The sequence below is a fragment of the Clarias gariepinus genome, chromosome 26, assembly GCF_024256425.1.
Source record: "Clarias gariepinus isolate MV-2021 ecotype Netherlands chromosome 26, CGAR_prim_01v2, whole genome shotgun sequence".
In the NCBI taxonomy this organism is placed as follows: domain Eukaryota; kingdom Metazoa; phylum Chordata; class Actinopteri; order Siluriformes; family Clariidae; genus Clarias; species Clarias gariepinus.
In genome coordinates, this window is record NC_071125.1 from 21,629,395 (window position 1) to 21,916,115 (window position 286,721).

The window sequence follows — 286,721 nt, forward strand, 5'->3', positions numbered from 1 at the left end:
TCACAGTTCCACAACCTGTGGGAAACAGTGGAGCCGGTGTCCACGAGCGCCCGCAGTAAGACGCCGTCCAGCACACAGTCGATGTAAAGCCCAACCGTCCACCCGGCGCTAGTTTAGCGGCTGCTGGTGTACGCTGTCCCCCAGGCCTGAGAACGTTGAAGCGGTAGTCCGGCTGTCCCTCAGGCCTGAGAACGTTGCAGCGGTAGTCCGGCTGTCCCTCAGGCCTGAGAACGTTGCAGCGGTAGTCCGGCGGTCCCTGGCCTCGGCGTCGTCGCGGAATCTCGGAAGCGGTGTCGAGGCCTAGCCGCGACGGGTAGCCCTGTCCCCGGCTAGGTTCACCTACCGAGCGCCTCTGAGCTGCGGGCGGTCGCTCGGCTCTTTCGCCGTGATGTGCCGCCATTATGGGCTCAGCGTACTCGACCTCGCACAGAGCCTCCTTACGGTCACCCGCGCCGTCGCCTCGCCGTGAAACGTCAGAGAGCTGCTCGTTGCCTAGCCGCGACGGGTAGCCCTGTCCCCGGCTAGGTTCACGAACCGAGCGCCACTGAGCTGCGGGCGGTCGCTCGGCTCTTCCGCCGCGATGTACCGCCGATATGGGCTCAGCGCGCTCGGCCTCGCGCAGCGGCGGGTCGATTTGCCAGCTAACGGCGCACGGAGCTGTATCTTGCTCCGGCGCTTGCGCAGCGCCAGCCTCCGCCCCGAGATCCAGCGCCGGGATTTTCTGCTTTCTGCTATGGCTAAAAAAGACTGACGATGATCCTGTAGATTTTGTAGCAACCCAGAAGGATGTTTGCAGCAGTAGTTATCCTTGCCATCCACCATTTTAACCCTCTCTTTTCATCTGTGCATTGGGAAGTCTGACCCATGTTGATTACATAATGAGGTCCAAAATGCTGGCACACAATTTGCTGTTGTCGTATAAGAACGACTGTTTGAGGATCTCTTGCAATATTCAGTGTTGTATGCATCACCAGAGAAGTGTTTTACGATTTTTCTTCAGAATGTCAGCTGATGGCTGGGTGGTTTATTTCAATTGTATTGAACTTGTTTGTGTTAATAGTTTAAATTTCAAGAAAATTTGTTTAACAGGTTTCAAGTTAGATTGGTTGAGTACTGTAAGTCACTTTCACTGAACATACTGTACATAAATAGTTTGCATTTATATTTGAAATTTCATATTTCACCCCATGATGGGGGGGGGTCTTCAGGGTAACCCATGATGGGGGGGGGGGGTCTTCAGGGTCACCCCATGATGGGGGGGGGGGTTCAGGTTGACCCCCATATATTATAGGGGGGCACCCCATTATTAGAGGGGGTTTACAGTCGCTCCATAAAAGGAGGGGCTCCCCATCATCTGGGGGTGGTGGTGGTCTCCAGTCACTAATAGCAGATTGCAACAGACACCGCTCTTTTACTAATACTGATTTTTTTGTGTGAACAATGTCATTTAATGAATAAATCATTGCATACTTGCAACTGCTTACCTGTAGTTTTAAAATATTATTTTTAATAAACCTATCTTCTCTAATTCACTCAGTTTAGCAAAAATTCAGTTTATGATATGAATGTTTTTTGGGTTTGGAGGGGAAACCCAGAGCTTTTGACCCAAATACAAGTGAACAGTCAAATCTCATTACACATTGTAACCAGACTCTATGTGCAACATTCAGAAATTTCTAGTTTTGCAGTTATGTCACTAACGTCTGTTAGTATGGCTTGTTGCTGTTATAGGTTGGGTGTGGTAAAACTGTGTCTGCTATATGTCATTATCATACTCCAGCGCTCTACTTTCAAAAGAACGACTTCCCACCTTACTTGGTTGAAAAGACCAAGTAAGGTGGCAAACTTTAGACCCTAGAGATGTGAGGCCACAGTGCTAACCCCTAAGCCTGCATATGAATAGAAGAAAGAATATCCAATTATTTGTCACATGTACTTTACAGCACGGTGAAATGTCTTCTTCGCATATCCCAATTAGGAAACTGGGGTTAGAGCGCAGGGTCAGCCAGCTTACAGCGCCCCTGGAGCAGATAGGGTTAAGGGCCTTGCTCAAGGGCTCAACAGTGGCAACCTGGCGATGCTGGGGCTCGAACCCCGACCTTCCGATCAGTAGCCCAGTAACAGACAGCCTTAACCGACTGAGCCACCAATTACAATGAAAAATATACACTGCAACCATATTCTCCACTAAGAAATAGTAATGTTTATCACATATATGGTTATGTATTATGTAGTACATGGCATCTATCAGTGGGGTTGTTTTGTAAGCACAGGCAAATTGCAACTTAATATGTAGCCTAGAAGAGAATTTAACATTTATTTTGGTCTTTTCACAAAATCATTGCTGGCTTCTTGAGAATCTTTACTTATCTCTTTATTTAAAAGAAACAAAAATACACATAGTTTCATGTAAATTATTATCTATTTATTTCAATCATAGGGGCATCCACTCTGTTGTTAGGGGATTGCCCCAACGTTAGGGGGTCATGGGGTCACACAGTCTTCATAGGGCAGTGGAGTTTTGGGGGTTCTTGTCCTCATGCACCGATGACAGGGGCCAGGGTGTCTCCACGTCATTGCTGGAGTCATTCCATCATCAGTGGGTATCAGGTGCTACCATTGGATGATTGGGTGTTGAGGGGACACCCCATCATTGGGAGGTTCAGGGTTCAGCTCTTTAGCCATATGCTTCAAATCTACTTGTTAGTATCCTGGTTTATTCTATGCGTGTTTGCTGTCTCATCTGGTCCTGAGTCCTTATTGTATTAAAGTGTGATTTTATTCTTTTTATTTTCTATATTTTATGAGTCACTTAATGCAGATGATCTGACGGGACGTTCTGATATGGTACATCATCAGTAACACCCCAACGCTGACTGTTAAACTGGCACTATGGCTGAAAAAGACTGACGATGATCCTGTAGATTTTGTAGCAACCCAGAAGGATGTTTGCAGCAGTAGTTATCCTTGCCATCCACCATTTTAACCCTCTCTTTTCATCTGTGCATTGGGAAGTCTGACCCATGTTGATTACATAATGAGGTCCAAAATGCTGGTACACAATTTGCTGTTGTCGTATAAGAACGACTGTTTGAGGATCTCTTGCAATATTCAGTGTTGTATGCATCACCAGAGAAGTGTTTTACGATTTTTCTTCAGAATGTCAGCTGATGGCTGGGTGGTTTATTTCAATTGTATTGAACTTGTTTGTGTTAATAGTTTAAATTTCAAGAAAATTTGTTTAACAGGTTTCAAGTTAGATTGGTTGAGTACTGTAAGTCACTTTCACTGAACATACTGTACATAAATAGTTTGCATTTATATTTGAAATTTCATATTTCACCCCATGTTGGGAGGGGGGCTTCAGGGTCACCCCATGATGGGGGGGGGGCTTTAGGGTCACCCCATGATGGGGGGGGGGGCTTCAGGGTCACCCCATGTTGGGAGGGGGGCTTCAGGGTCACCCCATGATGGGGAGGGGGCTTCAGGGTCACCCCATGATGGGGGGGGGGGGGGGGTTCAGGGTCACCCCATAATGGGGGGGTCTTCAGGGTCACCCCATGATGGGGGGGGGTCTTTAAGGTTGACCCCCAATTATTATAGGGGGGCACCCCATCATTAGTGGGGTTCACAGTCGCTCCATAAAGGGAGGGGCTCCCCATCATCTGGGGGTGGTGGTGGTCTGCAGTCACTATTAGCAGATTGCAACAGACACCGCTCTTATACTGATACTGATTTTTTTTGTGAACAATGTCATTTAATGAATAAATCATTGCATACTTGCAACTGCTTACCTGTAGTTTTGAAATATTATTTTTAATAAACGTATCTTCTCTAATCCACTCAGTTTATGCAAAAATTCAGTTTATGATATTAATGTTTTTTGGGTTTGGAGGGGAAACCCAGAGCCTTTGACCCAAATACAAGCGAACAGTCAAATCTCATTACACATTGTAACCAGACTCTATGTGCAACATTCAGAAATTTCTAGTTTTGCAGTTATGTCACTAACGTCTGTTAGGATGGCTTGTTGCTGTTATAGGTTGGGTGTGGTAAAACTGTGTCTGCTATATGTCATTATCATACTCCAGCGCTCTACTTTCAGAAGAACGACTTCCCACCTTACTTGGTTGAAAAGACCAAGTAAGGTGGCAAACTTTAGACCCTAGAGATGTGAGGCCACAGTGCTAACCCCTAAGCCTGCATATGAATAGAAGAAAGAATATCCAATTATTTGTCACATGTACTTTACAGCACGGTGAAATGTCTTCTTCGCATATCCCAATTAGGAAACTGGAGTTAGAGCGCAGGGTCAGCCAGCTTACAGCGCCCCTGGAGCAGATAGGGTTAAGGGCCTTGCTCAAGGGCTCAACAGTGGCAACCTGGCGATGCTGGGGCTCGAACCCCGACCTTCCGATCAGTAGCCCAGTAACAGACAGCCTTAACCGACTGAGCCACCAATTACAATGAAAAATATACACTGCAACCATATTCTCCACTAAGAAATAGTAATGTTTATCACATATATGGTTATGTATTATGTAGTACATGGCATCTATCAGTGGGGTTGTTTTGTAAGCACAGGCAAATTGCAACTTAATATGTAGCCTAGAAGAGAATTTAACATTTATTTTGGTCTTTTCACAAAATCATTGCTGGCTACTTGAGAATCTTTACTTATCTCTTTATTTAAAAGAAACAAAAATACACATAGTTTCATGTAAATTATTATCTATTTATTTCAATCATAGGGGCATCCACTCTGTTGTTAGGGGATTGCCCCAACGTTAGGGGGTCATGGGGTCACACAGTCTTCATAGGGCAGTGGAGTTTTGGGGGTTCTTGTCCTAATGCACCGATGACAGGGGCCAGGGTGTCTCCACGTCATTGCTGGAGTCATTCTATCATCAGTGGGTATCAGGTGCTACCATTGGATGATTGGGTGTTGAGGGGACACCCCATCATTGGGAGGTTCAGGGTTCAGCTCTTTAGCCATATGAACCCTGAACCACCATACAAATCTACTTGTTAGTAACCTGGTTTATTCTATGCGTGTTTGCTGTCTCATCTGGTCCTGAGTCCTTATTGTATGATTTGTGTGATTTTATTACTTTTATTTTCTATATTTTATGAGGCTGTTACAACCCCTTAGTCTAGGGTTCAGGGCCGCAACAAAAGATAAAATTAAAAAAAGAAACCTTTTCAACCAGGTTTGAGTGTGCGTGGTCTTTTATTTTCTTCTCTTGTACACACACACACACACACACACACACACACAGGAAGCTCTTGGCTTCAGGGTTGGGCCAAGGCCAAAACAATAAACAAAACCCCTCCCTATCTCCTCCCGTAAGTTAACTAACCTATAGAAAAAAGAAACTATTAACAAAATACATAAGTCTAACCTAACTCCCTAACTAAACACAAAACAGGAGAAAACGGGTTTTAAAGAAAATGGCACCCAACCCCTACTGCTTCCAAAGAGGAAAAAAAAGTATTGTAGCATTTTTACGCCGGAAGGAATGCTGGAGAGACGAGTGAGCTCATTTGCAACCCAATGCAATGGCTGGGAGTACTTTATTTAAGCACACAGGCATGAGCAGCACCTTCACTCAGGAGCCTACATCCAATTCAGCGTCAGCCTGAACTGGAGCACATTTCACACGTCACACCCCCCTCACACACAACAGGGCCGAAGCCACTAACCAAAACACCTTTCCCCAATATGGTGAACACACCGACATCCCCGCAAGGCATGCTGGTCGTCAGCCGCCGCCCCGCCCACGCCACACTGCCCCCACCCGAGCGGTGACCGTCCCTGGTCACCATGAAGAACTTTGTATTGGAGGCGTGGAGGCGGTCGGCGCTGGCGGTGGGAACGCCGGCGTCCTTTGGCAGGTGAGGGATGAACGCGAACGTAGTCCTGAGGCGGTCCGGCCTCCACAGAGTTCGATGTCTCCCCGGCGTGCGGCTGGTGAGGCGCAAGACGGTCCCGGTAGGGCAAAACTCGTGCCCGCCCTGCCAACCGCACCCGGTAGATGACATCGGAAAGCCGAGCTGGCTGTGAGTGTCCACGCCCCTTCGCCCCATAGGTGCCCCCACCCAAAAGTCTTGCAGCGGTGCCCGCGAGCGCTGGGTGGGGCCCTTCTGCCTGACGATGAGCGGTTCACAGTTCCACAACCTGTGGGAAACAGTGGAGCCGGTGTCCACGAGCGCCCGCAGTAAGACGCCGTCCAGCACACAGTCGATGTAAAGCCCAACCGTCCACCCGGCGCTAGTTTAGCGGCTGCTGGTGTACGCTGTCCCCCAGGCCTGAGAACGTTGAAGCGGTAGTCCGGCTGTCCCTCAGGCCTGAGAACGTTGCAGCGGTAGTCCGGCTGTCCCTCAGGCCTGAGAACGTTGCAGCGGTAGTCCGGCGGTCCCTGGCCTCGGCATCGTCGCGGAATCTCGGAAGCGGTGTCGAGGCCTAGCCGCGACGGGTAGCCCTGTCCCCGGCTAGGTTCACCTACCGAGCGCCACTAAGCTGCGGGCGGTCGCTCGGCTCTTTCGCCGTGATGTGCCGCCATTATGGGCTCAGCGTACTCGACCTCGCACAGAGCCTCCTTACGGTCACCCGCGCCGTCGCCTCGCCGTGAAACGTCGGAGAGCTGCTCGTTGCCTAGCCGCGACGGGTAGCCCTGTCCCCGGCTAGGTTCACGAACCGAGCTCCACTGAGCTGCGGGCGGTCGCTCGGCTCTTCCGCCGCGATGTACCGCCGATATGGGCTCAGCGCGCTCGGCCTCGCGCAGCGGCGGGTCGATTTGCCAGCTAACGGCGCACGGAGCTGTATCTTGCTCCGGCGCTTGCGCAGCGCCAGCCTCCGCCCCGAGATCCAGCGCCGGGATTTTCTGCTTTTTGCTATGGCTAAAAAAGACTGACGATGATCCTGTAGATTTTGTAGCAACCCAGAAGGATGTTTGCAGCAGTAGTTATCCTTGCCATCCACCATTTTAACCCTCTCTTTTCATCTGTGCATTTGGAAGTCTGACCCATGTTGATTACATAATGAGGTCCAAAATGCTGGCACACAATTTGCTGTTGTCGTATAAGAACGACTGTTTGAGGATTTCTTGCAATATTCAGTGTTGTATGCATCACCAGAGACGTGTTTTACGATTTTTCTTCAGAATGTCAGCTGATGGCTGGGTGGTTTATTTCAATTGTATTGAACTTGTTTGTGTTAATAGTTTAAATTTCAAGAAAATTTGTTTAACAGGTTTCAAGTTAGATTGGTTGAGTACTGTAAGTCACTTTCACTGAACATACTGTACATAAATAGTTTGCATTAATATTTGAAATTTCATATTTCACCCCATGATGGGGGGGGGTCTTCAGGGTAACCCATGATGGGGGGGGGGGTCTGCAGGGTCACCCCATGATGGGGGGGGGGGAGTGGGCTTCAGGGTCACCCCATGATGGGGGGGGCTTCAGGGTCACCCCATGATGGGGGGGGGGCTTCAGGGTCACCCCATGATGGGGGGGGGTGTTCAGGTTGACCCCCATATATTATAGGGGGGCACCCCATTATTAGAGGGGTTCACAGTCGCTCCATAAAGGGAGGGGCTCCCCATCATCTGGGGGTGGTGGTGGTCTCCAGTCACTAATAGCAGATTGCAACAGACACCGCTCTTTTACTAATACTGATTTTTTTGTGTGAACAATGTCATTTAATGAATAAATCATTGCATACTTGCAACTGCTTACCTGTAGTTTTAAAATATTATTTTTAATAAACCTATCTTCTCTAATTCACTCAGTTTAGCAAAAATTTAGTTTATGATATGAATGTTTTTTGGGTTTGGAGGGGAAACCCAGAGCTTTTGACCCAAATACAAGTGAACAGTCAAATCTCATTACACATTGTAACCAGACTCTATGTGCAACATTCAGAAATTTCTAGTTTTGCAGTTATGTCACTAACGTCTGTTAGTATGGCTTGTTGCTGTTATAGGTTGGGTGTGGTAAAACTGTGTCTGCTATATGTCATTATCATACTCCAGCGCTCTACTTTCAAAAGAACAACTTCCCACCTTACTTGGTTGAAAAGACCAAGTAAGGTGGCAAACTTTAGACCCTAGAGATGTGAGGCCACAGTGCTAACCCCTAAGCCTGCATATGAATAGAAGAAAGAATATCCAATTATTTGTCACATGTACTTTACAGCACGGTGAAATGTCTTCTTCGCATATCCCAATTAGGAAACTGGGGTTAGAGCGCAGGGTCAGCCAGCTTACAGCGCCCCTGGAGCAGATAGGGTTAAGGGCCTTGCTCAAGGGCTCAACAGTGGCAACCTGGCGATGCTGGGGCTCGAACCCCGACCTTCCGATCAGTAGCCCAGTAACACACAGCCTTAACCGACTGAGCCACCAATTACAATGAAAAATATACACTGCAACCATATTCTCCACTAAGAAATAGTAATGTTTATCACATATATGGTTATGTATTATGTAGTACATGGCATCTATCAGTGGGGTTGTTTTGTAAGCACAGGCAAATTGCAACTTAATATGTAGCCTAGAAGAGAATTTAACATTTATTTTGGTCTTTTCACAAAATCATTACTGGCTACTTGAGAATCTTTACTTATTTCTTTATTTAAAAGAATCAAAAATACACATAGTTTCATGTAAATTATCTATTTATTTCAATCATAGGGGCATCCACTCTGTTGTTAGGGGATTGCCCCAACATTAGGGGGTCATGGGGTCACACAGTCTTCATAGGGCAGTGGAGTTTTGGGGGTTCTTGTCCTCATGCACCGATGACAGGGGCCAGGGTGTCTCCACGTCATTGCTGGAGTCATTCCATCATCAGTGGGTATCAGGTGCTACCATTGGATGATTGGGTGTTGAGGGGACACCCCATCATTGGGAGGTTCAGGGTTCAGCTCTTTAGCCATATGCTTCAAATCTACTTGTTAGTATCCTGGTTTATTCTATGCGTGTTTGCTGTCTCATCTGGTCCTGAGTCCTTATTGTATTAAAGTGTGATTTTATTCTTTTTATTTTCTATATTTTATGAGTCACTTAATGCAGATGATCTGACGGGACGTTCTGATATGGTACATCATCAGTAACACCCCAACGCTGACTGTTAAACTGGCACTATGGCTGAAAAAGACTGACGATGATCCTGTAGATTTTGTAGCAACCCAGAAGGATGTTTGCAGCAGTAGTTATCCTTGCCACCCACCATTTTAACCCTCTCTTTTCATCTGTGCATTGGGAAGTCTGACCCAAGTTGATTACATAATGAGGTCCAAAATGCTGGTACACAATTTGCTGTTGTCGTATAAGAACGACTGTTTGAGGATCTCTTGCAATATTCAGTGTTGTATGCATCACCAGAGAAGTGTTTTACGATTTTTCTTCAGAATGTCAGCTGATGGCTGGGTGGTTTATTTCAATTGTATTGAACTTGTTTGTGTTAATAGTTTAAATTTCAAGAAAATTTGTTTAACAGGTTTCAAGTTAGATTGGTTGAGTACTGTAAGTCACTTTCACTGAACATACTGTACATAAATAGTTTGCATTTATATTTGAAATTTCATATTTCACCCCATGTTGGGAGGGGGGCTTCAGGGTCACCCCATGATGGGGGGGGGGCTTTAGGGTCACCCCATGATGGGGGGGGGCTTCAGGGTCACCCCATGTTGGGAGGGGGGCTTCAGGGTCACCCCATGATGGGGGGGGGGGGTTCAGGGTCACCCCATGATGGGGGGGGGGGGGGGGGTTCAGGGTCACCCCATAATGGGGGGGTCTTCAGGGTCACCCCAAGATGGGGGGGGGTCTTTAAGGTTGACCCCCAATTATTATAGGGGGGCACCCCATCATTAGTGGGGTTCAGAGTCGCTCCATAAAGGGAGGGGCTCCCCATCAACTGGGGGTGGTGGTGGTCTGCAGTCACTATTAGCAGATTGCAACAGACACCGCTCTTATACTGATACTGATTTTTTTTGTGAACAATGTCATTTAATGAATAAATCATTGCATACTTGCAACTGCTTACCTGTAGTTTTAAAATATTATTTTTAATAAACGTATCTTCTCTAATCCACTCAGTTTATGCAAAAATTCAGTTTATGATATGAATGTTTTTTGGGTTTGGAGGGGAAACCCAGAGCCTTTGACGTAAATACAAGCGAACAGTCAAATCTCATTACACATTGTAACCAGACTCTATGTGCAACATTCAGAAATTTCTAGTTTTGCAGTTATGTCACTAACGTCTGTTAGTATGGCTTGTTGCTGTTATAGGTTGGGTGTGGTAAAACTGTGTCTGCTATATGTCATTATCATACTCCAGCGCTCTACTTTCAGAAGAACGACTTCCCACCTTACTTGGTTGAAAAGACCAAGTAAGGTGGCAAACTTTAGACCCTAGAGATGTGAGGCCACAGTGCTAACCCCTAAGCCTGCATATGAATAGAAGAAAGAATATCCAATTATTTGTCACATGTACTTTACAGCACGGTGAAATGTCTTCTTCGCATATCCCAATTAGGAAACTGGGGTTAGAGCGCAGGGTCAGCCAGCTTACAGCGCCCCTGGAGCAGATAGGGTTAAGGGCCTTGCTCAAGGGCTCAACAGTGGCAACCTGGCGATGCTGGGGCTCGAACCCCGACCTTCCGATCAGTAGCCCAGTAACACACAGCCTTAACCGACTGAGCCACCAATTACAATGAAAAATATACACTGCAACCATATTCTCCACTAAGAAATAGTAATGTTTATCACATATATGGTTATGTATTATGTAGTACATGGCATCTATCTGTGGGGTTGTTTTGTAAGCACAGGCAAATTGCAACTTAATATGTAGCCTAGAAGAGAATTTAACATTTATTTTGGTCTTTTCACAAAATCATTGCTGGCTACTTGAGAATCTTTACTTATCTCTTTATTTAAAAGAAACAAAAATACACATAGTTTCATGTAAATTATTATCTATTTATTTCAATCATAGGGGCATCCACTCTGTTGTTAGGGGATTGCCCCAACGTTAGGGGGTCATGGGGTCACACAGTCTTCATAGGGCAGTGGAGTTTTGGGGGTTCTTGTCCTCATGCACCGATGACAGGGGCCAGGGTGTCTCCACGTCATTGCTGGAGTCATTCCATCATCAGTGGGTATCAGGTGCTACCATTGGATGATTGGGTGTTGAGGGGACACCCCATCATTGGGAGGTTCAGGGTTCAGCTCTTTAGCCATATGCTTCAAATCTACTTGTTAGTATCCTGGTTTATTCTATGCGTGTTTGCTGTCTCATCTGGTCCTGAGTCCTTATTGTATTAAAGTGTGATTTTATTCTTTTTATTTTCTATATTTTATGAGTCACTTAATGCAGATGATCTGACGGGACGTTCTGATATGGTACATCATCAGTAACACCCCAACGCTGACTGTTAAACTGGCACTATGGCTGAAAAAGACTGACGATGATCCTGTAGATTTTGTAGCAACCCAGAAGGATGTTTGCAGCAGTAGTTATCCTTGCCATCCACCATTTTAACCCTCTCTTTTCATCTGTGCATTGGGAAGTCTGACCCATGTTGATTACATAATGAGGTCCAAAATGCTGGTACACAATTTGCTGTTGTCGTATAAGAACGACTGTTTGAGGATCTCTTGCAATATTCAGTGTTGTATGCATCACCAGAGAAGTGTTTTACGATTTTTCTTCAGAATGTCAGCTGATGGCTGGGTGGTTTATTTCAATTGTATTGAACTTGTTTGTGTTAATAGTTTAAATTTCAAGAAAATTTGTTTAACAGGTTTCAAGTTAGATTGGTTGAGTACTGTAAGTCACTTTCACTGAACATACTGTACATAAATAGTTTGCATTTATATTTGAAATTTCATATTTCACCCCATGTTGGGAGGGGGGCTTCAGGGTCACCCCATGATGGGGGGGGGGGGGGGCTTTAGGGTCACCCCATGATGGGGGGGGGGGCTTCAGGGTCACCCCATGTTGGGAGGGGGGCTTCAGGGTCACCCCATGATGGGGGGGGGGCTTCAGGGTCACCCCATGATGGGGGGGGGGGGGGGGTTCAGGGTCACCCCATAATGGGGGGGTCTTCAGGGTCACCCCATGATGGGGGGGGTCTTTAAGGTTGACCCCCAATTATTATAGGGGGGCACCCCATCATTAGTGGGGTTCACAGTCGCTCCATAAAGGGAGGGGCTCCCCATCATCTGGGGGTGGTGGTGGTCTGCAGTCACTATTAGCAGATTGCAACAGACACCGCTCTTATACTGATACTGATTTTTTTTGTGAACAATGTCATTTAATGAATAAATCATTGCATACTTGCAACTGCTTACCTGTAGTTTTAAAATATTATTTTTAATAAACGTATCTTCTCTAATCCACTCAGTTTATGCAAAAATTCAGTTTATGATATGAATGTTTTTTGGGTTTGGAGGGGAAACCCAGAGCCTTTGACCCAAATACAAGCGAACAGTCAAATCTCATTACACATTGTAACCAGACTCTATGTGCAACATTCAGAAATTTCTAGTTTTGCAGTTATGTCACTAACGTCTGTTAGTATGGCTTGTTGCTGTTATAGGTTGGGTGTGGTAAAACTGTGTCTGCTATATGTCATTATCATACTCCAGCGCTCTACTTTCAGAAGAACGACTTCCCACCTTACTTGGTTGAAAAGACCAAGTAAGGTGGCAAACTTTAGACCCTAGAGATGTGAGGCCACAGTGCTAACCCCTAAGCCTGCATATGAATAGAAGAAAGAATATCCAATTATTTGTCACATGTACTTTACAGCACGGTGAAATGTCTTCTTCGCATATCCCAATTAGGAAACTGGGGTTAGAGCGCAGGGTCAGCCAGCTTACAGCGCCCCTGGAGCAGATAGGGTTAAGGGCCTTGCTCAAGGGCTCAACAGTGGCAACCTGGCGATGCTGGGGCTCGAACCCCGACCTTCCGATCAGTAGCCCAGTAACAGACAGCCTTAACCGACTGAGCCACCAATTACAATGAAAAATATACACTGCAACCATATTCTCCACTAAGAAATAGTAATGTTTATCACATATATGGTTATGTATTATGTAGTACATGGCATCTATCAGTGGGGTTGTTTTGTAAGCACAGGCAAATTGCAACTTAATATGTAGCCTAGAAGAGAATTTAACATTTATTTTGGTCTTTTCACAAAATCATTGCTGGCTACTTGAGAATCTTTACTTATCTCTTTATTTAAAAGAAACAAAAATACACATAGTTTCATGTAAATTATTATCTATTTATTTCAATCATAGGGGCATCCACTCTGTTGTTAGGGGATTGCCCCAACGTTAGGGGGTCATGGGGTCACACAGTCTTCATAGGGCAGTGGAGTTTTGGGGGTTCTTGTCCTAATGCACCGATGACAGGGGCCAGGGTGTCTCCACGTCATTGCTGGAGTCATTCTATCATCAGTGGGTATCAGGTGCTACCATTGGATGATTGGGTGTTGAGGGGACACCCCATCATTGGGAGGTTCAGGGTTCAGCTCTTTAGCCATATGAACCCTGAACCACCATACAAATCTACTTGTTAGTAACCTGGTTTATTCTATGCGTGTTTGCTGTCTCATCTGGTCCTGAGTCCTTATTGTATGATTTGTGTGATTTTATTACTTTTATTTTCTATATTTTATGAGGCTGTTACAACCCCTTAGTCTAGGGTTCAGGGCCGCAACAAAAGATAAAATTAAAAAAAGAAACCTTTTCAACCAGGTTTGAGTGTGCGTGGTCTTTTATTTTCTTCTCTTGTACACACACACACACACACACACACACACACAGGAAGCTCTTGGCTTCAGGGTTGGGCCAAGGCCAAAACAATAAACAAAACCCCTCCCTATCTCCTCCCGTAAGTTAACTAACCTATAGAAAAAAGAAACTATTAACAAAATACATAAGTCTAACCTAACTCCCTAACTAAACACAAAACAGGAGAAAACGGGTTTTAAAGAAAATGGCACCCAACCCCTACTGCTTCCAAAGAGGAAAAAAAAGTATTGTAGCATTTTTACGCCGGAAGGAATGCTGGAGAGACGAGTGAGCTCATTTGCAACCCAATGCAATGGCTGGGAGTACTTTATTTAAGCACACAGGCATGAGCAGCACCTTCACTCAGGAGCCTACATCCAATTCAGCGTCAGCCTGAACTGGAGCACATTTCACACGTCACACCCCCCTCACACACAACAGGGCCGAAGCCACTAACCAAAACACCTTTCCCCAATATGGTGAACACACCGACATCCCCGCAAGGCATGCTGGTCGTCAGCCGCCGCCCCGCCCACGCCACACTGCCCCCACCCGAGCGGTGACCGTCCCTGGTCACCATGAAGAACTTTGTATTGGAGGCGTGGAGGCGGTCGGCGCTGGCGGTGGGAACGCCGGCGTCCTTTGGCAGGTGAGGGATGAACGCGAACGTAGTCCTGAGGCGGTCCGGCCTCCACAGAGTTCGATGTCTCCCCGGCGTGCGGCTGGTCAGGCGCAAGACGGTCCCGGTAGGGCAAAACTCGTGCCCGCCCTGCCAACCGCACCCGGTAGATGACATCGGAAAGCCGAGCTGGCTGTGAGTGTCCACGCCCCTTCGCCCCATAGGTGCCCCCACCCAAAAGTCTTGCAGCGGTGCCCGCGAGCGCTGGGTAGGGCCCTTCTGCCTGGCGATGAGCGGTCCACAGTTCCACAACCTGTGGGAAACAGTGGAGCCGGTGTCCACGAGCGCCCGCAGTAAGACGCCGTCCAGCACACAGTCGATGTAAAGCCCAACCGTCCACCCGGCGCTAGTTTAGCGGCTGCTGGTGTACGCTGTCCCCCAGGCCTGAGAACGTTGCAGCGGTAGTCCGGCGGTCCCTGGCCTCGGCGTCGTCGCGGAATCTCGGAAGCGGTGTCGAGGCCTAGCCGCGACGGGTAGCCCTGTCCCCGGCTAGGTTCACCTACCGAGCGCCACTGAGCTGCGGGCGGTCGCTCGGCTCTTTCGCCATGATGTGCCGCCGTTATGGGCTCAGCGTACTCGACCTCGCGCAGCGCCTCCTTACGGTCACCCGCGCCGTCGCCTCGCCGTGAAACGTCGGAGAGCTGCTCGTGGCCTAGCCGCGACGGGTAGCCCTGTCCCCGGCTAGGTTCACGAACCGAGCTCCACTGAGCTGCGGGCGGTCGCTCGGCTCTTCCGCCGCGATGTACGGCCGATATGGGCTCAGCGCGCTCGGCCTCGCGCAGCGGCGGGTCGATTTGCCAGCTAACGGCGCACGGAGCTGTATCTTGCTCCGGCGCTTGCGCAGCGCCAGCCTCCGCCCCGAGATCCAGCGCCGGGATTTTCTGCTTTCTGCTATGGCTAAAAAAGACTGACGATGATCCTGTAGATTTTGTAGCAACCCAGAAGGATGTTTGCAGCAGTAGTTATCCTTGCCATCCACCATTTTAACCCTCTCTTTTCATCTGTGCATTGGGAAGTCTGACCCATGTTGATTACATAATGAGGTCCAAAATGCTGGCACACAATTTGCTGTTGTCGTATAAGAACGACTGTTTGAGGATCTCTTGCAATATTCAGTGTTGTATGCATCACCAGAGACGTGTTTTACGATTTTTCTTCAGAATGTCAGCTGATGGCTGGGTGGTTTATTTCAATTGTATTGAACTTGTTTGTGTTAATAGTTTAAATTTCAAGAAAATTTGTTTAACAGGTTTCAAGTTAGATTGGTTGAGTACTGTAAGTCACTTTCACTGAACATACTGTACATAAATAGTTTGCATTAATATTTGAAATTTCATATTTCACCCCATGATGGGGGGGGGTCTTCAGGGTAACCCATGATGGGGGGGGGGGTCTGCAGGGTCACCCCATGATGGGGGGGGGGGGCTTCAGGGTCACCCCATGATGGGGGGGGGCTTCAGGGTCACCCCATGATGGGGGGGGGGGGCGTCAGGGTCACCCCATGATGGGGGGGGGGTGTTCAGGTTGACCCCCATATATTATAGGGGGGCACCCCATTATTAGAGGGGTTCACAGTCGCTCCATAAAGGGAGGGGCTCCCCATCATCTGGGGGTGGTGGTGGTCTCCAGTCACTAATAGCAGATTGCAACAGACACCGCTCTTTTACTAATACTGATTTTTTTGTGTGAACAATGTCATTTAATGAATAAATCATTGCATACTTGCAACTGCTTACCTGTAGTTTTAAAATATTATTTTTAATAAACCTATCTTCTCTAATTCACTCAGTTTAGCAAAAATTTAGTTTATGATATGAATGTTTTTTGGGTTTGGAGGGGAAACCCAGAGCTTTTGACCCAAATACAAGTGAACAGTCAAATCTCATTACACATTGTAACCAGACTCTATGTGCAACATTCAGAAATTTCTAGTTTTGCAGTTATGTCACTAACGTCTGTTAGTATGGCTTGTTGCTGTTATAGGTTGGGTGTGGTAAAACTGTGTCTGCTATATGTCATTATCATACTCCAGCGCTCTACTTTCAAAAGAACAACTTCCCACCTTACTTGGTTGAAAAGACCAAGTAAGGTGGCAAACTTTAGACCCTAGAGATGTGAGGCCACAGTGCTAACCCCTAAGCCTGCATATGAATAGAAGAAAGAATATCCAATTATTTGTCACATGTACTTTACAGCACGGTGAAATGTCTTCTTCGCATATCCCAATTAGGAAACTGGGGTTAGAGCGCAGGGTCAGCCAGCTTACAGCGCCCCTGGAGCAGATAGGGTTAAGGGCCTTGCTCAAGGGCTCAACAGTGGCAACCTGGCGATGCTGGGGCTCGAACCCCGACCTTCCGATCAGTAGCCCAGTAACACACAGCCTTAACCGACTGAGCCACCAATTACAATGAAAAATATACACTGCAACCATATTCTCCACTAAGAAATAGTAATGTTTATCACATATATGGTTATGTATTATGTAGTACATGGCATCTATCAGTGGGGTTGTTTGTAAGCACAGGCAAATTGCAACTTAATATGTAGCCTAGAAGAGAATTTAACATTTATTTTGGTCTTTTCACAAAATCATTACTGGCTACTTGAGAATCTTTACTTATTTCTTTATTTAAAAGAAACAAAAATACACATAGTTTCATGTAAATTATCTATTTATTTCAATCATAGGGGCATCCACTCTGTTGTTAGGGGATTGCCCCAACGTTAGGGGGTCATGGGGTCACACAGTCTTCATAGGGCAGTGGAGTTTTGGGGGTTCTTGTCCTCATGCACCGATGACAGGGGCCAGGGTGTCTCCACGTCATTGCTGGAGTCATTCCATCATCAGTGGGTATCAGGTGCTACCATTGGATGATTGGGTGTTGAGGGGACACCCCATCATTGGGAGGTTCAGGGTTCAGCTCTTTAGCCATATGAACCCTGAACCACCATACAAATCTACTTGTTAGTAACCTGGTTTATTCTATGCGTGTTTGCTGTCTCATCTGGTCCTGAGTCCTTATTGTATTAAAGTGTGATTTTATTACTTTTATTTTCTATATTTTATGAGGCTGTTACAACCCCTTAGTCTAGGGTTCAGGGCCGCAACAAAAGATAAAATTAAAAAAAGAAACCTTTTCAACCAGGTTTGAGTGTGCGTGGTCTTTTATTTTCTTCTCTTGTACACACACACACACACACACACACACAGGAAGCTCTTGGCTTCAGGGTTGGGCCAAGGCCAAAACAATAAACAAAACCCCTCCCTATCTCCTCCCGTAAGTTAACTAACCTATAGAAAAAAGAAACTATTAACAAAATACATAAGTCTAACCTAACTCCCTAACTAAACACAAAACAGGAGAAAACGGGTTTTAAAGAAAATGGCACCCAACCCCTACTGCTTCCAAAGAGGAAAAAAAAGTATTGTAGCATTTTTACGCCGGAAGGAATGCTGGAGAGACGAGTGAGCTCATTTGCAACCCAATGCAATGGCTGGGAGTACTTTATTTAAGCACACAGGCATGAGCAGCACCTTCACTCAGGAGCCTACATCCAATTCAGCGTCAGCCTGAACTGGAGCACATTTCACACGTCACACCCCCCTCACACACAACAGGGCCGAAGCCACTAACCAAAACACCTTTCCCCAATATGGTGAACACACCGACATCCCCGCAAGGCATGCTGGTCGTCAGCCGCCGCCCCGCCCACGCCACACTGCCCCCACCCGAGCGGTGACCGTCCCTGGTCACCATGAAGAACTTTGTATTGGAGGCGTGGAGGCGGTCGGCGCTGGCGGTGGGAACGCCGGCGTCCTTTGGCAGGTGAGGGATGAACGCGAACGTAGTCCTGAGGCGGTCCGGCCTCCACAGAGTTCGATGTCTCCCCGGCGTGCGGCTGGTGAGGCGCAAGACGGTCCCGGTAGGGCAAAACTCGTGCCCGCCCTGCCAACCGCACCCAGTAGATGACATTGGAAAGCCGAGCTGGCTGTGAGTGTCCACGCCCCTTCGCCCCATAGGTGCCCCCACCCAAAAGTCTTGCAGCGGTGCCCGCGAGCGCTGGGTGGGGCCCTTCTGCCTGGCGATGAGCGGTTCACAGTTCCACAACCTGTGGGAAACAGTGGAGCCGGTGTCCACGAGCGCCCGCAGTAAGACGCCGTCCAGCACACAGTCGATGTAAAGCCCCGCGGGGCTCCCCAACCGTCCCCCCGGCGCTAGTTTAGCGGCTGCTGGTGTACGCTATTCCCCAGGCCTGAGAACGTTGAAGCGGTAGTCCGGCTGTCCCTCAGGCCTGAGAACGTTGCAGCGGTAGTCCGGCGGTCCCTGGCCTCGGCGTCGTCGCGGAATCTCGGAAGCGGTGTCGAGGCCTAGCCGCGACGGGTAGCCCTGTCCCCGGCTAGGTTCACCTACCGAGCGCCACTGAGCTGCGGGCGGTCGCTCGGCTCTTTCGCCATGATGTGCCGCCGTTATGGGCTCAGCGTACTCGACCTCGCGCAGCGCCTCCTTACGGTCACCCGCGCCGTCGCCTCGCCGTGAAACGTCGGAGAGCTGCTCGTGGCCTAGCCGCGACGGGTAGCCCTGTCCCCGGCTAGGTTCACGAACCGAGCGCCACTGAGCTGCGGGCGGTCGCTCGGCTCTTCCGCCGCGATGTACCGCCGATATGGGCTCAGCGCGCTCGGCCTCGCGCAGCGGCGGGTCGATTTGCCAGCTAACGGCACACGGAGCTGGGATTTTCTGCTTTCTGCTATGGCTAAAAAAGACTGACGATGATCCTGTAGATTTTGTAGCAACCCAGAAGGATGTTTGCAGCAGTAGTTATCCTTGCCATCCACCATTTTAACCCTCTCTTTTCATCTGTGCATTGGGAAGTCTGACCCATGTTGATTACATAATGAGGTCCAAAATGCTGGCACACAATTTGCTGTTGTCGTATAAGAACGACTGTTTGAGGATCTCTTGCAATATTCAGTGTTGTATGCATCACCAGAGACGTGTTTTACGATTTTTCTTCAGAATGTCAGCTGATGGCTGGGTGGTTTATTTCAATTGTATTGAACTTGTTTGTGTTAATAGTTTAAATTTCAAGAAAATTTGTTTAACAGGTTTCAAGTTAGATTGGTTGAGTACTGTAAGTCACTTTCACTGAACATACTGTACATAAATAGTTTGCATTAATATTTGAAATTTCATATTTCACCCCATGATGGGGGGGGGTCTTCAGGGTAACCCATGATGGGGGGGGGGGTCTGCAGGGTCACCCCATGATGGGGGGGGGGGGCTTCAGGGTCACCCCATGATGGGGGGGGGCTTCAGGGTCACCCCATGATGGGGGGGGGGGGCTTCAGGGTCACCCCATGATGGGGGGGGGGTGTTCAGGTTGACCCCCATATATTATAGGGGGGCACCCCATTATTAGAGGGGTTCACAGTCGCTCCATAAAGGGAGGGGCTCCCCATCATCTGGGGGTGGTGGTGGTCTCCAGTCACTAATAGCAGATTGCAACAGACACCGCTCTTTTACTAATACTGATTTTTTTGTGTGAACAATGTCATTTAATGAATAAATCATTGCATACTTGCAACTGCTTACCTGTAGTTTTAAAATATTATTTTTAATAAACCTATCTTCTCTAATTCACTCAGTTTAGCAAAAATTTAGTTTATGATATGAATGTTTTTTGGGTTTGGAGGGGAAACCCAGAGCTTTTGACCCAAATACAAGTGAACAGTCAAATCTCATTACACATTGTAACCAGACTCTATGTGCAACATTCAGAAATTTCTAGTTTTGCAGTTATGTCACTAACGTCTGTTAGTATGGCTTGTTGCTGTTATAGGTTGGGTGTGGTAAAACTGTGTCTGCTATATGTCATTATCATACTCCAGCGCTCTACTTTCAAAAGAACAACTTCCCACCTTACTTGGTTGAAAAGACCAAGTAAGGTGGCAAACTTTAGACCCTAGAGATGTGAGGCCACAGTGCTAACCCCTAAGCCTGCATATGAATAGAAGAAAGAATATCCAATTATTTGTCACATGTACTTTACAGCACGGTGAAATGTCTTCTTCGCATATCCCAATTAGGAAACTGGGGTTAGAGCGCAGGGTCAGCCAGCTTACAGCGCCCCTGGAGCAGATAGGGTTAAGGGCCTTGCTCAAGGGCTCAACAGTGGCAACCTGGCGATGCTGGGGCTCGAACCCCGACCTTCCGATCAGTAGCCCAGTAACACACAGCCTTAACCGACTGAGCCACCAATTACAATGAAAAATATACACTGCAACCATATTCTCCACTAAGAAATAGTAATGTTTATCACATATATGGTTATGTATTATGTAGTACATGGCATCTATCAGTGGGGTTGTTTGTAAGCACAGGCAAATTGCAACTTAATATGTAGCCTAGAAGAGAATTTAACATTTATTTTGGTCTTTTCACAAAATCATTACTGGCTACTTGAGAATCTTTACTTATTTCTTTATTTAAAAGAAACAAAAATACACATAGTTTCATGTAAATTATCTATTTATTTCAATCATAGGGGCATCCACTCTGTTGTTAGGGGATTGCCCCAACGTTAGGGGGTCATGGGGTCACACAGTCTTCATAGGGCAGTGGAGTTTTGGGGGTTCTTGTCCTCATGCACCGATGACAGGGGCCAGGGTGTCTCCACGTCATTGCTGGAGTCATTCCATCATCAGTGGGTATCAGGTGCTACCATTGGATGATTGGGTGTTGAGGGGACACCCCATCATTGGGAGGTTCAGGGTTCAGCTCTTTAGCCATATGAACCCTGAACCACCATACAAATCTACTTGTTAGTAACCTGGTTTATTCTATGCGTGTTTGCTGTCTCATCTGGTCCTGAGTCCTTATTGTATTAAAGTGTGATTTTATTACTTTTATTTTCTATATTTTATGAGGCTGTTACAACCCCTTAGTCTAGGGTTCAGGGCCGCAACAAAAGATAAAATTAAAAAAAGAAACCTTTTCAACCAGGTTTGAGTGTGCGTGGTCTTTTATTTTCTTCTCTTGTACACACACACACACACACACACACACAGGAAGCTCTTGGCTTCAGGGTTGGGCCAAGGCCAAAACAATAAACAAAACCCCTCCCTATCTCCTCCCGTAAGTTAACTAACCTATAGAAAAAAGAAACTATTAACAAAATACATAAGTCTAACCTAACTCCCTAACTAAACACAAAACAGGAGAAAACGGGTTTTAAAGAAAATGGCACCCAACCCCTACTGCTTCCAAAGAGGAAAAAAAAGTATTGTAGCATTTTTACGCCGGAAGGAATGCTGGAGAGACGAGTGAGCTCATTTGCAACCCAATGCAATGGCTGGGAGTACTTTATTTAAGCACACAGGCATGAGCAGCACCTTCACTCAGGAGCCTACATCCAATTCAGCGTCAGCCTGAACTGGAGCACATTTCACACGTCACACCCCCCTCACACACAACAGGGCCGAAGCCACTAACCAAAACACCTTTCCCCAATATGGTGAACACACCGACATCCCCGCAAGGCATGCTGGTCGTCAGCCGCCGCCCCGCCCACGCCACACTGCCCCCACCCGAGCGGTGACCGTCCCTGGTCACCATGAAGAACTTTGTATTGGAGGCGTGGAGGCGGTCGGCGCTGGCGGTGGGAACGCCGGCGTCCTTTGGCAGGTGAGGGATGAACGCGAACGTAGTCCTGAGGCGGTCCGGCCTCCACAGAGTTCGATGTCTCCCCGGCGTGCGGCTGGTGAGGCGCAAGACGGTCCCGGTAGGGCAAAACTCGTGCCCGCCCTGCCAACCGCACCCAGTAGATGACATTGGAAAGCCGAGCTGGCTGTGAGTGTCCACGCCCCTTCGCCCCATAGGTGCCCCCACCCAAAAGTCTTGCAGCGGTGCCCGCGAGCGCTGGGTGGGGCCCTTCTGCCTGGCGATGAGCGGTTCACAGTTCCACAACCTGTGGGAAACAGTGGAGCCGGTGTCCACGAGCGCCCGCAGTAAGACGCCGTCCAGCACACAGTCGATGTAAAGCCCCGCGGGGCTCCCCAACCGTCCCCCCGGCGCTAGTTTAGCGGCTGCTGGTGTACGCTATTCCCCAGGCCTGAGAACGTTGAAGCGGTAGTCCGGCTGTCCCTCAGGCCTGAGAACGTTGCAGCGGTAGTCCGGCGGTCCCTGGCCTCGGCGTCGTCGCGGAATCTCGGAAGCGGTGTCGAGGCCTAGCCGCGACGGGTAGCCCTGTCCCCGGCTAGGTTCACCTACCGAGCGCCACTGAGCTGCGGGCGGTCGCTCGGCTCTTTCGCCATGATGTGCCGCCGTTATGGGCTCAGCGTACTCGACCTCGCGCAGCGCCTCCTTACGGTCACCCGCGCCGTCGCCTCGCCGTGAAACGTCGGAGAGCTGCTCGTGGCCTAGCCGCGACGGGTAGCCCTGTCCCCGGCTAGGTTCACGAACCGAGCGCCACTGAGCTGCGGGCGGTCGCTCGGCTCTTCCGCCGCGATGTACCGCCGATATGGGCTCAGCGCGCTCGGCCTCGCGCAGCGGCGGGTCGATTTGCCAGCTAACGGCACACGGAGCTGGGATTTTCTGCTTTCTGCTATGGCTAAAAAAGACTGACGATGATCCTGTAGATTTTGTAGCAACCCAGAAGGATGTTTGCAGCAGTAGTTATCCTTGCCATCCACCATTTTAACCCTCTCTTTTCATCTGTGCATTGGGAAGTCTGACCCATGTTGATTACATAATGAGGTCCAAAATGCTGGCACACAATTTGCTGTTGTCGTATAAGAACGACTGTTTGAGGATCTCTTGCAATATTCAGTGTTGTATGCATCACCAGAGACGTGTTTTACGATTTTTCTTCAGAATGTCAGCTGATGGCTGGGTGGTTTATTTCAATTGTATTGAACTTGTTTGTGTTAATAGTTTAAATTTCAAGAAAATTTGTTTAACAGGTTTCAAGTTAGATTGGTTGAGTACTGTAAGTCACTTTCACTGAACATACTGTACATAAATAGTTTGCATTAATATTTGAAATTTCATATTTCACCCCATGATGGGGGGGGGTCTTCAGGGTAACCCATGATGGGGGGGGGGGTCTGCAGGGTCACCCCATGATGGGGGGGGGGGGCTTCAGGGTCACCCCATGATGGGGGGGGGCTTCAGGGTCACCCCATGATGGGGGGGGGGGGCGTCAGGGTCACCCCATGATGGGGGGGGGGTGTTCAGGTTGACCCCCATATATTATAGGGGGGCACCCCATTATTAGAGGGGTTCACAGTCGCTCCATAAAGGGAGGGGCTCCCCATCATCTGGGGGTGGTGGTGGTCTCCAGTCACTAATAGCAGATTGCAACAGACACCGCTCTTTTACTAATACTGATTTTTTTGTGTGAACAATGTCATTTAATGAATAAATCATTGCATACTTGCAACTGCTTACCTGTAGTTTTAAAATATTATTTTTAATAAACCTATCTTCTCTAATTCACTCAGTTTAGCAAAAATTTAGTTTATGATATGAATGTTTTTTGGGTTTGGAGGGGAAACCCAGAGCTTTTGACCCAAATACAAGTGAACAGTCAAATCTCATTACACATTGTAACCAGACTCTATGTGCAACATTCAGAAATTTCTAGTTTTGCAGTTATGTCACTAACGTCTGTTAGTATGGCTTGTTGCTGTTATAGGTTGGGTGTGGTAAAACTGTGTCTGCTATATGTCATTATCATACTCCAGCGCTCTACTTTCAAAAGAACAACTTCCCACCTTACTTGGTTGAAAAGACCAAGTAAGGTGGCAAACTTTAGACCCTAGAGATGTGAGGCCACAGTGCTAACCCCTAAGCCTGCATATGAATAGAAGAAAGAATATCCAATTATTTGTCACATGTACTTTACAGCACGGTGAAATGTCTTCTTCGCATATCCCAATTAGGAAACTGGGGTTAGAGCGCAGGGTCAGCCAGCTTACAGCGCCCCTGGAGCAGATAGGGTTAAGGGCCTTGCTCAAGGGCTCAACAGTGGCAACCTGGCGATGCTGGGGCTCGAACCCCGACCTTCCGATCAGTAGCCCAGTAACACACAGCCTTAACCGACTGAGCCACCAATTACAATGAAAAATATACACTGCAACCATATTCTCCACTAAGAAATAGTAATGTTTATCACATATATGGTTATGTATTATGTAGTACATGGCATCTATCAGTGGGGTTGTTTGTAAGCACAGGCAAATTGCAACTTAATATGTAGCCTAGAAGAGAATTTAACATTTATTTTGGTCTTTTCACAAAATCATTACTGGCTACTTGAGAATCTTTACTTATTTCTTTATTTAAAAGAAACAAAAATACACATAGTTTCATGTAAATTATCTATTTATTTCAATCATAGGGGCATCCACTCTGTTGTTAGGGGATTGCCCCAACGTTAGGGGGTCATGGGGTCACACAGTCTTCATAGGGCAGTGGAGTTTTGGGGGTTCTTGTCCTCATGCACCGATGACAGGGGCCAGGGTGTCTCCACGTCATTGCTGGAGTCATTCCATCATCAGTGGGTATCAGGTGCTACCATTGGATGATTGGGTGTTGAGGGGACACCCCATCATTGGGAGGTTCAGGGTTCAGCTCTTTAGCCATATGAACCCTGAACCACCATACAAATCTACTTGTTAGTAACCTGGTTTATTCTATGCGTGTTTGCTGTCTCATCTGGTCCTGAGTCCTTATTGTATTAAAGTGTGATTTTATTACTTTTATTTTCTATATTTTATGAGGCTGTTACAACCCCTTAGTCTAGGGTTCAGGGCCGCAACAAAAGATAAAATTAAAAAAAGAAACCTTTTCAACCAGGTTTGAGTGTGCGTGGTCTTTTATTTTCTTCTCTTGTACACACACACACACACACACACACACAGGAAGCTCTTGGCTTCAGGGTTGGGCCAAGGCCAAAACAATAAACAAAACCCCTCCCTATCTCCTCCCGTAAGTTAACTAACCTATAGAAAAAAGAAACTATTAACAAAATACATAAGTCTAACCTAACTCCCTAACTAAACACAAAACAGGAGAAAACGGGTTTTAAAGAAAATGGCACCCAACCCCTACTGCTTCCAAAGAGGAAAAAAAAGTATTGTAGCATTTTTACGCCGGAAGGAATGCTGGAGAGACGAGTGAGCTCATTTGCAACCCAATGCAATGGCTGGGAGTACTTTATTTAAGCACACAGGCATGAGCAGCACCTTCACTCAGGAGCCTACATCCAATTCAGCGTCAGCCTGAACTGGAGCACATTTCACACGTCACACCCCCCTCACACACAACAGGGCCGAAGCCACTAACCAAAACACCTTTCCCCAATATGGTGAACACACCGACATCCCCGCAAGGCATGCTGGTCGTCAGCCGCCGCCCCGCCCACGCCACACTGCCCCCACCCGAGCGGTGACCGTCCCTGGTCACCATGAAGAACTTTGTATTGGAGGCGTGGAGGCGGTCGGCGCTGGCGGTGGGAACGCCGGCGTCCTTTGGCAGGTGAGGGATGAACGCGAACGTAGTCCTGAGGCGGTCCGGCCTCCACAGAGTTCGATGTCTCCCCGGCGTGCGGCTGGTGAGGCGCAAGACGGTCCCGGTAGGGCAAAACTCGTGCCCGCCCTGCCAACAGCACCCAGTAGATGACATTGGAAAGCCGAGCTGGCTGTGAGTGTCCACGCCCCTTCGCCCCATAGGTGCCCCCACCCAAAAGTCTTGCAGCGGTGCCCGCGAGCGCTGGGTGGGGCCCTTCTGCCTGGCGATGAGCGGTTCACAGTTCCACAACCTGTGGGAAACAGTGGAGCCGGTGTCCACGAGCGCCCGCAGTAAGACGCCGTCCAGCACACAGTCGATGTAAAGCCCCGCGGGGCTCCCCAACCGTCCCCCCGGCGCTAGTTTAGCGGCTGCTGGTGTACGCTATTCCCCAGGCCTGAGAACGTTGAAGCGGTAGTCCGGCTGTCCCTCAGGCCTGAGAACGTTGCAGCGGTAGTCCGGCGGTCCCTGGCCTCGGCGTCGTCGCGGAATCTCGGAAGCGGTGTCGAGGCCTAGCCGCGACGGGTAGCCCTGTCCCCGGCTAGGTTCACCTACCGAGCGCCACTGAGCTGCGGGCGGTCGCTCGGCTCTTTCGCCATGATGTGCCGCCGTTATGGGCTCAGCGTACTCGACCTCGCGCAGCGCCTCCTTACGGTCACCCGCGCCGTCGCCTCGCCGTGAAACGTCGGAGAGCTGCTCGTGGCCTAGCCGCGACGGGTAGCCCTGTCCCCGGCGGGGTTCACGAACCGAGCGCCACTGAGCTGCGGGCGGTCGCTCGGCTCTTCCGCCGCGATGTACCGCCGATATGGGCTCAGCGCGCTCGGCCTCGCGCAGCGGCGGGTCGATTTGCCAGCTAACGGCACACGGAGCTGGGATTTTCTGCTTTCTGCTATGGCTAAAAAAGACTGACGATGATCCTGTAGATTTTGTAGCAACCCAGAAGGATGTTTGCAGCAGTAGTTATCCTTGCCATCCACCATTTTAACCCTCTCTTTTCATCTGTGCATTGGGAAGTCTGACCCATGTTGATTACATAATGAGGTCCAAAATGCTGGCACACAATTTGCTGTTGTCGTATAAGAACGACTGTTTGAGGATCTCTTGCAATATTCAGTGTTGTATGCATCACCAGAGAAGTGTTTTACGATTTTTCTTCAGAATGTCAGCTGATGGCTGGGTGGTTTATTTCAATTGTATTGAACTTGTTTGTGTTAATAGTTTAAATTTCAAGAAAATTTGTTTAACAGGTTTCAAGTTAGATTGGTTGAGTACTGTAAGTCACTTTCACTGAACATACTGTACATAAATAGTTTGCATTAATATTTGAAATTTCATATTTCACCCCATGATGGGGGGGGGTCTTCAGGGTCACCCCATGATGGGGGGGGGGGGTCTTCAGGGTCACCCCATGATGGGGGGGGGGGGGGGGGGGGGGGCGGCTTCAGGGTCACCCCATGATGGGGGGGGGGGCTTCAGGGTCACCCCATGATGCGGGGGGGGGGGCTTCAGGGTCACCCCATGGTGGGGGGGGCTTCAGGGTCACCCCATGATGGGGGGAGGGGTGTTCAGGTTGACCCCCAAATATTATAGGGGGGCACCCCATTATTAGAGGGGTTCACAGTCGCTCCATAAAGGGAGGGGCTCCCCATCATCTGGGGGTGGTGGTGGTCTCCAGTCACTAATACCAGATTGCAACAGACACCGCTCTTTTACTAATACTGATTTTTTTTGTGTGAACAATGTCATTTAATGAATAAATCATTGCATACTTGCAACTGCTTACCTGTAGTTTTAAAATATTATTTTTAAATAATAAATAATAATATATAAATAATAATAAAAATAAAATAATAATAAAGAGCCTTTGACCCAAATACAAGTGAACAGTCAAATCTCATTACACATTGTAACCAGACTTTATGTGCAACATTCAGGAATTTCTAGTTTGGCAGTTATGTCACTAACGTCTGTTAGTATGGCTTGTTGCTGTTATAGGTTGGGTGTGGTAAAACTGTGTCTGCTATATGTCATTATCATACTCCAGCGCTCTACTTTCAGAAGAACGACTTCCCACCTTACTTGGTTGAAAAGACCAAGTAAGGTGGCAAACTTTAGACCCTAGAGATGTCAGGCCACAGTGCTAACCCCTAAGCCTGCATATGAATAGAAGAAAGAATATCCAATTATTTGTCACATGTACTTTACAGCACGGTGAAATGTCTTCTTCGCATATCCCAATTAGGAAACTGGGGTTAGAGCGCAGGGTCAGCCAGCTTACAGCGCCCCTGGAGCAGATAGGGTTAAGGGCCTTGCTCAAGGGCTCAACAGTGGCAACCTGGCGATGCTGGGGCTCGAACCCCGACCTTCCGATCAGTAGCCCAGTAACACACAGCCTTAACCGACTGAGCCACCAATTACAATGAAAAATATACACTGCAACCATATTCTCCACAAAGAAATAGTAATGTTTATCACATGCTTACCTGTAGTTTTAAAATATTATTTTTTATAAACCTATCTTCTCTAATCCACTCAGTTTATGCAAAAATTCTGTTTATGATATGAATGTTTTTTGGGTTTGGAGGGGAAACCTCCTAGTTATTGTGGATGGGAGGAGCACATGCCTTTGACCCAAATACAAGTGAACAGTCAAATCTTATTACACATTGTAACCAGACTCTATGTGCAACATTCAGGAATTTCTAGTTTTGCAGTTATGTCACTAACGTCTGTTAGTATGGCTTGTTGCTGTTATAGGTTGGGTGTGATACCTCCATGTACAAACCTGTGTTCCCTGATGGTAAAACTGTGTCTGCTATATGTCATTATCATACTCCAGTGCTCTACTTTCAGAAGAACGACTTCCCACCTTCATTTTACAAGTTACTCCAGGATCATGGCCAGTTTTTAATGCTTTCGAGACTTGATTATACCCAATTCTGTCAAAAGGTAAAATTTCCAACTTCAACATATTTATCAAGATAACAAGGTAGGAAATGAATTGAGCTTGCTCATGACTGATTAAATTTTTGCATAAGTAAAACATTATGATTGTTTCAGTCCTTAGATTCAAGATTCGAAGAACTTTATTAATCCCTTAGAAATTTTACTTGGATATTTTGCCTAACCCTAACTCTACAGGGCTAAGGCTTGGTGTCCATTGTTAGATTTAAGTATAAGATTAAGAGCTGGCCCTTGTTTTGTACTTTGTAATTTACTTAGGAAGTACAAAGGAATTAATAAAATCTAATGCAAGTATTACAATAAAAGTTAGTACTAAAAAGTTACTACTGAAACCCAGATGACCCAAATCTAGACCCTTGACTGCTGAACTTTAGTTTTTTTTATCAGTAAAGGCACATGAACAAACAAAAATGGGTTTAAAGTCTCAGCTGAGCTTCCAATGCCATAAGCCTTCTCCAGTTTCCTTTCCAGTTTTGCACGAGACACCATGGACATTACCGCTGTGAACGCTCTCTCATATGAGGACTTTTTGGAAATATTTGGGAACGTGGTTGAGAAATGCCCCATCATCCCAGCTGCGATATGGATACACCGTCCTTTCACAGGCCTGGCAGATATCGAGGCTCACATATCCGATTTCATCGATTGTCTACCTGAATCAGGTACAGAGGTAGATCAAGATCATACACCTGGCGGAAATCAGAAATAAGATTGTTTGTTTACAAGTACGGCGAAATTATACTTAAATTAATGTATAGATGGTCAAAATGGTGAAACAGCAGGTCCAGCTTTTTTCTGTTTGGAACTTTGCATGCTTGTCCCATGTTTAGATAGATTTCCCACCATGGTTCTTTGGTAAACCCGCAAATTTACCAAATGGCAAATTTGCACAACATGCACGTAGTAGGTGTATAGTCTGCATTAATTGCTTCCAGTTATGAATTTGTGTATGTGCATGGATGGGGGTCACATCCAGGATAAATTCCCTGACCACTCACTTACTCAGTCACTCACTCTTACTCATCCTCTATATATCCGCTTTATCCTGTATTCATGGTCGAGGGGACCTTTAAGCCTATCCCAGGAGGCTTAGGGCACGAAGCAGGGTACACCCTGGACAGGGTGGCAATCCATCTCAAAGCAAACACATCCATACACACACTCACATTCTCATTCACACACTACAGGCAACTTTGGAACTCCAGGTTTGGACTTTCTCTGGACTGTAGGAGGAAACCAGAGTACCCAGATTGAACCCACCAAGCACAGGGAGAACATGCAAACTCCATGCACACAGACCAGAGGTGGGAATTACCACCAGACTCTGTAGGTGCAAGGCGACAGCGCTAACCACTGAACTTCTGTGTGGCCCAGGATAAAGCCCTTACAGAAAGTATTAATAAAAGTATACAGTGGATAATGTGTACTGTATATTTTCGGCTGCTCCCATCAAGGGGTCACCACAGTGATTGTGTTGTGTCCGATCCCCACACAATACAAGGCACGGATGCCCTTCATTTTAGCCAGGACCGGGCACTGCATCCAGTGGCTGGGGTTTAAAAATACGGTATTTAAGTATTAGAAGTTTTTAATAGATTAGTTTTAGTAGGCCAGAGAAGAAGTTGAAGTAATTATTCTTTATATTAATTTTTTCCACATTGATACAGTTCTGTGGATGAGAAAAAAAATTTTAGTGGACTTTTATTGATGAATAGGTTACATATATAAAAGTAAGAAGTTTGTTTTTTACTTGTATATGTAGTCCAGTAGGATTGTTTGGCTTCATTCAGTACACTCAAGTAGGCTACAGTACTAAAGTTAATTCCTGTTTTTTGTTTTGTTTCAGTTTGTCTAATTGTGTTCAGGTCACATACAGAGTTGTGGTTTTGTGCCCTCAGGTAAAGAGGGGATCCTCCGGTGCCACCCGGACCTGGCGGGCAGGGAGCTGCAGCGCGGCGCGTTAACCCGGGACTCCCAGGAGGAGCAGCACGCGGCCGGGTTCACCGACCTGCAGCCGGCAGAGGTGTCGCGCATGCGCGACCTCAACTCCGAGTACAAGGAGCGCTTCGGCTTCCCATTTGTCATATGCGCGCGGCTCAACACCAGACAGGATGTCATGCGCGAGCTGCGTCAGTGCCTCGGCAACGATCGTGCGGCCGAGAGAGCGCGCGCCATCGGCGAGGTGAAGAAGATCTGCACGCTGCGATTGCGCAACCTCGTGCTTTCCGAATGCGCAACGAAGCTCTGACGTCACAAGCATAGAAAGGCCACGTCATAGACTGAAGTCTGGGGAAAAATCCTCTGAGCATTAAGTTTAAATCTTTATCTGATTAGTGTGTAGTGGTAAAACGTGCATTGTACACTACATATAGTGGTGTATTTTATGATTCATAATACACAATAAACTTAGCTTTACAGTATTATGCAGTTTCGTAAAAATAGTACATGTTATTATACAATGATATCACTGTGTTTACACTATATTATGAACATGAACTTTATTAACAAAAGTTAAACAAGTGTTAAACCATATGAAGTTGGTCCTTCGTTTGCAGCCATAACAGCTTCCACTCTTGGTGTTTCTGTGGGAATTCGTGTCCATTCATTCTTTAGAGCATTTATGAGGTCAGGCATTGATGTTGGAACGAGAAGGCCTAGCTAACAAGGATGCCTAGACCATCTCAGTTCCAGTTCACACCAAAGATGCTCAATGGGGTTGAGGTCACGGCCCAATGTAGGCCAATTAAGGTTTTTCACACCGAACTCATAAAACCTTGTCTTTATAGTCCTTGCTTTGTGTCCTGGGGCACAGTCATGTTGGAATAGAAAAAGACCTTTCCCAAACTGTTGCCACAAGGTTGGTATGCTGGAGATAAAGATATCTGATCACTGGGGAAAAGGGGCCTGATTGAAATACCTGAATAAAATAAGTAACATGTTTGGCCCAAACTTTTGTCCATGAAGTGTATAACTAACCAATAACGGTGTAATTTAGCAATAAACCAGCATGTCATATTTAATCCTGAGAAGTATTTGTCTATTTTAAATGATCATTTTTATAATATTCTCGGTTGACGATGAAAGAAACGAAAAGTGTCCCAGAAAAAAATATACATGTTCGTGCTGCCCTCTAGTGGCGAAAATGCAGATTGCGTTACTTTACCTACAAGTCTATTTAAATACTGTCTTGTTTATTTGTGCTGCTTTACTGAAAATCAATATAATAGCACGGTTACATATGACATATTTTTTTTTTAACATTTGATAATTTATTACAAAATTTATTACAAAATGTTCATGAAATAATCACTAATAGCCAACATAACAGTTGGCGTAATCCCTTAGAAAGCATATTTTTATCTTACTGTTGTTTAATGTAATTTAATTTACTGATGTTTTTTAATATAACAGTCTATCTATACTCATATTTATAATAATGATACTAAAAATGGTTTATGTGTGAGCAATAATAATAAAGATTACTATACTTGTCATAAAATTTATTTGAAATAATATTTAAGGCAGCGAATGCTACAGTGATACCCTTATCTTATCTACAGTAAAGAAAAATAAAAACTTTTTCCTCTTTAATTGTTTACTAAAATAATAATAATAATAATATAATAATAATATGTAGTTTCTCCTAAATAGCTGTAATTTGTCCTTTTAGTACTTAGGGTGTTATGGTTTTATTGTTGTTATGGTTATGGTGTATTATAACACCATAACTCTTATTGCAATATGGGGGCTCTTATTGCAATATTTAAAAAATTTCAGCTTGTCCAGAACAGCCCCTTACATGAAGAAACAAGTAGACTGCAGTGAACAGATGATCCGCTCACAGAAAAGAAACATTTTCTGAGTAACTGCTATTAGTGCTTAATTCAGGAGAATGACACAAGTTAGAAAGTCCCAATCATTTATTGATCAATCATAAATTGGAAAATAACTTACCAGCTGGAAAATATGCTCTACCAGTATGAGTCTGTGTTTTGGCAACTGGTAGCTGGTCAGACCATGCAGCTTGGAGGGAACTCTGCTCATTTCATTTAACGCCAAAGACCTGAAGCTAACACATGGTGATTATGGTGATGATAAATACAGTACTTCTTAATATAAGGTGAGTATTGGTCAAGTGGGACAGATCCTCTGTATCTTCACCTGTATATACTTCAGTTACATTTACTAAGATGATGTTTGTTTGTTTTTTTCTTTTTTTCCACTGTATACAGTACTGTATGCATTGCCAGAAGTATTAAACACACTTGTGCTTTATAAAAGAAGTTTTATATTTATGCACGTTTCAGTACAAATTAAATATCATTAAATATGTCAATTATATTCCTAGCTTCTGTTCTGACTTTAATTTTTAGAATAAAGACAATAACAGTCTCAGAATAACACATCAGATGGAACATTACTGAGTTATCTTATAAAGAGTGGCTGTAAGAAGCACTAATGTAGGTGTGTTACAGTGAAGGAGTGTTAGTGAAAAATAAAAGTTATAAAGGTGTCCCACGTGAAACACTCTTTTCGCACGCGTTTCCTCGCTTGAGCAGTATGCACCCTGCTCTGTGAGATGATGACGTCACCTGAGGCTTTTAATTACACCTGGCGTTTATAAGTCCAGGAGATTTTTTTTTTTTAATCGCCTGTTTTTTGTGCTTCTCTCTCTCTTCTCTCACTGCTGAAGGGTTCACGCAGGCTCACGCGGGACCGAGGGCGCGGTGTTGTGCGCGTGCAGGGGTGAAGCAGGCGCCGCGTGCGCGCCGTCGTCCCTGAGGTCGCCGGAAGTGACGGAGGAGTCCTGCTCCGGGTCCGCGCCGCGCGCCCTCCGCTTATCCTCCTCCTTCTTCCACTTCATGCGCCGGTTCTGGAACCAGATTTTGATGTGGCGTTCGGTCAGGCTGAGCGTGAGCGCGAGCTCGACGCGCCGCGGCCGCGAGATGTACTTGTTGAAGAGGAACTCCTTCTCCAGCTCGAGCAGCTGCGCGCGCGTGTATGCCGTGCGCGTGCGCTTGTTCTCCTCGGGCTCCGCCGCGTACGGACCTGGTGAAATGCACGAGACAGACGCAACCACGTTATAACCGAGCTGCACAACCAGGCATCAGATTTTAGTTTACATATCATTACAGGAACATTTAATTATTATCTGGGTTTGTTCTTCCTTGCTCAGATGAATCATGATCTGTAAAAATATATAAATGTCCATCAACCCTATGATGCTGGTACTTAAAGGTCATTCAGTATATGCATCTAACTATATTTAACCTGTAAATAAATCAATAAAATCTTGTCCTTAATGTAATTGAATAGCCAAGACATGCTAAGTGTCCTGTGTTTGCTCGTTTTGTTTTGTATTTAAGCTCCAAAATTAACAACAAAAAAAAGTGCATCCAATTTTTAGACTATTTTGAACCTATGTACTTTTCTTTAGATGTAACATCAGTGCATATAGTGGATATCCTTAAACAAGATTTTAACATAACCTTAATTAATTACACCCATGTATGTTGTACCTATGTAAAGCAATAAATAAATGAATACAAGTTGACATCGTTTTAATATTGTCCTCAATGTATTTGAATACTCAAGACATGTTAAGTGTCCAGTTTCTGCTATTTCTGTTTTGCACTTGCGCTCCAAAATAAGCGACCCAAAAAGTGCATTTAATTTTAAACTAACATATGGACTTTCTTTATTGTTGAGGAACTACTTTTCTCTTATATAACTTCAGTTTATATATTTTCCCTGGATATAGTAGATACAGTGCCTTAAATAAGATTTAACATAACTTATCATTTCCAAAATGCACCCATGTATGTTTAACCTTTGTAAAGAAAAAAAAAAATAACAATAAATAAATAAATAAAGGTTACATGTGACAACAAAAAAGTGTTTTTTTTTTAATCCAAGTTTTACCCTAACTTTTCTTATAGCTGTTTTTCTCATGTAGTTCCACCACATATCCTTTCCCTGGATACAATAGATAAAGTGCCTTTAAAATTAGCTCAGTGGTACCAACTCCTGCACTGAGGTAAGGTACTGTTGGATACCCTTGTGTGATGGTACATTTATTTATTAATTAAAGCAGTTTATTCCTGAACAATTTCCCCACTAAATCCAAACGCATTACACTGTGAAAGTATAATTGTACAATACTACCAGTATGTTTAAAACAGTGTACCTAAACAAATGAGTATTCTTGAACATGGTTTTACGATTTATAGGCTATTAAACTCATTTTATTTAAGTAACTTTAGACAGACTTTGGACATTTCTTTAGGTCTCTATAATCTAACAACATTTAGGTAATAGTAATTAAAATATTCATAATCGCTTTAATAAGAATCCTGACTCCTGGTACTTTATTAAACTTACATATGTAAAAATAAATAAATAAATAAAAGTAAGCTTCTTACCCTCTCTGGTCCCTACAGCTAGGGTTTAAACAAATTTGACTTAACAGAGTGTGTTTAATGAAAATATTCTTACAAACTCGTAAGGGTTACACAGAAAAGTGTTTAGTTACGTTCGCTAAATTCTTTTATTGCTTGTATATAGTATTAGTTCAGTAGTGATCTGAATCAAGGTTGGTCTGTAATCAGTTACAATTTTCAAATTCTAAAATATTTGCAAATGACGTACATGAATGTAAGCACTTCCTTTTTATGACAAAGTTCTTTATGGTAATAATTATATAATAATTAACTCATAGTAGGAAGTACAAGATAAGCTTGGTTTTCTTATGCATATGAAAAAGTGAGTAAAAACAATTCTTACCAATATATTTAGGCAAAAGGAGATTTTTTTGTATTTTTTAACCATGAAATTAGTTTACTGCATTAGTGCTGCATAATATAATATAATATAATATAATATAATATAATATAATATAATTCTAAACAACTAGCATAATTAAATTCAATTGAATTAAATTTCACTTAGTTACTTTTAAAAATTGTATAATATTTTTAATTGAGTTGAAAATAGTTTGTTTATGGAACGCTTCAACCAGGCCTTACCCTTTGGGTTTTATATTGTTTTTACAACCCACTCGATTTGTATACATACAGTCTACTATAAAATACACAATTAGATTAACAATATATCCTAATAAATACATTATGTAAATTATTAGATGTGAGCAAAAGTTTAGGTATACTGGTATCTATTTGCTGAAATTTAAACAAATGTATAAAATTACATGATTAAAATCACCAAAGATAGTAAAAACTAAACAAATATGAAGAAGCAAAATAAATATGTGAATAAAAATATTACATCCTAATTAAGTTATTAAAAACGTCCCAATGCAATGCATATAATAAATACAAAGAATAAGTCACACTGTTCTTTCAACAACTGAACTGTCTAACATTTATGCTTTATAGTAAATTATGATGACATTATAGAATAAGTCTGATCGTTTTACCAAGGCCTCAGTGGAAGGCTATAACAAATCAAGTCACCTATTCATGGAAAACCAAGCAGACTAATTTTATACTATATCTAAATCTATTTGCACAAGATAAAGGCTAAATGGCTTAATGAATTAATTCAAACATTTCTTACAGATTTATGTCTTAAGTTCAGGTTTGGTAGAAAAACTGTAAACACAAATCTGTTGGTGAAGATTGTTGGGCAAAGTACACCCATTACCTGTCCATTGTCCTTTCCAAGCATGCGTGTGAGATTTTGTCGATTTCATCCAAGGGAAAGGAAGATGGCACCTGTTTCTTTCAGAGCACAGGTCCAGAGAGTCTCCGTAACCTGTGAAAGTTTGGAGGGGCAGCTGTTGGGCTTGTGAGTGGTGCAGATGAGGCACTGCCAGGTCTTCTCGTCCGGAAACATAGGACGTGATATCGGGAAGGTGGTTGTGTTGGTCCTGGGTGCCTAAAGCCGGAGAAGTGTAGACTGCTTGGGTCTGCCTGGTCATGTAAAGGCACGGCGGCGGGCTTGGGCTATACTCCTCATTGTGTGGCCTCTGATAGGCACAGGAGTCCTTGTAAAGGTGACTGGCCGAGTAATAATGTTCTTCCCGATTCATGCCTGTAACGCACGGTGCGGGAATAGCGTCCTGTCCTTACTGTATGTGTTAGCCTCCTGTGCTGTACCTGTGAGACTGGCGCCGCTTTAGGGCCTCCAGTAGGTGTGTCACTGGCACCATGTGACCCTGCTTCACCTTAGCCATTGGTGTCACTGTTTACACAAAGAGCTGACAACAAGTTTTCATTCGTGTCTCCTTCAGGGCTCGCCAATAATTGAACAGGACTGGCCGTGTTCAGATCAATGGCTTTAACAAACATCTCTGTTTGCCCATGACTTATCAAGGCTACACCTGCAGTTGTCTCGGGCAAGCGAAGAGACACAAAGTGAGATACAGAGAAAGGCTCTTGCATCTGCCTTCTGTACTGCTGAAACTCTGCCTTAAGGCAGCTTAAAAACTATAAAAACTTCTCCATTACTGCAAAAGAAGGAGTTGCCATTTAGTCTCAATTGCTTTATTAAGACAAGGTCGATGAAGAAAACAGGACGGTGTCGCACAAACTGGTGTTTGCAAACTGAGAAGTTAAATCGTGAAATTTTCCAGCACCCAGTTATCACATATTGTCATTAACTAGGTGTTCATCTTTGTCCAGCAGGGAGTTTTTTTTTCTGGGGGATTTTGTCCTTGTTTGGAGAAAAGCAAACCAAGGTTAGAGGAAAAGCAAGTCATGAGTCACGAGATCTGCTTCACACACTCATGGCAACACCTGAGATTTATAAAATGTCGCATCAAATGGCCCATTTAACTTTAACTCTTATGCACGGCCTGTTGTGGACACCAGCAACAATCAGCAGAACACATTTTCCTCTCTACCTGTTGCCCCACGTCCCTCTGAGTTTACCTACCATTAGGCACGCATGCTGTCGCTCCATTAAACTAAAGCCCTCGTGGTTAAATAAAACCAAGATGTTCGAAGTAAACCAATTATCATGGAGTGTGACAAAGAACTCAATTAGCACTGAAACGTACATCGGGATGGACACTGAGCAACCACATATCACCAACCGGGAAAGAAAAATCCCCTAAAACCTGCTCCTGTGCACAAAACATAACATGTGAAGTCTAAGTCTAAAAAACAGGGGGGGTGAGGGACAAAATGTACTCTGGCTACAGTACGTGAATTCATAGTTTACTGTTACTAACATAAATCCATACGACAATTACGAACAAAAAATAATGCATTAATTCTTAATTACTACAAAGACCCAATCAAAATAAAGCGCTTTCCTGCACTCCACATGCCTCAGCCTTAGCAGCTACCTATATTTCTGACACGTCCCTGGTCCTAATTATCTGATAAAATCTTTGGTTTTAAATGCTTTAAAGAAACTAGCACGATGACAATGTGCAAATTATGGGAACCTGTGAAGATTGTCATTTTTAAGCTCTTAAAATGTGTTCAGGTAGGCCATTAGCCAGCTGGGTAAAGTAGACTAGCTAGGCATATCTTTAGTAAGAGACAGCTTATTTACTTTTCCTTTTTTTTTCCTGATCACACTTTGTACATTTCTATTTAGATAAGTACTCCAGCAAAACTGTTAAAATATTTTTTACCACTATAATAATTCACTGATTTAGCCAACGTTAGTTATCTGAAATTTCCTTTTTTAGCTTAGCAATGGAGCTACGAGGTTAGTAGCTGAATGTAATGGAAGCTTATAGGACCTAATTCAACAATGTCAGTCATCAACCACACATTTGCCTAAAACTGTCATTTTAGAAAATATTTAAAAACACAATTAATATTTATTTAGTTTTATAGACTGTATGGTGTTCAGTTAGCAAAACAACTAGCAAAATAAGCCTGGCTTGTCCACCATTTCTCATTTATTTCAGAGTATGTTGTGAGGTCATTTCTATTTTCAGGTACTATTAAGGGGAGATCATGGGTACCATTAGTATGGATTTTTAACCTAGGAGGTAAAGCTTCACAGACAGATCCGAAGTTCTAAAAGCCACAAAAGATGTATCTGTGATAGCACCACCGTAGCGACAAGAAAAAGTACAATTTGGTACCTTTATTTCCATCACTTATAACACTTTTATAACATGTAAGGTGATGTTAGATGCAAATTTCCTCTCTTTTTATTTTAAAACTTTACAAATTTGACAGAAAATTCTACAAATTTGTTTTTTGTTTTATATACACACACACAAAAAAAAAACAGCTTTTCAATGTGGTTGCAGAATTTTGAACCTCCCTATATATACCAGAATACTGAATAAAATTAACGTCTATGGGGAAGCGTAATTTACATCCTGATATATAAGATACAGTGAATTTTCATTTCAACAAATAACAGAGAAAAAAAGAGATTGAATAGACTGTTAAACTTTGTTGTCTGTAACTGTGAACATCTGTAATACAATGCTGTGTTTGCCTGCCCCTCTTCAAATGCAATAATGGCACTTTTTCATATCTAAAATGGGGCCCTCGATATCGTGCCATAAAAGTACGAGCAAACCCATTCCTCTCACACCAGCCGCATGTAGTACGGCTTAATGGTGTTTATATATGACTTTCGTTTGAAAGGGAAGGAAATAGTTATCCGTGGTGATTACGGCAATGCTGGAGGTGCACAATGAGGTTTATGAAGCGTGAGATAGACGGCGCGGTTTGATGGCACATCTACGGACGTTATGAGAGCCTTAATGGTCTTAAGTGATATGGAGAGGAGCGTTGCCCAGCCAGCAATGAAAATACGAAATTTTAAAAAGCACTGCCAGGTAAGCCCAGGTGGTGATTAAAAAGCTTTTACAGAAAAAGAAAAGGAGAAATCGCGAAATGGTTTACATTAGGGTGAGTTTGGGGTGTTACGGGAGATCAGGTAATATGGTACGTCTAAGTCACAAGCAGAAACGTTTAACAGTAAACATTGTTGTTGTTTTTTACTAAAAACTATCTAAAAATTTTAAAATAATAATAATAATAATAATAATAATAAAGTGTGCTGACTGATAAGGCGATGTACACTTAATAACTATGAACAGGATTGTAGGAGTCTTGTAAGATTTCTTGTCAATGTGGTTATTTTCCTATTTTGCAGGTTTACAAAACACTTTACAGGAGTCATACCACCCCATTGACAAGAAAAGTTGCTGTTTAGTACAGAAAGAAATATTATATTTTTTATAAATAAAATTTTTAAAATCCCAGAAAAAAAATACAAGATCAATATTTCCAACAGATATATTGCTTTAACCCCTCCCTCTTTGCAAGATTGAAAGTAATTGAACAAACTATCACAATCATCATCATTCCACTCTCTATAACAATTCGCACACATGTATATAATCTTCTCAAACCAAGAATATCATAACCATTGTATATATCTTCCTTTATTGCATATATCTATAATCATTGCACTGCGCTGTATGTTTTTTGCATTACTGTTCACCTGTGCTGTAAAGAGCTGTCCCAACAGTTCTGTATCATTGCCTGAATCGGAGCATAAATCAAATCTTTGTACACTTTAGAATTCATCTATCAGCGGTCACATCATCAATAAACAGATGTGACCCAGTTCCAAAGGCGGTTACACAAGCCCATGCCATGACACTGCCTCCACAATGTTTGACAGTCATTACCCTTCTCTTCTAGTACGAGTTTGATTTCATCTGTCCAAACAATCTTACCCCAAACTGGGCAGGCTTTTGAATCAAGCCATTCTGTTCTTGATTCTTGTTACCGGTGGGTTTCATCTTGAGGCAAATTCTCTGTATTTACATTCACAACAATAGCAACTAATCGATTGTAGACTTTGACAACAATACCCATATGTCCTTTAAAGTGTTCTTGACTTGGCGAAATGCTGTGAAGCTGGTTTTGTCCACCAAAGACAGACTTCTGCAATCATCCAATTTATTTGTCTTGCATCATTTCAGGTTTTTGGGGGTTTTACAGCTCGGCAGTACATTCTCAAAATGAAGAAAACACCAAAGGCCCAGGAAAAACGATGCAAGACAAATTCCCATGAACAGATACCAAATGCACATTCAACGCTTGGAATCAACTACAGACCTTTAATCTCCTTAATTTGTCATTAATTAACTACGATCACAAACAAACTGTTTATCAGTCAGCTGTCCAAGTACTTTTGATCCTGTAAAAATGGAGATTGTAAAACCTAAACAGTTAATGTAAGCTCCTTAAATTAAACATGAAATTCTAAAAGTGTTTAATTAAACATTGATTTCATTATTTTAGGTCCATTGTACTGGTGTACAGAGGCAAAAATATAAAAATTGAGTTCTTATCTAAATATTTATGGACTTGATGGTATATTTGAGCTGTAATAAATAAGTTAGCTTCGATCATTTGATAAATTTTTTGGACAAATAATGAACTACCGTTTGCTTCTCGTTATGCTTATGGCTTCTCTTGATAGGTGGTGATAAAAACAATCATCAAGTTTAAAAATAATCATAAATTTAATTAGCTTTTGTTCGTCATGGAACAAATTTTGATGTACATCTCTTCTGCATATATTTTATGCACAACAGTTATGTATCATGCAAATATTTGCCCCCTTAATCAGATTTTTAAATAAATCTGTAGGCAACTATCATAATCAACTCAGAAAGTATGCTAAGTATTTGAAGGTAGTTATAAGGGCAATATTCAGCATACAATGTATTAGTCACTTGTAAAATCCTAACATGTCATTTTTTTGTGCTGGAAACCTTTTCACCTGCTTTTAAGACGTTAAGATGTGTGGGAGACTGGTGACTGGCGAGTGAACGCATACATACCTAATCCATGTCAGAGTGAGGCGATAAAACCTGCTTACCCAGTGGCGACAAACGAAAGCCTGCGCAAACAGTGTTGAACTGAGAGTAACGCAAAAGGAATGATAATGACATTTCGATTGAATTCAACGTCGTCCATGGAAGAAACATAACCGCGTCGTAAATCACATGGTTTGACAGACGGTGCAAAATTTGTTAAGAGAAAGCAAATAATATTTTAAAAAAACACAAGTGAACTGGAGGAGCCTCGGCGTGGTCGTCTGTTTGGTGATAAAAAAGGCTTGAATAGGCCCTATATATATATATTTTTTTTTTTTTCATTTTTTAAGGGCCTTTAATGATTAAATCATGATTTAAATAGATGTGAATTTGATTTGACAGTTACTCTGCTTTTCCTCCTGCAGTGAAGGGATTGGAACTCAATAGTCTGGTCTTGAGTACAGAAGTTAGTGCCCTCTCTTTTAATTCTACATGTTTTTGTGTAAAAACAAAACCATCTTATTGTGGCGGGTCTCAGTATTAAACAAATACAACCTCAGTTACCACATGTAACCTTTTTCAATGTGCCATTATTTATTTAACAAAAATGTCAAAGTCAAAAAACTAAAACAAATTATTCAGGCAATACCAATTATTCACTTATTTAAAAGGGTTTAAAAGGGTAAGGTGATGCTAATCATCAGCTCTTGATTAATTCACCATCAGCAGGTGTGCAGTCCACTCTTAAAGAAGAAGTTTGGGCAGTTTGCTAGTCTGGAGCATTTAGGTGTGTGTTAACACGATGTGAAGAGGCAAAGACATAAACAATGGTCTTAGAGAAGAAATTGTCACTGCACATCGATCTAAAAAAGGTTATAAAACCATTTCACCCCAAGGTCAGACCGTGCAATTCTCAGAAAGAAAAAAAAAACCTAGGGACGTTAAATATTAAACTCAATGACAGCACAATTAGAAGAAGACTGAACAAGTATGGTTTGTTTGGAAGGGTTTGCTAGGTGAAAGCCTATTCTATCTAAAAGGAACTTGGAAGCACATCTGAGGTTCCAAAACAATGCATCTGGAACAATGTGCTATGGACAAATGAGACCAAAGTGGAGGCCTTTTAGCCTTAATGCCCAGTGCCATGTTTAGCAAATACCAAACAGCATTTCAGCCAATACACCTCAAACCCACTCTAAAGCATGGCAGTGGAGGGGTGATTATTTGTTTTTCCTGCCACAGGACCCGGGCACCTTGCAGCCACTGAGTCAACCATGAACTCCTCTGTGCACCAGAGGATCCTAGCTAATCCAGTATAACCAGCTAAAGCTTGGTCGAAACACAGTTGAAATGCTGCGGTGGGACCTCAAGGGAGATGTGTAAAGACAGATAAAGTCATATTACTTAAATAATTACTTGAAGTAATTAGTTAAGTAAATACAGTACTTCAAGTATTGCTGATATTCAAGTTATTGAATCATGTGGGTACGTAGTATTGCCTACATTATTTCTTGCCTTCATTCTTGTTAAATAAATTATGGCACAGTGCAAAAAAGATATACAGTATGTCGTTCATCTGAGGTTGTATTTGCCAAATACTATGACCTGCTATGATCAAATTATTTTTATTATATTTTTTATACAAAAACACATAACTGTACATTATAATGATAATTACTATTTAAGTACTACAGTTAATCTTAATGTTTATGTCCAGCACAGTCTTAAGTCTTAGTTTTAAACATACCGCTTATGAGTTCAGTCTTAGGAAACAATCTTCTCCTCACTTCTTCAGCCCTTTAAGAGAAACCAAGTATCCAAGTATTTCTTTATCCACTTGGAAAACTAAATGTCCTTGAATGTTTCTAGAACATAATGTAGAGGGCACTACATTTTATTATATTTTAACTAAATATTATGCTGATCCAAGTCACAGGTGTACAGTAGGCCCTGTGACACAGGTGTAGAAGACATGGGAAAAATAATACTTAACACAGAAGAAAAAAAAAGGCATTTTTATTTGCTTTCTCTTTCTTTGGATTTACATAAAACTTCTAAACACTATATATTTGAGAAAAACAAACAAAATTCTATTACAGCATCATTTCAGGGTAACAGTCGATTGCGTACAAGTTTAACAGTACTAATGAAACCCGTGTTGCTCAGACACATACATGTGTAGTATTTTTATCATGAGATCTTATCATATTGCTCAGGATATGATATTAAAAATGTAAATGTAAAGGTAAGTTCTTTACAAGCTCAGAGTGCAGCATAAATAAAAAAACACTCTGCATCTGAGGAACACATCTGATCCACAGAGCAAACAGCAGTGCAGACTTTGGGCTGATTTGTACTCCATCTGTAAATCTGTAATCCCACGCAGGCATCGTTGTGCAGATAAATGCGCTGTTGAAAGATTTGTTCAGCGTGAACGTGTGCACTAGGGGGCAGTGGCAACAACCCAGAAATTACAGAAAATCTGACTTATTGATTTGGATATTTGAGTTCATGTAAAAGATTTGGTCTGATCGGTTGCTCCTTTATTTCCCCCTCAGTGATGTGTGGCTTGTACTGTAAAGCCGGATCAGTTAAGGATTTCCTCAGTCCAAGTCTCGTTCTCTTTAGTAACTTATTAAAATAAATTTTGTGAATGAAACTTTTCTTTTTAACTATTACAAAGACAACAAGAAATTGAACAAGCTGTGTATGAACAAATTCAATCTTTAACTCTATATATTAAATTAGGATAAAAATAGCGACACCTTATAACAGGAGGAGTAATAAGTCAGGGTGTTTCTGTGGAAGCATAACAATTACTAAACTGTAGTACTGGATGATGTAAACAAGGAGCTTTTTCTTTTGTTAGAATTAGTCATTTTATAGAGGTTTTGGGGATATCACAAATTCATCTTAGTTTTTTTTATGTAGCTCACAAGAATATCACTGTCACTGAAACTTTTGCAGGTCTAACAAGAAGCTTTGATTCAGTCAAACCTAACTAATTCGTCCTGTAAAAAAACAGATAAACGAACGAAATATAGTGCCTTCTCTAGGCAATAATACCAGTGTCATTAGGAAAGCTCAGCCCCTCGGTTTATCATTTCGACAGGACATGCCAAACTGAGACAAATTAACATACCAAGGTTTGACAGTTTGTGCGTTCGAAAATGTTCTTCTTGTTATACAATGTTATGTTCTGTAATGTTATTTGAATTACTGTTGCTTTTTTTTATCAGCAGCAAGAACCAGTCTGCTCATTCTCCTCTGACATTCTGGCATTTTTAACCCAGAGAACTGCCCTCACTGATTATCTGTCTTAATATAATTCCCCAGAGATGGTCCTGTTTGAAAATCCCAGTAGATCAGAAGATTCTGGAACTCAGACAAGCCTGTCATATCAACCATCTTCCCTTGTTCATCTTTCTCCCCCATTCTGATGCTTCAGTAGATCGCCTTAATCATGTCGAACTGTTTAAATGCACAGAGTTGCTGTCATGTGATTGGCTAAATAGATATGAGCGTTAACAAGCAGTTGTAAACAGGTGTACCTAATGAAATGGCCAGTGAGCATAAAAGTAAATACAGTCAGCCAAAAAAATTTAGACACACTTCAAGGAAACTTGCATAAATATTTAAATACTAAATGTATTGCTTTACGTTTTATTTTTATAGATGGATATGATAAAATTATAATGATAATAATATGATACTATTATTTATATTATATTAATATAATTTACATCAAACTATTTATCTTTTCCTAAAATGTGTATACATTTTTTGGCTGTCTCTATATTTATATATAAATTCACCTTTTAGACTGGTTCAGGTCAGCACACTGAATCTTAGAGGGTGAATCTTATTCTGCAAAAAAGGTCATGAATCATTCTCTAGTCCTGTCTGTGGATCTTTTGTTTACGAGTCGTTCCCTGTCTGGCGACCGGGAACGCGTTCTATCTGATCGGTTGGCGCAACTGGGGGTGTGGTCTTTGGACGCTAATTTACTCGTGGATGAATAGTGAGGTCTTGATGACTGCGAATGAGACTGTTCTCTTTTGTGTTTGGTGTCTTGTCTACAGTTGCATTCTCTGTCCTCAGGGTGACGACGTGAACATCGAGACCCCTCCTCCCTCCCACGTTCGGTTCCTCTGGCTGTAGCCGGCCGGCTCCCGGGTCGGCGCTCGGCGGCGCATGGGCGCAGGGTGTTCAGCAGGAAGCGCTTATTGGTGCTTCGTAAAGGACACTTCATCCTACAGCCATGAACAAATTTCATTTTAACAATGGAAGGATTTCATCATCATGAAGACCAATGACACAAGTGGACTTACCACCCAGATGGACCCATTGTCTCAGAGCGCACTCTGCCTCTACTGGCCTCTTTGAGCAGCTCCTCCACTGCACGCCTGTATGGGAGAAAAGGAGCAGTCCTTCACTTTCTAACACATGGACTGCAGAAACAAGATAACACTGTGTGTTGTGAATTCACTTTACATTTTAAAATGTAAATAATAATAATTATTACGTGGGCCTTTTATTTGTTTTTCCCCTAATGTATAAAAAGTATGGTTACATCACTTGGTACAATTAAGATAAAGCTGTGTCCGTTTTTTTTAGTAGTGTTAGTTGTAAAAGTTTCCCTTCCATGAAACTTATTATATAAACATATTAGGACAGATAATAATAACCTTCCAAAGGGGACACAAAATATGGACTTTTCCTACATAATACACAAACAATTAAAGTATTTTTTTTATTAAGTAGTAATGACCATGAGGTGTGTCATCACAATTACTTTACCAATTTACAAGGGTCAGGCAAAAATTACCCTCAATCTGGCTGTAGAATTTATTTTAATTATCTTTTTTAAAAGACACAAACATCATTTTTGGACACAATCTCCTTGCTTTTCAATACACTTTGTCCATTTGTCAGCAAACGTTTGTATTTCCTCATTAAAAAATGTTATTGGTATGAGTGAATCTTCGTCCTGGTAGGGCTGCTTTCAGGGGACCAAACAGGTATAAGTCAGATGGAGCGAGATCAGGACTATGGGGAGAATCAACAGTGCGGGCAGAAGTGTATGGATGTGCATCGTCATGAAAGATCACAACGCGCTTGGATAGCAGTCCAATCTAAAGTTTAATCTAAAGTTTAGGCTTCAGCTCTTCAATAAGACTCTCACTGTAATGAGCACCTGTTGATTGTTGAACCATTTTCCTGATAAATGTTCCAATACTGGCGCTTGAGAGTTACAGAAAACTGTAAGCATTGATGAATTTTCCAGCTGATGGGTGACTTTTGAACTTTTTCTTCGGTCAGCGATTGAGAATGTTTTCGCTCCATGCTCTGCCGTTTACTCTCAGGCTCGTAGTGATGAATCCACGTCTCGTCACCAGTAATGATTCTCTTTTTAAGAACCCTTTAACTTCAGTTTTACTCCAAATTTGCAGATATTCGACCGCTTCTGTTTTTGCTCTTGTGGGCACTGTTTCGGCACCAGTTACACCCTTGGACCTCAATAAATAAATAAATTAAATCGCTGATAAGACAGTGCAATTGACAGAAAGTGAAATGTACACTGATCAGCTGTAAAATCATGACCTATGGCACCTGGAGGTGGGTGGATGCATTAGACAGCAAGTGACCTTTTTTTTTCAAGTTAGTATGTTGGAAGCAAAAAAATAAATAAAAAAAAATGGGCAAACATGACAATTTGAGTGACTTTGTCGAAGGCCAAATTGTGATATCTATGCTACTGCGTCAGAGCAATTCCAAAACTGCACCTCTTGTGGGATGTTCCTGGTCTGCAGTGGTCAGGACATACCAAAAGTGGTCCAAACCCAGTGAATCTGCAACATGGTCATGAATGGCCAAGACTCACTGATACACATGGGCAGTGAAAGCTGCCCCGTGTAGTCTGGTCTAAAAGAAGAGCTAATAGAGCTAAAATTGCTGAAAAAGTTAATTCTGGAGTCAGCCAACAGCACATCACAGTTCGTTGCACAGTCACAGACCGGTCAGGGTGCCATGCTGACCAGTGTCCACAGACAAAAGCACCTGTAATGGGATTGTGAGCAGAGCTGTACCATGATGCAGTGGAAGAAGGTGATCTGGAATAATGAATTCAGGTTTTCTTTTATATCATGTGGATGTCCTGGTGTTTATGTCATTGCTAACCGGGGGAAGAGTTGGCATCAGTATGCATGGTGGGAAGACGGCAAACCGGCAGAGTTTCATGGAAACGGTGTTCTCTGATGGGAGTGGCATCTGTGAGATGTGCTGGAGAAACAAGTCTGTTCCATAGAGGCCCACACTCACAACATACAGAACTTAAAGCATCTGCTAGTGATGTGCCAGAAACCACACAAACCTTTAGAGTTCTAGTGGAGTCCAGGTCTTAATGGGTCAGGGCTGTTTTGCTGGCACAAAGGGCAACAGACTAAATATAAGACCAAAAGTTTTGAGAATGACACAAATTTTCCCAAAGTCTGCTGCCTCTGTGTTTTTATATCTTTTTGTCAGATGTTACTGTACGTAACTATACTGTAAGTATAATTACATAAAAAGCATTTCATAAGTATCAAAAGTGTTTATTGACAATTACATTACATTTATGCAAAGAGTCAATATTTAAAGTGATGACCTTTCTTTTCCAAGACCTCCGCAATTCACTCTGACATGCTGTCAGTCAACTTCTGGGCCAATGCCATCCTGACTCATGGCAGCTCATTCCTGCATTATCATTCCTTGGAGTTCGTTGCAATTCTTGGGTTTTTGTTTATCCAACTGCCTCCTAAGGATTAACCTCAAGTTCTTAACTGGATAAAGATCTGAAAAGTTTCCTGGCCACAGACACAAATTTTTGATGTTTTGTTCTCTGAGCCACTAAGTTATCACTTACACCTTATGGGGGTTCTCCATCGTGCTGGAACAGGCATTGTTCTTCACCAAACTGTTTTTGAATGGTTGGGAGAAGTTGCTCATATTTTTGTACCATTGTTTATTTTTGCTTGTGTTCTTAGGCAAAATTTTGAGTGGGCTCACTTCCTTGGCAGAGAAGCAACCCCGCACATGAATGGTCTCTGGATGCTTTACTGTTGGCATGACACAGGACTGATGGTCCTGAAGAGCTCACCTTTTTTTCTTTGCACAATCTATTTTTTTCCAGATGCCCCAAACAATCGGAAAGGTAATTCATCAGAGAAAATCACTTTACTCAAGTCCTCCTCAGCAGTCCACTCCCTGTAACATTTGCAGAATATCAGTCTGGTCCCCTGATGTTTTTCCTGGAGAGAAGTGGCTTCTTTGTTGGCCTTCTTGAAATGTGTGAAGGCACATTCCGGTTACCATCAGTCCTGTGTCAGGCCAACAGTAAAGCTGAGATCATTCAACAATTCGAATTGCAGAGGTCTTGAAAAAGAAAGGTGAACACTGCAAATAGACTCTTTGCATGAACTTAATATAATTGTACATGAAAGCCTTTATCACTTATAAAAGGCTTGCAATTATACTTTAGTATACCATAGCACTGTAATATCTGACAAAAGAAGATCTAAAACCACTGAATCAGCAGACATTGTGAAAATTCTTATTTGTGTCATTCTCAAAAATTTTGTCTATGGCTGCATAAGTGTCAGGTTCAAAAACAAACTCGTTAAAGTAATGGTTAAAACAACAACAATAATCATTATCATTATTATCAAACTGCGCGAGCTCGCAATGTAGTAGGCTAGCTAGCCCTCTAAACTGAATTTAGCAACTTAACACTGCAGACATTGCAAATTAGCACTTGGAATTATTGTATTTGTTTGTTTTTGTTACAATTAGAGGTCACCTACCTTTCCAGTTCATCATCATTCCCAGCCATTACGCAAACAACATATAAATAACATCGGTGTTTATTAGCGTCTCATTTTGGATTTGCAAACTGTTTTGGTTTTGTGTAGCTGAGGACCCAAAGTAAGACCCCGTCCGTGACGTCTAACGAATTCCCTGTTTTGATTTAAAAAAAAATATTTCATACAACTGGTCCAAAAACCGACATAAAAATACGTATTTATTAAATGCACTTTAAATTGTTAAATATACTGTGCCTTGAATAATCCTTTAAGAATCTCTTAAACAGCCGTCATGTTTTAGTCAGGCAGCAGTGAGGACAATCCCGGCAAACCTGAACAGCCTTTGAAGCTAGCGTGAAGGGGGGGGCGGGGGGAACGAAGAGTCAGCTGTCCAATCACAGCGCAGCGCTATTGATAAGGGGCGTGGCTACGCAGGAGGAGCGGAGGTGCCGCGGAGAGCAGAGAGAGAGAGAGAGAGAGAGACCTGTCGCGACTGTAGCGGATGCGGCGGATGTGACCGAAATCCTAAAGATCGTCCCCTATCGGGACAGGAATTTATCGCTCGGAGGAAGCGCACGATAAGGTAGTATAATATACTGCATGTTATTTCCAGCAAAACGTTTAAGATCGAGGCTGTTAAATAAGACGTCAGCGTCTACGTGCAGGATGTGGTCATAAATAAAATGAAATGATGAGAGATCCGGCTGTCAGATATCCAAATACCCCAGTTCGCATTAAATTAGAGAAAGAAAATGGTTTAAAATGATCACCTCCTTTTATAAAGGTCTAGGTTTAAAGCATGCTAGGTGCCATTATTTATATCCTGACTTGGCAAATGCAAAAATAAATAAATAATACATGCAATTTCTATATTTCTGGGATGGTGGTTCCTTCATGATGATGCCCATGATCAGACCAACTGACATCACCAACACCATCATCAGGCAATGGAAATAGGATGGAATATGTGTATCTATTATCCACAGACCCAGCATGACATATGAGAGATAGAAAAAAGAAAGAAAGAGTGTGTGTGTGTGTGTGTGTGTGTGTTGATGGCAAACAAAAGGGTACAACCATTGCAGAAAGTTAAAATGTTTCGCTTTTCAGCCTTCAAACCCTACCAGTCTGTGACTTTCTAGTTCATGTCTTGTGCACAAGTTGGCATTTTTCTTTACTTACATATAGTTTTATAGCAAAGATGCATTTCGATCGCATGATATTGCTTGTGTGGTGGCGTATAAATCACCAGTGTGTATGAATACAGTGTACAGTGTGTACCCTGGATTCACATAATGGACAACAATACATCCAAAGCTAGAAAGCATTAGTCCATATGTATACACAGAGTCAGGCAAAATAAATGTACAGACGCTTCATGAAAAGAAAAATAGTATGATGTATATTCTTATAATATTAATAATATTACCATATAATTACCATAATGTTATCAAATTTATCAATAAATAACATAATGCAACTTTTTATGTTATAATACATTTATTATTGAATTATTATAAGTTTTTCCTGGAGTGTATATATATATATATACACACTACAGGAAAAAAAAGAAAAACTAATAATAATTCAATAATAAAACAGAATATATATATATATATATATATATATATATATATATATATATACACACAGTATATATACAGTATATATATACACAGTTTATATATATAATGTTCCTACAATGGTACATTGTATCACATTGTATGTGATATAATGTGCCAGTGTAGGAATAGCTCATTACACACAGTTACACACACACACACACACACACAGTGGATCCAATCAGGAAGAAGGTCCAGTCAGCACTCAGACCATCAGGCAGCTTAATACCCTCATTAAGAAAACATTTTAAGCAGTGCTACTGTACTGTACTGTACGATTAGACCCAATAACATTTCACATAGCGCTTTCTATATTATACTGTACATGCTTTACTACTACTACTACTTTTACAACACATGCCTTTACTTACAACAGCACGGAGCATTACATGCCTTCAAGTGTACGTGGAATACCTTGGACACGTGTGTATGTGTGTTCGTCTGTGATGAGATGATGACAAGGCTTTGTTATGGGAACAGAAGAGCCTTGTATCCTCATGAATTATGCATATGCAGCTGCAAGATAAAGAGACAGAGACGGGCAGTCACAGAGATAAAGACACAGCAGACACTCTGCCTGTGTTTTTCTTTCGTTCTCTGCCTCTTTCTTTCTTTCTTTTTCTTTTCTTTTTTTTTTTTAAATAACCACGATGGTGGCCACGGATGCTGGTTGCCATGGATACACAGAAAGGAGGAATGGAGGTACAGTTGTCTAGCTGCACGCTGCTAAAAGGTTTGGACAGTATAAGCTATTGTTGCTTAAATGATATCGTAGTCGTTATTCTGTTTCGCAGTATTGATGTTGTGGAAATGCCCCCCATTCAAGGTAATCAGTAAAATGTTGTTGTTGTTGTTGTTGTTTTGCGATCATCCTGTACAATCTGTGATGCTCCAGATGGATGTTTCTTTGTTTCGGATGCACATGATCTAACAAAAGGAATCGTTTTAGGGCAATATAAAGGCACTCAGTTATTATCTCAGCTGTAAATTTAAATGTAAGATCACAATATTATGGATTATAATAGAAATTATGTAAACCATAATTTAATGAATTTTTGTATTTATCGAGGCTGCACCATGGTATAGTGGTTAGCACTGTCGGCTTGCACCTCCAGGGTCTGGGTTCGATTCCCGTCTCTGTGTGCATGGAGTTTGCATGTTCTCTTTGTGTTTGGTGAGTTTCCTCCTGGTAATCCGGTTTCCTCCCACAGTCCAAAGATATGCAGGTTAGGCTATTTGGCGTTCCCAAATTGCCCGTTTTGTGTGTGTGATGGGTTGGCACCCTGTCCAGGGTGTACCCTGGCTCCTGCCCTAAGCCTCCTGGGATAGGCTCCAGGTCCCCGCGACCCTGAATGCAGGATAAAGCGGTAAAGAAGATGAGTGAGTGAGTAAGTGTATTTATCGAATTATGTCAAACTTTGCTCAGTCCAAGCTCGGTGTATTGCTGTTAAGAGAATGGTAGGACTTAATAAAAAAAAAAGTCTGTACTGTTTTGTCTTAACATACTGCATGAAATACGAAGACACATTATGTCTGGATTTACATGCATTTATATTAATTTATTTAGCTGTATGTAATTGCATATGGTGCAGAGGAGAAGTTTATTTAGAGTTACCAGCCTCAGAAATCACCAGTTAACAAACAGCACCTCAGATTAGAGCCGTTATGACAGTACAGTATAGAAAGAAATAATAATCAGGGAAGACCATGGAATTAGAAGGTGTGTCCAAACTTTGACTTGTAGTGTACATTCACACACATCTTTTTGACCTGTAGAAATGTGCAGTGCTCATTTATTCAAGTTAGTTGAAACTAGTATCACTGACAACAAAAAAAGTGGACTGGATTCCAGTGGATTGGAATATACACACTGTACAGTGCATAGAGTCTTTTAGATCAATCTGGGCTAAAGGTAGATCCCTGGTCCTGGAGGACCGCATGTTTTAGTGTTTTCTTATCTCCCGGTACACGTGATTTAACTAGTCAGCTAATTAACAGCCTTTTCTGAATCGGAGTGGATATGATGAGTGCAGGAAAAACACTGAAACGTGCAGGACAGAGGGTCCTCCATCTCCAACTAGGGTTGAGAACCACTGATGTAGATACACTATATTAGATAACTGGTGGATTTCTTTCCAGTCTATGAATAAAAGATCATGTTTAGGGTCATAGGAATGGCTCTTACTTGTGGCATTCCTGTAATTCGAGCTCATCACCTTCTAACTGCTGCACATTTATCTCCCTTTGTGTCTGTCTCTAAAGCCCATGGAGTGGATAATTCCGTGATCAGTAAGTTGACTGCGTCAAGTGACGAGATGGGCAGCCTGGGAGACGGTGTGGACGCCAGCATGGTTAGCGAGGCTCTCCTGGACGCGCTGTGTCCGGAGTGTGGGCAGATCCACCGCTCCTGGGAGAACCATCTATACAACTACAGGCTGGAGGTGGATGATGACCTGGTGTGTCACATCTGCCTGCAGCCCCTGGTGCAGCCTTTGGACACGCCATGTGGCCACACGTTCTGTGCTCGCTGCCTGCGCAGCTTCCTGCAGGAGCGCGACTTCTGCCCGCTGGATCGTGCCAGGCTTCAACTGCAGGGCTGCCGACGCTCCAGCATCCTAGTACACAAGCTGCTGGATAAACTGTCCGTCACGTGCCCGCTTACGCCCGTCTGCTCCCTCAGCATGCCACGCTGTGACCTGGAGGCACATCTCAAACACAGGTAAACACACACACACACACACACACACACACACACACTGACCTACATCATAGAGATTTCTCATACAACAGATCTTTATTAGGCCATTTGGTAAAGTAGTTGACAAACCATTCCTGCAATGTTCTGAAAATCTGCATAAATGAAAAAAACGTTTTGTCTGTACGTTGGTCTTTCAATGATCTCTTTACGTTTCCTACATTACAGAAAGAATTCCGTCTGTATATCTGTATGTCTGTCCTGCCAGATTTTGTCACAGCATCATGCAATCCTGGCTGAACAGAATTTAATGAAACTTTGCCTAAAGTTAAACCTGCACCATAAATGAAATCAAATTGTTGAGTATAAGCGAAGTTATGAGCAGTTATGTGCCAGATTACATCAAAGCATCTGGCGTTTTTTGTTTTTGTTTTTTTTAATGAATGTAGTGCTTTTTTCCTTGAGGTGGGCATACTGTAGCTATATCAACGTCATAGTTTACTTTATATACACAGAGTATGCAGAAGACCCAGAAATGACCATAATGCACCTACAAGCCGGCAAAATCCGCAATACAAACATAGGGAAGTGTGACTTATTGTGGCTTTCTCCAAAATTTATGGGACGTACACTATAAAAACTGTATCTTTGCGGCATACATTAAATCAAAATGTTGAGTAGACGGGAAGTTATAAGCAGTCATGTACCAGTAGCTAATCAGCTAATCGTTAGCTTTAACCCTTTAACTAATTCTACAAACTCTTTCCTCATCAACAACATGTAATTACGCTAGTGCATTATACAGTATACTAAAATTATATTTAACAGTATTAAACAGTTAAATCAAAATGTTATTTCACATGGATTTGTGCTTTCTACATGGTGAAAGTGTGTTGCTTCTGTTGCTAGCTAATCACTCACGCTAATAAGGTAGCTAGTACACAGCCAGCATGTTTTATAATGCCTTAGATCGTAACGTAAAGCCACAGTGACAACAAAAACAAGACAGATTTGTGAGGAACATCAACATTTGTAAATAAATTCCCTAGAAAAGATTCAGAACAATAAAAAAAGACACAATAACAATTACCATTGGCTTTAGACTGCATTGGCTTTGAAGGTGTTGAATTTTCTTGATAGAAGTCCTATCAAATCATCATCTATTTATCAAAATACCTATAAAATCGACCGATAGATCACGTTTAACACTGTAACATTCAGAAAACAAAAAAAACCTCAAGCAAATAAAAATGTTGCTAACACACCTACACACACTCGCTCACTCCGTGTCCCTGGAACATGGACACACTTTATAACCCCGTAACTCCGAGCAGCTTCGCAACTGATATAAATTATACACAGAAGCGGAAAAGTGGATGTAAAAAATTCACAAGTATTACGCAACACCACCAAGCTATTTGTGTAATTCTCCGAAGAGCTGTGTTGTTTTTTCTCCTCTTCTAAGAGCTACAGATGTCATTCGGTGCATACAGAAGTGCATACACCAGAGTGAACACTCCAGATGCTGTGTTTGATCTAGCACACTCAGAGGAGCATATACGCACACACACACACTTTCACTTACATCATCTAGAAGGAATACACTGGCATTCTTTCCATCTCATCACTGGACACCTTGTCACAGATAACACATCTCAGATTTAAACATACGCTATCCGCTCCTTCCACTTGCATGAGCTCACAGTCACCCATGATTAGCTGTAAAGCCATGAGTGATGTGAGAGCTAAGTTCTTCCTATCCCACCCTGCAGAGATCGCTCAGCCAATCAGCTCTGTCTGGGCCCCCGGCTGCGAGAGGCTACAGCATCGAATAATTGATTCAGTTATGAATCACGTTTCCATTGTGTTCCTATGTTTATAATAGTTGCCTCCGAGTGATGCAGTGGTAAAGTGCTTGCCCTATCATCCAGAGATCGCTGGTTCGATCCCGGGGTGATGCTGTTTTCCTCTCACAGCTGGAGGTCTAGAGAGAGCTGATTGGCCGAGCTCTCACAGAGGGGAGGGATGAGAGGTACTTGCGCTCCCACATTAATTACGGCTCTACAGCCAATCAGGGGCGTCTGTGAGCTCGCGCACGTAAGAGTAAGAAAACTCATTTTATAAGGCTACATTACTATTGAATAAAGCAATGGTATAAATAAGGTTCAAGATCTTAAAATTGTAAAAGTAATCAGAAAAAATTCATATTAAATCGGTATATTTTGAAAATCATGATTCTTACAGAATCGCAGTATCAATCGAACCGCACCTACAGTGCTGTAGGTACCACCATCGGCTGGTGACTGGTGATTCCTATCCCTATTATTTAGCCTTTCTAGTAAGAATGTATTTCAAGTCTGTGAAAGTCTTGTCAAGTCAAAACTTACCTCTGTAATCAGAATGTTTTCCAAATTTTGCTTCCATAACGTTATCTAGAGCTTTTAGTCTTTTTTTTCTGAGAATGTTTTTCAGTTTTGGTTCCCATAATATTCTTTTTTGGTTAGCTAAAAATGTTTTTGAATGTTTAAAGAACAGTAGTTATATAACATGGTAACAGAACCTTTAAAGAACCTAATGAGAAGGTGGGTAAATGCTCTGTGTTAGCCAGAAAAAAAAACATTTACTCATTTTATAGTTTATAGTTTATAGTTCATTATTTCAGGGAAAATTTTCAATGATCTGACGATGAATATTTCGGCCGGTCAATAACGGGCACTGGGGCGCCGCCTCCTTAAAGTAAGGCAGAGAAGAATGCTACTTTAACATCTAATTATTTAACTTAATAATTATTTATTTTAATAGTGAAATAAATTTATTTAGTAACTATTTTGCTGTATTTCTTAATATAATTTATTTACAGTAAAAAAAAATCTAAACTGTATTACGTTCATTTGTGTGGGTGTATGCGGCGCGCCAGACAAACGAGTGTCTGTAGGCACGTAAATTTTTTTTAGTATTCAGGCTCATGCGATTGAACAATTCTCAACAAGTCTTATTATCGGTCAGCAGATTGTTAGTTAATGTATTGAATAGTGATCGACAGCTAAATATGAGAGAAAAATACTGTAATTTTTTTTGCTAAAATACCCCTTCGCAAGGCAATCGGACGAGAAAAGAAAAAAGTTAAAGAGCTTGGACCGGATCGACCTGATCTTCTAATTAAGCAGCAGTCAAGTGATCGCGGCCGAGCAAACACTCGGTGCTTTTCCAGCCCTTCTTATGGCTATTCACAGGCGATTATTAAAAGTTTCGATTAAATTTTGTTTGCACCCCCCAAAAAAAGAGCAAAAGCCGCCACTGATCATTCGATTAAATTCCTATATGTCCCGCTTCCAGACATAGGTCTTGCTCAGACCCCAGACTGCTGAATTTTGACATGAGCTCAAAATTTGAATGCGTAACTCCAGCATACGACGCAGCGTATCATTATCAGCTAGCATAGCAAAAGGCACGGGTGGGTGTCTAAGGTGTTCATTGGGGTTGAGGTCAGGACTCTGTCCAGGACGCTCAAGTTCTTCCACTCCAAACTTAACTCACCATGTCTTTACGGAGCTCAGTTTGTGCACAGGGATAATGTCAGTTAGTCGTTCAGGACAGATTGTAATGCTACAGCAGACAAAGACGATTGTATGTTTCAACTTTGTAGAAGGAACACATATAAACGCAATGGTCATGGGATCATGAAGAGATTTAGTTTTTACTGTGATTGACAGTAAAAACATACACATAGTAGATAGAGAATAATGCATGGAATAAATCCTGGAGGATCCCTTAACTTTGCCGTCTGAACCTCGGCTTCACTGATCTGCACAAGTAGTGGTGGACAGGTATCAATGCGAATACTCACTCTTGAACCGGAGCCAAGCCGGGCCTGATCTGCCATCTCATCAGAGGATTATTTGCCCCTTAGTCATGTGACAGGAGATTAGCAGAGCCCTTGAGGAATGTGTTGGCCGACTGTGCGTCCGCGTCCTCCGTGGCCATGCTGGGAAACTTCAACTCCAGAGAGCTTTTCAGCTACTACTTTTGCAAAACTGCCAAAGGAAACCGGGACCTGTGGTGAGTTTTTGGGTTGTAGTCCGGGCCATGCGTTTTTGCTTTAGGTTGTGAGATTGGCACTTAGGGTTTTTAGGATTAACAGTTGCTATACAGTGTGAAATGAGCGCCGTGCCTTGAATGTGCTCAGGTTTGGCTTGGATTAGGGTTGGCAAGTGCTGTCGGCGGATTGTGCCAAACTTCTGCGGCTGAGCATGTGGAGTTTAGATTTCAGACAGCCTGTATTCAGGAAAGATGCTTTGAGGACAGATGATTGAGATCGAGTCTAGTTTTCAGTTTTGGGTTTGAGACGATCAAAGACAATCAGAAGTCCTGCTCGAATTTTATATAATATATTTTGCAAATTTACTTTAATTATAATGTGTTTGTAAATGATGCGTTTTTGCCTGATTGCTGATGAATAAATAGTTAATGTCCTTTAATCACTTGCTGTTTTTGTCTTTTTAAAGTTTTTCATGATGAAAGCTTAATTATCAATTCTAATAATATAATTATATATTTTTTGTTTGCATGTTTAAATGTTGGTATCAGTAGTAAACATCAATTTTGTTTTAACAGGCTAACGTTTTAGACGTTTTAGCTCAAATTACAGTAAGTGTGTTTTAGGCGTACAGTATGTATGTAGTATATTATTATTACCATAATGTAGGTTTGGATTGACTACAATGTTTAAAAATGTCAGAATCAAATATTTAAGGAGACGCTCTTTTTAAGTAAAACCTAACATCCTTTACCAAACAAAAAATATAAAATATAAAAATGGCCATTTAAATTTGTGCCATAAATATCCAGATACTTCGATTTTCAGTTACGTTTTTATGAACTTTCTCTAACCTCTGTTCTGTTCCCTCTTACTGAAGCCATGGCACTCGTCTCAGCCAGACACCGGCGCTCACTGGGGATTGTCCATAATGAGCTCTGATTAATGAGCGGAGAAAAAAACACCTGCATGGAATTTTTAAAGACCTTTTTTTTATCTTCATATAAGGAGCTCTGAAGAGAAAAGCTAATTGCTTATAATTGTATCAGATTTCTTTGGATAAATGTTAACAATCTATTTAAGTATTTTTAATCTCTGGTTATCATTTTGGAGTATTGGGGGGAAAACATTGGTTACGGTTTTGAGCCAGTAATTGAAAAATAATTTAAAATCTCAAATCTTTCTCTCGCTCTCACACACACACAAGCAAAAAGTACCCTACCTTGTGCCCTAAGTTCCAGGGACCCCCTGTGACCCTACACAGGATAATCATAAGCTATAAGAGCCGATCATTTTCCAGTATGCAAATGCTCTTGACTTTTTAGCTTGAGTTGATTAATTAATTGATGACAAGACTGGATTGTTTGTAAATGAAATGTTATGCCATTATTATCCTCAGTTTTAGAGATAATGGTAAACATTGATTCCTGCCATTAATATCACCTTTTTAATCTTTGTGTGTGTATGTGTGTGTGTGTGTGTGTGTGTGTGTGCGGCCCAGGTGTCCTGGGACACAGGGTCAGAGAGCGGTCCTGGAGAGCACCCAGGTTAAGGGATGTGAGGAGAAAACCATGGTGAATGACACCTCAAAATCCCCACAGACTGAGCTGAGGGAGAGCACGTCGCCGCCCCCTGCTGGCCCAAACGCCTGCAGCAGCGGCAGCAGCACCGCACCCGGGAGGACGGAGGAGCGAGGCGTGGACAACCCTGCCTTCGAGGAGAGTACAGAGGAGGACAGTGAGTCACATTACAGCCCTTTTTAAAACGAGGTGTTGGCGCCTGATCTGCACTTTTCCCCCAAGTGCTTTGTGTCGGTTTCCATCGGAGGGTCAATCAGTTCATAAAGTTATAACAAACAGCTGTAGAGAAATTCTTCTGTTCAAAGTAGCTCTAAAGAAAACGTACTGGCTGATGGAAGTTACAGCTCAATGATGTGGAAGTTATTATACGGAGGGTGTTCAAATCAAACCAGGACTTTTTATTGTACAGAATAACCGAACACAGTTATTAAAGTAAAACGTTTCCTTAGTACGCCAGAGCCATGATCGGACTGATCATGCCTCTCATGACATCGGCCTCCCAGGAACTCCTTTAATGACACAAATATGTGGAAATGGCTTGGAGCGAGGTCAGGACTGTACAGGGGACTCCCAGCCGATTTCCTTTTACCCTGCAAGTGATGTTGGTGAATAATTGTGTGTACAGTTCCCAAACACAGATGTGTCTCTACTGCAAGTTGCTGACATGTTACCCATGGATTTTTACGGATCAGCCGTTTCACTCACTGAATGTTCACAGGAACGTCTGCAGTAGGTTCCAAGTCACCTTATCATTCAGGGACGTACAGCCTTCTTTAAGATGTTCACACCGTTTAAATGTCTTACTGCGGCTAAGAGTCTCATCACCGCACTGTGCTTGAAGCTTTCTGTAAATGTCAGTCGCTTTTATACCATCATTCGCCAAAAATGTCCTCACAAGTCCCGGTTTGACTCGAACACCACTTACATTTATTACTGAATGCTAGTGGGTATTAGTTATTATAAAATTAAACGGTTTTAGTTCAAACCTCAAAAACCAGTACATAGTGTGTAATGTGTTGTCGTAGTGGAAAGTTCAGCTAGAAGGTTATTTTTATATACATGTTTTTATTAATGTAATTAATGTTTTTGTTGTTGGATTATGTTCAGGAGATAACTCCGGACTGAAGCAGTTTATGATCGTTATTCTACAAGTAAAAAGAAAACCTTGGTTTAGACGATTGTAAGGGTGAAAATGAATACCAGTGTTGGACAGAACATGACAAGATGACTGTTCGTGATTAACTTTAAATTATGGCTCTTATGGAAATTTTACACTAATGCACTGACTCAATACAAAGACAAAGTACTGAGAAGTATGAGAAATTAATTCCCCTGAGACGTGTTTCTTCAGGTGTTCAAGGTTTGGAGCGTGTCCTTCCACGTGTAAAGCGACCCCTTAGTAACCCCTGCATCCACCTCCTCCGAACCGGCAGCTCCGCCTCATCAGGATGGGACTTTGTTGAGTCTCTGCCCTTATCAGCAGAAGAAGGTATGTCGGAATTCGCTGTTTATTTTATTTTCCATGCTGCATCACTGGTTAAAATATACAATGGCTGTCAATTTTTTTAACGCATATGACCAAGGTTGACCTTTATGGCTTTCCGTAATCCCAGCGCGGTTACCCGGCTGTGTGCGATAGTGGCGTGTTTAACTCGGATAATAGGATGTCTGAGGAAACATCAGCAGATGTGCTTCAAAATAAATAAATACATTTTTTTATGATAAAATCTTATAATAGGAATTTTGGATAAAACTAAAGTTGTGTGTAGTGTTTTTACAAGAATACATTATCTGTAACATGTGAGAGTGGTGGCTCAGGCGGTAGGGCTCTAGGTTGTTGATTGTCCGATCTGAGGATCTGGGTTCGAGCCCCGCCGTCAGTGGGTTGCCACACCCCATACTACCCAGTCCCTGCATGCAGTGCCGGTCCCATTCGAGAGATTTATATTAAATATTTGTTAAATGTTAACATTTGAGATTTTATAAACCTGCATAATCTGTTTCCTCCAGCCAGTATGTCATGCATTTCTTTATTCCAACATCGAACGTTTATATTACAAGTAAATCTATTTAAAGTATTTTAAAATTGTGATTAATCACAGACTATAACTGTAACTGTTTTCATTATTATGACATCATTAAAAATACCCCTAAATTGGCAATGCTAAAATACTCCTAGGGTTGCTGTTCGTGGTGCTATGCAATAAACCGGCATCTCATGTCCAACCTCGAGCCCGGTGTTCCCAGCACAGGCTCCGGATCCACTGCGACCCTGACCAGGATAAAGCGCTTAATGAGGATGAATGAACGAATGCACTTATCTTTACACCAGAGTCAGTGATGAATGTACCGGTTCCTCCTGCCAGGTTGTGTAAAGCTGCCGTCTTTGCCTGAAGGCGAGATCACCACCATTGAGATTCATCGCTCAAACCCCTACGTGGAGCTGGGGATAAGTATAGTTGGAGGCAACGAGACACCCCTTATAAACATTGTAATCCAGGAGGTGTACCGTGACGGTGTCATTGCCCGGGATGGAAGGCTGCTGGCGGGTGACCAAATACTACAAGTAAGGAAAGCTAGGTTAACATCTCAAACCGGATTAAAGCGGCAGGCCGTAATGTTGCAAATGTTTCTTGAAACGTACAATCACATTTGCGAGGGTGAGTCAAAAATGATCCGCACTCCAGTTATGTCAAACGTTTTGTCTGATCAGCAAAAAAAAAAGGATTCTCCACTTGGGATTTGCATAAAAGAAGAGCAGCGAGCAGTGATTTGTGGGGTTTTTTGTGGTCTGAGGGTGTACCTGGTGCCGAAACAACTCACAGAAGAGCATTAACTGAAGCGTTTGGATATCTATTTTTGAAAAAAACAAAGAAGGTGAAAGTTTTCTAAAGAGAATCATTCCTGGTGACGAGACACGGATTCATCACGGCGAGCCTGAGAGTAAACGGCAGAGTACGGAACAGAAACATCCCCAATCGCCGACCGAGAAAAAGTTCAAAAGTCGTTGGAAAATTCATTAATGCTTACAGTTTCCTGGGATTCTCGAGGGCCAGAAGTATTGGAACGTTATCAGGAAAAAGGTTCAACAATCAACAGTGCTCGTTACAGTCTTACGCGTATAAGGGATGAAGCTAAACACTGGATTAAACGCAGAGGACTGCTATCCGAGGGCGTCGTGATCTTACATGACGTTGCACATCCGCACGTTTGTTCCACTGAAAGCAGCCCCACCAGGACAAAGACAGACATCTGATAAAGAAGTAAAGACATCGATGCATTCGTGGCTCGCAGCTTAGCCTAAAAAAAATATTAAGGAAGTACAAAAGCTTGTTGACAGATAAACAAAGTGTATTGGAAAGCAAGAAGATTATATCGCAAAATTACGTATTTGTCTTTTCTAAAAGTGAATTTAAACACATTTTACAGTCAGAGTGCGGGTAATTTTTGACTCACCCTCGTATATAGCATCACAATAGTATAGTAAGTGCTCGAATAGTAAGCGCAGTGCTCGAAGATCGATGGTTCGATGCCCACCTTTGGGTCTGGAGTTTGCATGTTCTCCCTGTGCATGGTGGGTTTTAACTGCAAACTGGCGAGGGCTCTAAACATGACTGACCACAAGTGCATCTGAAAGAGCGACAGTTTTGATCGTTAATTCATATTCAGTCAATATTGTTACAAATCAGCTATTACTGTCTCTCCCTCCAGGTAAACAACGTAGACATCAGTAACACGCCGCATAACTTCGCCCGTTCCACGCTAGCTCGGCCGTGTGCCACCCTACAACTGACCGTGCTCAGAGAGCGCCGCTGCAGCGCCCGGCCGCCCCCCATGCCCGCCGTTCCTGCCACGGCGGTGCCAGAGGGCAGCCCTGGCAGCCTCCGCATCACCCTGCACAAGCGGGACTCTACCGAACAGCTGGGAATCAAGTTGGTGCGGCGTACAGACGAGCCCGGCGTGTTCGTGCTGGAACTGCTGGAGGGGGGTTTGGCCGCCAAGGACGGACGTCTGCACAGCAACGACAGAGTGCTGGCAGTGAACGAGCATGACCTGAGGCATGGCACACCTGAGCAGGCCGCACAGATCATACAGGTAGAAAAAGAGAGAGAGAGAGGGAGAGATTTTGAAAGGATTAAGAAAGCTCCAGAGAGCACTCAGTATGAGGAATCCTACATCACAGGGATTCCGAGTATAATACACGAGCGCTGTCGAGACATAAACGCCGCTAAGGAATTTTCTTTCTAAATATTCAGTGGAGAGGTGTGTATCTGGACTGCGATCACCCAGGACAAAACAGAACGCCACAACAGACAGATAGATATGAATAACACCAAATCATATATAATATAATGCTTTAAAGTCACACATCACCTTCTCCTACCAGTTTAGATTACTCGTAAATGCCTCTCTGAAATACACATTAATCCCCAAAATAGCCTTCGTAGATTTCTTCTGTAATCATCCTTTTCTACAGCAGGTTGGAATCAATCAAGGTGATGCCAAAGTTTTAAAAATAGCGTCCGCTTCTTGGCTGAACTCATAACCACCACTGCTCTGAAAGTGCTGACTCGACACAGTGTGACGTCTCATTTTAAACAAACAAGCTTGAAAAATCACAGTGGCTTTCACAATCACTAAATTACAAATACTTGTACGTGAGATGCAGAAACGAGCCTCCAGAGAGTATCACTTAAAGGGCACGTCTAATCCAAAATTCACTTTCTAGACACTGAGGTGGATTTCCAGTTTGTTTGAACACGCACAAAAAAACATGAGGAAATGCTGTTTGTCTTATGTCCCAAAAAAATGATGGGGCTTCAACAAATCAGATTTTCCCCCTTTTGTGACCTCATATACCAATAGCCCCTCCCCAGCCCAGTGCTCACCTCCGAGCAGTTCTGACCAGCTCAGCCAGTCTCTGGTGCCAGTTCAAAAAAGCTACAGTAATAAAGGCTAGGCTAGCAAGTAGCAGCTAATCGCTTATGGCTAACCCAGCCTTCTTTAGCTTTTAGATGTGTTTTATCATGGTGAATCAATCATCTTACGCTTTTACACACACACACACACGTACGCATATATAAAATATATAGACAGCCAAAATATATATATATACACTTCAGGTGAAGAAAAAACTTAAATATTTAAAAGCGTAAATATTTTATTACTAAATTTATTTCCGTACATTATATATTAATATATATTATAATATTAATGTGATAATATTATTAATATTATATTATTATATTATATTATATATGGGGGGGGGGGGGCTGATTCTGTATGTATTATATACATTTAAATCTTATTATACATTTAAGCAGTTGAAGAGAGTTAAGGGCCCTGCTCAGGGGCCAAACAGTGGCAACTTGGTGGTAGTGGGGTTTGAACCTGGGAACTTCTGATCAAAAGTTCAAAACCACCGGTCTACCCCTGAGCCCCTGGGAAATTCCTGATACCGTAGACGTTTCCAATCCCTGCATTCTGATTGGATAGAAAAATGCACATACAGCTGAGTTAAAGCTGAGTTAAGCTGAGTTAAAAGTCACACGGTGAAGGCCCCTAAGACTTATGAAATCTTGTTTAAGGAGGGGTATAAGATTTCAGATTTAAGTTTTAATAATAGTTCAAAACACCTTCGCAACTCTCAATCCTGCCACATTGGCTTATGTGCCATTTGTGTTGGGGAGAAAAAGCGTGTCCCCGTTCCGTAGCTGTCAGGATGATTACAAATCTGCATTTAAAAAAATCCTGGAATGTTCCTGTGATGTGTAAATACCCTGAGGGAAGTCAGTGAGTTTACTCTTGGTAGCAGCCAACGCGTGTGTGGTTTGGCTTTAAAGTTTAAAGCATTAAAGAGCCTTAGACGCTGATGATGTCGTTGTGGTTACTGTAACACTGCAGGCCAGTGGAGAGAGAGTGAATCTGCTGATCAGCAGGCCTGGCAAGCAGACCATGGCTGTACACACGGGCTCGAGCTCGGTCCGCGATAGCTGGTGCCATGAACACTTCCTGCCTCCGGTGCACCACACGGCCGTGCCAAACCCCACACCCAACCTGCAGCTCAGTCGCTCTTCCACATGCAGGGTGAGTGTGTGTGTGTGCAGCATATTGCAAATTAAACAGTTACAGCTCTCTTTCTCTCTCTCTCTCTTTCTCTCTCACACTTCTAGCAGCTCTCGCTTTGCTTCTACTTATCCTCAGTATTTACAGTGGTTACTCCTATTGGATGGATCTATCATGTGATTGGCGGTGTGCTGATACTCCAGATATGGCAGGAGTAACATTAATCTGGCACATCCCCGGGAATATTTCTACCCGGGGATGTGCCAGATTAACTTCTCATAACTTGTTTTCTATAAAACCGAGATCATGTTTAGTACTTTAGCAAGTGCATCATCCTTTTTTGTGAAAGATTTGCATGTTTTGCCTTAGGACCTCTCTCAGTGCGTCACCTGCAAGGAGAAACACATCACTGTGAAGAAGGAGCCGCATGAGTCCCTGGGAATGACCGTGGCCGGGGGGCGGGGCAGTAAAAGCGGCGAGCTGCCCATCTTCGTCACGAGCGTCCAACCGCACGGCTGCCTGTCGCGGGACGGGCGAATCAAACGGGGTCAGTCACACCAGCGTTTAAACATTCTGGGTGCCAATAATTTTGACTACTTGTAGATAGTAATAGAATACCCGCTAGGACTAGGATTAAATACTGACGTCACGGTGGCATTGCGTCCCGGGTGAAACCCTGTCTCCGCTGTACGTGTCTTTAAACTCGGCTCATTAACCTTCACTTGACTCTGTGCGCTCAGGAGACGTCCTGCTGAGCATCAACGGTCAGGACTTGACATCGCTGAGCCACAGTGACGCAGTGGGCACTCTGAAATCCAGCGCCGCCTCGTGTTCCGTGCAGCTGCGGGCGCTGGAGGTGAGCACGGTGGACGAGCCGGGCCAGGACGAGGGCCTTCTGCCTCACCACGAGAGCGACTACGACGCCAGCTGGTCACCGTCCTGGGTCATGTGGCTCGGGCTGCCCAGGTGAGACATCACTTCCTGCCGGCTTAACAAAAAGGGATGCGATGTGAAATCATGCGGGAGCTGTTAAGGTAATGAGGAAGGTGGATAAAATCGAATAGAATAGAGCTGCTTTTAGCCCGTCTGGTCCCCTGGGCACCGAAGACACAAATCCGCGACTGCTCTTTAACAGGATGTGCTTTTCCACGACCGTTTCTATTTTCAGACCGGTAACAATTGTTCTGCTGGGAAGCTTTAAAAATAGCCACCTGGCCTCGGTGAGCAGCGATCCGAATAAAATGACACCGGGGAGAGTGATGTGGCAGAGAGCCACGAGTGTTAGGTTCACCTCCTTATTCCGCGTGTCCTTAACAAAGTGTGATCAGAGACTAAGGACATTACCGAGACGAGACGAGACGAGGTAATGAAGCGGAGCTGTTTCGATTAAGAGGACCGGAGAGCAGCAAGTCACGTTTGCGATTAAAGCCAAGGGATTCCGCGCGAGTGTGTGTGCGCGGCTGAAAGTGCCATGTTGTAAAATCACAATCTCTCCCTATGAGGCAGGGACACAGAGGGCCTTCAGTCTCCTCCGTCTCTCATTCACTGTGCCCCTCTTCCGCAACCCGTCTCCTCTGCACCTGTCCGGACTCCATCCTTTCACGTGTCGTCGTGCCAAATCACCTCCATCTGATCTTCCTTCAGTCCCACACTCCTCACACTCCGCAGCTGTCTCCTCTTCTTTGACCATCTGTTGACCTGACTTCCAGCTCTGCTTTTCATCTTCTTTCTGCCGATTCATTACTTTCCTTTCCCGAAATTGCCCAGGGGACACTACGAGCCTTCCAAAAAGTCAACAAACTTTTATCTCGTCACTGCCCGGACGCGGAGAACATATCCTGTAGATGGTGACGTGAGCTCGGCATCGTTTCCCCCATGTGTGGAGTGTTTATTGTGCTAAAGGAAATTGTCAAAGTGGTTATATTGATATACTGTATTTTAAACTCATCATGATGTGACAGTCGTTAATAGTTTTTTTTGTTCTTCTCAGCTACTTGAACAGCAGCCATGAGATCGTCCTGCGCCGGAGTCACCCCGGGAGCTGGGGCTTCAGCATTGTCGGAGGTTACGAGGACAACCACACCAACCAGGCGTTTTTCATCAAGACCATAGTGTTAGGAACTCCAGCCTATTACGACGGACGCCTGAAGTGAGTCCGACATTCAACATACCACCTCCTCGTCATTAACATTACCAAATAATTATACTTTTATTGTCAATAATACATTTAATATCATTGCTTTTATCCTTATTTTATGTTTAAGTCACTTTAACAAATAATAAACAAATTTTACAATTAATATTTACAAATTAAAAAAAATATATATATATATATTTCTTTTTTAAATTCTGTAAACAATGACAGCTATTAAAAGCGTTATATAAATAAAATGTAATGTAATTGGGGCGGCATGGTGGTACTGGGGTTAGCACTGTGGCCTCGCACCTCCAAGGTCAAGGGTTCGAATTTTGGGTGTGTGTACGATCACTTTGCATCTCCAGGCTCGATTCCCACCTTGGGATCTGTGTGCATGGAGTTTGCATCTTCTCCCCGTGCTTAGTGGGTTTCCTCCGTGTTCCCCGGGTTCCCCCCATAGTCCTGCAGATTAGGCTAATTGGCGTTCCCATTTTGCCCGTAATCAGCGTGTGTGCCCTGAGATGAAAGGGACCCTGTCCGGGGTGTACCCCACCTCATGCCCTAAGTCACCTGGCATAGGCTCCAGCCTCCCCCTGACCCTGAATACAGGATTAAGCATATAAACGATGAAGTTAATTACTGCTTAAACCTAAGATTAACATTCTGTCTCTAACATGCATGGGCTTTCTTAAATTTAAATTTCTATTTATAACATTTAGGAAAACTGTTTAAAGAGATGATGACCTGAGCTCCTGTGTCACATTCTGACGTTTTTTTCCATTTATTATTCATTAAATGTGCATGGAAACCCTGGAAAACAGATAAGGCTGACTCTTTTGTTTATTTTGTTTTATTACATATCTGATCATTTGAGGGTTACTTGCCTCGTTCATGGGCCCAACAGTGGCACCTTGGTGGTGCAGGGGGTTTGAACCTGAGACCTTCTGATCCGTAACACAGTACCCTAACTACTGAGCTACCCCTTTCCCTACCCCTTATGACATGCGTCATCAAACAGTGCTGCGCGTTTTCACAGGAGCTTCAAATCAAACCTTTCACTCTCTGAATAAAACCTAGATTATTAATTAGCATCAGATTTGAGTGCATCATTTTCTCCGACACTCGTAGCTCAATGCTGGATCGTCTTGCTTTCCCGTTTTCGTCCTCAGGTGCGGCGACATGATCGTAGCTGTGAACGGACTTCCCACGGCAGGTATGAGTCACTCTGCCCTCGTGCCCATGCTGAAGGAGCAGCGCAGTCGGGTGGCGCTCACCGTCGTCTCCTGGCCCGGTAGCCTGGCGTAGTCTCACCGTCCTCGCATCCAAGCGTTTTATCATTCCTGTGTCCCTTCTGCTCTGCCACGGATGCCATAGTGTCAGTGTGAGTCTCGAAAAAAAAACTTGTCACTCGATGCTGAATCAAACCTGGCCTTAGAGAACCCTGCCACGCCTACGAGGGAGGCCCCGCCCCTCCGGAGAGCAGCCCTAAGGCCCTCTCATGACTCTACCCTGCCAGGGGTTTTATATCTAGGTGTTATCTCTATCTTGTGTGAGTGTGTGAATACAAGTGAGGATGTTTGAATATGTGTATGTGTACAGGTGTTTAATAAATAAATCTTTCCCACAGACACGTGTGTGTGTGTGATAAAGCTCGATGTTTGCGATGTGGGCGTGTGGTCACAGCTTTAAGAGTTGGCTTGATTTATGTAAGCTTACATGAGTCATGTTTGACCTGGTTCTTACTGAGGTTATCAGCCCTAGGCTTTGCTACACAAAATTGTAACCAACAGGCAAAAGAGATAGAGATGTACTGTACAGATGAGATGAAAGGGGAACATAATTGATAGTAACATTTTTCATTTTTGCATTTGAGGTGGAAAAATGTTGCAGTTCCTCTACAATCCTTCTAAACTATTCACACAATGATAGGAATGAATCATTTATTAGCAAACAAAATCTGAAAAATATTAATATCAAATTAGGATACATGTGATACTTACAGAATCACAATACAAATCAAATTGGTAACTCAGTTGTGATATCGTATCAGGAGATCCCTGGAGAGTCTCATCCCTATTATATAGTCCAAGTAAAAGAATAAAACCTAGGCTAAAACAAACTTATTTTAAAGAATAAATCCTAGCAGGTGTACAGGCAAAGTCTTTCATGCAGCAGGAGATTATATAGAGAAATAAAGGCAGTTTTTACTCTTTTATAAGAGTGTTCTGTTATTTTGCACAATCAAAAGTTCCATTTTGACTTAAACGCCTCATAGTTAGAACTGCTTCAGTGGACAGCAGCCATCAAATGAAGTGCACCAAAACAAATGAACTTAAATTAACCAGTTCAGACAAGATGGTCCTTCTTCCAAAACTAATCTGCTCCAAAGATTAGACATCAGCACCATCACCTTGATCATACAAATTAAGAACAGTCTCTCATTTCTCATTATCCAAAATTGAATGTGCAAAATCAACACAAAACCAGAGATGCAGGGAAGTGAGTTTATTTAGGAGTGCTTTTAAATGGAATTATGCTGAATAGGAAATCATTGTTTTCATGGCTTGTTCTGGGATGTGGACTTGTTCAGAGAGAGATTTCGCAGCTGTACAGAGAGTCCAGAGGCGTTCGAAACATTCATCTTTGTTTTACGTTTCTTCCATCCTCGTTTGGTCTTCTTCTAAGGAGAAATGCAAAGTCCATCAGGTACATGCTCCTTTTATATTAATTACTTTTAACACAAATGTCAAAGAATTGACTTAAGCAGAGACGAATAATTCTTGAAGATTTGTACTCAAGATTCATTGAATACTGCACATCAATCCTTAAAGCTTTGCCGTTCATAGTAGACTTTGTCCTACATTATCCTACAACAGCACATTGTGGCTCATAAACCGTTGTTTTATTCTCGACATATAGTGTCCTTAGACTTCCATTATAAGTAAAAGAAAACACTTTCATTTGTTCCATGGCCATAAAACATCACATTGAGGTTCACCTGCAACTTTTTCTTCTGAGTGTCATGGACTACAGCATGGCGCTTCAGACTTTCCTGTAAAGCAAAGGAATATATAATTATTTTATTTTTTTAAACAAAGCCTAAAGAATCAGGTCACCTCTCCTCCATCATTTGAGAAGTTTCTCACCTCCATAGCGAACGCTTTCCCGCAACCATCATGAGAACAGATAAAGGAGCGCTTGCCCTCATGGAAGGACAGGATGTGATTCTGGAGGTTGAAACGCGTGGTGTAGATTTTCTCACAGCCCTCCTTGGTGCACTGAAACTCGCGACGTTCGCCCAGGTGAAAGAAGAGTTTGTGCTTCTTCAGAAACCAGGCTTGATGGAAAACCTTCACGCAGCTGTCACACTGCAGAGCCTCTGCACAGAGAAGTAGAGACTTAAAAAACAGGATCAGGACACCTCAAGGAAACTTCATCCGGAACAGGTTACCTCTGTGCTCTGTTCTCTTGTGTGACTGATACTCCGTCCACGTCCTTCCCTGAAAGGCGCAGTCCTCTTCAGTGCACGGGTAACCTACAAGATCTGATGTTAGAATAACATCACTATACTGTACAAGCAATAGCTTTAAATTATGATTACCATCATGCACTCTCTCATGTTTCTGCAGCTTTTTAGATGTGGCATACTTCTTCCCACATCCCTCATACTGGCATCTGTTTTTTTCACCCCAAAAAATAAAAATAAAAATCAGTGGACAATTTAAACAATAAAATTACAAAATGTGTGATGGTGCGATCAGTCCTTACTCAAAAGGTGACTGGTTTGCATGCTCACATTTGTGAGACTTCAGCTGGTTATGTTTGCGGAACTCTTTCAAACAACCTTCATGGTCACACTAAATAAAACAGGAAGAAAAGATTACATTCCAAGGAAATAATTTTACACAGTAATTAAATTAAAAACAATCAAGGTGGGAAGCGAAAGTTCCACACCATGACGAGATAAAAGTTAACTGAGAATCATATGACTTTGTAAACTTTTCACAGGTTCACACCGTCCATTTGTACAGCAATTAATAACATTTAAAAAAAAAAAAAGAATTAACTGAATTTTCTGAATTAGAGGTCGTTCTACAGAAAAGGGGGAATTTGGGTCATAAGAATTTCATAAATCATTCCTTCTTTCATACCTAGAACTTTAATAGCAATAACTTGCTTTTAAACTACTGTATAAATTAACAAGTAATGCGTGATGCATTTTTATTTAACCCTTATTTTTACACATTTAATAACTTGTGTAACTTCTCTCCCTGGTAACAATGACAGCAACACCAACTACCATTCAGGGAAAAATCCAATATTTACAAAATGGCTTCCATGTGTAGGACCACATGGTTTTTAAATATATTTAAAAAATCATTTTAGATGTAATCAGTTTCTATGTCCAATTTTTTCACAGTGTTAATTATAATAATTAATGAGTAAGATCAATGACCAATTTAGAAGCTTCACATAAAATTGCTGAATTTTGCATTTGTCCAGTGCTCTTCATCTAGTGACCTCTGATTTAGGAATAAATTCAAATTAAGTACTTCAAAATAAGTCGACATACTTTGGGGTGACATTTTTTTATAGTAATTAAATCAGTCATTGTTTTATGATTAGTGTTTAACCCATTTTATAAGATTGATGTTCATGAAGCAGATTTATTTCATTAAAAAAAATACAAAAAAAAACTTCTTGGATGAAAAATATGGTCCCATAAAAAAAGCTACAATTAAATATTAAACATTAAATACATTCTTACTTTAATGAGAATGTACATACTACATTTTCTAAACATGTATAAGAAATGAGTATTACATTAATTTAAATGACTTTGGCACCAGCAAAAACTAAAGTGACAGCACTTTCTACCATTTTTGCAGATATAGGTGGCCCATATAGGTGTCCCATATACACACCATCTTTCTTAAAAGAGAATTAAATGAAATCCTTCAATGTTAAATAAACAAATAAATAAATAATCACTAAGCAGACATTTTTGTTGCTCAGACACACACCAGCTCAGGTCCTGCTGTTAATTAGCTGATGAGTTTAATCACGTGACTAAAATTTGCAGGATTTTCCAGATTTATTGACTACACAACACAATCAATAAAATCAATCTACTTCAAAGTAAAGCGAAGCTGCCATAAGCATTTTTGATTGCCACAAATGCTTGCTTTCTTTCCTAACCCAGGAAGAGCAATTAAAACCAACAAGAAGCACCCATGACATTTTAGGGCTGTACATGACCGATGGTGTGTGTTGCTCACTACTGTATACTCACTACATAGTACTTCTGTTTATGCTGGTGTACACGTTCAACATGGTTCTTTAACCCTGCGGTACTGGTAAAGCCCTCCACACAGCCTTCCACTAAACATCTGTGGATCATTCGAGAAAAAACAAAAGTTAATCAAGTTTATCAGAAAGAAGTGATCATCATTATGATAATAGAGGAAGATGTTTATAGGAGACATCACCGGTATGGCTTCTCTCCACTGTGACTCAGGTTGTGCCTGGTCAGCTGGTAGCGGGTGCAAAAACTTTTATCACAGCTATCACATGCGAAAGGTCTCTAAAATAAAAAATATTTAAAAATTTTAGACATTTAATGAGTTCAACATGGCACAGAGATGCTCTTCTCTTACCAGCCCAGTGTGTTTGCAGTAATGTGCTTCCAGCTTCCATGACTTGGAAAACGAAGCTTTACAGTTGATGAAAGAGCACACAAAGCTCTTAGTTGGATCTTTGAAACATTCTCCCATTTTATTTTATTTCACATTAATTTTGTTTTTACGTCGGTGGCATGAAGGTTTCGCTTTTGCCAAACGACCACGCGACTCGTTTCCGTTTCTTTTTATTAACCCTGGACTGTACCATTCTCAATCCGCAGGGATACAAAACTACATTTAGAGCAGCAACAACGTGGAAATAGCTGGGCATGTAAACTCAGAGACATGGTACAATAATATTGTGTTGTATGTCAGTTCACGACAGGGAAAGTAATGTTAAAAAAGAAAGGAGAAAGATTTTGGGTCAGTCTATTTACGTACCCGCGACGAATTAATGGCTCATTCCAAATTAGCATAAGCAGACCCGTGTTTGTCACGTGACCATGCTTCGCCTCCGTTCCAAATCAGCGTGAGGACGCGTTTGTACCACGTGACCTTGCAGGATGAGGTAAGGTCACGTGATACATATTGGTCCGCTTGTGTTATTTTGGAACGAGCGGGCCCATGTTTGTCACGTGACCTTACAACCGCTGAAATGGCTAATTAAACAAAGTTAGCAAGAATTATAAATAAATATAACGTTTATTCTCTATTTTACTGTGTTTCTATATTATTGTTTTTATGGGAAAGATATCACATACATGTATCACAATAAATATACCACAATAAATAAACATTTTAATGTTTAAATGAAGGTTTTATCATTAAAAAAAATATTTTATTTGTTATTATATTTATATATAGTTAAACTAAAGTTATTTATATTATTTATTTTTTATTGTTTATATTGAAGTTATTCATATTATTTTGTATAATATGACAACAACCTCATTCCCCTCCAAAAAAAACTTAATTAATGTGCGAATATTTGCACGAGTTTTCTTTTGATTCTGTAAAGTTGCTTTGCAACAATGACCATTACAAATAAAATTTAATCACATTAAAATATTTCACAAACATTTCCGAGAGTTTTTTTTAAGGTTTTATAGTATGACGCAAACTTTCTCATGCTTCTACGCCCATAAAACAACACCCTCATTGCACTTCCTGACTCCTTATGTGGTACTGCTTCCTATAACCCATACTCAGTCGAATATACGTCTAAACAGCTTGTATCTGGTAGAACCCTTTTGTTTACCAAGAAAATGCTAATATATTTTGAAATGAATGGTTCTTTTAATGTACAGGAACGTACGGGACACAGGGTACCTAGCCAAAAGCTTAAATATCCCCTCTTTCCTGATAATAAACAGAGACATTATGCGAGCGTGTGTGTTTGTCCGTCTCTGCCAGTTAGAACATTAACCGATAAGTGTATCAGGGTGCGGCGGACACAACAAGCAATAATTCTTCTTCTTTAATCCGTTTTAAAACATAACAATTTGGACACTCTTCTACTTAAACCTATCAGTTTGCCATGTGAATAGGGTGAGGATTATAATATTTGAGGAAACAAAATTACGTTTGACACAGAGTTAAAAAGAAAGAGAAAACAGAAACAGGTTCTGCAAAGAAGAGATGTACATTGTCACCAAACACTTTTTAATCAGAGTTTACATCACAGCAGTCGAAATGATGATGGTTGATTTTTAAAATGAACACACTTTACATATCTTTGCATAAATTAATCTCTGGCAATACGTCATACTTCTTCTTTTTTTATTTTCCCCAGATTTTCTTCTTAATTTAGTCGCATCCAATTCCTCCCCATCACTAGGGGGCTCCCACATTAAGGCTACTACTACCACTCAGTCGGGAGGGCCCCTCACACACTGCTCCCTCGTGCACCTAACACAGACGGCCCTAATTGGCTGTAGAGCTGTGATTGATGTGGCAGCACTAAGTACCTCTCATCCCTCCCCTCTGAGAAAGCTGAGCCAATCAGCTCCCTCTAGGTCTCCGGATGCGAGGAGGTTACAGCATCACCCGAGAATCGAATTCTTGATCTCCAGATGATAGGGCGAGCGCTTTGCCACTGCGCCACTCAGAGGCCCCTCTCTTGCAATACTTCAAAGTTAATAGGCAAAATCTAAAAATGATGCGTGTTTTAAATGCTGGACGTGAGGTGGGAGTACACTGATCAGCTGTAACATTACAACACAAAACAATATGATTAGTATTGTGTAGGTTCCCCTTGTGCCCCGGGACAGCTCTGGCCTCTCGCTGTATGATCCCATAAGACATCTTGGTATGTGCTGTGGTATCTGGCACCAGAACATTGGCAGCTGATCCTTTGGTTGAATTTGTTTGTCTGGCACATCCCAAGACTGCTCAATTCGACTAGAATGGAGCCTGGTGGCCCGGTTGGCAGCCTCCGCACACTGTGGTGCACTGGGTGTTCTGGTGCCTTTCTATTGTGGCCAGCATTGACTTTTTTCAGCAATTTGTGCTGCTTATTTTCTTTTCTGTGGAAGCGTAATGGACAGGCTGGCCTTTGGTCCCGTTATGCCATTGGTCCCTGTGAGACCAGTTTGCTGGTGTACAATTAATAATTGGTGTTAATGTTACATGGTGTTAATGTTAAGGCTGATTAGTAATAATAAAAACATGCATTTGAATTTTTTATCTTGGCGAAACTAAGACTAACATTCCAACAAGAAAGTTTCTTTAACAAAAGTTTAAAGCAATAAATGTTAGTTTTAGTTTCGCCAAGATAAAGAATTCAAATGCATGTTTTTATTTTTGGGAACATTGCTCAGTGATCTCAGTATCAAAATATCGTATTTGCTATCTACCTTACATATCACTGGAAAATGGGATGAATACAACTTATAAAATAATGTGAAAATGTACTTGGTAACATGAAGATATAATTGTTGAGTGAAACTCTCTGATGTCGCCCAGCATTTTATTTCTTTACGTCACAACTACCTTCTTTACACCAACTGGTTTGTAAAACCGTGCGATTGGGGATGAAGGTCTTTGGGAGAGTCTGACAAAGATTGATGGAGGGTATTAAACTGTCAAAACTGGCTCTTGGAATGCGTCTGTCTGTGTCTAAAGGACTGCCCTTCATGATCGCCTAATAATACATAACACCCACACACATACATACACAGAATTTATGATGTACAATCATAGTTTATTGTTGACTGGTAAAGCTTACTGATACGTCTGATTTACTGCAGCCGTGCGCCTTTTTTCCGTTATAAAGTCCCAAAGCAGACCGGTTTATCAGCATTATATCAGTAGTGACTCATTATATCTTTTGTTGTCCCTCGACCCTAGTCGACTCCGCAGTCGATGGTTATAATGATAGTAATAATAATAAAATGTATAAATAATGCGGATGAACTGATATCAAATCATGAAATAGTAAATACACACTGTGCACCCTTAATGCCTTAATATACGGTATAAACACAATAAAGATAATCAATATAGATAATCTTTCAAAATATCAAATTTATGTTTTTATTTAGTAGATAACTTGATAAGGTGGATATTATGAACTTAAATGGCTTAAATTTAAAAATGCGCCAGTTGAAGGTTGTATTCAGGCAGATAGAGTTTTTGCAACCTCTTGGTAAACAGATATACATTTAAGTAAAAGTTTGCATCCCCTAATGCAAATGGGATGGAAAACTAGAAAATATTTTAGCTCTATTTTAGCTCTAAGTGGGTGTAAATAGATATTCATCTCAAATAGAGATTCATATTCATCATATATATATTTATTTATTTATTTTTAACTGTTAATGTCTTATGCATGAGCGAATCAATATAAATTAAGTTAAATTACATTCAGTTTAAAGACTGTGTTTCTTTTTTCATTAACTAAGCAGTTGTCATAATTTTGCTGTTTGCATTTGTTTCTATAAATGAGTGTGTTAGGGCTTTGAGATACTGATCGGAAGGTCGGCAGTTCGAGCCGTAGTTTCGCCCAGGTCGCCACTGTTGGGCCATTGAGTAAGGCCCTTAACCCTGTCTGCTCCAGGGGCGGCGTATAATGGCTAACCCTGTGCTCTGGCTCCAGGCTGCTAACACAGCTGGAATATGCAAAGAATAAAGAATTTTACTGCGCAGTAATGTGATGAATAAAGGCTGAACTTAAAAACCTTAAATAAGAAAACGTTATCCTTTCCTTACTGCATTTTTGTGTGTGTTTTTTTTCAGTGTAGAATTTCCTTATAGTGACTCATGACTATGAGGTGTTACTTGCAACAGAACTCAGGGTTTCGTTGTTTATATGTTACTTTAACTAGTTACAAGTAGTGATGCTAACACCTAATTTAAATTTTAAATAGTGTAGGAGTAGCTGAGGTACTTTTAATCGAGCGTCGCTGGTCCAGTTAATTTTTGTTGCCTGGTAGCATGACTAGCTAGCTAGCTAGATCAATTTTTTTTTAATTAACATACAGTATGGTGAGCCGTAAGAATTTAGTTTTGTGCGATGAATTAGCTTCGCGGTAAAATCTAAACGTTGCGGCCGATTTCCCTCAGTGTCATGTAGTTAGCTACTGTCTGTGTGATTTGTAGTGTAGCTAGTGTAGGCTATATCAAAATATTAGTTTAGCTTGTAGCTTTTTAAATTTCAAAACGTTCATGCGGTCTTGCTCTAGTTCTGAGTATTCATTTTCCGAAGTCAACCTTCCTGCTATCTAATCCCCGCCCTTCCTCGTCCTCCTGCCCATCCGGTCCTGCGGTGTCCCAATCCTTTTGTGGACAGGATCAATAAAACTGTCTCTGTATCTGAATGACCATGGCTCTGCACTGATAACCAGCACCAAGCTAAGGAAAAAAGGCAAACAGTGGCTCCTGGCCAGCGCTGGAGTTTAATTCATAATGTTTGTTCAGAAATACGATTCAAATCTTTACATTCTTGTACAAGCGATTCAGTAGGTAGACGGACAGAGAAGACACTAGTGACAGACCCTGTAGGAAGAACGAACGAAGAGGACAAGACAGCACAACGTCTCAGGTCTTCTTATCGCATAATCTTGCGTGTTTGCTCGTCGCCGTGGTTAATATGTAACGCGAGGTCGATACGGCTGCCTCGCTGCTTGATGGCCTCAATCTGTGAGTGTCAAGCAGGCATGATTAAGGAGCTCGTACTCCATGACTGCTCTCATCCACTCCCCAGCACAACCCCACATCACCCCCCCACTCTCACACACACACACACACACATACACACACTCTGCCCCTCCTCTCCGATTAAGTCTATTTACTCTTGCTTTATTCAATCAGTAACTGCTTATGAGTCAGCGCCTCTTGGCTCCTCCGGTACTGCTATGAGAACTGAGTCACGTCCCACTCGCTGAGTTTCATGGTACACAATCTGTACAGTGTGCTTGTTGCAGATCATAGTTGGACTGTGATAACATATGAGAAATAAACCACCTCGGGGCGTGCTGTAACAGGAAAATAATCAAGGATGAGGTCACGTGATGCAGTGTCACTGTTTTTGCAACACAATGTAGAGAGTAGAGAGAAACAACACTTTATGCTTTTTAAGCAACTATTTATGATATATTTGCAACTGCCAACCTTCAGATCAGGAACCAAGAGCCTTAACCTGCTGAGCTACCGCTGCCTTGAGTTTTCACAAGGATACACATGGAACTGTATGAAATTCAGGGTACTTCCTCGCACCTAGCCATGGGTGACATCTAACATCCGAAATGTCTTTTTGACTTGCATGCAGCGCTCATGCTACCCTCATAACTTTTATTAAACTTGGGGTGCATGTTTAAGTATACAATAGTTACCTACAGTAAGTGAAATAGGGGGTGTTGTTATAGGAAAATAATCAACTTTGCTTTGGTGGCTGCAACATTTCTATGAATTTCCTACAGTATATCATCAATTCCTCAAGTCCAAACGGCATGGTTGCATAGTGGTTTGCACCTTGTACCTCCAGGACTGGGGTTCGATTTCTGCCTCATGTTTGTGTGCATGGAGTTCGCATGTTCCCCCCTTGTTTGGTGGGTTTCCTCCCACAGTCCAAAGACATCTAGATTAGGCAGAAGTGGCGTGGAAATTGGGTTTCCAAATTGCCCATAGTGTTTAAATTGGCGTGCAATGGATTGGCACCCTGTGCAGGATTTACCCTGCCTTGTCTCCTGGGATAGGATCCAGGCCCCTTGCAGCCATGTGCAGGATACGTATTATAGAAGGTTAATGAATGAATGAATGAATCATGTCCTGAAGTGTTTTTCTCTTATAGTGCAGCCAATAATTCTCATATTCAATTGAATAATCAATGACTTGGTGTTGCTTTAACTATTTTCAAATTATACATGGCATAGTTTTACTTGGATGTTATTTCGTAAAAAAAAAATTAAATAAATTCAAAATTCAAAATTCATCCTAAGTGTTATATTGGCTAACGTGTAATACTTGCAGTTTTTAATTCGCATTATATCTCTTTAATATTCATTGACAAAGTTCAGAAACTGCTCTAGGACGTACTGTTATAAGTGTTTTTCTCATTAACAGGTTATTTGTTTGTTTATTTATTTATTTGCTCAGTGGAAAGAAAGATATCGAGCCCCAAAAGTGGTGTAAAACAATTTATAAATATGAAACCCACTTATTGGTGTTACCCCTGAATCAGAGCTGAAGTCAGGTAAATCTGGCTCACGCTCAGCAGGTGTTTAGCGCCAACACTCCGCCGTTTAACATTTGCAGGGATTGACTTATCAATAACAGGTCGGCGTGTCACCTGCTGATGGATTGCTTTGGCTTTTGAGCTTTTTCAGCGAGACCTGGTCACCTGCATTCAGCTGGTTAAATATGTGGCTGTACCAACACCAGCGTGATAGCACAGGACGCGCTATCATCTGCCCTCTGTGTTCGGCGGATACGCGCAGTGTTCACCGAGGTTATCAGCCTGTTCCTGAAAGTTCTCACAGAAACAAGCTGACCCTTTCGCCTTATCATTTCCTGCTCGCACTCGGGCCTGTGTATCCGGCGAAGGTGTAACAACACATGTGCCAGTGCAGTCGCTCAGTTTCGGATGAGTGGAACAGATTTGTTCATGTCTCATGAGGACAAAAATGGATGATACGAGAAACTGAATAGCCTGATGCGATATAGCAGTGAGGATAGCATGTTGTATGGCACTCCTTATTTACTCATCGTCTATACTGCTTTATTCTGTATACATGGTCACGGGGGGCCTGGAGCCCATCCCAGGAGACATAGGGCACGAGGCAGGGTACACTCTGGACCGGGTGCCAGTCCATTTCAGTGTGTTGTGTGCATGTCTGTAAAAATGTCCATAAATCAGATCTCTCTCCATATATATATATATATATATATATGTGTGTGTGTGTGTGTGTGTCTCTTTCTCTTTCTCACACACACATAGAGAGACACATTGATGTGTGGCTCCTATCTCAGGAAACCCTAATTGAAGTAAATATTGGGTAAATTTACTGAGCAGGGACGAGATAACATATTTGTCAGATATCCAGTCAACCATTCAGCTACTCTGGTTACACAAAGAACGTCAACACAGACAGAGCTGAGCTTGTGTATGCACTGGACACCACACACACACACACACACACACACACACACACACACACACGCACACACACCACATTACAAGCAAATCTCAGTTTCTGTACTTTCTCTCATAAAACTGTCTTTTAAATTTTTTTTATACCAAACCTTACACTTGACTCCAAAGTATTGGCACCCCAGATTATAAAAAGCATTAACTGGTGTATACAATGACACACAACAGCTCTGTTGAATTTTGATTGGTCAGCTGTGACCGATGTTTACATTGTTTATAATTTTGCTGACTTGTTTTGCAATACGGTATCGTTTCTATAGTAACAGCGTATTCACAGTATGGTGGAAAGATTTATGTATGTGCATACCGGGTGTTTTTATGTGTTCTGAACAAAGAACAAGTGTCACTGTTGATGAGTCTGGTGGCTTGATGACCAGCACGGTCGAGGTTCGAACCTCGTGTGAGTGGAGTTTACATGTTCTTCCTCGTGCTTGGTGGATTTTCTCCAGTTTCCTCCCACAGGCCACTGTGCACTGTGTGAAAGCATGCTTGTGCCATGTAATGAGTTGGCATGAAATAGAAAGACTGTAATGGCTGTTTATACTGTAGGTGTGGTCATTATTTTATTGGTGAAAGCACAACCTCCTGACAGAGAGAAATACAGTTTGGATTAAAGTACTCGAGTATTATAGATATAACTACAATTATATGTCCAAAAGTTTGTGCACACTTTAGTATCAAACTTTGATCTGTCAGGCTTTTTACTGAAATCTGAGATCCTCATCTTCAAGAGCTTCAAGAGCAAATCAGGTGCTGGTTTTGGGATGCCGATTCTACTTGAATCACTGATTTTGGGGTGCATTTATGAGGGCTAATGTTGGTTTAAAAAATATTCATAACATTGCTGGACAAATCAGATTGCTAATCAGAGTAACATTAGCGGATGGATGCTGCGTTTGCTGTGGGGCTTCTTTAATCCTTTTGTATTAATTACAAGAGGCGTTCAAGTCAAACCGGGACTTGTGATGATATTTCTGGTAAATAAGAGTAAAGGCTTTTACAAAAGATTTCAAGGATAGTATGGTGATGAAACACTTAGACAATGTGTAAAACATTAAAACGATGTAAGTACAGTACGTCTTTTAACGATGATCACAGCCGAGATGGCTGGAAGCCCACTGCAGTCGCTCCTGTGAACTAGCGGAAGAGACGCATCTGTCTGTTGGAACTGAACACACAATCATTCACCAGTGGCACCTTACAGGAACTCATCCATGCCATTTCCACATGTTTGGAACAGGCATTAAAGGAGTTCCTGGGAGGCCAGCGTTCCAAAAGTAAACCAAGCAGTCCAAACATGCGTCCGGCGTACTGGGAAGGGGGTTATATAGAGAATTAAAGGGTGTTTTTGCTTTTTTATTTTGCACAATTAAAAGTCCTGGTTTGACTTAAAAGCCTGTGATAGTAAAGTAAAAAAGATACAATAGAGAATACTTAACCAAAAAAGTCTCTGAGCAGTTCATGGACAAAACAAAATCAGATGAAAGATGTAGCACACTACAGCAGTGGTATAATTAAAGGAAAACCCTCAGTGCTGTTCTCTGGTAGAATTCAGTGAAAAATTACACACCACTGCCTCAAGTTCTCATCAATCCCAATGACATTCACACTCCACATCTGGAGAACTGCAAAAGCTTTTTGCTTGCCAACACTGCCCCCTGGTGTTCACTGAAAAAAAAAGTCAGTGGTTGAAATACACTGCCTGGTCACTGCCTTTTTTGGACCCTAAGATTTAATTCTGTCACCTTTAGCTTTGACTAGAGCCCAAAATCCATATGCGCTTCCCTTCTTACCCTGACACGCCCATCACTCTGGAACATCTGGACTCATCACACCACATGACCTTTTTCCATCGCTCCAAAGTTCAGTCTTTATGCTTCCTAGCATATTCACAGCGCTTCACTTTTTCCAGTTTAGTCTTTTGTTATAGCCATATTTCAGAATGAATTAAATTCATTATTTTCCTCAAAATTCTACAAATACCCCAATAATGACAACATGATCACTTTAAAATCATGAATAGACATTTACATTTAGCAGACGCCCTTATCCAGAGCGACTTACATTATCTTTTTTATATATTTTATCCTTATTTTATACATCTGAGCAGTTGAGGGTTAAGGGCCCAGCAAAAGGGCCCAACAGGGAAAACTTGGTGGCTGTGGAATATGAACCTGAGATCTTCTGAACTGTAGTCCAACGCCTTAACCACTGAGCTACACCTAATTTTAAACAGACTTCTTTCATCTTGTCATCATGGGTTATTGTTTGTAGAATTTTGCAGGAAATAATTAATCTATTTTGAAATAAGTCTATAACAAAATGTAGAAAAGTTGAGCGCTGAATACTTTCCGGATGCAGTTTTACCAACAAGTGGTCTTCTTATGGAAATGCAACCACAGGGGGTCACAATCCAGTGTCTTCTTGCACCAGTCTGGATAAATGCAGAGTTGTGGCAAAAAGGGCATCTGACGTAAAACAATTGCCAAATCAAATGATGCGAATCATTAACAGGATGGGTTAGAGTTGGAGGTAGCAGAGCTAAAGCTGTTGAGGTTCTCTTTGGGAGTGACAAGAATGGATAGGATCGAGTTCATCAGAGGAACAACCCATGTTAGATGTTTTGGAGATAAAGTCAGAGGCCAAATTGAGGTGGTTTGGACATGTTCAGGAGAGAAATTGTAAAAATAGTGGTAGAAGGATGCTGAGGTTGGAACTGCCAGGCAGGAGGTCTAGAGGAAGATCAAAGGGGAGATTTATGAATGCAGTGAGAGAACATGAAATCAGTTGGGGTGAGAGAAGAGGATGCAGATGATTCGCTGTGGCAACCCCTGAAAGGGAACAGCTGAAAGACAAAAGGTCTTCTTATGGACATATTGTCTCATCAAATTGCATGTGTAACGAAACTCTCTTACATTCACAATTAAAAACAGTGCAAAACCACAGCTATGTTAAACTAACATGCATCTTCAAGTGCTTAAGTGATCTCCATTCATTATTCTCTTTCTAAACACATTTCTTGCACAAGGTTTTAATAATGTGTTGCAAAATTCTTTATTCAAAAATTTCCTTAATTTTTTTCTTTGCTTGATGAAACCAAGGGGGGGGACTTGTACCATTTTGTTTTCATGAACTAAAGCCAGGACACAAAAGTGCAGAAAATCAATCAGATTACAACATTCATCATTCTGAATGCTGTGATTAGAAAAGTGCACAAAAAAGTACTGTAGAGTCACCTGAACTGACAGCAGTAATTTTCACATTACTCTTGTTAAGTTAAATCATAACTATATGATGAGAACGCACAAAAAAAAGCAAAAAAAAAAAAAAAAAAAAAAAAAAATGATCCAGAGACAGACGTGTGTGTATAAAGATGTTTATTTCAGTCAGCAGATTTATGCCATGAACTCGTAAGGGATGGGCTCCAGGAGCTGGGGCACGTTGTTCTTGGTGCTGACGAAGTGGGCTGGACGTGGGGCGGCGGGCTATTGCAGAGAGAAAGAGAGAAGAAAAAAAAAGGAAACCATTTTATTTAAATAAAATGCAGAGACATGTGACTAATTTGTAATAAATTACTTAAGCAACAGATCTTCGAAACTTCTCAGCATTGATGAGCAAAAATCTAATAAATTCTGTAAATACTGTACATTACAACTCCATGCTTGCTTAATCCATCATGCAGCTCTAACTCCTGATATTAAATTGTCCTGGATCCAAATATTCTGTATCAAAGTTTTTATCTATAACCTGTTGGATATGAACACTATAAACTCCACCGCGTACCTGGCGCTTGAGCTCTACCCAGGAGTTTTTGGCCTTGGCCTCCAGCTTCCTCTTCTCGTTCTCCTTGATGCGCTGCAGGAAGCTCTCTCGGCTCTTAGAGTGCTTCACGTGCTCGATGCGCACGTTGATTCTCTTGGCCAGGATTTTGCCCCTTTTGGGAAGAAAACATGAAACTTCAATGAGAACAAGCTAAAAGGTGAATCAACCCTAGGTTGATTCTCGGAATAAATAAAATGTGCCCTTATTGACAATCTGGTGTAGACACGACACAGTCTGTCCAGGGTGCATAAGGAGGACTAGTCTCCCCCACATGAATGACCACACAGGACATAAAGAGGTCCTCATGGTAAAGTGAACATGGGGTAACACGCACCAGTGGTTGTTACTGTGTAATCAAATCACCCTAACATGCTCTACAAAAGTGACATTTTTGACCATTGTAAATTCAGATCATACAAGTGTACTTTGAAATGCACACTACATCAACAAAAAAAGTTGTAAGTTAAAAACTGAGTGTAAGTGACTGCATAAAAAGAATGATTTAAACTTTTAGTTCATTCCACTACACACACGGATGTGTGTGGACAGGCTTGTGGTGTTGTAGCTGTTGTGTCGTACTTACTTGACCTGCTTGTTGACGATGATTCCTACAGCATGCTGTGTGACGTTATAAATGCGGCCCGTTTTGCCATGGTAGCACTTATGAGGCATGCCTTTCTGAACAGCTCCTGTGCCCTAATAAAAATTATTATTAGCAGATATCAGGGTTTAAACCGGCTGTGAAATGAAACGATGGACTTTCGAGGCGGATTATTAAACACTTTTCATGGTGCATCGTTGAGAAATGACGGAGTGTCTATAGACAGGAAAATTACATAATTTCTTTCTATAGTGATTAGTAAATCTAAAAAAACTTATTTCAATGAATCAACTTCTTACTCATTTAACAAACATTTTTACAACTTACAAAAAAAAAAGAGGGGGGGGGGGAGCATCCATTCCATCACTTACCTTGATATCAACAATATCTCCCTTCTTGTAGATGCGCATGTAAGTGGACAGAGGAGTGATTCCTGTAAAGATAAGGTAAATAAAATTATTATTTTTTAAAAATCCTGTTATAAAGGTGCACGCTTGCTGGTGAACAGATCGATCATGTGTTTCATATGATTTCACTCACCATGCTTGCGGAAGGGCCGCGCAAACATGTACCTCGTTCCTCTCCTCTTGCCTCTGGTGTTCGTCATGGTGCCTTAGTACTGGTTTACATAGGGAGGGAAAAAAAAGGTCAGACATTTGGGTAGGATTTAAAGGGTCTGGAGAGACACAGAATCAAAGTTTACTTGTATGATGTTGAATTAGACAGCCCCAGGATGAAATTGTCACTTTGATCATGATTAAGGGCCAGGAGCTAGACTGCTTAGTTGTATTCATATATCCTTATATTATTTTATTTAATCAAATGCCTAATGTGGGAGAAAGAAAAAAAAAAAAAAAGAAAAAAAAAAGGGGGGGGGGAAAACCCCATACAGCTATGATCCTGACTCCTTAGTTAATCCATCAGTCCTGTGTCATGATAAGAGTAAAGCATCCTTTGACCATTCATGTGCGAGGTTGCTTCTCAGCCCCACTGAGAATTGTAGGATCAGTCAGTTTTGCCTAAGAACAGCCATTAATAAAGGAGTGTATAAACATCACAAAGCGACTTCTTCCAACCATCCAAGAAGAGTTTGGTGACGAGTCATAATGGAGCACCTTGCCATAATGTAAAAGTGATAACTACAAAATTTTAGGTCCATGGCCAGGAAACTCTCCAGACCTTACTCCTATTAAGAACTTGACCCAGGGGTAGCTCAGTGGTTAAGGCATTGGACTACGGTTCTGAAGATCCCAGGTTAAACCCCACAACCACCAAGTTGCTGCTGTTGGGCCCTTGAGCAAGTCCCTTAACTGCTCAGATGTACAAGTCGCTCTGGATAAGAGCGTCTGCCAAATGCCTAAATGTAACTTGGTCAATCTTAAAGAATGAGGTGGACAAAACCTCAAAGCCCCAAAAATTCTGACAATCTCCATGCACTGATTATGCAGAAATGAAGTTGATTGTGAGCATGTCAGGGTGAATTGCAGGAGGTTTTAATCAAAAAGGTCAAACACTTCAAATACTGACTCTAAATTAAACCTTGTCAATAAAAGCTTTTGTCAATAACTCCTATGGAATGCTTGTAATGATAATTCAGTATGCCATAGTAACATCCGACAAAAGATCTAAAAACACAAGCAGCAGACTTTGTAAAAAAAAAAAAAAAAAAAAAAAGATGTAATTCTCAAAACCTTTGGCCCCGGCTGTATATCAGAGCTGAGTAACATTAATACACATGTATGAACTGTATGAGGCCTGTCTTGATCTAACACATGGATGTTGCTCAAATCTAAAACATTTTCAACTTTTTAAACACTGAGCTAAATTTAATGAAAATTAAATTAACCACCGATTACAGCTTTTTCATTTTAGTCTCACGCGCATACTGTATAACGGCTAATCCACATGCTCAGCCACGCGAGCGCTACACCTCTCCATTATTTACTATTTAACTCAACTAATATCACTCCGACTGCGCTTTTTTAACAACAACACACGATGGACGAGTCTAAGTTACGTTTCTAAGGCGCTACAAACCGACCAAATCTGCGCAAAACACCATTTTTATAAACAATTTCAGGAGTACATCTTACCCCCGGTTGCTCGCAAGATGGCGGTTAGGGCGGAAAGAGAAAGTCGGGGTCCTGCGGCTTGGCCTTCTAAGGGGGAAAATAGGAGTCTGTAGTAAATGCCTGATTAAAACTACGGATTATATATATCTATTCTGTATGTAAATATGACGCTATGCGGTACGGTGGACAAAACGTATCTTTATGCTGTTTCAAGATGTCACAAATATTTATCTATTTTTATCTATATATATGTATAATTTCAAACCTTTTCGATTAAATATATTTCTTTGTAAAATGGAATTGAGAATATGGGATTGGTGCTGTTAGTTGATGAAGCGTAAATCTAACACACACACATAAACGCACGCACTCGTACACACATTAGACAAGGAATTAAACGCTGTTGTTGTTTTATTTATTTATTTACTCTAAAACATCTCAATCATACAGGTGCTTATATCAGGTTGATTTGAATTCCCGAGCACTAAGACCCAGAGGCTTGTCCATCGTGGCGGAATTTCAAATTACAACCCGGTCGCTTTATGAGTGCACTTCTTTAAATGTAACTTATAATCCACTTCCGCGTCCTATGTAGAGCCCTAAAGTTCTGTATGCAGTGTTATTAGGACACAGCCTGTAGCACCGAGGCTGTGCGATCGGGCCGGACGGGGTACTCGGTTTCGCCTCCGCGCGGTGATTGGGTGGAAGATGGCGCTGGCCGAATGGAAATCCTAATGACAGTTTCCAAATTTGCCTCTTTTTGTACCATGGTAAGCGAATTTAACTTGAATATTGCGTTTTTAACAGGAGTTAAACCCCAGAGTTCGCTGTCTCGCACCGGTTCGCGCGATTAGCGCTGCGTTAGCGTCCAGTTTTTTTTTTTTTTGCTTGCTTGCAGTTTTTTTTCCCTGTGCGTTGAGAGTGGATGTGAAAATGTCCTCAGGCCTGATTCCAAGCTGTTACAGTGAAGTAATCTAGTACATGTCGTGTTTTATCGTGCTTTACGGTGGGATTTCATCCGTGAGTGATTTAGTTCTAACCGCAAAGCGGAGGTCTGCGGTTTCATGCTAATGTGCTAAAGCTGCAGGTTAGCATAAAACCTTCAGAGCTAACACCAGCGCAAAGCTCTGTCTTTTAAAACATCGTATTAATTATGTTAGATATTATTTTACGGATGTGGCGATGGAGGTTTTATTCCTTTGATTTGTCCTGGAACACTAAATTAAATATGACTGTGCGCTAATGGCGGTGTCGCGCCGAAACTGCGTGTGTTTTAAAGTAATACCGAGATTTCGTTTGTTTTTGAGATGTCAGATCTCACTGTATCTGTGAGAAATCCCACTTATCGTGTGCTATAATGTGAAGTTTTCTTCAAATAATCTCAATAGTGTAAGATGCCTCTGTAGTGTAGGTGACACCATTGAACGGCGCACTTTGGCTTTTTAGGGGAAACTCACGCCCATGTTCAAGACTTTATTCACGATAACAAGTTTGAAACGAAATTTTTGGTAGTTCTTATAAATTACAGCTAGTAAATAATGTTTAAAGGTAAACTTTAAATATATTTCCCCACCCTTGTCAGAAAGAGTCGTAAATCTGAATATGAGTGAACACCCCTACGGCGGACTGTACCATCTGTGTAGTGTTGACACTTCCTCAAGCTCGAGACTCTCTGACATCAATGTGTGTGTTGTACAGACTGAAGGGAAGAACTGGCTTTATTAACCTCAGCTAATATCTCTCAGACCTCTCTCCCTCTTTTAATTTCTCTCTCTCTCTCTATATATATATATATATATTTCTCTAACTCTCTCTCTCTTTATCTCTCTCTATCTTTACCTCTTCCTCTCTTTCTCTCTTATCCCCCTCCTTCTTTTTATTTCCCTCTCTTTATATCTCTCTCCTTCTCTATTTATCTTTTTCTCTCTCTGTCTATATATAAATACCTCTCTTTATCTCTCTCTCCCTCTACATCTCTTTTTCTCTCTTATCTCTCTCCCTTTGTTTATTTTTCTCTCTTTTTATTTCTATCTCTTTATCTACCTCTCTTCCTTTCTTTATATCTCTCTGTTTCTCTCTCTCTCCCCCCTCCCTCTTTATTTCTACCTTGCTTTCTTTTTATCTCTCCATCTCTCTCTCTCTCCTTGTGTATGTACGTTAGTGAGAACAAATTATTCGTGTTCTTTTGTTCTGGTCATAACACATGACTTGTATTATACTGTTACCATTTGGAGAAAAAGTTAATAGTGAGTTGATTCATACGCAACATTTGCTATATATATGTATGTATGTGTGTGTGTTTAAAGTTGATCCTAAAATAAATGTGTGTTTTGCACATCGTTAAATTACACATCGTTGCACATCGTTAAAATAAAACAAAATAAAAATTATTTGTCACATGTGACACAATACAGCTTCAACAACTGTTTATGACCTAAAAAAAAAAAAAAAAAGGTAAGGTAGATATAAAATGTTCAAATAAAACGTGTAAATTATACAGGATGTATATAGTAAGATTATGGACGTATGTCTAGAGCAAAAATAAAATAACTAGTTTTAGAGGTAGTATATATAATTATTTTTATTTTTTTGATGACTCATCATGTGCTTGTGCTGCGTTCTTGCAATTAAATGCCCTCTACAGTGTCGATGCCCCACCCCAGGGGGGCGTGTCTCGGTCCACAGTAGCAGCTCGTTAGCAGATAACCCGGATCATAGGTGTGTGTTAGGTTTGGTGTCTTTTCAGAGGGTATGTATTGGTTAAGGAAAGACACGCTAGCTGATCAGGAGGTGTTTTAACAGTTCAGCAGAGATCGCGTGTTCGAAGAAAGAGCAGGTCGTGTGGACAGTTCCTAAAATTACTTTCAGGATCGGTAAGGGTGTGGTTCAAAAAAATAATAATAAATCCCTCAAACACTTTAACACGCTGTCACTTTGACGTCCTGCTTTAAATCACCACAATAAATAATGTAATCGCAGCTCCAAGGACATGTGATAAAGTCCCTGTGTTTGACTCGAAGCAGACGGTTTAGATCTGTCTGTTAATCAGAAATGTTCTGCACTTACGAATTTCTGATTAAGTCATAAACTCTTGATTCTGTTTTCCAAATATTACTGTCTACATTATTATTGTTGGTATTTTTTTTTTTTCACGTTTTGTATATATTCTCACAAGTTTGTCTGAAGCCTTGATCTGACCCACATGCAGAAAACAGGAATGAGGGTTAAGTGCAGCGTCAACCAAAAAAAAGTTGAGAAAGAAGAAGTGGAACGCCTTTTAAAAGAAAGCAGTAATCACTCAAAGCAGAAAGCTGTTCTTTCTTTCGATGCGGTTTTTTAGGCAGGTGAGAACATATTACGTAGACAGAGACCAGTGTTTATTCCTCTCTGGTTGTTGGCACAACATCCGAGCGTGTTTGTGTCTGATGCTCGTCGGTCTAACACGCCTCTTATAATGTGACGACACAGTGCACTCAGTGTTGGCAAAGTGAGACCTGTTTGGCGGATTTCCTGAGTATGTAATTACTGATTTGATTCGAATTCATTTTAATCAAAATAACATACAGGAAAGTTTAAGATGTTTGTGTTTGTGTTTCAGGGCGCCAATGCCTCCGCTTTGGAGAAAGAAATTGGCTCGGAGCAATTCCCTGTCAACGAGCACTACTTCGGACTGGTTAACGTAAGCACACTCGAGTTTAATCCCGTCCTCTCGTTGCCCGCATTATCGATCGGGTATTTACGCCCCTCTCGTGTTTTTTGGTTTCAGTTCGGGAACACCTGCTACTGCAACTCGGTCCTCCAGGCTCTGTACTTCTGCCGGCCGTTTCGGGAGAAGATCCTGGCCTACAGGAGTCAGCCACGCCGTAAAGAGAACCTGCTCACCTGCCTGGCCGACTTGTTTCACAGCATCGCCAACCAGAAGAGGAAGGTGGGCGTCATCCCTCCGAAGAAATTTATCACGCGGCTGCGCAAAGAGAACGGTGAGGGAATGCACAAAAGACCTACAAAAAAAAACATTTCAGCAAGTGAAACATTCTTTAATCTAGTCTTCTGTCTGCGATTTCTTAAAATAAGATCACAACGAGTGTTGGGGAACGTTACTTTTTAGAGTAACTAATTACATTACAAAATTACTGTCTTAAAAAAGTACTCAGTTACATTACAGCGTTACTTTCTGATAAAAGTAACTAGTTCGAGTACTTTTCATTGCAGAAAATAAAAAACTCCTTTGTGATTCCTCATGCATGTTGTTTTAGTCAAGACCTTTATAATTAAAATAACAATAATAACCTTTATAATAATAAATATCATAGGTGATATAGGGGTATACCAGCAGGAATAACAGAAAGGGGGGGGGGTATTGGGGGGGGGCTTGTAGGACGACTTACACATACACACACACACTCACATACTAACGGATTGAAAATGACCACTGTCTTGGTCACGGATTACATAAATTTTCTAAATAACGGATTACATTTTTAAAAATATATTTAAATAACTAAGTACCTAAATGGCGGACCTTACACGTTAGATTACTTGCTACATTAAAAAAGTAATCCAAGTACCCTACTCTACCTTGTAATGTGTTACACCTGACATTGATTACAAGAAATTAAGTATATGATTTATTAAGCTTATTTCTTGTCACGTTTTAAAATAAAACAAAAATTTTAAGTGAAAAAATATCTTGTTCTGTTGGCAGGAAGTTTTTACTAGTTTTTAGGAAATTTGAGAATTTATTTCTTGAAGTAAGCAAAGTTCTCTGCCAACAGAACAAGAAATTGTTTCATTTGCAATTTTATTAACATCTGACTAGAAATAAGTTAAATAATCACCTATTTGTCTCATTATGATCTTATTTTAGGAATTATACACAGGATTGGATAGACTGCACTTAATGTCTTAATGTAAATGATGTCTTTTTTTAGAAGTGAAAAGAAGTAATTTGAAATATTTAAAATTATGTGCTGTTTACCAACGTGTACTCTGTGCTGCAGAGCTCTTTGATAACTACATGCAGCAGGATGCGCATGAGTTCCTCAACTACCTGCTCAACACTATAGCCGACCTGCTGCAGGAGGAGAAGAAGCAGGACAAGCAGAACGGCAAACTGGCCAACGGCACGCTTGATTCGCAGAAGAGCAACGGCTCCCCTCCGTCCACCACATGGGTACACGAGATCTTCCAGGGCACGCTGACCAACGAGACGCGCTGCCTCACCTGCGAGACGGTAAGACAACCAGGATTAGCGCGAGGAGGCGGGTCGTGTGGGATTTAATGCTCATGAGAGTGATCTCACCGGTTATGCTGATTATGCCATTTTTTTTTGTGTAGATAAGCAGCAAGGACGAGGACTTCCTGGATTTGTCTGTGGACGTCGAGCAGAACACTTCAATCACACATTGCCTCAGGTTTTTTTTCCTTTTGGCTTGTTTTTAATCATGAGATTATGAATCAGCGAGCACGTCAGCCTGCGGGTTAATCCCGAACTGTGTTTTAATTCCCACTTTTTTTGTCCTCAGGGGCTTCAGTAATACGGAGACCCTGTGTAGTGAATACAAATACTACTGTGAGGAATGTCGGAGTAAACAGGAGGCACACAAAAGGTAAAGATGAGTGTTTGTTCAATTTTAGCACTCTAGGAGTAGAGTAGCCTTTGTGTGTTTACAGTAAATGTGTGTGTGTTGTGTCGCAGGATGAGGGTGAAGAAGCTGCCCATGATTTTAGCTCTGCACTTGAAGAGGTTTAAATACATGGAGCAGCTCCAGCGTTACACTAAGCTAAGCTACCGCGTGGTCTTCCCTTTGGAGCTCCGCCTCTTCAATACGTCCGGAGACGCGACCAATCCCGAGAGGCTTTATGACCTTGTCGCCGTGGTAGTGCACTGCGGGAGGTCGGTTTGGCAAACTCGTGATCGAGCTCCTTATATAATTTTTTTTTAGCTGACTTGTCCTAGTGAACAACGCTTTACAGTGATTAATGTGTTTCATTTTCCTTTTGATAGCGGGCCCAATCGTGGACACTACATCGCTATCGTCAAGAGTCACGACTTCTGGCTGCTCTTCGACGATGACATCGTAGAGGTAATTAAATACAGCCATCTGTAAGATCAGCGTTCCTCAGTTTTATTCATATGTCTGAGCAGAGGCTTTACAGAAATACAGATTTCGGTTTGGATACTTAATGAGGAAATCAGATGTTCCAGTGGTGAGAGAGACCCCCAGAAATATAAAGAAGAAAGCCTGAGACTCAAAAAAAAAGATTCCAGAGTCCAAGCTTTAATTTTCCTTATAAAGTCTTTATACAAGTTTAACGAGAGGTTGTAAAGTACCAGTACAGAGTTTGGACACACCTCCTAATTCAGTGTTTTTCAAGGTCCATGATGAAACTGTCTCTCATGAAGACCTTCCAAGGAAAGCAAGACCAAAACTTACATCTCCTACAGAGGAGAAGTTTATTTAGTTACCAGCACCTCAAATTAGAGCCACTGTGAAGGCTTCACAGAGCATAGTTAGCAGACACATCTCAATATCAGCTGTTTAAAGGAGATTGTTGCATATTTTGGGTGCCTTCAGTATTGTTTTACAGTGTAAAAAGGAGTAAAAATCAGGAAAGACAATGGAGTTAAAAGGTGTGTCCACACTTTTGACTGGTGCTATGTATGAAAACATGGTTCTAGTGTCTGCTTACGTTTCTTCAGAAGAACATGGGAACTAGAATCGATTATGCAATTTAATCACACTTTTTTATTTAATGATTTGAAATTTTTTATCAAAATGTTGGACAAAAAAGTCATAGCTCCATGTGATGCATGTATACAGTACAGGTTAGTCCCCAACTTACAAACATTTCCATAGATACGAATAAACCGAAGAATAATCCTAATTTCGGAATACCCTCAACAAAACAGTTTGCAGTGCAATACAGTGTAAAATAGCTCAAAATGCAAAGAAAACAGAGTGAGAAAACAGAGACAAAATGGCATCCAGGATTCTCCTCACGATTTAAAGGCACAGAGGCAAATTTTACTGTGAGATTCATTTCCTTAGAAGCGATTATGGTTTTTAGCCACATGCTGGCAGTGTGGGGGGGAAAGGCAGAAATTTAATCAAGTGGATTGGTCTGCATAACATCATATATTCGTGTCAAAGTCATATTAGACTGACTTTGTTGGATTTAAGAACTATTCTGACTTACAGACATGCTCCCAGAACGGAACTAGTTCGTAAGTGGAGGACAGCCTGTATATAGAAAGTAGGAATTGAGAGTGGCGTATCGCAATTTTTTTTGTGTTGTGATTCCTGTATTGCAACACTCCATTGACTCCAAAATTATTTTTATTATTATTATGTTTTAATTTCTATACGTTTGCATTTGAAGTGGTTCCATTCTTTTAATATCCTACAGGTGGCATAAGCTAAAATTAAATCTTAAATAATCTTAAATATTAAATCAGGACATTTATAAAATCGGCACCTAGATATCGTGATAATATTGTATTAGGCAAACCCGGGTGATTTTCATCACTAATAGTAATGATCGCTTGCTGTAGGTTCTATTGCTCTTTGATTTATTTATTTATTTGTTTGTTTTGGTTTTGTCCACAGAAAATCGATGCCCAGGCGATAGAGGAGTTCTACGGATTAACCTCGGAAATCTCCAAGAACTCGGAGTCGGGCTACATCCTGTTCTACCAATCCAGAGACTGAGATTGTTCAGCACCCGCCCTCTCCCCTTGTGGAACCCCGCGGAACATGCCAGACTGCGTTTCCAAATCCTGCCGTGTCCCAACCCTGAGCAGGCTGCATCAGATCACGCTGACCACCCCCCTCCCTAACCTTCCACCCCAAACTGCCCTGACCCTTAACCCCATCATCCACCCCCCCACTGCAGCAGTCCGGATGTGATGCAGTTACAGCATTGTGTGTACGTCGTGAGAATGTTTAATCGCACTGGCTGAAATGTGTTTGTTGTACCCGGCTCTGTGACACTGACAGTCCTGACATGCTGCAACCTTTATAAGCCTGAGTTTCTGACAAAAGGCTTGTGCATGGGGAATATAGGGGGCGCGTCCTGAACGGAGGAGAGGGGCTATAAACTGAACATACGGGGCTATTTGTGGGTTTATGTATTTCTACTTTGTACATAGTGGTATTTGTATAAATATTATAAAATTATAATAATATTAATTACTGATATAGGTGAAAAAGATCGAAACATTGAAAATATGTATAACACTATGGTGCACTTTTGATACCGTTTTGTAGGTGTTTGGCAGGTTTGTGTGAGGGTTTGCTTGAGACGGCCTGTTGTGAAATCATTTTCTGTTTTAAAGAAAAAGAAATAAAGTGTACAGATCAAGATGTAAATTAAGACAAATGCGAGTGTTTTATTTTGAGTCCATTTAATCAGGTTTTAACAATCTGTCTGTGAATATGAACAAAACATCAATGTTAATAATAGTAATTATTATTATAATAATAATGTATTTCAAACTTGAGTCCAATATGGTAACGCTCCGTCTCCCAGAATGACACCTGGACTATCGTATGTTTATTATTTCAGCTTGTTGACATACATTAATCTGCAAAAGTCTTCATATTTTGCTTCCAGAGGCCCAGACTTTTTTGTATTCTTAACTTATTATTGAAGAATAGTTCTCCAGGCTTCCCGAATGCCTTTTTTGGGGGTGTTAAGACTTTTCCACAGTACTGCATTTTGAATATCAAACCTAATGAACACCAAGCATGTTGAGGCTGATTGAGGCTGAGGCAAAATGTGTACACACTACACTGTGCACACTGGACTTATATTTCTGGTCTGTTATTGCTTTCTGAGCTGGGTCGCAGCCTTGTTTTAAATCTAATCTAATTTCCACCTCCTCACTGCCGGCCTGCATCAGCGGCTCTATCGGGAACTACGGTGCGTGTGTGTGTGTGTGTGTGTGTGTGTGTGGTGTTTTTTTGAACGACACCTTGGCTTGTCTAGAGATGACTCATTGATTCTGACAGAGGCCTCTCAGTGCTGAAGTGCTCATTAGTTTGCCTCCAGTGAGTTTTCAGAGGAACACCGAGCGGTGTGATGCTTAATGAGACACGTGCGACCTGTTTATCCTGGGATTAATATATCTGTAGCGTGAAGCGGAGATAAGCCAGTTGTGTTGCTAAGTCAACCTTCACATTAGAAAGCCATTTTTTTTCTGAGAACTTGTGTGTCACAGAGCTATGTCATCAGCAAGAGACAAATGCACACCAGTTGACGTTTACATTATTCACTTAAGTACACCAATTAAGTATGACGTGGCTAAGTGACGAATCCAAATGATTCGATTAGAACTCCTAACCATGATTTTATTTCCTTTATATAGATGTTAGGAAGAAGAATAAATCTTGGAATTAAGTAGCAGAGATCATTGGAACCTGTATTTAGCATTAGAAGCTAGAAAAAGTAAAAGAAGGCAAAAAGAATGATCCGTTCATGAACCAGTATAGATCCCCCTTTCACAGCTTAAAACAGCACCAGCCTGTCGAGGCATGGACTCCACTATACCTCTGAAGGTCTGTGTGTTATCTGGCATGAAGCAGTTTAGGATCAGATCTTTCAAATCCTATAAAATGTGAGTTTTGGCCTCCATGGTTAGAATTTATTTTTGCATAATTTTACTGAGATCTGGAGCATTCGACGAGCAAATCAACACCTTGAACTCGATGTGCTCCTCAAACTACTCTTAAACCATTTTTCGCAGTGTCTTAGGGTGCATTATGCTGCTGAAAGACTTCACTCCCATGAGGAACATCATTGTTTCTGGTGGCCAAGGTGCCAAGGTTCACCAACGAAGCATCACACAGCTTGCCTTCTTGCCATGGTGCGTCCTGGTGCCAACTCTTCCCCAGGTAAGTGACCCACATCACATAACTTCTACCATTGCTTCATGGTCCAGTTCTGATGCTCGCATGGTTCTTAAAGGTGCTTTTGGCTCTGGAAATGGGTCAGCATGGGCACCTTGACCGGTCTGTGGCTACACAGCACAATACACAACAAACTGTAATACGCTGGTGTTCTGATTTCTTTCTATTAGAACCAGCATTAATTTTTTCAGTGATTTGAGATCCAGTAAGTCATCTATTGAATTGGACCAAATGGACCAGTGTTCGCTCATCATGTGCAGCAGTAAGCCTTGGCAGCCCATCGCCTCGTCGCCTGTTCACCAGTTTTCGTTCGTTGGAACACTTTTGGTATGTCCTGACCCCTGAACATTTTACACGAGCTACAGTGTTGGAGTTGCTCTGACTGGTCCAGATATCACAATTAGTCCCTTGTTAAATCCTTATGCTTGCCCAAGAGAGATTGGATGACACAGATCAGCCCGCTGTTAATAGCACCTTCTCAGAATAGGCAGTCACAGGGGAGCGGCTAAGTGAGCAACTTTCGAAAGAAAATGCGATCTGTTACAACGCTTCAGCAAAAAAACACCCACTCAGAAGTGACACTGTGAAAACTAGTTGCTGCTGATGAGCCAAAAAATAACAAGTAAAAGAAAAAAGATGGATGATATTGAAGTGATTTTGTGATTACTACTACAATGACTTGTGCATTAAATATGTCAGCCCTTTTTGCATCTCATGCACGAAACTAACTAAAACTAGGTAGAACAAAGGAACATCCTCGTATTGAGAAACTTGTGTGTAGAACCATGTAGTTATTAAGTAGAAAGTTTCTCAGATATTGTAGATATTACTGTTTCTTATTACAAAAAAAAGCAACCTTCAAGCGCAAAAAGCGCATGCTAGTGCGAACGCAGGCAATTTGCACTGATTGAAAAGTTGCATGTGAAAGATTGAACATGACCAGGGTGAATTATGCACTTTATCATCTTTATTATAGAAAAAGAAATAGACCAATATGGGGGGATTTTTTTTCCTCCTGGGTTTTCTCTGGGTTTTCTCCTGTTCCCTCCCTGAAACATACAGTAAATACAGTAGAACTGGCCTGGTTGATGTATACTGTATATAGGTGCATATTAATTAATTAGAATTTAAGCGAAAAGTTTATTTATTTCAGTGACTTAATTTCAAAAGTGAAACTCAAATATTATATGAAGTAGATTTTTTTTTCATGTTGATGATTATAGCTTACAGCTACTGAGAACCCGAAATTTAGTATGTCAGAAAATATTAATATTGTAAAAAAGTTCAGTATTGGAAACTCATGATGACACTGTAATCAGCTAAGTAACTTAACACCTGCAAACGTTTCCTGAGCCTTTAAATGCTCTCTCAGTCAGGGTTAGTGGGCTGGCTGTTCCCAGAGTGCTGTATCCAAGCACATTAATGGAAAGTTGAATGGAAGAAAAAATGTGGTAGAAAAAGGTGCACAAGTAACAGGGATAACCGCAGTTTATACTTTTCAGTGTTCCAACACATGTTACAAATCTTTTATTTTTATTCATTTTTATTTACTATTTTTATTTTCATAAATAATATTCAAATTTTCTGAAATACTGAATTTTGGGTTTTCATTAACCGTAAGCCATGAAATAAACACTTATATATTGGTGTGTGTGAAACACAATATATCGGTGTGTGTGAAATAATTCTGTATAATATATGAGTTTCCTCACATATGCACCAGTATATTGTATGTGTGTTTGTGTGTGTGCATGTACATGGAGCACTGTAGTGTTCTCATGTTCCATTAAGGGTGTGTGTCCACCACCATGTGCCCAATGATCCATGATGATTATGATAATGAGCATACTGAAGCTAAAAACATGAATGCATGAATGAATTAATAAATATATTGTACAGTATGGAATGAAATGTTGCATGAAGTATAAGTACGGTTTGTCCTACTAGAGACTAAAAATCTTAGCACACTGTGTGAGAATAAATGAATAAGTGAATGAATGAATGAATGAATGCTTATCCTTTATATTTAGTCTTTCAGTTGCCAGATTTTAAAGAAGGACTAGAATATAAATAAATGTTTCTATATAAAAAAGGGTTATAAAAGGTTAATTATTATTATATTATTATAGATTAAAAGTTTCAAGACACAATATAAAATGAATAAATTAGTAAATGCTTGCTTATCCTATATGCTTAGTCATAGGTTGCCAGATTGCATAGAAAGCCTAGTATATGAATGAAAGTTCTAAGAAAGATTTGCATGAATATTAGAAATCCTAAAGTTTTAGCACCATGTGTGAGAATGAATGAATGAATGCGTACCCTATATGCTTAGCCCTGGGGTTGCCAGATCGCACAGAAAGACGAAATAAATGTTTCTTTCTATATGAATGAAAGGTCTAAGAAGTTTTTGCAGGAGGGTTTGCATGTATCTTACAAATCTTAATAAAAAATTTTTTAAAATCATATTGTGCGAGAATGAAAGAACAGTTCCAATCCCAAAAAATTTACAATATACACAGTCCGGGGTTGCCAGATTGGTCGATTACGCAAATTATTACGTGCGAATAATCATACATCTATTTCCTTTTCTTACGCACAGGCTAAATTTAATTTCTTTTAATTTCTAATTGAATTTAATATCATTAAAACATATTTAAATTGTGATCAATATAGGTGAAACAGGAAAACAAATCTGGCAACCCTACACAAGCATCATTCCGTGTTTCTGCGACCTTTAGAGAGCTTGGTTGTGATTTTATTTCTCTCCCCAACGCAGCATTCCGTGTGTCCGTGTGTGTGTGTGTGAGGAGGAGGAGGAGGAGGAGGGATCCGGTTTCTCTCGCGCTCGCGCACGAAGGACGCTCCTGCGAGGATGCTCGTGCAGCGGCTTGCGCTCGCGCATGCAGCCCGGTGATAAACGAGCGCGCTTTTTTTTTTTGCGGCACCGCCGCCGAGGGGACATGGACACGCAACAAGGTCGCGAGCGCGCTTGAATCGCGTGCCCTCGACCTCCAGGATTTCAAGGTACAGTACGACTTATTTCTTATTTTCTTACATGAGGATTTTAAAGGTCAGGTGTTTTTTTTTAAGACGATGCATGCATGCATGGGTGGCTGTATGGATGGATGATCTAAAGGCTACATCCCAAACATCAGAACAGCATCCTACTGCATGCACTAAACAGGCCAGAAATAATCTATGCACACATTGTCATGATTATTTGTTTTACCATTAAAAAGGTTTATGCATGAACAAGGCTTAAAAATGTCAATTAAATAAAAATAATAATAATTGTGCTGTAAGAGCATATCTAAAATCTCACTGATGCTGGCTGTGACAGAGCAGTGCCATCTTCAGTGATTTTTTTATTTATTATTTATTTAATTGCTGCACCATATCAGCATCAAGGCTTCTCTTTACAGTCTACATCATAAAATCATAGAAACATACAACAAAGTTAGCAATCCCCATGGTTTCTGTGTAATCAGAAAGAGATAATAAAAATCATTATATATAAAGCGTGTGTGTGTGTGTGTATATATATATATATATATATATATAGAGAGAGAGAGAGAGACCATGCGGTGGCATGGTGGCGTAATGTTTAGCCCTGTCGCCTCGCGCCTCCAGGGCCTGGGTTCGAGACCCGCCTCAGGTCTCTATGCATGGAGTTTTCATGGTCTCCCTGTGGGTTCCCTCCAGGTATTCCAGTTTCCTCCCACAGTTCAGAGACATACAGATTAGACTGATCTGCATTCCCAAATTGCCCATAGTGTGTAAATGAGTGTGTATGTGTGTGCCCTGTGATGGACTGGCACCCCGTCCAGGGTGTACCCCGCCTCATGCTCTCAGTCTCCTGTGATAGGTTCCAGGCCCCATCAGTGACGCTGTATACGATGTAGGACATGAGATTTAAAATGAAATGAAGGTGTATCTCATGCATCAAGATCAGGGCTGAAACTAGGATGTAATTCTGAGTGAGGTCCCAGCTGCAATGATGTGCCCTAGTATGATATGATATGATATAATATAATATAATATAATATAATATAATATAATATAATATAATATAATATAATACAAGGCTGAATCAGGCTATCATTGTTAAAAGCGCTATACAAATAAAATTGAACTGAAAAAATGGAACTGTCTCCAGGTGATCACCCTTCAGAGCAGTTTGTAGGATTCTTTAAACCTGTACCAGGGAACTGATTATGTATTAAAGAACAGGGCAGATTTTATTAATATTAATTAATATTAACATGACAAACTTTCAGGTTAAAAGCTCTACATGACATATGCCACCGCATTATGTTCTTAATTTTTTTATCCGTTTGTTCACAAAATGCAGTTAAAACAGGTTAAATATAAAATATGAGAAACTCTGTTTCTCTGCTTTTTAAAACGATCTAGTTCTGTCACAAATTAAGCTTGTTAACATTTCTAGTAACTGCATTCTTATTTGGTTTCTGTAAAAGCACCTTTTGAATCTGTAGACCTCTGTGTCGTTGTATCTAGATCCAGCCATAATGAAAACGTCAGTACAAAAGATTGTATATTAGAATGCAAATGGATAAAACAAATAATTGTGGTTAGTTGTTCCATCACCTCATTCATGCAAAATATTTTGCGCTTGTATGATCCATGTGATCAGCTCAAAAGTTTAGTAAGGATGCGATTTTCAATGTGCGATTTTATCAATTAATCGGAAAACCCTCATTTTTAAAAATCTCAAAAAGTAGGTTTTCCTTTCATTTTTAAAATTTTTTAAAAGTAACGATGCACCAAAAAAAAAACTAAAACTGGCCTGGCGTTGAGTGTTTATTTATAGCCAGCTGTGGAGCCTGTGGCTTTATCCGATCAGCAGTGTGGATTAGACTACTTGATATAAGCTACGAGAAAGGTAAAATAAATGAATAAAATAAAATAACCAAAGCCTAAACTACTGAGGTCCAGACTTTGGTGTCCTAGTTATAATGAAGCATGTGACCAGGATGAAATAACAACAAACTGGGAAATGATTTGCATTTCTTTATGTACTTCATGTTGCCCTAGGGGTATAAAAGGGGTAACTTTTATTTTGAACTTGTAGTTGTGTGGACTGAACCATACAGTATATGAAAGGAAAACTGGTCCAGATGACGGAGGTCGAGGGTGACTGTGACTTCTTGCATGCATCATGCATGCTGTCTCTCGGGGCTTCAGCCAGGGCTTTATCGTTCCATAGAGACTATTTATACGTGTCATAACATTTCCTTTATAATGAGATGTGTTAAAGTTCAACTGTTTCAAATTAAAATTAGGGATAGTTTGCAATATTACCTTTTCTTCAGAACTATTTCTTGAGACTACATTAAAAAAAAAATAAATGAAAGTCTGGCTCTTTGGAAGCAAAATAGAATAAAATGAGGGAGGGGGTGTCAAGACTTTTGCACAGTACTGTATATTAAATCGAATAAGGTCCAACCATGCTCAACTTTTAACAATTTTCTCATTTGGAAATGTGATTGTACCAGAGATTAGTGTTCTGCAGTCAAGAGCGCTAGATGAAAAGGTCTATTATAATGGCATAATGGTGTTAAGATTAATATAATTAACTGACAGCAAGACCAAGAGTAAAAAGTGATATTTGTACAACATTAGTAATGCTTTCAGAAAGCCTGTTAATGATGATGATGATAAGAACACGAGACTTTTATTTGCATAGTGTTCACTTTCCTCACTGAATACAGTTTTGTAGGACTGCAAATTTTAGTCTCCAAATCACGTCTTAGAAACATTAAACTACTACTACTGATAATAATAATCATCATCATAATAATAATAATAATACATGTCTGAGCAGAATTAACAATTCACCCTCTTTTAGGTTCCAAAACAGGAGATCTATATTCCATATATGTGGATTGTACCTAGGCAAGGGTTCGATTCCCGCTCTCCCTGTGCTTGGCGGGTTTGCTCTGAGTAAACAGGTTTTCTCCCACTGTCCAAAGACATGCCCTCACTCATCTTCCATACTGCTTTATCTTGTATTCAGGGTCACAGGGACCTGGAGCCTATCCCAGGAGACTTATGGCACGAGGCGGGGTACACCCTGCATCGGGCATAGATTAAACACCCCTGTGTGTGTATCTCACACACAGACAATTCACACACTACAGGCAATTTAGGGAACGCCAATTAGCCTAACCTAACCTGCATGTCTTTGGACTGTGGGAGGAAACCAGAGTACCCGGAGGAAACCCACCAAGGGGAGAACATGCAAACTCCATGCACATAGAGACGGGAATCGAGCCTGGCCGGGAATCGAACCGATTCAAGGCGACAGTGCTAACTTAATGTGTGTGTGCTTGTGTGCCCTGCAGTAGATTGACACCCTGTCCAGAGCGTACCCCAAGTTCCCCAGGAATAGGTTTCATCTTCTCGTTTTTGTCTCATCAGTAAATAAATTCTACTGCTTCACATGAAGTGTTCCCTCTGTAGAGACAAAATAATTAGTTTTTTCACAGCCTTTATGATTTCTTGCCCTCTGGGAGAACCTAATATACAAACTTTTATTTTAGTTATTTCAGACACGGGTGTCATGGCATGTCAGACATGGGGAGACGGGTGTCCAGTGTGCGTGTGCAAACAAAAATGTGAGAAACAAAACATTCCCTGCTTTTCCTCCTTTTTTCTCCGGCTTGTTGCTCACCTCTATTGTTCTCTGGTGGAGCATGACTTAGGAGTAGCTCATTTACAACCGATGAAAAGACGCAGTCTGAGGTGTATTTCAGCAGGAGCATTATTACACACACTTTGGGGAGCTCTGACACAATTGTAAACCTGTTAAAAGTTTTCCGCCCGTGTCAGTCATTTAAAAAATGAAACGTGTGTTTTCTTTCAGACGGGAGGCACAATGAGCGAGCAGGTGTCGGTCACCCCGAATTGGCTGAACCCTGACCCCAGCTGGGTCAGCAGTGGTGGCGGGAGCAGTGAGAACCTGACGGCTGGAACGCCTCCTCCGGCCGCTGTTTTACGCCCGGAGTCTTCTGCTGAGCTGCTGGTGAACCCGTGGGATATTGTCCTGTGCACGTCGGGAACCCTGATAGCTTGCGAGAACGCCCTGGTGGTCCTAGTGATCTGGCAGAACCCGGCTCTGCGTGCTCCCATGTTCCTGCTGATCGGTAGCCTAGCGCTGGCTGACCTGCTAGCCGGCGTGGGACTGGTGCTCCACTTCACCTTTGCCTATCTGCTGCACTCGGACTCGGCCCAGCTGCTCACGATCGGCCTGGTGGTGGCCTCGTTCTCTGCCTCTGTCTTCAGTTTGCTGGCCATCACCATCGATCGCTACCTTTCGCTGTATTACGCACTCACGTACAACTCGGAGCGCACGGCTGCCTTCACTTACACCATGCTGGTGCTGCTGTGGGGCGCGTCCCTGTGCCTTGGTCTGCTACCCGTCACGGGGGTAAACTGCCTGAGTCAGGAGGACGCCTGCAGCGTGGTGCGGCCGCTCACAAAAAACAATGTTGCTGTCCTGTCGGTGTCCTTCCTGCTGCTGTTCGGGCTCATGCTGCAGCTCTACGTGCAAATCTGCAAGATCGTAATGCGGCATGCGCACCAGATCGCCGTGCAGCACCACTTCCTGGCTGCCACGCCACATTACGTCACGACGCGCAAAGGGGTCTCTACGCTCGCCATCATCCTGGGAACGTTTGCCGCGTGCTGGATGCCTTTCACCGTCTACTCGCTTGTTGCCGACTACACCTACCCTCCGCTGTACACCTACGCCACGCTGGTTCCCGCCACCTACAACTCCATCATCAACCCCGTCATCTACGCCTTCCGCAACCAAGAGATCCAGAAGGCGCTCTGGATGGTGTGCTGCGGCTGCATCCCGGCCAGCGTGGCACAGCGGGCACGGACGCCCAGCGATGTCTGACGTACACGTCTCCCTGGATTTGCATGCAGGTGTGAGACAAGGAAACATACGCGTGGCCCTTCTTTTACACGTCTTCCCCTTAATGTTATGTAACTTGACGACCACTGCCACATGGCCTTTTCTCCCCGTCACACCGGTGCCACCAAACTGCCACCAAAGCCGCCTACCTAGTCACGGCAAGCGTCTGTACATAAAATGTAGATAAACTTGCTGTCGTAAACAACGCGAGCTCCTTCGAAAGGCCTCGGCGGCATCTCTCAGTGAGGGAAGAGGCTGAGACGAGGGGCCTTGCTCTTCCCTGCTGCATTCTGAACGTGTGCTGAAAACCAAGCAGCCACGGGGAGCTAAAAATAGCCGAGGCGCTCGCTGATCCGTGCCTCGCGTCATCCGGTGGAGAGAAAAGCGGCGCCCATCTTGCTTTATCCTGCTCGTGGGATTTTTATTTATTTATTTATTTATTTATTTAGTGATCCAAATGTGCCCGAATGTCCTCCAAATCAGAAGACCATAAAGAGCTAACAGGAATCCCCTGAATGAAACCCGTTGATGCCTTTATTTCGATTTCTTGCCACAGATTGACTAGCAGCGGTTTCCTCCAGCATGAAGCGCAGAGGCTGGAATCAACTCGGATGGATGCGAAGTGTATCAGTGGTGTATGGATGGAAGGGGGAGGGGTTCGTTTTTGAATGAATGTACGCATATGTAATTTGTTTACTTCACTGATCTAGTATCGGATTTTCGAACGCCCTTTGTTTTTTTGCCCTTCACGCCTAACTTCCAGCTGAGCTTCAGTCTCCAAACTCAAACACCAAAAGCGAACAAATTAATTGACACGAATCGGCAATTACTTGAAGTGTTTTCATTGAAATATACATCTAATCAGGGCTCAGTTCTCGAGGGCTGCTGAACAAAACACAGGAATAGCTTAATCACCCTTGACACCTGCTCAATGTGAAGGATTCACCTGACTGAAGTGAAAGTGAGCAGCTGATGATCCAGTAACCCGGTGTAACGATCCATCCAATAACGGAAAGCTCAAAGCACTTTTGTAAGTCACTCTGGATAAGAGTTTCTGCCAAACACCATAATGTAAATGTAAATGATGAGGAAGATAAAGAGAGAAACCACAGGCGCAGCTTCATAGATAAGAACCAACACTGACGTTTGATAATAAGTAAAGAGATGACATGATAGAATAATGTGCTTGTGGAAATTAACTAATGGCGACTTTCCAAGAAAGAGCTTGGCTAGGCTGCTGTCGCAGAAATCGTGAAGCAGGACAGATCGCGCCAGTTGTCCAATTTTTACAATTTCTAAATTCTGCCCTTTTTTTCCGCACTCGAGCTATAACGCTCAATATCCATAAAATCACTGAGGAACTGTTTTCTAAAAACAGATGATTTGTGTAGAAATCTATCTCTCGGTCTGAAACGAAATATTTATGTTACTTAAACACTTTCAAAAAAAATTTATATTGTATTTAAATATGTTCAAGTCAAACCGGGACTTCTCGTGCTGAATAACAGAACACAGTTATGAGAAAAACTTCCTTTATTTCTCTATATAATCCCCTGTTACACTTATGCACTTATCCCAGTGTTTCACTACTGCTTGGATACCATCAATGTAGAAAGTTTTCTCAGACTGCCATTATGCTTCACATCTGAAACACTGGCCTCCCAGGAACTCCTTTAATGGCTCAAACATGTGAAGGCTTGAAGCAAGTTAGGACTGTAGAAAGTGGTGTTGGTGAATGCTTGTTTGTACAGTTCCCACAGATAGACGCGCAAGCTGGCGACAAGTTATATATTTATTTTTAATCCCGGTTTGGCTTGAACGCCCCACATTGCCGCATGAATATACTTTGTAAAAACTTAAAATGGAGAATCCTAAAGAATCTTAGGCTTGTTCACCTGGGGTATAAATCTTCTACAACAAATAACATTTCCATACCCGTATTTAAGTGTAGGCACACATCTTATTCGAACGTGACAACACTGGCCTCCCAGGAACTCCTTTAATGGTGATAAAAATGCATTGAGACTCTGGTCCCAGTTACTAACACTGTACAGACTTTACAGTCGGTGTACAGACCGAGAGAATTTATAACGACTTTAACTCGTGGGTGTTTCGATAATCTTAACCATCCCAGGAATGAGGTTTTAAGCATTTAGAAACCACAGTCATTAGCATGATGCTAATCAGTGTACACATTTTGCGCTATAGCTCCAGTGCAAAAAAAAACAAACAAACACTATACTGCAATGTTTTTATTGTCCCTATATTTGTAGAAAAAAAAAAAAAATTTCATAGTCCATTTTATTCCCAGAATCACATTTTAATCGTGCTTTTCCGCGCTAAGGTCAGACTCCACGAGCAAGCAATAACCACGTTCTGAGCGTTTCACAAAAACGATAGCAATATTCCAACAGCAATAACAGCTTCGTCCAGCAAATCAGAAATATCACCACGGCTAACGGCGCTTCAAATGTCCCTGAGTGGAAATAGAGCAAGATCACTGCAGGAAGCTTTTATCATAAAACCCAAAGTGTTATAAGTGAAGCCGTTTTTTTTTTTTTACCCCAGACCTCTCTGCGTTACGAACGACCGGCCGGTCTAACTGCCTACGACAGATTTGCTCCTTTCCTCTCAGAGTGACGCGTTCATGCAGTTTGTGAATGTCTGACCTGAAACGTGTGTCATGTCTCTGTATGATCACGTTTGTTGCACGGCAGCGTGTGCGTGCGTGCATGCCTGTGTCTTTGTTTGAGTGTGACTCTAAAAAGCTTGTCTCCCTGAAGGCATGCGGAACAGACGGGCACGAGGTGGCAACCGACTCATGTGTGAATTCCCCAAAGATATGTAAGGGGTAAAAAAAAAAAAAAAAAAAAAAAAGCTCAGTCTTCCTGTCATTCAGCCTCTTGAGCCTCGGTTTACCCGACGTGACCTTTGACCTGAGTGACCTCTTACTCGTTTTGAGCCGATGAGGGAGGTTTTAATATTTCATCGTGTATGATGATGACATTTTGAAAATAATGTCCGAAAAAGAAGAATCGATTTATTTAATTTCCTATTTTTTTGTTCCGCCTGCATTTCGATGCGCTGTACAGTCTTTTGTGAATGTATCGATAAAGGAATAATTATTACTGTTTACTTGCCAAGGCGTCCTATCCGTCGAGCTGATCCTGTAAATAAGGCATGAGACACCGGAGACGCATTGTGACATCGAGTCATGGTGCTCTGAGCCAGTGATTAACTTTGGGCCTCGTCCAGATTCACCCCGTGTAACCTCTTTACCTTGTCTCATTTTTTACATTTTTGTTTGTTTTTTTTCCTTGAGAGCTAATCGGTGTCTGTTTTGAGCGGGCGAGACGACCGATGTGTAGACGCGAAGACAAACAAGACAAAGACAGGATAAGGATTGTGCTTTAAAGTCGAGTCTTTAGTTCGATGTGATGTCATAAAATTCATTTTAATATTATAATTGATAACATTGAGTAACACTGTTTTACATCACGTGTTCAGATGGAGGACACTTTAAAGTTCTTCACTGACGTAACCAATCGTAGATGCGCTGTACTCCACTGTAGGAGCTTGATTGCAAAAATGACCCAAGTGTCTGTGCGAAGATTTTGCGAGAGATTCATGTCCTGAGGTGAAGCAGAAGGACTAGCGTGACGACGCAGATGACGCGTGCCTCAAGCTTTCTTTGAGGAGTTTCCAAGCGAAACGGTGTGTCGGGACTGAAACCGTTCATAAATGACGTGATTGGGATAAAAAAAAGAAAAAAGGAGGGTTAAAACAGGAACAGCATCTTGTGTAGACGTATGCGTAGTCTTAACTGTGAAATGCACTTTATTTTTTGAGAAATGGCACAACAACAAAAATACGTATCTGCAAAATTATTATTATTATTATTATTAATATTTAACAAAGAGAAAAAAACAACGATAATCGACATGCACTATTTACTGTAAGTGGGATGTTGTAAGACATTTACGTGAATGTGGTGTATATTTTTTCAAGGTGTTAGTGCTCTCTTTTTATTGCTTTGGTTAGTTTTGAAATCCAAGAGATCCTTGTTAATTTTTGTATTAAAAGAATGTGCTGTGCATTAAAAAATAAACAGCCTGCGCTTGATTTATTTCGTCCGCTCGCCACCTATGCACCACGGGTTGCCATGGAGATCGGCATCCCAGCTGTACTGTTTCCATAGAGACGACGGTCCCCCAAGAACCCGTTTCTACGATGAGGGCTCGGCACGTCCCGGGGCAGATGATTAATTCGTCACGAGATGTTTTCCCGTCGTCACGGGAGCGGAGTTGGCATCGCCGTCACTAGTAACTTTTGCTTCGTTAAGGGATGTCCAGGTCATGTCACCTCCAGGTTCGCTTCATGCACAGCTACTATTTCTCAATGCTGTAGTGTGTTTTTCTATTTAACTAATAGCTACATTGTAACTAATGTTACAATTATGTTACAATTATGTTTGAATCTTGCCTGTTTTTTAAACTAAAGAAAAAATATGTATTTTTTTAGAAATCTAATAATAATCTAAATTAACAGCTAGAAGAGTTTGAGCGATCAGAAGCATTTAAAAGTTTGGACACGTCACATTTTATTAGGGGTCCAAGCATCAAACAAGCCAATGTTTTTTAATCAAACTTGTCACAGAGTCATCAGGTCAGTTACCTTCATTGTTTAAGCATTATCTCAGCAGCAGCGTTTTACATTTTCATCATTATTACATGGAAAAACCTGTCTAAATCATTCAACACTGTTCCTACATACTGTAGGCTGCTATTACTTTTTTGGGAAGAATACAGCATATTACATTTTTTATGTACTTTTTAATGCAAGGACTACAAAACATAATGAATTTGCTCTTTATATCTGTAATAGATAACGCTTAACCCACACAAACCGGTCATAACTACGAGAAATGTCCTTCATCAACATTATTAAACACACAATACCAGACAAAAGTTTGTACATGCCCTCCAACTCTGTGGCCTTTACCGATTTGTATTTCTACACTGTAAAACAATACTGAAGGTGTTTATCCACAATACACAATGATCTCCTTTGAACAGTTGATATTGAGATGTTTATCTGCTACTTCTGCTCTCTAAAGCTTCATAACGGCTCTAATCTGAGGTGCTGGTTGTTAATTGGTGATTTCTGAGGCTGGTGACTCTAAATGAACGTCTCCTCTGCAGCAGAGCTCAGTTTGGGTCTTGCTTTCCTGGGAAGGTCTTCATGAGAGACAGTTACATCATGGAGCTTGATGGGTTTTGCAAACGCACTTGACACAACACTGTTCTTGCAAGAACTGATCCCGAACGGCTGACCTTTGTGTCTTAAAATAACAACTGGCTGTTAATGTTGTTGTTACTTAATTACCTAATGACATATGTGTTATTTCATAGTTAAAAAAAAACCCAGTATTGTTCTAGAATGTACACAATAAATCAGGAATATTGAATTAGAAGTTGTGCTCAAACTTTTGACTTGTACTGTACGTACGTCCAGGACGTCTGAAAGGACCACTGACTTCATTCTTACGCAATGTAGGAAAGTTAAACCAGTGAATTATTTCATCATTCAGCATCACCAGGCCATTGCCTCATGCTTGGACCCCTTAATCACTGCTCCAGCTAATTTCTGTTACTTTTCTCTACAATATACATTTATAATGAGATTTAAACTAAGCTGTATAGATTTTTACACTTAATCCTGACTTTAACTCTAACATAACCCTGCGTTAATTATTAGAGCCATGAATCATCGACAGACTGCTGGTTCGATTCTATTAAGTTCTTGGGAACTGTGAATTTTAATTTGATTTAACAGCAGTAAAATTTACTGTATGATTTGTTCAAAGCAAATTTTGTAAATATTAAACACTGACAATCCTTTGGTCCATACTCCTGTCCAGGAGGAGGCAGGATTGCACAAAAACTCCAAAAATAAAGGGATACTCTGGCAAAACTCAAGTATTCAAGTGGTTTCTATTTCTTGCTTCATCTGTAAAAATATTTACAAAAAAGAATTTAAGAATGTTAGACCGTACAATGTTGGAAGTTTACCCAATTAATTTAAAAAGTATGAATCGATTTTGAACAGAAACTTTTCCGGTGATTCAATTAATTCGATCGACCAACAAAAGATTAATTTAACTTCATGGCTCTAGTTATTTTTCATACAATCAATATGAAGGCATCAGACCATTCAGTCCTTTCAGCTTCTCCAGCACTCGAGTCTATATGTTTTCCTTCCAAAAAATCTTTTCAATGAGATTAAAACCCCTGATTGAGACTTTTGATCAAGCCAATAATAAACACATCCAATCAGGTCCAAACTTTTGAGTGCTTCTGCACTCCTCTGTACTGTCGATACTGCGGCGTTATCGTGAAAGTGTGTGTTTCTTTAATCAGACCAGTCATTATCCTCTAACTCCGACTCATCCTCAGAGTCGCTGTATTCCACAGCTATGCGGCGGGACAGAATGGTAGCCACGTCGTTCCCCACCGGTTCTCGCTTTGCCTGCTGCTCTTGCTGCTCCTGCACCTTCTTCAGCTGGATACCTGGAAGAAGAAACACACACACATATTATTTTCAGCCCTAAGAAAAGCAAGAACAGGAAAGGTCCCTTTAGTGAAAAAGGTGTATTATGCTGAAGAAGTGCGGGGTTTAACACTAGGGGGTGAATACTTATACAATCCCTGAGTCACATGACAAGCAGGTAACTTTATTTTATGTTAGGTGAGTTTTACTCCCTTGAGTGATATGCACTCAGCTAGAATATAAAAAGACTGGAAATACTCGTACCCATGCGTATGGCAGCTAGCAGATCGCTGCGGGCATCATTTATGGGCGGGGCTTCAGCGGCCACAGGGGGCCGTTTGGGTGTGATGGGTTGGGAGGTGCTGGGTGGAGGTGGTGGAGGCCCTGGCGGAGGAGGAGCAGACGATGGTCCAGACGCAGGTGAAGCAGGCAGGATGTAACCTGCACTTAAACTGGGCGGGCCTGGAGGTGGGCCCATGGGAGGCATAACGAAAGCCGTTTGAGATGATGGAATGAGAGGAGCTGCGGGTGGGGGCGAGGCCGAGTTCATGTAATCCATACTGCGGGAAAAAGGAAGACAAGAGGAATATGAGAAAAGGGATTTTTTTTACCACAAGGTGGAGCCAGTTACATAAAACATTCGGCATAGACTTTGGTGCATTTACAGACATAACAGGATGTCAATCAAAGTCTGCAGCACAAACCTGTAGTCCAGTGGCGGGATGGGCGTCGAGCCATTCATGCATTCCGTTAGTGGAGGAGGGGGCGGGGCCTGGTGTGGACGTCCCAGTGTGCCCGAGCGGTACGCCATAGACCCCGTCCTGTAGTTCTGCTCCATGTGGGCGTGCGCCGAAAGCGCCGCCATGCTGGGAGGAGGGCCGGAGTATGTATGGGCGTGGCCTGCATGGTTGGACATGCTGAGATAGCCGTGGTCCAGGTGGTCTTGGCCGTGAGACCTACAGCGAGAGAACGAAACGTGTTCTTAACGAGTTCACTTTATCATCTTAGTCATCATGCGTGTGTCATTTTACATCCATCTAACCACAAACTCTCTGAAATAAAATCTTTGGAGTGTATCCATGTGGTGCATGAGGATTCCTTAAGGTTTAATTAAGTTATAAAAAATCATACTGAGGGTATGAAACGTGTCCCGTTAGAGACGCCGCTCCAGCGGCACGGAACTGCAACATCTGCTCCTTTTCTCAGAGTACAAAGAATGTCAGGACACAAGCATCTCAAATCCTGCACACTCATGACTGCTATATAAAGAAACCACGATCTATACTCAGCCATTCGAGCTCTCGTGTCTCGACAAAATTCATTTTTAACCCTGATAAATAAATAAATGAATTAATTAATTCTTTTGGCAATTCCTTCACATAATTTCACCTGTTTTCCGGTGACATGGAGCCCTCGGACGATCCTCCTCTGTGCACCGTGTGGCCGTGCCTCAGGTCAGGCCTCAGTTCCTTATCGAATGCCATCATGTTCCACTCCTGACGCCGATTACGAGCTTTTCGCACCTTCTTCACCTCTCTCTGCAGCGTCCCAGCGTCAACGCAGCGCTTCTGCTCCTGTAGAGATCGCAAGTGCTCCATTAAAAACGTGCAATAAAGAAGACACACACACACAAGCACATATTTTGAACTCTCAAATCGGTTTTTATTTTCTAAGTGTGTTGTGTCAAAAGTGTCCTGTGTGTGCTTTTGTAAGAGTCCGAGAGTTTTCTGCCATTATGACAAGATAGAAAAAGTTTATGCACAGCAGTTTCTCAGTCACATTCAAGCTGTGTGTTTTTTTGTCTTATTAACTTCAGGAGAGAAAACAAGAGACGCTGGTCCGTGGGATGACAAACGCAACTACAACAGAGAGAGAGAGAATAGAGAGCTACCTTCTGTCGTCGTTTCTCTTTCCTCTTGTCCTCCGTGTCCTGCAGCATTTTCTCCTTCCACAGGTCGAAGAAGTACGAGGGGTCGGTGTAAAATTTCAGCCCTTCCTTATTATCGTCCCTGTACAGGCAAAAAAAGCAGAGGGGTTCGTTTAATCTGCTTCGTGCCATGTAAGTTGAAGTAGGTGGAAAGGAGGAGAATGATGCTGAGATTACTAACAAGTATCAATAAGACACACACACACACACACACACAGACAGTGATACACACCTGTACGGTGAGAGGATGTTGAGAGGGGGCGGCGGGTCACTCAGCCCGTGCATCTCTTTCACCGGGGTGGGGACGCTACTCTTGGACACTACCTGCTGGTCCTGTACTGTAGAGCTTTTAAAAGCCTTCCTCATGTTAATGTCCTGCAGAGAGACTGCACGCACATACACATTGACACACACACACACAAAGAAAATTTTAATTCGTAGCAACTTTGTCACACCACAAAAACAAGAAACGGCCCACAGGGAAACCAAAAGGAACGTGACAATATTGTTAAGTTAAAAGTCTCCGCATCATTTCAGAGTGAAACAGTGATGGCAGAAATCAAATTCCTGTACCAGCGATGACGCTACGAATCCACCATGCAATGAAATTATACAGGATACGATTTAATGATAGATGAGTTTCTGACTTAATATACAGTATTGTTGAAAAATAAGATAAGATAAACCTTTATTGTCCCACAGTGGGGAGATTTCTAAATCACTTTCCCAGTTAGGAAGTTGGGGTCAGAACGCAGGGTCAGCCAGGATACAGCGCGCTCTGGAGCAGATAGAGTTTAGGGCCTCGTTAAGAGCTCAACGGCGACAATTTAGCGGTGCTGGGGCTTGAACCACCGACCTTCCGATTGGTAAGCTAGTAACTCACAGCCTTGACTGATTGAGCCCCGCCACTGCCCAAATCCAAACTGTGATGAAAAATTATAGAGAAAAAAGGGGAATAAATAAATAAAATGTATTTAACCAACTACTTAAATGTAAATTTAAGAAAATGACTTATCTGGTTCAGGAAATGAAAACTAATTTACAGACTTTCCACCAACAAACAAGACATTTCTGATTTATTCTGTACAAGCCAGAAAAAAGTCACCACCTGCATTTAAGCTAAGCAATCAGTTAAAAGTCTTCCATTGGATAATTACTGCAGTGATTATTGTGGTCCTGCTGCAACTAGGTGTTTAACGCTAACCGATGCAACTGATCTCATTATTACAACAACCAGATCAGAAGATATATCCTGTGGTCGTGGCAAAGATGTTACTCTGTTTCAAAAGGGTCAAATTATTAGCATCAAGCTAAGAAAACAACTTGGAAGGAGTTGTTGCCACCAGTGGGTCCTCACTGGATTAAATTGGTCTTGTATTTTATTAATCTCGAAAAGATCGTTATTCCACAAAGGGATCGGCTCAGGATTTTTATGATGTCTAGCAACCATTTATGACCCACTTTGAAAATATGGATGCAGATAAAATTGGATCCGTCATAAAGATTAATTTTTTTAATACTACATTTTTTCTCTCTTTTTTTTTTTTTACTATTCTTTTGTTTTAATGTGTAGTTTGTTTATTTATATTTTTCTCTTATTTATTTTTCTTCTGACTGGCTGTAAAAAGAAGTAATGTATATGTAACTTGTTTATATTTAGAATAAAAAAGACTTTGATTAAAAAAGAGAAAACCCCCTGAAATTACTGAACCTACTAAGTACTGAAACTACTAACTACTAAAATTGTAAAACGCATTATTAACACCTTATGAAAGATAGCGGTGACCCATCGGAGAAACATCTTGAATGAGAGTGACGGGAGATCACTTAAACGTCATTGTTAGTGAAATCAAATCGGTAAAAAAAAAAAAAAAAACATTTCCACACCCACAAGGGGAGGCGAACTCAAAGGATTGGGACTAAACAGCTGTGTAGCTTTAAGAAAAGAAGCTCAAAAGGTTAACTGGAAAAAAAGGCTTCAGTTTGAAATAAACAAGTGAATTGTGGAGCATGTGCTCTAAAGAGTTAAGATTTACCCTGTTCCAGACTGATGGGTGCATCAGGGTAAGAAGAGAGGTGAATGAAGTGATGAACCCATCATGCCTAGTGCCTACTGTATAGGACAGTGAGAAGCAGAGTTATGATCTGGGGTTGCTTCGGGTCGAGGCTCAGCTGAAAATTAAATGAAGTCAGCTGATGACCTGAAATGACCAAGGTTTTCCATCAATAGATTTTTTCTTCCCTGATGGCCTGTGTGTATTCTAAGATGATGATGATTCTAAGATGATTCATCACACTCAAGAGTTGTTCAAGATGCATGAGACATCATTTTCACACATGGATATGCCACCAGAGTCCTGACCCTAACCCCACTGAGAGTCTTTGGGATGTGCTGAAGAAAGGTTCACAGAGCAAGTGGACTCTCCCAAAAGTTACCGCGACTTTGTATGGAAATAAATATTGTGACATTGCATAAGCTCATCAGAATCATGCCACGGCCATAAGCAAAGCAAAAGTTGGTCCAGTGAAACATTAGAGTGTGCGACTTTTTCTTTGGTTTGTATATTTGACATGTTTGTTTTTGCTACTTTTTTTAAAAGCTTCCAGCATCAAACAAAAAAACGATCCTTTTGGCACCGTCATTAACAAACACCATTTTAAGAACCAAAAGCTTTTGGTAATTTGGTTAAAAAAAGACAGGTCTTGCTCTTATTGCTGCACAAAATCCAAAGCAAGCTTTAACAGTTAGTTTGTCTCCGAGCGTCTGTCTCCTATCTCGCGCCGGCTCGCTGTAACTCTATCCGCACAAATCCATCACAGAAATGTATCGAGTGCTGACCCGGAGTTCGGTTTCCCACAATCCCTTACCCTCCTCCACGGTGGAGTCCAGCTGAGTGACCTTGACGGCGAGCCGATCGATGCGGTCCTGCAGGGAGTTCGCACGCAGATAAAAGGCGTTGGCCTCGCGGAACAGCTCGCCGAATATGTCCTCGGCATGTTTACCTACAGACGAGAGCGGACGCGTGAGACAATACACATCATGTTGAATAAATGTGAGATCACAATTCCTTATGATACATTATCAGTAGTTTTTTTTTTGGATATAACCTGTACAGTAAAGCAGAAAAAAAATTTATTAATCACTGACTAATAATTAACACCTACACCTATAAATAACAACACAAATGATAAGGGATTTTTCCCATGAGATTTTTCCCATTAGCTGTGTTCACAAACCATTATAATTTCAAGGAACTCTTTCATTGTGTTGTACAAAATGAGAATATAAAACCTAAATTCTATTTGAAATTTACTGCCTGGTTTAAAAAAAAGTTACTACTTCAGAAGGATCAAACGATTAACCTGCATCAAAGACTGAAAAACAATCACAGAGATACAAGTTGTATAAGGAATCATTTTCACACAGCACACTGTACAAAACCTCCGGAGAAAAACCCCAAGCATATTTTTGCCAAAATTGCATCTATTGTCTGAAATGAATGAGCGGTTGCATGATCTCATGACGTGTTTTAACCCAGAGGGCGCGAGCAAAGACGCACTGATGTGCGCATGCGTGCTGTTTCAGAGGACAGGCGCGTCCACATTAAAGTCAGATAAAAGTCACCTCTAATTATGAATGTAAACCGTCGTGACATGCAAATCTGATCTGACCAGAAGAGTAGGAATTGAGCCACGCGGCCGTATACGCTGTGAGCGAGCTTTTTATATTAGTGGCTGCAGAGAAAAACACCGGGTTTAAAGCTGCACTCGGCTTTTACTCTCCTGAAAAACATCACAATAAATATCTATAATCATTCTAATGGCTGAATTGTTAAATAATGATTTAAATATATATTTCGTTTACACCAATTTTTATACCGTGACAAATCTCTTTAAAATAAACATGTTTAAAAAAAAAAAAAAGATTTTCAAAAGATTTGTCATGTGACTAGGGCTCGTTATTTATAATATTTGTGAAGAAAACACTGATCAATCACTAATCAAATTAGAGTTTGAAAGATCGCCTTCGTATGATTTTTATTCATTTCACATAAATGTACATCAAATAACTTTCAGCAATACTTCTTGTTTTGTTTTATAGGTCTCATATGCTTTATTTGTGCTATATGTTGTTTGTGCGTTTACAGTCCAAATACACATTTTATGTCTCTTTATAGAGTGCAGAATAACAGAACACAGTAATGGGTGTTGGAATAAAAACTCCCTGTATTTCTCTATATAATCCCCTGCTACACTAACGCACTCATCCCAGCGTCTCTCTAATGCTTAAATACCATCAAGGTAGAAAGTTTTCTCAGTACACTGGAGTCATGATCGGACTGCCTGCCTTACATCTAGAACACTGGCCCCCCAGGAACTCCTTTAAGTGAAAATGACTAGAAGCGAGGTCAGGACTGTACGGGGGATCTGGCAATAACGTCGCCACGTTCCTGTAACGCGCAAGTGGTGTTGGTGAAATCTTAGTACGGGATTTAACTTTTTTAACCGACAAATCTAGATACAACTAGCAACAACCAAAACCAGAACTATCTGATATTATGTTTTTTCTTTTTTAAAGCTACTACATTACCGGAGAACATTAACCCTGACTTATTGAGAAAACATCGTCATGTTGTGTGATGTGACATTTTTGCCGTGTCCTCTCCCTCCTCATCTGAGCTCGCTGTACTTTCATAACCGCCGCCGTACACTACACTACTCTACTCTCTGCTCTTGGTGGAAAAATCAATGTGCTCTTCTTCTTTTCTTTTTTTTTTTTTGGAGATGACTAAACTGACGGAATGTCGTAATCCTGCTGCTGAAGTAATGCCTGTATTCAGTAACACACAGCGCTGAATGATAGCACGAACAATGGAGTCTATTTATAAGGGCAAATGCAGAACAAAAGCCAGAGGGACGCTTTCAGGAAAATATTTACAGGAAGGAAGAGTGACCTGACTCTATCGAGAGCCCTGACCTCTGACCCTGCACGCACAAACACGCTAAGCACATACTTATCTACATGCGTTCCCATGTGAACACACACCATGAGTCTAAAGCATGCTGATCCAGATCGGCTGTGGCCTTGTTTCTGTGTGTTCCCACTCTGATAGATGCACGCACACACACACACACACACACACACATAGAGTGGCCATGTCTCTGTTTGCCTCCCCACCCCACCATCTTTTGTGCTGAGCCATTTATATTTAACCCACACAGCTGCTGCTGAAGGCTCCTCTCCACTCCCTCTACAGGCATCTACAATACTACACAACACACACAGACACACACACACACACACAGGGGTGGGGTGCAGAAGTGGCTTGAGATGAAAAACAGATTTCAGGGTGGGATAGATTGTAGCATTTATACTGTACACCCCTACTGTAAGGTGATGTTGTGTGTGTGTGTGTGTGTGTGTGTGTGTGTGTGTACTCACTGAGGCTGCTGAGCTGGCGGATGATGGCAGACAGTGTGTTGTTCATTACACACTCCAGCTCACTACCGATGCCCTCGGGCAGCGCACCACGGCACAGGTGCCGGGGCTCAATGTTCCTCTTTAACAGCGGCATGGCTCTCCCTCGCCACACTCAGCCTGATAGAAAACACACACACACACACACACACACACACACACAGAGTCAGGGCTTGTCTACGCTTCATCCAACACGGTGTTCACTGGGTTTGGAGCTCAGCTGGGGATTAACACACATCCATCTGTTCACAGCTTTGCTAAACTAAACCTGTTCTTAATCACACTGTCGTTAATGAGATTTAACCCTTACAGCTCTATCACATGCTTTACAACCAACACACACTCAGTGCTGAGGATGTGTATTCAAATTTAGTATGTCAGGATTATGAGGGGAAAAAAGCAGGAAAAAGTAAAAAAAGAAAGAAAAAAAATCATGAACAAAAAAGTCTACAATTTAATATACTCACCAATTTCCAATATTCAAATTCAAATGTAATCTGAAAAAAACTGGAAGGCTTGTCTTTGTTTGGATACGCCTCCTGTCAATCATTTCATGGATGTTTTATCCTACATGGGGTGGAGATTTACAAAGATGGGCGGGACACATTCAAAAGTATGATTTCAATTCAATTCAATTTTATTTGTATAGCGCTTTTAGCAATTTTCATTGCCGCAAAGCAGCTTTACATAGTCAAAAAAATTATTTAAGTTTGTATGAAATGTGAATTTGTATGAATCAAAATGGTCAGTTTGTCCCTGGTGAGCAAGCCGAGGGCGACAGTGGCAAGGAAAAACTCCCTGAGATGGTAATAGGAAGAAACCTTGAGAGGAACCAGACTCAACAGGGAACCCATCCTCATTTGGGTGAAACAGAAAGCAGTAAATGATCTGCATTTATACAGTGTGTAGGGTGGGAGGCAGTTCAGCTATAATAGCTGATGTTAATTGATGTTAATATGGAGTCCAGGTAGTTATTGAAGACCCAGGTAGACTTGTAAGAAGTTCCAGTCATGAACTATCGAACTGTCAAGTCCCCAGAGAAACAGTTGCCAACACCAGTCAAGGCCAGAACCATTTTCTAGGTAGAGAGAATCATTCCCAGACACCAGACGCATCCCAGAGAGACACACGGGGCATCCATGTGACGAGATCTTCAGCCAGAAGCGGGGCACCAGGATGGGTCAGACAGGTCCGGAGGGCAGAGGGAGTCTGGATCACTGGCAGCTCAGGAACGACATGTGTAGCTCGACAGAGAGACAGAGAAAGAGTGAAAGGGGGGGACAGGAGGAGAGAGGAAAAAGAAAGAGGGGGGGAAAGAGAAGAAGAGGAGAGATGGCAGTTAGGTATGGTCACAGTCACACAATGTATAATGTGAATGTATATTAACTGTAGAGTGCAAGCAGAGACTCCGGCAGGACTAACTATGACAGCATAACTAAAAGGGAGAGCCAGAAGGAAACACAAACATGAGGGCTTCCTGACATGTAAAGCAAACAATCACCTCACCGTCAGCAAACCTGAGTGATCAATGAGAGTGAGGAAGACAGCATCCAAACATACCAGTTCACCATAATACTCTACGTCCATGAGTCCCCCAGATCTGCTCCTTTACCTATGGCAAATCTATTTATAAAAATGCTTGGCTAAATAAATAGGTTTTTAGCCTGGACTTAAACACTGAGACTGTGTCTGAGTCCCGAACACTATTTGGAAGACTATTCCATAACTTTGGGGCTTTATAAGAAAAAGCTCTGCCCCCAGCTGTATTTTTCATAATACGCGGTACTGACAAGCAGCCTGCATCCTTTGATCGAAGTAGGCGTGGCGGGTCGTAAGACACTAGCATTTCGCTCAGGTACTGCGGCGCGAGACCATTTAATGCTTTATATGTCAAGAGTAGTATTTTAAAATCAATGCGAAATTTCACAGGGAGCCAATGGAGTGAAGATAAGATAGGGGTGATGTGCTCATATCTTCTGGTTCTGGTGAGGACTCTCGCTGCTGCATTCTGGACTAGCTGAAGCTTATTTATGCATCTAGCTGAACAACCAGACAGTAAGGCATTACAATAGTCCAACCTAGAGGTGATAAAAGCATGAACTAGTTTTTCTGCGTCGTTTAGCGACAATAAATTTCTTATTCTGGCAATATTTCTGAGGTGAAAGAATGCTATCCTGGTAATATTATCTACATGTGCTTCAAATGAAAGGCTGGAATCAATAATCACACCAAGGTCTTTCACTGTTGCATTTGATGGAACAGAAAGGCCATCTAAAGTTACGGTGTGATCTAAAATTTTACTCCTAGCTGTATGCGGTCCTATGACTAGAACTTCTGTCTTATCCGGATTTAGCAGAAGGAAGTTAATTAGCATCCAATTTCTTATGTCCTGCACACATTGCTCAATTTTAGTAAGCTGTTTTTTCTCATCAGGTTTTGCTGAGACATATAACTGTGTATCGTCAGCATAACAATGAAAACTAATACCATGCTTACGGATTATGTTGCCCAGAGGAAGCATGTAAAGGGAAAAAAGCAGTGGACCTAAAACTGAACCCTGCGGAACGCCAAACTCCACTAGAGAACATGCAGAATAATCACCATTTAAGTCTACATACTGATAACGATGGGTCAGATAGGATCTGAGCCAGGAGAGGGCTGTACCCTTAATTCCCACTACATTTTCTAATCTGTGAAGAAGAATAGCGTGATCAACAGTGTCAAAAGCTGCACTGAGGTCAAGTAATACAAGCATAGTTACACAACCCTGATCAGAGGCCAATAGAATGTCATTTACTACTTTAACGAGCGCTGTCTCTGTACTGTGATGAGGCCTAAATCCTGACTGATACAGTTCATGTATGCCATTTCTATGTATATATGAGCATAGCTGCTCCGCTACTATCTTTTCCAGGATCTTAGAGATAAAGGGGAGGTTTGATATTGGCCTGTAACTGGACAGCTGACAGGGGTCGAGGTCAGGTTTCTTAATTATTGGTTTGATAACTGCTAATTTAAAAGATTTTGGAACATATCCAATGCTGAGTGAAGAATTAATTATTCTCAACAGGGGTTCTATTATTGCTGGTACTATCTGTTTAAGAAAATGTGTCGGTACAGGATCTAATATACAGGTTGATGAATTTGAAGAAGAGATGAGTGAAATTAGTTCATTCTCTTCAAGGGGAGTAAAGTATTCTAGGTTCTGGTCTGACATGGCTAGATTAACATCTGCATCAATTACATTGTTCGGTTTCAAAACCTCAATTTTATGCCTAATATTTACAATTTTATTATTAAAAAAGTTCATGATCAGGGCAGAACTTCGCAAAAATTGTCAGGAAGCATTAAAATTTAGACTATAGGCCGGAGCTTCACATAGGTGAGCGGGAAAAATTTCCAAATATGTGCAAGGAATATTCAGATATTTTGCTTCAAGTTCAAGTAGTTTAAGTAGGCTTTATTGTCACTTTATGACTTCATTGTCGCTTTATATGTTTATTGTCATATACAGTTAGTACGCAGTGAAACGAAACAACGTTCCTCCAGGACCAAGGTGCTACATGCAACATAAACTTACAAAAAAACTAAACTAGCTAAAGAATAGACCTAGTTAGCTGGATAGAGGAGACAAGACAGATAGTCCTAACATAAATTACAACATAAATTAACAAAAACTAACTAGCTAAGTAAGACTATCTACAGGTTTTACAGACAACATAAAGTGCACGTGCAAATGTGCAAACGAGCAACAACAAAGTGACGGTGCGGCAATCACGACATAACAAAGTGCTTGGAGGCATAACAAATTCTTGGAGGCGGAGCTTCATAAATATGTGCAAGAAATGAGATTATAAGGTTTACAGAGATAAGCAGAAAATATTCTAATTAAGATTATGGGGTGGAGCTTCACAAAAATGTGCGAGAAACATTTAAAAGTAGAATATGGGGCGGAGCTTTACATAGATGAGCAAGAAATATTAAAAAGTAGACTTTAAGGCGGACCTTCATGAAGATGGGTAAAAAAACATTTAAAATTATATTATGGGGCGGAGCTTCACATAGATCAGCGGGAAATTTTCAAGGACACTAAGACAGACGCTGGGAAATATTCCGAATTAGATTTTGGGGCGGAGCTTCACATAGATGAGCGGGACATTTTCTAATTTAGATTATGGGGTGTAGCTTCACAAAAATGTGCGAGAAACATTTAAAAGTAGATTACGGGGCGAAGCTTCATAAAAATTATCTGAAAGCATTCAAAATTACATCATGGGCTGGAGCTTCACAAAAATATGCAGGAAACATTTCAAAGTTAAACTCATATAAACTGTAAAAAGAAGGCTAATTTTGAAAATAAAAAAAGAAACCTCACCTAGTGGTCACCTTTAAGCCCAACATTTTATGATCAAATCATCTGCATTTAGTTTGCAATTATTATTTTGTTACTAGAAAAAAATATCACAATCCAATATTATCAGTAAAAGCTCTCCGACATGTGGCTCTGAACCCTGTGAGCAACTCTTGTGACATCCTGCCTCCTGCAGAGCTCGGCCAGCTGAGAGGCCATCTGCCACACGATTGGCTAAGAGCTGCTTTTGAAAGTCAAAAGCTCAGGGAGAAGACCAGAGGAACGGCGGGGAAGCACCTCGGAGGTGGCCATCTTATCTGCTCACCTTCCTGCTTCCTGTTTTGTGCCTCCCCACCCAGCCTGCAGCTTCCTGTTCCTCTGTGTGTGTCCCATCTCTGATGTCCTGTCCTCCAGAACAATGCAGTGAGGTTGCACGCCAAGCACACACATGTGGAAACTCATAGACGCGCCCGTCTTACATTATTAAAAGTACACAGGCATACACGCTTATCCGCAGCCTGGGGGGAAAAATCAGGCTCCCTTTGTCTCGAATAAAAGACGCTGACACGCTAAACACACCGGTTCGACTTTCACTGTGTGTCAGCGTAATATAGTAAGGTGATTCCAGGGGTCGCTGGCTCACGCCATCCCCTTTCTCATCCGCTCACGATGCCAAAATACACTGAGAACCCAACATGTCATTACCCTTGAATTCTCAAAACTGATCGGTCTGAAGGTGTTGATTAAATTTCTATAACAGCAGCTCTGACTATACTGCAGCTGTCAGTAAAATCACAGATCTGTATTAACACAACCGCTAGTATACGTTAACGTTTCGATAGCAACAACTCATTTTCCAAATCTAATAAAACAAAGTGTAACATGAGTGGAAGGAGTCTCCAGCGTCAGAGCTTTATAACAGTCAGAGTTTTCAGCACTTTCTCATTTAACACATGCTGTCTGAGAGAGAGAGAGAAAAAAATGGAAGGAAGGAAACAACTATTTATAGCTGCTATAATGTAAATCCAGATGGTCTCTGACTTATGATGGGGCCACGTCCCAATAAATCCATTATGTGCTAAAAATATGTTGGGAAATGTATTTAAAACATAACACCAAACCCTTTGAACATCATCGCTGGGCCTGGGCTTCCTGAAACGTTCTCGTAACACTTGCCTTATCTTACAATTGAAAAAAATAATCTAACATAATAACCTTTATTATACAAAACATTCCAAATGACACCCGCAACCAGTGTTGGGTGTATTATGTTAGAGTACTTGGATTACTTTTTTGATGTAACGAGTAATTTAACGCGTTAGGTCCGGCATTTAAGTACTTAGTTATCTACAAGTTAAAAAAATTTAATCCGTTATTCAGATAATTTATGTAATCCGTGAGCCAGACAGCAGTCATTCCCAATTTGTTATTGTGTGTGTGTTTGTGTGTGTATGTGTGTGAAAGTCGTCTTACAACCCCCCCCCCCCGAAACCCCCCCCCCCCCCCCCCGCCCCTTTTTATTCCTGCTGTTATACCCCTATCTCACCTATGCGGTTTGACTATGCGAGGACCGACGCGCGGAAAGATGGAAACCTTATTACAGCGCCAAAACTTGTGTTGAATCATGATGTACCGTATTCATGGCCACCGCGCGAAACTACATAGGTAGGATAAAAGTATTAGTAGTTAACAGATTATGGGCCAAACTACGCTGAGTAATAAGAGAATATGAGTATAATTATAAAGGTCTTGAATAAAATAACATGCACAAGGAATCACAAAGGAGTTTTCATTTTTTTCAATGGAAAAGTACTCAAACTAGTTACTTTCATCAGAAAATAACGCTGTAATGTAACTAATTACTTTTTTTAAAGACAGTAATTTTGTAATGTAATTAGAATTAGTTACTTTAAAAAGTAATGTCCCCCAACACTGCTGGCAACACGGTACACTGTAGCATACTGCTTGGTTAACTTACTAATCATTAGTGATCACTAGCGCCACCTAGCATCACGAAAGATATTGCACTGAATATTGCTAGTCTGGGAAAAGATTTAAAAAATCAAGTACACTAAGTATTTTATTGTTCTTTAATTAATTAAAGAATTCCTTCATTACAAATTTCTGTTTTATAACGGAAATTCTTCAGGACATGCTGTTCCATGTGATAACCTCGTCATTCAATACATTCAGGTCGTCAGCTGACTTAATTTTTGCCACTTAACGTTGCGTGTAACACATAACACTGCCTCCAGAGGCTTGTACAGTGGACACTATGCATGATGCTTCATGCACATCCCTTCTGACCCTAATACGCCCAGCGCTCTGGAATCTCTGGATTCATCAGACCAGTGCTCCAAAGTCGTATCTTTTTGCTCCCTAGCAAAGTAAACTCTTTTTTTTCTGATTAGTCTCAATGTCTTATGGACACTAGGGCTGGACCAGAATATTCGAATATTTGAATTTTCGTTTGGAGGGATGGCATTTGATTTTTCATTTTGAGATTCGAATATTCAGGGGGAAAAACAAAACATATTTAACCCGTAACATCGATCCCCGCAAATCGGCTCTCATTCGCGCTTAAATGACTAGCCCTTGCGGAAAACCTGTGTCATGCACACTCGGTAATACCCGGAAATAATACAGTCGCGAACCAGGAAGCATAAAAGGAGACAAGATGGCGCGGCACATTGCTCAATCATTGAGTTCGCCCATGTCTCTTTAAACGCTTTCGCCGATTCGTAAGCACTCACTTTCTTGGGTTTGCTTTCAGATTGAGTGTGTTAATAGGACGCAGGTTAAATTGCGTTTATCCCTTGCTCCCTATTCGAGAGACTCCTTAAAACAATTGCGTGGTTATCCTGCCTACCCGTGTTACTCCTCGTTTGGGTTTACCATCCACGCTACAATGGGCTAACCACTAAAGCTACATCTTCTAGTCTACTCAGGTTAGTTCATGACAACTTGCCTGTATCCATATTACACAAAAATGCGACTTTGCACTCCCTTGCGTCTGCAGCAGTTGGATGAACAGTTCACGACATTAAAATGCAACAAACAGACACACACAGAGAGATTTCTTCCTTTAAGAATATATTCAGCCCCCTCCCACCGAATATTCGATGTTGATCACTACCAAATACTCAAAGCTCAAAAAAAGTTATTCGGACCAGCCCTAATGGACACACAGCTGTTTAGTCCTAATCCTGTGGGTTCTCATCACATCGTTGTGGAAATGCTCTCTACTAAACATAGCTCTAATATCTACAGTTGATTTTTTACGATGCAACTTCACCAAGCGTTTAAGTGATCTCCAATCATGGTCCACATTTTTTCTTCAAGGTTGATGGTTCAGTACTAGATTAACCCTATTCCAGGCATTTAAATCTTTTATTATATCTTATATTTTCTATTTTTTTTGGCCAGGTGGTGGATATACTGTATATATATAATTATAGCTGTACTGTACAGCAGCACACACCATCATGCTTTATTCCTGAGAAACAATATATCATAAACTGCAACTCACCATTCTATAAATATTCTGGTAGGTATCTCTGTTATAACTAAAGAAGTGAAAACGTAGCAGCCTTTTACAAAATTTGACCCAAATACCACACTCGACAATCAGCACCGGATATTTCAAACCCTGGGCACTGAGTCCACGGTGGTTAAAAGACTGCATTGTTTATCTTCCGCGAGGTTAACGAGCCGTGTGCATCGGAAAGCCTTCATTAAGAGCGGCTTCTCTCCATGGTGCTGTAACTCTGGTGTGTATGGAAAGCTCAGCGCTAATTATATGATGCGCCGAATATAAAGAGCGCATTGGAGAGAGAATCTAGAAGCGGTAATTTTCTGTTCCGATAAGTCAAAGTGATAACTTTGCAGCAATGCGTAAATCGTGTGACATCATCAAAAAGGGGTGTGGTCATCATTCAACAGGAAGTCAATCAGCTTTGATTAGATTTTCCAGAAGGTTTGGAAACTGTCATGACTAATTTATTACACATGACTAATATGAGATGTACTGCTGTAAAAAAGAATAAACGTTTAAACCTTAATCGAATCATGTAGAAATCATAATTTAAAAAAACTTTTAAAAAGGAAGATACACCGTGTGTTAAAGTGAGTCGAAGAGAAGCAGAGAAGACCGTGGGACAGAGAGAGTGGGAACATCAGTGTGTGTAAGTGTATGTGTGTGTTCCTGTTGTTTCAGCCTGGCCTGAGAAGAGTGATGGTGATTTGGCCGGTGATGTGAGAGTGAGTGTGTGTGTGTGTGAAAGACAGAGAGATGGGGGAAGGGGGCGTGAAGAAGTGAGGACCTCAGGGAAGCCTCTCTAAAAGGTTGCCGGGACAATAAGCTCTCCGTTCACACGGCAACACACAGGCTCTCCCATGCATGAGACTCCGCTCCCCCCCCCCCAACCTCCTTTAAAACCCCCTTCTCCTCCAAAATAAAAGCAAAACACTCTTGCTTCCCCCACCACCACCCCTGCTGAGACCCCTTCCTCCTTCTCCTGAGCACAAATTGTCGCCCAAACATCCTCAGACACAAAGTTCCATCGAGAAAAAGGTTGTATGAGGAGATGTGATGTGGAACCGTGGAACATGTCATCAGCGATGCGGTCACGGAGACTAAAGCTAATCAACCGTGGTCACTCGTGCCAACGCAACAGCCCCCATCTGCCACGCTGAAACGGCAAAGAGCTCCCTGCTGGAGGCGACACCGGTGTAGCGCACTATACACTGTACATACTGACTTTATAGACTGTATAGTGAGGATGCTAGTTTAATGAGCCAAAGTATACATTTTATAAATAAACAAACAAACAAACAAATGTTGCATCAACATTCCAAATAAACAAATGTTGTATACACATTCCATACTTCCTACATCTTTTTCTGACTTTGTCTTTTTATTAGAAAATTTGCCTTTGTGTTTATATTTTAAGCCACAAACGTTTAAAAGAAATAAAAAATTAGTTTAAAATGTGTATGTTACATCTAATTAGTCACATGCAAAGTAGAGTAATTAGACAATATGGCATCGATAACCCTCTTTTTGAGTGCATAATCTACATCCGATCTTCGTCTTAATATCACAATCTTAATGATAAAACTATTACGAGTCGACATATTTACAGATTTAATAACATCGTCCATTACATTACATCAGCATCATACATTTGGTAAATTCTCTTCTTGCGCAATTTCTATTTCTATCCTATTATATTTTGTAACTTAATTCACAGTTAAATTTTTTTATATTTTATTTTATTGCAAATTCTTTTTTTCTTCCTCTTCAGTTTAACTGTGTTTTCTAGTACAAAACTTTCTATTTGTAGTAAACTTTTTATACTTTCAAGTCACAGACAGTCATATAATCATTTTACTGCGCTTCATAAAGTGTGTGGTTGTGGCAGATAAATAAAATTTGAATTAGAATTTGAATATTTGTAACCAGGAAACTGGACCTCTGCTGACGTGCAAAAGTTTACACCCCTCATGGTCTGACTGGGGTAAAAGAAAGTTAAGCAAGGAGCTGTATTTATACATTATCCACAAAAATATGAAGTTAAGTATTGTGTTATGGGTAAAATGAAAATATTCTGATGACATCATACATACTGTTTAGTAATTAATGTTAATATTAAATAAAAAAAAAGTTGAATGTTAAATGATTTAATCCTAACAAAAAAACAAGCATCCTGACTCTAACCCAAATAATAATTTATTATTTAAATAGCAAGCATTTTGAAATAATTGTATGATAAAACTTTTTCCAGCATCACTTATTTCAAATCAATAAATAAGATGATTTTTGGAAAAATACTCTACGCACACACAAACACAGAGCACGAGCGCACGCACGCGGGTATTTAATGCCGCAAAAATAGAACTGAAACACTAATAAAAGTGATATTTCTCCTAACCGAATGTCTCACACGCTATTAATACACAATACATTTATTTAAAGATACTGAAACACACCGTGTCGCTCACCTAACCCTGGTCTCCAAACACACACACACACACTCCTGTCCCTGAGCCCGCTCTCTGTCCTCCTCTTCCCTCCTCCTCCTCCTCCATCAGCTCCTGCAGCCGCTCCGAACACTCCGCTCCGGGGGGCGGGGCTTCACACGGGCTCAGCCAATCACGAAACAAGCATGGGTACCGTTTGTTATGGCGCGCCAATCAGAGGAAGAGAAAAAAAAAAGAGCTGACGCCTAATAGAGACCGGATGAAGGCGGAGCTTAGAGGCTCTACGGGGGGCGGGGGTGGGGGCGGGGAGGGTGGTTAACAGGGTTTAATGATTTCCAATGACATCACCTGTCGTGAAGCTTTTAATAGCAAAATAATACAGTTTAACTCATGTTATATATTATTTATTTTAACCACCAGGCAAAAGTTTAACCTTAAAATGTAGTGAACTGTATTTGCTTGCTTGTTTAAAATGTTTTTTTAATTAATACCATAGTTCATCCATCCATCCATCCATGAACCTCTGTATTACAATGGAGACTTTTGTATTTTTTCCTATATTATAACCGCGCTAGGACCTCCGGTCAACATTCAGTGGCAATTTGGGAACGCCAATGAGCCTAATCGGCAATGGAGGAAACCAGAGTACCCAGAGGAAACCCACCAAGCATGGGCAGAACATGCAAGAACTCCACACTGATCCCACCACGCCAACACCATAGGTAATGCAAGACACACTAGGTGAATAGGATCATAAAAAAAAAAAAAAAAAAAAAAAATTCACCAATTGATTGCTCATTCTCTTACATTTTCACATTTATGTAATCGATTCAATTACCTAAAACATATTTGAATAAAATACTTTTTTAAGCCCGTTGAATTTGAAAATGCACAGAAAATTAGCTGAAATTGATTTCTGCTACATTTCATTTTTTAAACAATAATAAACAATTAATGATTCTATTTTTTTTTTGGGGGGGGGGGGGGGATTCTTGTGCAAGTATATTTTATAGAAACTTTTTCTTTAACCTTCCAGCAACATGTGAAATAAGCATCCTTCTCACTTCACATCTTTTTAAATCAAGTAAATAAATAAATATTTTATTAAGAAAATGAGGTTAAAATCTACCTAAACTGGTCATGAAATTAAAGTACATGTGCCGTATATCATTAAGGAGTTCATAATACAGGGATATGATTTAAAATGAAGTGATGCATCAACAACAACAAAAAAAGACTTGAGATTTAGCTAAGAAACCATGCTAAACTCTTCCAATCTTTATAAGGACCACCAAGATATAAAAGTTTACATCCACTCGCCCACACACAAAGACGAACAGGGTGAAATCCCATTTTAAACATTTCCAACTTTATTATCAGGATACTTGCTTCATGTAAAATATTTCATTACAATACAGTACAACGCATCGTCGCTTTGCTCTCCACTTATAACCGGCTCTAATCAGGCTCAGACCTGCGGCCGTCACAGCAAAAAAAAACGGAAGCCTTTTTTCTGTCCTAACGTGAAAACAAAAGCCAAAAACATTAAATTAGAACTACTAAAGTCAAGTTTCTGTTTTCTTCTGCATCCCTCTCATCCCAGTGACCATTAGTGCTGTTGTCCAGCAGGGGGCACTAGGTGCACTTGTCAGACTTCACTCAGCAGCTCCAGCACTGAGAATACACTTCCAGCAATGACTTGCGTATAAATGTGTGTTTAAGTGTATACGTGTGTGTGTGCGTGTCTGTGTGTGTTATATGCTGTCAATGCTGGCAATTAATTAGCAGCTTTAGTTCTGGAGATGCTGGGAGCTTTGCTGATTAAAGAACCCCCTCAGATTAAGCGCAGCTTTCAGTACCACTTTGTTTTTTGTTTTTGCTCTTTATCTTTTCTTTTTAATGTTTATTTATGACTTTGTGAAAGGTCACAGCGAAGAATCGGACAGATGACCCATGGCACAGACACATATTCATCGTCCGCCCTTTCGTTCTCCACCGTCGCGGAAATGTGATGCGTCGTTATGTTAGTTTGGGTCTTGGCGTTGTATCTATGGTAACGTTACACGACGAGCACCCGTAAGGAGGAGGAGTGGCCAGGGTTTCGTGCTCCGTAGCCACACCCACCTCCGGCCTCAGAACGTTCTGTCTGTCGGGCGCCGGGTGGGCATGGGCTCAGTAGCGGTGGGTCTGGTGAGAGTACTGTGGAGGCTGCTGGGAGGTAGAGGAGTATCCCATGCTGCTCTGGGGCAGTGATGTGCTTGGTCCTGGGTTCTGGTAGGCAGCATGTGGATTCGAACGCTGAAATCAGAAACATCACACGTAGGATCAGAATATTCTCACGTAGAGGTTTTCTAACAGTTGACACAAAATGTTGTGGATGTAGCAGAACTGTGCAGCTCTACCGTGGTTTGTGTATTGTGGTGTGTGTGTGTTAGTTACCTGGTAGTCTGAGGTCATGATCAGGCCGCTTGAGGTAGTGGTGGGCGGAACCACTCTCACTTTTTTGAGAGGCGGGCCTTGTGCGTGGCTGTTGTCAGGGTTACCAGTGTGGCCCGCCCCGTTGGTGTGGTTGTTCCCCTGTTGCTGCTGGTTCTTCTACAGTTACAAATGTAAAAAAAGAACACAAACGCTGACAACAGCGAAAAATCTCCACACAAACACACACATTCTATGGCATTTAAGAGAGAGAGAGAGAGAGAGAGCGCACTCAGTGCTTACTTTTTTTTTGGTTTAGGTTTAGCGATGTCTTAGAAAAAAATCATAAATCATCAATCTTAATCATAAAAGAATAAGAGAATTATAGTTGGAACTACAGATGGTGCTTTAGCTTTGAGGATATTGTCTCATAACATGGTTCAAGCCTTAAAAACGACAGAACTTCCTCACTTTATCCGCCTTGTCCTCAGGTTCCTCCTCAGTCAGGAACTCTCGCTTGGGGTACGGGATCTGGCAACCGGCAAAGACGCTGAGAGAAAAAAAAATTACGTGTAAAATTACGTTCAAGCACATGAGAAGCTGAAAAACGGTTTGAGCGTGAAGAGAGCGTCGCCACTCACTCCGAGGTGGGAAGAGGCTCCTCCAGGAAGTACGGGTCCTGCATGGCCTGTTCAGATGTGATCCGGCGGATCGGGTCCATAGTGAGCAGCTTTTGCAGCTGGAACAGAGACGAGACTCGTATCAGCGACGGAATTCATTAAGTATAACGTCATCGAGACAAATGTGGGTGAACTTTCCAAACTCACCAAGTGGAATGCTTTACTGTCGGGCTTGACTTTATGCTTTTCCATGTATTTTATGAGGCTGCAGTTAGTGTATCTGCAAGGAAAAAATAAATAAATCAGTCACAAGGAAAGAGAACGTGTGTCGCAAGTTTGTGCACGAGCTTATTGAACAACTGTCAAGCTTGTACTTGTACCGAGTTACGGTTGCTAAGCTACAATCGCTATACGTTTCTAGTTCGACGAGATTAACGACGAGATCAACGATGAGATCGTCCTCACTAGAAACTATACACAAAGCGCAGACTCACGTGTTCCTTCTGAAGTCTTTCATCAGCGTGGAGTGTTCCGGCATCTTCTTTATGTCCTCCCAGTCTTTATCTGGAAAAAAAAATTAAAGAAACAGGCAAGTGACTTCTTGTTTTCAACAAGTTAATGGGTAAATCCTCAACATCAAACTTTAATTGAGTGGCGACAGGATCACAGGCGCCTTCGGCTCTCGCATACTTGAAGGAAACAAAAATTTGGAACCCAGTGCACCACAACAAAGAGCCCATCAACCCGACCTGCTCCTCCAGTTCTCATGGGATGCGCCAGACAAACACGTTCCATGGAGGCCCCAATACGTAACGTCCTGGTGCCAGACACGCCCACACACCCCCAGAGGGCCCTGAGCTGCCACGGTGGCACAATGAGAACCCAAAACCCAGGTGGATTTGATGTTAGGGGTAAACTCTGGTGTAGAGAAAGTATGTAAGCATGGCTGTGCGGAGAGTGCGACAGAGGAGACAAACACTTTTATCACGAAAGAAACAAGTAATTTAACGCAACATCAAACTATATCAAATATAAATATTATTTTTGTCCTATATGTTTTTGCACAATATATTGATATTCATTAAATATCTAATCGGTGCTAGTTCACACTGGTGACCTTTTATTTATGTCCCGAACACGAAGCTGAGATTTCAACAGATTTCAGCAGATTTCCTAGCAACAGGGAGACTAATAAGCTGAGATTTTCTCAACTCTGTTTGAGCAACAAATCCAAACGATTCTTCAGACCAATCCCATGGTGCATGTGGTCTGTTTTGTTAAGTACGTGAAAATCGAAAAGCTGCTTAACCAAACATCTGAGCAGACAAAGGAACAACTGTAATCTGAGCACTTCTGTCATGGAGGAGGGTAAACAAACAGCGCACTTTGATGACATTGTTGTGCACCAAAACGATGATGTAATTGCTTTTATTGAGGAAATTGAACTGGATCTACACGTTCAATTGGCTGTAGCGATGAGTGACTTCTGACCACGTCTAGGTTTAAAAGATGCTAAATACATGAAAAATCAAAGACTGATGGGAGTGAGAAGCTGGAAAATATTTACAGACTGGAGTAAAAGAAATGCAGAGATGCCTCGGATTACCTGCAGGGAAGCCCATGACGTTAAAGATGCGGTCCAACTGGTCATGGTGGTACGGGTTACTGGTCTTAATGTCCTCCTGCCTGCAGTGGAAAATCGGCTCGGAGGTCAAGAGTTCTGCAAAGATGCAGCCGATCGCCCAGATATCTAAAAAACAGATAAGATTTTTAATGATTAATTACATGTAGCCCTTTTTATTAATTAAATGCTGCCTCACATTAGTTCTCACTTAAAAACCAAGAGTTTACCAACATTTAACTTCAAATTAAATTTAGCAAAAAGCTACAGGGCTGTACTGAACAGCACGTGTCTCAGTCCTTTGCTAGTTATTATTTCTAAACAAACTTATCAAATAATTCACTCCTACCACATCAGATAAAAATGTGTAAACAATTCAGAGAGCGCCACCTGTAGGATTATAAAGAAATGGTGACATTTTACCTCCTCAAGTCTCAAAACTCAACTTGACAGTGATTGAGTGGCTGCGAGCACGTGACGCTTCTAACACACGTGATCTTCGACTAATTAGCGTCTGTACAGAATCGTTTATATCTGAGGCTGATCAGCTGATAACCGGTGAAGCAAATCAAACTGAAAACCATCAGATTCTGGTCACTGGCCCATCTGTTATAAATGTTTTTTTTGGCTGCCACAGCGGACCATCCAATCCACACAACAACTTGGCACAGGTTTTTACGCCGGATACTTTTCCTGGGGCAATCCTCACATTTTATCCGAGCTTGGGACCGGCACTGCATCCAGTGGCGAGAAACCCATATGTCATGGGTTTGGCCGTTATGTCATGATACGGGAATCGCCACACACAAGAATTGTTTATTCATACCAATCAATTTCCCCACATCTCTAGTAAGACTCACAGGACTGCAAGGACCCACACTGGCCTAAAAACATAAATACACACACGTGACTCACCGATGGCTTTGGTGTAATGTCTGGCCCCCAGCAGGAGCTCCGGTGCTCGGTACCAAAAAGTAACTACCACAGGGTCCAGATCAGCTAAAGGCTTCAGTGGTGAATTAAAGAGACGGGCAAAGCCCATATCCGCTACACACACACACACACACACACACACACACATACACACACCACAAAAACCAATCAGAGAGCAAAAATGTTTTATTACATTACATATAACATTATAAACATTTTCTGCAGTCTTTCAGGCTGAATTTCAGATCATATATTAACAAATCTTTCACATGGACATGAAAAAGAAAAAAAAATCTCATTTTAAAAGCATGCGGTGGATGAAGAACGAGAAAACACTTCAGCATATGCTGTTACAGGAAACATACATGTATATATAAATGATCAAAAATAACTTCTGTAGATGTGTTATTCATACCATATACAAGGATGGAATAAGACACATGTGAGGTCGTACCTATTTTGACACGGCCTCTCTCTGGCCCCTCGCCCATTACCAAGATATTTGCGGGTTTCTGGACAGAAGGGAGGAAAAAAACGAGAGATAAGAACACACTAGCGCACACACACGAAAAGATAGAATAAAAGAACCACAGTACATTCTGGTTCTGCATCATATTTTCTCTCTCTTGCATTTCACACCCTGAATCTTTACGCCTAAAGGTCACATGACCAGACTTGAGAGTTGTGCACGTCAGTATGCGTTTAAAAGGTCACTGAAACTACCCGAAATAGCTGGTTCAAACTGGATTGTGTAAATACGTAACGTTCGCGTGTACGCCAAAGCTCGTGCTGCGGTTCACCGAAACCCATGACATCATCGGATCACTTTTTATAAGTATTACACTATTCACACTGATGAGTTAACGTTTGTGCACATGGTTACAGGGCCGCGGGAAGGAAAAAGGACCGAGGGCGATTACTGAAAAGGAGGATTATCAGGGATTCTTCGAGCATTTAAAGGTTTAAAGCAATCAAGAGAGATGACTAATCCCTACCGCCGCATCCAAAAGCTAATTACGGGCTTTTAAGAAAACAAATCTGGCTTTTAATTGATTCATAAAAAGTGTATTAAAAGATTGTGAAGGCAGACGAGTCGTTCATTAACACAGCAACAATGATGATTTCAGGTTGTGATCAAAACTAAAACTGAAAGCAGGAGGATGTTTCGTTTGCATGTATCTCAGCTCTCTTATTTAAAAAAAAAAAAGGATGTTTACTGAACTGTACTGTGTGATGTCTCATGTTTCACCGCGCATGAGTTTGTAAGATTTGTACCCGAACTGCGCTCTGCTCCCTGTTAATAACGCGGCGGGGACGAGTTTAACATTCGTTCTCCTCCTGTCAGATTGTCTGCACTGAATCATCCGTTCCATCAAAACATTTCATAACAAGAGTATAGAAACTGGCAGACTAAACTGTTCGAGAGAGATAACAGCAGGAAAGTGCGTTTGTAAGTGCACATACACACGCACACACACACTCACCAAGTCTCTGTGAAGGACCCAGTTGGCGTGCAGATAGTGGATGCCGTCCAGGATCTGGTAGAGGAGAGACTTCACCATTCCGCGCGGCAGCTGCAGAGGTTTCTTATTGGCCTTGGAGGCTCTGTGGAACTTAATGATGTGCTACACACACACACACACACACACACACACACACACACACACACACACACACAGTGAGCAAAGAGACATACGTTCATAACAGATTTTTTCCCAGGAGCTAAAATAGGAGCTGAAAAAAACATATATGGGATATAGGGGTGGAGCTAAAACCAAGCACTGGGATGTACTGGGGGTGGAGCTAAAACAAGTGCTGAGATATAAAGGTGGAGCCTAAAAAGAATTGGGATAGGGGGGTATAGCTAAAAACAAGTGTGGCATATAGGGGTGGAGCTAAAACAAGCACTGAGATATAGGGGTGGAGCTAAAACAAGCACTGAGACATAGGGGTGGAGCTAAAACAAGCACTGAGACATAGGGTTGGAGCTAAAACAAGCACTGAGACATAGGGTTGAAGCTAAAACAGAATTGGGATATGGGGTACACCTAAAAACAAGCATGGAATATTGGGTGGAGCTAAAACAGCGCTGGGATTTAGGAGTGGAGCTAAAGTCAGAGCTGGGCTGTATGGGGTGAAGGTAAAAACAAGCGCTGGAATATAGAGGCGGAGCTAATACAAGCACCTGGATATAGGGGTGGAGCTTAAAAAAACCTGTGCTGGGATATTGTGGTGGAGCTAAAACATACGCTGAGATATAGGGGTGGAGCTAAAACAAGCACTGAGATATAGAGGAGGGGCTAAACCAAGCGCTGAGATATAGAGGAGGGGCTAAACCAAGCACTGAGATATAGGGGTGGGGCTAAACCAAGCACTGAGATATAGGGGTGGGGCTAAAACAAGCACTGAGATATAGAGGAGGGGCTAAACCAAGCACTGAGATATAGGGGTGGGGCTAAAACAAGTGCTGGGATATAGGGGTGGGGCTAAAACAAGTGCTGGGATATAGGGGTGGGGCTAAAGTCAGAGCTGGGCTGTATGGGGTGAAGGTAAAAACAAGCGCTGGAATATGGAGGCGGAGCTAATACAAGCAGCTGGATATAGGGGTGGAGCTAAAAAAAAACCTGTGCTGGGATATTGTGGTGGAGCTAAAACAAACGCTGAGATATAGGAGTTGAGCTAAAACAAGAGATAAAAGTCCCAAATAAGTTTATCGCCTTTCAAAAGGGGCAAACACAAATCCAGCTATCTGCAAACACACACACACAGGCATTGCTGGGTTCTGAGCAAGCTGTGCCATGCTGTATTGTGAAAAAGTGCTCTAATCTGTGTGTGTGTGTGTGTGTGTGTGTGTGTGTGTGTGTGTGTGTGTGTGTGTGTGCGCGTGTGTATGCGCGTGTGTATATGTGTAACCATTACCCAGAGGTCATGCTCTGCGTAGTCGAAGAGAAGCCACACTTTGCGGTCCGCATGTGACAGGAAAACTTTCTGCAGTGAGATCACGTTGGGGTGCTTCAGCTCTCGTAGCAGCTGAGCACACACACACACACACACACACACACAGTGAGACAGATTCCCATTGATTTTAAAACCATGAAGACACAGAACAGACAGATTTGCTTCATTGAAAAATTATTATTCCAGGAGACTGACTCCTGATATTGCAGCGAGATATTTCCAAGCTCCTCCCCATTCTTTATCTAAATCCCGCTGCAGATTATCCTATACCGTAAACGCTCCATACACCCCAAAAACTCACCGCTATCTCTCTGCAGGCTGACATGGAGATCCCCGTGCCCTCGATCTGCTTCAGCGCGTACTCTTTATCGTCTTTCCTGTGAATAAAACACAAAGCAAGCGCGTGAGAACACTGATTAAACGAGACGCGACAGGAAATGAGGCATCTTCTTGATGCTCAGAATCCTTATACAGTGTGTGCGCTGTGAAGACAGTTCACTCGAGTAAGCATCTACAGGGAAAACATACTGCTGCGTACACACACACACTTCGCGACACAGATATTGAAAGATAGCAAAACCACAAAAACACACACACGCAGTCTGCCGGCTGTATAGCGCGGCTCCACGTTATGAATGTTCTTTTTAATGGTGTTTAACAACGACAAACATTGTAGAAACGCAAATCCTGACTGGAAACACTGTATATTATTAAATTATGATAAAAAAATTAGATTGTGACTCTTCAAGAGCAGTCTAGACATCAACTGGACACAAACCCTAGTTTGTCGAATCACATTACGGCCTGAGCACCTCCTACAGTGAGAAACCAACCAATCAGGACTGTACATTTGAACATTTTCCCACCCAACACCAGCATGCTTTCGAACCTTCTCATAGAAGCAAAGAAGGTCTGAGAGCTGAATCAGAAGATCAGCTCTTTACAGAAGTTGTTTTTGAATCAGCACTGGGAAGTCGGATCCAGTTGCTGGAGTTAGCGGCAACTTAACAAAACCAGCTTTAAACACTTAAGAGGCTTAACAAGGCTGTGGCCGCCAGGCTGTCTGGACTTTAACGAGGCAGCGCTGGACGACACGATGCGTCTTCATGCCAAAAGTCCTCAAGTGCAGGGAAGAAGAGCAGCTCCGTCTATTGGGCGGTCGGTGGAAAACCGCTAGCAATGATGAATGAAATAGGATTCAGTTACAGATTGCGATTATTTTGTGTTGCAATTCATGTCTGACAGCAATACAATAATGTTTTTTATTTATTTTTTTAAGATTAGGAGTTGCAGTTCCTCTATGATCCTACAGGTGGTGCTCTGAACTATTTACACAAAACAGGAAAATTATAGGCTAAGAACAATATCTTTAAAAAAAATTATCTTCTAGGTATCATGATAATATATTATCGAGCGATTCCCATCCGAAGTAGGTAAATCTCATTTAAGGGTATGTTCAATTCTAAACAAACTTAGTAAATAATTTTCCTGTCCTGCCTGCCAGTGTGTGAACAGTTCAAAGCACCACCTGCAGGATTACAGAAGAACTGCAACCTCGAAAGTTGGCACCTTGAATCTTAACAAATAATTTTTATAATTTTTTTATCCATTTTGCAGTTAAACATAGATTGACACTTCAGGAAGTGAACACATCATTCTTCACATAACACTAAACAAACCCGTTCGTGGTCGAACCGCAAATGCTTGTTAAATCCTTAATTGGACAATCACGTGCCAAGCCGTGTTGTCCAAGCTGGCGTGCAGATCCTTTAACATCGACGCTTACCTCAAACCCAACGTTAGCCTGAACACTCCCATGGCGTAATAAAAATACAATCTGACGACCCTGCGTCTAAACTTCTCCCCCTCGCACAGTTTTACGTCTGAGGGAGAATAAACTCGAGCTCCTATAAAGCACACGGAGAAGGAGAGACATGCCAAGCTGTTGTGGATTTATTTTATTTTTGAATAAAACACAGATGGTTTCTGTGCGTGCGGTTCTTTAGTCTGCTCATAAGGTACCAGATGCTGCCATTTTCTTTTAAACATCCTTTTTTTAGGTTAATTTAATACATTTTCAACTCATCAGCGCCAAAAAGCTCGGTCGAGAAAACATCAGACTTAACCGGTGTACAATTTGCTTTACTCTGGTGGAGAAGGACAGACTTGTCCTCCAAGATTGTAATATTTTTCACAAAAAACATTCATTTAAAAAAAAAAAAGGAGAAAAGATTCAGTTCGGTATCATGATTTTTTCATGTGGCAATTCATGTCTCGCCACATTGACTTCAAAATCTTTTTATTTTTTTATTATATTTAAATTATACTTGTTTGCATTTGAGGCGGTAAATGTTGCCGTTCTTCTATAAGCCTGCGGGTGGTGCACTCTAAACTATTCACACTTATTCAGGTAAAAGAGCATCCCAGGTAGTAGGAGCGAATGGTTTGCTAAGTTTGGTTAGAATTGTAACGAAATCTGAATAATCTGTATATGTGATATTAAATGAGGATACTTACAGACTTACAGAATCGCAAATACAAATCAAATCACCTCCTAGTTATCGTGATAATATTGTATACTTGTGATTCCCGTCCCTAATACTCATTGTGACCACTCAGCATATAGATAATAAACGTCTGAACGTTCGCCTTCGGTGAGAAGTGACTAATTTGTCCTTATGTTTCTGGAGACGTAATACAATAAAGGAACGAAGATGAAAGAGGTGAGAGACATCTCCAGAGCTTACACCTCATCTGAAGGGTCTTAAGGGTCCAATTATGAAGGTTTCTTTACACTACGACAGGTTGAAAGAGACATAGTTCTAACAGGTGAGAATAAGAAGTAACACCAAGCTAAGGCTGCATGCTATAAAATCTCTTTTTTTTTTAACTCATCACATTGTGATTATTTTTGCACACATTACAGTTGTGATTTAAACTGTGGTATGTAACTATTAAATCCATTATAATATGCATTTAATCATATTACTCGCTAAAGACGATGTTTGCCGATATTTATTCCTTTTGCAATTTAATACTTGTGCAGGTCCAGATCGTGACTTCTGTCGTGCGGTGCTACAGCTAACGCCAATAACGTAATTCTGAACAAATCTCATCTCTCAAATGATATGTGAAATCTTTTGCTACAAGTTGTTAACGACGTGCTGTGTGATACATTAATCCACATTAACCGGATTATTGGAGAGAGTCCTAGAGTGCTAGGTTAGTTCATGCTTGACTCTATTCACTCCGATCACGACACGTACAGACCCGAACCGCCTGTCCAGTACAAACCCGAATGCGTGTACGGTGACACTCCTAATCTACAGTTTATCTTGTTTGAAGGTAAAAAGTGTTACTTTGTGTGTATTTCCGATGACGTGTACAGCCGTGCTGATTTGATATCAATCCTAAAACAGGGGGAAAAATTAAATCTTTTAGAATAAACTGTAAAGTTTAATCTGAAGTGACATTTTTATGTCATGAAAGACACACTGCCAGTTAACTCCCCCTTTTTAAAGAAGTGTTTTTGGGATTATTCCCTATAGACAGTGCTTTTATTATTTTGTGCACAGCTTAGATAACCGAGATTGCTAGACATTTACAAGTCATTTACTTTTTTATAAAGTAAAGATTTTTTTACTTATTTTACTGTGCTGAAAATGCACTGATTAAACAACGTACCAAACCGATACACCTTAAAACATATATTTGGGGTTTCCAATCAAACCAGGCCTTTTGATTTGAGCAGAATACCAGTTATAAGAGTTAATACTCTATTAATTTCTCTATATAAACCCTTGCTACACTAATGCACTTATCCCAGCATTTCAATAGTGCTTGGATACTTTTAAGTTTTATCAGTACGCTGGAGCCGTGATCAGACCGCCTGCTTAACATCTGAAACACTGGCCTCCCAGGAACTCCTACAATGGGAAAGGCTTATAGGGCGAGATTAGGACTGTACGGTGGATGCGGTGATAACTTCCAGCCGAGTTCTTGTAATGTGCAAGTGGTGCTGGTGAATGATAGTGTGTGCAGTTCCGACAGACACATGCGTCTCTATTTTTCTGAAAATTGACAAATTATCTGTCGATTTGCAATCCGTTGAGCGTTCCACTCGCTGGACGTTCACGGGGACAACTGCAGCGTGCTTGAGCCACCTCGACCGGGATCGTCATTCACGGATACACGTCCGTCTTTAAAAACCTTCGAACCTTTTACTGCGGCTAGGAGTCTGGCTTTAGGCCACGCCCACTTCAGGGTTTAAACCCGAATACAGACAGAGATACAGACCCCTAGCAGCGGAAGGGATTGTGTTTGTTTGTGGTATTTAAAGACATTTTGATAAACATTTAGTGCTGAAATAAGTTTCTGAAACAAAAGTGTTTTAGTTTTGATTATTAAATCCAATCAACTGCTTTTTGTTTTTTTATCTGTTACATTCTTTTCAATATTGCACACACACACACACACCATGATATCATCCTATTGTTGTTATTTTTTGTGGATGCATTATTAGATAAAGTATTGGCACCCGTTAGAGAAGCAGGGTTTGAACAGGACAAGCTTACAGACACCACAGAATTTATCAGATCAGCCTGGATGTGAGAGCTCCAGGGTGGACATGTCTCACGTCATATAAAGACGTCTAAATAGAAAACAAAAAAACGTAGCAGAAAAAAAATACACGCGCGCGCGGACACGTACGCAATGTCACGCGGTTGCCCGGGTCTGTAGGTGCAGTAAAGCCCTCTGTGACCGAGGGTGAGAGCAGGATGATGATTGTTTAGGCACGAAGGCCTCGCGGTGAAACTCACCCGTCTTTTCTCTTCGCCTTGTACACATGCCCGTAGGTCCCCCGGCCCACTTTACACCCCTCATACTCGAACAGGTCCTCCACACGCTCCCTCGCTCCGGTCAGTTTCACTTTGAAATCATAGTCCATTTTCACCGCAGCTGGTTTCTGTTGTCTTTCTTCCCTTTAAAGCGCCGCTAACAGGGAGGCAACTTTACTCCAAACCCCGCTGACACTAACGAGTTGCCTTCCCTCCCCGCGTCGCCGTTAATCCTGCTTAAACTCCCACATTTAACCTTTCGCGACGTGCAGATGACAACCAGTTGTTGTTGTTTTAAACCGCACAGAGCGCTCGGTGTTTTTCGCGTTTGCGAGCCGACTTTGCTATTTTTCCCCCCCTACAACTGCGCTTCCCAGCCGGTATCTCACTGGGGAGAGCAGCGCGTCGGCATACGGCACTGTCGCAAAAGCGTCGTAAAAGCCGCTAATTGAGAGCGATCGGGCTTTGTGGTGCACCACGTGGATTTCTTTTTAACTCACTACCTGTGGAAAATTAGTTGTTTTTTTTGAAAAACTTTGAAATTCCAAAAAGTCCACACATCCCCGTTTTGTATTAAAGTACTTTCTACAAACACCCACTGTTACATAATAATATAAACATACCTTTATTGTGCTAAAAATGCCTTTAGTCTTGGGGTGATAAGGGAAAAAGTACAATTAATAAGAAACTCAGACATACAGTATGAGCTAAACTCCCTCAAAAAGAGACATGATAGGAAGAAGAATAAAAAATGACATATTTAGAGGAAACTTCTACTACACATTTCTGGTTAAACTTAATTCGAGTTTTTTTAAGGCCATGGAAAACAACTGTTGCAGTGTGTATAAATTTTTGCCCCCCTCTGTATGTACATATATAAGAAGTAATCCCAGATAAAATGACGCAATTTACAAATAGGAACGCGTTTTCGTCCCAAGCATGTTACCCAGTCGGTCATGTATTTGTGTAGCACCATCAGTCCCATCTTAGTCGCTTTATTTCCCCACCTGTATTCCGAATAAGCCCGCCTCCCGCTCTAGGATTGGTCTAATTGCTCTCCATATTAACGAATCATGAGGCAGAATTGGGCAACCCTAGGCCGTCTAGCCAATCACCGTGTAGAAGGCGCGATTTGTTGTAATACAGGTGGAAGAAAAAGATAACGCACCTAGGCTACATTTGTAATCAGAGCGAAGAGGAAAGAGCACCCGTCCGTGTTATAGCTGCTGTTTCAGGTACGTTTTGGCTGTGTCATCGCAGCTTGTCCTGAGCGCACATAGCTTCGGTGTTAATGATGCGTTTCGTTAGGTTTGTTCACTAACGATAGTATTTTGAATGTCGGCTAAACAATTGTCAAACGGCTGTTTTTCTGGAGCTAGCCCGTTAGCTTCGTGGATGTCTTCTCGACATCGAATGAACTCGTATACGAAAATGACAGCTCGTTTTTCCTTCTCGTTATCGCTCCTGAAGTGTTACTATGGCGACATGTTAGACTGTGATTTTCGCAGCGTTTTAGAGGCAGCACGGCGCTGCTTCATTGTGTCTCGGTTTCAGTGCTAGCCTTACACGGTGCCCGACGTTTTCTTTGTCATGGCCCGCCCAATGCTGGCGCAGATTGGTGACTTCGCGTGTCAGTCATGTTTTCTCGTCCTCTGATTGGTCAACGGGTTGACGGCGTCAGTTTAGTGCTCCGCTAGCTTTGCATTCTTCACCATGGCCTGCTGGAACTCTGGATTCTTCCTGAACAATAACGGCGATTAAGAAGGTTTATTTCAGTTTTCTTTGTACGTACTATTGTGGTAGTCTGAACTGAAACGCTTCGGATTTACGGGATCACTATATTCATGGTGTAGATTTTGAGGTCTCTAATGACTTAGGACTGAGTGGAATTAACATCGAAGCATAACATCACCCTGTTTGTCATATATTTTTTTTGTCGTTGGGTTAGAAATCTTAATCATTTTAACCTTTTCCAGCCTTTATCACTTCCCACGACATGCCACTCATAACCTGGTTTCCTCCTCACATTCCACATTCACTTACAATACTTCTTAAAACCGCAAACCCAGTATTTAAATCCTGCCACACCGCCATGTTAGCCTTCATTCAGCTATCTCTGTTCAGGGGAAAGTAGCGAGCACGTTCCAGAAGTCTCCCGGTGACGTCATGAAACATCACTTACATATTCATTGCACCGTTATGCAGGTCATTTGCATAATAAAATGCGTTGCATGAAGAAGGAGGGGTTATGAGAACATAAGCAAAGAGCAAGAGTCTCTGTTCTGTGGTTTAATCAAATAAGAAAATGGATTAAAGTGTGAAAGAGGTTGTCTTTAGTTGCTGGCTTTTTATTAAAAATCACCAAGAACCAAGAGAGATTAATAGGAAGAACAAATAAGTCTGTGGGCGGAGCAAACAGCAGTGGTTAGTGTGATGGGTCATTGGAAACAATTCTAATCAGGGCTGATCAGTGATTAGTTGGTATGGATGTTGATGGGGTGTTGGGGAGGATGCTGATCACTGACTGGCTGTTGGGAACAGTTCTGATCACTGACTGGCTGTTGCGAACAGTTCTGATCACTGACTGGCTGTTGGGAACAGTTCTGATCACTGACTGGCTGTTGGGAACAGTTCTGATCAGTGATTGTTTTGTTTGTTTATTTCTTCTTGTTTTACCGCCATCTTCTGGTCTCGATCTCCCCATCTCCATTTTCTAAAATACTTTTCACAGTGTACTCATCCCTTTCAAATTTCCATTGCTCCTATTCCCCTAAAGGAGAGAGCTTCTCTTTATCCCTTTTCACTATGTTTACCACTCGCAGAAGGTGAAGGTAATGCAACTTATTGGATGCCAACTACCGCGAAACAAGAAAAACAAACGAAGGAACTAAGCAATCAGCGATGAGCATCGATTGATCATAGAGAACAGTGCTAATTACTGATTAGCTGTTGAGAACAATGCTGGTCAGTGATTGGTCATCATAATCCTGCTGGTTATTGAGTGGTCATCAAGAACATTGCTGGTCAGTGATTGGTCTTTAGGAACAGCACTGATCAGCGATCAACGATCACTCCACGAAATGTATCTTCCTGCTATGTAATTATGTCCATGTGCTAGCAGTATGTGCTAACACTTTACCCTTTTACCCGTGTGCTCACGGAAAACAGCGGTTTCCGTGGTGATGGACCCTCCCGGCGGGCGAGACGAGCGTCGTCGTCAGGCCGAGCGTCTTCGGCGGGAGGAGGCGTACTACCACTTCATCAACGAGTTAAGCGAGGAAGAGTATCGGCTCATGAGAGACAGCAATCTATTGGGCACACCAGGTGATTAAACACACACAAACACATTACAGGGTCCTCATCATGATGCTAATCCCAGCACTTTGCTGATATGTTTGTTAAATTGCTGATTAACTCTCTCTCTCGGTTTCTATGTAGGTGAAGTAACAGCTGAAGAGCTGAGACAGCGTCTGGACGGAGCGAAGGAGCGTGTGTCCTCACAGCCTCGCGCTGAACCACGTCCGCAGAACAGTGAGGCAGGACAGGAGGGCAGCAGCGGTGAGTTACGCTGTTCACAGCAGCAGCGCTGACCTTTAGCTCACGTGATGTTTAGTTCTTGTGTATTCTGTAAAAAAGAATTAATAATAATAATATGAAACAACCCTGACCAGACGCCGTTCCGTGCGCTTGTGTTGCAGCTGCCGCTGAGCCTGGTGCCGAGAGCACTAACGGAGACTCGCTGCTGGAGTGGCTCAACACGTTCCGGCGCACAGGCAACGCCACTCGCAGCGGCCAGAGCGGCAACCAGACGTGGCGCGCCGTCAGTCGCACCAATCCGAACAGTGGCGAGTTTCGCTTCAGCCTGGAGATCAACATCAATCACGAGCAGCCCGAGCCGGGCGAACATAGCGACGCCTCAGATGCCATCGAACTTCCTGTCTCGCAGCGAGCCTCTGCGACTATACGTACCCCGCCGAGGCCCGCGCCCTATTTCACGCAGCACCCTGCGCCTTATCCTACAACCAGGCCCACCCTGGGGAGGCGTGCTCAAGCCCGGCGCACTCGCAGTAGCACCACGCCACCCATAACCCCGCCTCTCATTTCTCAGGCGCCGTATACAAGTTTAAGAAGGAGCCTTGCTTTGTCTCAGCCAGCACCGCTTCCCCCACCTCCTCCTCCCCCACCTCCTCCTCCTCCTCCTCCTCCCCCTCCTTCACAGACCATGTCTACGTCCCTGCCTCAGGAGCAGGACAGTACTAACAGCGTGCAGGGTCAAGTACAGCCGCACCCTCCTTCGCTTGGCAACGAGGAGGAGCAGGAAGCTAACGATGCTCCAGACTGTCCGGAAGCTGCTTCTCAGTCCGGTGCGCAGGGGGCGCCAGCCGGCCGTGAGGCTCGGAGAACTCGTTCACGTGGCCGGGTCCGCCGGATAGCTCTGTCCCGGTCCTCACGTCGTAGCCGCTCTCCTTTGGATAGGAACCCCGCCCGAAGCTCCAGCCCCACCCCTAGCAATAGTGCTCCCGCCATAGAGTCCACCGGAAACACTGCAGCTGTAGAGATGGTGGAAATTCCAGCTGAGTCGGCAGCACCGGTGGAATCTGCCCCCGAGGCGAGTACTGAGGAGGGCGAAACGCCTGCCTCGGGCTCAGCGGGAGGCGTTCGCCGACACCCCACCATCATGTTGGATTTACAGGTGCGCAGAATCCGACCAGGCGAAAACCGAGACCGGGATAGCATCGCTAGCCGCACGCGGTCTCGTGCCCGTGCTGCTGAAAATACGGTCACCTTTGAGAGCGACAGTGGAGGCTTCAGACGGACCATCTCGCGCTCGGAACGCGCCGGAATCCGCACCTACGTGAGCACTATCCGCATCCCTCTGCGCCGCATCTCAGAGACGGGTTTGGGCGAGCCGAGCTCCACGGCGCTGCGCTCCATCCTGCGGCAGATCATGACCGGCTTCGGAGAGCTCAGCTCTTTAATGGAGACCGAGGCCGACCCGGAAAGCTCCACCCCTGGACAGAACGCGGGCACCAACACGGCTGCTCAGACACAGCGTGCGCAGGGGAGCGAATCCACGACGGGGAACGCCGTGCCTGATTCGGGGCGAGAGAGCGGAGTAGTCGGTGGGGCCGGCCAGGCGCGGGTGGGCACCAATGGAAGGGACACGAATAACCTTGTGGAGAACGGCACCTTGCCCATCCTGCGGCTGGCGCACTTCTTCTTGCTGAATGACGAGGAGGACGACGAGCATCCGCGCGGTCTCACCAAAGAGCAGATCGACAATCTAGCCACGCGCACCTACGGCCAGGCGAGCCTGGAGGGCGAGCAGGGGCGCGCGTGCAGCGTGTGCATCAACGAGTATGCGCAGGGCAACAAGCTGCGCAGCCTCCCCTGCGCACACGAGTTCCACATCCACTGCATCGACCGCTGGCTCTCAGAGAACAACACGTGTCCCATCTGCAGGCAGCCCATTCTGTCCAGTAGCCATCAGGACTGACTCGGTCCCTCCCTCGCTCCTGTACATAGCGCTCCAGCCGTATCACATCCGGTTCCTCATCGACTCTCACCGTATCCCGCTGTAGGTTAGAACCGAAAGAAAGAAACCACACAGAGAATTAACAAAGCTTTATTTTTTTAGACTTGTTTTTTTTGTTTGTTTTCTTTTTTTTTCCCCGCTGCATACTTCCCTCCATCCTGCTTCAGGGTTCCGTTACACAACAGATACTAACTGTGATGAATCAGTGTTAGCAAAAGCTAATTTTCAGCATTTCACAAAAAAGAAAAAAAAAAAGGATTTTATAGTTCGATCTGTACATGCCAGACTCTGTAAATATATGAATGCCTGTGCTTTTTTTTTTCTTTTCTTTTGTGAAAGTTTTACATGAAGACACAGTATAGAGACATGCGTAAGATAAGCTCCTTTTTAAGTTTTAGTTTTTTGTTTTTTTTTTAACTCCACTTTTAAGCCTCTTTTAAGACGCTTTTAGCTTGGCGTCAGTCAAGGTGCGGGGGCTCGCACCTCGCTCGGATTGATTCTGATCGAATTTGTGATTTTATCAACTATAGAAACTAAAACGGCAACGAGTCACTTAACACTACATGCTACGAAACGATACGGACTGGATTTTTTTTTTTCCCGCTTATCGTTGCTATAACAGTTTACAATGTCGGTTATTTAAAAATAATATTCGCTGTGCATCATCACGTGCATGTGTCATTTTAAATTGTTTTTCTCTCCGCACATCCGCGTGTAAAGTAAAGTACAAGGCGTCATTTTAATGAATGACAGATAATCAGTTCGTTATTCTTCTTAAAGCACTTGGAGGAGGATATTTAGGATAAAGTGTTTCGCCTGAAACAGGCCAAATTTTAAACATAAAAAAATAAATTGCAATGAATAAAAAAAAAAAAAAAGAGTTAATAATTTAAGTCCACGTTTAACTTTTGCCCAAATGTTGAGATGCTCTTTTTCACCTCGCCTTTTTTTTAAGCTACACGACATTGTCTTTTAGGACTTTTTTTCTCCTCCTCAAAATGTTTCCCCTCCCATGTCCGTTCATCGGAGAACAGACAGCTTCGTTATTAGAAGTATGAACTGACCGCTGCTTAGAATTCTCTCCAAGCGTTTAAATTCTTAATGAAGGTGATGATAATTCTGAATTATTGTCTCTTTATATCTACAAAGCGCTTAAAGGGCATCTGATGATAACGCTGAGCTCGTCCTGGTTGCGTTCTCATCCTCTGTGCATGAACAACACTGTAATATACACACACATTTTTTCTCTCTCACGCACACATCACAGCCCCGTGCCCTTCTGATCAGACGAATCGGTACGCCTCTTAACAAACCTTTACATTATGCCTCAGTGTCTCGTCGAAAGGAAACAGTAGGAAAAAAAACTGTTTCCTAACATTTTCTTTCCAGATGTAGTGTATTATGCTTATCTTTTGAGTGTATGTTGCAAAGGAATTCCCTGCGAGAGTGTGTGTGTGTGTGTGTGGGGTATGTATGAAATTGCGAATATGCTAGTGGTCATCCCTCCGAGAGTTTCGACGGTTCTTTGGCCACCAAAAATCCAGAATGATTTATTTAGTTCTTATTTAATAAGGTAAGAAATGACCTCGAGATATGAATATGTATTATGTTCTAATGTGATGCTAAAACAGTTACGGATATGTATTCTGTTACTATGTAATAAAACGAGCAAATGAGTTTTCTCTTCCGCTCCTTCAAAAGTAAACAAGGTTTGATTGTATTGTATCATAATGCATTTGTTCTTCTGTAGGAATGATTTTGGGGCTCGTACCGGCAAAACAGCGGGTGACGACACACACACGCGCACACTCCTGGCGTGATTCCCAGATGAAATGAATAAGATAATCCAATCTTGTCACATTTTTCTTAATAATATGATGTTGCAATACATGTTCAGCTGCTCAAAGAGTTAAAACAAATACTTCAGTCTATGAAGTTAAAGTCCACACATAATCATTTCATGTTTTTTACAAATCTTATCAAATGCACCTTTAACTTGTTCAATAACTGAAAAAAAAAAAACATACCAAAATTGTGGTTTGATCTTTTAGAAAAGCTAGGAAAAAAAAAAAAAAAGATTTGTACCAAGGTGGCACGTTGGCCTTGTAAGGTAGGAGGGGGTAATCCGGTTTCCTCCCACACCCCAAAGACGTGCAGAGCCAGATAATTATTCCAAATTTACTGTTGAGTACTGAGTTGTACCTTGGGATAAATTTCAGGCCTCCAATGACCCTGTACAGGACAAAATGTAGAAAATAAGTGAGTATGACTTTTTGGTACCAAAAAATAAATATGATACTGGTAATAAATAACAGTACAGTTTCCTTGTCAAAATAATTTCTACTATAATTTTTGCCCTCATTGTGTAATTTTTAAACTACTGTAGACTGATTTAAAGCTTTAATTATGTCTTGTTTTTGTCTTCTATTTTAATTATTAATGTAATTACTACAATGACTTTAGTAAAATCAAATTAAGTACTAAAAGTTTACAGTTTTAAAAAGGTCTGTAATATGATGCTCCGAATTTAATTAAAATGCACATGCAGAGATGTGAAAAAAATAGTAATAAAGTAATGTAAAAACAATGTAATTAACCCTAATTATCCAGGTGTCCAGATACAGAGGCATGTTAAAGGTTTACTTTTTGCAAAAAAAAAAAAATAATTGGTTTCTTGATTTTTATTTTTATTTATGCACCCCAGAAAATATTAATCAAGGAGGTGTGGGGTTGTTTACACACTATTTGGATTAAAGTATTTGGCCAAATCTGCAATGACTTTGCATCAATATGGAGTTGGTTCCCCTTTTGCAGCTATAACAACTTCCACTCTTCCTGGAAGGCTGTACACAAGATTTTTGAGTATTTTTGTGGGAATTTGTGCCCATTTATTCTTCAGAGCATTTATAAGGTCAGGTGCTGATGTTCGTCAAGAAGGCCTGGCTTGCGATCTCCGTTCCAGTTCATCCCAAAGGTACTCGATGGGGTTGAGGTCACAGGGATCTGTGCTTGGGCCGGTCAAGTACTTCCACACCGAACTGATCAAACCATGTCCTGGCATTGTGCACTGGAGGACAGTCATGTTGGAATGGAAGGGCCTTCCCCAAACAAGATGTTTTGGTCTGCTGAAGCATTAAGAATACGCTTCACACGGGATAAGGCGCCTGATTAAAACACCTGAATTTGATTATTAACAGGTTAGGCCAAATATAATTAGGGACCGTGGAAGCCAATAGAGATTAACATTGTATTTATTTTTATTTTGCGACTTTGGTCGACATTCACACACTCATTCACACTAGGGGCAATGTGTGAATGCCATTTAACCTAATCTGCATGTCTTTGGACGGTGGGGGAAAACCACCAAGCACAGAGAGAACAGTCACACAGAGTGGAGTTGGGATGAACCCAGGACCCTGGAGGTGCAAGGTGACAGTGCTAATCACTACATCACAGTGCCATCATATACAGTATATTATACACTATTAAACATGGTATTAATCCTAAAAATGTGTCTAGATGAAAAAGTGAATTTTGAGATCAAATCATATAACACCATAATACTTAATGCTTCTTATCTCCAGATCTATACACATTTGCATACATATGCATACGCATTTATATTTTTACCAGATAAAAAGAAACACATTTGCTAAATACAATTTCATGACCTTTTATGTCTGTATATGTCCGCAACTTTTTAGAATTCAAATCTTTTAATGATCTTAACTGTCATTCAGATGAAACTTGGCCAATTTAGATTTCACATGAAAAGACACAAATCTGAAAAAGTGTATTATACTAAAACGCAATATCATGATATTGCAACATGAATTTGACATGGTTATGGACACTACAGACTATTTTTTTTATTTATTTTTTACTTTTTAAGCTTTTACCAAAATCAATCTAAGCAACAATTTTTATGTCATATGCTTCTTGAAATAAGAAATATGTATATTTGCATTTCAAATATACAAGGAACTTCAGTAGCTTCTCTGGCGCACACATTATATGTATAACATAAAGAAAAATAATATTTTATTTTAAAAATATTTTATTTTATTATACTAGTTTGGCCATATACACACTATATGTCAGCTAATAACATTTATACCCACTTCAGGAAAGATACGACTTGTGTGTGTATATATATTATACAGTAAATATCGTGTCTGTGACTCTATAAGTGGGCGGAGGTAAAGAGACGACACGGCAGCGCGCGCATGTGGAGAGAGCATCAGCAGCGTGCGGGATGCGCGCTCCCGCTCTAATGCGCGCCGCCGATCCCTGGATGACCTAACGCTTGTGCCGACGCTCCATCTGTCGGAGCGCAGAGCGCGGCCCCGTGTGCAGTCCGCTCGCCCCCTGAGCTGGGCTCCTGATCCTCGGATATGCGCTCTCTGCTCTCGGTGCGCTCGGACGCCCGACACTCGCAGCCGCAGGATGTACTTTAACCGGCGATCGAAGAAGATCCACAGCGAGGGAGGTAAGAGAGGCAGACAGGCGCGCGATCAGGCGCGCGAGCAGTATTCGATTATAGCGGGGCTTTCTGTTTGTTTGTTTGTTTGTTTGAGTTGTTTTTGCGTGATAAGGCTCATCCCGGTTGAAGGCTGCAGATTTGCGCAGCGCGTCGGCGGATGAAAATGGAGGCGAGCGCGTGAGACGGATGCGCCGCGGGGCCTGTCACCGAGCACGACTAACGCACGGGCCTGTTCAGTGACGGGTCTCATCGCTGTGCACGAGCTCCACGGCTTAAACACACGGGTTGCCCCGGTGATGTCTCGGTCGGTACACTCGTCCTTGCGCACTTACGACTCATGCGCCTGCATTCAGCGGTTAGAACATCTATGTACAAGATATTAGAGCATTAATAACACAATAAAGGAATAAAAATACATTGGTACTAAACTCACTCACTCACTCACTCATCGCCTAGACTGCTTTATCCTGTATACAGGGTCACCTGGGCCTGGAGACTATTCCAGGACTTATGAGGCGGGGTACACCATGAACACCTCACATGCTCATTCACACACTACAGGCAATCTGGGCAAGGCAATTAGACTAATCTGCATGTCTCTGGAAAAACAGAGTACCCAGAGGAAACCCACCAAGCACCGTAAGAACATGTTAACTCCATGCACACAGACCCCAAGATGGGACTCAAACCCTAACCCTGGGGGTGCGAGGCGACAGTGCCACCCTGGTACTAAAATGTATATTTCATTTTAACAGGGTTTGTAGCTTACTAGGGTTAAGGGTTAATCTTTTGTACCTTAAATGTCCATTTTTAAACAGTATCTCTCATGTACCTTTAGTTATCTTTTGAAATGTACATCAGTTGTCCCAAAAGTCAAATTGTTCATTCATTCATTCATTCATTCATTTATTTATTCATCAGTGAGAGTGGAATCAGAGAACTAGGCACAAGAATTAAACATAGTCAATGGTAGACATGGTTTGTGGAGGAAAAAAACAGACAACCCAAATAAAACTCTCTGAAACATGGAGAACCTTCATAGAGACAGTAACATGAACTCAGGATCAAACGAGGACGACAATGCACCACTAGTTCCCAAACCCTTGCCCAATTTTATACCTTAATTTTTTAAAGGTAGACATACAAAAAAAACCTCCAACAAAATAAATAAATAAATAAAATGCAAAAAAAAATAAATCAGAGCTTCGCAGCATCTTTCATTAGTTGTTAGTCTTTCAGCTGCTCCCATCGAGGGGTCACCACAGAGAACCATCTGACCCGCACACAACTTGGCAAGGGTTTAATGCCGGATCCAATTTAATCCTGGCACCGCATCAAGTGGCTGGGGTTTGGGAAGTGAACCCGAGCCTTCCACATGGCAAATAAGAATCCTACCAATGAGTTACCAATGCCCATTTTGTATAAGTTTCGTATGTAACTTTAAAATAATTCAAGAAACATAAACAGACCTTCGAGAAGCACCTTTAAAGTTTAAAGATATACAAGCTACCAAAGGCAGATAGATAGATAGATAGATAGATAGATAGATAGATAGATAGATAGATAGATATGGACATGCAGGACACACAGCTTGACCTGCTGCACTTTCTCCCTTTCATCTGGACGATGATTAAATCAGTGCAAACTGTAAGTCTTTCAGTAATCAGCCAAATTACACTCCTGATCGAGCATCCAAGCAGCAGTGACTCACCCAAAAAGTCCTGACATAAGCCGTTCACCTAAAGCAGCACTTGCTGAAGGCAGATCTCTTAATTAATCCGCTCAGAGTGCCACGCCCACACAGATGATTGACAGCTGCCTGTGCCTCCTTTTATCCTGATACGCAGAGTGTATATCTGAGCCATATCCCTTGCAGTCTAAGAATGTTGAATACTTAATTCTGTTTAATCAAAAGGTGTTACTTTATGTTTAGTAATAATTTTGGCACTGATTCAAAAGTTTGCATTAATGCACCTGTTTTATCACTTTTTTTTTATTAATAACAAATAATTTTTAACCAAAAGAAATTATTATTTAACAAAAAAAAAATATGTCCTCACTGATGTTGTACAATTTCATTAGGAGTCTTTTATAAGAAGATGCTTATTTAAAATTTATGGCAGGAGTCTCCAGTGTCAGCACTTTATAACAGTCACTAGGTAGTTTTAAGTCTTCAGGGTAGATGAGTTAAACGTTCCAGCTTTGTGGCAAAGAGAGACTGATGAGGCTGTTACACTGGTAATAATGTACGTCTCTGATGTTCTATATCATTAAATGTAGTTATAAACAGATAAAAAAAAACACAACATGCAATTTGTTAGTAGATGCAAACTGTTAGAAAATCAATGTGGGATGGTGTTAGTGTTGTAACAGTAGATCTGCTTCATGTCAGGACACAGCACACATCACATAACGCCTGTAAGGTAATTTTTCCTTAACTTACATTTTCTCCAAAAGTCAAGAATCCTGTCCAGTTAGAACTCTTGTCTGAATAATACAGAGCTATATAGGGTTCTCTACATGTGACGAAGCAGAATATGTGTTGCAGTGCCCCACAAGGTGCCACCACATGCAGGAATACGTGATAAATGTCCTCTAAGTTGCCTTTCGAGTAAGGAATACAGTCCCATAAAAAAGTATTCACAATCAAGTGTTTGTGATAGCTGGCAATAAGTCTTTTACATTGCGGTGGAGGAATTTTGTTCCACTCTTCTTTTCAGAATAGTTTTAGTTTAGCCACATTGGAGGGTTTAATCTGTCTGTTGTTTGAGCCATTCAGAGGTGGACTTGCTAGTGTGTTTCAGAGCATTGTTTTGCTGCATAACCCAAGTGGGCTTCAGCTTGAGGTCAGGAACTGATGCCCGGATATTCTACCAGGATTTTCTGGTAGAGCGCAGAATTCATGGTTCCATCAATTATGCCAAGTCGTCCAGGTCCTGAAGCTGCAGAGCCTCAGCCCCTGTGATGATATTTTTATGAAACGCTGTGTTAGTTTTATCGCAGATATAACAAGACGCACACCTTCCAAAAAGTTCAACTCATCAGTCCACAGAATATTTGCTCACAAGTTTTGGTCAGCAGTGACCTTCACTTTGGAACTCGCCCATAGATGTCATTTTTGCCCAGTTTTTTCCTTATTGTTAAATTATGAACACTGACCACTGAGGCAAGTGAGGCCTTAAGTTCTTTAGATGTTGTTCTGGATTCTTTATGAGCTTCTGTATAAGTCGTCATTGTGCTCTAGGAGTAATATTGGTAGGCTGGCTATTTCTGGGAAGAATCACCACTGTTCCAAGTTTTCTCAATTATGGCTAGTGGCTCTCTCACCGTGGTTTTCTGGAGTCCCAAGAATTTCTTTAGATCATGTTGCTTTCATAGATCTCTTAGCGTGCTTCACTTTGTCAGATAGGTTCTATTTAAGTGTCTTCTTGATTCGACAGGTCTGGCAGTAATCAGCCCTGAGTGTTGTTGTTGTTGTTGGTCTTTTGGCTGCCGCCCACTGGATGCCCTTTCTGACGCAACCCTCCTGTATTTTATCCAGGCTTGGGACCGGCACTGCAAGTGAAATTTAAATCAGCTTTCCAAAAAAAGTCACAGTTTATGGCACTGTATGTGATGTAGTGCTCTATATCATGCACTACATGGCAGAAAGCATGATGGAGTGTCCTCGGAGATGAATTCTTTAGAGAGAGTTTTCTACATGTGAGGCAACATGATGGTGTTCCTTCTGTGGTGAGCTTCCAGTAAAGGATATATAATGCAGTGCCCTATAGGCTGCCACTACATGTGATTAAACATGATGAACTGCCCATTAGAGTGCCTTTCTGGTATGTAATATTTGATGCAGTACCTTATACGTGGCTCAACATGTGAGAAGTCGTGATCCAGAGCACTCCATGGTGCCCTTGATGTGTTGTCCAACACAGTTTCCTATGTGTGAGTATACCTGATGAAGTGCCTTCTTTTCAGCAAATAATATGTGACGCAGTCATCTATAGCATTCTGTACAACATGATAAAGTACTCTCTAGGGTGACCTTCCGGTAAAGATTGTGATGCAGTGTCCTATACATGTGGGGAAACATGATAACATGCCCTCTAGATTGTCAGCGCAATAAAGAATGTGATGCAGTGCCTTATAGGGACACATAAGGAAACCTGATGAAGTGCCCTCTACTGGGAGTTTGCAGTAATTATTGCAGTGATGCAGTGATTCATAGGGTTTTCCACATAATAAGGAAACCGGATTAATTGCCGTTCAGGGTGCCTGAGTAGAGAATGTTTAACGCAGTGCCATGTAGGGTGATAATACATGCACGAACATACATGTAATGAAAGGCCCTCTGTGGTGTCTCTCCAACAGAACATATCTGATGCATTGTCCTACAGAGTTCCCTACATTGCAGAAATGAGAAGAAATATATTCTGGGTGCGTCTATGTGTGCCCTATAGGCTAGAGGAGCTAAAATTAGTTAATAGACGTTGAATATCCTTGTGTTTTATTCTTTCTGCCTGTAGGAGGAGCCATTTTACACTCAATATTTTTAGGCTAACAAAATTCTGCAATTATGTGACCTGTCCACACGAGGGCAGCATTTACCACATAATGATACAGCTCTCAATACAATCCCATTGAACATGCTATTTAAACCAATATAAAGGCAATTGTAAGACTCTCTATATTACACTTGAAATAAAGCTTCTTCTCTGTACATAGTACTCTAAAAATAATATACATAAAAATGATATTATGTCTCTTTCCTGGCATAACCGCTAAATACTATCAAGCGCAGGGCTATTCAATGAATGTTTTATAACTGTCGTGATGTAGAACATAACCCCAACACACTCCAGTAAGCAGGTAACATTTCAGGCATATTTAGTCCGGCGTCCTTGAGGTGGTATCAATCATACAAGCTCACAGACTAAACAAATCCCAAAATATGAAAACAAGATTTTTTTTTTAAGCTACAGCACAGGGATTAGATTTTTTCTGCTTTGAAGAATTGAGTGCCGTCAAATTGAAGGACAAGAGCATGTTGCATTCAGGATGAAGGTTCCTCTGGGAAACGTTGCTTCTGCACCATAAACTGTGGAGATGCATTTGTCCGTACCTTGGATTCATTTTCATGTGCATTTCGCTTGTCACTGATATTTAGCTCAGATTTACATTTACAAGCTCTCGGAATGTCAAGTATACTGTATAATCCTATTTAATCTCCCTTTCTTTAAAACGAAAGCTCTTTTTTAGTTACCCAACAATAGAACGACATATGTTGCTGGTAGCATGACTGACTTGCTGTATCTTGTGTGTGTGTGTGTGTGTGTGTTTTCTCCTGCTGGCTCTTCCAGAGCAGTTAGTGTTGACTTCTCTTAGCCAAGAGTCCACCTGCCAGCAGGACCAGCCAATGAGCTCCAACATGCGCTCCCGTCTGGCAGACAGGTTTGAGAAAAGTGAGTCCCTTTCTCACGCTCGGATACCTGCCCTTCCCTCCCATTCGCTTCCCTTTCCTTGCTGCATGTCGTCTTAGGTGCATGACGGTGCTTGCTTTTAGAGCCAAATCTGCATTTCTTATACGACGTTGCTAAACTGCATGAAAAAATCGAACTAACCAGCCAGGCGTTACAAAGCACCGACCTGCACATAAGCACAGCATGCACTAAAGAAAGCAGAAATGTGCATGAATTTGATCAAATTAATACATACATCAATAAATAAGTGTATGCTTGCGTAGATTAGAAATGAAGGCTCTAGCTGGGGTGATTGTGGTGCATGGTGTCGGGTGCATGAAGGCCTAAATCTGGTGGCTATTGCAGGATTAACCCGGGTTAATATTAGACGTGGTGAAGTTGCCGAAGTGACAGGAAGAGGATTAAAAGACCTTCACACTTCGTCTGTAAGGAGCTTGCACCCTCTGTGTCTTTATCGTGCATCTGTCTAAGACCGAAGGAGTGCCAGAGGTCGGTCGTTCGCCTCGGAAGCAGGGATACTATGGCACGGCGAGGGGAGACCCGGACCAGGCTGAGCTCCATAGGTACCGACGTAATTTGGTGAATTAATATTGGGTGGACTCTATTTGCACTTTCTGAAAATCTTCCCTGTGCGTACGCTTCACTGCTTTTATCCATGTGCAGAGCTGCTTGGGCTGTTAATGTTTTTCAGTTTCCAGCATTTTTTTTTTTTTTCTTTTAGCACTTCCTGATGAAGCTTTAAATCACCGTTGAGAATAGTCCAAGTACAGACTGACTAATTACCAGCATTGGGTAACTGCAATGTTGTGATGTTGCAGTGAGAATGCGAGCAGCACTACACAGGCACTGCCCCAATAAATAATGCAGGTCAACTTATTTATTATTTAAAAGCAGGTGCTTTTTTTTTAGTAATGTAAGTTGGGCTGGGGGCCAAACCGTGATCTGATTCTCACCTAAAAGACCCGAGACACTGCTATAAAGCACAAGTGTCTGGCGGAGGGTATGTTCGCCGTGTGCCACCCACTGTCGGAAACGCACCTGGATTGAACTTGGTGTGATATCAGGTTCTCTGAATTCCCCGTAGCAGCCTGTTAAGGTTACTCCAGCTTGGGTTATTCAGGGATTTCCCAAACAGAGCTTGAATTTCTCAGTGTATATCCTATTGAGTGTTAATATTTTAGAATCTTGTTCTTTTCCTGTAACAAAGGTTTTTCTTTCCAGACAGGCGAGGGTAAGTCGAATAAAAACTTACAGTAGTTGTTTAACTTTCGTGCATTGCGAATAGGTGTTACTGTATAGAGGTGTGTTAGGTTGAAGGTAGCGGTAGAAAAGACAATAGTCCAGGAGTACATTTTAACTTTTGTGATGCTCATAAAGCACACTCTTGTATTTGGTTTTCTGAAAAAAAAAAAAAAAAAACCAATGAGATTTGTTGTGTTCTTCTTTAGGTTAGATAATAATCAGATTCTATTTCTGCTTCTCTCTCTATAGATGCATTATTGTTCCCATATTATAGTAACTCTAGTGCTTTTATTTATCAATCTTTACACACTGTGGTTTTGTTTTAAAGCCGGAAATTCCATATTGGGTGTGAGCTTGCCAATCTGAAACCAATGATCAAGATCTTATTTTATGATTATTACAATTTTTGGTTGTGACAACATTACCATGATAATTCTATGATAATAACTGTACAGTGCATGATTATCTTTTTGCTATTAGGAAATACATTTTTAAGATCTTATTTCTGAATTTAAATACTTTAATAATTTTAAAGAAACAGAAATTTCCCATGCTGTTTCTAGACTTTCGAATCATATTCATATCATTTATTTTTAAAACTGTTAAGCAGTGTTACAATACATATACAATGCATATAATACACTATTAATATCACTGTAAAATACTGTATATTGTAATATAATAGTTGACTTTCCTGTTTTACGAATTCAGGTTGAAAAGGTAAAAAAGGAAAAAAAAGAAAACTTAAAACTAAGTGGGCCAAAAACAGAACCATGTGGTACTACACTTTTATAGCTATAAGGAATGATTGTTATTTTTAAAAATTAATACGAAGTATTAATTGATTATTTAATTTATTAGTTTAAATAAAAGTTTATAATAAATTATAATTATGGAATATGGAATTTTTTTTTTTTGATTTTTATTACAATTAATTATTAATTTTGATTTAGATTTACAAATACCATTGTATTTTTTAAAAAACCTATGTATATAAACTGATGAAACAGTAACAATGCTCAGGGTTTCGCATGATAGTGTCTGAGTGAGTGTGTGTGTGTCCTGTGATGGATTGCCACCCTGGATAACAGCCTCTGCCAAATACCTAAACGTAAATGTCCAGGGTGTACCCCACCTTGTGCCCTAATTTTTCTGGGGTAGCCTCCAGCCCCATGCACCCCCCACTGAGATCTGGTTTAGAAGTTCACGCCCTGCATAAACTTGTTTGTGAAATGTTTTTGATTGCAAAAAGATGATAAATCGACTTGAACATCACCATAACAGATCTAAAAACATCTAGTCAACCCTTATCTTTAGCATTGGTACAGGCTGTTGTGTTTGGAAATGTAGTTTAAATATCTTTTGGAAACTAATCATTTAAAAATATTAATACAGAGATTTATAATTATAATAATAATAATAATAATAATAATAATACATAAAATCGTATATAGAACATATAATTAAACTTTATTGTATTCAGCATAGGGAAAAAATCTAAAGTTTCCAAATAGGTTTAGTGCCTTTTCATAAAGTCATAAAGTAACTTGAGCTTGTTTCAGAGCCCCAGGGCATGCTGGGAATACTTAGTTGTTGAATCAGAATATTGTCATGTCCTTGAGAGTAGCCCACGCATTGGGCAACTCAATAAGATTACCATACCCGATTAGGCGATGTCTGTAAATTATTGTCACTGTTCCCGTGTCTTGTTTCTGGTCCCATGTCGACGGCTTTATTTCCCACTAATCAGAAAGATGCTTTAAAGTCACTTCTCTGTGTAATGGCTCACTGTTCTTGGATAGCCAGGTGAATGAGTCATGTTTTTCCATTTAAATCTGAGACTTTATCGGTATCATGGCAAGAAATAACATCCACGGCTACATCTGACACTAGAGGTAGACACGGGAAACCTTTCTTCAGCCAAAGACTTGACCTTCTTTAGAACTTCTTTATGCATTGAGAAAGAACCTTTTTATACAGTACATTCATATTGAGATAGATAGATTATTTTAATTTATTTTATAAATTCAAGGCTACTGTGATAAAGCAAGTATAAAAACTTAACTTGAAGAGAAGAAATTCGATAAGACTTTTAAGTAAGCAGTTAAAACACTTAGAGGGGAATAATCAATGACAGGGTGTTGTGATACAACCCTGAATGTTGATTATTTTTCCAATAACAGCGCATCTTGAAGTGTTTTTTAATGGATGCATTGACATGTTGCAAAGAAAATGGAAAAGTCTATAATTGTTAAAAAGCCCAGACATTGGAGACTCATTTCATAAATGTCCTTACGTGGGCAGTATTGGCTCAAACAGTTAACGGTCTGGGTTACTGATTGGAAGTTCGGGGTTCGAGTCCCAGCACCGGTACTGTAAGTTGCCACTGTTGAGCCCTTGAGCAAGGCCCTTAACCCTCGGATACTCTAAGCGCGCTGTTTTCTAGCTGACCCTCTTTGACCCCGGCTTCCTTACTGGGATTTTTGAAAAAATTATTTCACTGTGCTGTAAAAAGTGTACAGGAAAATCTTACAGGAAACTTCACCATATCAGCGATTTCATTTTTATATGATTAATAGCACTAATTTTTTTGGTTGTTGATTTTTTTTCTCCAATTTTCTCTCTAATTTTGTCACCTTCTATAATAGGCTAACCGTCCAGGCACGTTCAGCTACTGACTGCATCTTTTTGAGCTAACACTCAGACTGTATACTGCACTCTGAGAAAACCGCTATCCACCCCATTACACTTGTGGGCACTCACAAGTAGCCATGGTTGGCTCACTTTACAAGTCATGTCGGTCAGTTAGGATTTTTTTTTTACCGGATTTGCATGAAATAACAATTCACATTCATAATTACAAATGACATTTTTATCTGACACTAAAAAGGACGCGTCTGTCCTCTGAAACGGTGCGCCTACAAAAGTCATTAATATGGAGTCATATGGAGATTTGGAGACAGACAGACAGACAGACGATAGATAAGACTTTATCATTTTCCATTTAGACAAAAGGGTTCCAGCCTGATTAATCATGCAGAAACTGGCTATCGGAAGTACCCTATAAGCAACGATGAAGCAGAATGAGAGGGTTGTTTCATGGGAAAAGAGGCATGGGAAAGTCCTCGTGATATCAGAAAAACACAGCAGGAACTACTGTCAAATCTGTTCTTATAGAAAGAGAATCAACATCTTTTTTTTAAAAAAATTTAACGATCAACAGTGAAATAATGCTAGTGGTAGTTGTTGTAATCGAGTAATCATTGTTAACACAGGTGTTAATCAGCTCTCAGGGTCACGGCTCTGTCCAGAACCTGAGCGTATTGATAATATGCTGAACACACCTCTGCATTGTTAATCACTCGCTAATGTGCCTCATCATTGACGAGTACCCGAAGCATTGATTCGTCGTCTCAAAACAAATTAGAGTTGCTCAGAGGAGCCGTGGTTATTGATCCCCCCCCCGGATCGAGGGTCTGAGACGGAAGAGGAGATGAGATTAGACGAGAGGAGCATGTGAGGAATCAGTGTTGAAGAGGTGACTCAGCTCGGTTCCTTTCGCGCGCTGGAAATCAGGTCGAGATGAAAGGCTCACACTTTGGCTTCTGACCTGTATCATGTGGTGTGATGAGATTACCTGCTCTGCTCTCCCTTCTCATCTAGGTTGGATATTGATTTTTTTACGAGGCAGGACGCGGATATTGTATTGTGGTTTACTACCATAACCGCATTCTCATTTGCTCTGCCGCGTTACGATGTAGAGCTCGGAGACACGTTAAAGTCTAGTCATAAATTGCGTCCTTGGTAAAATGCAGTTCCAGGGGACGCCTCGTTACTCCGTGTTGCGAAGCCTAATGGCATTGTGGTTAGAGAACTGGGAGAGTCTGGATGATCCTGGATCATGCCTGTGCTCTAGGAAATGATTTCATAGTGACTGGGTGCAAAAACCAGATAATAAATTCCATTCTGTGTGTCTACATCAGTTCTGTGGAAGTTGTTCAAATAGATGTGGTTTATTTATGCAAGCTGATAATGGATTAATGTGTGTGTTTTTTTTTAAACAGGTACACGGAAAAGTTGTGAAAAATTCATGTAAAGCTTTGTATTCTCTTCATTATACTCTTTAGTATATGGTGTTAACATCTACAGTATAAACAGCCAGCAGTGAATCATGAAATGGGACATAAACACACAAGGACCATTTTTTAAGCCATAGAGGTTTAGAAAACTCGGAAATGTGTATGGAATACAATAAGTCACTTGTGTTATTATAGAAAATGTATAAATGCCTGGAAGTTTCATAAATTGCTGCTTATTGGTGTTTTCAGGTATTCCATAGTGTGTGAGCAAGTGTGTGAGTCTGTGCATGCTTGTGTGTCCTGAGATGGACTTGCACCCCCCGGCCAGCGCCTACCCAGCCTCGTGTCCCAAGTCCCCCTGGGATAGGCTCCAGGCCTCCCGAGACCCTGTACAGAATAAACATTATGTTAATGATAAATAAATTAATTCCTGCTAATTATTTTATTATAACAAGACATCCTGGTATGTTACCTCAGAGCTGCATTTATTCAAGAAGGATGTCATATTATTATTATAAATATACTCTTGCGTTTAATATCGCCTCCCTGAAAATAATGCGGTTTACTGAGAAACTGCACTGCAGATCATGGTGAGAAACTTTTACAGCTTGTACTGCGATAAAACCCTGCACATAATAAAAATGATCTACTGTCGGGAAAACCGTGGATCTGGCAACCTGGCCTTTTGTTCAGTCTTAAGCACACCTTAAAACCCATCTCAGACTAAACCATATGTTGAGCAAGCATATGTTTTTATATGTGCATACATCATCCACATGTATACAGATATATCTGAAAAGGTCTTACCTCTCCATTAAAAAATAATCCACATAAATATGCAGAAACAAATGTGCTGCCAGACCAGTAGGTGACAGTATTATATGTTATAAACTGTTATTTAAAATTGTACAACTATAACGTGAAACGGATGTGGATTTAGAGGTGAAATACATTTTACACGCTATATAAAAAGTTTATACACCCATGACTGTCACAATCATATGTGCTTGTTGAGTCCAGATTTAGGCCCGGCTTTGCTGTTATAATAAGCCCCGTTCTCTTCTGGGAAGGCTTTGCACTAGATTTGGAGTATGGCAGTGGGGTTCCTGTGAGGTCAGATATTGAATTTGGGCAAGGACTGTTCGGTGAGATTGAGGTCAGGGTTTTGTTCAGGACATTGGTGCTCTTACATTCCAACCATAGCACACCACAGAGCTCGCATTGTGCACAGGACATTGTCATGCTGGTCAACTGGTCTGGGCCTCTTAGTTCCAGTCAAGGGAAATTGTAATGTTATGGGCTCACCAAAATTGTACAATAGAAGATTGGAAAAACATCGCCTGGTCTGATGAGTCTCGATTTCCGCTGCAACATTTGGACAGTTGGATCAGAATTTGCCGAAAACTACATGAAAGCATGGATCCATCCTGCCTTGTATAAATGATTCAGGCTGCTGCCGGTGGTGTAATGATGTGAATGATATTTTCTTGGCTCACTGTGGGCCTCTTAGTGCCTGACTACAGCATAATGTGGCACAAAGCACAAAGCTAAAATAATCCCAAACTGGTTTCTTGGACATGACAATGAGTTTGCTGTACTCACATGGCCTCCACAGTCACCAGATCTCAATCCAATGCAGCACTTTGGGATCTGCTGGAGAGTCGCATCATGGATGTCCGAACAAATCTGCAGAAACTCTTTGCGTGAGATCTTCTCATGTCAATATGGACTAAAATCTCTAATGAATGTTTCTAGCACCTTGTTGAATCCGTGCCATGAAGAATTAAGAAGGTCCTGGAGGCAAAACAGGGTCCAACCCGGTACTAGCTAGTGCGCTTAATGAAGTGGCGCGTGAGTCTATATCTATATAAATAAAAGAAAGTTTTTATCAGAATTTGCTCTTTCAGTGATAAATTTACGTTTCATGCGCTGGAGGACCTAAAACCAGTCTCAGAAAAACTGGCTGGACTGAATTTAATGAAACTTTTGCAGGACTTAGGTTTTTGCCTTAAGTTTAAAATGCACCATGAGTGAAATTGTGCCGGATTTAATGATCCACTTTAAAATAAGCTACTTGCTCAGTGTAAAGAAATAGATATTGCACCACTCTCACTCTCTCACTCATCGTCATTACCACTTTATCCTGTAGTTAGGGTCGCGGGGCCTGGAGCCTATCCCAAGAGACTTATGGCACGAGGTGGGGGACACCCTGGACAGGGCGCCAATCCATCGCAGGGCACACACACATACACAACCTCACACTCATTCACACACCACGGGCAACTTTGAAACACCAATTAACACAACCTACATGTCTTTGGACTGTGGGGAGAAACCGGGGTACCCGGAGGAAACCCACCAAGCACGGAGAGAACATGCAAACCATATGCACACAGAGACGGGAATCGAGCCTGGCCGGGAATCAAACCCGGACCCTGGAGGCGCAAGGTGACGGTGCTATTGACTTAACTGAATATTTTACTGAGATTAGTTTATATTTTCCAAACGTTATCCTGATCCGATCAATAATGTTTTTCGATTTGTCACCTGTGATTCACATTTTCTGATCACCGAACAGTGTATTAATACATGGGCTTCAACCTGAAATAATAATATCTCTGATTACATTAAAGCTGATCAGCTTATTTCTAACTATTTCTATAAACTCTTTAACGACGGATACTTATGCTGGCATCAGATAAGGTTGTGTATATAACGTGTCATGTGAAAGAAGGAAATATGCACCAGTGCGCGTCTTGTTCTGCGGAAAGCCGCACAATCTGGCAACCCCGTCGAAATCTGGCAGCTGTCCCTTTAAAGGCGAAGAAGCCGTTACGCTCTCGAGCGGGGTGCGCGCTTTCTCTGTAGTATAAACTCCTATGATGAACGGACTCGCGCGGTGTGTGATGTACAATTAGCCATAATTCGGAGGGAAAGTGTTAAAAAGGCGTTAACCGGAGCCGGGCTGATAACACGGACACCGAGGGGTTTGTCTTCCCGCTGAGACACACTGAGGCCTGGGGACGAGGGGAGAAAGAGAGGAGGAGGAGGAGGAGGAGGCGGAGAAGGCACCATCCTGCTTCATCCGGTCATCCATCCATCCGTCCAACCCAATCCACTCCATCATCACCGCCTGTGTTCGTGCTGGTCTCGGCAGCTGGGTAAACTGCGCTCCTCTGTGCATTATTAACGCGCACATGATCGGTTTACGCGCGTTAACGAGAGTAAAGGAGGGCAAAAAAACAAACAATCACGATGTGGAGCTGCGACCCTTTGTCAGGACCTCTTCTTTCTCTTTCTTCTTCTTGTTTTTGCTCAAGTGTTTGAACTTTGTGAAGAAAGAGTTGCGCCGTGCGCACAAACACAACAGTGATAGTGCAGCATACGGACATTAATTTTTCGCTTTTAAATTATAATAATGTTAAGTAAAAATAAAAAAAGTATATGTGTGTGTTTGGGTTAAAACAAACGATGGAAAGATCTCCAATCAAGGCGCGCATTGATCAGCACATTCTCTACTCCTGTGTGTGTGTGTGTGTGAGAGAGAGAAAGAGAGGGTGGTGAAGGGGGTGTGGCCTAGTGGGCGTGTCGGTGACAGCTGTTTTTTTTTTTTTATCGTGGGCCGATGGAGACTTTGCGCTCTGATGGAGAGGGTTTGAGAGGCGCGCAGGGAGGAGGAGCGCATGTCGGGTTTCCTCTCAGCATCTCTCTCTCTCTCTCTCTCTCTCTGTGTGTCTGTGCCCCTGTGTCCGTGTCCTACACACACTTACCGCAGTCTGTCCCCTCTCCAGGACCCGCCTGCTCGGCCACCGGCTACCGCAGGGCAGAAGACGAGATGTCCGCCAGCACGTCGCACGCAGAGCCCGCAGACTTCTCGGCTAGGACCGTGTACCTCAACCGGCCCCAGAGCACCAAGTTCTGCGACAACCATGTCAGGTGAGTCCTCATGCATTCATTCATTCATTTGCTTATTAATACAAGACATTCTTCAGGATTAATGTAAATACAATATAAAGGCCAAAAATACTTTTCAAAAAAGACCTTAAAATATACAGTAACTATAAACAACTCACAACAACATGCACACAACATATAACACACTATTTTGTATGATTTTATTATATTAGTTTGTTATATTAGTATGTTAAAGATACTTGAAATGTTAAAATATAAAAGTAACCTATTTATATATCAGGAGTTTTATCATAATTAAGATAAGTATGGCACGTGACCTGATTTGATTGACAGCTCCATTATTATTATTATTATTATAAAAAACATAAAATACGAATTAGAATAAAAGATGATGTAACACTTATAACACAAAATTCAGTTTTTTTGTACGTAAATTATTTTAATCTGACTTTGAACATATTGTTTATCTTATCTTTAAAAGTCTTTTTCATATTTTATATTTTAAATAAAAAAATAATAATTTATATAGAGAGAGTCAAAAAATGTATACACTTTTATTAAAGAAAAAACTTAAATAAATATTTGAATACTAAATTTATTTCTTTGAATTATATATTGATACATTTGATAATATTTTGATAATAATATGAGAATATTTAAATTATACGAATATATTTTAATAATATTATATTGGGAGTTTTGGTATTATATGCGACAAGTTTGACAGCTCCAACATAAAAAAACAAAAAAAAAACAAAGATGGAACAACTTTTAATATGGATAAAAAGATAAACGCACATTTAATTAAATTATTAAATAAAAGATATATAAATAAATAGTTAATAAATTTAAATTCTAATGTTACTAGAAACCACACACACAGTCAAACTGCTATAATTCCTTTACAGTAGTGCACTCTAATAATGTATTAATTGATTTATTATTATTTCACACTGCATTCTATACTGATTGTCTTAAATATGGAATTATTTGGATACATGGCCGCTAGAATGCAGTTATAGTTAGAGTAATCTCGCTGTTGTACAGGAAGTGCTGAGGTCAGGGATATTCATGGCATTTTATTTACGCTTTCGTTCAGCTAAGCTTGCTATTAAAGAACCGGCTACTTGGCTTCTCTCGGTCTCTTGTGAAAGACGACACTCGCTCTCCCTTCGCTTTTATTCCAGTTATGTCATGCATGAGTCCAGGCAATGTGAGACAGTATTTCTGCTGGTGGTATTAATTATAATTATTATAAATAATAATAATTATTATTATTATTGAGTTGATCTGTTAATAGTTAAGTCTATTAAAATACATGTAAATCCAGGGGCTGCTCTCTGAAAACCTTAAAAACTTAACAACAGAAGATTTGTGTAAAATGTCACTCTTAGTTCCTGAGGGTAGTCTCTGTGACGCTGCGATTACCGCTGTTTTTCTTTTTTACACACCAAACTGTAAAGAAACACTGAAATGAAGATAAAGATAAAACACAAGGGTTGCCATCACCAGTGGGGTTTTTTCAGTGCTTTATTGGTTTATTTTCTTCTGGCCGTAGCAGAAACCACGTCTGTGAGAATAAAATGTCACCATAATGACGTAAACGTCAATTTCTGTAAACAGCACCTGTAAATTGGGCTCATACATCATTGTTGTTCTTTTCGCTTTCCTCCTTTTGCATCGTTTGCTCGGCCCTCGGATGGTCTCGGTAGGGCTCTGAGTAAGCCATATGTGTCTGCACTTAAAGAGCAAGGCGAGCCAGTTTATCGTTAGCGTTAGTTATGTTTGATGTAAAGTTCGATGATATAAATCTCCCCCAAGGGATTTCCCCAGTAAGTCCCCCCCCCCCACTTCAGTGTATCATCCTGTAGAATCTGCAGCATCTTCTACTAATGGTGGTGTGTAGAAGATAAACAGCGCTCTTCACTCGACAGAGCAGTAAATGTATATAACAGATTAAATATCACAAATTATGTCCTTATTTTGTTACGGAAATGAATGAAAGTTATCACTGAGAGATTACATATGAGAGATTTCACTCAAAAAGCTGTTACTAGTGTTCTAGGAAGACTTTTCAGCCACATAGTACGGCTCAGCAATCTTTAGTGATATCTGATATTATTCCAGCTAAGCGTACAACAAAAGCTGGAAACTTTTATCTAGCGGTCAATGCAGGGGGAAAAAAAATTCATCTTTGTTTTAAAAACAAAAACGTAAACTGACATTTAAGCAGCTCAGATCTTAAAGATGTAATTACAACTTATGCACCTGAATACAATTGTTTTTCCAAGAGGCCCGGCTTTCTGGCGATCTGTGGCAGAAAGTCATCTTGTTTTTTTGCCAATACGAGTTTGATTTAAGTGGTTCCCCCCCAGTTCCCTGACTGGGATTTGAACCCAAGCCATGGTGGTGAGCATTGAAAAAAATACTAACAAGCCTAGTGGAGAGAGATTTCACTAGTCCACCATGGACGCACCACCAACAGAGCTCGATGCTAATGCTAGTTAATATTAGCTAAAAATGACCGAGCAAACCTTTAATCGAGCAAACGAAATGGAACCTGAATTATTTATTTACTTATTTATTTATGGTGGTAAAAAAATCCAGCAGCTGATGCAGCAAGAACCTGAAGTAGCTTTGGACATAGATCATATCCTGAACAATTGTCATATTAACTTCTATTCAATGTGGTTTGTTCACCATTTCTCTGCTTAGACATGCCCACAAACGCACACACGCATGTATGCGCACGCATACGATCGATCCATCAGTTCCGCCTCAAGATTGGATTTTACCCTAAAAGGCTCTATTTCGGTTCCTGAAACAAGATTAGAGTGTGTGTGAGGGAGGTTTGCTCCTGAGTTTGATTGGATGATTCCATGGAGAGGGAGGCTGCGTGTGTGTGCCTTGTGCTTCCTGTTCCTCCTCATGTCTGTCATGGTGCGCGCTCGACCCGCCGATCTCTCCTCGCTGAGTGGAAATTGATCCCCGGTAGATGGAAGGCGTGTTTATCCAACCCACGTTCCGCCTCCGTTATCTTCCTCTTCGCCTCCATGTTTTATTCACAGCAACGTTTCAGCTTCCTGACCTGTCAGCCTTACCTGTCAATCCCAGCGTCACCGTGGCAACATCACTGCAAAAGACAACATTAGATATAACAAAGGCTTGATTGACGTCTCACACACACACACACACACACACACACACACACACACACACACACACACACACACACACAGCTGTATTAGCACAAGACTTACAGCTTGTGTCTCATACTAGTGTGGTTCTCTGTACGCGTGTGTTTGTATAGGTGTGTGTGTGTGCGCGTCTGCGATCAGATGCAGAGGATGATATCGTATGAGCTTTAGCCCGCACTCGGATATCAGAGCTAGACTGCTGCACTTCCAGGTCAGCCCCGGAGCGGGTGTTTGATGTCGTTGTGTTGGTTGCCGTGTGTGTTAGGCTGTGAACTTGCCTGCTTGGGTACGAACAGTGAGAACAGCGTTCTTGTGTTTACATAGAGAAGAAGCAAACACACCAATACACCACCTGTCAGATGTTATTCCGCTTATATAAGCCTCAGCTTTGATGAGTGTTGACACAGCGGTCACCTTGTGTCAGGTAAAACGGTTGCTAGAGATGCTGGAGAAAGAGTTTACTGATGTTGAGGAACGTTTCGTGCACATAGTGTAAAAAAAATAAACATGCCGAATGAACTTACAGCAAGTTCCTGACTTACGAACGAGTTCTTTTCCGGGATCACGTTCGTAAGTCAAATTCGTTCGCAAGTATGGCAAAGTGTGTCTTATACACTTTTGACACAAATATACAGTACAATGTAAAGCATAAAATTATACAGATTAATCCGGATTATACTCTCGCGAGACTGCGCATCCAAATTGCAAGGGATGGACGCCATTTTGTCTCAGAGCTGTATTAGACTGTGAACTCTGTCTTGTTAAGGATATTCCAAAAGTAGGATTATTTACCATCAGGACAGCTTTACAGGTCAGCCATTTTCTATCATCGTGCCCCGGGACTGATTAATTAAACCCGGTGAGCTCGACTTATTTCTCCTGCACCTTTACAAGCACACACATACAATATACTAGACCTTGGACATTTTTTACATTTACTGTAAAAAATGGAAATTTGTAACTTGAATGTTTGTTAGTCGGGGACTTACTGTGTTTGGTTTTGTGGTTGGATTCACTGCCTAACAAGGGGAGGAGAGAGACCTCAAATCTACACTTTCATGCTTCAGTCAAAGACTTGTTCATGTGATAAACCAGTCAAAGACTTGTTTATTATAGTTTCTCATTTATCAACTGTTAGCATGGAACTTGTCAGAATGGTCAGTGTTGAAGATGATAAAAAGACTTTTGATTGCGCAAAATAACAGAACACAGTTATGAGAGTAAAAACTCCCTTTATTTCTCTATATAATCTCCTGCTACACTAATACACTTATTTCAGTGTTTCACTAGTGCTTGATTACCATTAGGGTAGAAAGTTTAGAGTCATGACCTGTAACGCCGGCCTCCCAGGAACTCCTTTAAAGTCCCAAACATGTGGAATGCGAAGTTTCTGTAATGTAAATTTAAAAGGGTATTATGATAAACATTTACTGTTGAAATTAGTGTCTGAGAAGTGTTTTAATGAGTCATTTTGATTACATATTAAACTGTTTCCCCCAAACCTTTTGGTTTTACGCCAGACATTTCATCATCAAGGTTTGACTTGAACACCTCTCCTATTTGGGGTAAATGTGTAACAGAGTGGACTGCTCACTCAAATGATTTTTCCCATTTTAGTTAAGCCTCGAGACAGAGACTCGACCTCCGACCGTCATGTTGTTGTTTTTACGGACTTCAAGAGCAAACTGTAACGACTGTAAGACTATTTAAAACCCACTCAGCGGCTATCAATACGTGTAAAAGCTTTGCCAAGGTCCAGCCTCGTATTTCTGGACTCTTTCTCTAAATCTGGACAGAATTGAGATGTCAGGGTGTTTTATTTCGGGTGGGCGGCTGCTACAAAAACACAGGCAGAAGCTTTTTCAAGGGACCCAAAGTGGGATTGAAGCAGAAATCGATTGGGAATCGAGCGACGGCAATGAGCAGCAAGCTATATTTAGATCTGCCCTGCTTTTAAGATGCGCAGAACAAGGCTGGTATAATGACTTTTTTTAACAGTAAGGTAGCACTTTAGGTGTTTACTGACAGCAAAAGATTCGCCTCAGCAGGCAAGAGTACGAATTGTGAAACGCAGAACGATGAGGAGATGAGATCGATGTTTACAAGATCTTCCTGTTCTTTTGCAGCACGACCAAGTACGGCATCCTCACCTTCCTGCCTCGCTTCCTGTATGAACAGATTCGGCGAGCTGCCAATGCTTTCTTCCTATTTATCGCCCTAATGCAGGTACAACTTGATACACACACACACACACATTTACTCATAAGTCAAAGTATCTTGCAAAAAGGATCAAACACTTGTGCTAATTTCAGAGAACTGTTAATGACACAATGATGTCATAAAGTAGTATTACTCTCCACACTGAAACTGATTAGTTTTCGATAACAGCATGTCCCAAAATGTTTTATTCCACAGCATTTAGTCAAGCTTATCCTTTAATGTTACCATTAATGTTGTTGGAGCATCCAGGAAACCCGTTTCCTATGTTTGTTCATTTTTCCAATCTTCTCTCTTTCTTAAATTTAATTGAAACGAACTAACAAAAAATATCTTGTCATCTTGCTAAGAAATCACAAACTCTTCTGTCCTGAATCATGTGATCACTGTTACAAAGCTTTTCATCCATTTCTTTTTTTCTCTCTTTATATAATTCTGAGGTTTGCTGCTTTTGTGTTGCAGCTGAGCCACGAACTGGCTGAACCGGTCTCACTGTTCATTTTTGATATTTAACTATTTGTTTTCCATTTTTAAAACTTGGAACTAAACGCTATTGGCTGATCGCCGTCACGTGACCCGTGGTGTTAGAACAAGCCCTTATTTGTCCAGCAGAGTGGAATTCTTTCCTTCATGAATCCCTGCTTTTAAGGACGTTGGGGACAGAGCGAGACGAATGTCAGACATAGTACAGACAACACTGGAACAGAGAGGTTTAAACATCTTGCTCAAGAGTCTACCAGTGGCAGCTGATGCAGCTCTTGGGCTTAAACCTTTGACCCTCTGATCAGTAACATAGAGCTCATGTTATCACCATGCTCATGTTTAACCAACTCTAAATCTTTCCCTGAAACGATAGCTTTTAATTCCTACATGCGATTAGAAATCCGTCTGAGTGCCTCACGTCTGCGTGCCTCACGTCTGCGTGCTGCATCGCTCTTGTCGTCCCATTGATCACAGATGAAAGACGGACTCCAGTCAGATGAAATCTAGATTTACAAGAGCTCTTTTTTTTTTTCGTTTACCCTTTTAGCACCAGGTTTAAATGTAGTGCTTTAAGAGCATCTAAAGAAAGAATGATGCTGTGTGTAAATGTATCATGAGGGAACTGTCTTGTGTGTGTGTGTGTGCGTGCGTGTGTGCGTTCACAGCAAATCCCTGACGTCTCACCGACGGGACGCTACACCACTCTGGTGCCTCTCATCTTCATCCTGACTGTGGCTGGGATTAAGGAAATTATTGAGGACTATGTGAGTAAGAGCGCCCTCTGGTGTGTGTACTGTAGGTGCATTCGAAGTAGTGTACAGCAGCGGTCCACAACTGCGAAGGGGGGGTCGGTACCATTTGATCCACGGACTGATTTATTCCTCCTTATTGCTACAAGTTATAGCAGTTATATACATTTCTTCATCGGGCTCTCATTGTTTTTCTTTCAGGCGAACAAATTGTCATGTTACACAGAAAGAATAAAATGAGCAAATTACAACACAAATATAATGCATGAACTATAAAAACAAAGTTAGACAGATGCACTTGTGTACTTACACTCTTTCACTTTATGTACTTCTGTCATCCGTCTGAAAAGTTGCATTGCATTGTGGGATGTACATGAAGTGCATACTGCTCGTGTGCTTTGTGTCACAGTTCATTTACTGCTGCACAAAGGATTGGCAGGATGTTTGTGGTGCCCGGGTTGCCAGATTGGTTTAATTTCATGTCTAGCATACAATTTGCGCATCAGTCGTATCGGTTTAAAGATTTAGCCTTACCAAGGTTCAGAGTCTGTGCTGAACTCAGAACAAAATCAGAATTAAGTCAGATCTCAGAATTTCCGGTTTTTGAAGGAGGGTAAAAACACGGACAGCCCTGAGTTCAGAAAGAATGGGTTTATTCTTTTTATAGTGAGAGGTTAGAAATTATAAGCTTTATATATTAAATATGTTTTTGCTGAATAAATATCTGTAAAAAAATATGGAGGCTGTGTGTTAACCTGGCAGGCTTGTTAGAGATCCTGTGCTTTTTTGCCCAATTACCTCGAATTTCTTTTTTATGTCTGCAGAAACGGCACAAAGCAGACAACACAGTGAACAAAAAGAAGACAACAGGTTGAGTAATGTTTTTTGTGTATGTGTGTGTGTGTTGTAGAGATTGCCTCCTTAAAAATAATGCATTATTGTCCACTAATCATGTTATTTAATTCCTTTTTTCTCCAGTGTTGCGCAGCGGCACATGGCAGACTATCATCTGGAAACAGGTAACCTGATCGCTCTAATTCTTTTACATTCTCTCTGTTCATCTCTCCTTCCCTCTTTCTGTCAGTCCTATCTTGCTTTATCCATGCCTGCTGTAGATGCAGCTCGTTTAGTCTCGTTTCCATCACTGGCTCCAAGTGCACAAGTCTGTCTGCTCACATTCTCCATTTTCTCTCTGTCTTTATCTTTTTGTTCTTCTTGTGTCGATGTGTGTGTCTGTGTGTCTCTCCTCCTTCTATTTCTCATACTTGTTCTCATTCTGGATCTCCCCCTCCCTTCATGCTGTCGCAATGCTGCACCTGCCCACTAGGTGGCAGTGGGAGACATAGTGAAGGTGACCAATGGGCAGCATCTCCCCGCTGACATGGTCATAGTGTCCTCCAGGTCAGCAACACAGTGTGTGTGTGTGTGTGTGTGTGTGTGTGGTAGAAAGAGAGAGAAGTTCACACTAGCAAGTGACAAGACTACTGTTGTTGTTGCTTGTTTGTTTGGTTTGGAAATGGAATTGGAAACTAATGAAATGTCGGAACCAGAGGCACCATAAGATCGGTCCTAGGAATCATTCCAGACGTTTGTATAAATATATTCCTTTTGCTTAAATGCCTCTGTGTCTAGTATCTCTAGCATGTAGTTAAAACACACATCACTTGCTAGTGTGATGCAGATTGAGTGCATGAGTGAGGTACATGTCTGTGTGTTTGTTTTTATACATTTGTGTTTTTAATTATATGTTTCTGTGTAATTGACTAAAATGTAGTCAAGACATATTTATTGCCTGGTCCAAATGTACACAGGTATTATTTCAGCCATGTTGGCCAGTCAGAAGCTATGTTGGCTAATGAGAAACCATGTTGGGTAGTCAGGAGCTTTGGTGACCAATGAGGTTTCATGTTGGTCCATCATGAGCCTTGCTGGACAATCAGAAGATATGTTGGCCAATTGGGAGCCATGTTGGCCAATCGGGAGCCATGTTAGCCAATGATGAAGCATGTTGGCCAATCAGGAGTATTCTTGGCCTATGATGAAATATGTTGGCCAATCAAAAGCCATGTTGGCAAGTCAGGAGCATTTTAGGCAATTAGAAGCCATGTTGGTCTATGATGGGACGCGTTGAAGTGTCTGAAGCTATATTGGCCAATCAAAAACAATGTTGAATCAATCAGAAGCCACACTTAAAGAAATTTTAAACAAAGGAGACATCGGCACATACACTTACAGGCTAAACACTCCGTTTTTCCCAATCTACACATCTACACTGAAAACCATGTTTATAAATACCTTCACCATGGAAAGAGTTTATAACCTAAAATAGTATGTGTGTAGACAAAAGGGCAAAACGCATAGACACGCGTTAAGAAGTAAAAATGTGCTCTGTACATGTGGACTTGGCATGAATTTGATGTTTGAGTTTGTAGTTTTGCACCGAGCTAAAAATCTAATTAACTAACAAGCAATTTTTCATACTGCTTAAAGCTGATTTATGCTTCTTCGTCAAGTCTTTGCTGTAGGTCGTACAAAGCCACCCCATAGCCTGACATGCGCCTCCCCAAAAATGTAACTACATATTGAGGTGACAAATATGATCAGTCCACGTGGTAGCAATGCATTTCCAGCTTCATGTGCATTTCCATTTTTTTATTGCATTGAACTTTCTTCTCTACAGTAATTTCAGTAAACATAACTATTTTTTAAATCTATTACCTCCGACTCCACTAATTTTCACGCACCGTTATTTGTAGTACATCAAAAACACTCACCAGGGGCGAAGAGACTTGGCACAGTGGTATAGAAACCCTAGTGCCAACTGTGTAATTGCAGAGCAATACAGACACACCAGTGCACAAGTATAAATGCTCACAGCGTCATAGGCCACACTGAAGCCTCTACTAGACCTGACACAGAAGCATAACAACAGGCTTTATCCTGAGTGTTTTTTTTTTAAAACATAGTTTAGCTTAGCAGAAACAATAGAAGCACAGGTATAAAATCTCAGAGATGCTGTACTTAACAAAAACATTTTTATTACTTGTTAGGTAAATAAACTTCATAGCTATAGTTAAAAACTAAAGTAGTAAAAACAGTCACTAAGAATGTCATGGCTGATTAAAGGAAAAGTGTTGTGTGAATGAAATCTGTTACTTTTAGTTTGAAAGCTTGAGTTGTATGGATTTAAGTGTGATCTCCTGTTAAAGGAATTAAAAATGTCTATTACACCAATACACTGGTGGTGTGTTAAATGATCTAAATGCACTAATTATGTTTTAATAAAAATGATTCAATCATTTCAATAGAATATAAGTTTTGTTGTTTCTTTCACAGTGAACCTCAGGCCATGTGTTACACCGAGACCTCAAACTTGGACGGAGAAACCAACCTGAAAATCCGTCAAGTCAGTGAAATGATTTATATTAGCGAGTGTGTGTTTGTGTTTATGGTGTAATGATTGTATCTAGCTTCTCAAACAAAACTCCACTGATCTACACCTTAAACAAAATGTGGAAGAGCATTTTATGTATATTTAATAATTTACATTTTATATATATATATATATTTAATAATTAACTTTATTCACAATTTTGTATTAGTAAGTGTTGATTAGCCAACTAATGATAGCTAGTTTAGCTAGCATTTATTTTTAGTTATGGTAGCTAGCTAGCAAAGTTAGCTAGCCAGTTATTCTAGCTACAGTATAATAAATGCTAATTAGTTTATTAATTAAGGTTAGCATTAAGTACAAACTACTTAGCTAGCTATGTTAACATTTTGGTTATTTAAACCATTGATCATTTTAGGCTTTGTGAGGTAAAATTAATTTGAAAGTTATTTGTAGAAAATGTTTTATGAACTGTGTCCTTTTACTGTATATTAGCATATACAATACACTCTTTTAGTGTTAGCTTGCTAGCTTCAAAAAAGCAGGTACATATTTTAATCATAACTCCTTACAATGTGTGTGTGTGTGTGTGTGTGTGTGTGTGTGTTATGACCAGTCTCTGTTCCAACAGAAACCTCAACCAAATGAAAAATATTGTAATATATACCACATCACAAATATGATTTTTGTCAAATAAATAATTGTACATAAGGTATATGTGTGTGTGTATGTGTGTGTGTTGTAGGGTCTCTCTCTAACAGCCAGTTTGCAGTCTGTAGAGGAGCTAATGGGTCTGTCCGGTCGGCTGGAGTGTGAGGGACCAAACAGACACCTGTACGACTTCACTGGCACATTGCGACTGGACAACCAGAAGTATGTGCACCCTTCCTCTCATTGTTAATAGTCATACAAACAGTTATATCTGTAGAGTTATAACTCTCTCTCTCTCTCACACACACACACACACAAACATATATACATACACATACCTAGTGAATATTGCGTTTTTTCTTTTACAGTCCAGTTCCTTTGGGGCCGGACCAGGTGTTACTCCGGGGAGCACAGATTAGAAACACGCAGTGGGTTGTAGGAATCGTTGTCTACACCGGCCATGACTCCAAACTCATGCAGGTGAGTCCATGAAATTTCATAAAAAAAGGAAAATTTTTATTTTTTATTTTTTTATTATTATTATTAATTTTTTTTTTAATGAATTTAAAATGCAATTGAAAAACCATGACTTAAAATCCAATGTCCTGCATACACATTATGATTTCTTCTTTTGAATCTTATGGATCAAGTGCTATTTTATTATGTGCCAGATAATGATGGAGTAAGCAGTGTTGTTAACTAAATACAAATTTGCTGTGATTAATGTGATTAATGTACTGTAACATGCTTACTTATATGTAGAATATCCCTGTGACGCATAAAAGTGGACAAACGTTTGGAACTTTGGACTCTGAATGCTCATTATCCCAACTGTATAAAGTATTAGTAACATGTAAATCGTACTAATTTAGGGAATGTATGTTCACTATATATTGCAGTTATTTGCAAAATTACATGTATACTGCTTGGCCAAAAAAAAAAGGTAAGAAGTCACTGCTTGGTTTTAAATAAAATAAGAAATAAGAGCCTTTGATTAATAATTATTACAGTGATTGATTTCCTGTTTGGACAAAAAAAGTTCTCTAATTCTTGTTCTGCATCAAGCAATAAAGGCAAAAAGAATACAGGGATTGGATCAAGATCTGTAAGAACAATGCTTTATTCATTTCCATACACATACAGGGGGACAAGAACTACGTAACAGGATTGGGACTAAACAGCTGTGTGGCCAAAAAAAAAAAAAACACTTGTTAATGAAACTCATTAGAAAAAAGGCTTCAGTTTGCTGGGGGCATAAAGATTGGACGTCTTAATAGTACAGATTAAACCTATTGCAGAGTAATGGGGACATCAGGGTAAGAAGGGAAGCACATGGAGCAATTTACCCATCATATATAGTGTCCACTGTACAAGCCTCTGGAGGAAGTGTTATGATTTGAGTTTGCTTCAGTTGCTCAGCTCTAGGCTCAGCAACAAAAAAATGAAGTCAGCTGATTTCCTGAATGTACTAAATGACGAAGTGATCACATCTATGGAGTTTTTCTTCCCTGATGGCACAGGCATTTTCCAGGACTCACATTGTGTTCTAAAAGCATGAGGAATAATTTCCACGAGAGTGCTGACCTCAACCCTGTTGAAAGTCTTTGTGATGTGCTCGGGAAGACTGATTCGATTCTCCCCTCATCAATACAAGATGTCAGCCAAAACTTAATGCAGCACTGAATGGAAATAAATGTTGTGAAGGTTGTTGAAACAATGCCATGGTAAATGCGCTTTGTAATCCACACTAAACGCACTCTGATGAAATATTAGTGTTACGCGCCTTTCTTGGCACAGCTGCGTATTACTCACAGCGTCGTTAAGAATTTACTCGGCTGTTAATAACAGGGTGATTTAACTTTCCCAATATTCTGTCTCACGCAGAACTCCACTAAGGCTCCTCTGAAGCGCTCCAACGTGGAGCGTGTGACTAACGTCCAGATCCTGGTGCTGTTTGGGATTCTACTTGTGATGGCGCTGGTGAGCTCTATCGGTGCGGCCATCTGGAACAAGCAGTACAAGGATGTGGAGTGTTGGTACCTCTCTCGTACAGGTACACACACGCCTCAACAGTCAACATGCACACGCACGCTCAACACAAAAACATTTCAGTAAGCGGTAAGTGTTTCTGTGTGTGTGTGCTATTCTATAGGTGACATCTCTCTGAACTTCTGGTACAATCTGCTGACCTTCATCATTCTGTACAATAACCTGATTCCCATCAGCCTGCTGGTCACCCTGGAGGTCGTCAAGTTCACACAAGCCCTTTTTATTAACTGGGTAAGCATGTTAGTGTATTTCAATAAAAAAATGTAAACCATCCATAATGTATTTTAAGCCCATTAAATAATGTTCAATTTTAATTTTAATTTAAAGGTTATTCATTTGACAGAATGTCAGATTGTATTTTGGGATGGGGAAAAATAATAAGATCTAGATGCATGATGACATTTATATATACATATATATATTTCAAATCTACTTTTATTGCAGTTTATCTAAACAAAAAATATTAAAACATAAGCTGTAGTGATCATTTTTCATATTTGTGTTTGCACCTAATTTTTCTCTCATGTCATGTTGCTGTTACTTTATGTTCATTTAGGACAGGGAGATGTACTACGCTGAGACGGACACGCCCGCCATGGCACGCACATCCAACCTAAACGAAGAGCTCGGCCAGGTGAGACGAAGCTCCAAATCACGCGTTTATCAAACACTTCTTATCACATAATTTTTTTGTCTTTCTTCGTTTGAAATCCATCTTTCTTTTTATCTCATTCTCCGCCCCCACTCTCTCTCTCTCTCTCTCTGTCTCTCTTTCAGGTAAAGTATCTGTTTTCTGATAAGACCGGCACTCTCACCTGTAACGTCATGCATTTTAAGAAGTGCACCATCGCCGGGATCACATACGGGTAAATCTGCAGCTTAATGCTTTCATATTTATCGTCTCTCGTCGCTGAAACTGCATGAGCATCCATTTTCAGGCTTTGTTAGCTAAAAGCGTATTGACCTGTTGAAAAGTGTATGTGTGTGTTTATATTTGTCTAGAAATCATTGATTTATTAGTCTATCTGCAGGCACTTTCCAGATCTTGACACCGATCGATCTATGGAGGATTTCAGGTCAGGAGCCATTCTGTCTGTGTATCGCAGATAATTCCGAGCTAAACTAAAATGACAATCATTTTTTATTTCTGTACTTCACTAAATTTCTCTCTTGTTCTCTGTTGACCGTCTCAGCCACCTTCCCGCCAGCAACCAGAGCTCCACAGAGTTTGATGATCCCGCTCTCATTCAGAACATAGAGAAGGATCATGTAAGTGCTCCTTCGTTATGACCTCATCATCATCACGCACTATAAACCTCATTTCATCTTATCTTATTTTATAAACCATCTCCTCCTCTCTGGGTCCTTCCCTCTGTAGCCTACTTCTCCTCAGATCTGTGAGTTTTTGACCATGATGGCTGTGTGTCACACCGTGGTTCCTGAGCGAGATGGGAACCAGATCATATATCAGGCCTCCTCACCAGGTGTGGCTACACTTCATCTAATCACATGACCCCTAGCTTTAATTTCAGTAAAATTAATTAGTGAAATAATGTGTCAATCTTTAGATTCCAACAAACCCAGGACCTTACTCCTTGACGATGTTATTAATTCAGACAGCAGTTGTGATATGATGATGATGATGATGATGATGATGATGGATTTTGTCTGTACCGCCTGCTGGTTTTTGTGATTTATCGATTGTATCTTCATGTTGTGTTCAGATGAAGGAGCGTTGGTTAAAGGAGCCAAAAGCCTGGGCTTTGTGTTTACAGCAAGAACCCCAGATTCAGTCATCATAGATGCGGTCAGTGTATTTTCACACCTTAAATGAACGAGTGTATAAGTGGAGTGTAAAATAATACTGTGTAATAAGTGTTTCATATGTAAAGTATAAAATATAAAATTCTGCCATCTTTGTGACATTTGTTTGTTTTGTTGGAAACAGCGTGGAAAAGAGTTGACTTTTGAGCTGCTTAACGTTCTTGAGTTTTCCAGGTAAGAACGCAGCGGTTCATCATACACGAACTATGAATCACTATAAACAGTACTATACTATACTGTATAAACACTACATATAGAGCAAATACTATTTAAAAGCTGTCCTGAGGCAATGGTCCAACTTTGAATGGAACTGTCAGGCACAGATACCATATCTCTTTCACTAATGACTGTCAGACACAGAAGCCACGCCTCTTTTAATGGAACTGATCACTATTGACTGAAGATCACACAGGCCACACCTCCATAATTATGACTGACAGGCACAGAAACCACATCTCCTAATTATGACTGACAGGCACAGAAACCACATCTCCTAATTATGACTGACAGGCACAGAAGCCACACCTACATCATTATGACTGACAGACGTAAAGGCCACGCCTCCATCACTAGCACGGACAGGCACAGAGGCCATACCTCTTTTAATGAAATGATCACTATGGACTGAAGAGCACCACAGACCACACCTCCATAATTATGACTGACAGGCACAGAGGCCACACCCCCATTATTATGACTGACAGGCACAAAGTCACTCCCCCATCATTGTGAATGACAAACGCAAAGGCCACACCTCCATCATTATGACTGACAGACCACATCACTCCCTTCTCTTTACCTGCTGTTTTCTTGATCGCAGCAACCGCAAGCGCATGTCAGTGGTGGTGCGAACTCCGGCAGGAAAACTGCGACTGTACTGCAAGGGAGCGGTGAGTTATGAAACACTTGCACGCTGAACACTAATTTCATGGCACAGAGCTCAGAGCGATGACCTCATCCCACCCATGTTGCAGGATAACGTGATCTTTGAGCGACTGCATGAATCCTCCCAGTATAATGACCTGACCGTAGCTCACCTCGAGCAGTTTGCCACTGAAGGTGTGAAGATTTTTCTATATCCATCTTCCTTCATCTCGGGCCTCAACACCGCCTGTGCCTCTAATATTTATAATCTGTGTTTCCTGGCAGGATTACGGACTCTGTGCTTTGCGTACGTGGATCTGGAGGAGACCACGTATCAGGAGTGGCTGAAGGAGTACAATCGTGTGAGCACAGTCCTGAAAGACCGAGCACAGAAACTGGAGGAGTGCTACGAGCTGCTGGAGAAGGTTGTCTCCCCATAATGCAGATATATGGTGCACGTTAAATCTGGAGACTCTTAGCTTCCACACCCTTAGGTCAAGTTTTTACAAAAACAGTTCAGTCTTGCAAAAGAGATCCTTGTCACTAGAGATCCTCTGATCTAGAAGGTCGCTCCATACAGGGAAATTTTACATCTCTGTGCTGCAGCTTTTGGCCAGCTGAGGGCGCTCTAGTATTATGTATCTTGAGTAGAAAAAAAGATAAACAGGGCAGGAGAAAATGCACTCACTCAACTCTTAACTCCAGCCTACTGAGAGTTAAGAGTTGACACTTACTGTACTTTATTACAGCGCACACACTCCTGAGATCCCGTGAGATTATTCACATACATGTACACGTATATATTATTTAAGATCGAGGTTATTGGGATATGTTTGTGTGTGTGTGTGTGTGTGTGTGTGCGCGCACTAGGACTTCTTCCCAGATCCCAGATGAGCAGCTGAAGGGTGGGGGGCTTAAACTGCAGCAGGGATAATTACCTGCACCAGTCTGCCAAGAGGCTCGTAAAGCTAGAGTCAACAACACTACCATGTTACCAACACACACACACACACTGTCTCTCTCGCTGTGTTTCTCACGCACACACACACAACAAAGACAAAGAATGATGGCACTTATATTAAGCATTAAGTGAGGAATTGAACACTGTGTGTCATGCCATTCAGGGAAAATAATCAACCAGGTGAGGCGATGAAGCAGCGCTAAACTTCTACCGTCAACTTTATAGGTTGTGATTTATTAAACAACAATATGTGATCCTAGGGATTAGTTTTTTTTTTTTTTTTTTTTTTTTTTTGCATTTAACGTTTTGGAAACAAGTTACGATGATGATTAAAACTTCTGTCGGCCGCACTGCGTAATCACTGCACTGCACTGCTACTGTCTCCAGTCTCCGCTGTGTAGGTGTGAACGTGTTACATCAGTTAGTTTGTAACTGCAGTGCGAGCAAAAATGGATGTTCCACTTCTGATTTGCACATAAAAAGGGGAAAAAAAGTACAGTGATTTGTTTTTTGTTGTACCTGGTGACTTTGTATGGACAAAATGTTTTGTTCAAAAAATGGTTCAGAATGTGAGAAGTTCAAGGAAGGTCAAGAAGGAGCCGGACGCCCGTCAACGTTCACGAGCTGATGGCAATCATCCGTACTCTGCAAAAGTTTCATTTTAAAGTGTTAAAGCATCCTCCCTATAGTCCTGATCTTGCTTCATCGGGACGTTTACTTGTTTTGTGTTCGTCACTCGCAGCTCGTCCTAAAACATCTTTTTATGAAGGAATCAGAAAGCTTTTGATATATATACTGATGAGACATAACATGATGTGACTACACACCTAATATTGAGTGGGCCCCCCCCTTTTTGTCCCCCCAAAACAGGGACACACTCTGTGTTCTGACTCCTTTCTATCAAATCCAGGGTTACCTTTTTCAGCCATAGCTCTTCCATGGAATCGGACCACATAGGGCAGCTTTTATTCCCCTGATCGTCCATCACCCTGTCGCCGGTTTGCCGGTTTTCCTTCTTTGGATCACTTTTGGTACGTCCTGACCACTGCAGACCGAGAACATCCCACACGAGCTGCAGTTTTGGAGTTGCTCTGACCCAGTCATCAATCTGGCCCTTGTCAAAGTCACTCACATCCTTACGCTTGCCCATGTTTTCTGCTTCCAACACATCACATTCTCCGGAGAAAAAAACAATTCACATTTCACATGCTTCCTAATATATCTCACCCACTTCCAGCTGCCACTGTAACGGGATATTGTAACTGTAGCTACTGTAAGAAGGGCCAAATTGTGATGTCTAGACAACTGGGTAAAAAAATGCAGCTCTTGTGGGATGTTCTCAGTCTGCATGAAAAAGCCAAGTGGAGGATGAGTCGTGTAGTCCGATCTAATAGAAGAGTTCCAGTACGTTAAGCTGCTGAAAAGGTTAACTCTGGCTCTGAGTCAAAAAGCGTCACTGTTTTGGGTGCAAAAGTGGCGACCTACTTAATATTGTTTGTGATAATAATCTTATGGCTGATTGCTGTGTGTGTCATATCATCCTAGCCATTTTTCTGTCTCTCTTCTTTCTTCCACAGGACCTCTTGTTGCTCGGCGCCACGGCTATAGAGGACCGTCTGCAGGCGGGAGTCCCCGAGACCATCGCCACTCTCATGAGGGCCGACATCAAGATCTGGGTGCTGACCGGAGACAAACAGGAGACCGCCATCAATATCGGTGTGTGTGTGTGAGAGAGAGAAAGAGACTCGGACGAAGCGAAACCATTAGATGTATTAGCGTATTAGCCTTTATGGCGCCATGTGCGTGATATAAGTGGGTTGGACATGAAGCTACAGGATAATAATCAATCCTAACAGGAGCTGTCCTGTGTATTGTTACCCCGCTGTTGAATATTTTTACCCCATGACTACCTGTGCTGTAGCAGTGCCCTGTTTGCTTACACCCCAGCGTGCTTGAGTTCTTTAATCCGAGGGTGTGTGCAGTCTTCCTATAACAGCACGACTCAGACGTGCGTTCCAGCTTTGATTTACATTAGGATCATTCTAGTGCGGCCTTTATAATGTTTCCATAGCAACCACGGACGTTCCACGTGTTTTTATTTAATGATCTTTTTTTAATTTTGTTTTTTTTGTTCCAGGTTATTCCTGCAGACTGGTGTCTTACGGCATGTCCCTTATCATCGTCAACGAAGACTCTCTGGATGTGAGTATTGTCTGTACTCTCAGTGTGTGTGTGTGTGTGTTGGGAAGCAGGGTGTGGCATACAGAGGTGGGTGTGTTCCTTTGTTTCTTTGTGCAGGTGAGGGTAATTAAAGTGTCTGGTGTCATCGGGGAGAGCGGGTCGAAAGACACTGAGACGAGCTCTCACTATCACACACACTCTCACACACACGCATTTGTGTGTATTCAAACAGGACATGTACACACACATTTTGCATTGTGTATAGTGGATTAGCGAAAACAGTCATTACATTACAGGGTTACAGAGAGCAGCGCCGGTGTGAGGAACAGACTTATTACACACACACACACACACACACACACACACCATGTGTGTGCATCAGCTGCTTCATTTGTTCTCTATATCCGTTAGAATGCAATTGATGATGTCATCGTTACATCATTATATTTTCCTTGTGAATACACAGTGTCTGTAAATCTGTGTGCGTATGTGTGTGTGGGGTGATGAGTGAGCGGTAAAACGATCTGCCTTTTCTGCTCCATCTCGTCAAAACACACTCTGGCAGCAAAGCCTCCTGGGTAAACATGGCAGCCATGACGAAGACTGTGTGACAGGTTCCATCTGTCACTCTGCCGTCTTTCTCCCACACGCCCACACACACACACACACACACACACACACACAGATCGGACGAGCCCTTCACACAGCTGCTGTCCTTGTAACACAGTTGTTCTTGTCCAAACAGTTTCGTTCTGGTTCTTTCTGCATTTCTTTAATTGTTTGATGACCATCTCATACCACACACACACACACACACACACACTCTGCAATCCTACAGTATTAGTAACTGTTTCATCCTGTTATCCTGTGTAAGCTGTGTTAACACTCAAGCCGATGGAAATGCCCCACAACTGTATTAATGTGTGTGTGTGTGTGTGTGTGTGTGTGTGTGTGTGTGTGTGTTCGACTCGCCGCTTCTTTGTGTAGAAAAGGGCACGATGGTAATCCGACTCTGGCTTTGAATGAAGAAGGCGTCTGGTGATATGTCACAGCAGTTGGCATTAACTTCTCATAAGTGTGTGTCTGTGTGTGTGTGTGTATTCCTAAGTGTGTATGTATTCGCTAGGTTCATTTGTGTGTGTGTGTGTGTCAGATTTTTTCCCTTGTCACTCTAAATATAAAGATGATAAGAAGTGAAGAGTTTTGAGAACCACCGGCAACTGTACCAGTGTGTGTGTGTGTATGTGTGTGTGAGTGTGTGTGTGCACTTTATTGTTTTCCCCTGTGTGTTACGTGTGTGTGAACATGTATTTTAGTCTGTTCCCAGCCTCAAAGCTGCTGAAAATAACATTTAACTTGGATCATGAAACTGACTCGCGAGTCGTGTCCAAAAATGGAGAGCTCATATACGCAAGTCTGAGCGCGGCGAGGTGTGTGTGTGTGTCTGTGTCTGTGTCTGTGTGTGTGTGTGTGTGTGTGTGTGTGTGCGCGCAACACCGTGAATTGTGCATTGTAATGACATTGTAATGGATTATAACCGCGCTCTGCACAGTGTTTTCACTTACACACACACACACACACACACACACACACCACTGTATGACTTAAATCTGTCCTACACCCTATATAAGTATTATGATTTATCAAAAGCACAAAAAATCTTTATGATCATTTATAAAATGTTGCAGATTTGTTTCTTTTTAATCCCTAATAAGGTAACGAGCAAACAAGCAGTGTGCAAAAGTCTGTGCACCCTTTCAGGAAAATAGTGTGATAAACGTACTTTGAACAGTACCTTAATACGGACAACTACACACGGGGTGTTCAAGTCAAACTGGGACTTTTAATTGTAACAGAACAACATTATGAGAGATATTAAAATTTCTCTTTATATAATCCGCTACTACACTAATGCACTTAACCCAGTGTTTCACTAGTGATTGAACACCATCACGATCGGACTGCACGCTTTACGTCTGAAACGCTGGTCTCCCAAGAACTCGTTTAATGGCCCAAACATGTGGAAATGCCTTTGAGCGAGGTCAGGACTGTACGGGGGATGTGACAGTAACTTCTGGCCAAGTTCCTGCAACGTGATGGTGTTGGTGAATCATTGTGTGTGTGCAGTTCACACAGACAGATGTGTCTCATTTTTCTGCAAGGTGGCAACAAGTTATGAGTAATTTATTTTAAGGATCAGGCGTTTCACCCGCTGAATGTTAACGGGAACGACTGCATAGAGAAGGGTATACTTTTTAAACCTCAAAAAGCCAGCGATTATAAAACACATATTAGAAAGATTGTGTGATTATGTTGCTATAACTTGCCTTTTTCGCAGTTAAATGTTTAAACACACTTCCAATGCAAGTTCAGTTTATTCTTTAATTAAATGTGTTAAATTCCATAGGATTCTTCGTTAAGTTTCTAAAGCTGAAGAATTCAAACTAGTCCACTAGATAGGGAAACTTGTGAGACCAAGTTAGAGTCATAAAGAGGAAGTTCAAAGGCTAAGACATTTTGTAGTATGTTAGAAGTAACAGTTACTGTATTCTTTCACCATTAAGCCCCCCCCCACCACTCACACACTCTTTTTTCACACACACACACACACACTTTTGATCCCGTACACTTGTCTGATCTTTTAGCGCTGTCGTATCTGTGCATCCGTTAGCGTTTATTATGTTTTGCCCTCCCTTTTCACTGGAAAGGTGGCTGTGAGCTGGAATTTCTGATCAAACAGATAAACAACTCACTAAACACACACACACACACACACTCTCTCTCTCTCATGTTCAGGAAGCGTGCACTATATCCAGGCTGATTTGAGGAGAGAGATTGGAGCTTCGCTTAAGCGAATCCCAGATTCCAATCTGTCCTGAGACCAGATAGCGAGAGAAGTGGGCGGAGCCAGGAGGGAGATATGCTAACTGTGGTCACGGATGTTGGAAATGACCTGACGGTTGCCGTGGCAATGGCACGCACTGACTTGGAAAGGGTTCAGGTGGTCAGTCAAGTGCGTGTGTGAAAGCGTGTGTGTGTCAGATGGTTTTCATTACAGCCTATAGGAAGTACTTTTACTTTATTAGGCGTTTCGGCTAGTTATCAAGAGCCGCATCTGGAATTGGCTTCCAGACACACGGCGATAAATATGTAAACGTACACACAAGCGTGCACACACGCACACACACACAAACACAGAGTGTAAATGACTGAGACATACACACTGTTACTTACTGTCTGTACTACTTATCCTGAGGCTAATTTGCTGGGATAGGCTCCAGGTTTTCCGTGACCTGTACAGGATAAGCGGTAGTGAGTGAGAGAGTGTATTTGAGTGTATACAGTACACTATCTTGTGTGTGTGTGTGTGTGTATAAGCGCTGATGTGTGTATTTTGTGTCCTGTAGGCGACGCGGGCCACGCTGATCGCTCACTGCTCCTCTCTGGGCGACTCTCTGGGCAAGGAGAACGACTTAGCGCTCATCATCGACGGCCAGACGCTTAAATACGCACTTTCGTTTGAAGTGCGTCAAGCTTTTCTCGACTTGGCCCTGTCCTGCAAGGCTGTCATCTGCTGCAGGTATACACACACACACACACACACACACACACACTTTCGTAAATCTGAGTGGTATGACAGATTTTGTTAAAACACACACGCACTATTTTATATACAGGGGTATTTAATTAGAACAAAAGTAATGGCACCCCGGACAAACCCGCCACAGTGACTGAATGGAATTACTGGAAAATTTATCCCTTTTTTTTTTCAGCTCTGAACGTTTTATGCTTGTGTGTAGTTCAGGCATGTTACCTAATCCATAGCCGTGTCTCGAACACACTCTGTAATTAACCGATTAGCATTTGACAGCTGACTAGCCTTTGTTAAGACAAATGATAGCGAAACATTTACATTGCACAATTACACACAACAGCAAAGTGCATTATATCAGGTCGGTCCAGATCGCAAATCCGTTTCCACGCAAACTCAGGACAGGTTAGATGTAAAAAAAAAAGCAAGCTTCATCAGGCTAGTTACACCTGAACTTTTTCAGCCACAAAAATAAAAATGTATTTCATTAGGATTTTATGCGACAGCTCCATGATGTTCCCTAACAAACCTCTGAGCGCTAAGGCTAAGTGGTTAGCGCTGTCGCTTTGCACCTCCAGGGTCTAGGTTCGATTCCCACCTCAGCTCTGTGCATGGAGGGTTGGTGGGTTTCCCCTGGGTACTCCGGTTTCCTCCCACAGACAAAAAACATGCTGATTAGGCTAACTGGAGTTCCTAAATTTGCCTGTCATGTGTGAATGTGTATGTGTGTGTGTCCTGCGATGGATTGGCACCCTGTCCAGTGTGGACCCCTCCTCATACCCCGAGACCCCTGCGATAGACTTTCCGCGACACTGTATAGAGGATAAAGCAGTTTAGACGCTGAATGAGTGAGTGAGTGAGTATCAGAGTAAAAGAGGCTGAATACAAACGGATGCCACAATTTTAGATTTTTATTTATTTATCATTTTTCACTTTTTGTTGGTTTGTCACATAAAATTCCAATAAAATCTGTTTACGTTTGTGGCTGTAACGTGACAGAAGTTTAAGAGAAATGCTATTAATACTTTTGCAAAGCACGTTGGCAATCTCTGCAGATTTATTCCAGCAGGATTGTGATAGCACCGATATTATGGTGCGTGTGCGTGAGTGTGTGTGTGTGTGTGTGTGTGTGTGTGTGTGTGTGTGTGAAAGTAGAGGTTCCGTCCCGCCTCAGGTAAGTAAATAAATAGCGCTAATGAAAGCTTAAAGCTTGGCCTGCACAACACAGAGCTCTGTGCTGAGGGTAATATAATCCCTCGAGTTGTGTGCAAATGTCAACCTACTGACTCATTTGCTGTGATTATCCCAGAACACACACATACACACACACACACACACACACTCTAACATGCCCTGTTTTTCTTTACAGTCAGCTAATAATAATCCCATGTTGGGGAGTTTTATAGTTCTGGTGCACTTAGGATGAAAAAAAAAATGCCCTGGTGTCAGCGAGTCTGTGTGTGTGTGTGTGTGTGTGTGTGTGTGTGTGTGTGTGTTTTGTTATACTCGTGCAAATCCTATATCCGGAGTGTAGAGTCTCCCAGGTCTTACAAACCGGCTGAACCACCTTCCTCCCTCATCGACCCTCCCGTCCTGACTGTAAAAAATCCTTTGGAGCTCGCACACATGTGCACACACACACACACACACTCATTCGCACACACACAGCTATACTGACTCACTCTCTTACCTATGTGATGCACCTCAAATTCACTCGGCTCCTTAAGAGTCATGCTTATTAGTATGATTTAGAGAGAGAGAGAGAGTGTGTGTGTGTGTGTGTGTGTGTGTGTGTGTGTGCGTGCATGACTCTCAGACTGGTGTTTGTTTACAGAGCTACTTTCTGCTCCTTATTTTCTGCTCAATCCCACCATGAAGAACATCTTTCATCTTCCACTGCTTCAAGAAGCCCTGTGTGTGTGTGTGTGTGTGTGTGTGTGTGTGTGGGAGAGAGAGAGAGGAAGAGAGAGAGAGAGTTCAAAGGACAGGAGATTTTCAGAGATTTGGCTCGTAGGTTTGTGAAGAGCTGCCGATCTTACCCAGATGCACGTACTCACTTCTGTGGCACAAGAAAGAATCGGTGCAACTTAAGCTTGTGTTTTCCACTGAGGTTTTTTTTTTCTTCTACAAAGAGAAAGAAAACGCGAGAGAGAGAGAGAGAGTGTGTGTAAGAGAGAGAAGAAACAGAGAAAGAAGGCCACCCAGTAGTGAGTCTGTCTAGAGGAAGTATCTCACGTTATGCATCTCAGACTTCACACAGGTGTGTGTGGGGAAATGAGCCGAGGAGAAGATGCTCAGAGGAGACGTCGATGGAGCGGCACATCCCAGAGACGCCGAGCAGAAAATCCCCATCTTCAGCCTCGTCATTCCTCCGAACAAAGTCCTCCTTTCCCTCGAACGCGTTCCAGCTTCCCGAAGTTTGCTCTGAAACTCCGAATCAGCAATTGCAGTCTCAGCAAAATCTTTCCCCTAAATCCCAAGCCCGAATTCATTAAAACAACATCACGAGGCTAGACGTCTGTACGCACAAATTTCTGTTCATTATAAAACTATGTTATCATCTGCATCGCTTTTTTTCCGCTTTCTGCTACACTTGAGAAGTGTGTTTATACAGGGGAATCCAATCATCATAATTAAAGTCCAGTGCTTAGGCTCGTACGAGAGAGAAAAGACCCAAAATTTAGATGGACCGGGATGAACAAACGTTTAGAATCTAGAATGAAATACTTCAAAAGAGAAAAAAAAAGGGAAGCTTATGAGCCGGGTCACAATTCCGGGGCCGCATCCTTCGAAGGAAGCGCTCTGTGCAGTCATTTAGGGCAGACACCACGAAGGCTTTCATATTTGCATCACCAGCTGCTTACCATCATATCATTAAGCGCAGTTCTTGTCGCCTAGCAACGCTTAATCATGTTTTTTTAAATTAAAATCTCTCAAGGAACGAATTTCATGTAAGGTTGCTTGAAAATTTTATATTTAATATCGAATTAAACAAAACAGTGAACTTACATTTGAAAGGGTCCATCTGGCGGCAAAGTGGACCCGAGTCGGACCTGGATCAGAGTCGTCTGCTATCTGGCTTTTAAGTGGACTTGAGCACGGTGTGCTGGTCCTCGAATAGGTGTGTGTGTGTGTAAAGAAGGACATAAAGGACTGAAGTGACAGCATGAAGAAGCGGAGATTGCATTCGCGACATCATTTACACACTTATTGATTACAGTGTTTTTAAACTACAGAGAAGTACACTTGACTCCTAAGCTTGTGTAACTTAAACACTGTATGTTGTGCCGGGTCACGGGTCAGTGCACCGACCTCCAGTCCACTTGGAAAGGTAATCTCAAGTACAGTACCGCATTCTCAGGTACAGTTTAAATGACACACGAAGCCGACTGTATTAAAAACATGGAAGTGGATCCTTGTTTAGAATGTGACACCGTCAGTGCCGTCTGATCCTCTAAACTACACGGGCAGAATTGTTAAACTACGAAGGCAGGTGAGAGGGGTGCTCTTAAAATTTTCTCGAAAATATCAATATTATGGGGCCTCTGAGTGGCACAGTGGTAAAGTGCTCACCCTATCCTCCGGAGATCGCTGGTTTGATCCCCGGGTGATGCTGTTACCTCTTACAGCCGGAGGCCTAGAGAGAGCTGATTGGCCGAGCTCTCTCAGGGGGGAGGGATGAGAGGTACTTGCACTCCCACATTAATGACGGCTCTACAGCCAATCAGGGGCGTCTGTGAGCTCGCGCACGTGGAAGGAGCGGCTAGCGATTTCCTCCGAGTGTGTTACTCCGCCCGTAACGGTGCGTGAGCAAGCAGTTCAAAAAGATGTGGTCGCCTGACGTCACACGGTTCGGAGGAAACACATGATAGTCTTCGGCCCTCCCGGCTGAATGGTAGTAGTAGCCTTAATGTGGGAGCCACCTAGTGACGGGGAGGAATTGGCCACGACTACATTAGGGAGAAAATCAGGAAGAAATCCAAAAAAAAAAAAAATATATATATATATATATATATATATATATATATATATATATCAATATTATTACGTAAAGTACTAAGCTCAGCTTCATTGCCCTCTAATTTTCTAATTAGTAGATCTTTGACAAACTAAGCGTATACCGCCACCTGCTGTATCGGAGTGTGCAAACGCGCAAATATGGTATCTATATAAATAAAAAAGAAAAGGTTTTGTCTGCACGTTGGTCAGAACCTGCTCTTTCAATGGTATGTTTATTTCATGTTCATTTATTTCATACATTGGAGGACCAGAAACCAGTCTCTGTATGTCTGTACAGATTTTGTCACAGCATAACGCAAAACTGTTTGTACAGAATTTAATGGAACTTTGCCAGTCCTTCAGTATTTGCCTGAAGTTAAACCTGCGCCATAAATGAAATCAAAATGTTGACGTCATGAGCAATTATGTGCCAGATTACATCATCCAGATTTATTTATTTTTTGACGAATATAGACGTGGGCGTGGTTATACGGGTCACTCAACAGAGCCAATCAATGCGTTAGTTTACCGTAAATACACAGAGTATTCGGTAGAAACAGAAATGACCGTAATGCATCTACAAGGTGCCACAATCCTGTGAAGTTTTTTCAAACTTATCATTTTTATCCGATCTACATTTTCGATTTCTCTTCTCTGATTCACTCTCCGATTAACAAACAGGGAGTGTATTTATTTGACTGACGTTGAATGAAGTACAACTTGGTGCAAACAAGGCGTAAGATACTCAACCTTACGCGATTTCTTTGTATTAATAAGTTAGGCAGGGAGTTCTGTTGTACAGAAAGACAGACAGACATGTACGTGGACTTTAACCTGAAATAATATCACTGATTACAGTAAAGTTCATCAGATTATTTTTAGCTTTAACCTTTTAACTCTTTTGCCGTCAACACCGCTAGTAATAGTAATATTAATGATGTGAAACCTGGCCAGCAGGGAAGGGGGGAGAGGTGAAGGAGAGGGGAGGGTGGAGCAGTCGTACCCCAGGGTGTACTAAGTATGAAGGTTTTTGTGTGTGTTTGTGTTTGCAGGGTGTCTCCTCTGCAGAAATCAGAGATAGTGGACATGGTGAAGAAGCATGTGAAGGCAATTACACTGGCCATCGGAGACGGAGCCAATGACGTCGGGATGATCCAGACGGCGCACGTTGGAGTCGGGATCAGCGGTAACGAGGGCATGCAGGCAACCAATTCGTCAGATTACTCCATAGCACAGGTCTCTCTCTCTCTCTCTCTCTCACACACACACACACACACACATACACACATAAACTATGTGACTTCAAAGCTTTATGAGCAATGTTTGGAGTATTTATCAGTCATACACTCAAGTGATGTGTTCCTGGGAAACGTGTTGCTGAGCGTAAGACCAGTACAGCGGTGTTGAGTGGAACAGGGCCGAATATAAAAAGGGCTTCAGTTTTGCTTCATCTGGCGAAAAGAATGCTCTACTGCTCAACTACATGTCTCGTGCACAATTACAGCACGGCAGAAAATAACCGCAGGTCACACGCACACACACACATGTGCACACACAGTCTCTCTGGATTCTTGCCTACAGTGTTGTTGTATCCGGGTGCTTCTGTGCTAATGGCTTACATGTGTTCCTGTGGGTACAGAATCCAGAGATTCATTCTCTCTCTCTCTCTCTCTCTCTCTCTCTTTCTCTCTCTCTCTCTCTCTCTCTCTCTCTTTATCCAGTTCTCATACCTTGAGAAGCTCCTGCTGGTCCATGGAGCCTGGAGCTACAACCGAGTCACTAAATGCATCCTGTACTGTTTTTACAAGAACGTGGTGTTATACATCATAGAGGTACGTTCACTGGCCCGTACACTGTGTGTCCTGGAACGGTTTAGAAACGTTTATTTCATAAAAGACTTAAAAAGTATCATTTTATTATTGCTCATGGGTTGGACAAAAATGCTTCCTTAGGCAAAGAAAAGACAAAGAAATAAAAGACAGACAGTCTTCATGAACAAAACCAATCATTAAACATGTACTTGAGATTATTTTTTGTGTTTTTGTGGTTTTTTTGGCTGAAGGTATATTTTACACCAGAGATCTTTCTGCGTGATTACGTTCACAATGAAAGGACGATTAATAAGCCGGATAGGGAAATAAATATAAAAAATATGTTGTTGAACGCTCAGCAGCGTAGCACAACACAAACAGCGTGATGTTTCCTTCCCAATCCCAAGTTTTATTGTTGTTTCCGGCACAGTGAGATTCACTCAACCTTAACTTAACTTGATCGTGTGTGTGTGTGTGTAAGAGAGAAAGGGAGAGAGAGAGAGAGAGAGAGAGAGAGGGACTTTCTCTCACCTTGGAGTTTGATCAACTTTTAAAAGCATCGCCACCTTTTCTCATCTTGTTAAACACACACACACACACACAATCTTGTGTATATTAAGTGGGACATTTTGGAGCTGTTTGTAGAAGTAGCTGACAGTGATAGATGAAGCACCACCTCTAGTCTCTGCTTTCTGTCTCACACACACACACACACACAAAGTTACACTTTCCGACCCTCATCCAAGTCTGCCTAGGATCGTCTCTAGCAAGGACACTTTCGTGTGTGTGTGTGTGTTAGTGTGTCTTTGACAGGGCTGCCACTTTGTCTAGGGGTGTGTTTGTCAGCTGTTCTTGCTTTTAAAGATTCCAGCAGATGCTGCAATGTGACCCCCCCCCCCCCCCCCCAACCATGATTTCTGGGGTGTGTGTGTGTGTGTGTCACAATGCATGACTGTGCATGTTAACCGAAGCACCGTGTTGAGGTGTGTTGTGTTGTGAGCGGTCCTGTGTGTTTGTGCATCGTGGTGTAAGCACATCACTTGTGTGAGAATGTTAGGAGGAGGGGGAGGGGGGAACTTGCGGGAAGGCTAATGTAGGGTTATTAGCGGGGATTACCTGCTAGCAAGGATGAGCTTTCAGGGTCAAAGTTCATTGAATGTCTTTGTCCTCGTTGCTGAAGAGCAGTGGGGGGTGGACTGTGTGTGTGTGGGTGTGTGTGTGAGCTGTCAAAAAGGTCTGATGTTATCTTAACAAATACTTTTACTCTCTCTCACTGTCTCTCTCTGTCTGTCTCCCTCTCTGTCTTATTCTCTCTCTCTCTCTCTTTCTTCTCTTTTCTCTTTTTCCACACCTCTTTCCCTCCTCCAGTTGTGGTTTGCGTTTGTAAACGGCTTTTCTGGGCAGATTCTGTTCGAGCGCTGGTGCATCGGACTCTATAACGTGGTAAGTCTTAACGAGCTCGTCCATTAAACCCTTAACAATACAAATCCAGATCCAGGACATGGCAGTACATGTTACGCCCCCCTTTTTTCACGGGACGTTACAGCATGGCAGGGGTGCTGTGGCAAATTCAGAACTGTTGTGTGACAAAAATGACATGGGAACAATCTTATGTCAAAAATGATCTGGGAACAGCAGTATGACAACAATGATGTTTGAGCAGTAGTACGACATCATGTGACCTGGGACAGCATGTGAACAACAGTATGACAAAAATGACATGGGAACAATCTTATGTCAAAAATGACGTGTGAACAGCAGTATGAAAAAAATGACGTGTAAACAGTATTGTGACAAAAATGACCTGCGAACAGTAGAATGACAAAATTGACATAAATAATTATATAACAAAAATGACTTGAAGTCCTCATAAACATCATTTACTTTAAATCAAATATTTTCCCAACCTATTGCTACTCGTTCATCATAGAACACATTATGTCATCTTGGACATACTGATCTCCAGCACACGCACGGGCTCACTGTTTATCTCATTCACTTCTTTGTATTTCTTCGTGTGTTTGTAGTTTAAATACGAAACACTATGAAAGTACACAATGGATTAGCTTTCGTTCTGTTTAAATACACAACGTGAACTGCCAGATCGTTTTTATCATTTGTGAGTATAAATATTTTTTCAATAAATCTGTGTGTGCAATGGTTGAATAGGTGTGTATGTGTGTGTGTGTGTGTGTGTGGCAGATTTTCACGGCACTCCCTCCGTTCACATTGGGGATTTTTGATCGTCCTTGTAGCCAGCAGAACATGCTCCGCTTCCCACAGCTGTACCGCATCACACAGAACGCAGACGGCTTTAACACCAAGGTAACACGTACACACGCGCACACACACACATACAGTACACGTACATGCACACACACATCCCAACTCCAATACATATACTCTTTTTAGCTTTTTAGTTCAGATGTAATCAGTCATTCATCAATAGTCAACAATCTTTAACAACATCCAAGTGTTTTTTTATTTTTATAATCCTGCAGTTTTGATTTGTTTGTTTGTTTTCTTTGCTTAACCGCGTTCTACATTACCCATAATGCCATTCAACCACCTTCCCTTCGCTGTGCACTGATATATATATATATATATATATATATATCTATATATATATATCTATATATATATATATCTATATATATATATTAGTGCTGTCAAAATTAGTGCGTTAACGCATGCGATTAATTTGAAATATTTAACGCATTAAAAAAAATTAACGCAATTAACGTGGTTGCAGTTTTTTTTATTTCCTGTTGTGGCCGACGTGTGTTCAACGTGCAAAGAAGTATGGATAAGACCAAGGAAGGACTTTTAGACGGAAAGTTTCAGTATAAAACTCTGCCGGATGGTTCTGTGGATAAAACAAAAGTAATCTGTACATTTTGCAAAGCCGAATTTAAATACCAGAGAAGATTCGTCTTTGACATATCACTTAAAAGCAAAACACCCCACCGAAACAATCTCTACAGGGCCACACCAATGTAAATTGCATTGATTGTTTTGAAATTCAAATGACACAAATGGCACATACCTGTGTTTTTATTTCTGTAATAAATATGGCTTTCAAGCCAACAGTTAATTTGGAGAATATTGATGGTTTATTGCAGGTATGTTGTTTACATGAGAAAATCTGTGTTACAAGTTAAACAAAAATTCCAATAAACAATCATATTTGAATTTAAATAGTTTAATTGTCTTGAGTTTACATTAATTATTTACATTTACATATCCAAAAAGTTTCAGTCTTTTAATTGTGATTAATCGCGATTAATTGCAAAAAATTGTGCGATTAATTAGTTAATTTTTTTTTATCGATTGACAGCACTAATATATATATAAGGTGTACCTGCAATGCATTCTGGGACTTTGACCCATTCAGGCATTTGCACTGACGTTTAACATGACAGTGTCGTAAAAGTGCAAAAACTACGCAGTCACCATGGCGATTACGATGATATTTAGTGAGATCGAATAAGGAAGTTATTCATTTAAGGCAGGGGGCTTGGGGGTACATGTGTGTGTGTGTGTGTGAGTGTATGAGTGTGTTAAGGGGTAATCGGGAGGACACTAAGCCGGTTGTGTAGATGTAGAGAAGCTGTTTGTGTGGCCGCTGTATGTCTTGGCAATGTGGTGTCTGAGTTGGCTTTGCTCTCTCTCTCTCTCTCTCTCTCACTCTTTCTCTCTCTCTCTCTCTCTCTCTCTCTCTTTTCAGGTGTTTTGGGGTCACTGTATAAACGCTCTTATCCATTCTATCATTCTCTTCTGGTTTCCGCTGAAAGTACTGGAACACGGTAAATAGCCCGTTCATCCCTACACACACATACACACACATTTTGGAGCTGTTGGAACATATTTCACTATCTCAGGTTCTGACATAAATCTATCTGAACATAAGTTCCGACAAAATGGACTCTAAATAAATCCCTGTCATTTAGTACCTAAGTTAATTACACAAATTATTTCGTACTGGGACGAAATTCCTACAAAGTGTCTCTTTCTCTGGGAGATGAATTTCATACACATATTTTACATAAAATGTTCTGTAATGCTTTTACTTAAGCTTTAACAAAAATATAACACAGCAGCTTTAAGTGTCTAAGTAACTATCTTTTTTTTTTACTCTCACCACTCTTTTGTGTGTGTGTGTGTGTGTGTGTAGACACTCCGTTCTCCAACGGAAACAGCGTGGACTACCTTTTTGTGGGAAACATCGTGTACACGGTGAGAATCAGCCAGTCACACACAGCACACCATTTTGTTGCCGTAAACATTAATCGATATTGAGCTCAAGCTCAAATTGTCTTCATTCCCTCGTCTCTAAAGCCAAAGTTAACACACTCGTCTTCTTGTGTTGAATGAGTAACGTGCGCTGGCGCTGTAAAAGCGCTGTTCGTTTTATGCCTCAAGGTAAATCTCATATCAAGGCTTTCTCTGAAGTTAAATTAATGCTGTTGAACATTGAAGAAAGAATACCATGGGTGTTCAAGTCAAACCGGGACTTTCTCATGCATGAAAGCGTTAAAAATGATTGACATTTACAGACTCTTAGCTGCAGTAAACCATTTCGATGGTGCAAATGTTGTAAAGAAGCCCGTATGTTTGTAAATGAGGATCCCAGATGAGGTGGCTCGGAGCCCACTGCAGTCATTCCACTGAACATTTAGCGAGTGGAACATGTGGTTCTTAAAAATCGACTGATAACTTGTCTTGAACTTCAGATGCAAAGGGACGATTCTTTTTTTCGGCGGGGGGGGGATTTTTACCCTGATTTTCTTGCTCATGCACTGTTGGGGGCGGCGTAACACACTCGGAGGACAGCGCTATCCGCTCCTTTCGTTTGTGTGAGCTCACAGACGCCCCTGATTGGCTGTAGAGCTGTGATTAACGTGGGAGCATGAAGTTAAGTCTCTCTAGACCTCGGGCTGCGAGAGGTTACAGCATCACCCGGGAACCGAACCAGCGATCTTCGGATAATAGGGCGAGCACTTTACCACTGCGCCACTCGGAGGAACTCAGCTAGGTGTTATTGCCGCATCCCTGTACACTCATGTACACATGTTTGGGCCGTTAAAGCAGGCAGTCCTTAGGCAGGCAGTCTGATCATGGCTCAGGTGTACTGAGAAATCTTTCTACCCTGATGGTGTTGAAAGCAGTAGTGAAACGCTGGGATAAGTGTTCTGTTATTCTGCACAATCAAATGTCCCGGTTTTACTTGAACGCCGCTTTCTTTTTTTTTAAGTAGCTGGCTTTCACTGTAAATTGAAAGTCGCTAAGTTGCATAATTGTAAAAATAATTGTTACGGTTGAGAAATAAAACAGCACTAAGTAATCAGTCAGCACTGTGCAGAACTGCTAGCTCAACCCACGAGGATCTTTACTTCAGTACGATGCTGATTTAACTAAGAAAAAGTTCTCTTGATGTACGCACAGTTTTTATTATAAGCATACATAAGGAATAACCCAACTGGTGTCATGATGTTATAGGAAACTAATCATCAACAGATGAGTGATGAAGCAAAGCAAGGGACCCATCGCACCTTCTAAACTATTTGTTAGAGCCCGAGTTGAATTGAAATTCCTGATGGTTATTGGTTAATCTTCTTCCTTCTTTCGACTTTGCAATGAATTCTCAAGACTTGTCAAGAACTGCTACTATCTCTTTATTTCCTAAGACCCGCTACGTTTGTTGTTTTTTGTTAGTTTGTTTTAATTTCTGACCCAAGGACCATATGCTATGTATAAGCAACCCATTTTTCAGTGTTTCTCATTCCTGTCATGTTCATGTCGTCCATCCCAGCATGCAGTAGCTAGCCAAAAATACAGTTTCGGGGGCCGGAATCTCAAATAACATCATCGTGTTTCAGCAATGCTGCCTTATTTGTTGATTCAACGTTCTACCACATTATATAGTGTACTACATGTCAGTTCCAAAAGCAACCACAAGGGACTTATTAGTTGGTGCTGCATTGCTTGGGAATAATCACTCCATTATCCATCATTGTGGCGTGATCACGATCACAATTCATAGCAGGAACTTACTGCTTCTTAGCAGAACCATCGCAATCGATGTCTTGGTGTGAGCTGTAATCGTGATAAGTTCAGGAATTTTTTTTATGAAATAGTAGAAACTTCTTGAAGGTCTTGAAGAACCGCCATTATACACGGCACTGTGTCGTTTTTTTCATAGCAGAAGTTTTAGCATAGTTCGTAAATATCGGGTTACATTATCAGACTCTGAGCCAATCAAAATCATGATGACTCGAAGTGTCCAACTTAAACAATGCTGTTTCTTAAAATATCCGTTATCTTTTTCTTCGTGTCACTCTTTCCGGGTAAAATCATAAGTTAAAACAGGTTCTCAGGAAAGAATACAATCTGCGGTTTTATCGGCTACCTGCCGTTTGTTATTAAAACTTAAACGGTTTCCCGCGGCTCAGATCTTCACTTTTCGTGATGAGACTTCCTGCCGTCGTTAGCTTTCACATCTGTGTTTTCAGACCCATGTTTCATTTTGATTGAAAGGAAGGCTGTGTGTATGTGTGTCTATGTCTGTGTGTGTGTGCACGCGTGTGTAAATGCCAGAATGTGTGAAATGTGCCGGAGATGTTGGAGGAGATGCAAGATACCGGCTCTCTTAAAGCCGTAATGAATTGCTCTCATGGGATCTGGTTGTGTGCCTGTCTCACAGCTTTGATGTGCACGTGTGTGTGTGTGTGTACAGTATAATATGTGTGTGATGGACGTGAGCTTTGTGTCTGAGCATGTACATTAGATTTTTTTTGTGAGTTAATTTGTGGCTTGCATCTGTGTAAACGCTGTTTTCAGGTGTGTGTTTGTGTAAATGATGTGTGTGTGTGTCATTAGTGATATTTCTAATCCTGTCTCCTCTCTTTGTGCAGTACGTGGTGGTCACCGTGTGTCTGAAGGCCGGGATGGAGACAACTGCATGGACTCGGGTACAGTACAGCCTCAACCTCTCCAGTGCTTCTGTTCATTTCCTGCTCTAAAATGCACAAAGCACCGAAAGCAGCCAATCCAGTATGTCCAGTGCTGCTGGCCCCGCCCACATTTACATTAATGCTGCAGACTGAAATCGCAGCGCAGTAACATCAGGAGAATCGCGAGTTGCATTAGCAGCAAGCTAGCCTATAGACAATGATTTGTAGCGTTAGCCTATGTTGCTAAAATTGCCTGTAACTAACGCAACTTGTCACTGTTTGCAGGCTAGCTTGTTACTAGTTACTCATGACAATCTGCTAGCTTGTTGCTAATGCTACTTGTTTCTGTAGGCTACTTTGGTGTTAACGCTACTGTACATGTCATTGTCCATAAGCTAACTTTTTGCATTAGCCTGCAGACACCGTTAAGTTGCGTTAGTAACAGGCTATTTTACAGACGATAGTGGCATTAGTAGCAAGCTGGTCTACAGATATTGACAAGTAGTGTTAGCAACAGGCTAGTCAGCAGATAACGGTAAGTAGCGTGATTAACAAGTTAGTTTATGCAACTTGTCAGTGTCTGCAGGCTAGCTTGTTACTAGTTACTCATGACAATCTGCTAGCTTGTTGCTAATGCTACTTGTTTCTGTAGGCTACTTTGGTGCTACCGCTACATGTCAAAGTCCATTGGCTAACTTCTTGCATTTGCCTGCAGACGGATATTGACAAGTAGTGTTAGCAACAGGCTAGGCAGCAGACAACAGTAAGTAGCGTGATCAAAACGTTAGCCTGCGGAGAGTAACAAGTAGCGTTAGCAACACCCTAGCTTGTGGAAAGTGACAAGTAGCATTAGCAACAAGCTAGCAGACTGTAGTGAGTGGTGTTAGTAATAAGCTAGCCTGCCTTTAGTAATGAATAGCATTCTCAACAGTCTAGCCTGTCAGTACTGCTGTAGACTCAGGTAGATGTAGAGCGGGACCTTGAGGTGGCCAAGTTTCAAGTTGAAGAAGCGTTTCTGTGATTTAAAACAGTTGTAGACGGAAATTACAAGTTTGCCTTGGAGGAGAAATGGATTCCTGTTGATGCAGCAAAGAACTAGAGGATTTTGGTAGTGTACCACTGAGCAGTGGAAAACCTGACTGAAATGCCAAATTCTCAGTTATATTCTGTGTGTATTGTGTGTAACAGGTCAGGATTTTAAACATGCCATGAGATCATTATGACACATGCACACACCGAGCTTGACGGGAAACTTATTTTCAGTTCTTGTTTGAAGGCCTGCTCCTCCATGAGCTCAGAAAATGTGTCAGGAATCTGCCACGTCTTTAGATAGACGCGATTACGTTACACTACTCGTGTATATATACTTTGCCTCCATGCTCTCATTTACACTGTGCGTATATGTGTGTGTGTGTGTGTGTGTGTGTGAGTGGATTGGGATGCGGTTATGCAGGCAGGGATTGTCTGTTCAGCTGTCCACTCAGGGAAGCCCCTTTAATGCATCAGACTGGCTGAAGAATTCACGTAGGGTTTCATTTCAGAGAGAGAGAAACAGGTGGGCAGACGGACGGGTGTGGGGGTGTCCTTACAGGTGGGCGACAGGGTGGCCCCGTCTGGATTAGTTTTATATTCAGAAGGACTGAGAATGACCATGACTTTCTATTTCATTCTTCTGTCATTGCGTCACTTGACCTCTGTCTTTTCTTTTTTCTCTCTCTCTCTCTCTCTCTCTCCGTCTGCAGTTCTCTCATCTGGCTGTTTGGGGCAGCATGGTTCTCTGGATGCTCTTCTTCGCCGTGTATTCCTTTATCTGGCCGCACATTCCCATCGCCCCGGACATGCTTGGCCAGGCAAGTGCACACACACACGATCATTTTTCACAGTCACTGTAACACACAGCTGATGATGACATGCAGTAGGTTTAATTTTACCGCAGAAACTTTCTTAGGAACTTACACTACTCCAGGCATGATCCTAATCTAAAACCTACACGTCTCATGCATGTTCTCGATGCATTTCAGAAACCTAGGAACTGATTAGAATCTCAGGAACTTTAATGATGTTGTCCATACAGGAACCTTTTAAGTACTCAGAAGCTTCAGGCGTGTTCTTGGTGAAGGGACCATTTTAGGAATGTAGAAATGTATTAAGAAATACTGGTGTATATATTGAAGTTAGAATTAAGGATATATTTCAGTTTAGATATAAAAATATTAAATGCTTTAAGTAAACATTGTGTTTGTAATGTGTAGATGTCATGTAGATGTCATCTCAGTGAAATAATTAAAACTTTCCAACAACAAAAAAAAAAATAAATAAAAACATGAGTGTTTCAAAATCTATAACGTTGTTAAATGAATGTTTCCACAGTGTTGTTAAAACCAAATTTCCTTTTTGGGTAGGAAGTGCAGGTTCTTCTGAGCTTAGCTTAGCAAGTCATTCATGTTTGGACTTAAGAGCACCTTAACTTTTACTTCAACCAGCTGGTCTTATGAATACCAAAAGTTGTATAATTTTATTATTATTATTAATAATAATAATAATAATAATAATAACAACAATAATACTATTAATTATTTAAATAAAAAGTGAGAACAAATAGCAATACAGTAATTATAATAAATAAATAAATAAATAAATAAATAAATGGTAGTCGATATTAAATATAAAAATATGGAATATTAATGTGTAAAGGGTTGCAGCAGGTTTAGAATTGGCTCCCAAAGTCTTAAATGTATATATTCGTTTACATTTCAAACTGTATGTTCAAACATCTTTGTCTGAGTTATCTCTTTTAACAGTTGTTTTAAAAAGATCAAATGTTGGTGGATATTGTTTATTCCAATTGAACAAAATACATGTCTTTGCCATGTGAAAATTAAACCTAATATATAGAGACTGTGTACCAAAAAGGTGCTTCACTGGGGTCGTTGTCACCTCTATAGCTTTCTCTGAAAAAATATGAACGGACATCTAGAAGAATTGCAGCTCTGCGCAATGCCAGAAAAGATGGAATATACATCCAAAATGCGTTCTGCACCAAGGACGCAGCATTCATCATGTGTAATCCAACTGGAGTAAAATAAATCCTGTGTATATATTTATAATTTTGTTCCACAATTTTATTACCTGAGAATGACAGAAAAAGTCTACTATATATCTGTTCCCACTGGTCATTACTGAAAAAGTCCAAGGTCCCTCTATTGATGTCATTTTGATGCTTGATTTGGGCTGATTAATATTAATATCAATATACATAAATATTAATTAGTGTTTATAATACTGTATGTATGAACTGAGCGATTTTCCGGTCATATAAATCTTCGAATTCTATACTGTTCACACTAGCCAGCTGGACAGTCTGAGCCAAACTGACACATTTTTTTCTTAATAAAACATCTACACTGCTGATCCATGTTAGCTAGAAGAGATCAGGTGATCAACATGACATAAGTGGACTAGCGGTTTTAGCCATTTAGTCTGAGGAAACTTTATAAGTGTGATAATAAAATAATAATTAGGTTCACTCAGAAAAAAGATAAAAACCTTTTTCTACACATGGACAGTCACGGCACCTAGGGAGATCGTCCTCGCTGGTGACGCTCTCTGGGTGTTCTGCGTCAGTATGACTGGAGCTCAGGCATGGATTTATGAGCGCCCAGCCAGGTGTAGAGACCCCGCACCTGCCGCGTGGTCACCCGAGCCCGGCTTCGCTGTCGGCTCCGGGGGCGCCACCTCAATTTGCCTGCTTTTAACTAGACGACTGTGTTTGGAATTGTGGGACGCCCGAAATGCTGTCTGGCTTTTTCAGCACAATGTGCGCAGTATCTCTGTGTGTGTATACATACTTTAGAAATACATGTACATGTTTATACACTATGTTGAGACAGGGTTAAATTGGAACCCTCAGTCTTCGGCGTGATGAGGGATTGTGTTCTCCAATGGCCTTTAGCCCATTAATTTAATTTATGTCAAATTTGGGAACGTACTCAAGTAACCCTGCAGCTGCTCTTTCTCAATGCTAGGGAGCGGAAAGAAACCTGGGATATGCCTTTTTTTGCACTTAAATGTCCCTGTTCATCTCTTTATCCTTCCTCTCATTTCCTTTCTCTCATACATCTGTTTCTTCCATCACTGTGTCCTAATGATATCGTTCCATCTAATATCATTTGTGTGCATGTCTGTGTGTGTGTGTGTGTGTGTGTGTGTGTGTGTGTGAGTGAGTGAGTGAGTGAGTGGACGCATACACAGGATTTGCTTGAGACCTTTTTTCATTAGGAGAAGACAGGCTGCCTAGGCCTGCGTGCAGCTGTCACAGGAAATACCTCCTCATGGTTTTTAGGGCTGAGAAGCATCCAGTCCATCACAAGTGTTGAGCTGGGCAGGAAACTTAAATTATGAGTCTGCGTGCACACACACACACAGACACACACACACTATTCACCAGATACCTGCAGATCATCCAGAGATTAACAGCTAGTGTTTCCTGAAGTCATGGGAAATCCCATGATCTAGATCATGAACCAGACATGGATGTTCTTTTTGTCAGATCATGCGGCTTACAGTATATAGCAACTCAATATTTATATAAATGAGAGAAAGGTTTTGTCTGTAGTCAAGTCAAGTCACGACGAGGCAGCCATACTCGGCGCCATCTTGGATAGCCATGACCTGTACATTGGTTAGAACACGCTCTTTCAATATTATATCAACGTTTCATACATCGTAGAAAGAATTTTGTATTCGAGAATTTTATTATCTGTATTTTCTTAAAGTTAAACCTGCGTCATAAAATAAAATCAAAATGTTGAGTAGAATTAATGGACCTTTCGCAATACTTTGATGTCTGCCTGAAGTTTAAGCTGCACCGTAAGTGAAATCAAAATGTGCAGTAACAGCGATGTTAAGAACAGTTATCTGCCGGACTTAATAATTTACTTTAAAATGAGCTACTAATAAGCTACTTGCTCAATGTAAACAAACACCTCCACCAATAGATATGTGAATAATCTAAACCGAATATTTTTACTGGGTTTTAGGATTAGTTAATATTTTCAATGCTGGAATAACAGCACTGAAGTGGTATTAGTGATCACGCTGGACTCGTTTTAAGACTCCATCTCTATCCGATCTATTTTTCGATTTCTCATCTGTGATTTATTTTCCGATTACCGAACAGGGAGTGTGTTTCTATGGCTGATAATAAAAGAAGTACAACTTAAGCCCTATTCGGACGGGACTAGTTATACAGGGGGTCGTTAGAGAAATTTCTGTTTCACAGACGTACTTTGTGATTTTAATCCCGTCCGAATCTGCCATGTCTGCCTTTCTCTCACACGAACTCTGTAAAAATTCCAGAGCAAATCACCCACTGTGTTTTCAGCAAACTCGGAGGTCCTCTGAGAAATCTAATCCCGTCCGAATGTGAATGTCTGTGATTGACGAAAAAGATTTTTTTCTTTTGTGTTTTGGTCAACGTCCCAAGCAGATATTAGCATGGTGGAAAATAAAATAACTAGCTGCACTAACAGGACAAAGAACTAAACTGTGCTGCAATAACAGGAGACTCAAATTACCATTTTATAGTTCGCATTGAATGTACGGTAAAAAAGCGTCTGTACAGTAAATGTGACTTATTCAACAGTGTACCACATCAAAGTGTTTATTAATACTCCTGAACATGGCGTATCAGTTTAGTGTACAGTTAATGCTAATAGTATTGAAATACAATACAATTGAAATACAAAAATGAAGTTGTACAACAATTTTTTGAAGACTTTGTCAACACATTTGGGGTAAATGTCGACAATTCAGATAACTTTGTCATGTTTTTGTCGTCATTGTGTGTACACATTGTTCTTATCAAAGAGTATAAGCTTCTGTTTTGCTATAGAAATACTGATGCATTGGAAAGCCAGGCAAAGTCGTTTCATATTTATTATAAGATATAAGATATATTTATTAATAAATGCTTTTCAGATTTATTAGTTATTAGTTTGTACATTGTAAGGAGAGTTAATAAAGAGGTACGACATGACAGGAAAAACAGAGAGGGAGAGAGGGAGTTCAGCAAAATCGGAGACAGCGTCTGATGTGATGATTAACCCCCCACATTGCAGGGGTCAGAGGTCACCGTGTCCAGCTACAGCTGTGCAGATGACCAGACAGGGAGGCTTCCTGATTAGGGTCGTAGCGATGTTTTTCTAATGTTGTTTGTGTTTCTGGGGGGTTCTCCACAGGCCGGCAAGGTCATGCAGTGCTGGAGCTTCTGGTTGGGGTTGATATTGGTGCCGGCTGCGTGCTTGCTCAAAGATGTGGCATGGAACGCGTGAGTAATCAACCCACACACACACGGTTTATGTTACACATGAACATGCACATTCGTTAAACTAAATGCTATAGGTTTGTTATCATATTGCGTGTGTGTGTGTGTGTGTGTGTGTGCAGAGGGAGGCGCACAGTAAGGAAGAGTCTCCTAGAGGAGGTGCAGGAGCTGGAGGCGCGGGCTGTTGATCCTGGCGCAGCTGTCCTCAGAGATGCCAGCGGCCGCAGGTGTGTGTCCCGATCCGAAACGTTCCGATTCACCACATCAACTCAGTTTACACCTCGCTTTTAGTGTTTAGTCTGCCTTTTGTTCCGAGTGAGGGGTGGGGGTGGGTGTGTGTGTGTATGGAAGTAGAGCTCATGTGGATTTATATAAATTCCTTTGTTGATTATTTCACTTTATTTAGAGCCCCAGGGAACTAAAATCCATGCTTAATGTTTGATATGTAATAGAAATTGCAGTGTTAAGTGGGCAAAACTAATTTTCTGGAACGTTCGCAAAAGATCCTGGCTAGCTGATATTATTTTCTATATTTTTATAACCTGTGTGTGACACCACTTGGTTGCGTTCTCACTGAGGAATTCTAAGAACTTATATGAATTTGAACTTGATGTTGTGACGACGTTCACCATCGGAACACTGTTGTTTTTGAAAGTTAGAATGACTTTGATAAATGACACCGAGATAACGTTGAATGAACTTTCCAAACACAACATTGCACATACAACCTCAGTACAACATAATTGTAACCTTATAACATTTATGCTGATTAACATTTATTCATACAATGTCTGATCTCACCATTAAGTTTTTTACCTGGATTTTTGATTCTAACAGAATTCTGATCAGAGATTGGTATGGACACAACAGTTTCCTTTCATTATTTAAAGCTTCTAGATGAAGTGTGAGATGTCAAACAAGTGTGCTTATTAGAATATTAGGTTGTATTTTACAACATGTTCCCTGGAAGTGTAATTATTGTCCAAATCGTTTCTATGGTAAAGTGTTTTTGGTATAATATGTGTGTTTAACCCCTACACCAACTCCACAGGCCCAAAGCTGCAGTGCCCTAGGTTTTCACCTGGACAACCTCAGGTAGAGCTCACCTGCCTGCGTGTGCTTTGTTACACACTCAGAGTGAACTCTACCTACTTATCCTCATCCTCATCCTTATTGTTAATCCTCTCACCTCATTTCCTTTATCTCATCTGACATTTCTGTTTTTTTTTTTCTTCTTAAATATTTCTTCACACTTTGCGTTGCCAGACGGCGCTAAGTTGGTCAGGTTCGTGTGGCTCTAGGAAAAGGGTGTGTGTGTGTGTGACTAAGAAATGTCCAATATCTGTGTGTTTGTGTGTCTGTAAGTTTGTAGGAAATGTATGTGGTGTTCTTATTAGGGCTGTCAAATTCTAATTCATCTAATGATTGAGGTTTTTCATTGTGTAGTATAATACATAAATACTCATGTTCAAGTCAAACCAGGACTTTCTAGTGCACGAAGGCTGACATTTACAAAAGACATTAAGCACAGTACAGTGATGAGACGCGTAGCCTCAGTAAAACATTTGAATGGTGCGAACATTTTAAAGACGTCAGGGATTGACAATCCCGGCTGTTAACACAGAGCCCACTGCAGTCGTTCCCATGAACATTCAGCTAGTGGAACACCTGATCCTTAGCAGTTGACGGATAACTTGCAGAAGAGACACATTTGTCTTTGTGAAATGTATCATTTACAATCATTCACCAACACCACTTGCATATTACAGGAGTTATTTGCACATCCCCCCATACAGTAAGGTGTTTCAGACATGAATCAGGCAGTCCGATTATGACTTTGGCATACTGACGAAAACTCATTCAAGCTTTCGTGAAATACTGGGATAAGTGCATTAGAGTAGCAGGGGATTATACTGAAAAAATAAAGGGAGTTTTTAATCTCATAACTGTGTTCTGTTATTATGCGTAATAAACAGTCCCAGATTGACTTGAACGCCTCTCGTATTTCCCGACCACTACCATCTGGGAAGAGCAAAGGCTTACGCAAGCAACGTACAAGATACTGTACATGAAGCCAGGATTATTTCTTGCTTGTTCAATGTCACAGGGCTTTCTTAGGGAAGCATGATCTTTTCTTTTTTACATACTGTACATAAGCTCACAGACACCCAGGACTGACAAGTGGTACTGTGAATGATAGAGGAAGGACAGAACGCCCCTCTTACCCAAAGACCATGACCGGTTTGCTTCTTTGGCTCCCGGCCATGTAAATATTCTGAAAAGCTCTGGAATTGCTTCTGACAGCCCTAATATTTGTTCTGTATGTGTTTATGGAATAGAGGAGTGTTGAATTTTCCTACAGATTAGGTTAAGTAGTTGAAGCCTGTAGATCTCGGTTTAACTCAACCCTTGGCAGTAAGATTTGTCACTGGTTTAATGTGCAGTCTCTTTTTTCACAATGTTTAGGCCACTGATTTGTGGCTTGCTGGAGATGACAGAACTGGCTTCTAATGAGAACAGTATTTGGCTCGACGCCTTGGGTTCGGCTTTCTGCTCCATTTCTCCTACTCGAGCTAATTACGCTCATTTAATACAGCAAACATGCAACATGGGACTGAAACATGAGTTTTACTGAAAGTACAAAAGCTGCTTTTATTTTATTTTATTTTAAAACCCGTTTGTTGGGTTGTGGTTTAGACGCTTGTGTTAAAGATTCAGACTCGGTGCCCCGTTGACCCGAGGAGTCCGGGAGTAGTATCCGCAAAAGGATGTGCAGAAACAAAGCTTCTGTTTTGAGAAAGGACTCCGCTGGACTGACAGAGGAACACGGAGCTCAAGTTTCCCGGCAAAACCTCTGCGTCCATCCGTTTGTTTATTTCTTTATTTATCTCTACATCGCTCACCTCATCTGACCGGTCATGCGTTTAGCAGATGGCATTTTCTTTGGCAGACAGTCGTGCCACGGTTACGGTTTCCTACTGCTTTCATGACGAAGCCAAACATATCGAGGCGTCCTTCCAGCATGAGTATTGTGTCTTCTCTCCACCCTGTCTAAGTTTCTCTGCCGTACGCCGTGCCTCTCAGATGTAACCTTGAGCAGTTTTGGCTATCTTCCATTATGGCTGGGATTTACATCATTCCCTGATGTTTATGGATGGGATCGCTTTCATCTGATTTATAGAGAGACATCGTGGTATCATCACGGGGATCATCACTCGGAGTCATCACTCTATCTTTTTTAGGGTCTGTTTATCATGGGACAAGCCCTTGGGTTTAGCTTCATTCAAAATCGCGTTTAGAGTTTAGGGCAAATCGGACGTCTTCATTTTGGAGGCATACATTTGGGTAAAACGTTGCTTATTTATTGATTATTTGAATTTTTTTTTGCTTTTAAACCACAAAGAACAGATGGCAATGACAGCTTCAGGTGTGATTTCAAGACACCGCTTAACATTTAGGCATTTCAGAATTATTTGCTGTATTACAGTCGGAAGATATTCCAATTGCTCCCCAGATAGGCAGCAAAAGCACGTTTTCGAAATAAAGTCTGTCGCATTTAGAAGCCAGGTGTTCTTTGAGCTTTTACCAAATTTGATGGAAGTACAACATGTGGCCTTCTCCGAGAAGTAAACACTTTCATTTATTCATAAAAATGATGATAAACACATTTTTGTCAGGAGGCAAGTTCATTTCCCAATGCCACCAGCTAGTCGGTGGCTGGACATTGACTGTGCTGTTTTGGTGGAAGAGGCTTTCTTAATGTACCCTGTCAATCAGAGTGTGTACCTTGATTTAGCATGAACTGCACTTTTAAAAATCAGCTTACTAATAATAGCTAACTAGTACACGCTGAAAAGTGTGCCAGTAGTGGTGCCATATTATAACATCATGTCTCGCCAGATTGAAGGTTTCTTTTGAGGTTTAAAAGAAATGCTGCCCAGTACTTCCGTAAGAGTGGGTTTGGGGTGCTGAATTCTGAATTGTGATCAGTCAAATATTCAAACAGCATTTGCACCAAGGATGTGACCTTGAGAATTGGTGGTAAAATTTGACTTTTCTGTGTGCCCTGTGGTTTAATTTTTAACCTGTCAGTCACCTTGGCCTGCTTTCACGGACGCATGTTGAAGCTAATCCTATGCTAAACGTCACGGTCTGTCAGAAGTTTAATCTGCGTCCTTCAAAGCAGTACTTAGACCTTTCCTTCCTTGCTGTGTTTTGATCTCTGAGTGGGAACTCTTGATTAGCAAATCAGTGATCCATTCTTCTTTCTGACTGATAATTAACTTCTCTCTCTCCCCCTCTCTCTCTCCGTTCAGTCTGAACGAGCGTGCCCACCTGTTGACCCGGGTGTTCAGGAAGACGCCATCCAGCGTGGGGCGCTCCAGCTCTGTGCAGCAGACCGTCTCACGTGAGTGCCACTCAGAGTAATTTGTAATTAAGAAGTGTCAAGTGGAGAATATTAACTGGTCGTTTTCGTTCTCTGCAGATGGCTATGCATTCTCCCAGGAAGAGCACGGGGTTGTGTCTCAATCCCAGGTTGTGCGCTCTTACGACACAACCCGCCAGCGGCCCAGCCTGTAGCTACGGCGATATAGCCAACGGCGGGAGCTGAGACTTTTTTAAGGGATGTTTCCATCTCACATGAGCCTGCTGTGGCCTTACCGAAGCAAACTGGACTGAAATAGACTTGGGCCGCACCGCGCCGAGCCTTGCTACACCTTAACCGAGCCTTTTCACACAAGACTCCAAAAACTGTGGGGAAGTGAGTGGGGATGATGGTGGTGGGGGATGGGAGGGGAGGAATCTCATTGAAGCAAAAACGGCCAGTCAGAACGTGCCATGCTGTGACGGACAGAAATGAGGAGCCAATCAACATCCCGATTTGATGCATGGAAACCAGAGACACTGGTGATTCTGTCTGTATCTATCACACTGCGGTGCACAGCCCTTTGGATGTTGTCTTGCATGTGCGTATACAAGCGTGTGTATGTGCGTTTACTGTGAGTGTGTGTGTCTTCTTGTTTCTATGTGTGTATGTGTGTGTTATTTCTGTTTCGCTGAATTCGGACTTCGGCTTGTCCGTCATCATCAGTGCAATGCAGGGGGAGCTCTCAAAAATAAACATCAAACATACAACCCTGAGGAATTCCTTTTCTGTGTGTGCGCGCGTGTGCAATAGTGCATATGTGTATGACACTTAAGATTTCCATTCTAGTTTTAAAAAATAATTTTCTACTCAGAGTAGAAACCAATCCTGATTGCTTCAGTTAGTTGACCAATCAAAAGAGAGAACCTGGAAGTTGAGAGCTGGTATGAAAATAAGCTGTTTCATGTTTTAATTACACGCTCTGTAACAGGGGTAAAAATACTAACATTGATATTGATTAATACCAACATCTGATCAGTCTGAACCAGGAGAGGTCTTCAAGATTTGCATATCAACTCATAAAGCCCACGTATGGCAACTGTATATTCAAGAAAATAAAGATTTAAAATATAAAGTGTATTTACAGTAAAACATTGCGCTAATGTTTAACATGGACAGACAGGGGCGTACCTACTGTATGTTTACTGGGGCATATGTTCCTTATTTCATTTCTCTGTTAACACACATTCACCCTCTGATTGCATTCGAGACAAATGTGACCTATTTCAAGATAAAATACTTCCTGAATATTATCCTGTTTATTTTACTGGAACAAGACTTCAAAAGTTTTTAAACACAACAAAACTGATGGTTATCATTTTATGTGGTTTTGGAGGTCTCCAAAAGTTTATCAAACACATAGAGAGCTGGGGAACATCTTTTTCTGGATTTTATGATGTGCTACAGTGCTGTGAAAAAGTATTTGCTTCTTTCTGATAATTTTATTTTTATTTTATTTTTATGGGTGGGACATATTTGTCACACTTTGTTCAGAAATTGGGATACTAATGCTTTAGATCATCAAACTAATTTTAATATTACACAAAGATAGCCCAAGTAAATACAAAGTGCAGTTTTTAAATGATGATTTTATTTATTAAGGGAAAAAGCTGTCCAAATCTCCCTGGCTCTATGTGAAAAAGTCATTGCCTCCTAATCTTAATAACCGGTTGTGCCACCGTTGGCGGCAACAACTGCAATCAAGCAATTGCGATAACTGGCAATGAGTCTTTACCAACGTGAACTGTGCCAACTGTGGAAGAATGTTGGCCCATTCTTCTTTGCAAAATTGTTTTAATCCAGGCACATTGGAGGATGCAAATATGAAAGTTTATGCAAGAACTTTTTTACAGCTTTGTATGTAGACCAGGGTAACATACAGTGGTGATCTGGGAACATAGGACCTTTTGCCATTCTCCTATTATGTGCCATATACAGCACCAAAGAAAAGTTTGGATTTATGTTTTATTTATGTTTGTTTGTTTTTTTGTTTTTTTTCAAAAGTATAAAATAACATATGGCATTGTGTAATTAAATATCAAAAACATCAAGTCAGTTGGTATCTTAAGCCTTAAAGAACAGTATTGTCAAGTGCTTTTGCAAAACCTATCAAGGACCACGATGGTTGTGGATGGTTGGTTTTGCTAAGGACCTTCCCAAGAAAGCAAAACCAAAACTGAGCTCTGCTGCAGAGGAGAAGTTGATTTAGAGTCACCAGCCTCAGAAATCACCAATTAACAAACAGCACCTCAGATTAGAGCCATTATAAAGCTTTACAGAGCAGAAGTAGCAGATATACATCTCAGTGTCTGTTCAAAAGGAGATTATTGCATAATTTAGATGCCTTCAGCTTTTTTTTTTTTTTACAGTGTAAAATTCAGGAAAGACCATGGAGTTCGAAGGGGTGTCTAAACCTTCTACATAGGAATGCTAATGCTCCGTAGCTAATGTTGCAAAAAACGCGCAACCACCACTTCAGGTGTTTATTAAATAACATGGCTGTGATAAATAGTAGTGTGAAGATTTTCCGTCATTTAGAAGCAGCAGTTTGTGGAGTACATTGTAATGTTGTGAATCCTAATCAGGCTATCTTTGTCAAGCCAAAATCACTGACTAGATTGTTGCCATCAGGTTTCCTTCACGTTCTTCTTACTTTACAAGTCATAAGTACAACAGAATGTGTGTAACAGTGGTTATAGTTGAAAATAGAACAATTGGAAACGAATGATCGATTCCACGAACTGAATACAGGAACTAAATCCACATTAAACACTTAGCGTAACGTTCACATTATTAACGTAAATTAATAATTCTTTTTAAAAAATTTACTGACTATTGTCATGTAAAATCAGCTAAACGTTAGCTAGCTATAGTTCTGATGGTGATTTTCTTCCTTTCCTCATTGACCATTTTTTCATTTTTTGATAACAAAATCGGGTTAGATATATGAGCTAAACATGCTAAAAGTCATAATTTTAGTTTGATACAGCTTATTATTTGGATTTGGGCCCTAACTAATGCTAGCTTTCATACCTGGCTAGCTAAACAGCTAACTTACCAGTGTCTTAATGTCATTAAAAACGTTAACAGTGCTTAGCTAATGCTAGTTTGGGGATAAAGTAGTTAGCAGACGTTGTTTTGCTTGGCCGTCTGACAGAAAAACGATCATTTCTACCCTGAGAAAAGTGTCTGTGTGTGAGCACATGCGTGTGGTGTGTGTGCGTGTGTGTGTTTATGAAGCTGACAGATGCAGAGCCATAGCCTAGCTTGACCTCCTCTAAGTTCTTATACACACACACATACACACACACTCTCCCTCCACCCACTATCACAGACTCTCTGCCAAAGAATACAGAGATGGCACTGAGGCAGAACCCTCACTCAGTGTGGAGCTTCCCAAACACACTCAACTCCTTCACGCACACACTTTTCCCCTCTCTACCTCCTTTGGGATAATCACCCTCCTCATCTCTTCGTTCTCTCTATCTGTCTCTCTGGCTTCAGGGCTCGTATCTGGTTTTGTCAAGCTTCCTCTCTGTTTTCTGTCGAATAAACTGAACCCGTGTCTCTTTCTTTCTTTTTGGAAACAATGTTTTTGTTATTCTTTTTGCTCTTTGTGTACCGTGAAGTGTTTGAACACTGCGTCCAAAGACATGTGGTGCAGGCTGATTGGTGTTGCCAAATTACCCGTAGTGTATGATTGCGTGAATAAGTGTGTGCTCGTGCTTTGTGATGAGGTGGCACCACATCCAGAGGGTACCATGCCTTATGCCCTATGTTCCCTGGTGCAGGCTCCAGGCTCCTGGCAACGATAAACAGGATAAGTGGTATAGATGATGGATGGATGGATGAATGGATGAGATTTTTTACGTGCCCTAGTTTCTCATCTCAGGGCTTTGTGGTTGGTTCAGAAGGACCTCACTTTTCAAACGAGAAGTTTTTAAGTGACCTGATTGAAAAGTCAAACATTTATTTATTTGTAAACAAGTCTGTTTAAAGCTACAGTTTAACCTTGCTTGTTTCTATCCCTATCATAACCTTAAAACTCTTTAAAGCTGTTTGTAATTTTTGCTAATATTGCACCACAGCGAATATGTTGTATATTTGTGTTTTGTTTTTTTTTCCAGTTCAGACATTAGCCATACCTTCCCCACTCAGTATTATGACCTTACACTAGCTGCATTTCCATAAAAAATACGCAAAATATAGAAAAAATTGTCAGAACTGAAAAGCCGTTAAAATGTAAAACCGTAAAAATAAAAACATTATGTCAAACATAAAAATGCCCTAAACATAGCATGAATGTGATTTGAAAGAATAGAATACTGTTTTCAAAGTGCACAGCTGATTCATCGATTTATTCTATTCATTCAATTAATTGACTTCAGATAATCCTTTATCTTGGTCGTTAACAAAAAGAAAACTTTTCTTTCTTTACCTTCCCAAGAGATCTATAAATATCGCCTGCACCCATGCTTACATTTAGATAATAGTTAGAAATGGCACTAAAATGCATGACTTGTGTCTTCCACACTTATACAGAAAAAACAAACATTTCCATCTCTACCTAGTACAAATTCAAACTTTTTTTTTTTTTTTTTTTTTTTTTAAATGTGCTCATCCATAGAAAGCTGAGGCTTGCCTGAGTTTTATTTCTAACTGTACATCAACTCAAATACACTAAATAATGACCTCATAACATAAACTGCAGGTTTATTACTTATGACAAACTTAATATACTGTAATAAGGTCCATGGAGTGGAGTTAGATCTGATCCAGCTTTTTCTGTGTGTTGTATTAATTTGTGTGGGTTAGGGGTTAGGGGTTGGGGATAGGCTTATAGGAGAAACTTGGATTAGATCCAGCTCTACCCCCAGGACTATAGACGTATGGTTGAAATCAGTGTGAGCTGTTGGGGTTATAGATCCTGTATATTAGTTATTTAGATCATAAGTTTGCTTCATCGTTCAAGTGCAAATTTTTGAACAAAAGGCCAAACGTGACGTTCTGACATCAGACATTTAAAGAGCGTGTAGCTTTAAAAGTTGATTTAAGCTGAGAAATTGCACATTGTCCAAAAAACACACTGTACATCTGTGTGCTGAAAAGGTGTGTGCGTGTGTGTACGCAGCGTGAAATTAAGTGTAGACCACCCAGTTAAATACTTGGTTGCATTTTGAGTGGCTCAACATGTGTTCTTCAGTTATAATGATCATGCTGATGGAAACAAATCTGAATATGAATGCTCAGATGGAGCAACTGTGTGCGTGTGTGTGTGTGTATGTGTGTGTGTGTGTGTACAGTATGTGTGTATGTGTGTTTGTGTGTAAGTATGTCCCTTTGTCCTGTCCCCATTGGCTCAGTGCTGGGAAGCCCACACCCGGCCTCTGGACCAGACCCAGCTCCGTCCTGCTCCAGCGCCTCCGAAATGGGGAATCCATTCCTCCGCTGATCCGTTCCACCTCAGCAGGGGCCACACAGATCCATTTCAGCTCCGTCCAAGATCTCCTCAAACGTCCTCTCCACTTTCTTCCCACTCTCGGGATTGCTTTGGAGTGTGCCAAAAATATGTACGCCCACCGCTTTCTGGGGGACAGAGTACTATTTAATAATAATTATTATTATTATTATTATTACTATTATTATTATTGTTGTTGTTGTTTCTATTATTATTGCCATGTTCATTTGGTCTGGGATTTGTGATGTGTGTGTGTGTGTGTGTGTGTGTGTGTGTGTGTGTGTGTGTGTGTGTAAGAGAGAGAGAGAAAAAAAAATATGAGTAGATCATTTTAGATTAGACCTTGAATTTTAAAAACCCCCAGGGTTGTTTTTACACCCCGGCTCTTGATTTCATTTCTGCAGAGGCGGTAACAGCATCTGCATTACAGAACAAAGTGGATTTATTATTTCATTATCGTTACTAAAATTTAAGTTATAGAGTGGCTATTAGTGTAACTTGTGTGTCCTTCACTACAGACATTTAAAAGGCACAGCGATAACAAAAAACAGTACAAATGTATCAAGAATGCCAACATTTACCTCAGACGTGATGATGAGTTACTAAGAACAGGGTCTATACAGCTTCTATTCAGCTAATTCCAATTAGCATAAACCAAACCAAACAGCATTAATATAGCAACAAAATTATTTTGGGCTCTTATACTAAGAAACATTGTTTATTTACATCTTGTGTTGCATTTGAGACATTTCATATTTACCTGTGTACACTTTTTTATTTGTTTAAAAAAAAAAGTTTAGTCAGTCAGATGGTGCTTAGCATGGCTAGCTAAAACCACTGCAGCAGATAAAGACTTAAAGTATTTTGTTTGCTAGCTGTTTTCTGAATATTTTTTTTTACTTTACAGTTAATAACACTAAATTCAAATGTAAATATTTTGTATAATTATTAATAATTTTTAAATTGCACTCAAGTTGTTGGCCTTCCTCAAGCTAGGTTATAATAAGATCTTTGACAGCACAACTGTTGCCATCCAGTCAGGTCAAGCGAACAGTGACGAAGTGTGTTAGCTCGCGGTGGAGGTACAGTACTGTGAAGTTGGCAGTTATGTTGCTTGTCCACAGAAATTGAAGTGAATACATTTTTCTTAAGTAGCTGAATGATATAATTTACAGCTTTACCAGCACATGGGCGAAGTCGGTGGGCCGAAGCGTACCTGCACACATCACTGACAAGCGTGAATATTTATATACAGACGGCATGAAAACTGATCTGGAGCCAGCTTGAGCCTGTTCTGCTTTATATAGCTGGAGCCGTAACTTATACACACTTCTACATATGGAAGTGGGGGACAAGTCGCTGACAGAGCGAGTAAAAAAAAAAAAAAACTTACAGACACCCAACACACTCTATAATATTTATTATAGTTAACGCATTTCAAATGAAAGGGAAACAGTTCTCGCAGAAAGAGTCAGGAAGTTGGTCAGTTCAAAATAAACACTTCTTCACTTGCACGCGTTATTGAACGCAGCATGGACATGGAACAGTCCTTTGACTGTCCATGTGAAGGTTAGAGATGTGTTTTTTCAGCCTAGATTGCTTTTTCTGCGTGTCCTTCGGGAAGTCCTGGGTAGTTCAGTTCACGCTGACTTAGGTTTCGCTGTTTAACCCTGAGCTTTTGACTTTTGCCAATACAAAATAAAAAGAATCTGGTCCTGGGTCAGTGAATTCTGTTATACAGATAATCAGGTATACAGCGTATCGTGGTACTGTATTAATTTTAGACTATCTAATAGGAATTACTATAAACTGATATTTCATATGGAAGTTAAAGTGGACTATAAGCATTTTTCCTTAAAACTTATACACAAGGGGCGTTCAACTCAAACCGGGACTTGTGACAAAGTATCTCATTATTCTCATAGAAATGTTCTATTATTCTGCACAATCAAGTCCCAGATTGATTTAAACACTGCAGTCTAAAGGCAGTTTCAATGGAAAGTTTAATGAAACCGGCTTTTGTAGAACATTGTAGGAGATCTTCAGACAAGAATGTCCGATTAAGCCCTGATTTTGTATGTCCTTTAAGAATGCGACTAGGAAAGAATTTGCGGTTATGAGGTACTGTCGTAGCAGTGCGGTGTCTTATGACACATACCACAAAGGCTTCAGGAAAGTGTGAGTAATGCTGTGTTGCTCCTGTGCCGGAAAGCTTAAAAGGCTTTATTTCATGTCACCTTTATTGTTTGACACATTTCACTTTTTTTTTTTATCTTTACTGACAAAATTCAACAACTGCCCTCAGACTTCCATTGTGTCCCGACAATGTGGTTTGTTTTCATTCCCGTCTCACTTCAGGGAAACATCTTGAGTTGAAAGAGAAATCTTATCTGCAGAAATAGCTTACCGTACAGATACTGTAGATAGAGATTGTGCAGAAAAGTGCTGGAGTATTCCTTAAATATGGGCACAGATTTTGTATAAAGCTCTGATGGCGGTTTTTGGCAGCTTGGTCCCGGAGAACCCTGTTCCAAATGAAATACGCTGGACCTTTTTGGTGCTGCTCCAGGGCACCTTATGCTAACAGACCAAGAGAGAAAGTGGCACACATACACCTCTTTCACGAGGGAACCTAGTGAATGGGTAACGGTTGGCAGGGGGTTTTACTGCATAATAAAGTCGTCGGCTTCTGAAGGCCACTGATCTCACATGTATGCACATATACACATTTTTATTTAAAATACACACACACACACATTTTATATATAAGAATATATGTGTGTGTGTTTTCCGTTTAGAGAATTGACCAGGGGGTGGAGCGTCACAGTGTATTGTGCTCACTTCATTAGAGTTTAAGCGTCCATCAGGGAGCATGGGCTGCTTTTCACATCACGCCACCTGTGATTCTCATTACACACTACATATAGTTCATACTTACCCACACACAACACACTATTACATACACTTACACCTTTAACAGAACATGCGGAGACTACACGAAGAAACCCTGCATGTCTGTGCACACACACACATACACGCAAGCTACATGGCCTATGACACCAACATCTACATGGCACACTCTGATTTAAGAGATGATGTCATGTGCAATGTGAGGACCATCTGGCTGCCATATTGGTTATTCCTATAAAATTAACAGCTCTCTGTAGATGCAGTGTAAACATATGACATGGAACTTGTGAATTTGTACTTTTGGATGTATAAAACTCTCTGTTTTAATGATGACCGTCGTAAAAAACCTCGTTGCTAGGTCACTGAAGGCTAGCTACAACCCTCATGCTAATGATTTCACTAGCATATTCCCGTTATGTGCTTATAATAGATGTTATAAAAGGCACAACCACAAAGAAAATAAGGTTTAAAAAATTGTTAAAAATTGGGACATTTATCTTAAAAGTGTTGGAAATGCACAAAAAAAGACAACTAATAATATACTAATTCTAATTGGTGGCTTTGTGGTCGCCTTGCACCTCCGAGGACGAGGTTCGATTGGAGTTTGCATGTTCTCCCCGTGCTTGGTGGGTTTTCTCCAGGTGCTCAGGTTTTCTCCCATATCTCAAAGACAATCAAATTAGGCTAATTTATGTTCCCAAATTGTCCGTAGTGTGTAAATATAAGTGTGTGTATGTGCCTGTAAGTTATGCTAATCAGGTATTTGGTTCTATGGTACAAAATCAAAGTCAGACTGTTTTAGAAATGCATAAGAAGCAGGTCAGATGTGCCACCTTTTTTTTTTATTTAAGTTCTCAAACCAAAAAAATAATACATTATATTAGGATTAATATCAGATGTTCTCTGCAGAAAAAAATATCTTCAGTTATTAAAAAAAGAAACAAATATTTTTAAAAATAATTCAACACGAAGACAAGTTGACAGGGGGGTGATGGGGCACGTTGTTCTTGGCAACAGGTCTGCTGGAATAGTGGCTTCAGTTGTCGCCTAAAATAAGATCTAATGTATGTCTGTATCTGTACCGCAATAAGCTGGCGATGGTGTATATCCACACTCCCGGTCCTTACAGAAGTAAACAGATGGGGTGTGACTTTGCTAAAGGGAGCCAGGGGACTATCACCCAAGGTGAATATGCCTGGAGTGAAAACTTTACAAAAACGGGACAGGCAATCACTTTCTCCATGATGTGTGCTAATGACAGGGGTGTACAGAGTGAATGGTTGTCTTCTCAACACAAACACAGCTCACACGCTGTCTGCAGCGCACATGACACGAACAACACTGGCCCTGAACTGACCTGGGATTCAGGATCCTCGTGACTTTACTTCTTCCTCCTTCAGTGTGTGACAGGAGCCTCTCATATAGTCACAGACGGCTGCTTCTGCTCTCCACTCACACTTGTAACGCTCGTCACGCTCGTCAAACTCGTGGGTGGGGGGAATGGAGACTGCAGGGGCCTGTAGGCACCGTGCGTAGGGTCCAGGAAGGCCTGGGTGGGCGAGACTGGGTGGGCGTAACCGATGTATTGAGGATGAAGAAACTGGCCCTGGTGTGGCATGATTTGTGTCGCCTGCTGGCAGTTCAACACAGAGAAGTTGGTGGGCATGTTGACGTAGACGCTGGCGTCCGGCGGCAGACAGCACGAGGCTTGGGTGCGCAAAATGGGGGCGGGAGCAGAGACAGGGATAGTGCGGGTGGTGGCGGCAGGCGGGGCCGAAGAGCTGGACGAGGTGGCTGTGCTCGATTGCCGGGAGGAGGAGCCCCGGGATGTCATCATGGGAATGGACTCCAGGAGACGCCCACCCCCGGAGGCAGGTTCTTGTTTGGGACGGAGGCAGCGACAGCAGCACACAGCGACCACTGATCCGAGCAGGACGAACGCCACAAAGACCGACCCCACGATCAGGAAGGGCACATAAATGGGCACTGCAAACAAAGAGAGTCAAGGTCAACACAACAACAAGCAAAATTTACACTAAATATGCTGGATTTAGACATTGAAATATAACCTTATATAATAGCATATACCAAATATAAATAGGTACATGTATGTATGTGTGATGTCAAAACCTCAGAGTCTAATTTGTCAAAACCTTACAAGTGAGAAGAGTACGTCGCTCCAGTGTCAGTAATTTAAACACGTTATTTGCAATTGCATTTCCGTTGTAACGTTACACTTGCTCATTGTGTAACTGTGTTATCGCGGTAGAAACTGTACTGAAATATAATCTTTACTACCTCAGAGACAACAGTCTTTCCCAAACAGATCAAACAGACTTCCTCAAAGACATCAGTAGTCCGTCGGCATTCTGCGTGAAGATGTGAAGTGGAGCGGAGTCCAGACGCCAGTGATGTGTCCCCAGGGGTTCAGACTCACTCGTTAGCAGTTATTAACGTTGTTTTGATCAGCTCTAATCTACTGCATGCAGCTGTGACCTTCCTGACCTTGCTGTCATGGTGTGTTTGTAATTATGTTTTAGTGAACGTTTCCTTGCTAGTGCACACTGCGTCATATGAGTGTGTGCATATTAGCTATAATAACCATGTAAAAAGGCTTTGCATGGGACTGTAAAAAGGAACATCTTTCACCATGCCTTCAGCAAAACTTTCAAATAACACAGTGGGATATTTCGTAAATGAGTGGAAACAGCAAGATGGCATGCACAGGATGCTAGGTCGTATGAATTATATAGCGAAACGGATTAGACAACTGTATGGTGACTAGTGACTGGTCCTGCTTCCCAAGGCCAAGCTTCGACTTTTCAACTCTGGACAATGGATTTGTTTCTTTAAAAATGAATTACATAGCTTTATGATTTAAACCATGTATATAAATGTGGATTTTTTTCCCCCAATATACAGTATGTATTTGATCCTCCTGTCCTTTTAAGATCTTTAAAAGGTGCTTTCTTTTACCATAAGGGCACACCTGTTGCGTTTTTGTTCAGCATGAAGCAGCCGTCGCAGAGCCAGACATCATGTGTCAAAGCCCATGGTCTTAAGACTGCAGCTGTCTTGTGTTTGCTCGGGTGATTCCCCTCCACCACTCGCTAGCGAGCATGGGCTCAGTAGTTCAGGTTTCTCAGCATTGTCATTCAGTAAGCTCAAACCAGGTATATGTTTGAAGGCAGATTTGTGGAGTTGCTGGAAATCCTGATGAGAAAATGAAGCTGAATGTTGACTCTGGATTTATGCAGAAAGTCCCTTGTGTTGCATAAACACCTAGAAAACCTAGTATTTAGTAAAAAAAAAAGTCTAACTTAATACAGGTGGATAGTTTGAAACGGTATTTGTGAGGTTTTTGCAGTGTATAGCGTTTCTTCCGCTTATATCAGTCCTGCTTAATCCCTGCTTTCAAGGACGTAAAGGTGAACCGGCTGGTTTTGGTGACAGCACGCTGATTGTGAGAGTGGACAAAATGCCCTTCTAGCAACACGAGCTCTTTCCCAAAACTGCACTCTTGATAGGATTTCTAAGATTTCTCCAAGCTGCGTTTTAGACGCTCGGAAAACCCAAAGCGAAGTGGCCAGACATCCATTTCACGCTTGGAAAGTGTGTTTTTTTTTTTTGAGGCCGTAGACGTGATCCATTGTTTATGAACATGCAAGGCGAGCAGTGCTGTCGCTATGGAGATCCAGTCAAGTCCGAACTGGATCCTCTTGCTGTGCAGCACGCGAGCCGAGTGAACTCTGCTATTAATAACCACGAGGGACAATTTGCCATTTGTGTGCGTGAACTGACCAGGTTTGCTTTCTAGGGTTGCAATGCTGCCAGTCCAGATTTTACATTTCCTCCCAAGTGGGCTATTAGTACAGGCACTAAGCAGGATAGAATGGTACAGCAAAATCCCCAGTGCTGAATTAACACCTAGAGTGTTGAATTAACTCTTATTGTTTAACTACGGAAGGAATAAAACATGACAGGGTGTGCTATTAAGGGAAATTAATCAAGCATAGGTTGGTATGATTAGGTCTGAGTTACTGTTATCCCTGAAGTGGATTCATTTGCTATAACAGCAAGTCTTTTATTCTTCAGAGACCACAACAAGTTTTTTTTTTATTAATAAATAACATATTTTAGTAGTTTTAGTATAGTTACATGCAATATTGTGGAATGTCTGCTTAACAAATTTAATTCACGTTGTCGCTTACATTACAGCAGCTTCTAAAATTGTTCCCTCACCTACCTCTAACCTCTATTTTTTTTCTCTTGTTATATTTAATGGGACAAATTACAAATGAGATATTTTCTTATCATGTTACTAAGAAACAAGAAAGTGCATACGTCTCTGTCCAGAAGCTTTGCCTATGGCAGAAATGTTACTGTATCCACCAGTGGGGAGGCAACAGATATGAGATAATATATACAGTATGCATTCATTTGGCCCAATCCTAGATACTGTACTGGGTTACACTTAAAGCCAAACTGGAACGGATTTTTGTTTTTAAACCCGTGATTGAGCTGGAACATTTCAGGATGGTGTGCCAGCCCTGCCAAGGAGCAGACGAATTCAACAGCAGCTGTCACAGTCAAACACTTTTGTACTGTTAGAAAAAAAAAGATGCAATATGATGGTTTGAGAACTCCCTTTAATTTTCTCTCCTAGATGCATGAAACCAAACACCTGACTTCCTTTTCAGTGAAGAAAGCTTTGGCAGCCCCTGAGGGCCTCCAACCTTTACACAACTCTCATACAGGATAAGTTACTCCCTTGTCTAGGCTGTAAAGTTTGCACTAAACCTCACGAAATTGAAGCAATCAGGGCCATGCAGAACTTGATTAAGAAGCGCTGCTGCAACTTGGTGCAAACAAAGGATGTGCTGTGTGTTCGTATCAACGAGGATGATGCAGTGATCCGTAATTATGGGCGATTCGCCAACAAGTCAGTTTAAGCCACTCTTTAAGTGATTCGAACAAGCCAGTTGAACAGATCCAAAGTTTGAGCAAACTGCCTATTTTTTTTTTTATCTCCTTTTTCTCTATGTTGTGTGTCTCATTACCTGTAAAATGTTGGTGTTGAAAAGGACTGTAGTAATGCATTATTTAATCGACTGATAATTATTCTTAAATATGATATTTATTATTTTTTAGACCCTAAACAACAGGTTGTGTTAAATAATGTGACATGCATTTATGGAAAAAGATAAAGAGAAAAGAGTGCAGGTTAGCCTTTCTTCCTCTACAATTTAAACTGTTCAAACTCTGTGGGGATTTTGAATGCGGAATTTTATTTATTTCAAGATGTTGAATCGGTAAAGACATTCGTTATAGTCAGCACTACCTTGCAATATCTATCTAAATATGGAATTCATTTTAAGCAAAACAACAGGCAAACATCTGCCACAACCCTGTTCATTTATTATCTAATAAAAAAATAAAAAATAAAATATATATATATATAATTATTATTATTTTAAATGTAGAATTATTTTTTTTTATAGGCTAAGGTACCAAATGTATAGCATTGGTATGGGTGTGGTTATGTGGATGGTTTGTCATCTCATTGCCATCCAAATGTACATTTCTGACAGGTGAGGATGGCAAATTAAATTGCAGTATACTGTCACACTACATCCATTAATATAATGCTGATATAATCAGATATTCTACAAACGCACCTTCAATCTGGTACTTACTGTAATAACTGTAAATGTTTATTCATTTATTTTTATGTGGAACAGGAATGCAAACTGATCAGTTTTTTCGTCCCTGGAGAGCAGTGGTTACTGTGCGCTTTTACGCATCAAAAAAAGACTCCACACGGTCGGTTAGCGCGCGCTCCAGCTTACCTGCCCCGGAGTTTTTGCCCTCCTCGTGGCCCGCACCCGGCTCCTCCTTGCTCTTCTTGTCGTTGTCACACGTGCCCTGGTCGAGCCTGGCCTCGGTGCTGGAGCAGCAGTAACGCAGCTCGCACTTGCCGCAGCAGATGATCGCCTCGGCGGCGTCGTAGCGCTCCGGACACTGGAAGCCGTCCCGCCATGCGCCCTGCGGATCCCGCCAGCCGTGACAGTACTCCCCGCTCGCCTTCACGTCCATCACCGCGCTCAACAAGGTCAAAAGCACCGCGAGAGCCATCGGGGACCCCGCGCTTTGCATGCTGCCGCTGGTACGGCTTTATGGAAAAGGAAATAATCTGGTGAACAAATGAAGCGCGATGAGAGAGAGAGAGAGAGAGAGAGAGCTTTACAAGCGTGTCGGGCATTTGTCGGAGAGGCCAGAAATGACTAGATCCGTAAAGGCACTGGCAATAAATCCACACCAATACATCCACACGTATCCACTGTGTCCGAAAAAGAAGCTGTCATCAAATTTCCAATAAGTTTGCACGAGTTGGAATTAAATACTGCGGCATATTCGAGCTAATAAATACCTGGTGTGTGTATTACTGAACGCATTAAACAAAGAACATCCAGTGTTACAAACTTCTGGCAAGTCGTGCATCAATACTGTACAAGGCTGAAAACCGTGTGCGCAAGGCACTGTGTGTGTGTGTGAGAGTGTGTGTGTCCTCCAAAACGCGCTTCTCAAATGTCTTCCCCCAGAGACAGAACGAACCCAGCACTGACTTCTGGTGCGTAATCCATTCTCTCCAAATCCCCCTTTTCTTCCTTTCTTTACAACTCCTGTTAATTTTCCTTCTCACTGCTCCATTCCTTTGGCTCTTTTTTTATTTTCCCTTCCCTGAAGTCCTCCTCACAAATCCACCAACGACTTCTCAAGTGTCATCTTCCAGAAACAGAAGGTTCTCCGGCTGCTCTCCAGGCTCGGAGCAGGGTAATGATGGACTGAAGGTATTTCTGACATCGTGCCCAGCTTAGGAGGTTGGCCTCTGCGCATGCGCACTCCAGGGCTCGCCACCTTTTTTGGACATTTTACAGCTCTTCCAGTTGCCAGTGTTAACAAGTGTCACTGGACAGGCCTGTGTGGAGCTTGTCATTTTTAGACCCTTATGAGTTGGTCAGGGTGCAAAATTTCCCCAAATTTCTTTAGGAATCAATTATTAGAAAATGTTCTCTTATTCATTCATTAGAACCATGGGATCATGGTTAAGATTGAAAAAAAAAAACACTTAAAAAAATGTTTATGCACAGTAAACTCTGGCACACCAATAAATAAATATAATACAGTACTACATAACTGACTATAATTCAATCATTCATCTTTAGGAACCAATTTATTCTGGTCCTGGTCACAGTGGAACTGCATAATCTAGGCTCCCCAGCCACAAGGCACGAATGCACTTTACATAAAAAAAGGTATCTCAGAGGACCAATGCACACACACTGTTACACCTAAGAAGAAAGGTCACAAATTAATCAATGTAGGAGAAAAAAGGGGGAACTCAGTGAAAACCCAGACAGACATGAGTGTACCATGCACAGAATCTCCAACAGACAGTAACCTGAGCTCAAGCGAACCACGGACCCTGGAGCCGTGGGACAAGAATGCTACCTGTTTTACCATCATGCTGCCATATCAGTCTATAACGCACAACAGAAATTGAGTAGAACTGTTATCAACTGTTATCTTATCAAATGGAGTGGCACATATATATTTTTGTACTTTTAATGTATATACTTAACCTGGAAATTTAAATATAGTGGACCATTGAAAAGATTTAGATTACAGCTTTAAAGCTTAAATGCATAAGCTTGAAGTTCTCCAAGAGACAGGGGATCTTTTTGAGAATCTTATTTAGCTGGATCATATTCATTAATTAATCTGTTTTGTGGCTATTTAATAGCTTATTATAAATATTTTACACTAGAAGGAGAGAAAACTCCTAAAATTGCATTGCTTAGACTGACAAACAGTAATTTGTTAGTTGTTCATTCCATCTGGCGTTCCTGCCTTCTTTTAAATAGGTTTCAATTTATAGTATTTGTCCTTATGCCAGTTACAGATAAGCTATAGCCTGAAGTTTTAAGCAATGCTTCTCACCATACTGATAAAGCCCTGAGATTGTAACTGCCCATCTCTGGTCATCCAAACAGTGGATCTGAATGACTGAATATTTTTGCCTTAAATGGAGAACAGCTGCCACTTCTGCTTCACCTGTTAAAATAAAGACCAGTTTTTGATTAAATAACAAATTTTCCTGGTGTTCATTAGCAGGACAATGGAGCTGCGCTGGATGGGAACTTCTTGTCCAATACCGCCACCTGCTGCACAAAAAGGGTAAGATGTTTAGAAAGAAAAGAACATTATTGGCAATATCCACACAAAGCTAAATTATATAATTTATTCTAATATCTACTCAGTAACCAGAGCACTTAATACACTGATATCTGTTCATATATAAAAAGAGAGCCAGACACATCTCTGACGAAGTGTGCATTATTTTACTCAGGGTTCGCTGGTTTCCTCCCACCCCCTGAAAAACATGTTGTTAGGTGGATTGTGTGAGATAAAATTTATTTGCATGTGAATGAGTGTGTAAACAACATCCTATCCTTAATGTATCTTTTCACATTGACCCATATAAAGCATGTGAAGAATGAATTAAGGATTTTTTTGTTTTTCATTACTAAACCTACTTTCATTTTTTCATTACATCTCTGTAATCCTATACATGTGAAATTGTGGTTTGGGAAGGCAGATCACTTAAATATTTGGTAAAATCAAATCATGTAAAAAAAAAAAACAGCATCAGAACTTCTGTAAAAGTGTGATAATTTCCACATGGATAATCCAACGAGAACCTCATATCAGTGAGACTAATTTAGAAAAAAAATGCATCAGTTTGTTAGGGAGTATAAAGAATGGACTGTATTGAATATAAAGAGTCTATATATATATATATATATATATATATATATATATATATATATATGTGTGTAGAGAGACGGATGAATGGATGTACCCATTATGCCTAGTACCTACTGTACAAGCCAGTGTAGGCAGTGTTATGATCTGGGGTTGCTTCAATGCAAAAAATTAAGTCAGCTAACAACCTAAATGTAGTGAATGATCAGATTTTTCCATCACTCTTTTTTCCCCTTCCCTGATGGCATGGCCATATTCTGAGATGACGATGCCAGGATTCATTGGGCTCAGGCTGTGAACAAATGGTTCAGGGAGCATGAGACATCATTTTTACACGTGGATTGGCCACCACAGAGTCTAGACCTCAAAACCATTGAGAATCTTTGGGATGTGCCAAAGAAGGGTTTAACACAGCAGCTGTCCAATTCGCTCATTATCAATACAAGATTTTAGAGAACAATAAATCAACTCTATATGGAAATAAATGTTGTGACATTGCATAAGCCTGTCGAAACTATGCTATGGAAATCTATTCATCCATCCATCCCATACATCCATCTAGGAACCTCTGTAGTCGAACTAGTCGATCATGGTAAAACCTCTGGTTACCATTAATTCACATGCTCATCAATCACTACGGGTAATTTGGGAAACCGCGGTGAAGTTGGTTTGACGTTGGACGTTGGATATTCGAGCTCCGGCGACCAGATTTGTAGCGGCGATTCGCTGATTTGTAGCGGGGATTCGCTAACAGAGTCCGGCGAAAGCACGTCGCCTACTGCGCGAGTTAGGGACCGTCTGCAAATTACTGTCCGACTGAAATACGGATAATAATAATATTATAAACATTGATATTTAAAACAAATAAACGAATTATTGATTCAAAATCTAATCTAAAATGTGTGTCCACTTGTCCTGCAGAAGGCACAACCTTTTTTTGTCAATATTATGACTTTTCATTTTGATTAACAATTAATATTTAATAATTATGCATTTTACTTCAATACCTTCCAGGTCATGTGACCTATTGACTCAAAATTTATTCCAAAATGTGTGTCCACCTGTCCTGCAAAGGGCACAACCTTTTTTTCTGTCAATATTATCACTTTTAATTTTTTATTAATAATTAATATTCAATAATTCTGCATTTTACTTCAATACCGTTCAGGTCATAAGACCTATTGCCTCAAAATCTATTCTATAAGAGGTGTCCACCTGTCCTGCAGAGGGCACAACCTTTTTTTGTCAATATTATCACTTTAAATTTTTATTAATAATTAATATTTAATAATTATGCATTTTACTTCAATACCTTCCAGGTCATGTGACCTATTGACTCAAAATCTATTCTAAAATGTGTGTCCACCTGTCCTGCAGAAGGCACAACCTTTTTTCTGTCAATATTATCACTTTGCACATTTATTAATAATTAATATTTAATAATTATGCATTTTACTTCAATACCTTCCAGGTCATGTGACCTATTGACTCAAAATTTATTCCAAAATGTGTGTCCACCTGTCCTGCAAAGAGCACAACCTTTTTTCTGTCAATATTATCACTTTTAATTTTTATTAAAAATTAATATTCAATAATTCTGCATTTTACTTCAATACCTTCCAGGTCATGTGACCTATTGACTCAAAATCCATTCCAAAATGTGTGTCCACCTGTCCTGCAAAGGGCACAACCTTTTTTCTGTCAATATTATCACTTTTAATTTTTTATTAATAATTATTATTCAATAATTCTGCATTTTACTTCAATACCGTTCAGGTCACAAGACCTATTGCCTCAAAATAATTCTATAAGAGGTTCTATAAGAGGTGTCCACCTGTCCTGCAGAGGGCACAAACTTTTTTTGTCAATATTATCACTTTAAATTTTTATTAATAATTAATATTTAATAATTATGCATTTTACTTCAATACCTTCCAGGTCATGTGACCTATTGACTCAAAATCCATTCTAAAATGTGTGTCCACTTGTCCTGCAGAGGGCACAACCTTTTTTCTGTCAATATTATCATTTTGCACATTTATTAATAATTAATATTTAATAATTATGCATTTTACTTCCAGGTCATGTGACCTATTGACTCAAAATTTATTCCAAAATGTGTGTCCACCTGTCCTGCAAAGGGCACAACCTTTTTTCTGTCAATATTATCACTTTTAATTTTTATTAATAATTAATATTCAATAATTCTGCATTTTACTTCAATACCGTTCAGGTCATAAGACCTATTGACTCAAAATCTATTCCAAAATGTGTGTCCACCTTTCCTGCAAAGGGCACAACCTTTTTTTTGTCAATATTTTCACTTTTCATTTTTATTAATAATTAATATTTAATAATTATGCATTTTATTCAATACCTTCCAGGTCATGTGACCTATTGACTCAAAATCTATTCTATAAGAGGTGTCCACCTGTCCTGCAGAGGGCACAAACTTTTTTTGTCAATATTATCACTTTAAATTTTTATTAATAATTAATATTTAATAATTATGCATTTTACTTCAATACCTTCCAGGTCATGTGACCTATTGACTCAAAATTTATTCCAAAATGTGTGTCCACCTGTCCTACAAAGAGCACAACCTTTTTTCTGTCAATATTATCACTTTTAATTTTTATTAAAAATTAATATTTAATAATTCTGCATTTTATTTCAATACCTTCCAGGTCATGTGACCTATTGACTCAAAATCCATTTCAAAATGTGTGTCCACCTGTCCTGCAAAGGGCACAACCTTTTTTCTGTCAATATTATCACTTTTAATTTTTTTTTAATAATTAATATTCAATAATTCTGCATTTTACTTCAATACCGTTCAGGTCATAAGACCTATTGCCTCAAAATCTATTCTATAAGAGGTGTCCACCTGTCCTGCAGAGGGCACAACCTTTTTTTGTCAATATTATCACTTTAAATTTTTAATAATAATTAATATTTAATAATTATGCATTTTACTTCAATACCTTCCAGGTCATGTGACCTATTGACTCAAAATCCATTCTAAAATGTGTGTCCACCTGTCCTGCAAAGGGCACAACCTTTTTTCTGTCAATATTATCACTTTGCACATTTATTAATAATTAATATTTAATAATTCTGCATTTTATTTCAATACCTTCCAGGTCATGTGACCTATTGACTCAAAATTTATTCCAAAATGTGTGTCCACCTGTTCTGCAAAGAGCACAACCTTTTTTCTGTCAATATTTTCACTTTTCATTTTTATTAATAATTAATATTTAATAATTATGCATTTTACTTCAATACCATTCAGGTCATAAGACCTATTGACTCAAAATCTATTCCAAAATGTGTGTCCACCTGTCCTGCAAAGGTCACAACCTTTTTTCTGTCAATATTTTCACTTTTCATTTTTATTAATAATTAATATTTAATAATTATGCATTTTACTTCAATACCTTCCAGGTCTTTTTGCAGTAGCAGTAGCAGTGATTAACCTTTTCATAGTGATGTGCCCACTCTTTAGGCTATAGCAAATGACATGTAGTCAAGCAGTACTTGCACAACTTCTTCAGTAGCAACCAGGGCTGGTTCATCTGTACGGTATAATGGAACTTGCAGGCATACAAAACTGAAGTACTGATCAGATGGTCGGTAGATCAAGCCACACCTCCACCAAGTTGCCATTGTTGAGCCCGTGAGCTAGGCCCTTAACCCTATCTGCTCCAGGGGTGCCATATCATAGCTGACCCTGCTCTCTGGTATGTGAAGAATTTTTTTGTGCGCAGTAATGTACAGTATGTGACAAATAAAGGCTTAACTTAAGTTAGGGTGTCTCAATGTAATACCCATGTACAGATTATTAGGGCCCAAGCACTATGACATCAGCCCTATTACAGTACATTACAGTGTGTAAAGGGCCATCTTGTTCTTCTAAAGATTGTTATTAGGAACCAAGCATATGAACATCAACCCTACAGTTTGTCGTCTTAGTGTGTGAAGGGCCCCTTTTTTTTCTTATAGGAATTTTTTTTTTATTAGGGCCCAAGCACTATATGTCGTCTGTATGTCGTCATAGTGTGTGAAGGAGTCTTATGTTCTTCTGTTGTCGTTGTTGGTCTTTTGGCTGCTCCCGGCAAGGGGTCGCCACAGCGGAATACCCTGTCCGCACTACAACTTGGCACAGGTTTTACTAGGATTATTATTTTTTAAGAGTCCGAGCACTATGATATCAGCCCTATTACATCATAGTGTATGAAGTTGTTTTTCTAAGGATTTTTTCCAGCCTCCAGGTCTTTTTGCTTTTCTAGCACGCCCTGAAAGTCATTAGTAACAGGTTAGAAACTGCTGCCATTAGGATGCAACTCCCAGGGCCCTTACACAAGATTTTGCTGCATAGCTTATGCACACTTGCATGTATACATGGAAAACCCCAAAACTTGATTCCAAAAATGTTGCGACACTGTACAAACTATTAATAAAAACAGAATGCAATGAAGTGGAAGTTTTAAATTTAAATATTTATTCCATAATAGAATATAGATAACATTTCAAATGTTGAAAGTGAGACATTTTGAAATGTCATGCCAAATATTGGCTCATTTTGGATTTTATGAGAGCTACATATTCCAAAAGTTGTGACAGGTAGCAATAAGATGCCGGAAAAGTAAAATGTACATATAAGAATCAGCTGGAGGACCAATTTGCAACTTATTAGGTCAATTGGAAACATGATTGGGTATAAAAAGAACCTCTTAGAGTGGCCGTGTCTCTCAGAAGACAAGATGGGGGGGGGGGGGGGGGGGAGATCACCAATTCCCTCAATGCTGCAGCGACTTTCTGTGTGACATTATATTGAGTGACATCACATTTAGTGACATTATTGTGTGATGCTTTTCTTCAGCATCCAGAGCTTTTTGAAGGTCTTGACATAAAATTCCCCCCCATTCTAAAATCATGTCATTATGTTATTGGTATGTCTCCTTTAAATGCATGTGTCCACTGTGTCCAATGTATTTTTGCGCAAGATGATTGGACCTGCTTATTATTGCTTGCAACTGTATTTCAACCTTAGTTATTAATAAATATAAGAATAAGTGACTTAGTGCAACCAGAGGGGGGGGGGGGGGTGCAACCCAGTGTCTTCTTGTGCCAGTCCCAAGTCTGGAATGTAGAGGGTGGTGAACTTTGCAAAGAGGATGGAAATGGCAGTAGTAAATACCGGAAAATAGGGTGACATACAGTATAAGAGTGGAGGCAGAAGCACTCAGGTCGACTACATCTTGTGTCGACGTTGTAATCTGAAAGAGATCAGTGACTGCAAAGTGTTGATAGGGGAGAGTGTAGTCAGACAACACAGAATGGTGGTGTGTAAAATAACCCTGGTGGTGAGGAAGGTAAAGAGGACAAAGGCAGAGCAGAGGACAAAGTGGTGGAAGCTGAGAAAGAAAGAATGTTGTGTAGTCTTCAGGGAGGAGTTGAGACAGGCTATGGGTGGTCAGGAGGTGCTTTTAGTTGACTGGACAACTACAGCCAATATTAGGGAGACAGGTAGGAGGGTACTTGGTGTATCATCAAGTAAGGGAAAAGTGGACAAGGAGACTTGGTGGTGGAATGAGGAAGTCCAGGAGTGTATACAGGGAAAGAGGCTAGCTAAGAAAAAGTGGGACACAGAGGACTGAAGAGAGTAGACAGGAGTACAGAGAGATGCAGCGTTGGGTGAAGGTAGAGGTGGCAAAGGCCAAACAAAGAGCATATAAGTACTTGTATGCTAGATTGGATAGTAAGGAGGGTGAGGTGGATCTGTACAGGTTGGCAAGGCAGAGAGATAGAGATGGAAAGGATGTGCAGCAGGTTAGAGTGATTAAAGATAAAGATGGAAATGTACTGACAGATGCCAGGAGGGTGATGGGAAGATGGAAGGATTACTTTGAGGAGTTGAGGAATGAGGAAAACGAAAGAGAACAAAGAGTAGAAGAGGTGACTGTTGTGGAACAGGAAGTAGCAAATATTAGTAAAAGTGAGGTAAGAAGGGCATTGAAGAGGATGAAGAGTGGAAAGGCTGTTGGTCCAGATGACATACCTGTGGAGGTATGGAAGTGCTTAGGAGAGGTGGCAGTAGAGTTTCTGACAAGTTTGTTTAACAAGATCTTGGAGAGTGAGAGGATTTCAGAGGAATGGAGGAGAAGTGTATTGGTGCTGATTTTTCAGAACAAGGGAGATGTGCAAAGCTGTGGCAATTATAGAGGTATAAAGCTAATGAGCCAGACAATGAAGCTGTGGGAAAGAGTAGTGGAAGCTAGGTTAAGGGCAGAGGTTAGCATTTGTGAGCAGCAATATGGCTTTTTGCCTAGAAAGAGTACATCAGATGCGGTTTTTGTTTTGAGGATGCTGGTGGAGAAGTACAGAGAAGGTAATGAAGAGTTGCATTGTGTCTTTGTAGATTTAGAGAAAGCGTACGACAGGGTGCCGAGAGAGGAGCTGTGGTGTTGTATGAGGAAGTCTGGAGTGGCAGAGAAGTATGAGCAAGACATTTACATTACATTTACATTTAGGCATTTGGCAGACGCTCTTATCCAGAGCGACTTACATTTTTATCTCATTACACATCTGAGCAGTTGAGGGTTAAGGGCCTTGCTCAAGGGCCCAACAGTGGCAACTTGGTGGTTGTGGGGTTTGAACCTGGGATCTTCCGAACCGTAGTCCAATGCCTTAACCACTGAGGTACGGAATACATGTGTGTGAATGAGAGGAATCCAAGAGAAACGGTGAGGCTACAGGAAGCAGAGCTGAAGATGTTGAGGTTCTCTTTGGGAGTTACAAGGATGGATAGGATCAAGAGTGAGTTCATCAGAGGGACAACCCATGTTAGATGTTTTGGAGATGAAGTCAGAGAGGGCAGATTGAGGTGGTTTGGACATGTTCAGAGGAGAGATTGTGAATATATCTGTAGAAGGATGCTGAGGTTGGACCTGCCAGGCAGGAGGTCTAGAGAAAGATTTACGGATGCAGTTAGAGAGGACATGAAGTTAGTTGGTGTAAGAGAAGAGGATGCAGAGGATAGGGTTAGATGGAGGCAGATGATTCGCTGTGGCGACCCCTGAAAGGGAACAGCCGAAAGACAAAGAAGAAGTATAAGTGACTTAAATGTAAGTGATAATATTGATAATTTAATGTGTCCACTTGTCCTCTGCAGCTCAGGTGGACACACATTTTGGAATAGATTTTGAGTCAATAGGTCTTATGACCTGAACGGTATTGAAGTAAAATGCATAATTATTAAATATTAATTATTAATAAAAATTTAAAGTGAAAATATTGACAAAAAAAAGGTTGTGCCCTTTGCAGGACAGGTGGACACACATTTTGGAATAGATTTTGAGTCAATAGGTCTTATGACCTGAACAGTATTGAAGTAAAATGCATAATTATTAAATATTAATTATTAAATTTTTTTTAAAGTGATAATATTGACAAAAAAAGGTTGTGCCCTCTGCAGGACAGGTGGACACACATTTTAGAATGGATTTTGAGTCAATAGGTCACATGACTTGGAAGATATTGAAGTAAAATGCATAATTATTAAATATTAATTATTAATAAATATTTAAAGTGATAATATTGACAAAAAAAGTTTGTGCCCCCTGCAGGACAGGTGGACACCTCTTATAGAATAGATTTTGAGGCAATAGGTCACATGACTTGGAAGATATTGAAGTAAAATTCAGAATTATTAAATATTAATTATTACTCAATATGAAAAGTGATAATATTGACAAAAAAAGTTTGTGCCCTCTGTAGGACAAGAAGTCACACCTTTTAGAATAGATTTTAAGGGAATAGGTCTTATGACCTGAACGGTATTGAAGTAAAATTCAGAATTATTAAATATTAATTATTAATAAATATTTAAAGTGATAATATTGACAAAAAAAAGGTTGTGCCCTTTGCAGGACAGGTGGACACACATTTTGGAATAGATTTTGAGTCAATAGGTCTTATGACCTGAACAGTATTGAAGTAAAATGCATAATTATTAAATATTAATTATTAAAAAAATTTTAAAGTGATAATATTGACAAAAAAAGGTTGTGCCCTTTGCAGGACAGGTGGACACACATTTTGGAATAGATTTTGAGTCAATAGGTCTTATGACCTGAACGGTATTGAAGTAAAATGCATAATTATTAAATATTAATTATTTAAAAAATTTTAAAGTGATAATATTGACAAAAAAAGGTTGTGCCCTCTGCAGGACAGGTGGACACACATTTTAGAATGGATTTTGAGTCAATAGGTCACATGACTTGGAAGATATTGAAGTAAAATGCATAATTATTAAATATTAATTATTAATAAATATTTAAAGTGATAATATTGACAAAAAAAGTTTGTGCCCCCTGCAGGACAGGTGGACACCTCTTATAGAATAGATTTTGAGGCAATAGGTCACATGACTTGGAAGATATTGAAGTAAAATTCAGAATTATTAAATATTAATTATTACTCAATATGAAAAGTGATAATATTGACAAAAAAAGTTTGTGCCCTCTGTAGGACAAGAAGTCACACCTTTTAGAATAGATTTTAAGGGAATAGGTCTTATGACCTGAACGGTATTGAAGTAACATGCAGAATTATTAAATATTAATTATTAATAAAAATGAAAAGTGAAAATATTGACCAAAAAAAGGTTGTGCCCTTTGCAGGACAGGTGGACACACATTTTGGAATAGATTTTGAGTCAATAGGTCTTATGACCTGAACGGTATTGAAGTAAAATGCATAATTATTAAATATTAATTATTTAAAAAAATTTAAAGTGATAATATTGACAAAAAAAGTTTGTGCCCTCTGCAGGACAGGTGGACACCTCTTATATAATAGATTTTGAGGCAATAGGTCTTATGACCTGAACGGTATTGAAGTAAAATGCATAATTATTAACTATTAATTATTAATAAAAATGCAAAGTGATAATATTGACAAAAAAAGGTTGTGCCCTTTGCAGGACAGGTGGACACACATTTTGGAATAGATTTTGAGTCAATAGGTCTTATGACCTGAACGGTATTGAAGTAAAATGCATAATTATTAAATATTAATTATTTAAAAAAATTTAAAGTGATAATATTGACAAAAAAAGTTTGTGCCCTCTGCAGGACAGGTGGACACCTCTTATATAATAGATTTTGAGGCAATAGGTCTTATGACCTGAACGGTATTGAAGTAAAATGCATAATTATTAACTATTAATTATTAATAAAAATGCAAAGTGATAATATTGACAAAAAAAGGTTGTGCCCTTTGCAGGACAGGTGGACACACATTTTGGAATAGATTTTGAGTCAATAGGTCACATGACCTGGAAGGTATTGAAGTAAAATGCATAATTATTAAATATTAATTATTTAAAAAAATTTAAAGTGATAATATTGACAAAAAAAGTTTGTGCCCTCTGCAGGACAGGTGGACACCTCTTATATAATAGATTTTGAGGCAATAGGTCTTATGACCTGAACGGTATTGAAGTAAAATGCATAATTATTAAATATTAATTATTAATAAATATTTAAAGTGATAATATTGACAAAAAAAAGGTTGTGCCCTTTGCAGGACAGGTGGACACACATTTTGGAATAGATTTTGAGTCAATAGGTCTTATGACCTGAACGGTATTGAAGTAAAATGCATAATTATTAAATATTAATTATTTAAAAAAATTTAAAGTGATAATATTGACAAAAAAAGTTTGTGCCCTCTGCAGGACAGGTGGACACCTCTTATATAATAGATTTTGAGGCAATAGGTCTTATGACCTGAACGGTATTGAAGTAAAATGCATAATTATTAACTATTAATTATTAATAAAAATGCAAAGTGATAATATTGACAAAAAAAGGTTGTGCCCTTTGCAGGACAGGTGGACACACATTTTGGAATAGATTTTGAGTCAATAGGTCACATGACCTGGAAGGTATTGAAGTAAAATGCATAATTATTAAATATTAATTATTAATAAATATGCAAAGAGATAATATTGACAAAAAAAGGTTGTGCCCTTTGGAGGACAGGTGGACACCTCTTATAGAATAGATTTTGAGGCAATAGGTCACATGACTTGGAAGATATTGAAGTAAAATTAGGAATTATTAAATATTAATTATTACTCAATATGAAAAGTGATAATATTGACAAAAAAAGTTTGTGCCCTCTGCAGGACAGGTGGACACCTCTTATATAATAGATTTTGAGGCAATAGGTCTTATGACCTGAACGGTATTGAAGTAAAATGCATAATTATTAACTATTAATTATTAATAAAAATGCAAAGTGATAATATTGACAAAAAAAGGTTGTGCCCTTTGCAGGACAGGTGGACACACATTTTGGAATAGATTTTGAGTCAATAGGTCACATGACCTGGAAGGTATTGAAGTAAAATGCATAATTATTAAATATTAATTATTAATAAATATGCAAAGTGATAATATTGACAAAAAAAGGTTGTGCCCTTTGCAGGACAGGTGGACACACATTTTAGAATGGATTTTGAGTCAATAGGTCACATGACCTGGAAGGTATTGAAGTAAAATGCAGAATTATTGAATATTAATTTTTAATAAAAATTAAAAGTGATAATATTGACAGAAAAAAGGTTGTGCCCTTTGCAGGACCGGTGGACACACATTTTGGAATAAATTTTGAGTCAATAGGTCACATGACCTGGAAGGTATTGAAGTAAAATGCATAATTATTAAATATTAATTATTACTCAATATGAAAAGTGATAATATTGACAAAAAAAGTTTGTGCCCTCTGCAGGACAGGTGGACACACATTTGAGAATAGATTTTGAGTCAATAGGTCACATGACTTGGAAGGTATTGAAGTAAAATGCAGAATTATTAAATACTAATTATTAATAAAAATAAAAAGTCATAATATTGCCAAAAAAAGGTTGTGCCCTCTCCAGAACAAGTGGACACACATTTTAGAATGGATTTTGAGGCAATAGATCATTTATTTATTTTAAATATGTGTATAATATTAATAATATCCGTATTTCAGTCGGACAGTAATTTGCAGACGGTCCCTAACGAGCGCAGTAGGCGAGCTGCTTTCGCCGGCCTCTGTTAGCGAATCCCCGCTACAAATCAGCGAATCTCCGCCACAATTTGGAAATCTGGTCGCCGGAGCTCGAATATCCAACGTCCAACGTCAAACCAACTTCACCGCGGTATTTGGGAATGCCACGCCCAATCTGCTTTGGAGGAAACCGCAGTACTCGGAGGAAACCCACAAAACAAGGGGAGAACATGCAAATCCGGTCCCTGGATCAGCGATGCGCCATGGAGAATAAAAGCAACATGAAATATTAGAGAGTGAGACCTTTTTTTTTTTAATTTTATTTATTTATTTATTTATTTTTGGCCAAGGAGTGTACAACTCTACACGTTTTAATAATGTTCCTCGGGGGTAGTTTGGAGTTTGAGGAGTGTATTAAACAACTATCTTTGACAAAACACAGTAACCGTAATTGTACATATCATTTTAATAGATAAATGTAAATAAATGTTTTGGACAATATTTTGATGCTAATGTTGCTAACAAGCGGCCGTTTAGGACTTTTATTTTGGAGCGCGCGCTGATTGGCGGTGGTTTTTAAAAACTCAGCTCTTGGCAACAACACACACACCGACTGCTTTATCCATCCGGAGAGGTAAATACTGTGGAGGATTCAGTGTTTATTAGCAAATATAATCTTTATTTCTACAGTGTTTATGTAGTACGTTAAACAGACAAGTAAGTAAGACGCTGTTTAGCACGGGTAAGTTAGCTAGCTAGCTGGAAGGCTCGCGCTGCTTTTTACTAACTTCCTTAGGATTTTCGTTGTTAAAATGGGGCAAAAAAACAAAACAAACATGGTGTGTAGACAAAAAGTTTAATAATTAAACATGTTAGTGATGCCTGTATTGTGTTGTTATGTGAAAGAGATGTCGTTCGTGCGGATTAACCGGAGACCAGTGAGAACGAAGAAAGTCTCAATTCCTAAGAGAGAATGGGTGGTAATTTACAGCATTCAGTTTTACACTATATATATATAAATTTACAATCTTGTTGGGAATTGTTTTGCTTAATTTGGATTGTTTCTGTTCCTCATTCAGAGCACAGTTAATGATCTGTCAGTGTACAAGTCTACAGCTGAGGAGCTGGTGAGAAACTCATGTTACACTTAATGGATGTTCACTCAGAAATGTTTCTTCTTCTTTTTTATTTCCAGAAAATAATAAAAAAAAAAAGTCACATACAGCGGGGATGATGAATGTATTCACATTTCAACATGAAAAATATATGCACAAAAAAAAAAGAAATCACGGTCACACAAGAGCATCAACCATTGTATGACTACTGACATATTTAGAGGAAACATAATAATAAAAAAAAGGCTGCCATAGTTGTCAGTTGTTGCTTTTCCTTACACTGGACTCCATTGCTTATTTTATCTTATAATTTTTTTTGGGAGGGGTGTCTGAGGAGATTTACCCAAATCCCTAAGAAACAGTTGTCGCCTAAAGACTAACTGCAATCTTATTTCCATGCTGCCCGATTACTTGTGTGTAAGCTGTTAGATGGCCATACAGCCAGGTTACTCGGCTGTATGTCCATCTAGAGAAAGTAAAATTTTAAAGAAGAAATTGACAAAGTTTAGTTATTTATTGTGCACTGTATTTTATTGTATGCATGGTAAACTTAACAGTCAACTAGTTGAAACATTGTTAAATCATTGAGTAAGAAAATGCTACCAGTGTTAAAATAATAGGAATTATATTTTGATAATGTTAAAAACATGTCTACCAGTGCTACCAGTATGTCAGGAAATGTTATCTCAGATAAAACTGTTATATTTTTTGCAGTGCTACAACCATACGAAACTGTCGAGGATACTATGAGAAATTTGCAAAGGAAAAAATTAAAGTTTAATTTAATTAGTCTGAGGTATATTTAATGGCGCCAGAATGGTGTTATGTTTATCCTTTATTTGCTATGAAGTAAAAAAAAAAAAAAAACAACGTTTTACCCTACACGTATTGCAATTCCACAATTTTGCCAGAGGATGTATTTTGCTTCTTAAAACCCCTTTTCTCTTTCAGTCCAGGCGGCATGCCTTGCACCGATCTTGCAACAGAGCTGCTGCACAGTGGGAGCTGAGGGAGAAAAGAGTGAAAAACAGAAAACCCCGGGTGCCCAGCCCTCCTGGACTAGACCAGACCAGACTGCGATTGTTCAGAGAGGTACACGCAGACACACGCATAGAATAACATGAAACATCTTGGAATTCTGTTTTTTTCGACGCAGCTATATTTGAACGTCTATGTTTTCTTTGCAAACTTGAGCAGTTTTTATTTTCAGAAAATCCGGTAGAGCTATAAATACTAATAAACAAAATGTATCAAGATAGATGAAAGCAAATTTCATTACTGATTATGTGGCATATGTTACAGAGCATGTAGTAAGTCACCTGAGTTTATTTGAATTAATAAGCTCAAAACTAGGTACATCATTTGATTTGTCTTGACGTACACCATATAAATTTGCGACGAGTCGTCAAAGGGATTGTATTCGATCCCAAAGAGAGTTGATTCTCCAGGCTTTGAAACCTAAGAGGTAACTTCTGATTCCACAATAAAAATGATTTACCTTGTGCAGATAATGTGAGCAGTGTGTGTTTCAGGTACTGAGAGATAATGGATATTGTGCTTTATTTAAAACGTGTTTGGTCTGATTTTGACTTGGAATGCAGGTTAGACCCTCCTCTAGCAATGTGGCCTATTGCCCATATCTCCCCCCCCCCCCATACTGTCACATCATATTTTGGGTGTCTGATTTGGGGGACAAACAAATTCACTTTCTTTTTTATAGGCTTCTAAATCACACCACACTGCTACATAAGGCATGTCTGTGTGTACGTAGGTGTTATCTGATCATTGCGAGCTGCAGGGCGTCCTCACACACTCTGACCGTGCACTGGCCGTGGTAAAAGATCTGTTCGGAGACACACCTCGCAGACAAAAAGGTACAGCATTATTTTTGAACCACACAGTATTTTTCCCCTGTAATTGAGGCTTATTCTCTTAAGGCTGTCTTCCTTATTCTCTTAAGGCTGTCTTCCTTTTCTGTTGTGTGGTTTTGATTTAGGATTCCCGAGTGTGACCATAGCACCCAGCTGCGAGTCGGATTCTGAACTTCCTGTGCTGCAGAATCAGGACCCACCAACCCAGCTGTCATTGCTCAGCCACTCAATGATGCACCACCAGGTAAGGCTGTCTCTACCCGAGTCAGGTATTCGAGGGTCTGACGTACAAATGGTAGTACATATTTTCATACATTCTGTATTTAGAATAAAACTCTTGTAGGGGTGCTGTTATAAGAAAATATAACAGCTCATGTGAAGTACAGATGCTTTTTCAGTGTTTCTGGCGGATAAATGATTACCTAACAGTATTACATAAAAGGTGATAAGTACGCTGTCTACTGTTACATGGTTGACGCTGCCTACTGTTTCAGTCTGTGAGGAACGCCTGTGATGCGCTAACAATATGGCATGAAAGTCAAAGCTGCTGCATACAGGGTTCCTGTACAAACAACGCCTGCTATAAAGAGCCATTATGTCACTAGCTTCTTGTTTTTCTCTTAAAAATCTAAAAGCACTTTAAACTTTTAAATTATTATTATTTTTTTTTTTTAAAGTTTTTTTTTTTTCTTTGAGTGTTAGGTCTTTATGCTAGAGCATTATTCCATGACAGAAAATAACTAAATGGCAGTTAAATGCATTAATTTAAAAGCATGCTTTCATATATATTTTTTTTATTATTAATTTATTTATTGGAACAAGTTTTAACCTCACTCGTGAAAGACGTGATGTGACCTTTTTATTCCCTTTAGGCTTTAAATGATGATTCTGCACTTGAGCACGGGCAAGATGTTGTTCAGGATGTCTCAGTCAGCTTCGACAGAGAGACAAGCAGGTACTTATTTATTATTTACACTCTCCGTTAAGTTCTTATTATTACGGATTAATACGACTAGCCTGTTTCATGCATGTTTTATAGGCAGAAAAGAAAAACGTGTAAAGCTAAGCCTTCTGTTTGGAGAACAACTCAGCAACCACATCAGCAGAACCTGCCTCAGACTCCCTCTAACGCACCAAGCTCAGAGGACCGTGCTGGTAAAAACACTTTTCACTGAATCTCCCTAAAGTCTCACTAAAGTTTTATGAATCTTTTTTTTTTTCTTTCTTTCTCTCTGCTTGGTAAGCTCTGAATGCAACCCTGGCTGTGCAGCGTCTAAAGTTGAGGCAGTCCCCGTCAGAGACAGGCGAGACCGCTGCTCTCGTCAGTCAGGTCCTCAATCCTGAACTGTCTCCCTCTCACTATGGTAATGATACACAAGTTGATGCCTCTTTGTCCTGGTTGTCCAGTGACTTCTTGTTCACCCATGTATTTACTCATCCTGTTGTTCATCTTTTAGGTGGTAAAAACAAGTCCACCAGAGGGCGCTCACCTGAAACTTCTCAGAATTCTAATCAGTCGAGCCTGGAGCTGCTGCAGGACATGCTAGCGCAGGTGGAGACTGAATTAGCCTGCTTGGAGCCGCAGGAGCTTTTTGGATCCTCAGAGCAACCTGAGCTTCAGCATGGCCGTGGCCTTACCGGCTTCTCTGTGGCTCTCATTGGTACTTTAGGACGCATCGTCAGTCACCTGAGACGAGTGAGGAACCGTACACAAGCTTTAAACAAACATTAAAATTATTATTAGTTTTAGAGTGTGTTGAGTGTACTGTGTTTGTTTTCTCAGAGGGATGAGGAGGCGCAAAAAGAGGCGCAGGTGAGGAGGAGGATGGAAGATGTGATGATGGAGCAGAGAAGCCTGATTGATGCCCTCACAGCTGAGTGTCTCGCACTGAGAGAGGAAAGTGCCAGCCTAAAGGTCAGTTCCCAGAGTGCTTGCATTCTTTTTATTATTATGTTGTTGTTTTTTGTGTGTGTGTGTGCGCTTTAACGGAATTGATAAGTTTATCTGAGCTGGAGCGCTCTGGTGTTCTCATACAGGTGAGTCTGCAGGAGCGAATATCTGAACTCGAACAGCGGCTGGACATGGTGATCCTGGCAATGGGAGAGCTGGGAAAGGACGGAGACGCACAAAACAAAGAGGGAAATGCGCAAAGTATGAGCTACCACACACTTTGTGTTTGTCAAGACAGCATGGTTCAGTAACTTAGAGCTACATCAAAGGTCCAGGATGAATCACAAAAAGCAACATTTGTACTGAATTCTATACTAATTAATTAATGTGCTGCTGTAAAGATAAAAAAAAATCCTGACCATTGAAATATATACCTTATATATTTTTTCACTTCCTTATTCATAAATTTAGTTTCTACGTGGATTTGTTTAATCTTTAATGCAGAGAAAAGATATGGCTATGGTTGAGCACGTCAAGTTTAATTTACATGAAATAGTGTGAAACCTTGAATTGTTTAAAATAAAGGGACATAATTAATTAAACTAATAATTCTTTTCCATCTTTGCAGGCAGAGACATCCAGCCTGTAACCGCTGAGAGAGACCAAGAGGAACCAGCCATTCTCTCTCCTGCTGTGCTGCTCTCTCCTCCACACCAGAGAGACAGCAGAGCACCACCTACAGGTGAGTGTCAGATGGTGCAGCATTTCTGATGATTTAAAAAAAAATAAACAGGACTCGTAGTGATCATGAAGCACCAATGATTCATCAGGAGTCTATCAGAAAAGCATTTACATGATTCTTCTCCTGCCAGGACGTGGCCGATCTTTGCACTTCGAGGACTCCCACACGCCAGGCAGCGGGTCAGCGACAGAGTCAGATGACTCGTGCACTCCGTCCTCGTTCGCTAGCCTGCCCGAGAGCATCCTGCCCCGTCCTACTCCGATGCTGGACCAGCTTTCCCAGGATGCTGTGCTGGAGCAGATAGTAGAGTTAACACGTCAGAACGCAGAGATTCGGGCTCAGCTGGGGCACAGCAACACCTCTCCAACACCGAGCACAGAGAGACGGGTATCGCCCTCTGCTGTACCCCAGTTCAAACAAAAGGTGGCATTACTGAATATTGTATTGCTTGTTAAGTACTAATGCTTAGAGGTATTTAGGGTGATTGCCAAAATCAAAGGGTGTATAAATAAATAAACAAGTATAAAAACGTTCCCTCCAGCAAAGGAAAAGGTTTTACTTAAGTAATGTAGCTTATGTTTTTTTTGTTTTTTTTTTGGAGGTGGATAAGACAACAGTATCATAAAACCACAAGATTCATCCAGTCAATTGTATCTGTATTAACATGTCTTAAACAAAACTTGGAACCACCTTAATGTGTGGGTGTTTTTTGTAGTGTGTGGGTGTGGACAACTCCTCAGTGAGGCTAATGGAGGACAGACTTCAGGAGCTAAACAGACAGAGCGCAGCAGCCAGGGCCAAACTCCTGGAGCTTATCGAGCAGCAAAGGCAGACTACGTCTCAAAACGCCTCTCCCTCCATCTCCCCCATACCCCCGCACTCCACCATCCCTCACACAGGTGTGTGTGTGTGTGTGTGTGTGTTTTACAGGCATTTCCAAACACCATCTTTTACAGTGCCATGTTTTATTCGTTGGATCCGTTCCCAGATTGAGCAGTCTTGAGTATGAGTAATGCAATTTGTTAGAAATTACGACCAATGAAGCATTCCAGTATTACAAAGTGATATGGGGTGTGAAGTGTTATCGATGTCTTGAGGATTAATTCCTTCATTCGAGATCTTGTGTTTAGTGTTAAGTTGTGCGTAGAGCATTAAATGCCCAAAGGTTTAAATACACATCCTTTTTGGAGTGGTGCTCAAGTCAAAGCGGGACTTTTTGATTGTTTAGAATAACAGAACACAGTTGAATCTCTTTACACAGTTAAAGCACTTTCACTAGTGCATGGAAACCATCACGGGAGCCATGATTGAACTGATAGAACTTATTATTTATTTATTTTTGGTGGCAGTTATTGGAAGACCAACTGCTGAAGTGTGTGTCCCCATACCAGAAAGAGATCAGCCGTCTCACACCAGGCAGTGAGTCACATACACACTAACGAAGCTGCATGTGCAGATCATACAAAACTCAGCAGCATGTTTTATTGGGTTTGTTTTTTCTGCAGGTCAGCCAGAGCGTTTTCTCCACAAAACGTTGAAGGAACACAAAAGCAGATTGTTACTACACAGGTACACACATTCACACAACACATTCTCTCACTTACTTTGCACTGATTTGAAGAAATAAATCTCTTTACTAAAAGGTAAACTGTAAAGGCGTTATCCAAGATAAAACACATGATCTATCACAACGTTTGTTTTTTTTTTTTTTTTTTTTTGCGCAGGTGGATAAACCGAAAGGAGGAGGCTGGTTCGCGCTGTCCTCTCACGTCCGATAGCTCGATGACCAGAAGGCTGGTGGGACACTACAGTTACACACCACCTGCGTTTTTTAATTCCTGGCTGTTTCAATTTTTAATTTTGCAAATGTCAATAAACTTCTAGACAAATACTTTATTGCATAGTTGTGTAACTGTGACTGTAACAGTAATGAGAACATGTTTACTTTGAGTTACATGAAATGTGCTGACATTCACAACACTAACATGAAATTCACGTAACAGCACTGTAGTATCATCATCAGCCAACTACAGCGTGTATTCTAATAGCAACAGTCTGAAAATGCATTGTTTGGCAAAACTGTACAGCAGTCTTTTAAAGGTATGTTTATAACAATGTGGTTATAAGAGGTAAAGAGACAATTGGGTAGAATAGGAATTTGGTTCCACAATATGAACACAGTGACAAGGAAAAGTATGTGAATTCCATGGTTTTCTGCATTCGTCATAAAATGTGACCTGAACTTAATCTAAGTCGAGTATTGACAAATATAATGATCCATAAAATAATAATTTTTTTTTTTTTTTTTAAATACTGATCTTATGTTTTTATTGAACACACTCACTTCAACATTTAAAATGCTAGTGGGAAAAGTGAATTAATAAGTGGTTAAACCCTTGGCAGCAGTACCCTCAACCAGATGCTTCCTGTAACTGTAGGCTTACCTGTAGATCTGACCTGCACGTTGTTCAGGAGGAATTTTAGCTCATTCTTCCATGCAGAAATGCTTTAGCATTGGTTCAAGCTGCCCATGTCCTGTTGAAGCAAAGCAATCCCAAATCATGTTTCCGCTACCATACTTTACGGTAGGTGGCGCAATTTTTGCCAGTACCACTGTGGAGTGCCAATGTGCTCTTTCACAAACTTCAGGTGTGCAGCAATGTTCTTTTTAGTAAGCAGCGGTTTCCTCTAAACTCATTTTGTTAACAAGACTTATTTTGTCAATATTCTTGACTGGGATGATGATCATATCACATCTTATGACAGATTAATGCAGAAAACCAGGAAATTCCAAACGGTTCATATCCTTTTTCTTTCCATTGTACCAACCAAAGAAAAAAAAAAAAAGATTGGCTCTCTGGCAGAGTAGGACTAAAAATGACCTCATAAAAAAACTTCACAGTTCAGAAATACAGAGACATTAACCCTTTAGTTAATTTGTCAGTGTTTGTTTAAAATTTAGAGAAATGGAAGTGTTGCCAAATAGAGAAAAAATTATTAAGTAACATCATGATTCTTTTATGTGGCAGTTCATGTGTCACCACACTGACTCCAGAATTGTTTATACACTGTGTGTGTATATATATATATATATATATATATATATATATAAAATGTATGTTTGCATTAGAATAAAAAAGTTTTTTGCAGTTCCTCTGAAAAATAAGTTATATTTATCAGGAGTCACGATACTCCTTGGTGGCGTGACATCGTATCGACTGGTCCCTGGTGATTCCCTTCCTTATTAGCTCAGATACTTTTTTTTTTTTTTTTACTTTTTAAGTGACTTAGTGTAAACAAGTACATAAAGTCTAAAAAAAAAAACACAGATCCTGCTTAATCATTTTTAAAATATCCAGAACGCAAACATGCAAAAAAAAAACCAGCATGTTGAATTCACTTCTGAGGTTGATTCTTGTTCAAGTCATGTTCATGTTTGTTCGAGTGTGATCGTTGTGTTCAAACCTGCCTGAAGAACTGTAAATAACAGAATAAACAGTGCATATGTGTAAATATTCCTCATTTAAGTCTGATCAGGACGTGGCACTGCTTCCTTAAAAGTTCAGCCTCAAATCACCTCACATCCTCTCTGGGACGTGGCCCACAGCCTCCCGCGCCTGTACATGAACTTTACTTCACACTCTGACTCTGAGGTCGTGATGGTAAAACAGCAGCCTTGTTCCTGAAGCTGTGCAGAATATCTTAGTGTTACACACTGCAGCTCCTCCCACCATCCACTCCCGCCTTCCCTAATCCACATTTTATCATCCTCCTGTGCTAAAACCTCCCCGTCTAAGCAGTGTATTGCCCGTGTTCCTTCCTCACTGAGCCGGGAAATGCGCACACACCGGGGCTTGTGAACTTCAAAGCGCCCTTTGCTTTTCTCGTAACCAAGGCAGTGCAGACGCACCAGGAAGCACGCTGGCTCTGAAGTTTTGAAACTAAAGTTCTCCTCCATACCGTCGTCGATGGCGACAGGCCCCCTGGCGCTGTTCACCGAGATCAGCCGTGGTGATCCGAGCATCTGGACAGACTCCAGGATGAAGTGGAAACTGTGGTATTCACCTAGCTGGAGGTATTGTTTAAGGTCAGACAGGGTCTCCTGATGCAGCTGCATGAGAGGGCCCAGGCCCAGCTGTGCAGGATTGAACTCGGTCAGGGACATCAAGCGGTTCCAAATTCCTGCATCAAAAGCCTGCAAGTTAAAAGCAGGTCCGGAGAGAACGAGACGGATGTGCTGGGTGATTTGAGCAACAGAGGAATTTGCGAAATCTCTAGCGCTCCTTTCCGCCTGCACTGTATCCAACAGTCGTGCGACATAAACACACACCTCTCTGTACTGCCGAGCTCGAGGACTCGCGTCATGCTGTGTAGAGGGAGCAAGCACGCTGTTCAGCACTTTCCTAATGACTCGGGTCGACACGCCTTGGAAAGATGTGACCCTGTGAAGTGGGGTCCTGCAGGAATACAAACCCTCCACTGGACTCGACAGATGGAGACCAGCGTCTAGTGGGTGCAGGTCTCTCAGAATTTGTGCCAGAACCCTGACGCTCTGGAGCAGGTTCTCGGTTCCTCCTTCACTCCAGCACTGCTCCAGCTCCTGCAGGAGTGCAGTGTCCACTCGAGTGCAGCCGTACAGTTGCTGTAGCATTGCAGCCAAGCCGCCGCTGAGCTTCAGTTTGGGTTCCTCCACGGCCTCGGCCAGGCAGTCCCACACCAGGAAGCTGAAGATGGTCCCTAAGGTGCATTCATCACCGCAGTCTTCACTGTGCAGGTAATCCCAGGTGTGGAAACTATTGTGGCTCGCACTGCGGATTAGAGCATCGGCATCCTGCAGGAGCTTCAGGGACAAACAGCCTCGCTCGGAGAGCTGTACGTCTGGAGAACACAACGAGAAAATGAATAAAAGACAATAATAAAGTAGAAAGTAGATAATGAACCAAGTTTACTACTAGGGTCGGGTTGTTTCCATAAACTTCTAAATAGACAAATTAGAATTTCATGGATTAATCGAATTTTATAATTAATACATACCAACTGCATGTCATTTTATTTTACTGTCTGCTTTTACTTGGAATTTGGGATAATGTTCACCATCTACTGTATAACTCATCTACATGGATTTGCTCAATATATTGCTTAGTTCCTGATGCTGTAGAGCAGGGGTCGGCAATTAAGTTTGGCCTCGGGCCATATTTTTTCCAAGCCATTACATGGCGGGCCACGACCAAAACATTGGCTAATTTATTGAATTAATAGGGGAGGATGAATGGTAGGCGCTCGTAAAATGACAGAACCGAAATCCGAGATAAAATGACACATCTAAGATGAGATCATCGTGCTAATTACGATCCGGCAAGGTTGGTTCTTCGAGCACACCTGTTGTTGATGATTAGTATGGCTGGATTGAGTTGTCTACTCACTGATCACAAGCCCTGCTATTGGTTGACGAAATGGAAAAAGAGCGGCTCCATTTTTTTTGTAACACGTGTTATGCGCAGAAATGCCCCCTGCCATGGATTGCCCCCCCCATAATCGCTATTAAATATTATATTAGAACATAAATTTAGAGGTTAATGCTTTACAAATTACATGAGACAATGAAATAAAATAAGCAATATGAAAATAAATATGTTGTATATGAAAAAATAGAAATATTAAAATTTTTGAAATACATGTATACTTTTATATTGTTTGTTATAAAATTAGTTTCGTTTATATAATTTATCATTATAAAATATTTATTTTTATTATATATAATTATTTATTTGCATATTCATGACAAACCCCTGAAAAATAAATGTGCAAGATGCAAGGATATATGCAAGATCCTTTTCTTTTCCCACGTGAGTCAGTCCGCGTCAGTTGTGCTCTTTAACCAATCAGATGTGACCTCGCCATTTCAACCAATCATAACCCACCAGGAGCCTAAATCCTGTTTACATGAAATAAACCTGCTTCCGAGCAGGGTCAAGCTTACGGATATGTTGCTATGACAACAAATGCGAGAAGCGCATCGAAGAACCAAACAATCCAAGATCAGGATAAATCCACAACAAACAAATCCAGCTAACTGAGTTAGAGACAGACGAAGAACGGACCCCTGGGTGCTCGCAAAGCACAACAAGACGTCATTTGTTTTTGCATGTTGAGCGTTCGCTCTGCACCTCGCTGATGCGCTTATTCACCCTCGTATCCAGATATAACAAATAAGAATTTAGATAGATTGCAATATTTCTGTTCTGAAAAATTAGGTTTCCAAACAAAGAGCTTTTTTGAGACTGTCAGTCCGATTTTTAAAAAATATATAATTTATTTATTTTCATTCTCTAGTTTAAACAATCTCACGGGCCAGATGTTTTTGCTTGCGGGCCACATGTGGCCCGGGGGCCGCTAATTGCCAACCTATGCTGTAGAGCCTGCATAATACAATGTAACCTCAAAAGCATCACAAGTACAGGTTGTCTCCGACCTACGAACGAGTTCCATTCTGAGAGCAAGTTCGTAAGTCCGATCTGTTCTTAAGTCCGACAAAGGGAGTCTTGCAGGCCTTTCATGATGTAAAGCATACCAATCCACTTGACTAAATCTCTGTCCCCTTTCGCAACACTGCCATAATGTGGCCAAAAAACATAACCGGGCCTAGGGGAATTATTCTCACATGAAATTTGAGTGTTGTCTCTGTGCCTTTAAATTGCTAGGGGAATCCAGGACACCATTTTGTCTGAGTTGTTTTCCACTGTATGTCCAATAAAGTGTGAACTCGGTTTTGTTGAGGTTTTTTCTTCTTCTTAAATTAGGATTGTTTACCAACAGGACAGCCATTTTCTATCACCGTGCTCCCAGACTGATTAATTAAAACCGGTGCGGCCGACCCCATTTCTCCCGCACGCACGTACGATATACCGGATTTTAGACATTTTATACATTCACTATCACACTAAAAATATGACATAGAATTATAAATATTGGTGTGTTTTTTTGTACAATACACATTTTCCTACATGAACCAACCAAGGAATCATTTAATTATAGAATCATTTTCGACAGCGCTCAACCTGTATAGGGTTGGCAGAAGACTTCGGGCATGAGGCGAGGTACACCCCGGACGATGTGCCAATCCATTACAGGGCACACCGCTCATTTACACACTACTGCCAATTTGGGAACGCCAATTAACCGACTCTGCTTGTCTTTAGACTGTTTGAGAAAACAGGAGTACCCGGAGGAATCCCACAAAGCATGGGGATTAAAAGTTATTAAAAGGTAAGGTGAATAACTGCACTATTTTTCATGTCTTTTTTGACCCTTATAATGTCAACCTACTTTGAATCTCGATTTCAGCTACTCTGCTGACGAGCCGGTCTGCATCCCGAGTCTTTTCCATGAACAGAGCCACCAGAGCCTCCAGCTGAGCAGCGTCCTCTAAGCCCACCCCCTCCAGAAGACACTCCTTTGCTGTGCGACGTGGCAGACCCACTGCAACCCCCAGCTCACACACGTTCAGCCTGGCTTCATCTCCCACAGCCACGCCTAGCTGAGCCTTCACCTTCCGCAGCACTCCTGAAAAGAAACAGCACGTCTGTATAAGCATCGTAACCCAGGACGTCATGATCAAACAGGAGTATCTGGAAATGTTCATTCACCCGAGTAAGGCAGGTGTCCTGGGTCTCGTGTCTCCTCTACTGCCACGGCGATCCTGCTGTCCTCCTTGCTGTTTAGGGAAAGATCCTTTAATGAACTACTGACTGAAAGAAAAAAAGAAAAAGACATCACTCCTTAAACAGGCGTAAGTTCTTTTATCAACACATGCACTGGCGTGAATGGAATCATGATAACTTTTATTCCATAAGGGGAAATTAATTAATATGATCATTAAATCTGGATTTCTTGATGAGGATAGAGGAATTTGATACGTGCTCTTGGACTACTAATTGGAAGGTCGCTGGTTCAAACCCCAGCACCACCGAGCTGCCACTGCTGGGCCTTTGAGCAAGACACTCACATTAATCTTCTTAAATATCCGAGCAGGTAAGTCGTGCTGGATAAGGGCAGGAGGACTGACACACTACCTGCCTGTGACTCCTTACTGTGTATGTCCTCGGCGAGCTGAGGGTCTTCGCTGTACAGTGCCGTGTAAAAGCTCTGGCACGCCATCTCTCCTTTCGTAAGGCAGATGGTCAGCAAGGTGTGGCTCTGCTCCATGGGGGTCGGTGCTGCCTGGATCCGTTCCAGATCGAACTGCGTGAGGGTGCCGCTGGAAAACAACGCCAGAGACACGGGCAGCAGGGACAAGCCCAGGCGGCTACACAGGCAGGCGAACTGGTCATGCAGTTTCCGCTCTAACACACACACACACACAAGATTTGATTTATACTTGCACTTACTGGCCATATTATTACGAGGCTAAGTCAAAAATTTGACGCACACAAAAAAAAAAGTGGGCCCTTTAATAGTAATCAAGAATTATTTGATCTAAGGACTTAGCCACTCATGATATAATAAATATTATTTATAAGCAGCATGTGGTCTAATACAAAAATTTACGATTTAATAAGTAATAAATAAATTATTTAGTAAGTGACAGAAACAAAAGAAATTATAGGCAGAACCCCAGAATCGAACCCTGAGGGATTCCCGCTATGATAAAATACATAAAAAAGACAAACCTGTGGGTCCGCGCTGGATCTCTGTAAACGTAAAAAAAACAACAATTAGTGCTTATAATTCTCATGCTATAAAAAGTGAAATACAGAAAGTGTTGTTTCACCGTACCCGTTTCCACAGACAGCCAGTTACGCAGACGTGGATAATGCTGCTTGCATTCCCTCAGACACTCCAGGAAGCGCGCGGCTTCGCTCTCGTCCATCTGACCCTGAACAATCTCCAGAAGCTTGCGAGCGCTCGTCTGTGGCGTCTTTTCCGCCTTCACCTCGTGGTAGTTATCCTGAGACAGCAGACCTGCAGCCAGGACGGAGTCTAACAGTGGTGCCAAGTTATACAAAGATGCCACCAGAAGCTGCTGGGATACCAATAGCTGGCCCTTCACCGACTGCCGGCGTCCTGAACCTGGGCTCAAACATGGAGTACGAGTCACACACACTGCAATCGGAAAGCCTAAACACGAGTATGCATTTTCTGAGGTTTAGTTTAGCGTACACACCTAAATCAGGGCACGTCTGAGGGTGTGATGCCATCTTCAGACTTCAAGGTCATCTATGCAGCTTAAAAATGCCTGATATTTGCAAAATAAAAGCTGGAATGATTACAATTATTCAGTTCAACTTCATTATCATTCAAGTGCAGGATTTACTTTCACCCTCGACATCATGTACGTCTATAGGCAAATGCAGAAATCGGTGAATGCCAACTATAGCTGAACAAAATATTATTTTATTTTATATATTAACTCATAAGAGCCCAGACATTTTGCCCTGACAATTTTTAAGTTAAATGCCCTATTTAGGCGATATTTTCTCATTTTGTTTTATATCAATTTCTATCAATCAACTACTGCAGTCAGAACAGGTTAAATATAAAATATGAAATGTTTGTAAATCATTAGAATTGTTAAATAGAACTGCTTTCAGTAACAAAAAACAAGCTAATTAAAATAACCTAGTTCTGTCACATGTGCACACCACCATTTTTTGAAATTATCTCATGACCGCACCAGGATGTTCATTAGGTGTCATGTAGGGACTTCAAAAGTTAAAGTCAAGGATAAGAATTAAGTAACTTTTCAAAAAATTTTAAGGTTTGTGACACTGTGGCCTATATTGCGTATCCTGAAATACAGCGAGTTCATATAAAGGCTACAGAAAAGAACTTTCAGTCTCAGGTGCTAAAGGTGGAAGTTTTTAATCAGATTTAGGAACTGTATCATTTACATTATAAGAGTTTAAACATAGGGTGGACTGGTGAAGCAGGCAGTGTTTAAAATTGGGTTTACTGTGTGTGTGGTGTTTTATTTGTTCTTATTTCTCAAAAACATGGTGCAATGTTAATAGGCTGAACTTTGTGTAAATACGTGTGGCCAACATCTGTAAAACCGAACCGTCAGGGTCGGTAGCGTCTGTAAAACCGAACCGTCAAGGTCGATAACGTCTGTAAAACCGAACCGTCAGGGTCGGTAGCGTCTTTAAAACCGAACCGTCAGGGTCGATAACGTCTGTAAAACCGAACCGTCTCGGACGGTAACGTCAGTAAAACCGAACCGTCTCGGACGGTAACGTCTGTAAAACCGAACCGTCAGGGTCGGTCACGTCTGTAAAACCGAACCGTCAGGGTCGATAGCGTCTGTAAAACCGAACCGTCAGGGTCGATAGCGTCTGTAAAACCGAACCGTCTCGGTCGGTAGCGTCTGTAAAACCGAACCGTCAGGGTCGGTCACGTCTGTAAAACCGAACCGTCAGGGTCGGTAGCGTCTGTAAAACCGAACCGTCAGGGTCGGTAACGTCAGTAAAACCGAACCGTCAGGGTCGGTCACGTCTGTAAAACCGAACCGTCAGGGTCGGTCACGTCTGTAAAACCGAACCGTCAGGGTCGGTCACGTCTGTAAAACCGAACCGTCAGGGTCGGTCACGTCTGTAAAACCGAACCGTCAGGGTCGGTCACGTCTGTAAAACCGAACCGTCAGGGTCGGTCACGTCTGTAAAACCGAACCGTCTCGGACGGTAACGTCTTTAAAACCGAACCGTCAGGGTCGGTCACGTCTGTAAAACCGAACCGTCAGGGTCGGTCACGTCTGTAAAACCGAACCGTCAGGGTCGATAGCGTCTGTAAAACCGAACCGTCTCGGTCGGTCACGTCTGTAAAACCGAACCGTCAGGGTCGGTCACGTCTGTAAAACCGAACCGTCAGGGTCGGTAGCGTCTGTAAAACCGAACCGTCAGGGTCGGTAACGTCAGTAAAACCGAACCGTCAGGGTCGGTCACGTCTGTAAAACCGAACCGTCAGGGTCGGTCACGTCTGTAAAACCGAACCGTCAGGGTCGGTAACGTCTGTAAAACCGAACCGTCTCGGTCGGTAACGTCTGTAAAACCGAACCGTCAGGGTCGGTAACGTCTGTAAAACCGAACCGTCAGGGTCGGTAACGTCTGTAAAACCGAACCGTCTCGGTCGGTAACGTCAGTAAAACCGGGCCGTCAGTAAAACACCCATAGACTACATGTGTCCTGTAAACAGAACTGAGAAAACGCGAAACTTTGCGCTCAAGCTAAGTATAATATAATGACGTAATGTTTATAGAAACACGACGCTCCACGTGCACTTTAATGATCCATGACTGTTAATAATTAATGACTCCCGACACTAAACACAGACAGAATCCTGTTCCTGTATTAAACCGACACATTAATACAGAAGGTTAGGCGGTACTCACTGTGCCTGAGCTGAAAGCGCTTCACTTCCGGGAAGTTTTAGCTCAATTACTAGAAAAGGTTTAAACTTTACCGTCTCGTTAGTTTCCGACTTATAAACTACCGGTTAAAACGGTATCCGGGACTTTTCTTTATCATTACAGCCTCGAAGATATTGAACGCGACACTGTTACCACGAGGCCGAGGAGGTTCAGCTCCCAACTTTTAGCCAAGAAGGCTGTGGCTCCATGGACTACACTGACAACAGACTACATTTCCCAGAATGCCCTGCTGGCACCTGACACGCGGTCTTAGCCCGCGGAGAGACTGGGCGACTTTTATTGATCGTCTACGAAGTTTTAAAGTTATATTTGTTCATTAACTAACAAAGTTTACTGAAGCGTGATATTAGACTTCCTTAAAGTCTGTGTTAGGAAGAGAGAAGACAGGGTTTACAGAGCAGCACTAAGGTGTGGGAATGACATAGTGTACTATGTTGTGGTCACGACTTACTAGGTGTGGGAATGAGATACTATGTTGTGGCCATGACTTAAAAACTATTATTACTAGTATTATGCATGGCCACAAGGTACTATGCTGTGGCCATGACTTAAAAACGAGTGGTAATGAGATCATTCATGTCCCTGATGTGACAGGATGATTGTTATTTTGGAGGTATGCTGTGTGTCAATGTCATAAAGGTTACAGAAGTATTTAAACAAAGTATTATATACTAAGTGCGATATGAGCCAAAATATACAGAACTGAAACTCTAGGATGCGCATGTACAATTGTCAACACGGGATAGCTCCAGCCGCACATGTTCCCTATGCTGTATTATATAGTAAGTATTATAAACATAGTGAGTTCATAGTTTACAAAAGGGCTAAATGCTATGAGGTTATTAAATCGTGGCCACAACATAGTATCTTGTTTCCACGCCTTAACAAGTTATGGCCATGAAATTTTTCCCCCTCATGTGGTTAATTTTTCCCCTCAAGTGATTAAGTGGTTATTTCACCACAGGGGAAAACCGGAGTACCAACCAACCAAGCATGGGGATTGCCCGTAGTGTGTTGGCATCTGTATAAATCTGAATAAAACTAATAATGAGTTATACTGCTCCTAAAAGTTTATGATTTCATGATATTCTCCTTTCTGTTCCTTTTTCCCCACTAATTTTAAATCTGTATAGCTGGTATCGACACAGTTGGACTTCACTCACTCACTTATCATCTATACCGCTTTATCCCATATACAGAGTGACTGGAGGCTATCGCAGGAATGGATGAGGCGGGGTACATCCAGTACAGGTGCTTAACCATTGCAGCGCACACACGGTATAAACAATTGTTTTTGGACTGTGGGAGGAAACCGGATTACCCAGAGGAAACGCACCAACCGCGGGCGGGGAGAACATGCAAACTCCATCCACACAGACCCGAGGTGGGAATCGAACCCCGACCCTGCAGGTGCAAGGTGACAGTAAGAACCACTTAGGCACAGTGCTGACAGATTTACATCTAATTTGGATATATTGGAATTTTACAGCACTTTTACAGCAAGGCTTTGCAGATTAACCCAATAGTTAAGTGAGAGTTCAATATTTTCAAGATCCACAATACTGCAGAAACACATAAGTGTGCAACACGCGGTCCAGTCCAGTAGAGGGCGATGATGCCGCACATTGTAAGCTTTATCCGAGATAAAACTTTATGAGACGAAATTTTAACAAAAAGAATTAAAAAATAATAATAATTTATTATAATAAATAAAAATATATAAATGATAAATAAAATATATTATTATTAATAATAAATGTAAATAATAATTTAAATAACATTTAATAAAAATTAATAACTGTAGTAAATAAATAAAGTGGAATTATTAGTTAAAATTTCTTATCTAAAATGAAAAGCTTTTCACTTCCTGGATGTTTAAGCTAAAGCACAGGAAAAAGTTCAGATTAGCCTCGTAGCAACGACGATTAGAATAGAAGCGACCGCTTCACAGCCGAGCAGCTTCAGCTCTAACTCACATAAACTACATTTCCCAGAATGCAATCAAGCACGAGACACGCCGCGTTACGTTTGCCATGGCAACAGGCTCTAACAAAGTCAGACAGCTCAGAACTTAGCGTTAGCATTTCACAGTGTAAAGATGTAAATACTGCAGGAGTGTTTGTGTTTATTGGATGAGAAAGGGATGGAATGAATCCTTTTTCTTTTGCTCAGTAAAGTGAAGTTTAAGGCAGGTGTGTCAGTCATCAGCTCATCTGTTGAGTATTAAACTAAACCCAACCTTCATTTTTATGACATCACATCTGAGGATTTATTAATCAGGTTTTGGCATTTTTCATTCAGTGGAAGCATTACTAATCTGATATCTGGTTGTAAAGAGTCACTTGAGTTCAAGGTGAGTTAGTTTATAACGTCTAATAATGTGATAGAATATAATAGAAAGACTAGCTATTAGTAAAATGTTTTAGGTTTGTTTTTCTTTTCTTTTTTACTTTTTGCCAAGTTTCAAGTTATTCTTATAAATGTTTTTTGAAGCAGGCCAGCATTAGCTTATATATATTTATTATAGTCTCCAACATGAGGAAAATGCACTTACCTGAAATGAATAATTCCTTTATATTAACACTTCATAAAAAATATACAGTATATATTTTCATATAAAATCTTTTAATAATTCTTAAAAAAATAATGATCATCTATAATTTTTGTAGAAAAAAAATGTGTCATTTTAAAGCTTTCCCCACAAGATTTAAACAAGACATTTTCTTTTAATGTAAAGAAATCGTAAATTAAATAGCATTTATTTATTTATTTATTTATTGCAAGAAGTAAAAAATGAGCACAAATTTGCTGAACTCGCCCGGTTTCCTACTAACAAAATCACCACTGACTAAAAAAAGTCTTGTAAAAAAAAAAAAAAAAAACTTGTTTTAAAAGTATTACTCTTTGCTGAAGATTTTGTTGTATTCTTACATTTCTGCAGGTTTTGAATTCAGAACTGAAATTTTAGACATTTAGACACTCAGGATTAAACATGGAGCAGAACGTACTGCAATTCTCGTATCCTGCAATCAATCAGCAAATCTATCTATATACCTGTCTGTCTGTCTGTCTATCTATCTATCTATCTATCTATCTATCTATCTATCTATCTATCTATCCATCCATTCATCCATCCATCCATTGTACATACACAATTCTGAGAAACGATCCCTAACCACGCTCCAGACATTCGTTCGGCTATGACTGCAGACGACGAGGAAACCTGCAGCTGTTGGACGAGGACACGCTGGCCTTCATGGCTGGAAGCATGCTGGTCCTTTTGGACATAAACACCAAGCAGCAGCGGTATATCCCCAGCAGCAGTGGAGAAGGCATCGGAGCTATTATGGTAATCTCAGTTATTTGTAGATTATACATCAATGATTAAATATATTTTTTATTGTGTTGTGTTGTGTTTTTAAGTATTTTAAGCATTTTTGTTTTGTTTTTGTGTTTAAAGCCTCATCCCAGTAGGAAATATTTTGCTGTGGCAGAGAAGGGCAATCAGCCTGAGATAATAATTTATGAATATCCGTCACTACAGCTCTACCGTGCCCTCAAAGGTATTGTCTAATAGATCAAACTTTATTGTTTATTAAACTTCTTCAAAATGTCATCATTAGCATCATCATCATAACAAATTCTTCTACCTGCAAATCAGCTTTCTTAAGTTTTCTTCTTACAAAATCAATGTGATCGACTGGGCAATGATGCATAAAGATTCAATACAGCTTTGTTAATTATAAACAGATAAAATGCATAATGTACTTTTCCTGTTGTTTAATAAATAAACATCTAATTATAACAATTTAATGACAATCTAATTAGAACATTTTAGATTAAATGTAATGTAATTCTGTTGAACAGGAGGCACAATCAAGGCATACAGCTGTATAAACTTTAATCGAGAAGGCACACTGCTGGCGAGCGTCGGGGCTGGTCCTGATTACATGCTGACCGTGTGGGACTGGAGCAAGGAGCATGTGGTGCTTCGCTTTAAGGCCTTCTCTCAGGACGTCTACCGCGTTACCTTTTCTCCAGACAACCCGGGCCAACTCACCACCTCCGGCTCCGGACACATTAAGTCAGGGTCTATTCAATACTGCGGTTGTTCACGTGTACAATTTTCACACTTAAAGTCATCATACTGTTCTTGCTGGTTTGTAGGTTCTGGAAAATGGCTGACACCTTTACCTGTCTGAAGCTGCAAGGAATGCTGGGAAGATTTGGCAAGACCCCTCTGACTGATATAGAAGGTTATGTTGAGTTCCCTGATGGAAAGGTGTGTTTGATGACTTTATGCATATGCTTATATTAAACACACGCACACACATATAGCTCTTACAAGATACAACTTATTTTCTTGTTCCTCTCTCCATCAGGTGCTCTCTGGTTCCGAGTGGGGAAACATGCTAATTTGGGATGGGGGTCTGATCAAGGTTGAGATCGGACGGAAAGATAGACGCAACTGTCACGCGGGGCCTATAAAGCAGATCACTCTGACCTCGGAAGAAGAGCTGATAACCGTGGGCGCAGACGGAGCAGTCAGGGTGAGTGTATGCGAACATGAGGACATGCGAGCGGTGAGATTTACAGTAACGTCAATAACGCGGCGAGCGGTTTGTCTGTTGTAGTGTTGGGACTTTGAGTCCATCGATGCAGCAGACTGTATGGACGACAGCGGGCTGTTTGAGCTCGAACCCATAAACGAGTTGATCATAGGCCGCAACGTGAGCCTTTCCTCCATGGTCAGGAGCACCGTCCCAGACTCCACCGTCTGGTTTGCGCAGGTCTGTACACTGTAAACTTAAACTGAGCTCCAATAATCATGTGTCCAATAAGCATAGCAGTTAGGACAAAACACTGTAGATGTATTCGGAAGAGCATATTGACTCGAGATGTTTTTGCTGTATTATTAATGTCTGTGTTTTCAGGATTCTAACGGAGGAATCTGGAAACTCGACTTGTCGTTTTCGAACACTGTAAGTTTTGTGAATACGACAAGCTGATGTGTTACACATTTGGTTTTGTGTAACAAAGGAGCACAGTAATTTGGACACTCCTGCCCTAAAGTCTCTATATACTGTACATCTGTGTGTGTGTGTGTGTGTGTGTGTTTGCAGACACCACCGCCTGAATGTCTTTTCTCATTCCATGCTGGTGCGATTGAGGGAATGGATGTGTCAGGATTGAGTCACCTGATGGCCACCACTGGATTAGACGGTAAGACTGAAACTAAACTGGAGTACACTAATCAGTCTTCAATAAAAAAACGTGTATTTAGACGTTTGGTAAATACTGTTGGTCGGTTTTGTTACATACACACTTTCATGTTCGTGTCAGGTTCAGTAAGGGTTTTTGACTTCCTCTCCAACAAGGAGATCGCCGTCAGCCGTTACAGACAGGGAGGAAGCTCCCTCATCTGGTGCCCTCGAACGGTGTGGACACTAAATCACTTCACATGTCTGTTGATTTTATAGATGGGATAGAATTACAGTACACATGTACAATGTCCAGAAAAATGGCATCTATATGAACAGTATTTTTGGAATATCAAATCTCTCTTTCTCTCTCAGGTGTCTGGGGGTGAGGGTCTCCTGGTGGTGGGCTTCGAGGATGGTGTGGTGCGTCTGTTGGAGCTCTGTAGTCAGCGTGCACAGCTGGTCGCCAGGTCTACTCTCTCGAAGCTTCATCTCAAACAGGCCTTCAAACCCCATGATGCATCTGTGACGGCCATCGCCTACAAGCCCAGTGGACAGATCATGGCTACAGGGGTAAGGGCCGTGTGCGTGTGTGTCTGTCTAGTGTCTGCTTTTATTGATCGCCTTTCTCTCTCTCTTCTGTTTGTTCTCATAGTCTGTCTGTCTGTCTTGTCTTGTCTACACTTGTCTAGCGTCTGACTATCTGTCCATCTGTCTACTATTTGCTTTCATTCTGTTTGTCTGTCTCTCATTGTCTAAGTGTCTTTTCTGTCTGTTTATCTGTTTACTGCTTGCATTTATTCTCTGTCTGTCTGTCAACTGTCTGTTCTCGCTGTCTGTTTGTCTGTCTGGTTGTCTACTCTCATTGCATGTCTATCTTGTCTGTCTGCTGCCTTACTTTATAGTCTATCTGTCTGCTTCCACTGTCTGTCTATCTAATGTTTGCTTTTATTATCTGTCTGTCTGCTCACTGTCTGTCTGTCTGTCTGTCTGTCTCCTGCCGGCTCTCATCTATCTGTCTACTCTTTCTCTCTCACTGTATCTTGTGCCTTCCTCACTGTCTGTGTCTCACTGTTTTTCCTCTTACATTTTGTGTCTTTTTCCTACCCCGTGTCTCTCTGCCTCTCATGTGTGTCTTTCTCTTTTACTTTTTCTCATTCTTACTGTGATTAACTGTTTGTCTCACTCTTGTCTCTGGTCAGAGTGCGGATAGCAGGGTGTTCTTCTTCTCAGTGGGGGAGAGTTATGAACCGATCGGCTTTGTTAGAGTGCCGGCCGCAGTGCAAAGTCTGCAGTGGGCTCCTCAGTCGCAAGTGAGTGTGTATGAGTGAGTCCAGCACATGGAGATCATATGTTTTGCCCGGTTGCTGACAGTAACTTTGTGTGTGTGTGTGTGTTACAGGAGAGAAACGCTCTGTTAGTTACTTGTCAGACGGGTGTGGTGGAGATCGAGGCTCCTGACTCGCGTGGTGCTGCTGTAGGAAACACATTTCATCTGCAGAACATTCCCATCAGGCACTTCTTCTTCCACAGCATCAAATCACGCCTTCAGGTCGGCGGCAGGGCGGAGAGTTCAAGTACACACAACGCGCGTCGTGTATGTCTAATACATTTCTTACTGTGTGTGTTTTCTTTGTGTGTGTGTTGTGACGCAGAGGGACGCAGAGATATCCCGCAGGCAGGCCCTGAAGGAGCAGCTAGAGGCAGAAAGACAGAATGAGGAAGGAAGGAATCAGGGGCAAACGTCTGGAGAGGAAGAGGAGGAGGAGGAAGAGGAGGAGCTGCCACCGATCTTCATCCCCAGTCCCCCAAGTCCCCTTCACTGTGCCTTCTACTCCACTGAGCCTGGAGCGTTCTGGCTCTCTTTGGTACACACACACACACACACACACACACACACACACACACACACACACACATACACACACACACACATTCTCAAAATACACACACACTCAAAAAATACACACATTTGCAAAGTGCACTCACACAAACATTCACAAACTATACAGAATTCACGAGTGGTGAATTTTTTTTAACACCTTTACACATAAAAAAAATACACAAATTTAAACATATACACACATTAAAAAACAACATTAAAAACACTCAAAATGCACACATTCAAAAAAATACACGTGTTCACACATGTGTGCACACACACACACACACACAATTTTACAAACTATACAGTACACAGAATTCACAAAAACCTTAAACATATTTAAAAAATACACACACACATTCACGAAATGCACACACGCTCACAAAACAAACACACACACACACACACACATTTAAAAAATTAACATACATACATAATCAAAATACACCCTCAAAGAAATACACACGTTCACAAACTGCATGCACACACACACTCACAAACTATACAATACACAAAATTCATAATTTACTCTGAAAAAAAAATTCAATTTAATTTTAAAAAATACTCACAAAATACACAGAATTCACAAAATACTCTCTCTCTCACACACACACACACACAATGCACATACAGACTCTGACTTGTCTATCATTTTACTCTCACACGTCTTGTCTTTTTTGCTCTATTTTTGTTTCCCTTTTTCCTTTTCTTGTTTTTCCTTTTTTGTAATTATTTTGTGTCTTTCTGTTCTTTTTCTTTTCTCATTACCCCTTTAATGTTCTTTCTTTTTTTTGTTGCTTTCTCTCTCACACACACACAGGGAGGCTATGACTCAGGGTATCTGTATCACTGTAAGTTTTCGGAGCAGGAGTCTGTGGACGAGTCGGAGAGGACAGACGAGCCGTTCGCTCACGTCCCCGTCCAAGACGCAGATCACAACCCCATCTTCACTGTCTGCTTCTGGTACACAAATATACACACACACACACACACATACTGTATATATACACAATCACATGCAGTCAGTTAGTTTTCATGTCTTTGTGTCGCCCTCCGTCCGCCTCAGCGAGGCGAGGCAGATGCTGCTGTGTGGCATGCAGGACGGCAGTATCCGGGCGTACCCGCTGGAGTCCGGAGACCTGCAGCCTGCGAACATGAAGGTGTACCAGGTGCTCAGCGTCTTCGACGGACAGTACGGAACCGTCCGGCAGCTCCGGGTCAGCCATGACGGCCGCTTCGTGCTGTGCACCGCCGCAGACGGTAACATCTTCGCGTTCAGGCTGCTGGAGAAGGAAGTGACGGAGAAGCCTCGGAAGGAAGACGCCAAAGTGCCCTCACCCCGTCTGGGTCTGGACACGGTGTCTGTGCCTATGGATATAGATGACCCCGCTGCCTACAGGTGAGTGTGTGTGGAAATGATAACAGACAGGGACTCTGCCTTTATACTTCAAGTCTTTGCACCATTTTTTATAATCAACTCAAAATTATTGGCACCCCTAGACATTCCTCTTACTTTTCAAACGTTGAAGAAACTAAATACAAATAGTTGTTAATTCTTTAAGAAATACATTGGAATACATGTGAACTGAAATGAATGTATTTTCTGTATATATAAATATGTAAATTTTATATAAAATTTAAAACAAGTATGTTGTTGGTCTTTTGGCTGCTCCCGTCAAGAGATCGCTGCAGTGGACCATCCGATCTGCTCACACAACTTGCCCCCGGTTTTATGCCGGGCTTGGGATCGACACTGCATCTAGTGACGAGTATTTATTAAAAAAGGAATTTTAAATCTTCTGTATATAAAATGGTCTAAAACCCTGTTTTTAGGAACCTGTCAGTCTCTGTCTGAATGGGTTCCTCAAGGGGAGGTCTGGGTGCCAATACTTGATGCAAGGGCTTTCCAGAAAAACATGGATTACATTATTGGTTAGTTGATTGATAGAGAATCAGATTACAAAAAACATGATTGTGTGTGTGTGTGTGTGTGTGTGCAGCATAGAGACGGCTAAGCAGAAGTTGGAGTCAGACCGCTTGCAATGGGAGGCTAAATTAAGGAAGCAGGAGCGCCGGAATAAGCTCATCAAGTTGCGGCGGCGTTTCAACGCCCTGCTGCAGGAAAATCTGACCCTTCCAGAACGCATCCGCCTGCAGCGCTCGGTAACTAACACACACCTTGCTTCATTCCTGCATGTGTTCAGGTGCATTGACTTTTACGGTACCTTTACACGCTGCCACAGAGGAGGAAATGATGATTCGTTGAGATGATTCGCTCCAGTGCACCAGGCGTTGTTTCGCTGATTTTTGACGTCTGTTTCAGGAGCTCGAGTTGGATCGCTGTTTCAGTGAGGAGGTAACGAGATCTACAGCTAAGAATGTGGAAAAGGTGAAGCGAGAACTAGCCTGGGAGACGGAGAAGAACCGTATCGGCTTGCAGAAGCTCCACGACAGGTGCTGTCAAGAGTGTAAAGAGTGCATTATTTTATATATTTATTTAGCTATTTATGTTTAACTTGTTTTTATTGTATGTGTGTGTTTGTGTGCATGTCTTTCAGGTTTTTGGGCTCGGTGGTGTGTGACACAGTGACAGTGTCTGCCATCAAGAGTGATCATAAGGTATCCACCTACAAGTTGGTGGCGCTGGCCAGCAAACGCCACCAACCGAAGGAACAGGTAAAAGTCGAGCAACGGTTTGACCACGCCCCTCAGGATCGCTCCAGCACTAAGGAACAGAAAGAAACCCTCACTGATGGCATTAGCGGTAAGAGCACCGCAATTCAAATACGTGTGTGTTAGTCTGCGTGTGTGATGATCTGACTAAAGGGGAGTTACAGTGACCTTCCTGCCATTTAATTTTTTTATTAAAGTGCTGCCACTTTTAGTGCGTTAACACATGATGCCTTATACTTTTTATGCACTTAAGGTTGTAAATGTCTTCAGATTAGATCCTGTTATTAGTCCGCTAAAAGTATTCACGCCTGCAGATCACGATTGTGTAACGCGAGTAATCGATCTCCTCCATCAGCAGTGTTAAAGCGGCCGGTGCCACAGGGTACCGCGGGCAAACTGGCAGCCAGGCAGGCGGAGAAACTGCGCAAGGCAGCCGAGAAAGCGGAGCAGGCCCGCTCCAAAATCGAGCAGAACAAGAAAGAGTGGAAAGAATTGTAAGTCTAGACGGTTAAACTTGCTCTCACGTCGGCACCAAAACGTCCAAGGTGTAGAAAAGTTCTGGTGCCAATACTGACTGTTTAAAGTGAGAGGAAAACTCCAGCATTTTCTATTCTATCTCCTGCATTGTTGTAGTGATTTTTTTAATTTTTTTATAAATTGTTCCTCAGCTATGCTTCCAAACCCAGCAAGGACTACGAGGATCCTGAGGAGGTCCGTGCGATCCAGTTGGCCGAGGAGAACATGGGCGACTTCAAACTGAAGTCGGCGAAGGATTACACCGTGCCGGAGCACCTGAGGATAAACCTGGAGAAGAAGATGGCGCAAGTGGTCGAGCTCGAGGAGCAGGTCAGTGTGGATTACGTAGAAACGTTTCTGCAGGATTTAGCAGAATTTTCTTAGACTTTCATCGTCCTCTTACTTTTAGGAATTTTTATGAATATTGCCTCTGGTGTTTATTGGTCTTACACCAAGGCATTAACACCCTCTAGCTTTTGTGTGTGTGTGTGTGTGTGTGTGTGTGTGTGTGTGTGTGTGCATGAACGGTTCACCTGATTTAGATCCACCAGAGGAAAAACCAGATGAACATGCGTGTCCTGGCTCTGCGTGACTCGAAGGTGGCTCTAATCTCCCAGTTCAACTCCTTCATGGACCAGCTTCTGGCCGTACAGAAGCACCTCCCCGCGGAGAAGCACCTGACACCACCCACCCCGCCAACACTGACGCTCGAGGAAACGCCTGAGAAGGAGCTGGAGTACAGCCACACCACACTGGAGCGCTACAACGACACTCAGGCCACAACGGGCCACGACAGCGACGCCGACAAGCTCGAGGAGCCTCAAGAGGGGAAGCGACAGGACGGGGACAAGGACGCTGGACACGCAAAGGTGGTGCACGAACCCTCGAGTGAGAACCTCACCGAGCTGGAACAGGAGGTGATGGAGGTGGAGGAGATTCGCAACCTTTACCTGCAAGACAAGCTGATCAAACAGGTGTGTGTGTGTGTGTGGTACACATATATTCATCACAGAAGAAATGTTTTTAAGACTGTTCTCGTTTCTGGTACAGATGGAGGAGGCCGTGTGCGTGTTTGATGCAAAGCTCCGTCTCCTCCATCATGATAAGATCACGCTGGACGTGCAGATGAAGGTGGCTGACCTCCGATGCAACACGCTGTCTCAGGAGCTCCTGCTGCTCGAGGAGTTCGAAAAGAGAGAGATCACGCTACAGGAGAGGCTAAATGTCTGCGTGAAGGAGGAGAGAGAGCTCATGGTGCGTGTGTGTGTGTGTGTGTTTGTTACGAATGTCTTTTTGTGACTATCACTGATAGAGAGCTTTGTGTGTGTGGTTTAGTCGAAGCTGGAGGAGTGCAAAGATCAGTTAGAGATGAAGAACCGAGATATCGCGATCCTGAACGAGAGAGAGAAAGTGCTAGCATTTACGTTCGAGGCTTCGCTCGGAGAAAACAACAAGTTTGAAGATTTTCTCACCCGAGTCTTCAAGAAAAAGATTAAACGAGCCAAGAAAAAGGAAAAGCTTCACACTGATGGTGAGTGCTGCTTGTTTGTGTCTCTGTGTGTGTGCGCACAAGTTCATGGCTATTTCTGCTTATGTCGTCGTACAGAGGAACAAGAGGAGAGCGATGTCGAATCTGAAGAGCTGTCAGACTGGGACAGTGATGAGGATTATGAAGGCTCGGATGAAGCTGCTGCCTATGACCTTAGCGTCTGTCCTCCCAGTAAGCTGCGGAAAAAAAAATTGAATTAGATTTTTTTGTCCCCCCTGTAGATATTTTTTCTTGTTTGTGTTTCTTTATAAGATTGTGACCCGGAGCTTTTCGAGAGCACTTTGCGTTTGCGTGAGCAATGTCTGGATCTGGAGGAGCGACTGCAGGAGGAGAAGATGGAAGCAGACAGCCTGAAGAAGGAGCTTGATGCGCTCACTAAGAAAGTAAGAGGATGTCACTAACGTTCGGCTTATTTACAAGAAAACGTGGAACAAGCTCATCGTCTAACTGTAATGAGTGATGTGCTGACTTTTAACACAGTGAGCGTCCATGTTGATTTGACCCTCCCTGTTCCATTTAGGCAGAAGCCCGTATCTAGAGCGACTTACATTTTTTTCTCATCATACATCTGAGCAGTTAAGAGTTAAGGGCCTGGCTCAGGGGCCCAACAGGGACAACTTGGTGGTCATGGGATTTGAACCTGGGACCTTTTGAACACAGGGGAGCTTCCTCTGACCCCTTTTCCATGTAGGAATTTCTAGTTATGAGTTATACAGCGTCAATGTGTGTGTGTGTGTGTGTTTTGTTTTGAAATCAGGAGAAGATAGCGCAGAGCAATCTGAAAGCAGCAGAGGGCGACCTGGAGCTCTTGAACCGTGAAAAGCAGCAGAAACTCAATGAGCTCGATGTGGTCGTCCCACTACGGCTACACCAGGTGTGTGTGTGTGTGTGTGTGTGTTATGTTAAGTAACAGTATGCTATATAGTTCTGTCACCACATCCTAAACCTTCCTTCTTCTCTCCGTATCTCTCTCTCTCTCAGATTGAGTGTCTAAAGAACAAAAAGATGTCCTCTGACCTGAGCAGTGCGCTGGTGATAAACAAGGCGACTGTAAAACGACTACAAGAGCAAATTCACAAGCTGCAGCATGAGAATTGTGCTCAGAAGCAGCTCTACAAAGAAGCACGCCAACAACACGTACAGCTCCGAAGCGAACTCAAAAACATGATGGAGAAAAGTCAAGGTCCGTTTTTTTGTTCGTGCTGTTTGGAGAAATACGCTGGGGCTGTTGGATAACGTGTGTTGTGTGTGTGTATGTTGTGTAGAGTTGAAGGCAAAGTGTGAGCAGCTGATGTTGGATAGATTTGGAAAGCTGGTGGATCTGGGGGCTCTGCAGACTCTGAGCGGGAACCGGAAGCTGGAGGAGCTGAAGTACGAGAAGCAAGTGCAGGAGGCTCATCACTGGCACGAGCTCAGGATGTGGCAGGTATATACACAGACACACACACACACACACACAAAATACAAGAGAGACATGCCAATGTAGCTCTGTTCATCTTTGACTGGATACACATGTAAGATGGTGCTCAGATCTCTAAAAGCTTAAATGTGTGTATTAGACGAAAGTAGACGCTGCCGATAAGGAGCTGGCGATTGCGTGCAAAGAGAACACGGAACGTCTGCGCCAGCTCAAAGCCCTGATGAGCGAGAAGAAGCTGCTGGAAGACAAGCTCGATGACCTGCAGCGCAAAACGGTAAGTTGTATCTGGATAGTAGGATTTATTTCGTTATTTTTATTTTATCATCGGTAAATAATTCCTACCTGGTATGAGCATTTTAAGTTGAATTAAAAATCAGTGTGCTGATATATATGTGTCTGTGTGTGTATCAGATTTGTCCATTCCAGGATTCCCAGCAGGCCGAACAAGAAGACATCAGAAAGCTTCAGCATCATGTCCAGAGCCAGGCCGAGATGATTAAATCACTGAAGGAGGAGATCAGCAAACTGTCTCGCAAAGGCGGCAATATTCAACCCCCAAGTCAATAGAAACGCAGCACTGCAACACGCTCAATGGAGGTGATTTCCAAAAAATAAAAACTCTTTGCTGTGCAGGTGTGACCGTGTTGCTTTTATTTGTTTGAAACCCCGTTGTAGCAACTATGGGCGGCCCAATAGTGATTTGCACGAAAGGAGAGCAGTGTGCCGTGATTCGAATTTTGTGGTCTGACGGTGTACCTGGTGACCATAAACAGAAGTGTTTGGATATCTCCAAACAAAATGTGGAAAAATGTTTCTTAAAGAGAATCATTACAGGTGACGAGACACGGATTCATCACTACGAGCCTGAGAGCAAATGGCAGAGTATGGAACGGAAACATCCTCAATCGCAGACCAAAAATAAAAGTTAAAAAGTCGACCATCAGCTGGAAAATTTACCAGTGCTTACAGTTTTCTGGAATTCTCAGGGGCCAGAATTATTGGAACATTATCGGAAAAAAGGTTCAACAATCAACAGCGCTCGTGATAGTGAGACGACAAAGAACAATTACAAAAAATATAAAAAAGGAAAACAGAAAAAGAACATTTCACCATTCATGAGGACAGAACGGACCGTTCTACTCAACAGACGATGACACTACTCAATCAATGAGATTCAGGGTTCCTCTCAGGGTTTCTTCCTATTGTTATGTAATGCAACTGTAAAACAAAGACTGTACAGATTGTAAAAAGAGGAACAAATAAAACCTCTAAACGTAAACTGCATTGTGTTCATCAGCACTTTATTAGATAACTCCGACAGAGTCATACACTGCATTACACTAAAGTGGCCTATGGCTAGAAAACACCGCCTGAGTTCCTGCTTAGAAAGTTCAGCTTAGGACATCATGTTGACATGGACAGGAAATATCACTTTACTGCTTCGTATGATTTTTAAATCTAAAACACTGACCGTATAGATCGTGAAGAAATTGTATCATTTTTAAAATTATGCTTTTTAGCTACTGAGGAAAAAAATATATATGTTTTTTCAATATTGAGATATTAAAACTTGGAGAAGTTGTAGGTCCTCTACATATGAACAAGTTCTTTTCAGAGAGCTCGTTCGTAATTCCAATGTGTTTAGAAGTCCAACAACATTGTCTAACAAATTTGCTATACCGTGCACGGTATATTACAGTACAGTGATCTTTAGAATCGTGCCGATGGTTGAATGATTATTGTTCAAAGAACACCTAGCTCCATTCTCCCAATTATTTTCACTTTTGTCTTGCTTGCCGCATCTTAGCAGTACCAGTTTCATCACTGCTTCTTGTACACTCCTTACCAGACATCCTGGGTTGCACGCTGCACACTCATGACATTGTGATCTAACTTCCGCGATTTAACATGCACGAAAGCCCGTTCGTATCTTAGAAAGTTCGTAACTTGAATGTTCATATGTAGGGGACTTAGTGTATTAGAAAAAAAATGACACACACAACACCATTTTCTTAGATTTTGATTTATTTTGATTTCTCGGCCCTGACGCGACTCCAGACGAGGGAGGTCTGTGGTCCGCTTTAGCGATTTATGGAGCACTTGAGTTTACTCGACCTCCTCAATGAGGCGATCAAAAGAGATAAATATTGCACATAATAACTGCGTGCCATAAAGTGGGCTGGGAAACTGCCATGCAGAAACGGTGAGTTCAGGGTCGCCAAGGAAACGCAGAGGGTGAATAGGGGATTAACCCCGTCCCAGTGGCTCTCAATGCAGCCCCCTGCCGAGAGCCAAGAGCCCATTCCCATGTGCTGCCCTTTATTCCTGTCATTCAAGAGTCAATAGGCAGCCCCTCCTCAAACACACACACACACATTCCTATATTTATGAGGTATTTCCATTGATTTGTGCATTAGTGTCGATACATGGTGCCATATCTACTACACCCTAATGTCAGTATTGACTCGATTTGGATTTTGTTTCTAATAAAAGTGATTATATTATCCTTTGGGAAAAATGACATTGTTCCTCTGGGAATCCTGCAATTATCGTCTAGGTCCTTGATGCGTCCTGTTCCCAGCTTCTAAATCGATCTGTTTCTCTCATCATTTCCTTCCTCTCACACACCCTCGTTCCCCTTCACCCTCCACCCTCCTTCTCCTCCTCCTCGACACGCACGAACGCTCATTCTCGCAGACTTAAACACACACTCATTAAAACACAACGAGGAGCTCTCATTATGAGGGCGGGCTCAGGCTTTTCTTTACATGTTTAAAAAATGCTCCCACTTCACCTTCCTGAAGGGCCATATCATCAGACCTCTCACCCTCACACACACACACACACACACACACACACACACACACACACACGCGACACTCAGCAGAAGACAGCGATCTGATAAGTGCACTCAGCTCACTTTTGTTACAAGCTTAATACTAAAGTCTTGATAAAACTACGTGTTTGTGTGAATCATTTGATTAAGGAAAGTTGAACACACAAGAATCAGGCACCTGTCATGACGTGTGGGTCCAGCAGGGGGCAGTAGCAGCTGTCTGGCTGTCTTACTAACACATGAACTTGTTTATGAGCACTTTCTCCTGGTGTGTTTTCCCTTCAGAGCATCACCAGCCACTGCTGTGGTGTGGTGTGGTGTGGTGTGGCTTTTTTCCCTTTTTCTTCGCACTGGTGCGTACAGTTTTTTGTTCGTGTCTGACGAAGACGGAAGAAGGAAGGCTTGAAATTCCAAAGTTGGGCTGGAAATATTGTTGTGTGCTGACTTTCCTCATCCTTAGCTCGGACATTTAGAAAAGCATCTTGAATATTTATTTACACAATGGTTGTCCAGGTTGCCTAATTAATAAGCGCTAAGGCTTCTCCTGTTCTGGTGGGATCGTTACAGGTTCTATATGGAACCAAATGCTTTTCCTTTCACTTTTAAAAACTAGAACCTGTCTAGAAGTCAGTACTCACCACCAGCATCTCTCTCTCTCTCTCTCTCTCTTACACACACACACATTCTTTATACCGTTTATCCTGTACAGGGTCACGGGATGCCTGAACCCGCTCCCAGGGGACTCTGGGCTCTAGCGAGGGGACACACTGGGGTACCAGTCCATTGCAGGGCACACATACTCACACTCATCCCACCACTTTGTGGAAATCCATCAAGCATGGGGAGACAATGCAAACTCCATGTACGCAGACCTGAGGTGGGAATCGAACCCGGACCCTGGAGGAGCAAGACAACACAGCATTGCCACGTCCCTTATTATAATAATGATAATAATAAAAGGTTCTTATGGGTTGGTGCCATATTGGTGACTCGCATTCAGAACCCTTCAGGAGTCGAATATAATTTGTGTCGATAAATAAAGTCAACTAAAAGTCTGCCTGCTGGACAGAGGTCCTTTTTCATTTTTGAAATGAAAAAAAAAAAAATCTCTACAAGAATATTATTTATCGTAGGTTTGTGACCTCGTATTTGAGACATGATGTGAGTGTGTGTGTGTGTGTGTGTGTGTGTGTGTCTGTCTGTCTGCTGCAGCTGTGTGACGCTGTGATCTGAGGCAGGCTGTTGCCTGCTATGAAAATATTATTGCAAGTGTTTATTATTACGGCAGTGTGAAACAGTGGGAGTGTTGTATGTGGTACAGGCTGAGTGAGAAGTGGTGTAGACCTGGCGTGCGTGTGTGTGTGTGTGTGTGTGTGTGTTGGAGCGGGTTTTGCTCTCATCCCTCTGTTCCCACATTCCAGCCCCCAGCACGGTGCAGGGCATTGTGGGTAGGCCTATTGGAGTTGATTAGTTCCGGCTGAATCTCGGATAGAGTTCTGACAGGCTGAAGAAACGAGTGCACAGCATGACCCCCCCCCCCCCCCGCCCCCCCCCCCCCACACACACACTCATACTCACACCCCCTGCCATGTCGCACACACAATAGAGCCAGCATGACAAGAACTTTTTAAAACACTCCATACTCCCAGCTCCTCTCTCGTTCATCCACGCACACACACACACACACACACACACACAGAGCATAACTACATCATAGCAAACACAATAGGGTTTAGCTTCACAAGAGCTTTGTAAAGTGCTCTCCTAAAGCCAAAGGTGGCTTTTATGCTCTTCGCTTCCATCATATCATTCATTCATTCATTCACAGCCAGCGCAGGAACTTTTTCCTTTCCTACACTTCAGTGAGTAACGCTGGGAGCGAGAGATGGAGCAGGAGTCAAAAGAGTGATACATGGACTGGAGCCTTTAGATCACTGACAAGAACAAAAGGAGGAAGAATGAAGGGAGGTCATATTTTATCTGTTTGATAAACTGTGTGTCTGGAGGTGCATCCTACTTCCGAAAGGTTTATATGAATGACTTCAACAACAACAACAATAATAATAATATATATTTTTTATATTATTAATGTTACCACAAAGGGAAAATACAAATTAATTAAACATTTTATATAACTCAAAGCTCAATATTATTTAAACTAATAATAAAAGTAAGATAATAATAATAATAACAACAACAACAACAACAACAACAACAATAATAATAATAATATATATTTTTTATATTATTAATATTACCACTAAGGGAAAATACAAATTAATTAAACATTTTATATAACTCAAAGCTCAATATTATTCAAACTAATGATAAAAGTAAGATAATAATAATAATAACAACAACAACAACAACAACAACAACAATAATAATAATAATAATGATAGATAGATAGATAGATAGATAGATAGATACTTTATTGATCTGGAAATTTCATATAATAGTATAAAGATAATAATAATAATAATAATAATAATAATAATAATAATAAGAGGCTAAAAGACATCAAATAAATCTTTAAATTAAACACTTTTTTAGTTCTAATTCCTATAGTTTATCAACATCTGGGGCTTAATTGAAAGATTGTATGTGTTTTTATAAATCATTAACCAGTTTGCAGTCTTTTCAGCAATTCTAAGAAACACATATACACAAGAGTGTTCAAGTCAAACTGGGACTTTGATTGTCCAGAATAACAGAGGCCAGTTATGAGAGTAGAATCTCTTTTTATTCCTCCGTATACTCCCCTGCTATACTGCACATTTGCCCAGTGTTTCACTAGTGCTTGGACACCATCAAGGTAGAAAGTTTTCTTTCCACTGCTTGCTTCATGTCTGAAATGCTGGCCCCCCAGGAACTCCTTTAATGGCTTAAACATGTGGAAATGGCCTGAGGGTGTCCAAGCACTAGTGAAACACTGGGATAAGTGCATTAGTGTAGCCGGGGATTATATAGAGAAATAGAGAGAGGTTTTACACTCATAACTTTGTTCTGCACAATCGAATGTCCCGCTTTGGCTTGAACACCCTTCATTCCTACAGTATACGCAGGTCTTACTCCAAACTCACTTCCAACGGACGTCCAGGGGCAGATGTTGATAAGAATGGATTGGTGCAAATGAATAAAGCTGTCATCATTGTGGTTTATTTAATGTTATTCAACACTGGAGCAATACAGTAAACAATTACTCACGCTCAATTAACTGAAGAATTCATGAATAATGTGTCGAGCGCTACAGCTGCCCCCTACATGTCTGTTGTAGGAAAGTTTGGATTTAACTGGTTGTATGGGTCTGAAGTGAAATTCTTATCGCTAGTAATGGATAAGTAGAACGAGCTCAAGTTGGCAAAAATGACAAATGAAAAATTCTGGAGTATTAAATTCGGTCTTGACTATTAGTTTTAATTATATTGAAATATAGGCATTAAATTCTGTGCACATCCTTGAAAAAGCGTGCTGAGTGCCGCAACCACACACAACCACAGCGTTCAGTTCCACAGCCCACCATTCACACTGCAAACTCCTTCAGCCCCCTTTTTTTTTCACCTCTCTGCTCTCTTTCACCCCACGCTCTCTCTCCCTCTGTTCTCCCTCATTCTCTCTCTCTCCCTCTCTATGCACATAATTGATTAAGGGCTGCTTCCATAAATCAATTTGAGACGGACATCAGTCAGCGGTGAATAAGGGGAGCCCCCCCCCCCCCCCCGTGCGTGCGGTATTAATGTGGCCCAGCAGGCTCTTCTCCTCTCAAAAACGCTGGCACTGAGACATACAAATGCCAGAAACACACTCTCACTCTCCCTCTTTCTCTCCCACTTCCTCGTTCTCTCTCTCTGTCTCTCTTACACACACACACAGTATCACACTAGCTTCTCATAGACAGGAGAGTAAAAAGAAGGACTTAGTTTGATGCTAAGGAGTGGTGATGGTGGAACAGAAGGGGGCTTGGCATCTCAACAGGAGCATGATCACAAAAAACAACAACATCAAGCAGTGAAAAGCGTCTGAATCTCATATTGATCTGGCGCTCATAAAACAACTAACCCGAGGTTATTGTGCTTGGAGGCGCCATGGTTGTGTTTATTGCGTCCAACTGGACTTTGATAGACAGCACCTTTTTTTTTTTTTACCGTAAAGCATCTGGAAATATGCGGCATAAACAGATCCAGAAGCTCACGCAGTTTCTTAGATTTATGGTGCCTTTGTTCTTTTTCACTTCATTCCTCCATATTGCGTCCTTCTCACCTTTACCCCAAACACACACACACACACACACACACACACCCCTTCCCCTTATTTTTCTCTTTCTTTCTCTCGGCCTGGAGGCACAGAAAGCCGTGCGGTGTTTAAAAACAGTTTGTCTTGTCGAACGCTGCAGAGCCGGGTCACAGCTGAAGCCAATTGCGAGACCTTCCTGCCTGCAGGGCTGCGAGGTCACTAGGGGTTACGCCAGTGGGCTCGCGCTCAACAATCCGCTCCACTAATGTGCACGGAGTCGCTCGGGCACATCTGGATCTTATCTCACGGCCGAAGCACGTCTCTGAGAGTCGTACGCAGGCATGCAGCACGGTTTGTGAGGCAGAGGGCAAGGGGTCACATACACTCACACACCCTGCAGTGTCAAAGCCAGGGTTAAGGTGTGTCAGAGAGCGCGTGCACACGGCTGTGAGACGACTTTCTTCCTCACGCTCCTCTTCCTCACGGGCGTAGGAGGAGCAGGTGAGAGCGAGATGAAAGGTGGCGCCGGCGCTTTGAAGGCCGCGCCAGTGGAACAGTAAAGCAGGCGTGCTTTTAACGACCGTGACTAATGAGCTGCAGCCCTGCACACACACACGGTCAGAACACACTCATCAACTTCCATATGCACCCAAAACCCAATAATACCTCGCAGACGAAATCGGTCTTGTATGACGAACAGCATGCATACCTTATACACTTCCTTATCATAGGTGCCCACGGCAGTGGGCGTGGCTTCCATGAAAATCATCAAAGACATCCAGATTTATCATAGTACTTTTACAGGAGGTGTTTTCACATTGAAAGTGTATGTAATCTTTCATGGGTCCCTTTTTAACCTCTTCCAAACCTGAATGTTTACGAATGTTTTACTTACGAACCCCTGCAGTCTGAAGCATTTCCACGAAGCAGGGCTGATTTACATATAGCGACGCCCATAAAACTCCATAAAAGGCAAAGCGCACAGAGAGCTGAAAACAACAAAACATGTCGAAAGAGTACCTCCGGAGTGCAACGTGTGCTAAATCTTCCAATAATGCAGCTCGGACAGTGCAGCGTGTCAGCTACAACAGACACGCACTAACTCTTCCTCCTTTTATAGGGAGCCATTACTTTAGTTCTAACTGAACAGCTAGTCTTATTTGTCTTAATTTATAGATTTGTTTTGAATTGCTTGCTCTTTTAGGTTATAACACAATATACGTATTTTGCGTGTGTAATTTGAAAAAATAAAAATAAAAGCCTTTTAAACTTGAAAGCGTAACCCGTTAATTGAATCTCATTAATAAACACGTTAACGATGTGAAGTTCTTACGAATCATTAACGAATTCATTAGTTTAAATAACAAGACCCAGGTTTCCACTTGCACAATGGTGGATGTGCGCTTCCTCTTCCTTTGCATCGTTTTCATGATCGCACCATACTCAAGATCAGACACCTGTAATTATTAACCCACACACCTTTAGCATTAATTACAATCACATACACATACACACACTCACACACACACACACGCATACACCTAGAACTTTTCTCAGGCTTTTACATGCTTACACTGTTCATTGTTTTTCCAGGCGTTCTGTGCACCTGAGCCATTAATGTGAAGTGGTTCACAGCAGGAAAACTCATTTACACTCTCCAACACACACACACACACACACACACACACACACACACACACACACACGCATGCACATTCCCTCATATACAGACTCACATATATAGACACGGGTCCAATGCTAGCCAACAACACCTAGCTCACCGCCCCCTTATGGCTCCATCCAATGGCGGCATTGGCAGGGCTGTTAAAGGCACATCTGGAAAGACAGTCTCTCTCTCTTTTTCTCTCTCTCTCTCGCTCTTTCACTCATACAGTAAATGCCACGCCACAAAAAAAAACTTTCATAAGCAGCTACAAACACATTAATGCAGGCGTTAGCCAACGTCAAACATCCTAATGAGCAAGAGTGTTACCAGGAAGAAAAACTGAGAGAGCAAGAGCGAGAGCGTGTGATGAAGAGAGGGAGAAGAGAAAGTGATAGATGGTGGCCATGGAAGCCATTTTGGCCCTGAGGAGGTGTGAGATTATGGAGTGTTTCTTAGATATGACCAGTCATATAGAGGAGTGTTTAGGGAGTGTACTTATTACTTTAATAAAAGTTTTAAAGCCTGATAATAATCTATATATTCTTCATTATTCTTATTATTATTTGTTAACTATGCCCACGCAAACTTGTCTCTATGATCTGGAAACCATTTTGTTTCTTAAATGTTGTATTTCTTCATCTTCACATTAATGTTAACTAAATGGTACTGATTGGTACTGAAAGTACTGGTACTGATTTAAGTTTTTTTTATGTTATACATATAATGCAGAAAATGTGTGCCAAAGAAGCTACTTCTGAAGTTTATGCAACATGGAAGTGAGCAACCAATTTCTAGTTGCTAACATCATCCATTTGGAAACATCATTTTATATGTGCCCCAAAAATGGCACATGGTTATACTGTCTCACTTCAAACAATAATCATTTAAAATGCACATTATTCACATTTATTTATGACTATTGATACTAAAATTGGAGTAAGCTTCCAGAATCAAATTGTTCCTTAAATAGTTTTTTGTGGTAAAAGCTTAAAAAAGGAAAAATACTGTAGTGTCTGCAACCATGTCAAATACATGCTGCAATATCTTAACAATTTAGCATTTTAGAATAATACACTTTTTCAGGTTTATGCTTTTTCATGTGAAATCTAAATCAGCCAAGTTTCATCCGAATGGCAATTAACATCATGTTTATGTTAAGATGAGTTACAGACACTACATTAAAGGGCATGAAATTGTGTTTAGCAAATGTGTTTCTTTTTATCTGATAATAATATGAATGTGTTCGCATATTTACAAAAAAAGCGAAGCATGGAATGATAAGAAGCATTAAGTACTGTATACAGTGGGACCTTGGATTACGAGCATAATTTGTTCCTGAAGCGGGCTCGTATTTCAAAGCACTCGTAAACCAAATTGAATATTCCCATAAGAAATAATGGAAACTCACAGCCACAAAAAATAAATACATAAAAATATTTAACACGAAATATAAAGTAAAAATAAAACAAATTAATCTGCACTTTACCTTTAAAAAAAAGTTAAAATAAATCCACACAGAAAGACAAGTGTTTCCGTTTGTAGGTCTGTGTGTGTGTGTGTGTGTGTGTGTGTGGCATGGTGTCCAATGATACGCGTGCACACAGACTGAGCGCGTTGTACACACATGCATACAGACACAAAATAAAACATGTTTTACACACACACACACACGTGGTCACAGTGTTATAGTAAACAGTAAACGCATGCACGGATGTTGATAATATCTGTAAAAAACTTGCACTAAGACCCAGCAGGGGAGACGATTATCCACAATTCCGCAGCGTAAGAGAGAGAGAAACCGTTGGCTCAGTTGTGATCACGTGACTCTCGGTGTCAAAACATACTCGGTACTCGTAAACCAAGACTTGTTTGTTTTTCAAGTCAAAATTTATAAAAATCTTTGCTCGTCTTGCGGAACACTTGCAAACCGCGTTACTCGCAATCTGAGGTTTCACTGTATATGAAAAATGTTCATATACAATGTATGATCCTATCTGATAATTCACTTTCGGACCAAGCTAAGACACTTTTTAGCACTAATACCATGTTTTGGCAGAATGCTTAACTTCTGGTAAAATCATTAAGTTTTACAACTGCACCGTTATGTCTGTATGTACATCTTCGATGTAGGTTTCGACCATCTTGCCTTTAAGTGCGAGAGCAGTCTCAGTTTTCTGCCCATGCTTTGCCTTCAGATGATGGGAAACAGACGTCCTGCATGTACCGTGTCTGCTATCTCAAAAATAAAATAATAAAATAAAAAACACGCGAGCTGTTACTGCGTCAGAATATTTGACGAGGGTTTGTTGTGAGAAAAGCAGCAAGGACTCGCTCTGGCTCTCGAGCCCTAACTATATATATTTTTTAATGAAAGCCTCTGTGGTGAAGTAATGGCTAGTTGGGTTACGGCTCTCGAGAACAAGCAGGAAGTCTCAGTACAGGACCAGGACTGGAAGCGCGCAGGACTTCAGGAGCGAATGATTTGATGCACAAGACAGCGGAAACCTGAAGCCTGGCCTGAGCCGCCTTTGTTCCCGCTCTGCTTTCCTGTGACGCTTCCAGGCACCGAACCAGCCAGAAAATAAAACAAGCCACAAGAATCTCCTGGCAGGAGCCGTCACTCTCTGGTTCCCTCTGGAACTCCATCAGGGCCGAGGAGACTGAGAGAGGGAGGGAGGGAGGGAGGGAGGAGAAAAGACGCCAGCTTTTTGGGCTCTAATTTTTAATGAAGTCTGGAGAAAAGAAAGGAGAGACACGGCGCTGGATGAGAGATTGAGTTTCATTTGCAGGCCTGAGCCTCTTAAGCAGGAACATGTGTGACTCTGAAAGTTAGAGAGGGCAAAAAAAAGTGAAAGGAGAAGGGAGGGAGAGACTCAGGGAATATGTGTATAAGAATAAATGTGAATACATAAGGAAGGAAAGGAAACAGCAAGGGTGTGCGTATGAGAGAGAGTGAGCGAAAATGAGACAGACGGGGACGAGAACGAGGGAATGTCGAAGAGACGAGGGTTAGGAATGTGAGATGAGTGAAAAAAAAGAGAGAAAGGAGAAAGTGATAGATGGATGGATCCAGTTCCACGTTGGCCATTTTGGCTTGAATGAGGTGTGAGTTTATGAAGTGAAGAGCAGAGCTGACCATCAAGAGAGTTCGGCTCACTTGTCAGATGTGACGGATACGATTCTGACTTGTTATTTCACTGTCGTTTTAGTAACATAACCGCAAGGATGTAAACCTGATACGTTTTTTTTATGATAAGTAAACTAAAAGCCAAGACTGTATACTGTACTTAGGTCATTTTTTATATCATTAGAGACACGAAGACAGGACCAGACCAGAGAACAACTGGTTGCAAAAGTTTGCACACCCCTAACTACAAAATGATGACGGCAAAAGCATTATGGTTGTGTAGACATTTTATCATTATAACAAAGCACAACATAAGGACATACTGTAAATATAATTTTAAGTTGAATTAATACTGAAAATGGTAGATTTAAAATAAAGAATCTTGTTAAACCTTTCTGTCCTTTGTCTGTTTGCGCTACATGTTCCCCTCGGGTAAGTTATTTCTCTCACTAAACATTTATCTTTGTGTGTGTGTTTTGTCAATTTCTAATTCTAGGTTGCGCTGTTGGAAACACTTTAACATCTCTCCGGTCGTGTGAAGAGGTCAATATTTTCTGATTCAGCTCTTACAAGAGCTGTGTGCCAGATTCCTGTTAAAGAGACAGAGCTGGAGCCTGGTTCTACTTTCCATGCTTTGTGTTAGTGTTAGTGTCTGTTAAAGAGAATACAAACTTTTGAGTGTACTAATAAGTACCAGATTAACGTGTGCTGATGTCCTTGACATGTTGAATGAGAATGCATCATTGGAATAAACATACAACAATATTTTTTTTTAGGAGCTGGAAAAAGAAGGAAATTTTTAATTGCTTTCTTTCAGTCCAAAACCAAGGGGCGTGCAAACTTTTGCAATACATTGTATGTATGAGAGGAGGGCAGCGTGAGAGGATGTGAAAGCGGGAATGTGTGTATGAGAAAGAGAGTGTGTGAAGGACAGAGAGAGAGAGGAGAAGAGGAGGAGAGGGAGGGTAGAGCCTGAGCTGAGTTCTGCGGTAGGTAAATAGGGCTCTGACCCAGACCCAAGCACTGGAACACCACTCTCTCTCTCTCTCTCTCTCTCTCTCGGTCTCACTTTCCTCCACAGGATTTGCTCTGGGTTTTTGTTGAGTGTTGTTTTTTTTTCGAGGTAGAGGGCGAGGGGGGGGATCAGTAGGGATGAAGAGAAAGGAGGGGGGTTCGACTATTAACGAGCGCCATCGTTTTTCTAATTAGAGCTTTGGGGAATATTTTCTTAAGGACTGTCGACCCTCCCTGAAGGGCTCAGAGGGGAGTGGGAACGGGATTGTGAGTGTGTGTGTGTGTGTGTGCAGGGAGAGAGAGAGAGAGAGAGAGAAAAGTTGGAAAGATTGAGAGAGGGAGTATGTTTCTGCAGTTCGTCCAAATAAAATTGAAGCCGTTTTTTTTCCCTCTTGGCGCTCACATGGAATATTTCTAAAGCTGAAGTCATTAACGGCTCTAATAGAACAGACTTTATTGAGAACAGACTCAAATCATGTCTATGAGGTAATGCCTGAAGAACACACACACACACACACACACACTTTAAATATATACATATCCATAAGCATTGGCATACACACCTGAATTCCATATCTGTCTTTTATTCCGTTCTCTCTCTCTCTCTCTCTCTCTCTCTCTCTCACACACACACACACACACACACACAGAGTTCATGAGGATCGAATAGCTCACATCCTCTTCTGAGAGTTTGGAGAGCGGAGGGAAAATTTTCCTTTCTCTTTTCTTCCTTCTCCAAACTGTCTTTTCTCCTCTTGTCCTCCTTGAGATGATTCCTTTCACTGAGCCTGCTCTACTCACTGCTTTGATCCCCCCAACCTCCCCCCTTTACACACACGTACACACACACACACACCATTTGTGGGCCTCCAGTGAGCTCAGTGGAGCAGTTTCCTAACTCGGGCCAGATTAGTGTGTGTGTGTGTGTGTGTGTGTGTGTGTGTGTGTGTGTGTGCGCACATGGACTTGTTTTTCTATCATGATGACCCCCGAGGCTAGGAATATCTGATGTTTTGCAGGTTTTACTTAATATACATTAGTCCAAAAACTATTTTTCTGTGTTTCTTGTCAAATTTTGGGGTTAGATTTAAGTTAGACTTGAGTTGGGTTTGGGTTGGGTTTGGGTTAGATTTAAGTTAGATTTAATTTAGATTTGGGTTACATTTAAGTTAGATTTAAGTTAAGATTTGGGTTAGATTTAGACTTAAATTAGATTTAGGTTAGATTTAAGTTAGATGTTGTTGTTGGTATTTTGGCTGCTCTCGGCAAGGGGTCAATCCAGCGGAATATCCAGTCCGCACAACAACTTGGCACAGGAGCCGGATGCCCTTCCTGACACAACCCTCCAATTTTATTCGGGCTTGGGACCGGCACTGCAGTTAAGTTAGATATAGGTTTGATGAGAAACATCACGAGTGGACATGTAAAAATGTTTTAAAATGTATAGAGGAAACAGATTTTCCTACTATAAAACATGAAACACTATATTTAATATTACATTATGCACACACACACACACAAAGAATAATCTTACTATTCCCATGGACATATTATTCTCATATTATATGCTCTGGAAGATACAGTGTGTGTGTACCATGTAAATTTATTTTAATATATTGGCTAATCCACCACAAACATAACTTAATCACAATTACTTCAACTTAATACAGCTGAACAAAATATATCTAAACAATAATTGCAGTATTTTGTATTTATTTAATTCATACATACTGACAAGCTAAGACAGTAGCTCAGTAGGCCCAGTTCAGCTAATCAGGGGAACGCTAGCATCCTGAAACAAACTAGCTAACAACTAACATTATCG

General features: G+C 41.4%; 16 protein-coding genes across 28 annotated transcripts; 8 read left to right on the plus strand and 8 right to left on the minus strand.

Moving 5' to 3' along the window:
• The first annotated feature begins 28,927 nt into the window (after positions 1 to 28,927).
• Positions 28,928 to 32,232, plus strand: urad (ureidoimidazoline (2-oxo-4-hydroxy-4-carboxy-5-) decarboxylase). Of its 3 annotated transcripts, none has more exons than XM_053488143.1 (3): positions 28,928 to 29,049; positions 29,474 to 29,686; positions 30,923 to 32,232. In XM_053488143.1, the coding sequence occupies exons 2-3, from the start codon at positions 29,512 to 29,514 to the stop codon at positions 31,270 to 31,272; spliced, it is 525 nt and encodes a 174-aa protein (XP_053344118.1). In that variant the 5' UTR covers positions 28,928 to 29,049; positions 29,474 to 29,511; the 3' UTR covers positions 31,273 to 32,232. The 3 variants fall into 3 exon arrangements, with proteins under 3 accessions (XP_053344118.1, XP_053344117.1, XP_053344119.1); XM_053488144.1 differs by having other exon boundaries at positions 28,949 to 29,009; positions 29,484 to 29,686; XM_053488142.1 differs by having other exon boundaries at positions 28,928 to 29,686.
• Positions 32,233 to 33,243: 1,011 nt separating this feature from the next.
• On the minus strand, positions 33,244 to 37,142 carry pdx1 (pancreatic and duodenal homeobox 1). Its single transcript, XM_053488098.1, has 2 exons — positions 36,687 to 37,142; positions 33,244 to 34,073 (listed from the first exon to the last, which is right to left on the minus strand). Exons 1-2 carry the CDS (start codon positions 37,072 to 37,074, stop codon positions 33,721 to 33,723), a joined length of 741 nt encoding a protein of 246 aa, XP_053344073.1. The 5' UTR covers positions 37,075 to 37,142; the 3' UTR covers positions 33,244 to 33,720.
• Positions 37,143 to 43,802: 6,660 nt separating this feature from the next.
• Positions 43,803 to 49,778, minus strand: si:ch211-140b10.6 (protein POLR1D-like). 2 transcript variants are annotated; one of them, XR_008356420.1, is made up of 4 exons: positions 49,644 to 49,778; positions 46,134 to 46,208; positions 45,618 to 46,055; positions 43,803 to 44,211 (listed from the first exon to the last, which is right to left on the minus strand). XR_008356420.1 is itself a non-coding variant. In XM_053487486.1 (3 exons), the coding sequence occupies exons 1-3, from the start codon at positions 49,670 to 49,672 to the stop codon at positions 45,689 to 45,691; spliced, it is 471 nt and encodes a 156-aa protein (XP_053343461.1). In that variant the 5' UTR covers positions 49,673 to 49,778; the 3' UTR covers positions 43,803 to 45,688. The 2 variants fall into 2 exon arrangements, 1 of the variants encoding a protein (XP_053343461.1); XM_053487486.1 differs by having other exon boundaries at positions 43,803 to 46,055.
• A 308-nt stretch (positions 49,779 to 50,086) lies between these two features.
• lnx2a (ligand of numb-protein X 2a) lies at positions 50,087 to 69,385 on the plus strand. Its single transcript, XM_053487432.1, has 11 exons — positions 50,087 to 50,226; positions 53,528 to 53,984; positions 59,498 to 59,733; positions 60,928 to 61,065; positions 61,943 to 62,142; positions 63,288 to 63,671; positions 65,481 to 65,663; positions 66,012 to 66,189; positions 66,383 to 66,608; positions 67,633 to 67,791; positions 68,949 to 69,385. Exons 2-11 carry the CDS (start codon positions 53,581 to 53,583, stop codon positions 69,082 to 69,084), a joined length of 2,244 nt encoding a protein of 747 aa, XP_053343407.1. The 5' UTR covers positions 50,087 to 50,226; positions 53,528 to 53,580; the 3' UTR covers positions 69,085 to 69,385.
• An 884-nt stretch (positions 69,386 to 70,269) lies between these two features.
• Positions 70,270 to 73,627, minus strand: gtf3ab (general transcription factor IIIA, b). Of its 2 annotated transcripts, none has more exons than XM_053488069.1 (9): positions 73,437 to 73,627; positions 73,269 to 73,363; positions 73,073 to 73,169; positions 71,548 to 71,636; positions 71,381 to 71,454; positions 71,231 to 71,314; positions 70,926 to 71,158; positions 70,778 to 70,831; positions 70,270 to 70,456 (listed from the first exon to the last, which is right to left on the minus strand). In XM_053488069.1, the coding sequence occupies exons 1-9, from the start codon at positions 73,551 to 73,553 to the stop codon at positions 70,337 to 70,339; spliced, it is 963 nt and encodes a 320-aa protein (XP_053344044.1). In that variant the 5' UTR covers positions 73,554 to 73,627; the 3' UTR covers positions 70,270 to 70,336. The 2 variants fall into 2 exon arrangements, with proteins under 2 accessions (XP_053344044.1, XP_053344043.1); XM_053488068.1 differs by having other exon boundaries at positions 70,270 to 70,459; positions 73,437 to 73,626.
• A 10,781-nt stretch (positions 73,628 to 84,408) lies between these two features.
• Positions 84,409 to 87,644, minus strand: rpl21 (ribosomal protein L21). The gene is made up of 6 exons (XM_053487519.1): positions 87,565 to 87,644; positions 86,012 to 86,090; positions 85,843 to 85,904; positions 85,454 to 85,566; positions 84,832 to 84,982; positions 84,409 to 84,533 (listed from the first exon to the last, which is right to left on the minus strand). The coding sequence occupies exons 2-6, from the start codon at positions 86,076 to 86,078 to the stop codon at positions 84,444 to 84,446; spliced, it is 483 nt and encodes a 160-aa protein (XP_053343494.1). The 5' UTR covers positions 86,079 to 86,090; positions 87,565 to 87,644; the 3' UTR covers positions 84,409 to 84,443.
• A 512-nt stretch (positions 87,645 to 88,156) lies between these two features.
• usp12a (ubiquitin specific peptidase 12a) lies at positions 88,157 to 95,915 on the plus strand. The gene is made up of 9 exons (XM_053488360.1): positions 88,157 to 88,313; positions 91,142 to 91,222; positions 91,310 to 91,523; positions 92,544 to 92,776; positions 92,881 to 92,957; positions 93,069 to 93,152; positions 93,242 to 93,439; positions 93,551 to 93,629; positions 95,154 to 95,915. Exons 1-9 carry the CDS (start codon positions 88,266 to 88,268, stop codon positions 95,253 to 95,255), a joined length of 1,116 nt encoding a protein of 371 aa, XP_053344335.1. The 5' UTR covers positions 88,157 to 88,265; the 3' UTR covers positions 95,256 to 95,915.
• A 4,377-nt stretch (positions 95,916 to 100,292) lies between these two features.
• On the plus strand, positions 100,293 to 105,389 carry gpr12 (G protein-coupled receptor 12). Its single transcript, XM_053488028.1, has 2 exons — positions 100,293 to 100,481; positions 104,344 to 105,389. The coding sequence occupies exon 2, from the start codon at positions 104,356 to 104,358 to the stop codon at positions 105,379 to 105,381; it is 1,026 nt and encodes a 341-aa protein (XP_053344003.1). The 5' UTR covers positions 100,293 to 100,481; positions 104,344 to 104,355; the 3' UTR covers positions 105,382 to 105,389.
• Positions 105,390 to 108,301: 2,912 nt separating this feature from the next.
• Positions 108,302 to 129,759, minus strand: wasf3b (WASP family member 3b). Of its 2 annotated transcripts, none has more exons than XM_053488078.1 (9): positions 129,709 to 129,759; positions 119,319 to 119,474; positions 116,744 to 116,878; positions 114,108 to 114,261; positions 113,840 to 113,957; positions 113,338 to 113,522; positions 112,653 to 112,904; positions 112,213 to 112,508; positions 108,302 to 111,968 (listed from the first exon to the last, which is right to left on the minus strand). In XM_053488078.1, the coding sequence occupies exons 2-9, from the start codon at positions 119,449 to 119,451 to the stop codon at positions 111,811 to 111,813; spliced, it is 1,431 nt and encodes a 476-aa protein (XP_053344053.1). In that variant the 5' UTR covers positions 119,452 to 119,474; positions 129,709 to 129,759; the 3' UTR covers positions 108,302 to 111,810. The 2 variants fall into 2 exon arrangements, with proteins under 2 accessions (XP_053344053.1, XP_053344054.1); XM_053488079.1 differs by having other exon boundaries at positions 129,697 to 129,741.
• Positions 129,760 to 131,034: 1,275 nt separating this feature from the next.
• Positions 131,035 to 143,499, minus strand: cdk8 (cyclin-dependent kinase 8). Its single transcript, XM_053488344.1, has 13 exons — positions 143,055 to 143,499; positions 138,536 to 138,611; positions 138,196 to 138,306; positions 136,761 to 136,901; positions 135,731 to 135,788; positions 135,259 to 135,390; positions 134,329 to 134,472; positions 133,217 to 133,286; positions 132,930 to 133,002; positions 132,744 to 132,841; positions 132,574 to 132,652; positions 132,127 to 132,282; positions 131,035 to 131,985 (listed from the first exon to the last, which is right to left on the minus strand). The coding sequence occupies exons 1-13, from the start codon at positions 143,180 to 143,182 to the stop codon at positions 131,860 to 131,862; spliced, it is 1,392 nt and encodes a 463-aa protein (XP_053344319.1). The 5' UTR covers positions 143,183 to 143,499; the 3' UTR covers positions 131,035 to 131,859.
• A 736-nt stretch (positions 143,500 to 144,235) lies between these two features.
• Positions 144,236 to 150,591, plus strand: rnf6 (ring finger protein (C3H2C3 type) 6). The gene is made up of 4 exons (XM_053488258.1): positions 144,236 to 144,307; positions 146,241 to 146,396; positions 146,511 to 146,630; positions 146,771 to 150,591. Exons 2-4 carry the CDS (start codon positions 146,255 to 146,257, stop codon positions 148,567 to 148,569), a joined length of 2,061 nt encoding a protein of 686 aa, XP_053344233.1. The 5' UTR covers positions 144,236 to 144,307; positions 146,241 to 146,254; the 3' UTR covers positions 148,570 to 150,591.
• A 2,317-nt stretch (positions 150,592 to 152,908) lies between these two features.
• Positions 152,909 to 215,111, plus strand: atp8a2 (ATPase phospholipid transporting 8A2). 5 transcript variants are annotated; one of them, XM_053487402.1, is made up of 38 exons: positions 152,909 to 153,097; positions 158,443 to 158,544; positions 167,675 to 167,819; positions 173,122 to 173,221; positions 174,361 to 174,459; positions 175,269 to 175,314; positions 175,423 to 175,463; positions 175,772 to 175,845; positions 177,781 to 177,850; positions 178,581 to 178,708; positions 178,855 to 178,966; positions 180,371 to 180,539; positions 180,639 to 180,766; positions 181,092 to 181,169; positions 181,313 to 181,401; positions 181,567 to 181,611; positions 181,729 to 181,804; positions 181,914 to 182,019; positions 182,260 to 182,342; positions 182,484 to 182,533; positions 183,180 to 183,249; positions 183,334 to 183,418; positions 183,509 to 183,648; positions 185,762 to 185,900; positions 186,322 to 186,386; positions 189,773 to 189,945; positions 195,009 to 195,192; positions 195,678 to 195,788; positions 197,136 to 197,210; positions 197,970 to 198,092; positions 199,495 to 199,573; positions 199,942 to 200,003; positions 202,682 to 202,738; positions 204,463 to 204,570; positions 208,960 to 209,048; positions 209,168 to 209,272; positions 213,362 to 213,453; positions 213,532 to 215,111. In XM_053487402.1, exons 1-38 carry the CDS (start codon positions 153,055 to 153,057, stop codon positions 213,624 to 213,626), a joined length of 3,636 nt encoding a protein of 1,211 aa, XP_053343377.1. In that variant the 5' UTR covers positions 152,909 to 153,054; the 3' UTR covers positions 213,627 to 215,111. The 5 variants fall into 5 exon arrangements, with proteins under 5 accessions (XP_053343377.1, XP_053343378.1, XP_053343380.1 ...); XM_053487403.1 differs by lacking the exon at positions 158,443 to 158,544; XM_053487405.1 differs by lacking the exons at positions 152,909 to 153,097; positions 158,443 to 158,544 and adding an exon at positions 159,106 to 159,125 and having other exon boundaries at positions 213,532 to 215,110.
• A 7,575-nt stretch (positions 215,112 to 222,686) lies between these two features.
• On the minus strand, positions 222,687 to 228,667 carry LOC128514287 (protein shisa-2 homolog). The gene is made up of 2 exons (XM_053488067.1): positions 227,689 to 228,667; positions 222,687 to 223,825 (listed from the first exon to the last, which is right to left on the minus strand). Exons 1-2 carry the CDS (start codon positions 227,993 to 227,995, stop codon positions 223,257 to 223,259), a joined length of 876 nt encoding a protein of 291 aa, XP_053344042.1. The 5' UTR covers positions 227,996 to 228,667; the 3' UTR covers positions 222,687 to 223,256.
• Positions 228,668 to 242,307: 13,640 nt separating this feature from the next.
• Positions 242,308 to 249,245, plus strand: spice1 (spindle and centriole associated protein 1). 2 transcript variants are annotated; one of them, XM_053488002.1, is made up of 18 exons: positions 242,308 to 242,369; positions 242,642 to 242,715; positions 242,815 to 242,862; positions 243,802 to 243,942; positions 244,622 to 244,724; positions 244,847 to 244,965; positions 245,594 to 245,676; positions 245,761 to 245,876; positions 245,966 to 246,085; positions 246,179 to 246,417; positions 246,505 to 246,636; positions 246,759 to 246,873; positions 247,241 to 247,354; positions 247,485 to 247,777; positions 248,070 to 248,253; positions 248,704 to 248,773; positions 248,860 to 248,923; positions 249,079 to 249,245. In XM_053488002.1, exons 2-18 carry the CDS (start codon positions 242,644 to 242,646, stop codon positions 249,130 to 249,132), a joined length of 2,067 nt encoding a protein of 688 aa, XP_053343977.1. In that variant the 5' UTR covers positions 242,308 to 242,369; positions 242,642 to 242,643; the 3' UTR covers positions 249,133 to 249,245. The 2 variants fall into 2 exon arrangements, with proteins under 2 accessions (XP_053343977.1, XP_053343978.1); XM_053488003.1 differs by lacking the exons at positions 244,622 to 244,724; positions 244,847 to 244,965.
• On the minus strand, positions 249,228 to 258,971 carry LOC128514239 (uncharacterized). The gene is made up of 8 exons (XM_053488001.1): positions 258,738 to 258,971; positions 256,518 to 256,589; positions 256,130 to 256,423; positions 256,024 to 256,044; positions 255,445 to 255,696; positions 255,001 to 255,102; positions 254,681 to 254,917; positions 249,228 to 252,232 (listed from the first exon to the last, which is right to left on the minus strand). The coding sequence occupies exons 2-8, from the start codon at positions 256,549 to 256,551 to the stop codon at positions 250,923 to 250,925; spliced, it is 2,250 nt and encodes a 749-aa protein (XP_053343976.1). The 5' UTR covers positions 256,552 to 256,589; positions 258,738 to 258,971; the 3' UTR covers positions 249,228 to 250,922.
• A 1,158-nt stretch (positions 258,972 to 260,129) lies between these two features.
• On the plus strand, positions 260,130 to 273,267 carry LOC128514232 (cilia- and flagella-associated protein 44). 3 transcript variants are annotated; one of them, XM_053487989.1, is made up of 32 exons: positions 260,130 to 260,193; positions 261,718 to 261,794; positions 261,963 to 262,125; positions 262,237 to 262,339; positions 262,644 to 262,860; positions 262,944 to 263,058; positions 263,159 to 263,326; positions 263,411 to 263,566; positions 263,711 to 263,758; positions 263,900 to 263,999; positions 264,120 to 264,214; positions 264,353 to 264,550; positions 265,180 to 265,290; positions 265,380 to 265,529; positions 265,633 to 265,845; positions 266,683 to 266,825; positions 266,929 to 267,261; positions 267,863 to 268,025; positions 268,186 to 268,316; positions 268,421 to 268,626; positions 268,891 to 269,029; positions 269,204 to 269,381; positions 269,594 to 270,025; positions 270,102 to 270,305; positions 270,387 to 270,582; positions 270,658 to 270,771; positions 270,853 to 270,983; positions 271,358 to 271,474; positions 271,582 to 271,783; positions 271,866 to 272,026; positions 272,160 to 272,294; positions 272,432 to 273,267. In XM_053487989.1, the coding sequence occupies exons 2-32, from the start codon at positions 261,769 to 261,771 to the stop codon at positions 272,585 to 272,587; spliced, it is 5,004 nt and encodes a 1,667-aa protein (XP_053343964.1). In that variant the 5' UTR covers positions 260,130 to 260,193; positions 261,718 to 261,768; the 3' UTR covers positions 272,588 to 273,267. The 3 variants fall into 3 exon arrangements, with proteins under 3 accessions (XP_053343964.1, XP_053343966.1, XP_053343965.1); XM_053487991.1 differs by having other exon boundaries at positions 268,894 to 269,029; XM_053487990.1 differs by lacking the exon at positions 260,130 to 260,193 and adding an exon at positions 261,071 to 261,129.
• The last annotated feature ends 13,454 nt before the right edge of the window (positions 273,268 to 286,721 follow it).

Excerpts from the sequence above, each read along its gene's own strand:
- urad (XM_053488142.1), top strand. The coding sequence starts at position 29,512 with ATGGACATTACCGCTGTGAACGCTCTCTCATATGAGGACTTTTTGGAA. Across the intron at positions 29,687-30,922 it reads CGATTGTCTACCTGAATCAG|GTAAAGAGGGGATCCTCCGG; the intron begins GTACAGAGGTAG and ends TTGTGCCCTCAG.
- pdx1 (XM_053488098.1), bottom strand. The coding sequence starts at position 37,074 with ATGAATCGGGAAGAACATTATTACTCGGCCAGTCACCTTTACAAGGAC. Across the intron at positions 34,074-36,686 it reads TTGGAAAGGACAATGGACAG|GTCCGTACGCGGCGGAGCCC; the intron begins GTAATGGGTGTA and ends GCATTTCACCAG.
- si:ch211-140b10.6 (XM_053487486.1), bottom strand. The coding sequence starts at position 49,672 with ATGGCTGGGAATGATGATGAACTGGAAAG. Across the intron at positions 46,209-49,643 it reads AATGATGATGAACTGGAAAG|GCGTGCAGTGGAGGAGCTGC; the intron begins GTAGGTGACCTC and ends TCTCCCATACAG. Across the intron at positions 46,056-46,133 it reads ACAATGGGTCCATCTGGGTG|GATGAAGTGTCCTTTACGAA; the intron begins GTAAGTCCACTT and ends TCATGGCTGTAG.
- lnx2a (XM_053487432.1), top strand. The coding sequence starts at position 53,581 with ATGGGCAGCCTGGGAGACGGTGTGGACGCCAGCATGGTTAGCGAGGCT. Across the intron at positions 59,734-60,927 it reads GGAGAGTACAGAGGAGGACA|GTGTTCAAGGTTTGGAGCGT; the intron begins GTGAGTCACATT and ends GTGTTTCTTCAG. Across the intron at positions 65,664-66,011 it reads GTCGCTCTTCCACATGCAGG|GACCTCTCTCAGTGCGTCAC; the intron begins GTGAGTGTGTGT and ends GTTTTGCCTTAG.
- gtf3ab (XM_053488068.1), bottom strand. The coding sequence starts at position 73,553 with ATGGGAGAATGTTTCAAAGATCCAACTAAGAGCTTTGTGTGCTCTTTC. Across the intron at positions 73,364-73,436 it reads ACTGCAAACACACTGGGCTG|AGACCTTTCGCATGTGATAG; the intron begins GTAAGAGAAGAG and ends TTTTTATTTTAG. Across the intron at positions 71,159-71,230 it reads CAAGAGAACAGAGCACAGAG|AGGCTCTGCAGTGTGACAGC; the intron begins GTAACCTGTTCC and ends TTCTCTGTGCAG.
- rpl21 (XM_053487519.1), bottom strand. The coding sequence starts at position 86,078 with ATGACGAACACCAGAGGCAAGAGGAGAGGAACGAGGTACATGTTTGCG. Across the intron at positions 84,983-85,453 it reads ATCGTCAACAAGCAGGTCAA|GGGCAAAATCCTGGCCAAGA; the intron begins GTAAGTACGACA and ends TCTTCCCAAAAG. Across the intron at positions 84,534-84,831 it reads GGGTAGAGCTCAAGCGCCAG|CCCGCCGCCCCACGTCCAGC; the intron begins GTACGCGGTGGA and ends TCTCTGCAATAG.
- usp12a (XM_053488360.1), top strand. The coding sequence starts at position 88,266 with ATGGAAATCCTAATGACAGTTTCCAAATTTGCCTCTTTTTGTACCATG. Across the intron at positions 91,524-92,543 it reads GCGGCTGCGCAAAGAGAACG|AGCTCTTTGATAACTACATG; the intron begins GTGAGGGAATGC and ends TCTGTGCTGCAG. Across the intron at positions 93,630-95,153 it reads TCGACGATGACATCGTAGAG|AAAATCGATGCCCAGGCGAT; the intron begins GTAATTAAATAC and ends TTTTGTCCACAG.
- gpr12 (XM_053488028.1), top strand. The coding sequence starts at position 104,356 with ATGAGCGAGCAGGTGTCGGTCACCCCGAATTGGCTGAACCCTGACCCC.
- wasf3b (XM_053488078.1), bottom strand. The coding sequence starts at position 119,451 with ATGCCGCTGTTAAAGAGGAACATTGAGCCCCGGCACCTGTGCCGTGGT. Across the intron at positions 114,262-116,743 it reads GGACTCCACCGTGGAGGAGG|TCTCTCTGCAGGACATTAAC; the intron begins GTAAGGGATTGT and ends ATGTGCGTGCAG. Across the intron at positions 113,523-113,839 it reads AAGAGAAACGACGACAGAAG|GAGCAGAAGCGCTGCGTTGA; the intron begins GTAGCTCTCTAT and ends CGATCTCTACAG.
- cdk8 (XM_053488344.1), bottom strand. The coding sequence starts at position 143,182 with ATGGACTATGATTTCAAAGTGAAACTGACCGGAGCGAGGGAGCGTGTG. Across the intron at positions 133,003-133,216 it reads AAAGACTTCAGAAGGAACAC|ATACACTAACTGCAGCCTCA; the intron begins GTGAGTCTGCGC and ends TTTTCCTTGCAG. Across the intron at positions 132,653-132,743 it reads GAGCCTCTTCCCACCTCGGA|CGTCTTTGCCGGTTGCCAGA; the intron begins GTGAGTGGCGAC and ends TTTTTCTCTCAG.
- rnf6 (XM_053488258.1), top strand. The coding sequence starts at position 146,255 with ATGGACCCTCCCGGCGGGCGAGACGAGCGTCGTCGTCAGGCCGAGCGT. Across the intron at positions 146,397-146,510 it reads CAATCTATTGGGCACACCAG|GTGAAGTAACAGCTGAAGAG; the intron begins GTGATTAAACAC and ends GTTTCTATGTAG. Across the intron at positions 146,631-146,770 it reads AGGACAGGAGGGCAGCAGCG|CTGCCGCTGAGCCTGGTGCC; the intron begins GTGAGTTACGCT and ends CTTGTGTTGCAG.
- atp8a2 (XM_053487402.1), top strand. The coding sequence starts at position 153,055 with ATGTACTTTAACCGGCGATCGAAGAAGATCCACAGCGAGGGAG. Across the intron at positions 183,649-185,761 it reads GCTACGAGCTGCTGGAGAAG|GACCTCTTGTTGCTCGGCGC; the intron begins GTTGTCTCCCCA and ends TTTCTTCCACAG. Across the intron at positions 200,004-202,681 it reads TGGGAAACATCGTGTACACG|TACGTGGTGGTCACCGTGTG; the intron begins GTGAGAATCAGC and ends CTCTTTGTGCAG.
- LOC128514287 (XM_053488067.1), bottom strand. The coding sequence starts at position 227,995 with ATGCAAAGCGCGGGGTCCCCGATGGCTCTCGCGGTGCTTTTGACCTTG. Across the intron at positions 223,826-227,688 it reads GGGCAAAAACTCCGGGGCAG|TGCCCATTTATGTGCCCTTC; the intron begins GTAAGCTGGAGC and ends CTTTGTTTGCAG.
- spice1 (XM_053488002.1), top strand. The coding sequence starts at position 242,644 with ATGTCGTTCGTGCGGATTAACCGGAGACCAGTGAGAACGAAGAAAGTC. Across the intron at positions 242,716-242,814 it reads TTCCTAAGAGAGAATGGGTG|AGCACAGTTAATGATCTGTC; the intron begins GTAATTTACAGC and ends TTCCTCATTCAG. Across the intron at positions 242,863-243,801 it reads AGTCTACAGCTGAGGAGCTG|TCCAGGCGGCATGCCTTGCA; the intron begins GTGAGAAACTCA and ends TTTCTCTTTCAG.
- LOC128514239 (XM_053488001.1), bottom strand. The coding sequence starts at position 256,551 with ATGGCATCACACCCTCAGACGTGCCCTGATTTAG. Across the intron at positions 256,424-256,517 it reads TCAGACGTGCCCTGATTTAG|GTTCAGGACGCCGGCAGTCG; the intron begins GTGTGTACGCTA and ends GTTTGAGCCCAG. Across the intron at positions 254,918-255,000 it reads AGGACACCTGCCTTACTCGG|GAGTGCTGCGGAAGGTGAAG; the intron begins GTGAATGAACAT and ends GTTTCTTTTCAG.
- LOC128514232 (XM_053487989.1), top strand. The coding sequence starts at position 261,769 with ATGGAGCAGAACGTACTGCAATTCTC. Across the intron at positions 262,861-262,943 it reads TCCGGCTCCGGACACATTAA|GTTCTGGAAAATGGCTGACA; the intron begins GTCAGGGTCTAT and ends GCTGGTTTGTAG. Across the intron at positions 270,583-270,657 it reads GGAAAAGCTTCACACTGATG|AGGAACAAGAGGAGAGCGAT; the intron begins GTGAGTGCTGCT and ends GTCGTCGTACAG.